Source organism: Ostrinia nubilalis, chromosome 12, assembly GCF_963855985.1.
Source record: "Ostrinia nubilalis chromosome 12, ilOstNubi1.1, whole genome shotgun sequence".
Classification (NCBI taxonomy): Eukaryota; Metazoa; Arthropoda; class Insecta; order Lepidoptera; family Crambidae; genus Ostrinia; species Ostrinia nubilalis.
The window spans coordinates 14,806,660-15,052,627 of record NC_087099.1 but is presented as its reverse complement, the minus strand read 5'-3'; the positions used below and the strand labels follow the sequence as shown (position 1 = coordinate 15,052,627).

Sequence of the window (245,968 nt, the reverse complement as noted above, 5' to 3'; positions counted from 1 at the left end):
TAGTATGATTAGGCTGCAGATTAGATTACGATAAGAGCTTTGAATAATTTTTATCAATATTCATTCAGCAACTTCAATTAGGATACATTTTACATATTATAAATGATAGTATTTTTATAAAGTTCCTTTGAAAACCACCTAAATAAATTTTAAAGTTGGATAAAAGAACAAAACGCAAACTAGTGACGTACTCTTTTCTTTAAGTCATTAAATTAGAATCGAATTATTTGATCAAATCATGACAATTTGAGATATTTTATTTTTTATTAATTTTTTTGTTAAAATTATAATAATAGACTTAAGCTTCAGGAGTTTACGATCTATAGCCTGACCAGGAACATAAAAACCCTCGCCATGTTGCGGAAAACTAATGGTACTAATTTCTTTTAATGGCAACAGTAACTGAAAACTTCATTGACATGTCACCTTGCATGTCAGTCTATTGCTGTCAAAGTGTAAACAAACTTTATTTTAAATGTGCGCAATTGGTTTTATGAATTAAATTGCTAAAATATTTTTATAGTCGTGAAAGAAAAGTGGTTCACAATGTGTTAAAGTATTTGTCGAAGAGAAATACTAAGGGTTCGGACAATATTTTCATTGAATAATGTTTCCGACAAAGGTTGTCAAATTGACTGTCATGTTTATCGTATAGTACAGTCCACTATGAAAATTAGCTGTGGTTTGTTTCAACTACCTATTTTAAAAATTTTGTCACTTTCTAAGTGTTGAATTTTATGGGATTGGGAAAGAAGTACCGAGTTTGAAGCGTTCATGAGCAGACATTGCAGTTGAATATTCAAGTTCTGAATTTGATTATTGATGAATAATTAAATAAATCTACTAGCTCGATTGATGGTTTCATTTAATTTATTTAAATCAGGTTACCTATAATAATATTTTTTCGTTAATTTATGAAAATATCAAATTAGCCCGTAATCCTGAATCCTGATACATAAAGTTAGCCTATTAATTTAACACAGGTACGACTGTACTCAGTGTTGCACTATCAAATGCAATTGAGGCGCCTCTATGCCAGGGTTTTTATGTTCCTGGTCAGGCTATAAATAGCTTTAAGAAAAAACAATAAATATTTAAGTCAGTCATTATGTACTTTAAATCCAATGAACTGCTAGCCAGTTTAACTCAGATTTTAGAGAAATTAGACAATTAGGAAGTTAAAAGCAAAACATACAGTCCCACAATGACACCGGATCCTCCCGGGAGTCCCGGGCATGGGACATGGGATTAAGATGAAATGGGCATAAAAAACGCATCGGACAAGTCTGTTATGATGATCTTTAAAAAAATCACTAAAATTGATCATCTTCTCAATACTCACTAAACTTTTCTTCATTCTTCATCAAATTCAGATTTTTATTTATGTTGCGATCATAATCGGACATCAGTCAAAAACGATGACTCTCGAATCGAACAGCGCTCTTCACTATTTCTTAAAATTTGCAAAGCGGCTGTGCGTGGGAGATTTGTTGTGATATTTTGATTATATTATTTTACAAAATATACTGAAACCAAGTGTATAAAACATTTACAATGGTAAGTTTTGAAATACTGTATCGTTATGATTACTACCATTACATAAAATTGATAAACATGCAATTTCAAAGACATTTTTGACAGTGGTCTTCTAACGATTTTGGCCTTACGAATAATTTCTTACTGGTTCTTTGTTTACACTGAGCATGAAGTAATTAGTAATTCCTAACGTTGTCCTAACATGCGACGGGGCTTAAACGTTTAAGTAAACAGTGAGTTTTCAATATTTTCCCTGCCTACCTTCATGAACTTTTATGTTTTGTGATTAATCATCTTGTTCTTTAGATACCGGTGGAATCTAAGCCATAAATAACTGTACTTGGTCAATAAACGATAAATTTATTCTATTTATATTAAGTCCACGAGAGAATGTAGGATCCCAAGGTCCACAATAAAATTATTTCTTGTATCAACTATTTACTATGCTTGTATTATTATCATGTGTTTACAAAATGATTTGGGAGTGTTATTACTCACCATAAATGCCCTTTTAATATAAAACAATGCTTATTTGTAACTGTTTGCATTAGAAAGATATTATGTATCAGAAGTATCTCTGTATTTATGGAGTTCTGTAGCGAATACATATTCATCAGATTCATCATCATCAGACTGATATTTTGATATTAGTTGAACCACTGCTTGATCTCATAGATTTAAATAATAATAATAAAATCATAATTAAATAAATAAATCTGCCCTGCCTTTAATCAGATACTGACTTTATAACATCAAACTTAATTCCTTTTAGAACTCAAGCCCATTAGCTTGTCACTATGAGTTATCAGGATTGTTATTGTAAACGAATATTCTTTAAAGAAAATTTAGAGCACTATGTTGTCTTTTTTTTTTTTTATGCATAACAAGGCAGGTATTTGATCACAATCCCACCTGATGTTAAGTGGGATGCGGTCTAGGATGGTACATATCTGCCCTGTAAGTGCCTATTCACTCTCGCCTTGAAAAGGCCCGGATTATAGTTTTCGGGAAAGACAGCAGCAGGCAACGAATTCCAGTCCCTAGCTGTTCGCATTATAAAAGAGTCATCGAAACGCTTAGTGCGAGCTGGTGGAATGTCAACAATATCATGAGAATATAAAAAAAATCCCTTTCATTTCTAAAGCTTAGATTAGAATATAGATCAGTCAAGTTTCATAGCATGCTTAAGAACATGCAAAGAAGATTGTTTCAAGCCAATGGCTAAAATTCCATCAAACAAAAATTGAAAAAAAAAAAATTAAGAAAATAGGCTTAGTTTGAAGATAATTAATATTTTTCATCATTGATTCAGGTGTCATTTTAATACCTACCATAAGTTTTTAAAATACTGATTGCAACTTGATAATGACATCACTACTTGTAACTGCCATGAGGTTTATAATTTCAGTCTGGTACGTATTTTCAGTGAAATATAAAGTTTCCAAGTACATAACTTGAAAATAAAAAGAATACAGATTCATACTTAAAAGGCCCAAGTTTTTCTTAATCATTGGGGTAATTTGTTTTTATAGTATGGTAATTGGAACATGCCAAATCCTTCATTTGCCTCTGGTGAATTAGAGAGGGTTGTGCTCCTGCAGTGGAGACCAATAAATGATAGCAGTCGTTAATGAATGACTGATGATGGGATGGAACATGAAGGCATGGTAAACAGTTTCGTAACACATTCTTCAAAAGCTTGAGTTATACTAAACAGATTTGCTTCTAAGCTGTTCTAGTATTGAGGGCGGCGCGCCCTAAATATCTCGAATTTGATAAACATCGCGAAGCAGAGGGCCAATAAATTATTGTCGGCGCACGCGTCACCTGACGGCGGAAAAAGCAAGCCCTAGCGCTAGTGATGTGACGGCGCCTCGAGTAACTTATCGATAATAGTTATCCACCTTCTTTCCCATTTAATGACTTTTAATGCCCTTTGTTGTTTGATTACAATTCCTTTTATTCATTCATATCTAAATCAGGAATTTAAATTTAAGAGGGCACCTTTACCAGGTTGTGATTGTTTTCAGATACATTGTCTATGTAGAGGAGTAATCACGACGTCTAACTAAATTAAACGCATAAATAATTTCAATTTAGAAGTTTAATTGACTGTCTAGTCTTTTCCATCATTAGTAAACACGCGAAATATTTCAACTTGTTACTGTAATTTCGGTATCTTGTCGTCGTGGTAGTCTAACGTCCTATTTCAATTGTCTATTCATGACCTTGTTAATTCAAGGTGATATTCAAATTTTCGATTATCACGCGAACCTCTCTCGTGTCCCTTAAGATTTATTTACCTACGTGACTTCTGAAGAGTTTCCGAAGCTGTGACGTTTCTTTTTATATCCCGGTGACGGATGGCGTGATGAAATGGCGTAGAATAGGCACCAGACGCACAGCTGATTGATCTTAAGGAAGTCTTGCCAGGTTTTTTTTATTATTTTTAAAATGTATTTATACCTTGAAATTAATTAACTCCGTTCAAAAATACAAAATAGTTTCATAAATATGAATATAATATCTTGTTTGAATAGTGTAATTGGTACTACCGTTCTATTCATGAATAAATAAATAAATAAATAAATCCAGCTCTATGTATCGCACTAAGTAGTTTTCTTATTACTCAAGTCTAATGGTTTCTTCGAACTAAAGTTTTGACACGAGAGCGAGAGTTGGTTTGGAACTTTGCGAAGCCCTAAAGTTTGCTAAGAAACTTGTCCTAGCTCTTACATAGCCAGTGTATAGAGTACATAAATGATTAATGACGACGGCCTTCTATCAGGCCTAAGTAAAGACACAATGAATCGCCTTGATCACATTGGCTGTGATTAGGTTACTGATCGGGACTTTAGAAAACGATCTTTCCTCAGTTGATGGTGGTGCTTCAGATCTGGGTCTGGGCAAGATAGGAAGTGGCAGCTAGTGGAAGATCCAGTAAAAGGCCAGAAAAATAAATCTTATCACACTTCTTCACACTAATATTATAAAGGCGAAAGTTTGTGAGTGTGTATGTTTGTTACTTCTTCACGTCTAAATCTAAACGGCTGGAGCGATTTGAATAAAATTTGGTATGGAGTTAGTTGACACCCTGGATTAACACATAAGCTACGTTTTACCGCGGGTAACACCGCGGGGCACAGCTAGTCTTAAATAATACAAACATAATCCAAACTGTGGAATGGACTGTCGTCTGCGGTGTTTCCGGACGGATACGACCTGCAAGCTTTCAAGAGGAGAGCGTATCTTCATCTTAAAGGCCGGCAACGTACCTGTAACGCCCCCTGGGTCTGCGGGTGTCTATGGGCGACGGTAATCACTTACCATCAGGTGATCCGTCTGCTCGTTTGCCTCCTGTCACATAAAAAAAAATAGCAATACTAAAGGTACAAGTCCAAGATGGACTGAAGACCGCAGACTGCAACCGCAAACAGCAAATCTCTATGAAATCCCCACTGCGACTTGCAGCAGCGGCGCGCGCCGCGTTGCAGATTTCATAAAGTTTTGCAGTTTGCGGTTGCAGTCTGCGGTCCATCTTGGACTTGTACAGACGACAGCACATCAGACTACACATTTTTGTTGCAGTCGCCCCTATCACAACCCCATAAGATACCAGTGTTTACCTTGATGTGCCGTTGTCTGTGCCTTAACGATAAAATCGCGGGGTAGCTATGTCTTAAATAATAGCAATACTAATTTAATTCTGTTGTCCGCAGGCGGGGGCCGACGGCGTAGGCGCAGCTCGGTGAGCGCGCCCCGCTCCCCGCCCCCTCCCTGGCAAATACACCAGTAAGTACTTACTTATGACTTGTGGGATCCAGTAGGGAATTTAGTGCAATAATTTGTATGGCGGGAGGCGCCTGGATGCGAGCGGCGGCGACCGGTCTTTGTGGAAATCCTTGGGGGAGGCCTTTGTCCAGCAGTGGACGTCTTTCGGCTAAACCAACGAACGATTTGTATGGAGACCCCTCCACTTTGGTATAGAAGGTGAAGCGCGGCAGAAGAAAACTTGCCCTTCCCCCTCCCCCTGCTACCACAGGTCTACCGACAGAAATCCACTCAGGAGCACCCAAAAAACCACTGTTGCAAAAATGAGCCTTCTATACCAATCATCATCATCATCATACCAAAGTGGAGGAGTTCTTGCACTAAATTCCCTACTAATCGATTCCAACTTATCACCGCAAATGGGAAGACTCGGGATCATCCCTCCACCACCCCATACCAACCTAACGGTTATACCTGACTGAACTAAGGGAGAGAGGGAGGGGATCGTGTCTCCTTTGGCAAGGTGTACTCGCGCCTCACTCTTTCACTCTACAACTTCTTTTAACTCTTCGTCCATGTCCCTATGACACGACTCCCCTTCTAGGGCTACACTTGGCTGGGCTTCATTTTTTTAGACCCTGGATCAGGTTGCAGCTGTCGACTGCTAGACATAGGTCTTGCCTTCAAAACTCGCCATTTCACCCTGTCCTCGGTTTGTCGCATTAAACTTATTCCAAGTATTGACCTTTCACAAGTCGACACTATACCTACCAAGCTGAAGGACGACCTATACATACATAGCTTAGAAGCGTTTTTTGATCAAACCTCTTGGAATAGGTTTATAGGTTTTTTTTTGTTTTTTAAAAAGATTATTAGCAATTTGTTTTTATACAAAAATTTGAGCGTCTCCTTTTCAAAATACCGGCCCATTTTTACCTAGTAAAATGAAATATCATTTTCCTCTAGGTAACTCTCAAGGGAGGTGTCGTCTGCGCTTCAAGTTATCCTGGCGAAGATCAAATGGAACCCACGCAGAGTTTTCGTTTAAAAGGTAAGATTCTTATAATTATCTTTAGTAGTTAGATATTCAATTTAGTAATCGCTTCGATAAATGCCTAACGCCCGTATTCACAAACGATGCTTGCTTAAGTGAAGCAGCAAATCGAACACGCACAGCGTTGAATAGAGCTCTGTGATTGGTTCGTGTGTGACCCTGTGTGTCCAAGCGCACTGTGAGACCTCATAGTAATGTTTGTGAATACGGGCGTATAGTTCCAAAATACTGAACAGTCCTATCCATGACATTGACAGCGGGGCGCCACCGTCAATACCGGATCGCTGGTTCCGATTTTTGCCATGTTGGAAACCATATAGTTGAACGATGGTAGCGCCCCCCTGAGTTTGGCGGGACAGTTCACTGTGGGCATAGCTGGGCATTAACTCGTTAATCCGTTAATCGTTAATTAACGAAGTTAACATTTCTATTAACGGATTAACTTTTAAGTTAACTTTAAAAAATGTTAACGGACTCGTTAACTTCCGTTAAATTATCCTAAGTCCGTTAATCCGTTAATCCAGTACCTACTATTTACCAAAAGCACGCTGAAAAACGCTAGAAAAACGCGTTCTGACAAGTACTTTCGGGCTTCCAGAACTTCCAGAACCCAAAACAACAGTTTTTGTAACCAGATCACTAACGATACTTGTTAGTAGGTATGTGTGGGACAACTCTTGCAACTGAATTTAAGACCAGTTTTCCTCAACCGATTGAGCTGAAATTTGGTATACTTATGTAAGTACGATGACAATGCAATGTTATGGTACCATTGAGCTGGTCTGATGATGGAGTCATGAGGTGGCCATAGGAACTCCTAAATGAAACGGCGGCATCGCATCGAATTTGGGTTCGTTGGATTTGTCTTTTCGAGCACTTTAGTACTAGATGATGTTCAGGGTCCTGATGATGGAGTTAGGAGGTGGCCATAGGAATTCCTAAATGAAACAGTGGAAACTTATCGAGTTTGGGTTTGCTAGATTTGTCTTTTCGAGCACTTTGGTGCTAAATTGTATTGTAATTGAACCAAAGCTCTGAGATTGAGATACTACTAAAAAGTGTAAAATAAAATTATAATAATTAAAAAACTTTTTTAAAAACAAGCTTTTATTCTGAAATGCAGTTGTACTAAAACGAAAAAAATAATTGTACTTATGCAAGGTTCAAATAATTTCGAAAGCTTGTAGCGCAAACAAAAAAACCGGCCAAGTGCGTGTCGGACTCACGCACAAAAGGTTCCGTACCAGTGTACCAGAATCTCATGGCAAACAAAAATATTGGAAAAGTGTGTTTTTCATATGGCCATTGTCTATGGCTTTATTGTCACCTGTCAAAGTAAATCAAGAGATCTGTCAGCCGCTGCAGAAATTTTGTAATCTCTTCATGCCTATTTGTTATTTTTGTGAAAAAGTCGAAAAAGCTCAAGCAAATCATATTGTTTTCAATACGAATTGTAAAATAGGGCATAATTCAAAATCAATCTTTGATTTTAAAACGCGTCGTTGAGTTGACAGTAAGTTGGAGTGAAATGTTTTGATACATTTAGTTTATTACCTAACTGCGTCAGAAGGAGGGTGGGGGTTATGTTTATTTTACAATTACTCTTACCTAATAACTGCTTTATCGGGGTTTTCAGGTGTATTTCATACATTGGTGCAGAGGAATAGTGAAAAAGTTATGACCATGTAAAGAAAATTGAAAAAGATTTCATCAAGCAAGTTTGAGTAATTGAAATGCTGAAAGAGCGATTCATATTATACAGGGTGGAATTTTGTAATGCCACCAGGAGGGAAAGTACCTACTCTAGATATATTTTTTTCTCAAAGAAAACATTCCTTCATTTTTGAAAAGAAATAGAAAGATTTCCAAAAATTTGCTTGCCACACCCGGGAATGGAACCAACTAAAATCTGTTAAAAATTACATCCTGTATTTTTATTACATCGATCGTTAGGGTTAAGTATAAGGATGAAATCTCTAAAACAAACTTGATAAATCAAATGAAAGGAAAACCGTGAAATCTTACATTATTTTGATAATGCTACAGAAAATTGTATGGTATAGTAGTGAATTTTCGAAAAAAAATCGAAAATCTATGAATGCAGTAGTCTTTTTTTTTTTCAAACATAAAGGAATGTTTTCTTTCAGTAAAATTTTCTATCTACAGTATTAAGAGTACCTACTTTCCCTCCAGGTGGCATGACAAAATTCCACCCTGTATAAATACCTCTTTAACTTGATTATCTCTTGAAGAACAAGAAGCGTTTTCTAGTTCTGAATGAAGTGATAAGTTATAAGTATGATACATAATAAAATTATTTAGAGTAATATACGGTTTACTTATTTTTCAAGACATGTTTCTATGTTAAAAACCCGATGTGTTGCGGCCCTACTCGCGCCTCGTCATATTCTAATAGCAAAATCTACTTCTAATCTAAATGTCACATAACTTTTGTCAGTCAATACTTTATATTGAGAACCATTGTATAAAATCACTTCTCTTTTGGATTCCGATCGAACAACATCAAAATTGTAACGTCTCAAGAATACAACGAAATAAGCAGTTTCCGAGTTTTATTCATAAAATTCCATCGCGTCTGCAAGGCGCGAACATTGGCGACCGTGACAGGACTGCAATTTCGGACAATCTGGAAGATTAAGCCAAGGACACCTGGAGTCAGCCGAGCAGTGACGCAGCAAAAGTTTCACCTCGCAGCCTGGATTTCAGATAAGTGCCCTGATTATTCCTTCCTTACATCATCCCAACACCATTAAACCACACCTAAACCGTTTTTATTCCCGAAATCCCATCCAATTTAGTAAAAACTTTCACTTGTGCAAATTGTGTCTACCCCATAATATTTATTCATTGTTCAAAATATCATCAAATCATTGCAATTTCTCTTATTTTCAAGTAATTAAAGCCAAATCCTAATTGTAATAACGTATCGCGCCAGTAGTTTCCCGGTTTTTAGTATTTTTGCCGAATATTTCAGTTGTGCCAGCGGCCGACCTCAACGAGCCGGCTAACGGGACATCAGCTGATTCAACGCGTCAACACCGTCTTCCTAGCTGCCGTCGGGGCTGAGGGCGTGAGATACGTATTCTTTTTATTATAAATTTGTGTCTTTCTAACTGAGGCGCGGCTTTGTAATTTTGATTTGAACTACCTCGCATATTTTTTATCGTGTAAATTCTTTAAACATTCTATAATTTATTAATTAAACGCATTTCAATATCGCAATATACATTTCAAAACAATATTTTATTAGCAATTTGATATTTTAATAACAAATAATGACTGATCCAGCCACTTTATCACCGCATTTGGCATCGAGGCATTCGATGTCAAAGGATTTATTAGTAAAACGTAGTTCAATCAAAGGGCAAATTACTAGATTTAAAAACTACTTCAATAAAATTACAAAGCAGCCCTCGCTGACGACCATTGAGATTGCTGAATTGTCACTTAAGCTCAGCAAGTTCGAGGGTCAGTTGGCCAAATATGACGAGCTGCAAACTCAGATCGAATTAATAAATTCTGAAAATTTGGATTTTGAGATGGACGAGCGTGAACGCATTGAGCAAGACTTCATTTTGTGCATAGCTATGGCAAAGAGTTTCTTAGATGAACAAAATGAATCGAAATTAATAAGTCAAGACAAAAAACGCCGCGAATCTTTATTTTTAGAGGCTCAATCTTTTGACGCAGATTCCAGTGTTCGCCTACCTCAAATCCAAATAGCCAAATTTGACGGATCATATTTCCGCTGGTTAGAGTTCCGCGACACTTTCACTAATTTAATTCATAACAATGAACGCTTGTCATCTATTCAAAAGTTTCACTATTTGATTTCCTATTTAGAGGGAGATGCAGCTCGTGTTATTTCAAATATTGAGGTGTCTTCTGCCAATTATAATGATGCTTGGCAATTAATTTACCAGCGTTATAATGACAAAAGACTACTCATTAATCATCATCTTAAATCATTGTATAATTTGCAACAGTCGACACGCGAAACTGAAAGTTCCCTACGATTTGTAGTAGATCATGTCACCAAAAACTTGCGTGCCCTAGCCAATCTAGGTCAGCCCACAGAGCACTGGGACACATTAATTATATTTTTCATTTGCTCTAAACTTCATAACCATACTCTCATGAAGTGGGAAGAACAACGTAGCAATTTAGGAGATGTTCCCACCTTAGAACAATTTAAGCAGTTTTTAATTGACCGGGCACACATATTAGAATCTACTAGTCGTAATCAATATAATAATAATTCTAACAACACTAATAATTACGTAAAATCAAATCAAAATTCAAATTTTAATAGCAATAAATCATCATTTCAAACAAATTCACATAGTGCAACTTTAAATTCCAACAATAATTCACACGTCTGTATTATTTGCAACAAAAACCATAAAATATACGAATGTTCAATTTTTAAATCAAAATCAATACAGGATAGGTTAGTAGACGTTTCTAAATATAAATTATGTTCCAACTGTTTACGTCAAGGACACCCGGCTCGCGAGTGTCGTATGGGTCCATGTAGGCAGTGTAACGAGCGACATAACACACTATTGCATTCAGTTGATGCCACTAAAGCCAACAATGCTCAAATACAACCATCGGAATCCATTGTCAACTTCTCTAAAGAAGAAAATACACGTCATGTCATTTTGACTACTGCCCAAATAGAAGTCGTGAATCCAGTAACTAAAAAGGCAACTTTAGTTCGAGCCTTATTGGATTCAGGCAGTCAGTCATCTTTCATTACAAAATCATTGCAACAAAAACTATCATTAAATTCTAATCCAACTTCCATCAATGTCATTGGAATTGGAAACAACTCAAGCTCAGTCAATGAAAGCTGTGTTGTTAAACTAAAATCCACTCGTCATAATTACCAAACAAATCTAAATTGCTTTGTTCTTGACGAGCTCACAGGAGTTTTTCCAAAGTCTCCAATTAATTTAAATAAATTAAAATTACCTAAAAATATTAAATTGGCAGACCCTGATTTTAATCAGCCAGGCCCTATCGACCTTTTAATAGGCGCAGATCTATTTTGGGATGTTCTAATATGTCAACAAAAATCATTAGGAAAAAATAAACCGAAACTTCAAAACTCGAAGTTTGGTTGGTTAATTGGCGGTTCTATCAATTTATGCATAGGCAATCAAGTACAGTGCAATCAATCTATAATCTATAAAAATAATTCAATAATTAATTTATCATGTTCTTTATCAAAATTCAATTAAATTAAATAAATAAATCACATTAACCATCTAATTTTACATTTGAGAGCATTCGTAATATTGTGCATGCTAGCTCGCACATTCTCCTAGTGGCAGTGAGATAACGATCTGGCCAACAAAAGGCAGACTTGTCTCCCGGAGCACTGTGCGCCAGTGCGTTCGGTGCCGACGCGTGCAAGGTACAACATTCATATCTAAAGTGAGTGTTGCAAATCGTAGGGGACGCGATGCTCGCTTGTCGAAATGTTACTTTTGTTTATTCATATTTATTTTAGATACAAGTGTATTCATTTGGCAGCTGTAATTGACTTGACTTACTATATTTTATTCCCCGCTGAGGTCAGCCAGCCGAAATATTCTTACTTAAATGATAAAAATTACATAATTTTACATTTTATTACATATATATTTAAATATTTTTTCTTTCTGATTTTGCTGCTCAAGAGAGCACAAAATTTTATACCTACATGCATCTCACGCCCCTCACTTTGGTGGCATCTAGGAGGCTGGTGTCAAATCGGCCAAATATAATTTAAGACGTGTAATAGGCACGTCTCATTTAACTTTTTAGAAAATTTTAATCAACACTTTGCACAAGTGGAAGCTATACTAAATGGCCTTCCCTTGTGTCCTTTAACTTCATCCCCTGACAATTCCCTTTTCCTTTCCCCAGGGCACTTCTTAACCAGGAAGACCACTGAATGCGCTGCCGTCACCATCTCTGAAGACTAAAGATGAAAAACGACTCCAGCGCTACGCTCTGTTGGAGAAACTACAACATTTTTGGAGAAGAAGTTCGAAATTTTAACCAAATTGCAAGTCAGAACAAAATGTAGACAAAGCAAGAGCAAAATAAAGATAGGAGACTCTACACGAGATTCTACTTCACGAGAAATCTCTCCCACCTCTCTGTTGGCGTGCTGGGCGAGTAACCAAATTGCATCCCGGCCCTGATGGAATTGTCCGTGTTGCTGACGTGAAGACCACCTCCGGCAGCTACCGACGGCCCTTAGTGCGGCTCTGTCCGCTGCTATGCGATGAAGACTTCGAGAGTTGAAGAGCTGGAGCCTTCAACCGGGGGGAGTATGTTGCGGCCCTACTCGCGCCTCGTCATATTCTAATAGCAAAATCTACTTCTAATCTAAATGTCACATAACTTTTGTCAGTCAATACTTTATATTGAGAACCATTGTATAAAATCACTTCTCTTTTGGATTCCGATCGAACAACATCAAAATTGTAACGTCTCAAGAATACAACGAAATAAGCAGTTTCCGAGTTTTATTCATAAAATTCCATCGCGTCTGCAAGGCGCGAACACGATGTATAACAACATTCTTCATACACATACCTAAAATGTATAGGTAGGCATTCGTACTTCATGGTCATTAATATAAAGTCATAAATAAAAAATTTAAAAGTATCAAGATCGTTTAATCCAATTTCCCCAGTATTGCACTCAACAAAGTTTATTTTCCCCATTTGCCATGAGATTCTGGTACACCTATAATAAGCGGTTTACGATTTACGAGGTATTAAAAAAAACTACTTACCTACTAGATCTCGTTCAAAACAATTTTCGTTGGTAGTTTTTATAGTAATGTACATCCTATGTTTTTTTTTTTAGATTTTTCATTTTCTTATTTCAGAAGTTAGAGGGGGGTACCAACTTTTTTCCACTTTGGAAGCGTCTGTCACGCAAACTATTCGGTTTAGAAAAAAAAATATTTTAGAAACCTCGATATCATTTTTGAAGACCTATCCATACACGTATGTTTGATGAAAAAAAAATTTTTGAGTTTCAGTTCTAAGTATACGGAGCCCCCAATATTTATTATTATTTTTTTATTTTTGCATCAAAATCTTAATGCGGTTCACAGAATTCATCTACCTACCAAGTTTCAACAGTATAGCTCTTATAGTTTCGGAAAAAAATGGCTGTGACATAAGTACGGACGGACAGATGGACAAACAGACATGACGAATCTATAAGGGTTCTGTTTTTTGCTATTTGGCTACGGAACCCTAAAAAAGAGGAATAAATTCCATGCGCGATACAAGCTTTCGAAATTATTTGAACCTTATTATTATTTTTATTTTTTTCGTTTTATTATCATGTGTTAACGGATTAACGATTAACGTTAACTTGCGTTAAATCTTGTGAAATATAACGTTTTAACGTTTAACGAAGTTAATTTTTTTATTAACGGTTTAACGATTAACGAAGTTAACTATTTGATTAACGGTGCCCAGCTATGACTGTGGGTCATCTATAAGTTTCTAGAGTAGTATAAAACCGTAGACGTATGCCAAATAATATGACGTTCTGCGTCAAATCCATATTTTATTCATAGACTAGCTATCTCTATAAAAAAAACTAATAATTCACCGAACCAATTTATTTTAACAACAGTGTCATTGTAATCTAATGAGAAAAACGTAAATTACAAGCAGGTTTAGTTAAACATGCGGGTAATTTTAATTCTAAGAACTTTAATGCCTATTCCCATTTACCATTTTATTTGTGAATCATCCTCAGGCCGTAACACAGTGCAATTATAGATTTTGAACATTTAACTAAACAAAATCCTACAATAAGGACTAACTTTTAGTCGTAGCAGAAGGGTAAACTTGCCCTTTCCGTAACATTTGCGTCAAAAGTTACTAAAAGCAAAAGGGAACAAAACTAAGCGTCATTAAACGCCCAAAACGCATCCTGGAAACCACGGACACCTATGTTTCTACAACTCCAGAGTTTATTTCTTAAGCTATATTCGACTCTACTGCCTATGTGATAAAGCAGCTGTCTCGGTCTGTGTGGGTGGATCAATACGGGCAAGGCATGGGGTTCGATCCCGACTCACGCACACTAGTGGAAACATTTTCCCTTGGCGCGTGAATTTTATGGTTTTTGGTGCATTCGACTCGGGTAGGGAACTCGGGACGCCGACGTCTGGTATTCAAACTATGGCAATGATATTTTTGCATTGCATTTTATAGCCAGTGTATATTGAATATTGATGTTACCCAGGTCGAGAGTTATGGCTTATAAGCACCTTAAAACATTTTTGTCTTTAAATTGTTAATCTCGTAGTTTTAGGGCGTTTCTCAATCCTCCAGAACCATCCTTGGTAAATGTCTTGTCCGTTCACAACATAGTAGGTACATAGTTGATGTGACGTCCTAATAAGCAGGGCTAAAATGCTCCCAGCCTAATGACTGGCCGGGAATGAATAATTATAAAGGCTCGCTTTTTCTGCTTTGTCTCCAATATGCAACTGCTGTTCATCTAAGAACATCTTCGAGAAACATGCTACGTATGATGCTACATCTTTTTGAAGAACATAATCCACACCAGAATCTTGTGAGAACCGTAAATATTTTCTTATTCCACCTAAAAACCTGTCGGAAACGACTAATTGGCTAAACTTACACGCCCGCATTTCATTACCGATGTCACGCGAAGTAGCGCTCGTATCGTAATCAGCAGCGATGTGTCAAACGACGCGTATTACATGGACATTCGTAACTTTAAAAAAAAGTATTAACTTAGGATAGACATGTTTTAATTCAAACAAGTCGCAGTTCCGAGAAAATAGTGGAAAGACGAAGAATATATTTTTTGCAATCTATTTTTTATATTTACGTGACAAACTGGTATATTATCGGATAGTTACAAATAATTAAAGAAGTCATAATTAGCACCCTTTCATGTAGCCAGGAATTCATTCTGGCTGTAAAACTTAAACATCATTACGAATTTGTGCAGGTAAAAAGTCTTTAGAAGAAACAAAACGAGATTGTGTTAAAGAAATGCAATATACGGGGTCGGGGGGACCCCATGGAGATAATTTTAATAACTTCACGAGATAGTAAAAGGGAATATTATATCCCTATATCCTTATCACCTACCTTTAAGCCAGCGGAGATGAAATGACGCACAAGTAATGCGTGTAATGATATCGAAAGCATGCGATAGGATCCTTTTATGGAAACAGCTGACGTAAATATTTATTTCGTGCGCTGTAGCTAGAAGCCTTGAACTTCGTATAACCATAAATAACTTGTGTCATGGAATTCCATTGAGTTACAAGAATCGCAAGTTCATTTATCTATGTAAACCCTTTTTCGCAATTTAGCTCTAAGGCCCAGAACAGACGGTGAAACGCAACTGCAACGAAACTGCAACTGCTAGTTACTTTTGAGTTGCATCTAAGTTTCTGCCATAGCGTCCGTTGAGAAACCACACATGACGCGACCAGTATAAAACTTTCAGTTTCATTCATCAAAATTATCAGAAAGTTGCAGTTTCGTTGCAGTTGCGTTTCACCGTCTGTTCTGGGCCTTACTCATTTTTATGGTTGTTTTGTCTATTAATGTTTATTTTTGTTTTCATTTTCAAATATTTTCCCAACATTCGACCTTCCAGCTGTCATATTTTCCCCAAAGATAAAACAAATACGCGTGACCCTTTTGCCGTATCCCCGGAGTCACGTGCTAGCTCTCCTGCTCAGACCCCATTGTGATTTGTTTCACGTGTCGATGCCACGAGGCCGCGACAAACGGTTCCCATATATCGAATGGGGTGCTAATGACAGGATCGATAACAGAATACACTTCTCATGTGTAGTTCTTTTCATATTCATTTGTCAAGTTTGTGCGTGAACTACGGCAGGTATTAGCGATTAAAAGGAGATGGGAAGGAAACTCAAACGGAGAATCAAGCTTTGATTGAATTTCAGTCAATGTTAAACTTGAAATTGAATCTAGTGCATTCTCCTTATGGCCTGTATTCTTGAATGACGCTCAAGTATAAACCCTCATAAATGTGATAAGTTTGATTTCAATATTTAGACTAAAAATTAAATAATATGGACTTAAATCGCCGATCGCCATTGCTAAAATTAACATGTCGTCTATGACCCAAGTTACATTATAAGAATTAAAACTGACCGATAATTTCGCGGACTTCCTGTAGATTTAATGGAGTGGCCTAATAGTTATGCATCTTGTATTCAATCAAGCAATGCGCTAGATACATTTGATTTGCCAACCAATAGTCTGCGACGTAATACTTGTCAGTCGTAATCGTAACGTGCTCTTTTAAGGCATTAATGTTTCCCTATTTTATCATTTATGGGCCTTTAATATTGCTATTTGCAAACCATTTACTGTTTTGTACAAAATCAACAGCACGTCTAGACGCATTTATCAGACTGAATACAAAACGGCGATAAAATGAGTTACATGGCAGCTTGTATCTGTAAATTAGAAGCAATGAATACAGAATAAGTTAGAAACTGCAAGACCCCATCTCATAAATAATGCCCTCAGAAAGTGCCCCGTCAAATAATGTGTAACGAAGTTATCTGACGTTAATAACTCGGGGCGAAAGAATCAGAAGGGAGGGAACCTCAATAATCTTCGTGTAATCCCTGTCTCCTTTAGGATTGACTTTAACAAATCATGGAATTGATTAAGCTTTTCACGCCTTGAAAAAAATTTGTTTCTGGATGATTTGACAGAAAATATGACTAATTCCTCTATTCCAAGTAGATATCCTATGAATTGTATATTTTATGGATGATATCATCCTTGCTGAAAACACTTTGTGTCTGGCTGGACTGGATGAAAGTAATTTCGCTCTTTAATAAGTTCGATTCATATCGAAATTGAGCCTTAGTTCTTTCCCTATAAGGGTGTCCGGGAAATTCTTGCTTCGGATCGATACGACGGCATATTAAGCTTAACAATAACTAGCATAATTTTAGAGCTTCCGTCAGTATTCTTAAAGTCCATTTTACGACTACTGCGACTCCACGTGCGTGTGCAATGTTCACGTGAAATGGGCGAGTGCATACAACTTTATGCGGCTTCGGGTATTCTGCTCGATAGACCGGCGACTCGTATGTACCTACTTGATAAGAAGGTAGGTCACAGGTTAGGCGGAAAGATAATTTATAATTGAATAACCTAGCTCAGAACTAAAATTTGATTATTAAAGATGGTAACTTGACTTTTAAGATAATTTCGGCGATCACTCGATTATACGGACTTTATGCTAGTGGTTGTTTTTGTCGTGTTAACTTCTCCCAATCTTTGGGACCTAAGATATTACTTATTAAGTTTTTTACTACGAGTAGAACACAATCATTATATCAATATGTCCTCCTTTTGTTTATTCCTTGTTGCTTAAATCTGTAACTACTTATTCGATAATTTTCGTTTTAGTTCTTAAAGTTCGCGTACCTATCATTAATAATTTCTTCCAGAATTTAAACTTGCCCCCACTGGTTTCGAGTCCACTGCACCGTACGGTCATAATAATGACAAACGTCTCAAACTCTCAATTCAGAAGCGTACGGATGTTCACGGTTATCGCCACCAACGTGAACTTAGATAGGAAACTGGAGACATACTACTGAATCATTCGAACTGAATTCTTGCACGAAAATACATCGTGTGTAGAATAGATTTCTACTTTTTGTCTCACGCATAAAGATTCAGGAAAAATCGTGAAAAGAAACTGAATTTCAAAGTTAATATTTTTATACCCTTTTTTATCGATATCATCCATATTTATTTTGAGTGAATTACGTGCCATTCGCAACTGGGACAACACTAATTGCCTTTAAGTAGTCGAAGCAAAATATGAAGAATTCATAAAAAGGAAAAGCATAAACAGATTATTATTCCAAGAATTCGTATGCGATTAGGAATTCGAATGCTTTAAAGATAGGTCCTGCATCTACTGCGTTATATCTCTGACCATCACGAGTTCACGACGTCCAGTTTTCGTCTTCCGTTCTTAATATTTTCGCAATTCGTATTCGTCGGTGACCGCTTCCTTCGTGGTTACGTGACCAGCGTACTTAATACTTGACGCATGACTGATGCATTTACCGATCATTTATAGATTGAAGACCAATTATGGTGATGCTCTATCATATGTATGCTGTTATGAAATCAAATGATGCGAATAATTCAACAACAGTGGCGCTCTTGTTGATTGAAATTTTCTATAAACAAGTCAATACGTAATATTGCTACTGTGACTTTTGGATATGTGATTATTGAAAATATAAATGATTATTTATAATCGAACCTTTTGTCTAACGTAATCCATTCTAGGCCAGTAGAATTAGATTTTAAATCGGAAATAATTCCTACAAAAGATTTTATTGCTTTAATGGCTTTATTGGTTGCCCATTAAGACTCTCCTAGGTTTTCGACTTCGACGGAGTTGTGCTTAAGTGGTGGGGGCCCCCGAAAGGGGCGCTTTTTAGGTTTTCCGGTTATACCGCGTAAAGGACTTACCCTATCGAAAAGTGGTCTTCCTGACGGTTGAAGGGTATTTAATCCTACATTAAATAAGACCAAATTCATATGTTTTGGACAAATCGTTCTCGTGCAAATGTTCAGCAAAGTAGAAAATATGTGTATTATTAATGACCCTCTCCACGTCCAATAGCTCGTCACCCGTAGGCTCCCAAGCCTTGTAAAGGGTCGCCTTAACCAGCGTATCCCTGTCAAGGCTCACGAGTTGGATTCGCTTATCCTTGTTCGTCCCAGCCGTTCCTTAACTGCGTTTGCTGCACCTCTTCCTGGCACTCTCCTGAACGACTCTGTGTTACCTAATGTGGCTGCCCCTCTTCTTTGTACCCTCCTGTACGATTGCATTGCTAAGCCATATGCCTGGTCCAAGGTTCGACGCCACAAAATCAACTTCGTAAGCGTGAAAATAGTTTAAATACTACTTTCCGTGCTTGCAACATTTTTCTTTACTGCTTCGCCTCTATTAGTCGCAGAGTGATTGTATATATCCTATAGCCTTCCTCAATTTATGAGCTATTCAACACAAAAATAATAATTTCAATCAAACTAGTAATTCTTGAGATTAGCGCGTTCAAACAAACAAACAAAAAACTCTTCAGCGTTTTAATATGAATTTGTTGTTGTTGATTTTTGGCGTCGAACCTTAGACCAGGCATACGGCTAGGCAACGTAGTCGTGTAGGAAGATACAAGGAAGAGAGGCAGCCACAGTAGGTAACACAGAGTCGTTCAGGAGAGTGCCAGGAAGAGGTGCAGCAACCGCAGTTAAGGAACGGCTGGGACGAACAAGGATAGGCGCATCCAGCTCGTGAGCCTTGACAGGGATACGCTGGTTAAGGCGACCCTTTACAAGGCTTGGGAGCCTACGGGTGATGAGCTATTGGACGTGGAGAGGGTCATTAATTATACACATATTTTCTACTTTGCTGAACATTTGCACGAGAACGGTTTGTCCGAAACATATGAATTTGGTCTTATTTAATGCAGGATTAAATGCCCTTTAACCGTCAGGAAGACCACTTTTCGATAGGGTAAGTCCTTTACGCGGTATAACCGGAAAACCGAAAAAGCGCCCCTTTCGGGGGCCCCCACCACTTAAGCACAACTCCGTCGAAGTCGAAAACCTAGGAGAGTCTTTATGGACAACTAATGAAGCCATTAAAGCACTAAAATCTTTAGTTGGAATTATTTCCGATTTAATTCATTTTTGTGTTTAATTCTACTGGCCTATTCGGATTGTTTATCTCTTTTGTGAAAATTTTTCGTTAGGACTTTGTTAATTATTTTAATAAATATCCTAAGTTTAATTAACAGAAGGCTAACCTGGATTACCTTGAGCTTATTGATTCAAGCACAACAATCTAACGCCTACACATGTTTAATGATCAGATAATGTTAAGCGATAACGCGTGAGAACTGCATAAATAGCTAAAAACCTCCAAGAGAATAAGCTTCAGCCAAAAATGGGTATTTCCATAATAATTGAAATCAAAACAAGTCAATTAGCAATGGCTTCTAAAGTGACTGTTAGATTCGTTTATAAATTGCTTCGTCATAAATGCTGGACTGCATTTGCCCAGCGGAGCGCTGGCCGTGTTCATATTAGCAGCTATACTGGCGAGCTAACAAAGTGAGTTTAATGAAAGCGCCCGGTAACAGCTCTCCGCGGGAAACAACGCCCTCTGTGTCGCTTACACCCCCATTCACTTCACGGCGACCGCGCCTCATCCCTAACGTTCGTTCTGCCATCAACATTACACCTAAAGTCACCCCAATGCGAAGCGCATACGGCTCAAATTTATCCAATCACCCGACCCATATGATGTTATCGAATCAACCGGCAATTGTTTGACGAAGGAAATCGACTCGATGGAAATTAAACCTTACGGAAAAGGGATTGAAGTCGACATTTCAGTCGAGTCTGCGCGCAAATACGCAGCCTCCCCTAGGGTTGGCACGGTCGATCCTTCCAGTCGCCTCGCTGGCGTAGCCCGGGCACGTTCCTACACCCGATCGAACTAAAACAAAAATAAAACGGAACAAGAAAGAAACCACCACCTCCTTCCTCGTGCAAGGAGACCGGTGGCGCTTCGCAAAATAATTTCGCGTCCTTAACTCAAGTGGTTAATTTCGTCGAGAAACTTTGTGTTAATTTTTAATGACAGAAATTCCTCTGTTCGTGGATACTGTCGGACTGTCCAGGAAGTGATATCTCAACAATGGTGTTCCCAGTGGTTTTACTAGCATTTTAAGTTAAATTCCAACAGTGACGTATCACCGCTTCCGTTTTCGCGAATTTTCTGCAAACGTTCGGATCGTGCTTAGTTTTCCGGCTTAGTAAATAGGTATTTACAGTATTATTATATTAACAGGAGGCTTTTATAAAGAGGTATTGTTTGGAAATTTTGATGTATTGGATATCGTCGTGTGTTCGCTTGTAGTTAGGTACGCAATATGCAAAACCGCTTTTGTCTTTGTGAGACAATCAAGCTTTGAACTGCAAGATCCTATGAGTGAACATTGCAGTTACAGTACAATGCACAATATAGAGGATTATGTAAAAGGAAAGGAGGCGGTCCTAAGAACGAACCTTGCTGAATTTCTTTACAAGATTTATTGGATCGTTCCATTAACGACGGAAGCTAAATTTAATCTATTATCATTAGCTGCTGCTGTTATATGATAATCTATTATTGTGAAAGTTGCTTCCATTACTCATTCTGACGTAATGCCGTCATCCTTGATAACAAAACGTCTTAGAGGGGATGACGTCACGTGCAAATTCTTCAATTGTTTTAGTAGAACAATTTAGTTATGGGTAGTCACCACGATGCACACAATCAAGTTATTATTAGATATCCTGTTGGTCCCTAGGTTCTGAACGCTAGGCTAATTTGCCGCGGCCTTGAGATTATCTCATGGGTCACTGCCAACAGGTCTGCCGGACGTGTTAGTGTGTTCGTGATCTTCATCTGCATTCCTCCTGCCGTTCAGCCTGTGGAGGCGGGTTGTCAATACCGCCATGTTTACAGTCGCAATGCGCAAGTCTGCCAGTGGCACGGTGGCTCGACCCTGGCTTCTCGCCAGATTGTCAGCTGTTACGGGTTTATATTACATTCAAGCAACAATGACTTGATGACGAAGGCAATGTTAAGTTGAACGCGATACTATTTTTTTATCTCTACTTTGATTTATCACTGTGTGATTGAGCTTATCAATGTGTAAACCTCGCTTCGAAGATAATGTTTTGTTTGTAAAAATATATCCCGGCGTACTTTCCGGATTGCTTACTGTCAAAACATATTAATAAACACTGACACTTCTTCCTCTGCGGAAAGAAAATATCAAATGTACTGTCTATTCTTTATCACTCTAGTGACAATTTAGTGTTATTGTTATTAATAAAACAATCAACATTTTAGTCTAAGTACTCGTGAACTGCACTTACTACATTTCTTTGAATAGCTTTTGGCATATTCCTATACCTATTTGAGATTTGACAACCTCAAATATTACGTTGCTACTTGGGTATTTTACAAAAAAATAGTAAATTTTCTTTTTTAAAAATAGACTTGTTAGTTACATTTACAGTCTGCATTTTACCATTCCTATTTCAATTTACATGGTAGTACCTACAATTTTATAAAAGCCTTATCCAACTACATTTTACACAAGGTTGCTTCATTTTCAACCGACTTCAAAAAAGGAGGAGGTTCTCAATTCGACCCGTATGTTTTTTTTTTTTTTTTTTTTTTTTTTCTATGTTTGTTACGCGATAACTCCGCCAATTATGAACCGATTTGAACAAATCTTTTTTCGGCGTATAGGTAATACCTCAAGGGTGGTCCCATTTAAATTTAATAATAAAAAAAACAACCCCCAAGGGTGGAAAATTGGGGATGAACTTTTTTATACGCAATATCTCCGCCGATTATAAACCAATTTGAACGATTATTTTTTTGTTGAATAGGTATTATCAAAAGGGTGGTTTCATGCGAATTTGAAGAAAATATTTCACCCCCAAGGGTGGAAAATTGGGGATGAACTTTTTTATACGCAATATCTCCGCCGATTATGAACCAATTTTTTTTGGTCTCAGTGTACTTCAGTGGTAACATCAAGGTAATAATTAGTTAACTAAAAAGCAAGAAATAAGTAAAATTTTATAAAAAAAATTAAAACCGACTCCAAAAAACCTACACTAAAACGTAGAAAAATAATTACTAATTACCTACTTATTTATTAGGACGAATTATTAATATTTATGTAGGTATACCATGATTGATACTTTTGGAGTCGGTGCAGGCAAACTTTACATGTTTCATAATCTTGGCACCGACTCCAGAAGTATCAATCATGGTATACCTACATAAATATTAATAATTCGTCCTAATAAATAAGTAGGTAATTAGTAATTATTTTTCTACGTTTTAGTGTAGGTTTTTTGGAGTCGGTTTTAATTTTTTTTATAATTCGACGATGGCACTTGTCATTCCTGCCAACATGTTTATCTGGTAAACATTTTTGCTTCCTGAAATTGCATCACTCCGCAAATGGAACCGAGATAGGTTATTTGGGAAATGGGGTAGATCTTGCCACTGACACGCGCTCCCCAACTAAATTCCCGGTTTATTCTTCATGATTTATTTATTAATTTTATATCAGCTGATGAGATGTGTTTACCTCATCATCAGCCTGGCCAACGTTTCATCAAAACTGTTGGCTTTTAATGAAATTTATTCTATGGCTGAAAATAAGCCTTTAGCAATCCTAACCATATTTCCCATGTGCATGTAATTTATCGCTTGAATACCATATCCGTCTTAATTACCAAGATGTGCAACTCTCTAATCACTTAGCTATCCATTAGCATGTTGCTCAATTCCGCGTTGCATTTCCCTGCAATTTACTTGCAAGTTTGCAGCCTTCTTAACTTGTCTGCACTAGTTGGAGACCATCGCCTTCTAGACCATTCGTTACATCAATAAATTGTCTCATGTCCCTTAATACTTTACCAAGAAACCCTGCCCTGCCCAGCAATCGTTAGCTTGGCGCTGTATTAAACCTGTTGGTTAATTCCGCGGTGAATTTCACTGCAATACTCGTATATTCTGGTGCGCATCAGCATTTCGCTCGAGTCGCAGCGTGGCGCCATGAATCGCTCGCCAGCAGACGACGTGACTAACGTGTCTGCACATTTTAAACTCCGTTTTGATACCTGGATTTTTGCACGGGCACGGAACTCGAAAAGTTTATGCTTATTTTACTTTGAACGCTGGTCAAGCTTAGATTAACATTAAAATGGTATCGAAGCCCTCATCTCTTCGGAAAATTAATTTCCTGCCTCATTATAATTATTTTGGATGAACCATTCGGGATCTTAAAATAATCGTAGATTTGCTTTCATAAGCAAACTTTGTATTATCTACTGTTAGAAATAATTGAATGGAGCCCTTAACTAAATTTCCCCCTACGCAATTCAATCTAAAATTATATTGTGAAACGTTTGGATATAAAATATATTTTCAAAAGTAATAGTCCTCTATCCTTTATTTGCAACGACTATGTGTGGGTGGTTGAATGTGATACCTACTGCAACTTTCCAGCTTTATTAAACCCATCGTGGTAATGCACGTCCATTAGACGCCACCCCAGGCGTCTGCTCGAATGCTTTACTAAATGGCTGCTTTTGCCTGTTTGGCTTTCGTGCGATTTATTGATTCAGACAATTCATACTGATCGAAATGTTCTTTTCGAAATGCTCACCCCTCATCGATTGGAGAATTTTGTGTCCCTCCCTAAATACGCTTTTGATGGACACGTCTATTCCCAAAGCCGTATTGATTTGGGGCTATGTTTGTTTAAAAGCTTTGCAATCTCTTTCTGTAGTAAGGGTTAGGAGCTTCATTCAACCATTCACGACGCGACATTTTTCTAATAACTGCCGAATGAAAGGTATCATAAAAATTCTATATTTTCGGCGTCAATAGATTCTTCTTCGAGCTTGCGTGTGTCGCATACTCATCAAACATGCTCTGTTTCGTCTCATATCGAATGCAATCGGATCAGACGATCGATTCACGACGTATATCAATAATGTGGAACATTGTTGAACAAATCTAGCGTCGTGTTCTCTTACTCTCAGCCGGCATTCAGAGCGGAACTTTGTCGTGGCAACCTCGATGTGCGACAGACTTTACTGCCACTCTCCGATTGCTTGTGGTAGATTGGTTTACTAATAAAGCTATATTTTTCTATTGTCTTCCATTTCCATCACTTTCCCTTCGCCAGTGAAGTTTCAAATAATGTTAACTTATACTGGTGGTCGATAAAAGTCAATTTTCGCTGACTGGTTTGAAACGTATTAGATATGCTAATGATTTGGTTTTAGATTTTGTTGTCTCATTAAGTTCTTTGAAACTAAGGTTATCATTACATCCAGATCAATTCCAATGGTCAGAAACTAATTTGGCGTGTCAAATAATTAAATGTTGACATAACCTCAAGATTGACATATCAGATATCCAACACTTGTGGTGAAATTAGGGTGAACGCACTACAAATCGATTGCGCGTCTATTACGATTCACTAATCGATGGAGGTGGACACTCGATTGCGCGCACGTCGATGCAGCGTGCGATCATTATGCTGATTATGCGCTTTCTTGTGTGATGCGTCGCTGCACGCTCCGATGTGCTGTGCTGTTGTCTGCTATCACTGTGTTGTGTATTGACCTTTATTACAGCACTGAAGAAAGTTGGTTTAGCCCCGTTTTTGTATCGATTAATAAATTGTTATATTAAACCTCAAAACTAGTTTAAATTGAAAACAAATATTGCCCAAATTGTATAAAATCAGAAAAATCGCCGCTAAGCTCTTAGAATGGTATTATTAAACAAATAGAATTATGCTATTGGAATGATTAGTATCGTTTCAGCCAAATGACGTCCACTGCTGGACAAAGGCCTCCCCCAAGGTTTTCCACAATGAACGGTCCTGCGCTGCCCGCATCCAGGCTCTTCCCGCGACCTTTACCAGATCGTTGGTCCACCTAGTAGGAGGATGATTAGTATGCAGATAAACAATTTGAATAATAAATGTCCTTTTCAACCGACTTCAAAAAAGGAGGAGGTTCTCAATTCGACCCGTATGTTTTTTTTTTTTTTTTTTTTCTATGTTTGTTACGCGATAACTCCGCCATTTATGAACCGATTTGAACAAATCTTTTTTCAGCGTATAGGTGATACCTCAAGGGTGGTCCCATTTAAATTTAATAATAAAAAAAACAACCCCCAAGGGTGGAAAATTGGGGATGAACTTTTTTATACGCAATATCTCCGCCGATTATAAACCAATTAGAACGATTACTTTTTTGTTAATTACGTATTATCAAAAGGGTGGTTTCATGCGAATTTGAAGAAAATATTTCACCCCCAAGGGTGGAAAATTCGGGATGAACTTTTTTATAATATACATTAAGAATATGGTCTCAATGTACTGCCTACCTTCAGTGGTAACATCAAGGTAATAATTAGTTAACTAAAAAGCAAGAAATAAGTAAAATTTTATAAAAAAAAATAAAACCGACTCCAAAAAACCTACACTAAAAAGTGTAGGTTTTCACTACTTTTTAGTGTAGGTTTTTTGGAGTCGGTTTTATTTTTTTTTATAAAATTTTACTTATTGCTAATGTCTTTTTTTGCTAAGAATATTGTAGGCATGGCACCCAAGATTATAAATAAATTACCAAAAGACATTAGATTAATTGAACATCTAAATTCATTTAAAAAAACTTTACTGACTTATTTAATTAATAAATGTTATTATAATATATCTGAATTCTTTGACGATAAATCTAATTAGTTTATGTAACTGCCAAATTTTATTGTTGTCTGACAAATTGTATGCTCTTTGAGCGGAACATAGTGATACTACCTAATGTAACATGTCACCATTTTACCTATGATTCACAATAAATGATTTTGTATTTGTATGTAATTGAATTTCTAACTACGGCAAAAAATTTTGATCTCAAATCAGGCAAATATCTACTTGCAACTAAACAACCATTGAAAGAAACGGAGATTTATTTTCTCATTTCTCAATCCCGTCAGAATCTATTTACGTCAAATTTTAACCAAATGCGGTTGAAATGAACTCATCGATCATCTTGCACCGAAACAATATCCCACCAGTGTCTGGTGTCGGTGTTGTGTGTCGACGCAGCGCGCGCGCCGCCTCAGTGCGTATGCGCCAGTCTCCGCAACACGCGGCCGCGCACACCGGCTCCGTCCCGCGCGTTTTCAAACACCGAACGCGTTCTTTTTTCAAATTTCAATTTCAAACTTTATTAACTTTTTAGTTTTTGTTTTTATTATTTTTTTAAACTATGTGTTGTTATCACCAGTGACAAATTAGTGCTTGTGAACTTTTTGCATTGCAAAAATAGGGGTTAATCGAATAAATTAACAGTTTATCGGCGGAATGCGTAGAAATCGTTTCGCACCACCGATTCGGCGCAAGAGCAGCATGGAGGACTGACCGTCCAGTGGGTACATCAGTCAATTTCAGGCCTCAGCGCCTTTGTTTTACGCAGACTGCACCAGCCTATTGGTACCGTTATAATTACGTTTGTTTGTATTTTTTTACTTTACGTTAAGCTGTAAAATCGACTGATTTATGAATGGAAACACGTAGCCTTCAGTGTTTAAAATAAGACCAATGAAACTGTTTTTTTTAGCTAGATCGAATTTACTATCTATCGCCGATTTGATGATGATTCAATGTAAATACACAGAGCACAGTTACTGAATCTCTGCCAAAAGCTCTAAGAAACTAAGAAGAAGCTTTTGGGAGTGATATAATTTCAGCACTTGTACATCTTCATGACGTAAATAAATTACCTAATCCTCATGAAAGAAATGTTTGGAGTCATGGCCACATTCACTAATATTCGGGTAACTGTAGTTAATTGACCAATTTATCAATTACCTGCACCTTACTTTTGTTGGTTACACTAAAATCTTCTGTTTCTGTAACGTCTATATTTTTGGGCAATATATTTACACCACAGAGACACCAGCTGTTCTCACAACTACTAAGTGGGAGACGCTTTTTTGGCACAAAACCTATTATTAGATCACCAATCTGTTTAGATATAATTAAATAGAATATTATAGCCTTATTTTGATGGACTGGACTACCGTATTAACCGTTATACAGGAGCTGCAGTGGTGAAAATACTCCTGTGCTTTTTTTCTATTTAATTTCATTTTCGTTTCAAATATCCATTGTCTAGTAATCAATGTAAGTGTTAACTAACTTGACTTAACTAACACGAGTGTCGCTTAATGCACTCCGTTGTAGCACTTAAAGCAATTGTAAATCTCAGCACCTTTACTCAAAAGAAATCCGGAAACGTGCTCAAAGCTGTTCCAACAAGAAAAGACACTCCGTCAAATTAACTCGTCTGTTTTACTGCCGGATGTTTACTATAACTACTTTTACTGTATTGTTTATTTCCAACACTCCCCCTTAACTTGACGCTTACGCCTTAAGGTTAAAGTTGAAAATCGCATTCTTTTAACACCAGCTAATCCTGGAACTCCAAATCCATGGTCTTTAAGTCTAACGGAGAAGGTGTATAATGCATTTGTTTCACCAAAAATTTGTTTAGAAATGTTCAGTTCCTAAACCCCGGGCAGTTAGTCGATTTTTTGATCGATGCATTTCTAAATCGGTCAAGACGTGAACAGCGTTTTTGTTTGCTGCGATTTATTTCTGGACTAATTTTGATGGGTGGTCGTTATTTTAAACAGTGGTTGTCACAACAGTAACTAAGTAAGTTAGTAATTTGAACGTATGTTAAGAAATAAACTCTTCCGAGTACTAGACTATAGGTAGTTATTTAAGACTGCATTTTGCTGTTAATAAGGAAGAGGTATGATCGGTTCTAAGTTCTAAAATGCAAATGTAAATAAAATGGGACATAAAGATTCACAACTCTTAATACCTAATTGACTCTTAATCGTGTTATTATGACAGTCAGATAATCAGATATTTAGAAAACTTAGTATCACGATGACTAGATAACAAGCTTGTGTGGCACCCATATTAATGTACAAATCTAAGTTTCTTAAAATGGATAGCACCAAAGAAAATAGCTCTAAGTTCTGACAGATTAAAATAAAACATAATTTTAAACACATTTTTATGTGTGTAGCAAAAGAAGTGATGAAGATGTCTTATTATGAGACATCAGAAATGATCAAAGTAATCGATAGACAACATAAGAATACATCTTATAACACCTGCACGCTTCAAAGCCCGTAGTAAATAACGTTTTATTTACTGCTCGGTGACCGACCAACCGAGTTAAATGCAATTTATTACCACTTTTAACTTCCTAATTAGCTAATAATCTATTAATTTAATTTACATGTAGAAATGCCAAATGCAACTTTAATTGTTGGAAGTGCACACGCACTTTAATGAATTTTCTACATACACACGTCATCATTTCAGACACAATAATATAGGTATCCCTCAATAATTGCACAATATATTATGTTTATTATCCTTTATGCTCCTTACATTTCTTTAGCTGTATACATGTTAACAGAGAATGCAGTTTTTTCGCCATAGTTCGGAAATATAAACATGCTGCATGTGAAATTGCGCAATGTTGCCGGACATGCGTTATATTTATTCATGATTTTATGTAGTCATGTCTCATCATCATTAGATCATTTAGTCTCCACTGCAGGAGCACGACCTTCTCTCGCAGTAATGTGAATATACCTTTAGAGATCAGCATCGTTTACAAATCTCAAGCTATTTAATGACGAAGCAATTTCAACGTTGCAAGTTCGAAATATCTAAACGTTCCCACGTCTTTCTTCGGTTATTTTCACACAAAAGCCATGTTACACATCTTTATAAATGCGAAAGTTAACTTGTATATTTATTAGTTTATTGCAATATCAATACATGTTTTCATTGAACTAATCTCATCTTTCTCACCTAGTACAGTCAGTAAATAGTTTGTGACACCCAAAGTTACCAAATAGTTAATATGTAACACAACCTTATTCCAATTTTGACACAGATGTGTTGCGAACTTTTTGGATAATTTGGGTGTCATGAACTATTTAATGCTGACTGTACCTCAAAAGCAATTATCGTAGTATGTTAATGTGCCCGTTGTCCCCGATTCCTTGAAGGTGTGGCCGCGGAATACCAAACAAGCTGTGGGTTCAATGCCTGGCTCGTGCAAATATTTGTTAATCAACGTCACGATGCTTTGATCAAGCGATTGTCTTCGGTTGGAGAATCAAAGGCCTTTAGATCTTAATCTTTAGCTTCTTACAGATAGTCTTTGAAGGGTGCCCTACGGCCCAAGATACGGTCTGAACTAATCTAAAACATTCCTTTATTACTTACCAAAAGCATATGAATTTTCATATCTCTGAAACTTGATAAAAAAGAGAATCCCAAACAAACTTTCACCAGATTTGTTTGCAGTTAAACCTACTGTTGTATCATCTTTGGATTTCTTTAATAGTCTATGATTGTGTTCATTGTCTATGGTACTGAAGAAAGACGGCCATGTTGTTTTGGCATCTTGAGGGAGCTGGTTAATAAACATGCAGTGTCAGTAATTCATTCAGTATTTTATTTATCTACTGCCTCTTATCACATGGTGGCAGCGGTAAAAGTAATAAATGGAGAAAAAACATAAATCAGACATGAAGGAGGCAGAGCAGGGTGGAAGAGGCCACCAAGCCAAGGTGACGCCACCCGGAATTTTCAGTTTTGTGCCGGAAGAATGGCCGAAGTATAAAACCAGATTTATGAGGTACATGAGTTTAACAGGTCAAAACAACAACGTCGACGAAGAAAAGATAAATTGCCTCATTTATTGCATGGGAGAAAGGGCAGAAGACGTAATATTGCAGTTTGGGGAGGACGCCATGTGCTACCTTAAGCTATTGAAAAAATTTGATGATTTTTTCGCTCCCAAACGAAATGTAATCTATGAAAGATTCAAATTCAACGCCAGGGTGCAACTACAAGGCGAAAGGGTTGACGAATTTGTCACTGAAATACACCGACTTGCCGAGCACTGTGAATACGGCGTTCTGAAGACTGATCTTATCAGAGATAGAATTGTCGTTGGTATTGCAGATAAAAGTCTAAGCGACAGGATGCTACTCAAACCAGATCTTACATTAGAAGAAGCCATACAAATGGGAAGACAATCTGAAATACAGCAGGAAGAAACTAAGAAAATGAGGGGTGAAGTGACAGAACTCATGAAAATTGAAAAAAGAAAAAAGACAGGAAACTGCTGGTTTTGTGGGAAGGAGCGACATCCAAGAGAAAAATGTCCCGCGGAAAAAGCAACTTGCCACAATTGTAAACGTGTGGGACACTTTGCTAAATTGTGTCGGTCTAAAGCAGTTAAAATTATAAAAGAGGATTCAAACGAGTATGAGGTGTGTATGATACAAGGTGGGAAGTATACGTTAAATGTTTGTATATTTAATTCAGACAAATTTGTGGATAAAATATTTTTTTTAATTGATACAGGAGCAGATATAAGTGCTATACCAGAAAATGTTGCAGTGAAGGCCAAACTACCGTTGGTGAAATCAGGTGATAGTGTAAAAGGGCCAGATGGGACCAAATTGAATGTACTGGGAACGGTGCAACTGAAATTACAATATAAGGACAGGATATATGAAGGTAAAGTCTATGTAATCAAAGATCTTAGTACAGCAATATTAGGCAGGCCATCAATTGATAGTATGAATATTCTAAAAGTTTGTGCTATCTCAAATTCAAGTCAGATCAGTGACACACATTCAAATGTTTTAGTAGAAAAAGAATTCCCAAAAATCTTTGATGAGTTAGGGGTTTTCAAAGATGAGTTTCACATAAAATTAATTAATAATCCTAAGTCATATGTCCAGGCAACACCTCGCAGTGTATCAATACCTCTTTTGCCCAAAGTTAAGGAAGAACTGGATAGATTGCAAAGATTCCCTTCTGACCCACCGCACTACCAAACCACACTACCAGTAGTGTCGTGGGGAATATTTTTTCCCTTCTGCACTACCAAGCCAGTAGTGTCGTGGGTAACATACATCTTCATTCCCATCGACACTACTACCATAACTAAATGTAAAATTTGTAAAATTTTAGATTGTTTTGTAATAAATTATGTTTAAATGCAACCCTAACCTCTGTGCAAATTTGCAGTTTGACGAAATTTACTAAAAATAAAATATTACCTAAAAGGGCTTATACCTACATAACTTTGCATGAAAGAAAAACAAAAATTAAATTATTTTTACCCGACTACGGCAAAGCAAAAGGAGGGTTATGATTTTGACAGGCTATGTATGTATGTTCATCTGTTCCCTCGTAACTTCTAAACTACTTATCAGAATTCAACAAATGACATAATCATTAGAAGCGTCTTAATTGTCCGCTGGTTATAGGCTATATGGGGTTTCACAAAATCTAATGTGGCGCCCTCTAGCGGACAAACCATACAGAGTAAAAAAATAAAGTTATGATAAATATGCCGTGTTTGGTATTATTTGAAAGCGTTTTATTTGTACATTAACCGTAACATGTACATAAGCCCTTTTAGGTAATATTTTATTTTCAGGAAATTCGGTCAAACTGCAAAATTGCACAGAGGTTAGGGTTGCATATAAACATAATTTATTACAAAACAATCCAAAATTTTACAAATTTTACATTAGTTATGGTAGTAGTGTCGGTGGGAATGAAGATGTATGGCCCTTAAAAATTACCCACGACACTACTGGCTTGGTAGTGTAGAAGGGAAAAAATATTCCCCACGACACTACTGGTAGTGTGGTTTGGTAGTGCGGTGGGTCAGAAGGGCAAAGATTAGGTATTATTAGTCCAATTGAGGAACCTACTGATTTTGTGTCACCAATTGTGGTAGTGCTTAAGAATGATAAAGTGAGAATTTGCGGTGACTATACACAAGTAAACAAAAATATTTTGAGGCCAGTTTATCCAATTCCTAAGGTACAAAATACATTAAGTAGACTGAAAGGTGCTAATTATTTCTCTAAAATCGACGCTACTTCAGGATTTCATCAAATTCGTCTGGATGAGGAGTCTAAAAAGCTGACAACCATTATTACACCTTTTGGTAGGTATATATACAACCGTTTACCATTTGGACTTAATTGCGCACCTGAATATTTCAGTATGAAGTTCTCAAATCTGCTGAAAGACCTAAACGTAGCAATACATGTCGATGACATTCTGATTTTTGAACCTACTAAGGAATCCCATGATCAGGTACTTAGAGAAGTTTTAAAAAGATTGCATAATGAAGGGATAACAATTAATAAAAGTAAATGTGTGTTTGGGGTAAAGGAGGTAAGTTATTTGGGACACATTGTTAACAAAGAAGGAATAAAAGTAGATCCAGACCGAATCAAAGCCATTAGTGAATTTAAAAATCCGTCTAATAAAAAAGAATTACTACAATTTTTAGGCATGGTTAATTTTGTAGGAAGGTACATTCAAAATAAGTCTCAAATCCTTGCACCATTACATGAGCTTTTAAAAGAAGACCGGCTATTTATTTGGGGTTACCTTCAGAGACAAGCATTCCAAACTATAAAGGACAATTTACTAAGGTCACCCACTCTAGCACATTTTGATCCGGAAATGAAAATAATTATTTCAGCAGATAGTAGTTCTTTTGGGCTAGGAGCAGTTTTATTACAAGAAGATAAAAAAGGCCAAAGATCAGTAGTGATGTATGCTAGTAGAACATTAACAGAAACCGAAAAGCATTATGCACAAATAGAAAAGGAATGCTTGGCTCTGACATGGTCAGCTGAGAAATTTAGAGATTATATATTAGGTATTCCTATTATACTAGAAACTGACCACAAACCTCTGCTGCAAATATTGCAAACAAAACCATTTGATGACCTTAGTCCGCGACTCTTAAGATTTAGATTAAGGTTGACTCGTTTTGACTATGAAGTAAAGTATATCCCTGGGAAAGAATTGGTAGTAGCAGATGCCCTGTCCAGACAGCCACTGCCAATTTATCTTAGTTCAGATAAGGAAAAGGAGTTACAATTCAATATCAATTCACTTGTCAGTGAAACTGTGTCAGAGAACATTCTATACAAAATAAAATCCAGTCAGAAAAACTGTAACATATGCACTCAAATTATAGACTTTACAGTTCATGGGTGGCCTGCAAAACATCTGTTAGGTAATTTGAAACCATATTATCAGTATCGGGGCAACTTCTCAGTGGAAGGGGAATTTCTTTTGTTTAATTCAAGAATTGTAATACCTGACAACATGCAACAAGAAATCTTAGATAGAATTCATGAAGGACATTTAGGAATTACAAGGTGTAGGGAGCGTGCAAAACAGTCCGTTTGGTGGTTAGGTCTATCAAAACAAATTGAGGAAAAAGTTAAGACTTGTTCAAACTGTATAGAAACATCACAAAATTATAAAGAGACCATGGTACTAGACCCACCACCAGATAGACCCTGGCAGAAAATAGGAATTGACTTATTTAAATTTTCAAACCATTGGTATTTAGTTGCAGTTGACTATTACTCTAGATATCTGGAAATATTTAAACTACATGATTTGACTGAAGACTGTGTAATAGTTAAATGCAAAGAAATGTTTTCTAGGTATGGAATTCCAGAGGTAGTAAGGTCAGATTGTGGTACACAATTTAGAACAAAGTTTAATAATTTTGCCAAAGAGTATGGGTTTCAGTCTATAACTAGTAGTCCCTACTATGCACAAAGTAACGGTCTAGCCGAATCCGGAGTAAAGATTGCAAAGTCTCTTCTAACAAAAAATAAGGATATTTATCTAGCTTTACTAATCTATCGAAACACCCCTTCTGAGATAGGTTATAGTCCAGCAGAATTAATGTTTAACCGAAAACTTAGAGATAACCTTCCTATTATATCTAGTAAACTTGATAACCCAGTAGTCTTAGGTCAAGAATTCAAACAAAAGATGTTGGAAAAGAAACATAGAAATGGGTGTTATTACAATAAGAGACATAGAGCAAGGGATCTGCCAGAACTGAATACTAATGATAGAGTGTGGGTTACTGATTTGAAAATATATGGAACAGTTGCATCAAAATGTAAGGAACTTAGATCATATATAATTAATACTGAAAGAGGGAAATTTAGAAGAAATAGATGGCATTTGAAGTTGGCACCTACTGAAACTATTTCACCAACGGTAGGAGGGTATGTCACAAATAAAAATGTAATTTTAGATGAGGAGCATTGTAAGGGTTCTGCTGATATTACAAATCCTGTTGAGGATCAGATTGTTGATTCTGCAGAATCCATTGAAGTTAATCCTTCTAATTCTAATGTTAGTAGCTCGGAGGAAACTGGATTTGAACAAAATAATACCAGACTTAAAAGATCTGTAAAGCGTCCTGCTTATCTAAATGACTATATGTGTTACTAGGGTAACTTAACTAAAATAGAAATAATTGATGTAAACCTCTACCTAAACTTGGTTTCAGCAGTGTAACAAATCACTGAACCCAAGTATTTATTTACGTAGGGCTGAAACCAAGTAACTAGGCAATACAATTATTTAAGTACATAGAATGTAATAGCTATGTTATGAAACTTAAAAATAGTGGTTAATGTTGCTGTTTAACCTAAGTTTATTGTAACAAAACATGAAAGTATTATTTTGTGTTAGTGTTATGTATGTTGCTGTTTAACATAAATGTATACTGTAACAAAACGGAAGTATTAGTTGTGTACTTATATTAACTTAAAATTAGCTGCATAATTTATTGTCATTAGCCGTAATACTTGTGTTAATGTATTAAGTTTATCTTAGCATTTCTGTTTCTAAAAAGGGGAGATGTTGTATCATCTTTGGATTTCTTTAATAGTCTATGATTGTGTTCATTGTCTATGGTACTGAAGAAAGACGGCCATGTTGTTTTGGCATCTTGAGGGAGCTTGTTAATAAACATGCAGTGTCAGTAATTCATTCAGTATTTTATTTATCTACTGCCTCTTATCACACCTACTTAGCCTAAAATTCTCTTATTCAAGATCACACAGTAGCGGCGTAAGGGGGGGGCGGTGGGGGCGGTCCGCCCCGGGTGCCAAGCATCAGGGGGTGACAAAAGTCGCGCAGATTAGTACTCACTGACGCATCTGCATGGCAAGGACGGTCGTGATGTCATGACAGGGAGGTGCCATTCTGGGGTGCCTTAGGCTATAATTTATATTATGACGGGGGGGGTGCCGCCCCGGGTGCCAACCTATGCTACGCCGCCACTGAGATCACATTCATAATACTTCTCAAACGAATCCTCCTTCCTTTGAAATATAAACTAACTTGGCATGTGGCATCCCTTTGTGACTCATGTTATTCATTATCTTGAAAGCTTCGAATATTGAAAGATAAATATTGTATTCATTCCAAAATATATTCAAGTGAAATGTGACCTTTGAACTTTGCGCAACCTCCCGCAAATTCCAGAAGGCATTGTGATAAAATTCCATGACGGGACCGACATTTCGGTGGCACAACTTTATGACCATTCCTTGAATACTGACACAATTAAGTTCACCTTTATTGCTGCTGATAAAACAACAGCTGTTTTTGAAGGCTTTTGCAGAAATGTTTTCACGAAGTATCAATTACCAAAAGGTTGTACTGCAACTCTTTCTAGTATGCTTTATAGTTCTGATCAGGGTCATTGTAAGCTGCCACATGCTTTGATATTGCTCATTTACAAGTATTAACCACCAGAGGCAGCCTAAGCAAGTTAACGTTACGTTATATTCATCATCAGGGTTCGAAAATATCCGATATTTATTATAAATATCAAAATATCGGATATTTATGATATATATCCGATATATATCAACTTTGATATATATCAATTTTGTATGAAAGCCATAGTATTATTTTATTGTATTATTCATGAATACTATTGCATATGTGTTACATAAACATGTTTTTAATGTTTTTAAAACTTAAAATCAGACAAATAAAGCAAAAACATAAAATATCTTTGAAATACGGCAAAATCAACTAAAAAAATAAAAATCTTATGTCAAAAAGTACAAATACAGTAACAAATTTTAAAAGTTGATATATATCATCAAAACCGGCTTGATATATATCGGATATATATCCGATATATATCTTGATATATATCCCTTGATATATATCCTCGAACCCTGTTCATCATCATCATCATTTCAGCCATAGGACGTCCACTGCTGAACATAGAGCTCCCCCAATGACTTCCACAACTTTATATGTATTATATACAAGCCTGCAATATAAAGCTAATTTGAAATATGATGTGAGTTTTGAGTCACTAAGGCCGTTTTGAAACCTTCTTTGACAATGATGATAATGGGTAGAATGAACTGTTTATTACAGTGACAGGAGGACGCGATGCATAGCAATTAAGCAATGTCTACATGGTAAACGGTGCAGCGGTGTTACTTGATGAAGAATGTGTAAATATGTAAAGCCTGGTCCGGGAGCACGTAGAATTTTGTTCAATGACCCCAGGCTACCCATCCTTATCGCTCGCGTGTAATTATGTTGCTGTCGCGCTCGCACACTCACTGCGGGCGCGCGTCGCACAGTCGCGACAGCAATATAATTACGCGCGAGCGATAAGGATGGGTAGCTTGGGGTCATTGGACAAAATTCTACGTGCTCACGGACCAGGCTTTAGTTACTGCCTACCTCAGAATGCTCGCCACTGACGGGCATTTGACTCGACCGTTACCGCGGAATCTTAAGAGCACTATACTTTCAAGTCTTAAAAGTTTTCTAAAGCCGGTGATATCTTGATTTATTAGTGCATTTCTCTTTACATCACCCGGTGAAATCGACGTTTCTGTGTTGCAGCTGAAAGCCGCTAAGAAACCCGAGCAGATAGCATTAAGGTTAATATCTCGCAAACTATAGCAATAAGACTACGATAGCTAACGACCGGCAGGCCGCTGTATGCGCACGCGTCTATGGTCTATTGTTGACATGACAGCGCAGTACAAACAAAACGAGATATTACTGTACTTGTCAGTTGTCAAGTGCGTGACTATAAAACTGTAAATATATCTTCTAATGCTCTCTCAATGAGAACAGAATAAAATTACCTTTTGTTCCTGTTCTAAATCTCTAGATAAAAAAACTGCGCAATTTTGCAAAATGATAAGTAAAGCACACATTCCTCAAGGTAGACCTTGCAGTTGCATATCATTTGTGATATCACATGCTACTAAATATTTACATTTTACATATTTGATACTTACTTTACACGGCTCATCTTTATTGCTTCCTGTATTCAGAGTATTTCGAGAGTTTCCATTTCCTATTTTATTGTAACATCATAATTTTAAATTAAATTACTGTCATAAAACATATTATCATTTTGCCAATTACGAACAATCAAACATGAGAATTCCTGATTGTTTTAATTTTACCAGACGACTAGTCTCTATTTAAAATGTATACTTACTAACTTAGTATAAAATTATACCGTCAGCAAAACCTTCAATATGTATTACGTGTAAATCACAACATAATGTATAGGTACTATGCATGCAAATGTATGGGAAGCCGTAACGTGAAGACTTATGACGTTCGCAAACCGTTTCAAGCTGAAAGGAAATATGCACTAGCTAGAGTCGTGTAGAGCAGAATGTTAAATGGATTCTAGGATTAAAGATGCAAAAGTTACTCTGTTTGTTCGTTTTGTTATGAGTTTCCATATAATTTTAATGAAAATTAGTCAAAGGTATATGATAAAGTTTCGACAAAATTCTGAATGAAATTATACCACGCCATGTTAGGTAGGTACTTCAGATTCATAATTGGGTGTTAATGTTAAATGAATGCCATTTTTTACTATCATGGACGATGATGGGGTGATCCACGAAAAAACATATCAAATCTACCTTGATGGGGGAAACAACGGACCGTAAAAATGGGGGTATAGTAGAAGGTGAAAAGGGGATGAAGTTAATGATCCCGAAAAGATAACAAGGAAAAAAGGTTACACGATGGCTAAAAAAGTGTATTGAAGAAAATGCAAGTGTTTTTGAAACTATTTCTAACAATGTTACATTCCAGGTTTAGTATAGGTACGTTTAGTTAAATAATTCCACAATTATATCATCATAGTGAAACACGTCAATTATGATAACTAAGTGAAATGCACAATGAGTTGTCTGTCTCAGTTTATGTGCGTGCCAGATGTTTCGTCAGTCGCGGACTTTCTTAGTTAGTGGAAAGTAAACGCATCACGGTCTTGACCTACGTCTGAAAATATCGTAATTACCGACTTATTACCGGGGGCAATGACCGGCGGTAGGTAAACTTATTTAGATTATGACTCATGGGCCCGTAGTTACAATGCGATGCTTAGTCTTTATTTTACCTTTACTGGATAATTTACACATTGGACTTGCTCTTTTTGAACTTTATGGCATTAATAATAGCTTTAGAATAAAATTGAACCTTATTGTTGATAAAATTAATAAAATTATGAAACAGCTTCACATGACAGCTGCGCTGGTGAGATAAGTTACACTTCTCTATAACATAAGACCACATTTTATTGTACCTCACTATCTCGATAAATAAAATAATCTTTGATACTCTAGTAGGTACGAAACTACACTCAAGATCAGATTCAAGATTGTGTACATAATTAATTCAAATATTCAAATGTGTCCTGTGATTTAATTTTTACCAATGCTCGAGTTTAAATCAAAGTTTTAATTTCTTTTAACCTCAAACTGAACTAAGATACCCTTCTCAAGATTGAATGATAGAGATACGGGTCATATTGGCTGGTCTCGGAGTTGTGGCAACTAGTCGTTGAGCAGCGTCAATTGCCCGTACTACAGTTAATTGTCTGTACACAATTAACAGGATAAGTACATTGCGGTTGGAGTAATGGTGATAACTAGCTCAATGCTATTGTACATAATTGTCATGTTTATATCATGCGTCCCGTACACTGCTATTTCCTATCACTCTGTTAAGGTTCACCCTCTGGTGTCAAGTTCCATAGGACAGGATTATCAGTTATTGCTCAGCAATTAACTATTTCTTGTTAATTAGGGCCGGAAGACGTAGTGTGGTCAGGCCTTACTAATAATAGATGGACCGACGATCTGGTGAAGATTGATGCGGGCAGCGCAGGATCGGTCGTGACCTATGTCCAGCAGTGGACGTGATTTAGCTGAAACAAACGAATAAACTATTGCTATTACGGAATCTGAAAACAAGTCTCAACAAAGATTTTTTTATTATTTCCCTTCTCTTGCGCGTGTGGGTGATAATTGCACATTGAAGCAACCGAAACGCGCGTTTTCTACCAACGCTTGACATTATACGAATTCGAGTCGTGAAACAAATTAGAGTCCATTAACCTTGACAGAAGCTACCCGAACAATACTGGAAAAAGAAAAATTCTACATAATGTGACTTACAAACGTAGGTAATTTGTAATTTTTGTCTCTTTATTTTCTTTTCTTGTCTTGTCTAAAAGCATTGAAACTTACATTTTTCTCTATTATCTTGAAAAAATTGATTGCCTAAGGTGGTACCCACGACTTTTCGCTTGCCAGGCGAATGCTCTGACCTCTGAGAGAGCATTGCAATTTTCAAAAATTTCACGATTCTTTTTACCGATGTTACCGCTAAGTTTTCAGGATATTAGGCAATTTTGTAACTGTCCATTAATCAACTGTGGCTTAATCATATCACGTTTATAATCCATTAGAGCAGAACTTTTAAAAGCCCGCCAACAATCAGGCGCCGGTGAATCACGCGCAGGTGAACGCGGCAAATGGCGGCCGCGCGTCTGCCCTGCGCGTGCGCTGACTCATTATCTCAGTTAGACGGCGATAGATCACTAGAACACTTTTCTAGGACACTGACATATGATTATCCATATAGGAATTGAGCACATTGATGGCCATCTTGAGAATTCTCTATAATCTTCTTTACTCCTTACATAAATAACTGCAGTGAGATCTCGAAAATTAACCATAGACTTCCAGGGAAGTGAAGAAGGATATTGACTTGAATTTGGATTTCTCTATAACTAGCATAAAGATTTAAAACGGCAACTGCAGAGAGCTCAAAAATCTATCAGTGAAGAGAAAAGCTGTGATCTGGATCTCAAGTCTTAGATTACTCGAGTTTAAATAAAATGCATAATAATATCATTTGGTTTATAAATATAAACCAATGTTATTATGCAAAAATAAAAGCAATTATTCTCAACAGTGACAAGACAAGATTAATATTTACATGAAGTGATAAATATTCTGTTTTAATAAATCAATCTTGCCTGTCGACAAGCTCATTGAAATCCAGTGTAAGTAAATAAATATTTAGTATCGTAACTTTTGCTTAGTTACGATTTAAAGTAGCAATGGTTACTGATAATAATTAATTTATTCTTATGTATCATTGTCGTATAAGCTTGTAGCTGCTTATCATTCAGCAAAGTAGCCGCTTGTATCAGAATTCAGAAAGTAGCTGTGCCCAGTATATCGTCGATGTAAAGTGTGTTACGACTCAAGCCATCAGATTAGAGCAATTGTCTTGGCGCTGTTAGCGTGATAGATGAGCCGGGGGGACTGGAGTGCTGGGAGGCCTAGATCTATCGCGGAATATCAGGTCTAACTAGCCCTATTTTAAGTTTTAATTAAACAACTTAAAAAAATCGAACTGCCTTAGGCTGGAATTTAACCCACGACCTTTCGCTTGCCGGGCGATTGCTCTTCCGACTGAGCTACTTAGACACTGGATAAACTCGTCGAAATTTTTAAGTTTAATACGCTGTTACTACGGCCGCGTCTTATTTCATCAATGTTGGGTAGTACTATTTTAAGTTGTGATTTAGATCTATCTTCAGAACATTAAAAAAAAAAAAGTATATAAGTAGTATATCCGTTAAGCTAGCACCCATAACACAAGCATATTAATTGCTTACTTTGGGGCTAGATGGCGCTGTGTGAGATTGTCCAAAAGATATTTATTTATTTATTTATCATTAAACCAACAATATGAACAAAATCGTTACGTAAATATAAAAGAATGTCTGTACAGATGTTTGAGCATAAATGATTCTCGTAATTTGTCAAATTCGTAAAGTAAAAATTCTAAGAACAATGTCTGACTCAATTCGTATAACAATGGTGATACTGTTCAGTCTCTTGCTCACAAATACTTCTTCATAAACGTTAAACCACTCGCTTGAATGCATGTTTTGATGTTTGCACATTCGTCATGATATAGGTGTTACTGGCATTGTTTAAAATACTCAGTGTTTTGGTCGTATATACTTCTGTAAATATTCATGAACTACTGTAAATAATTCATGTCTCGAACACAGAGATATGTCCAGACTCAATATACTTTATTCACTGTAATTAGACCTTAATCCTAATAGAGAAACAATATCTTCTTAATTACTACTTTCATCATCGCTAGCACCATGATCTCGCCCAACGCCTGTCTGTCCTGTGTCTGCCGACCTTTCCGATTACATCACGAGCCACTTACCTGGAGTGAGTCAGCCAGTCAGTGGGCGAGCGCGACCGGTTTCAGCTCGTCTCTTTTTGTGCCAGGAATATGCACATGCACTCGAAATTGTGACATTGAAAAGTAGTTACCAACTTCAACGTTGCGAAAATACGTCCAGAAATTATCTGAAGAGTTGAAGACCCGTCTGTTATTTCTCTTATTATAACTCGGACTGTCAACTGTCTGCGATTCTGAAACGAGTTAATTAAACAAGTCATTAAATCAAACATTTCAGATGCTTGTTTTCACAACATCCAACAACATCACACGAATGTTCATTGGGGAACTTGAGATGCCTGTCTCAGATATTATCATTATCCGCTGCATTTTTTTATACTGACATAATAACTTAACTTTCACTGATCGATATAACCAATTCTACGGAACGAATTGTTTTAGATCGCTCGCATTTGAAAAATTATAGCAATTTATTTCAATTGTCTGTAATCTTGCTTTGTCTAATTTAATGGGAAAGCAAATACTTTTATGTGATATTAGCAGCTCTATTATTACTTTCCTGTTTTACTTAAACTAACATTTAGCCCGAATAGCATAATAGCCCTTTAATCCGTTCCATTTAGTAAATGGCGTAACGTCAAAGTTCCTCTAATCTTGGCCACCCACACTGGGAATTTCATCTCCCATCTAAACGCTTTTGGTATCCTGCTGCAGCATTACATTGTTGTTGTCTGCCTACGCGGCTAATTTATATTCAACATTGAAATCTTCGATGCCATATTGGAAGCTTGCGCCGCCTGTTGTCTTTTTATTGATATTTGCATATCAATGTTACGACTGACAACCAATCGACAGGCTTTGTTTTGATATAAAAAACGGCAGTAAAGTACACTATTCTATTATACCGCTGAGCAATAGTGACTGATCGATCAGCTAGGTAGTCCATTAAGGCAATATCTTCAACCACTTCCGAAGGCCCGTCAGCCAGGTCACCGTTTCCTTCCTGACTTCACGCCTCATCATGATCACCATCAAAGCTCTTGACCTCTTCTAGCGGGAAATTGCCAAACACTTCCCCTCTACGAAACATGCGGAGTCACGGGTTGAAATCTTTAATAGCGCTAAGGCTAATTCGGTGGAAAATATCCTTGAGAAATACCTTAGGTTACCTCCCTTTGATGAGATGAGATTTACCATAGATTTGCATTTAAAAATTGTCTTCTGATTACATGGTTTTATAAATATTTGCTATTGCTATAAGTAAACTGCAGTTTCTCATTACATTTACAGATAATGGAAACGTATGTTTTTGCAGTACCTATGTTCGTAATGAATGGCATGTGTAAGTAATACGGAACCAATGTATTATGTTTGACAAAACTTCCTGCACCATGTATTCACAAGAGCAATGTAATTTATAAATTAAATGCAACCCTCGTGGGAATCGCGTGATGAACCGTCATTGTTGTATAAACTGAATATTATGCCAAAAAAATGATATTTATCAATGTAACGACTCATTGTGACTGCATAATGTATGTACTCCAGATTCACAAGTCACCTGACGCAACCGAATGGAATCCAATGCTTGGTATTTGTCTATGCTTACGTAAGCACAAACTGATCTATGGCTCCGAACAACTGGCGAGAGGTCGTGATGTATATCACCACTCTCACTTTCCTATCGCATCTGCAAATTGCAATTATCTCGAGACGAACTCATTTATTCGTCTGCTAGCTTGCGTTATACGTTTTTTGTTATGTATTGTTTTCTAATAGAGTTTTTTGTATCACATTTAGGTTTTACAACATCACTGTCATGTCGCGTTGATTAATGTTTATAATTGGCTCTCGCATTTTTTATCTTGACAATTTAATGTAAAAACAACTTAATAGAAATGCAAATTTATTTACTTTCGTTTTTTACCGGCATGTTATTTTGATATTAATCTGACATTAAAAGCTGTTTTTTACAGTTAAAAAGGCGAACGTGAGATAGTTCCTACATTGCTAGCATATATTCTTGCGTGGGAAGTGTTTTTCATGCACTTGTTTTTAGTAGTAACCGTAGTACTATTTATTTGATGTCGTCAGTTGCGGAACCATTCATAAATTTTCTGAAACAAAAACTGCTTCACGATGTGTAATGTTGTTCAGAAACCAGAACAGTATTATTCAATATCTTTAGGTGGAAGTTCACGACAAAAACCCAAATAAAGTCATTACTCACGTGTATTACGTGTGCTCATTGTTGTTTTTAACTTAATTATGTATTGTATGGCACATTCTGTTCCTTCATTTGTTTTCGTAACTCTTTGTTATGTCCTATTAGGTAAGGCATGTGACGTTAATTTTCCCTAGTACGCTCAGTTTTTACAACTCTTTTAATCTTACAACACGTTTGTTTTAATGGTCTCTGCGATATGCGTACGTTGTAATTATTCTAATGCACGTTGGCTCGTCACTGTATGAAGTCACTTTCTATTACATTTTTCGTTCCGCGGCGTTTTTTCCCTTTCCTGTCGTCTAGCTAATTAATAGTAATTGCATTCGTTACCATTTCCACAGCTGTTACGTAATTAGGTTCAACGATCTTATTGTTAGTGACAAGCTCTTCATTCCTCATGTTTATCTCTTTGTTTTGTTCTCCCTTCGTTTGTTGTTATTTACTTTACGATCCTTATCAATATTTTGAAGGAATTTTTTGATGGTAGCATAATAAATCATTGCTCTATATTTTGGCTCGTGTTATCATGTACGAGCTTAAAATGTTACGTGAAATTTTATCATCGCATTCTCCTCTTGCTTTCGGCCATCGATAGCCTCGTATCAAACTCGTAAAATTTAATTACTGCGCATACTCGAACCGACATATCATCGACGTAATTCTTCTGACGCTAGTTACTGGTATAAGAGTCGTATACTTTTATTTATATCCAGGGCCATTCAGTTTTATTAGATTTTGTTAATCTACATTTACATTATCTCTGACCATGTGGTATTTAACACTGCAGTACACGCGCCCCTTTTTTTACACGAATACACGCGCGGCCTACTCTGGTAAGCCAATTTAAAATCACTGTAAATCAGTTTGTAAGCAATTTATGAATAGAATAATTATGTAAATGATAAAAGTGTTTATTATAGTTCTTTTATTATCAAAGTTTCTTTATAACTATTTGGGATCAAACATTATAAACAGATTTAAAAATTTGTAAATTTTTTGGACCAAAATTGCACTCAGAGACCAATGTTAACAAAAAAAAATTTACTAAAAAAATATGATTAGTTTTTTTTATCTGTCATAGTATTCATGACTTTCTACGGCCTGGTACACGGTGTAAATCCATTTGTTGCAAGTCCTTTATAATTTTTTTGTCGAGTGATTTCGGGCTTTTGAGTAGACTCGCAGTTTTGACGGCCAATTTTAGAAAAGTGCGCAGACTCTAGGACCCAAGCTTTACTGGCTTACTGACAAATTTAGTAAACGAGGCTTTCCTGGAATGCCAGCTCTCTGGCGCAAGTTTTCAAAAAGTTATAGCGTAAAATGTTACCCTGGTCTACTATAGTAGTCCGCGCGTGTACTCTAGTGTTAAGCACGTGCGAAACGATTTGTCACTCCAAATACCAACTTGTCGGTGGAATGTTCGCGTGTCGCGTCCCATCTCTCTCGATCGGTATCAAGCTATTAATTATCTTGTCTTCTCTTTAAATCCAAACGATCATAACAATGTTAGTGATCTGCTGATGGATTCGCAATCATTACCGCAGAATTATATACCAGTAAATCACTAAGTTTCATCTATTTGGACTAGAAGAATTTTTTAGCGTTTGAAAGGCTTCTAGCGTTGACGTCTAACGTTACGTCGTAATATTACTTACAATGTTTAGTAATTAATAAGTTAGAAGCGTTAATTTTATCGTTTTAGATTCAAATCTTATCCAACAGTTTTTAACTAACTTTTAGTATCGATCGCAATTTCAATTACATAAAGCTAAGTGCGTTATACAAAACTTGATTGAAACTTTTGATCGGTTTTGGGCAGAAACTCTCTGAGAACATTAATGAGTTTTGAGCGTTGTTTTGTGCCAAATACGGCCCAATTTTTTTCGTAAATACTGCTAAATTCTCCAAAATTCGGTCACGTATCATATACTCCGTATCTTTTTTCAATTCCAATACAGTAGAAGATATTTTTTGTCGTGCACGGTGCATCCCGAGCGCCGCCAAGGCCGGCTGTCGCCAAGAATGCGATCGGTGCCGCATTGCAGCTCGATGCACTGACCCGCGCGGCATCATACGCGTATGCGGACGGCAAATGATGCAGCGAAATTTTCTCTCAGGGAGTCCATGAAAATTGTGTGAATTTTGTACATCCAAATTCTTAACCTACCTAATTTAATTGTTTGCAATTCGTGTCTATAAAATATTTGATGAACTTGATTGTGTGGTTTCTTTCATCTTTGAGAAACCATGCGTAGTGTTTACATGTAACATCTCAATATTACAGTTTGAACCTGTTTTGCAAGATCCTGCGAATTCAATTGTGTTCGCTTCGTAGTAGGTAATTTAATTACAAAAAATACATATTATGTAATCAAATATTTCCATTGGATTTAATTAATATTGACATGTATTCCAAAAAACAATTTGCATGACGGAGTTTCTTCATCTAACAACACCAGCACGGTGCTCTATTATGTCACTCATTGTTACGATTGATTCACGCAAGTTTATACCATCACATCACCATGCAATTCACTTTCCCCTCACGAGATATAAGTACAATGCCTGCTCAATCACAATGGTGACCTAACCGACAAGGTTCTTCTACACATGCGTGAAAGATACTTGAGCGAATCCGCGCGCGAAACGTCCATATGTAAAACATTATGTCGATGAATCTCTCAAAAACGAAACGTCCTGTTGGTGATCAGTCCAATGGAGAAACGACTGTCAGAGAACGCTTGCAGAGAGCCATTTGTGCGGCACGGACACCAGCCAGCCCGAATGGACGTTTGCGCGAAAGACAAAGTCGGACAAAGACAAAACTTATCAGTCTTTCGCGCAAGTGTCCGGATACGACCTGACAAGGTGCCCATGATCATTCTTCACTCCTGTCACCACACACTTCACGTGCAATAATTTGCTGTCGCCTTAAAGGTCTTCGTGTCCACATTATACAAATCCTTGGTTAAGGACGTAATTATCTCCGAATATGGACAAGTTTTGTAAACAACTCGTGAATGTTTATTGCGTTAAATAATAGCGTTATTTATACGAGTAAGGTCGATTTAAACCAAGTTCAGGCATATTTAACAATTGAAGCATTGGGAGCAACAAGGGCGTTCGGCACCAAAAGCCCGTTTTGATGTTATTACATCAAAACATGCACTGTACCATCTAGTTTAACATCCCAAAAACTCGTTTCGATCAGCCGCTCCCTGATGGCGTGAGAATAATTTGTGTCACAAGTGGCGCTACGCCCTTGTTGCACACAGTAACAAAAGTGCGTTTAAATTCGACCTGTATGCAGTTTTTGAATACTTATTAATGTAAAAAATGACTGTAGACTAATTTTGAGTCTTCCAGTGACTTGGGCTCCTTTTAGATTGGTCCACGGACCAAGTCGCCAGACTGAATTTTCAATAATTTATTCCTCTGGCAAATGGACTCACTCTAAGATTCTAGAGTAGATTTGTGTTGATTTGGTGTTTAATTTATTAACAAAAACATTGAAGGTTCACCTTTTTAGCTCCGGAAATTGCGGCAACCAGTTAAAAATAGAAGAAAATATTTAAAAATTAAATCCGGCGACTTGGTCCGTAGACCTAGCTAAAAGTGAGCCAAATGAGTGGTTGAAACTGGTCCTGACCTTCCAGGCAGGCCTGGAGGATCAGGCTGGACCTTCCAGGCCAGTTGCAGCTGATTCGGAAGATTCCCTTCAGTCTAGTGAATATTTTGATAAATCTGATTGAATACGAAATTTCGGAAAAATATTAAGAAAGTTGAATATTTTAACGGTGATTGTAATAAATACACATGTTTAACTTACATTTAAATAAAAATTAATAAAATAAGTATTTAAATTGTTATTTATTTTCCATAAAAACTAATAATTAAATTAACGTCCTATCTGTTTACCAGTTTGGTGCAACAAGGGCGGATAACACAAGTAAAAAAAATCGCATTTTAAGATGTTTCCGATTGCTTTAAAATAGTTATAATACCTTAATCTTATTGTTAAATCATGGGACTAACAAATAATAAAATAAGTGTAAGTCAAATTATAAACATTATAAAAATATAAGACATTAAAACTTTCATTGTCAATTTTCTCGAAACTCAATTTTACGAGATACGCCCTTGTTGCACCCAATGCTTCAATTTCATTTCCATTTATAAATCTATCCGTTTTAACTTTCCTTGGTTGGATGCCAAAGTGCAAGCTGCATTGTTTTCTGTTCTTTTATTCGAACTTAATTGATACCTATTTCATTTTACGCTGCAGAAAGTGCCTTTTTGTTTCGCTTGTGAGACTGAAATTGGTTTTCTGTATTGGTTCGGCTTCGTTATTGAACGTCTACTTCTTTAATTTATTTATTTAATTGAATGAAATGTTCTATGATTGGCTGTGTATAGTGACTATAAAATAATATGTATTAAACATATTTCGTGTCCTTACTGTTGTTGTGAGTCTCCGATGAAACATTTGTAAGCGATCAAAAGATAGAAGTTGTAAAGTAAAAAAACGTTGAGATTACTTTGAAGTTTATCGCTCCTAATTAACAAGATTACCAAATTCTTCTGACCCTTCACATAATTTCTCACAAATTGGACTTAACAAAGATGTTGTGTTAACTAATATCGCATGGTGGCTGAGCACAATATGCCATCCATCACCATGACACGGTAATAATATCATACAGTATTGTAACTTCATATAAACAGACGAAACGAGAACTTTCTTTCGAAATTCAAATCTCGGTATGCGCTCGGTATGCAAAAGTCGGGGGTGTCGCGAATGTGCCCAATGGACGTCGGTGGCCAAGTGTTAAAAATGACAAAACTAATTGAATTTGACTGACCGTCATTTACGGTCAAATTGGTCAAAAACTAGTCAAATTTACATTTTCAGTCAGTTTGATTTGAAATGAAAATTATATTGTATCAAACCAGCTTTTGCCCACGACTTCGCCCGCCCGAAATTAAAGTAACAGATCATTATGATTATTAAAGTTTCGAAATTATTTAAGTAGTTTTTACTAAATTAAATCTACTAATCACAAAACGACACACATTTTTAACCTATTCCATTCATAAAGTATTTTGTTTGTCTAACTAAATAAAAAAATACAATCACAAAACTAGATAGAAATTCTAAGTAGGCAGATGTAATTAAACTGGGTACTGTAGGTGGGCAGCCCTACCGCATGTTGTCATACTGTGACGTACCGCGCGACTGTTGACATTTATTTCAAAAATATGGCCGAGTTGGAATACTGTATAGATAGTATTACCGTGACCATGACGCCGGCGTCTCACTCCAGTTGCGCTGACAGCCGGGTGCTTCGCGAATTCCATGCACTTTCACTGTAAGTGCCGGCTTTGCTTTCGTACGGCTAATGGCTGGAGATGGCTTGTTTCTGCTTTTATAATGGCCGGTTTGGATTCGAGTAATTTTTGCCGCCACATCAGTAAAATTTTTAGTAGTAGGTAGTACAGCCAGCGTCAAAAAGTTTGTGGCACCCAAAGTGGGCAAAAAGTTGACAACACAAGCGTAACAAACGCCCGTATTCACAAACATTACTTAGAGGTCTCACAGTGCGCGTGGACGCACAGGGTCATACACGAACCAATCACAGAGCTCTATTCAACGATTTGCTGCGTCACTTAAGCAAGCATCGTTTGTGAATACGGGTGTAAGACGTGACGTTGCGAACGTTTTGGCTACTTTGGATGTCATGAACTATTTGACGCTGACTATACCTACCGTTGTTTGGTCTCGCTTTTTATGCATCGATATAAGTGTGCGTAATTTCTCAAATATGTGTGTTGAGCTTCGTTTCTGACAGCCTTTATGCTTCATAACCAAAAGTATCTGGTAGTTAACCTATTTGTCTGGTGTTTGAAGCTCAGTGACGTCATTACTTTGGTAGTGTCTGCCAGCCAATGTTATGCTATCTACGCCGCGATCATGAAATCTGTTTTGTGTACTTATCTCTTAACTAGGTATTAATAAGTTAATATGAAAACACGACATAAAAGTCTTAATTTCTCTACCATGTTGTTTACTCTGGGATTATTGGAAATAACGTGTTACATAAGTTCCTCTATCCACAGTAATCCTTATGAATCTCTACAGCGCCGAGGTTATCCATAATACCATAAAGCGATCACGTCCTGAACGGTTCAGTTAGCGCGTTCAAAAACATAACTCTATTTATACCGACGAACTTCCTGCACAACAAGGGTTTTGTCACCGCTCCAAAACCGTCCTCCCAACAAAAATGAGATATTACTCCGTTAGAAACAGTCCACGTTTTTGTTATTCGAATTTAACAAGACTGTATCGCACGAAAGTCGAAAATAAAGTAAAGCTGAAACATAATAAATCAAAAAGTTTTAGCAGCTGATAATTTTGACGATAAAAGCAGAAAAGACATGTGCCGTATATTCTTTTTCGCACGCGATATCTTTTTCTATGTGATACTATTTTGGCTTAACATGAACTTTAGCGAAGCGTAATAAAGCATAATAGTAAATCTAGTGTCATTTTTCCAGAATATTTCTTTTAACGTTCTCTACAAAACCGAATAGCGTGGGTAGCTAACTTAATCCCACACATCTGTCGTAATATAGTAGGGAAGCCGATGCAATACCCAAGCCCACTTAAAACTTCGTGGCAGCATAGTTGCACGCCATCCAACTGTCCGTAAAAGCTGTGAAAGCATCACTTACAGCCAACCGCGGCTGCGGTCAGGATGCCCTAAATCCGGAACGACCTACGCCGCGCCCGCGCCGCTGAGCGTACGTAAACGTAACCTTTTTATACCTACCTCACATTTGCGTAACAGTTCATTGACACACGTCACTAACACTAGAGCCCGTCTAAGACGACCTAATTGGTAGCGCCACACACGATTATTACACTCGATGAAGACGTTGCTGACTCATTTTCGTTGTCCCTAATTCATCTGTGCTATCTTTATCTAGCTCAATATATTCTACGTTGATGACACAATCATCGCGCTCAACAATTGCAAACTAATTTCGCTTTAATATTGTTGTTAAATGAAAACTGTTCTGACGTTAAGGCTTGGTATTTCTTCTAAAGTAGGTATTTCACGCTGTCAAAATCTGCGCGCGCAATTCTTCGCCGAAAACAGCGCGTCAAAGAGTTCCCGCCACAATTTCCAGCTACACAGTATAGAAATACGCAGTTGGTTAGGTTAGGTTGACTTCCTTCCCTTCAAGCGTCACACTCACAACACTTTCTAATACAAATCATATCCAAGTGATACAAATTAAAACACCTTTCAGACTTTTTGGGAATATATTCTAGAATCGTATAAATATAAAATATAACTGCAGAAGTAAACACGGTTCAAAGTGGCCGTGGCGTCGCCCGACCTTCTGGAAGTGCTGCGCCGGCTTAAAGAATTTCAAGATTACGTCACCCGACCTATCGGTAGGCCCTTGGGAGCTTGAGCGATTGGAATTTTTTTTATGATAAGTTACTCTTAGTAGCGATTATTTAGAGCTTGGATAATGAATTTAATTATAGTTGTTGCAATTCACGAAGCTTTGCATGTGGTTAATAACATTAATCAGTATAGGTACGCATCAATTTTGTTCAGTCTCTTTGTTTATTAATAAATAAAAATATCATACTAAAATTGCAGAAACATATTTGTTTGTTTTGGTCTGGGTGTTTTCTTTCTATAATATGTATGACGTATGTACGGGGTTCTGTACCTATCGAAAATTGCTATGAGCATCACACGCGGTTACCTGCGTACCTCTGTGCACTCATGGGAGTTTAAGCAGAGGTCCCTAGAGTTTGACTTTGAGCTTTGTTTATAGTCATTACGAAGCAGACTGATGGGAAACTGCACTGTCTTGAATTCGAAAGGGTAATTTGACGGTGTTTGGGGAATTCTAGGAATAAATACAGAGTCTCCTCATTGAGATTGAGACATTTCAATTTGAGATTTCACTTGACATTGAACACAATCTGAAATGGAGTTTTCAAACACTTGTAAAAATAAAAAGTAATTAAATCAAAGGCACTAAGTAGTATTGATATCAACTTCGAAGAAAATGACTGCCAAAATTACTTTCTACCCGTTCCACACGTCTTTCATGAATTATATTAAGGTATTGTTAAACTAAATTTCAAGTAGATTGAACCAAGGAATCACTTTGTCCCATACAAACTTTGCCCCCTTTTTTCACCCCCTTCATTTCATGACCCCATTTCGGAAAATCTTTTCTTATGAGATGTCTACGTCATAAAAAGAACACACCTTCCAACTTTCAGGTCTCTACGATATCCGTCAGTCATTTAGGACAAAGCATTTTTATTAGTTGTTCAAAACTCTATCGTTCCAGGTATGTCATTGACAGGAGGGCGCTACTATCTTAATGGGTTATTCATTAGTCCACTTGACATTTCAGAATCGTTTGACTCTAGATACCAAAGCGATTTGATATTCGGAGTCTTTTAATGAAATCAAGTTCTGAAATAACTTGAGGTGTTGTACCCGATCAAGCTTTTCATTGCAGGACAGTTAAATAGTTTTATTATTAGTTTCTTCTCTAAGTCTTAATTTGTCAGAGTAGGTAAAGGCTCCATGAGAGTAAAATTTAGCCATAATATAATAGTTTTTAATTTTTTTCTTGAAATATTTGACGCCTTGTAATCTCTCGTTAATATAGGTCCACACAAATAAAGAATGTTTGACTTCGACTTTAATAATTATGCTCTTACATAATTATAAATAAACTAGCTTTCCGCCCGCCGCTTCGCCCGCGTGGAATTTTTTGGTTTTTATATAACCTATTATTACACTCAGATATAATGTGGCTTTCTATTGGTGAAAGATTTTTTAAAATCAGTTCAGTAGATCCCGAGATTACCCCTTACAATTTAACAAATATACAAACACACAAACTTTACCTCTTTATAATATTAGATTATAGATAGGTAATTTGAAACCCTATTTTGTTTTATTCTTTTTTTTATTTTAAATATTTCACGATCCAAACTAATATTTACTGTAAGTAAATGCTAAATAGTAAATATTAGTTTGGATTGTGAAATATCCTACTAATATTATAAAGGCGAAAGTTTGGATGTCATGATGTCTGGATGTTTGTTACTCTTTCACGCAAAAACTACTGAACGGATTTTGTTGAAACTTTACAGTATTAGCATTATGACGATATGTGGCAAATAAATTTCAATAAATAAATAAGACGTGTCTAAAAGCGCCATCTATCGGCATTGGTTAAAATCTACAGCACTGGACAAACTACGGTATGACGTTCGTAAATATTCATTCGGGGGAAACCGTGAAACGCCATCTATCAACATGGGTAAAATGAGGTAAAACATCATATCTAACGGGGGTAAAACGAGGTCCACGCGAACGAAGTCGCGGGCGGCCGCTAGTTTATAATAGGTAGCTTTCCCTCCGCAACCTTATTGGTATTCCATGTATGTGTCTTTTAACTGAGTTCTGTTAAACATTTCATGTAAAATTTGTTCAATTATAACTCTATTTACATCTGCATCTGTAAGCAAGGATTCATGTTCTCCAGCCCAGATGCCGAGTAAACAGAATCGTCTTTCAGTGACGTGCAGCTGCCCCTATATTTGACCCACTGACCTAATTTTTTATTATTTATTTGTGTCAGTGTGCTCTTCTAAAGAGTGAAGACGATTGTATGTAGGTACTATTAAAATGTAATTTTAACTCATTGGTTTTGTCTCATATTTGAGGAATGTATCATGAGTAGAGTCTTAGTTTAAAAGGATGCCAACGATTTAAATTTCAATAGGTAGACAAAATTCAGAATTCTTAATTATCAAAAATTTTAGCTTTCTCCAGTAACACTGGTATTATTATACTGTGACTCATCAAAGTCATCATTGTCAAAAATATTGACAAATCGAGAACTGTCACGGCCAAAAAACTGGCACGCGTCCGTCCTCCGTAAGCGCCACCGCGCGACTGATTGAGATTGTCCAAGCCGTCATGGGCGATTTTTTCCACATTTTTTAACATAGTAACTAAATAAGACGCAATATAAAAATTTCATCCGTTAAAAGCCCTCAAGTTATTTCTGAACTTTAGTTTAGTAAAAGATTCAGAATCTCAAATCGCTTATTTTAAAAATAAAACCATAATTAGAAAACGAATAGAGGTAACTTTGGGAATTTATTCTATCGAGTCAACTTCATCAAATCGTGTTTCCATCCGTTAATAGCCCTAGAAAATATCCTCAACTATGCCCAAAAAAAATCTTAGCCTTTTATTTTACTGTTTAGTACCTCAAAAATGAAAAATGAAAACCTCATTTTCGCCATTTTCTCTGTTACCCGGCCTTAAGAAGCTTCAAAGTCAAGAGCAAGAGGGCCATCGAAACGTCGTCAAAGAGCCCTCGCGATGCGGGTCAAGAGACCTGAAATAACTAGACGCGTCATAAAAGACGTGTCACCTTTGACTTTGCGGCACGTCCCGCGGCTAAGTTTACAAACTAACCCTTCTATATCTGATACCAGTCTATTTTATATCACATAAAAATACCTAACCTTGTACACGTCCAGTAAGTTATTATTTATATCGGACGCGTTTACGATGAGCATCGTGTGTAATGATGTATTTCGGTCTTACTCTGCAATAGCCGGGTAACGTGTTCACCATGTGGCGCGGGTCTTAATTCCCCCAGTTATGCAACATGTGACATGTCTTTTGTACCAACTTTCGACTTGTTTTATTTACAATTGCTTTAAAACAAACTTTTCTCATGAATGCGTCAGCGCCGCTAACGTCTACTGCACTAAAGTTTTCATTCATAAATTTCGGTTAAGCGCCGTCTGCTTCATTATTTTAAAAGCTCAGTAAAAATTTAAACTCATAATATTTTGCAATTTTTCACTAGCCACTGGCATTGTTCCAACAGGAGAATAGTTACTGCGAGTAATAAATTTAAAATTCGTATCACCCGTAAGAACCCTTCGGCCGGTGTAACTAAATATAATTTTGTTTATTGCCGACCTATTTTTCAATGTATTCTAGAGCAAGATAATATGAAACGATCTGGGGTTTATTTTCGCAACGCTTTAGGTTCTTACGGTTTGTTTGTTGCAAAAACAGCTGCGCTCGATCAAAACAGCTCACTGCAACGAATTAGGTATGACGGTATCCAATACACCTACGTGCATATTACATACTTTGAGTACGGTTCGGCCTCCACTGCTAGCGTCTAATTTCACTCAATTCACAGTTAACCAGCTTCTAGCAACCAAAACACAAAACAATGCAAACAAATCGCCTATTTTAATAAATCAATCAGTGTAACACAATGAGTTCTCGGGATTATTACAAAGTGACGTACACAAGCAAAGACTCTGAGCGTCCCAAGATGTCCACACTGGACTGTGTCCTCGACAACGACACAGAGTTCAACGCGAACCAGTTTAAACTGTACGATGACTTCACCACCGATCTGCGGATGAATTTTAACCCCATCAGGAATAACTTCCAAGAGCTAGCTAGGAAGGAGGCCAGGAGGAGGATCGGCGACCCCAATGACTCCGGTGTGGACATGGAAAACGGGAACCCTCTTGATGACGTTACCGCCTCTAATGATAGCGATTTGGTAAGTCTAGTGTGTAATTAGGGACATCTAACTGTATTACTCCAGAGTAGACAACGTACAGAAGAAATGTTTGGTTGTTTATTCTTGTAATATTTTTTCGCTTAGGCGCGAGCGATTGCTTACTAGATGGGTCCTGGTTGGAAGTTACGTCATCCCTGATGACACACAACTTTGGCTGACCAGAATATTAGAATTTTGTTCTCTCCCTAAACCGTCGCGTTCGTACATCCATATGACATATGCCAAGAGAGCCCATAATAATATAGTTTTTTTCTCTGTAGTTTCTTACTCTGTGGTAATAATATTTATTATAGCTACGAAGCTGTTAGGATTCTGTTCTACATTTAAATTGAGCTATTTAGATATTCGCTACGATCATTTATCGTTCGAAATAATATTTATATCCAAGTGTAATAACTTTCGAAAGTTTCTTATTAAATAGTTAATTAACAACTGCCGCCATGTTTTTAACTGATAGCAATCTGCTTTACTGATAAAATTGTTTCTAGTTGTTTCGAAGTAAGATTCTGAATCGATATTGTGATGAAATTGTACTGCTAGATTAAGCTTGTGTGTTATGTAATGTACATAAGTACTTACTAGCTTCTGTTTGCATTTCGAAGGACCAATTTGTTTGTTGATCATCATGTGCTGCAATTGCATTAATCAAGTCGTAGCGTTATGAGCCTATGCATATTCAGAGCTTAATTCAGGCGTCTCAAGTTTGGGGGCGTCAACCTTTGTGAAGGTGACGTGAAATGCAGATCTGATAAAACGACTGGGCATGACTAAAGTCCCCCAGACGGCCTATTGTTTGTGACCGCCGGCCATTGTCCATTCAGCACGGGAATCGGTTGTTTCCGAATAATTGTTCCACGTGAAGGAAATTAACGAATAAGTACCGATCGTTACATAAAATCGAATGCATTGCACAAAACGATAATATTGTAATTGAATAACAAAACGCTTATTTGGTTAACGAGATGTTTAACATTAGTCGGACTTGACTGATTCTGTTATCGTGTAAACAACTTGTCTCATTATTATTGTCTAGTGACAACAATAGTGGTAATGACTTCTAATTTGTATACATAATTCGAGGTGCTCAAGTGCTTATTGTCACGTAGTTATTAAAGGACATTGTCAGAAACCGCCTAAAAAACCGCCCAAAAACATTAACCCATCATAATTATTTTCTATTTTTTTTAATACATTAAGCACCCTTTCATTCTAATGGACACTTAAGCATTGAAAAATTAAATAAATAAGTCTTTTAACGTTTATTCTATAATACTATTACAACTTCCGGACGTTTTGGTGCGTGGCATGGTCTAAAACCTATCAAGTTCCATAATTTTTGCCGATAAAATCTGTACGAGGCATTACCGTACTTTATTGCTGGGAGTCCATGTATAGTGATGTTCCTGCGGCCATCATAGACAATAAAATATCGATTTTGAAAATAAAATAAATCGATTAAACTGCTTTGAAGACTAGATTTGCGTTAAAAGCTAAAAAGATATTGACACTATTACAAGAAGCTATCTAAAGTGTCCAACTGGTCGAAGGTCGTAAATAAAATAAAAATAATTAGGACCATAAACTGATATTCATGGTATCATAACTGTAAAAGTGTCAGAATCCGATGTTGAATCCAATGCCAGTTGAAGTGTGAGAAACATATATATTTTTTTTTATGTGACAGGAGGCAAACGAGCAGACGGATCACCTGATATCAACCTAGTATAGTTGCCAGTCTCTCATAATCTATGCCAATGAGGGTTTTCGCGATTGAAAAATCCGCCAGATGGCAATACGTAGACGTGAGGTCCAAATGCTGCATGATTGGTTATTTTTGACATGACATTGACAGATATCCACCAATCATGCAGCATTTGGACCTCGCGTCTAGGTATTGCCATCTCGCGGATTTTTCAATCGCGAAAACCCTCATTCATAGCACATGTATAATAATAGACCAAATGAACTTTTATAGATTGTGAAAGAGAAGATAAAGATTTTATTATTTTATTAAAATCTTGCCACGAGGTAGTTTTTCAGTAGAAACCAGGATTGGATAATCGCTACAGGCAAGTATCAGAACATTTTATAAATATTTTTAATCGATTATATCCTTGTGAATCGTTTTAATAAATTGTCATTTTACTTTTTCAATTAAAACTTTTTCAATCCCTAGTCTTGTCAAACTGTCATAATGTCAACAAATTATAAATGTCACGTCAGTTGACTCAATTTCAGTCTTCTGTGCCTTTATTGTATTTTTATTTCAATGAAATAGTGCTAAAGGGTTAGTACTAAAACTGAAAGCCTTTTTTCAGAAAGAAAACCAATGTGGTGCCCTTATTATTCATGCTGTTTGAAAGTTACAAGTCAGTGATACAGAGTTGCCGACATTATAACTCCGTAGTGATACCATACCAAAGAAGAAGTTTTCCTAAACACTTGTGTTGTTTTTATATGTGATCGAATAAAAAGGATTAATTCTACTGCTCAAATGGAATAACTTATCCCAAGAGACCGAATATAAAAAAAACCTCTCCATAGAAATTATCACCATCAAGCGACCCGGACTTTATAGAATATGTAAAAAAATACTCAAAAGTTTTTAAACAAGTTTGTACCATGGCAAAATCTATTTACATACGTGACAAAATTAAAAACTCTGGCAACAAAATTAAAGCTACTTGGAATTGTATTAATAAAGAAACTTGTAGAATTATATCTCGGGATGACACATTCGCATTAAAAATTGATAATAAGTATATTAAATGCAATGATAAGGTAGCAAACGCATTCGAAGGTTACTTCTCAAATGTACCAATCATAACAACAAGCAATCTTAATTCATGTTCATATCAGGCAATGTCTCTTCTCGAGGGTTGTGTTGATGTTTGCAATAGCCCATTAAAATTTAGACAAATAGACCCCATAGTTATTATAAAAACTTTCAAAGAACTAAATATAAAAAAGACAGAGGATATATGGGGCATATCAACAGACATAATAAAACCCATCATTCCTCTTATAGCTCCCCATTTAGCTCATATCTTTAATGAATGTATTAACGAAGGTCAGTTCCCTACCCTGATGAAACATAGTAAAATCATACCATTATTTAAAGCAGGAGACAAAAGTGACCCATCCAACTTTAGACCTATATCGATACTACCTGCGCTCAGTAAAATATTTGAAAAAATTATTTTCAATCAACTACTGTCTCATTTTAACTTAAATAAACTGTTTCATGAAAAACAATATGGGTTCACAAAAGGGAAAAGTACGACCGATGCAGGGGTTGCTCTTATCAAACACATTTTCGATGCTTGGCAGGAGAAAAAGGATGCTATTGGTGTATTTTGTGACTTATCGAAGGCGTTTGACTGTGTTGATCATCAAACTCTGTTATTTAAGCTAGAACATTATGGCGTATCAGGCAAGGCCTTAAGCCTATTACACTCTTACCTCTCAGACAGATTACAAAAAGTAAATATTCACGGAACTAACTCTTCGGGCGCCCCCCTAAAAATGGGAGTGCCCCAAGGCTCAATACTGGGACCATTGCTCTTTCTGATTTATATAAATGATCTACCTTTTTATTCAAAGGACCTTTGTGAGATAGTATTATTTGCTGATGACACTTCTTTAATTTTTAAAACTGACAGGCGTCAGGAAATATTTGACGACGTGAATAATGCTCTTTCCAAAGTATTAGACTGGTTTACAACTAATAATTTGCTATTAAACGCAAAAAAAACTAAATGTTTAAAATTCACTATGCCTAATGTCAAACAAGTTAATACTAATATTACAGTAAATAATGAACGCATTGAACTGATAAACTCTACTGTCTTTCTAGGTATTACCCTAGACTGTAAATTACAATGGGGCCCCCATATTGCTGCCTTGGCGGGAAGACTTAGTTCAGCTGCCTTTGCGGTGAGAAAGATCAGAAACTTGACTGATGTTGAAACAGCAAGGCTAGTATATTTTAGTTATTTTCATAGTATTATGTCTTATGGTCTTTTACTGTGGGGCTCAGCAGCAGACATAGAATCAATTTTCATTTTACAGAAAAGAGCTGTTCGGGCAATATACGGTCTTAAACCACGTGACTCGCTTAGAGAAGTTTTTAAAGAAATCAATATATTGACTGTGGCTTCGCAATACATATTTGATAACATTATGTATGTCCGTAAACATATACATTTATTTACTAAGAAAAGTGACGTCCACTCATTTAACACGAGACATAAGAATAAACTTGCTGTTCCATCATTCAGGTTGCATAAGATAGGTAATTCATTCTTGGGGAAATGTATTACCATATTTAACAAAATACCACACAACCTTGTCGAATTGCCAATAAACAAATTTAAGATACATATAAAAAATACCCTTATGTCCAAAGGGTACTACAAGGTTCGAGACTATATTGATGACAAGGATGCGTGGTCAGTTCAGTCTGCACATATTTGATGTACTTAAATTTGACTATTCTTACCGTTAGATAATTCCTGGCAATAAGTGGTGACTGAGTTTGTTCCGGCGTTTCTTCTCAGCACTTGCCATATGTTTGTCTCGAAGCGCTGGTAGGGCCCAAAAGATAAGGAGACATGTAAAGTGCCCCATAAGGGCTACCTTTTCTTTTTTTATTATTTTCTATTGACGTTCATAAGTGCCACTTGTGGTCTAAACTGAATAAATATTTTTTGATTTTGATTTTGATTTTTGATCACGAGGATGTGAATTTTTTTGAGAATTTGATATTGGTCCTGTAAGAAAAGTAGTTGTATTTCAGTAGTAGAATCAACCCTTCTTGTTTCATCAGCAAGAGTAACTATAAAAACGCCCTGTAGGTAGGTATTATTAAGCTGAAGAGTTTGTTTAGTGTCAAAGACTGTCACACAGTGTAACTTAAATTGGCATATTATGATAATGAACATAAAAACTTAAATAAATATTTATGTTAATATTTTTTCTATTTATTTATTTTCCCAAAGCTTCACAGTGACAGCTGAAACAGCAATACTGTTGTAAAACTAAACTTGGAACAAACTGTTACAAATATTTTACAAATTAAAATAAAACCGCATGTTGCTTTACTTTCTCGTATAGGTAATAAATGTAATTAATGGCTAGATTATTAATGTTACTTTGTTACTCTCAATAGTGAGGAGATCTTATAAAATGGTAACCCTGATTTTTATTGTCATTCAAGTGCTCTTTCTTCGCATAGGCTTCTGTGATTTGGCCAAGGGCCACACACATTGCGATAGCATTATGCGACATTGATTTGACAGCAGCGGAGTGAAGTCTTGCGACTATGCAAAATGATACCCTGTAATCGTAGCGCATACAGACATAGACGGGGCGGGGCACATAGCTCGTAGAGCTGATGGCCGCTGGGGCAGGAAAGTTCTTGAGTGGCGACCACGAGCCGAAAGACGTAGCGTGGGCAGGCCTCCCACTAGGTGGACCGACGATCTGGTGAAGGTCGCGGGAGGTGCCTGTATGCGAGCGGTGCAGGATCGGTCTTCGTGGAAATCCTTGGGGGAGGCCTTTGTCCAGCAGTGGACGTCTTTTCGGCTGAAACGAACGAACGAACGATACGTATTACCACTATTTACCAGACATTACTATTTATTGCATACTCGCCGGATTACACGTAGGAGCACGCGCGTAACAGTTTCGGCCTTGCATTATTATAAGATCTTGTTCCGCCCTTTTACGAACTTCCTCCGTGAGGATATCCCCGCCGAATTCTATGATGAACCTATCAAAAGTCATATTCTGCAATGTCAACCCACCACAAGGTGGACCGACGACCTGATAAAGGTAGCGGGAAGGCGCTGGATGCAGGCCGCTACCAACCGTGCGATGTGGAAATCATTGGGGGAGGCCTATGTTCAGTAGTGGACGTCCTGTGGCTGAAATGATGATGATGATGAAGAAATGAATGAAAATGACAAATCTTCGAACGTGTATAATACCGTGCCAAAGTAATCATATAATTTTGGCACCTTAATAACTATTGCCGTTTTTGTTGTAAAGATCATGCAGCGCTACTTGCGGATATTATTGGAAAGAAAACTATGTGGGCTCTAGATCTGAAGCCGCTTTAACGAACACGAAGTGCTCATACAATGCGGCGTATTTTCTTCCAGTCTTTAGTCAGGACTTTAGTCGAATTAAAACCCCGGTTGAACGTGATATAGCCGCACTAGAATACGATGCTTTTTTGCATAATCGCAAGACTTCGTTCCGGTGTCGACCGAATGTTATCATAGTGATCCTTTGATACAATAATTCATGTCATCATTCTGACGGAAACCTGGATAAAAGACGAAAACGAAGCTCGAAGGCAAAACCTACCTAATTACACACACTATTATAATTACAGACCAACATCAAGAGGGGGTGGCGTATCGATATTTGTTCACAATAATATGATTCATGAGTCTTTACATGAACAAAGTGATGATGGAAATCACTTTCTATGGGTCCATCTCAAAAACCTTTCACTAGATATTGGAGCGATATACAAACAGCCCACAGCCAACACAAAAAACTTCTTGGACATTTACAATGAACAATTATCAAAAAGAAAAAGGGTACTTGTGTTTGGTGATTTTAATTTTGATCTGCTGAGTAAAGATAGTGCTATAAAACAATATAGAAATATTCTTAAAGAGAACAACCTAAAAATATTAAATAAAATCAACAGAGATTACTGTACTCGGCAAACAGCGTCTTCCGCGACAATTTTGGATCATGTATGCAGTAATCTTTCTGAAAATACTTTCAATATGATTATCATAGAATCCAACATGTCTGATCATAAGCAGATTTACCTTGAAATCAATAGATCCTGTCCTGATAAACTGAAACGAATGGAATATACATCAATTGACTACTCAAATCTATACAAGAACGCTGAACAAATTCCTGAACATAATATCGACTCAGATTATGCAAGACTCGAAACTGCTTTACTGGAAGTGATTGCAAAAAATAAGGTTAAAAAATGGAAGATACTTAACCCACCAAAGAAGGATTGGATAAATAAAAGCCTTATAAAAGAAATCAATGAAAGGAATATTCTATGGCACCAATGGAGACAAAGTCCTCAAGATGAGCAGTTGAAGAAGGATTTCATGCAAAAAAGAAAGATTACTCTTTCTAAAATTCAGACAACAAAGAATGAGTATTATCTTAAAGCTTTTAATAACTATCGGAATGATCCTTTAAAAATGTGGAGACTAATTAACTGCCTGTCTAATAATAAAATAGACACATTTTCGGTACCGTTGAAGCTTAATAGTCCATCTGGTCTAATTACAGAAACCATCGACATATGTGAATGCTTTAATTCATTTTTTGCTACCATAGGCACTGACCTTGCAAATAAAATTCTTAAAAAACACAATTACAACCAAACTTACACTCTAAGCGCAAATCAATCTAAAATAAATAAAAATAAGTTATCAGAATTTAACCCAACAACCCCAGACGAAATAGTAAAAATAATAAATAATCTAGATGCTAATAGTAGTAGTGGCATAGATGGTATTAGCACAAAAGCAATTAAATGCGTCAAAAATATCATAGCAGTCAACTTATCCAAGTGTATCAACAGGTGTTTTGAAGAAGCATACTTTCCAGACTCTCTGAAAATAGCTAAGGTTTGTCCCATTTTCAAATCAGGCGATAAAACAGATCCTGGCAATTATCGCCCAATATCTGTACTGCCAGTTTTGTCAAAGGTGTTTGAAAAGGTGTTGTATAATCGGTTAGAACATTTTCTCGAAGATACAGATTTTCTTTTCGGAAAGCAGTACGGCTTTCGGTCTAAGTCAAATACACTGTCGGCAACTATTGATTTAGTAACAAACATCAAGAATAATATTGATAAAAAGAATATTACTTTAGGGGTTTTTATTGACCTAAAAAAAGCCTTTGATACGGTGGGCCATGACATACTTTTAATGAAACTAAGTAATATTGGTGTTGTTGATAAAGCCTATGAAATGTTTAAATCTTATTTAAATAATAGAAAGCAGATTGTCAAAATAAAGGATCAAATAAGTCAACCCCAATCAATTTCATGCGGCGTGCCCCAAGGATCGATCCTTGGACCTTTACTGTTTCTGATCTATATCAATAATATACATGAGATAGGTCTAAAGGGGAACATGACACTCTACGCTGATGATACTAACTTGCTATATTCTGGCTATTCAATTGATTCAGTAATAAGTCAAGCACAGCAGGACCTGGACATTCTCCACCTTTGGTTTCAATCAAATCTGTTAACAATAAATACCAGCAAAACCAACTATATCATTTTCTGCGCAAAAAATAAAAAAATAGGTAACCATAGTCCACTGACAATCAACGGCGAAACCATAAAAAAGGTGAAAGAAGAAAAATATCTTGGTCTGATTCTTGACAATCACCTCTCTTGGAAACCTCACATTGAGAAGATAATATCAAAATTGACATCACTGCGAGGCGCATTGCGGGGTATAGCACGTAGCCTTCCAAAGCAAGTTCGATATACCATTTATAACTCACTGGTGAAGTCTCACTTAGACTATCTAATCGAGGTGTGGGGATCAGCCGCTAAAACCAATCTAATAAAATTACAGAGATTGCAAAATAGAATTGTCAAAACACTTTTTCAATATGATTATTTTACACCTACAAAAGTAATATTTATGGAAACAAAGTTAATGAATATCGCTCAAATATTTAAATTTAATACTTGCCTTTTAATTAGAAAAATTTTGGACAAAAGCATTCACATTGACATAACTTTCATAAAAAAATCACAATGTCATAAACTTAGAACTCGCCAATCAAATAATATCTGCTTGAGTAAGCCCCGAACGAACTATGGAAAAAATAATATTATGTTTCAAGGTGCACAATTTTTTAACAAGTTGCCCAAAAATATAAAAGATGCTAAAACCCAATTAACATTTAAAAAGTTACTTAGAGACCACATCTTAAAGGATCAATCACTTTTAAGTTGAATTAATTTTGTTGCGTAAATGAGTTAATGTATCCGCGGCCTTAGCGCCTGCATCGAACTCGATCAGCAGTTGAATGTTCGGCGTGTGAATGTTTTTATATGTACCCACTTTTGTGTTCGCGCGTTTACATAATTAATATTTTTGTTGAATTGTATTTTCTCTGTAAGTGATTTTTGTAATCTTTTGAGAAAATAAATATCTTAAACCATAAACCATATGTATGTGGCCCAGGGGTTACCGTAGCCGCTAAGGTTTGAAACTTCTTGCTTAAAATATTGTAGTCTTTGGCATAGACTACGATGGTAGTCATGGAGATAGGAGTTTGTTATCTCGTGTCAGATGTAAATGGTGAAAAGAAAACTCATGATTCGTGATATTTTTATGTAATATGTAGGTATTTTATAAAAGTGGAACCCCGAGTGATCTCCAAAACCCATTCTATTATTATATACGATTCGGCTTCGATATCTATAATACAATAGGAGTTTATTTCATGTGTCAGAGATCAAGGGTGGAAACAACCTACGATTCATGTTGTTTATTTACGTGCAATATGTGGGCATTTATAAAAGTGGAATGCCGAGTTGTATTTCTAAAACTTGTTCTATTATTTTATACTATTTGGCTGCGACTCGGCGTGACGACAATACAAAACATTTTTCGCGAATCGGTGTTCATACATTCACACAATACATTAGACGCCATGTTGTCATAAACGACATATTATAAAATCGCTGTGATTTAATATTCTTAATCATTAATTTTATGGCAAGTGTCCATCAGGAATCATTGTTCTTACACACAGAATCGTATTATTTCGCTTTCGGGTAGTAATATGTCAAAATTGTTGGTTCTTAGGCGAACAATGTATGGAGAACGAACATTGTCCTTTGTCTTGACTTTTGTCTTGTTAAAGATGTGTTAATCATTGGTGCGATCGCGATTCCCTATCGTATCCATTAATAGAACCACTTTGATTAGTTCGTGTCTGAAGTTTGAGCAAAACTTATAAGTCCAATTTTTACTAAAACAAGGAAGGCAATGTTAGTTTAAATAAGTTTAATAACATCGTCAAAATAATCGGTATAGTTCCCCTCGCAGCTTTAGCCTCGTTTAATCAATCCCATGTCACGGGCACATATGTCATGCGGCTCACACATCCACGGGGACCGGCTAATGAACGGGGCGATGACTTACGTAATGTTCGTAACACATTGTACTACTGACTCATACGGAGCGTTCTTTTCTCGGCCTGCAATTAAAATAATTGTTAACCGTGAGCAAACTAAAATTATGTTCAATTTTCCACTTACAGAATTAGAATTGAGTTTTGTAAGAATAGATGTAAATTATTTCCAAAAACGTTGCCTAGCCGTCGAAGAATGTAAATGATTTCCTCCGATTCGACTTTTTCCTGAAAACAATGACTGATTTGGTGACACTGTTGTCATATTAGAATGCACAGTTTGACACCGCTACAAGGTGCCGTACTTAAATCATATGTATTATGTAACGGTATATTTAAAAAACAAACCCAATCGCAACGAATACACGCGGCAATTGGTAAGAGCAATTGTAGATTGTCACTGTGCACATTATCTGGACAATTATGAATTAATTTTGTTTTAACAGGCACAGAGACAGTAATAATAACATGCATGTGTTACCGGCCAGCCTTGACCGGGCGATTAACTACGCTTGCTCATTTCGGGCACTCGTCTCTAGTTGATTACCTCACGACACTCACAGTCCTTAACCTTGACTCCGTTGACCATAAACGACCAACCTTTAAATTGCTTTCTCCCCGCTTGTTGCAGTTGGAGAACGAAGTGATGGTTGATCCCTGGAGCAGTATGGACTCATCGAATTCACCGTTAACTGACTCCGGACCCTCCGCCAGCGAAGACTGCACCCCATCCACCTCGAGCGAACCTCCCCGCGGGCCCCTGGATGCCTCTCCGCTGTCTCCCGACTCGCGCCGCTTACAGAACCCAAAAGATGCCAAACCCTCAACGAAACATGTCCCTCCAAAAAGTACAGACAAGGCGCGCTCTCGGGACCTCACCCTTGAGCTGGAGACCATGGAGCCCGACCCTCTCCCACGCCGGCCGCACTTCCTCGACGAAGACTACCAGCCGCCGTCCAAATCGAACATCGAATGCCGCATTCCCAAACCGCACTTCCTGGACCATTCGCCCTCGCCCGACGAGTTTGACGAACGCAGCGACATAACCAATCCAAATTTCCTAGACGATGAAGTCGATGGCGATGATAATTTAGCACAAAAGAAAGTCGGCGCCCTCCCGAAGAGGCCGGCCAAACCTCAAACCTCTACATATTCCTCTCACGAAGATCGCCCACATAGGACAAGTTATAGAAGCACCTTGCACTATGGGTTGGAGAGTGTGGCGCGTTCTAGTGAGCGTGACAAAAGGGCTTCCCAACTCTACCGGGGGACCTGGCCAGGGGAACGCGACGTCTGGACAGGTCACGATTCGTCGAGCGTTCGAAGCTTCTCCAGCAACGGCTCAAACGATTGTCCTAGACCGACATCCAATTTAGACAATAAGATGGACTGCGTATTTTCACTGATTTCTCTTTTGAGTTTATCGCCCGAAAACAACGCAGATTTGAGTGCACCCCTTTTAGACATGAGTCGCTCGGTAGAAAGCTGCATCGCGATGAGACAAGCCGGTTGTATACCGTTACTGGTGCAGCTGATTCATTCTAAGGTGGCAAGGGACACGCGAGACCGCGCCGCGAAAGCGTTAAGAAATATTATTCACACGCAAACAGATGACAAAGCGGGTAGACGAGAGGCGAGAGTTTGGCGATTACTAGAACAAGTTAGAGAATACTGTTACGTTTTAGAAGACGTCGTCGAAGCTAGGAAAGAGGGTAAAGAGGTTATAGAGGATGATGCGACGAAGCATCCGAGTCAAAGCGTGGCCGCTTTGATGAAGCTATCTTTCGATGAAGAACATAGGCATGTTGTGTGCCAGTTAGGCGGACTACAAGCACTCGCCGCCCTGGTGAGCGGCGACCAGGCGGCGCACGGGAGCAGAACTGATGATAACACGTGCCTGACGATGAGGAAATATGCCGGAATGACCTTGACTAACCTAACATTTGGCGACGGAAACAACAAATCGTTGCTCTGTTCGTTTAAGGACTTTATGTTGGCGTTGGTAGAACAACTTGAATCACCAAATGATGACATGCGACAGGTATGTAATGTTGAATAACACTTGTCATAATATTTTGTTTTGTATAATATCTTGCATGTGATAATAATATTGTTTGTTTACAGGTTACAGCGGCAGTACTAAGGAATCTTTCATGGAGAGCTGACACCAACAGCAAGCAAGTGCTACGAGAGGTGGGAGCTGTCAAAGGTTTGACCAAAGCTGCGATGACCTGTCAGAAGGAGGCGACTCTCAAATCGGTATTATCAGCTCTATGGAACTTGACAGCTCATTGTTCAATGAACAAAGTAGCATTATGTTCTGTCGACGGAGCCCTAGGGTTCCTAGTTGACATGCTCAGCTACAACTCCCCAACGAAAACGTTGGCGATCGTGGAGAATGCGGGGGGCATTATGAGGAATGTCTCCAGCCACATCGCGGTCAGAGAAGATTACAGACAAATTCTCCGGGAGAGAAATTGCCTTAGTGTCTTACTGCAGCATCTGAAGTCCCCGAGCTTGACGGTAGTTAGCAATTCGTGCGGCACTCTTTGGAATTTATCCGCCAGGTGCCCGCAGGACCAGGAGTTCCTCTGGGACCACGGAGCGGTCCCGATGCTCCGCAGCCTCATCCACTCCAAACACAAAATGATAGCCATGGGCTCGAGTGCCGCTTTGAAAAACCTACTGAATTCGAAGCCGGGGAAAACGCACATTATCTCCCTCGATACGACGGCGCGAAGTATGAACTTGCCCGCGCTGCCGACTCTCGGCGCGCGGAAACAGAAGGCTCTAGAACAGGAGCTCGATCAGAACTTAGCCGAGACTTGTGACAACATAGAACCGGCCACGTCCCCTTCCACCACCAATAGAGACGAGATGAATCTGTTTACTGCGACAGAGAGACAGATAGCCATGAATCTCGAAAGACACAGAATGACATCTAGTTCACCGCTCATGGGCACGCTCACGTCACAAATATCTCTCAGCCACAGTGCACACTTAGCCAGTTACCTAAGCTGCAGTAACACACTGCTGAAAGGCGCTCTAGTTACGCGGTCCGGCGGAGGCAGCTCCAACAACGTTAACAGATCGGACAGCAAAGATTCCGTTACCAGCACTCATTCAGACTCCGTCTTTGAAAGGGTCATGCGAACGGGCAAAGTCCCCGTGCCAACGCCGAGAAGTAAAGACTTGATGAAGGTCGAGACGGGCAGCGAAGCGTTTAAGGTGTCTTCGAAGCCGCTCGCCAAAGACGGCAGCTTCCTTCGGTACCCCGCCCAGCCGCCCATCCCTCCACCTAGAAGTACGACCGAGTTGAGACCCAACTTTACAGAATCTGGTTATGACGTCGACCAAGATTCTTGCGACCAACCAGTCGACTACAGCAGGAAGTACTCTGAGACGAAGGTGACCGAAGCGGAGCCTTTAGAAAAGCCAAAAACTTCAAAGAAGTATTGCAAGAAGGACAGTCCGAATACCTTTGGAGATTACCAGGAGACAGATCTGGACCAGCCCACGGACTATTCTCTGCGGTACGCGGAGCATCAGTCCGAGACCGGTTCGGACCTGTCGGAACCGCCGGGGCCTTCGGACACCATCAAACACTTCGCCACCGAGGGCACTCCTTACGAAACTCCAATCATATTCTCAACCGCGACATCTATGTCTGACCTTCGCGTGATCGGCAAAGACGGGAAGCCGAAAACTCCCAGTACAAAAGAGAACCCAGAGGCGATGACTCACTCGGATGAGAAGGACACGTGTTCGATCGAAGACCCGCCTCGACATGACAACGACTTAGCGGCCACCACTCCTCAGGCGTCAATGACCGAATCTGATCAGAAACGGGGAGTGTTTGATACGAAGTTCAGTTCAGGCATGATCAGTCCTGAGAAGCCCGTGAACTACTGCGATGAGGGCACTCCAGGGTATTTCTCTAGAGTGAGTTCGTTGAGTAGTGTAGGCGAGCCGACTGAAGAGGATTGCTTGGCTAAGAAGAACGCCATGGCCACCATCAATGTCGAACCGAGTCCCGAAGAACCAAACATAAACAGCTCTGCTAAGGACAAAGAAGGTAACGCATATTTTTTATATCACATTATTTAATTGGTAAAAATGCAACAAAAAAAACAGATTGATTTCAATCTTTCTGTTGCACAACAGTGAATAACTATATTCCGCTCTCACTTGTGCATAACTATACTAATTGTTCGACATTTGCTGGAGTTAAATGTGAATTTAACTTCATTCGACTGTATGATTATAGTTACATATTAAATGTTACGATTTAATAAACTGCGTAACGTTTAAATTGATGATAAACTATTTGGCCATTGATTATAATAATAATAATCTTTGTGGCGAGCTGTTGGTGAGTAGCGACACCACGGGGCCAGTTGTTAATCCGAGTGCTCCCGAGAGTCGGTCAAGACCCTCGTCTTCGGCTTGCCGAAGTGGAATCCGAGAGGGTCTGCAGGACTTTCACCTCTGGCTTGCCTTAACCGGCCGGCCAGAGTGGAGTCGCTAGAGCTATATGCTCCAGGGGTGGAAGTGTTAAAGGGCATAACGCCGCGAGTAACCTCGGAGAAAGCGCAGCACACCTCTCTACACCCCTGAGCTGGCAGACGCCAATGTTGCCCCTCAGTCCGGTCTATACGACCCATGACGCCAGGGGGGGCCCATTTAGTCGCTGGCTAGTCACCGCCTGCCATTTTTTCAGTCCGAGACTATGAACCAGGCAGGTGTCCCGTAGTCTCCATCCATAGCCCAGTAACCAGTCCATCCATCCTTCATCCATAACCCTAGTCCATTCTCCAATAACTGCAATAGCTCCTGTGCACAGGCTGGGGATGGTCTCTGGCTACATCCCATGATATAGTCAGAGACTAGATCCAGCATGTGCACCACTTTCACTTTTGTCGATTATTTTGCGCTTAAAACGGCCTCTACGTGTTGGATCTGTATCCCCACGCAAGCCTTATAAAGGACCGGGCCACTTTTGACCCGTGAGCTCCAAAGCGTACAAACATAATAATAAATACACTTTATTGCACACCAAACAAATAACATAACAGAAGAAAAGGAACACACAAGGTACAATTAGGCGGTCTTATCGCTATTAATACATGAGTATTTCTCAAAAAAAATGTACGTAACGAAACGGTAGTAACGAAATAGTAAGGCCATAAGGCTTGTTATACATTGCCGAAATATTGTGAATGCTCTTCATTTATTCAATTCGAAATATTTGTAAGTATGCACCCAAATACGGGGTAATATTAAGGGGTTAGAAATAAAATAAGGGAGTAATCATTCATACTATTTTAATAAAAATATTTTTGTTCCATCATGTTTATCCATTTTGAGTCGTTCTCTGTAAGCTTTTTGCCTTTCAGCATTGGTTTTTGGCGGCATTCCTAAAAAAACAAAAGAAGTAATCACATAAAAACGTAATCTAAATGATTTGATAATTTTTTGCTGGTGGCACTTCTGTAAAGCAGATAGTATCCAATCCTTTTGTTATTAACGCTCTATATTTTTTGAAATAAATTAAGTAGTGAATATTAAGGGAGAGTCCGCTAATTTGGACCAGTTTTTTTCAATCCCATTTTACACATAGTTTTCTTTTGTTTTTGCTAATGTCCATGGTATATAATAAAAGATACATTATTCAACTTACTATTTCATAAGTATTAATTAACATGATTGTTGTATATTTAGCACAAATCAACAAAGTACGAGTTCAGAGCTTCGGTAATTTGTACCACAGGGTTACTAAATTGGATTTCAATAAATTTCAAGCCTATTAAAAAACTATGGCAAAATATTATATGATACATTCTTAACAAATTAGGAAACGAAAAGGAACAGTACTAAATAACATGGACAATCGATATTGTTTTACATGTTATCACGATTTTGAGTACAACTTTTGTAATTCCAATTATCGTAACGCACACTTGTACCTAATCTACTTTGCCAATCTTTTGCTTTCATTTATTGTTAGTCAAACATAACTACGCTATTAAAACTTCAAAATATGATTTACTAAAAAAAATTTCAAAATCCTTTGGTAAAGTTCCATACAACTTGATGTGGTACAATTTAGCCGACTAGGTGATAGTGCTTTTAAAAAATCGGTAAAAAATATAGCTTATAAATACCGAAAAATGTTTCAAATAATTTTAATCCACACTAATTTACGCTTCTAAATAATATATTAGAAACACCCTGTGATTAAATTTAACAAAATTACAAACTAAACATGTATTGTCAAAAGTTACTTGAAAACAATGAAAAAATACTTTTCAAAATAAAACACACGTGTTTGTTGTCACGGCAAAAACCTCATGGCCGATATTAATTGATTTTAGTTGTGTATCGCTGAGTGTTGAAATTACAGACATTCAATAAATACTTTACGAAATATGAGGGTGGTACAATTTACCCGGCGGTACAATATACCGAACTCTCCCCTACTATGCTTAGTCAGGTAATAACAGTATACACTCAGCATTATGTTGTACTTTTTCGTAACGTAACGAAATTCGTAAAAAACGTAACGAAATATTAGACAAAATGAGATCAGAAACAAGTATTTTTTTGATAAAATTTGTTACAGCAAATATAAAAGCTTACTAAATGTTCGTACCACACGTATTACAAAAAATGGTTAAATGAAGACTTACCGTTCTATATAAAATCGCTGATTTTACTGCCTGTTACGAAAAAGTAATCCCACAAAACACACACGTTTTTACTAATTTTCGCGATAGATGTAATGGCGGAGACGTCAGGCCAACAGCCATTCAGAGTGCAGCTATTGTTGTCCGTGTAAAATAAATACGGAATTGTTCAGAAACCATGGGAAAGTAGAAATAAATCGTAACTAAAGAGTAAATAACGAAATAGTAAATGAGAGCGACTCATTTTGTTTTTTTGCTTTAAATTGCCAATTCATTATGACACCCCATAGAAAATCAATTTGATACAGAAACTGCGATTACTGTAGAACGATAATACAAAGAAATTTACAATAATTTAGTTACGTATCGCATTTTATGAAACAAAAATACATGAAAAAGCTAGGGTGGCAAACAGGTTTTTGTATGAAAGGTAAAAAAGGACTATTTTTAAAATATCTAAATATTTGGTAATAAGTAGGATTATAGCTATAATTCTTCGTTATCTTAAAGATTAATATTCTTACTTCAAAATTGTGTGTGTGTTTTTTTTGTGTGATGATTTATAAATATAAAACTTTTGAACTGTTACAAAGCACACTTTTTTTTTTCAAAATGTACATTTTTTTTGAGAAATACTCACATATTAGACCAAGTTTAGTTCTGGTTTTGACATTGCAGGCCTGATAAACTATTGCAATAGAAATTCGTTGCACCGAAAGCCCCTTTTAGCCTTCTTGGCTGGATGAATTGTCACACGCTTATAAAATACGATACCGTAGCTGTGACGAAGAAGACGCAATAGAATAAAAACTGAGTTTTTTTATCCACAATGAGAAGCTCTTTACCTTCGCCTAATTCAAATTCATTTCTTCAGCAAGTAGGTTTATAAAAACTCTTTTACACTAATAGAAATAGTATCCTAAAAAAAATATTTTAGTCCGTCTTTTTTAATATCAAAAAATATTGGACACGTATATTTTTAATTGTCAATCAAATAAATACCTAATTACAAAGTTACGGTGCATTGAAGTTCCTCGCAACGTCACGAAGTGCTGCACTTTTAAACACTCATTGACGTCTCTTCTTTTGATGTTTAGCGCGCTTTATCTTTAAACTGATTAGTTTGAAAAACTGAAAGATACGTGTCGAGTACTTTTTGATAAGTTAACTGACGGACTAATTAGAACTTGCTTTTTACCCAGGAAACGTCCCTATTGACTGTAAAGATGTCTTTATTATTCTCCAGGCTCAAAAGCGGTGACATTCGCCCGCGAGCCGGTATCCGTAGCGGCGTCCGGCGGAGGCTCGCCGCGCTTCGTGCAGGAGACGCCGCTGATGTTCTCGCGGTCCAGCTCGCTTGGATCGCTGCCCGACTGCTCGCATGACGACCAGGGCTCCGTGCTGTCGGAATTCAGGTAATAGTCACTTCTTTTAATCTGTATTCAACAAAATATTAATGAATTCAAAAAGAAAAGTGATATTCACCAAATCAATACTAGAAATAAAAATAAATTGGCTATACCCGCTTTTAGACTTAATAAAGTGTTTGCCACCTTTATGGGACAAGGTATCCATTCTTATAACAAAGTCCCTGATAAATACACTCGACATCAAATAAATCGCACCTCCCTCGACAAGCATTTTCAAACGTATGCATCCCCACTTCCCACCAATATTGGCACCATTTAAAAGCCTAGTTCTAACCTTCATTTCATTAAATGAAAGGTTTTTACCCCAAAAATGTGTCTAGGGAAGGATCCAGAGTCACTTCTTCAAAAAATAGGTAGTTACGCTAAAGCCAACTTTTATGGGTATAAAACTGTTAAGTTGGGATTAATCGCTATCAATCTGTTAAAGAGGACACGTGAGATCATTATTTGGTTTTATAACCATAAAAATTGGTCTAATTGATCCCATAGGTGGGCCCAAAGTGAGGTATTTTTTCAAGTCACATTTATGGTATATGTTAATCATTTATAAAGAAATTAAATGTGTTTTTCTTTAAGGATATTTATTGGGCTTTCAAATAACACCAATATTGTTGGGGCACCATGATTGTGTCAGAAGAAAATCGTTAAAGTTCGCGTCGCGGAAGGTGCGGTTTATTTGATGTTGAGTATATAAAGAGCTACCGAACAATAAATTTAAAGGTATAGTTAAAGATCACATGCTTAAAAAAGCCTATTATACAACTCGAGATTTTCTTAATGATAAGTCATCCTGGGAGTAGGATTGTGGTCCTCTCATGCTCGCACTAAAAAGAATTAAAATCGTGCTATGAAAAGTAATGTATAAACTAATCTGTTGTATTTGTATCGTCACTAGCATAGATTTAAACTATTAGCGCCCTCTGGCCTAAAGTATGTAATACTGTGTACAGTCACGGAATGAAAAGGTTCGTCAGTTTACAAATTGATTCCTTCAACGAATCGCGAGCACATATTACCTTTTGAAACTATGTTACAGAATAATCTCGAGTTGAGAGAAAATAATCTTTAACTGTTCGTCAGTAAAGTTCAAAATTATTTAGATCAAAGTTGTTTGACGATTTATCTTGTCAAGAAGATTATTATGATTGATAAACTAAAACCTTCTTGTTGGTTCAACCTGCCATTATTATTTCTATCTAATAAAAAAAAAACTATTGTCAATTGGTCAATGTCATCATTGCATTGCACTGATGGGATAGAAAAATAAACAAGCAAAACCTTATTTGTTAGCAAACGTCATATTTATTTAAATGTTAGCAGCACTGTTTCTTGCACTGTTATGTTGGCAGGTTTGACTCTAACAGTATAGATGACCCACGCTGAACTGTCCCGCCAAACTCAATGACAGGGGGGCGCTACCATCGTTCAACTATATGGTTTCCAACATGGCAAAAATCGGAACCAGCGATCCGGTATTGACGGTGGCGCCCCACTGTCAATGTCATCGATAGGACAGTTCACTATTTTGGAACTATACCTAGTGCAAGCGAAAACTGACACTAAGGTGACGAACCTTTTCATTCCGCGACTGTACATTTCAAATAAAACGGTTCTTGTCTGTGACTCAAGCGTTTAATTGCTAGATAATCTAATTTTTTAAAATGTTATAGTGTCATGCTTCTCAATCTGGACTGTTACTTAGCTTTATTATTGGTTTTTTTTTCTCTAAGAGATAACTTGGTATTGTCATTCTCACTAAAATGTCTCTGGGGTGGTGGCGTAGTGAGGCGGGTCGTTACATTCCCTCTAATATGGTCGAGTGAAGCGATGGCTGGTTCACTCGTCATGTCTGTGAACAGGCGCTGCTTTCGGGGACTGGTCAATTCAAGTTATTTACCAGCAAGGTCCATCCGAAAAAAAAATGACATTTGACATCACAAAAACACCCTCCTGTGCCGCTGAAACAAACGCTGCTGGCCGTAAAGGCTATTATCAAAACCTAAGTAGGTAGCGTACATAAGTATGTAGTCATGCTCTTGTTTACTATGAAACTACTTTTCAAAAGCTGTCAAGTGACAAGCCCCCGCCCACCAATTTACCCGAAAAAATAAGTTAAAATGTAGTTACCTACATAACTACTTCGTGTAAATCAGCCTTTACAGCGTATTATTACACTTGAAAATTTCGACGGGCTGTTTCAATTTCGCTCGGCAAGAGAAAGGTCGTGGGGTCGATTCCCACCCTAAACAATTAATTACATCCATGTAACAACAATGTATGCACAGTTTTGACAATAAATGACTATCTATCTATCTATCTATCTATCTAATTTTTCAAGTTAAATAAAATTTATGTGTTATTTGCAGCCGGCAGCCGTCGGGCATCATCTCCCCGAGCGAGATCCCCGACTCGCCGGGGCAGAGCGTGCCGCACTCGCCGCCGCAGGAGCCAGCGCCGCCCGAGCCAGCCACGCCGCCGCCGGGTAAGTTTAGAGCAGTGGTTCTTAACCTTTAAGGCGATTAGAGTCCTCAATGACCTTGGGCGTTTGACCTTCACGCCGCGCGAAACACCCGCGCACCCCGCAGGAAAACTCCGATTTGACACCGATCAAAATTACACGGGCATAGGTAGATACAGAATAGAAGCTCTTTTTTCATGACATTATGCCTATTATTTTAAACTCGAATTGATGAACCCTGATGTCGGTGTCATTTAACTCAGGCGTAAAGGTATTTAATAAAAATAACACAATCCATGAACATTTTGTACGGGATATTTTTATTTTTTTATTTTTTCGTAAATTTTCTAAGGGGCTATCCATAAAGTACGTCACACGAATTTCATGATTTTTTTAGACCCCCCCAAGTGTGACGTCACATATTTTGCAATTTCACGTCGAAAAATTATTAAATTAAAACAGCAGTTCCGAAATTAGTTTTATTTCCATTTACATTAAGTACTTTTTTTATGAAATCAACATTATATCAAATATTTGAAACAATTGAAATGTGATGTCACGAAACTTAGGACCCCTCCCACCCCTTGTCACACCATGTCACACTTTGTCGACCCCCCCTTTACGTGTGACGAACTTTATGGATGACCCCTAATGCCTCCACGAAAATGACGGTTTTCTTAATAGGTGCCACTGGCAAGTGATAGTACTTTACTCCACCGTGGCGCCAATCTAGTGATTGGAAATTCGCTTCAGCACTCATCAGTTGGCGCCACTGTCCTAGCCACGAATGTTACGTATGCTAACACGACATACCTACACCCCATTTACGTGAAATAGAATATGTTGAGTTCCTGCTATTATTTGTAACATCGAATCTTGAATTTGTTCAGTGGAAGTCGCTTCATTTGCCCCCTAATTTTACCAACGCTTCAAGATTGTTATAAAGAAACAATTTGCACCCACAACATAGTTAAACCGAAACACAACCTAAAGCACATAACAATAAAGCTGTCCTTTGTCCACCAGAGCCGGGCCAGATGGCGTCGGTGTTCGAGGAGCGCGTGTCCCGGTTCGTGGTGGAACACACGCCGGCCGCCTTCTCCGCCGCCACCAGCCTCAGCAGCCTCACCATCGACACCGAGCCCCGGGACAAGGTCAGCCCGCGAGCCGCTCGTGCGAGCCCCACGCTAGTGTCCCGGGTCGTGGCGGAACACACGCCGGCCGCCTTCTCCGCCGCCACCAGCCTCAGCAGCCTCACCATCGACACCGAGCCCCGGGACAAGGTCAGCCCGCGAGCCGCTCGTGCGAGCCCCACGCTAGTGTCCCGGGTCGTGGCGGAACACACGCCGGCCGCCTTCTCCGCCGCCACCAGCCTCAGCAGCCTCACCATCGACACCGAGCCCCGGGACAAGGTCAGCCCGCGAGCCGCTCGTGCGAGCCCCACGCTAGTGTCCCGGGTCGTGGCGGAACACACGCCGGCCGCCTTCTCCGCCGCCACCAGCCTCAGCAGCCTCACCATCGACACCGAGCCCCGGGACAAGGTCAGCCCGCGAGCCGCTCGTGCGAGCCCCACGCTAGTGTCCCGGGTCGTGGCGGAACACACGCCGGCCGCCTTCTCCGCCGCCACCAGCCTCAGCAGCCTCACCATCGACACCGAGCCCCGGGACAAGGTCAGCCCGCGAGCCGCTCGTGCGAGCCCCACGCTAGTGTCCCGGGTCGTGGCGGAACACACGCCGGCCGCCTTCTCCGCCGCCACCAGCCTCAGCAGCCTCACCATCGACACCGAGCCCCGGGACAAGGTCAGCCCGCGAGCCGCTCGTGCGAGCCCCACGCTAGTGTCCCGGGTCGTGGCGGAACACACGCCGGCCGCCTTCTCCGCCGCCACCAGCCTCAGCAGCCTCACCATCGACACCGAGCCCCGGGACAAGGTCAGCCCGCGAGCCGCTCGTGCGAGCCCCACGCTAGTGTCCCGGGTCGTGGCGGAACACACGCCGGCCGCCTTCTCCGCCGCCACCAGCCTCAGGAGCCTCACCATCGACACCGAGCCCCGGGACAAGGTCAGCCCGCGAGCCGCTCGTGCGAGCCCCACGCTAGTGTCCCGGGTCGTGGCGGAACACACGCCGGCCGCCTTCTCCGCCGCCACCAGCCTCAGCAGCCTCACCATCGACACCGAGCCCCGGGACAAGGTCAGCCCGCGAGCCGCTCGTGCGAGCCCCACGCTAGTGTCCCGGGTCGTGGCGGAACACACGCCGGCCGCCTTCTCCGCCGCCACCAGCCTCAGGAGCCTCACCATCGACACCGAGCCCCGGGACAAGGTCAGCCCGCGAGCCGCTCGTGCGAGCCCCACGCTAGTGTCCCGGGTCGTGGCGGAACACACGCCGGCCGCCTTCTCCGCCGCCACCAGCCTCAGCAGCCTCACCATCGACACCGAGCCCCGGGACAAGGTCAGCCCGCGAGCCGCTCGTGCGAGCCCCACGCTAGTGTCCCGGGTCGTGGCGGAACACACGCCGGCCGCCTTCTCCGCCGCCACCAGCCTCAGCAGCCTCACCATCGACACCGAGCCCCGGGACAAGGTCAGCCCGCGAGCCGCTCGTGCGAGCCCCACGCTAGTGTCCCGGGTCGTGGCGGAACACACGCCGGCCGCCTTCTCCGCCGCCACCAGCCTCAGCAGCCTCACCATCGACACCGAGCCCCGGGACAAGGTCAGCCCGCGAGCCGCTCGTGCGAGCCCCACGCTAGTGTCCCGGGTCGTGGCGGAACACACGCCGGCCGCCTTCTCCGCCGCCACCAGCCTCAGCAGCCTCACCATCGACACCGAGCCCCGGGACAAGGTCAGCCCGCGAGCCGCTCGTGCGAGCCCCACGCTAGTGTCCCGGGTCGTGGCGGAACACACGCCGGCCGCCTTCTCCGCCGCCACCAGCCTCAGCAGCCTCACCATCGACACCGAGCCCCGGGACAAGGTCAGCCCGCGAGCCGCTCGTGCGAGCCCCACGCTAGTGTCCCGGGTCGTGGCGGAACACACGCCGGCCGCCTTCTCCGCCGCCACCAGCCTCAGCAGCCTCACCATCGACACCGAGCCCCGGGACAAGGTCAGCCCGCGAGCCGCTCGTGCGAGCCCCACGCTAGTGTCCCGGGTCGTGGCGGAACACACGCCGGCCGCCTTCTCCGCCGCCACCAGCCTCAGCAGCCTCACCATCGACACCGAGCCCCGGGACAAGGTCAGCCCGCGAGCCGCTCGTGCGAGCCCCACGCTAGTGTCCCGGGTCGTGGCGGAACACACGCCGGCCGCCTTCTCCGCCGCCACCAGCCTCAGCAGCCTCACCATCGACACCGAGCCCCGGGACAAGGTCAGCCCGCGAGCCGCTCGTGCGAGCCCCACGCTAGTGTCCCGGGTCGTGGCGGAACACACGCCGGCCGCCTTCTCCGCCGCCACCAGCCTCAGCAGCCTCACCATCGACACCGAGCCCCGGGACAAGGTCAGCCCGCGAGCCGCTCGTGCGAGCCCCACGCTAGTGTCCCGGGTCGTGGCGGAACACACGCCGGCCGCCTTCTCCGCCGCCACCAGCCTCAGCAGCCTCACCATCGACACCGAGCCCCGGGACAAGGTCAGCCCGCGAGCCGCTCGTGCGAGCCCCACGCTAGTGTCCCGGGTCGTGATGGAGCGATGTCACTCCGGCGTTTTGCATATAAAAATCAATGATATGCCAGACGGTGCGTTTCAGCGCCGATTGCACTTCGATTGAGCGAGACGGTGCCGTATTGCGGCGCCGCATACCACATGTGTACAGTGATGCGGCAAAATGTTTGCCGCACCGCACCGTGTGACTTCTCTCTAAGAAACCTCCACACTAGCATCTACAGGTTGTTAGGTAAATAGGTATATGAGCCGACACTAGCCCATGTTAACATGGTCATATAAATGGTATGGTGAAGTCAGAAAATTGATATCTTCATTTTAATTTATTTTAATTTTCATACAAATCGGATTTTATAAAATTTATTTTGTATGAAAATTAAAAAAAATGGTATAGAGCGCCCGCACAACGTCAACGCGGCGCTGGCTCAGCGACACTACGTTTTTCTCGAACAAGTAACGCAACAGCAGAGTGAGGGCAGCCATACAGCATTGACGTCACGACGACGCTCTAAAAATGCCAGTGTAGAGGGTCCCTAATAAGCTCTGTCGTTTAAACAAACGTTCACTGCTGGACACAAAGGTCTCTTCCCCCAAGGACTTCCACAAAGACCATTCCTGAGCTGCCCGCATCCAGGTGCTTCTCGCGACCTTCACTAGATCGTCGGTCCACTGAGTGGTAAGCCCGCCTGCATCACAGCTTCCGGTTTATGGTTGCCACTCAAGAATTTTTCAACCCCAACAACCATCAGTTCTGCGAACTATGTGCCCTGCCCATAGCCCATGGACTTTGGCTTTCTATAAACTGGTTCTCGTACGGATCTCCTCATTTAAACCCGTACATGTAATAGTCTGTTCTTGAGTTTCAATGAGACTCGGCCAATGCCCAAATGAACTTGACTCATATTTTAATCTTGATTTGTTATTATTTGCAGACTTCCCTTCGACTAGTGGATGAGTGCCAGCCAAACCCTTCCGTGAGGCCAATAGACGACCAATTAGAATCGGACTCCGAGAGAGATGAAGTCAGGTACGAAGAAAATTAACTTATCATTACTACAACTGAACAGAAATTTCATTAGAATCTAACCTGATCTGTATTTTTTCTAACAGGGACCATGTCCATCATTTACCACCTTCAAGTTCCACTCCCAACGCTCCATATAAAGGTAAGAACTAGTTTCATATTTGGCCTTTGACTTCATTATATGACACAGTAGATGACCACGAAACATTTACTTCCAGGCTCTCAAACGCCAAGCGACGTGTGCAAAGTATACTTCACCGAAGACACTCCAGCGATCCTATCCAAAGCGGGCAGCAACTCCAATCTGTCCGCGCTATCCATCGACTCGGCGCCGTCCGGGTTGCGTCCGGCGGCGCTGGGCGCGTCCGACACCAGTCCGGACGCCAGGAACGCCGGACAGAATGAGCCGGACACCTCCGATAGCTCTAACTTGAGCGACGCGGGAGATTTGCTGGAGGAGTGCATTCAGAAAGGGATAGCTAAGGTATTGTGTTGTTTGTTGTACGAAAACAGTTTTCGTATCTTTTGGAACGCCATCTCAGAACGGGAGTCTCTATTAGCCATTTATCACCGAAATTTGTCCGAAGTCAAGTTGTCCTTTGTAAACTTTAATAACACTTATTAACATTAAATACTAAGCATAAAATAAGTTAAACTAACACTACTTACCCTCTTTATTTCATCATTTTCAATTCATTCTGTGCACACATGTTTAGAGTTGCGGTTTAGATTAATCTATGGAATATTATCTGTGCCTGAATATGACTGTAACTTGTTTTGTGAGCCTTAAATAAATAAATAAATTATGTTAATTGATCAACACTACATCATCATCTCAGTAAAAATCTCTTGGTCCTTAGAAGACTAGGATTTATTTATTTAAACTTTAATGCCAAAATAAAGTACATAAGGCTAACTTAATGCACTAAAGTCCTATGACTAGAATTGCCAATATTTCTATCATGAATTTTATTTATTTCCAGGTTGTGAAAAACAAGGGACCTCCATCCGACGTGTCTTCCGTTCCCTACACAGTGAGAGGCGACGTTTATGTAAGATCTACGTTTCAATAACTTGTGATAACAGAATAAAATAGAGTTGAGCGTAAATAAAATAATTTAATTCTTTTGCAGCGCTCTCTGCCGCCATATTTGAGGTCTTCCACTGAGACTGTTAAGATGTCCCACGAGTTTGCCAGGAATATTCGTGATAGGTGAGTTTTTTGACTTTAGTAATTTGAATATTGATTGATACGAATTAAAATAAATACATTTCAGTTGTTTTAATTAGAAATGTCATTGACTGTGATCTATTTAATTGTAATTAGATAGTCTGCAATGGTCTTTATAACATAGCAGTTCTGCATAATTTGACTCAGTCCTTCTTCCCTATTAGATTGTTGTTTTAACTTGTAAACTTTGTAACTTCTAAGGCCCAGTTTTTTGATTCGTAGTTAAAATAACCAATAGTCAAATTTGACACATGTCAAATGACAAGTGGTTAAATAAGAAGAAAAAAAATTTTTTAGACCAATGGTTAGCTTGAATTTTAGTACATTTATTAACTATTTGTTTACATTTTGTTAATATTTAACCATTAGTAGCAAAATTTAACAATTTTTTATTTTAACCATGAATTAAAAAACGGGGCCTAAGTGATTATTTTGCTATTGATATAAACAGCTTGAATTGAAATTGTTTCCAGCCGTAGCTGCAGTTCAGAGCGCGGCGTTGCCAGCCCGCCGCCATTACCGCCCCGCCCCGCGCCCGTGCCCGCGCCGCCGCGACCACCCGCCCACGACCCGCTGGCTGCCGGTGAGCATTGTATACGTTTTCATTGGATTTTGAACCTTATAGCGTTCGTTCGTTCGTTCGTTTCAGCCAAATGACGTCCACTGCTGGACAAAGGCCTCCCCCAAGGTTTTCCACAATGAACGGTCCTGCGCTGCCCGCATCCAGGCTCTTCCCGCGACCTTTACCAGATCGTCGGTCCACCTAGTAGGAGGCCTGCCCACGCTACGTCTTCCAGCCCGTGGTCGCCACTCGAGAACTTTCCTGCCCCAACGGCCATCGTCTCTACGAGCTATGTGCCCCGCCCACTGCCACTTGATTTTAGCAATTCTGCGAGCTATGTCGGTTACTTTGGTTCTCCTGCGGATCTCCTCATTTCTGATTCGATCACGCAGGGAAACTCCGAGCATAGCCCGCTCCATCGCCCTTTGGGTGACCTTGAGCCTTCTTGCGTAACCTTATAGCGTAATACTAGTAAACTAAATCCTTTATATTGCTCGGTGCTTAAACACTATTCAATGAGGGTTTTCGCGAATGAAAGATCCGCTAGATGGCGGGACGTGGATGTGGGGTCTGACTGCTGCGTAATTGGTGGATTTTGACATATCTGTCAATGTCATGTCAAAAATAACCAATCATGCAGCATTTGAACCTCGCGTCTACGTATTGCCATCTGGCGGATTTTTCATTCGCGAAAACCCTCATTGAATTTTGTTTTCTCTAGTGTATAAGTACCCTAGTCTTGCAAAAAGAAATGCTGTGTATTATACCTGTAATTGAGGTCATATACGCATCATGTGTTAAACCATTTAAAATGTATGAACTGTATGTGACTTTGTTGGTGTACCTAATAAATAAATAATTTACGTTGTGTACGTAAAATTACATTACCAACTTTTAAATAAAAGGAAGAAAACTATTTTGCAGCGTGGTAGCAAGCTTTCAACGCTCATTTCTTTAATTTTCTGACACTTCTGCTCATTGTTTCCTAACCCCTTAAAATTATCTCCATCAGGTCGCAAGAACGCCGACCGCTCAGTGCGCTCGCGCGATCTTGGCGCAGAATCCGGTAGCTCACTCAGCCTGGAATCCTTCGGCTCCACGGACCGCGAGCTATTTGAGGAAACGGTGCAAGCTGGATTACCGGAGCGAGCACGCCGCCCTGCGCAACCACGAGACGGGTCTCTGAGCTCGCTGAGCAATGACTCCTTTGGATCTACTGATAAGGAGGTGAGTACCTGCTGAGTAGCCATTATCAGGGCGCCAAAACTCCGATTCGATAGTTCGCTGAAGCTACCTGTCTACCGGAGTGGTCATAGCTAGTAATTCAGAGAGGAGCTATGACCTGCGTCTATTTATAGACCTAGAGCTAAGTAAAGTGGAGTTGTGGACTATATGTAATTTACAAAAAGCTAGATTCTGAGTACGTGCTCGTCATATAATTTCCTCGCTCTGCTTCTCTTGAACACGTAGCCTCAGTCTAGTACATCGACTCCATGGAATGGTATCTGTTCGAGGAAACAGTACAGGCCGGGCTACCGGAGCGAGCGCGCCGCCCTGCGCAACCACGAGACGGGTCTCTGAGCTCACTGAGCAATGACTCGTTTGGATCTACTGATAAAGAGGTAAGTAGTCATTATCAGATTGCTAAAACCACGATTCGGCAGTTAAAGCTGCCTGTCTACCGCAGTGGGCAATGGTATAGCTAGTAATTCAGATAGGACCTAGGACCTGCGTCTGTTTATAGACGCGGAGCTGAGCGAAGCCAAACCACTAGTATATCCAATATGCAGCCTACGCGCCAGTATGCGATGTTCCTTCGCGTCACTTTCGTATTAAGCTTAGTATCCTTTGGTTCTACGGACCGCGAGCTATTTGAGGAAACAGTACAGGCCTGGCTACCGGAGCGAGCGCGCCGCCCTGCGCAACCACGAGACGGGTCTCTGAGCTCGCTGAGCAATGACTCCTTTGGGTCTACTGATAAGGAGGTGAGTAGCTATTATCAGGGAACAAAAAATCCGAACTGGCAGCTCGCTAAACCTGCCTGTCTACCGCAGTGGGCAATGGTATAGCTAGTAATTCAGATAGGACCTGCGTCTGTTTATAGACGTGGAGCTGAGCGAAGCCAAACCACTAGCATATCCAACATGCAGCCTACGCGCCAGTATGCGATGTTCCTTCGCGTCACTTTCGTATTAAGCTTAGTATCCTTTGGTTCTACGGACCGCGAGCTATTTGAGGAAACGGTGCAAGCTGGGCTACCGGAGCGAGCGCGCCGACCCGCGCAACCACGAGACGGGTCTCTGAGTTCGCTGAGCAACGACTCCTTTGGATCTACTGATAAGGAGGTGAGTAGCTATTATCAGGGCGCCAAAACTCCGATTCGATAGTTCGCTGAAGCTACCTGTCTACCGGAGTGGGCATAGTAGTAATAGTAATTCAAAAAGGAGCTAGGACCTGCGTCTGTTTATAGACGCGGAGCTGAGCGAAGCCAAACCACTAGCATATCCAACATGCAGCCTACGCGCCAGTATGCGATGTTCCTTCGCGTCACTTTCGTATTAAGCTTAGAATCCTTTGGTTCTACGGACCGCGAACTATTTGAGGAAACGGTGCAAGCTGGGCTACCGGAGCGAGCGCGCCGCCCTGCGCAACCACGAGACGGGTCTCTGAGCTCGCTGAGCAATGATTCCTTTGGATCTACTGACAAGGAGGTGAGTAGCATTTCATCAGGTCGCTAAAACCCCGATTCGGCAGTTAAAGCTGCCTGTCTACCGCAGTGGGCAATGGTATAGCTAGTAATTCAGATAGGACCTGCGTCTGTTTATAGACGTAGAGCTAAGCGAAGCGGAGTTGCAGACTTTAACTTACACGAAGCTAGATCCTGAGTACGAGCGCGTCATAATTTCCTCGCTCTGCTTCTCTTGAATACGTAGCCTCAGTCTAGTACATCGATTCCATGGAATGGTAACTGTTCGAAGAAACAGTACAGGCTGGACTACCGGAGCGCGCGCGCCGCCCTGCGCAACCACGAGACGGGTCTCTTAGCTCACTGAGCAATGATTCCTTTGGATCTACTGATAAGGAGGTAAGTAGCCATTATTAGGTGCAAATACCCTGAGCGTTCGGTGCGGAATCTGGCAGCTCGCTAAGGGCTGCCTAATCTATCTCATCATCATCATTTCAGCCATAGGACGTCCGCTGCTGAACTTAGGCCTCCCCCAATGATTTTGACTCTCTGTCTGAAGCGGAGCTAAGAATTGTGTTTGTCCATAAACGCGGAGCTAGAAAGTGGAGCGGAACAAATTTTTCTATACGCGGAGTTAGGATTCCTTGCTCTGCAACTACTTAATTTGCAACTTCCTGTTCATTGACGAGTGGTGGATATTTCATCATATTCCAAAATGCGTTTCCCAAATATTTTTGGAATAATTTCTGCATAAGTAGCGCTCACAACGGGTGAGTTTTGTTACTGAATACAGTGTACCGCAACAGACCATGAACAATTTTCACCTTGACTTACTTGACTTAAGGTCCTATGTCCCCTAGATGGGGCAGAGGGCTTCCACAATAGTTCTCCATCGCGTTCGGTCTTGAGCTTTGCGTTTGATCTCGCTCCAGTAGGCCTAAGATGCACGCCGTGATAACTTTTATCGACGTCAAAATGTATGGGAAAAATCGATAAAATGGCGTGATAACTGCTTATCGCGGCGCGCATCTTAGGCCTACAGGTCCTGCTGATTTATTTTTCGCCTTATCAATGCATAATAGACGTTATATCACAAACATTACAGCACAATTTACTTGTTGTCAGGTGTTCGAACGCTGCGTACGCGCGGGAATGCGGCGCGGCCGGCCGCGCAGCGCCGAGCGCCGTCCGCCGCGCCCGCGGCTAGCGAGACACCGCGACCACGAGCGCGACAGGTATGTGATACTACTATAAAGTCGCTTGTAGTGTACCTAAATGTGCACACTGGCTAGCGTCTCACTGCGGCACGTCCGTACTCGCCGGCGTCTGCCGTACGACTGACTCGTCCCACTCGTAACGACGTCACGTGACTGCCTATCACTTGTGTACGTGAGACAGCGTATTGTATCTATCTAGTACGTAGATACAAACACTACATCGATGATTGATAAAAATGTTTGGGATGCGTTACTGCCTAGCTCGCATAAATATTTATAACTGCACATTTTAAAGCATGTAAACCTTTGAGTAAGAGGCTGACAATAGTGACTGAGTTTCTTGAGCTGCTTCTTCTCAGCACTGGCCCATTTATTGTCCTGAAGCAGTGGTAGGGTTAATACTGGGATTTGTAAAAGTGCTTTTTTTAAGCCTATTTACAGAAATAAATGAGTTTTACTTTATGGACTTTTAGTCCAAGCATTATGGTTCAAAGTAATTTGAGAACCATACGTCATGTTTTGAACGCGACGGGTATGTATGAAGCGAGCCACTTTATGGACTTTAAGTCCAAGTGATACGGTTCAAAGTAATTTAAGAACCATACGTCATGTTTTGAATGCGACAGTTATGTATGAAGCTCAGCACTTTATGGACTATTTGAGAACCATACGTCATGTTTTGAACGCGAAAGGTATGTATGAAGCTCACCACTTTATGCACTTTAAGTCGAAGCGATATGGTTCAAAGTAATTTGAGAACCATACGTCATGTTTTGAACGCGACAGGTATGTATGAAGCTCGCCACTTTATGCACTTTAAGTCGAAGCGATATGGTTCAAAGTAATTTGAGAACCATACGTAATGTTTTGAACGCGACAGGTATGTATGAAGCTCGCCATTTTATGCACTTTAAGTCAAAGCATTATTGTTCAAAGTAATAAGAAAACCACGTCATGTTTTTTTTTCGTTTATCAGACTAGATTGTCGGCCGTCTAGCCTAGTGATGACGAATGTTATGCCAAAAGTTCGAACGCCGCAAAATTGAAACATTTATGGGCACGAGCATATTTGATTGTATGTATTGGTCTGAGTGTTTATGTAAATAAAAAGTATGTTTATCCGTTAACTAGTACCCATAGCTTTGCTTAATTTCGGACTTCATGACATAGTACAAAACATCTAAAGATCATCATCATCATCATTATTTCAGCCTCAGGACGGCTACTGACTGAACATAGGCCTCCCCCAATGATTTCCACATGGTCCGGTTGGTAGCGGCATGCATGCAGTTTCTTCCCGCTACTTTTATGAGGTCGTCGGTCACTTTGCGGGTGGATGGATTTTCCAATCCACTCCAGTAGCCTTATTCACGTAACAAAACTACAACGACAACAAATCGCTGAGTTGCGATCCTATCGAGTAATCGTTCTATCGAAATGACCCTTGTTAATACGGATTAAGCACTGTTTTTCAATAGGATGATTTCTAAACGTCAACGAGATTTTGAGTGTGTCAAAAAACCTCGCTGCCCCATCGGTCGTCAATTCTGCGCACCATGTGCCCTGCCTGTTGCCACTTCAGCTCGCTAGTCCGTCAGGCTATGTCACCGACTTTTAGTTGGCCGATAGTGAGGTCGGGGCGTTAATCAGTATGAGACAAGATGAAAGTGCGCAAAGTAGAATCGAGCCCAACTATCGGCCTACTAAAAGTTGGTGGTCTGCGCCTATGCTAAAAGCGAGCTAAAGATTACTCATTTATGTAATTACGGGACTAAGCAGTGAACTCTAAACACAAGGGCTGCCACAATAGATCAAACCTGGTCGAGCTGGCTCAAATGAAGGCCCAAAAACCAATAATAATAAATAATACATTTTCGTCTCCAGGCGAGCCTCAGCCGACCGGGCTCTCCTCCGCGACGTGATCGAGCGCGGCGCGGCGGCGGGCCCCGCGCGCCACGCCCCCGCGCGCCCCGCCCCCGGCCCCGCCCCGCCGCCAAAAAACGGGGCCCCGCCGTCTGCGCCCCGCGCGCGCGCAGGCCGCGGCGCCCCCGCGCGCGCCACACCTGGCTGTGACACAGGTCAGACCACAACCTCTCTAGGGACTGACGTACACTCTCTAGGGACTGATGAACAGGACCCTGAAGTACGGGATGATGACTCAGCCGGACAAGATCGAGCTCCGGGTCCCGATGCGCTCTCTCTAGGGACTGACGTACACTCTCTAGGGACTGACGTACACTCTCTAGGGACTGACGTACACTCTCTAGGGACTGATGAACAGGACCCTGAAGCACCGGATGACTCAGCCGGACAAGATCAAGGTCCCGATCCGCTCTCTCTAGGGACTGACTCAGCACCCGGCGACTCAGAACAACACCGAGCTCCGGATGCAGTCACGGCCAGAATTGAGGACAACGATGAAGATCCAGAGACAGAATTCGGCACAGGTGATGTGGAAAACGGTGAGAACTTTAACCCAGATGGAACGTCCAACGGTGATCACGTAGTTGGATTGGAAACCGCCGAATCAGAAAACTTTGTCGCCTCAGTTGCAACGGAAGCTCCTGTGAATATGGACACGGAATGGGACGATGCTGCTCTGGATCTAGACGCTGCACTCGTGCTAGACGTCGATGACTCGGCTGACGAACACCACACAGCTGACGACGCAGAAACAAATGAATACCGTCTGTTCGATAACAACATGTCGCAGAGCACTCACGTTAGGAACGCAGAAGAAACGTTCAAAATACACTCCGACGCCTACCACAGTATCCTGCAAATAACCGAAGAAGAAAACGCAACACAATCTTCCAAGCCACAAAACCGCGTCCAACCTTTCCAGTACAACATTAGCCACGATGATAATTTCACAATAAACGTCACCGATACGAGTCCAATTTCTAAAACAAGTCAAATAGAAGACGCAGCAGATTTGCTCAAAATGTTAGAAGAAACTGGTCCATCGAAGAGTTCGCTCGCCCCGTCCATAGACCCACTGTCTGCTTCCCGGGGATCCAACGAGTGCCTGGCCCCAAGATCCGCGAACACCACCCTAGAATCTCTCCCGGGAGACGATCTGGATAGATCCAATGAGTCCTATGCCGACGTCACAGATGGATCTTGGAGCGAACCCGGATCCCCTAAACCTATCGACACGGGAACCCTAACCAGGAAAAAGAAGCACGAACCAGAGTGGGTCGATATAGGAGCAGGGAGCAAACTGCCGAAACCAGAAGACAAAAGTGCCGCAGACACGTGGAACGATGACACGTGCCCTGATGATGTCACCTTCCCTACGATCAGTGGTTCAGTGCACCTGATATCATCTATTCGGAGTGAAGTTGTGGATGTCAACAATACTCTACCAGACCTTTTGGAGAAGAGTGAAGTAGTCAACATCTCACTCTCGCGACCAGATTTGACTGAGAAGTTGGGTGGAGAGCATACTGAAGTTGAGGATTCGACAAGGATCACGCTCGATGACGTGGCTGAGCCGAGCTTCGCGTCGCTAGTCGATGATGGCGAACACAGGTTTGACTCGATCATATCCTCGGCCATAGAAAAAGAGGCAGCCAGACTCGCCGCCCAGTTAAAGTGCTCGCAATACGGCATGGAAAACAGTGTCACGTCGTTGACGTCACTGGACCTGGACAACGTTAGACCTCCATCCAACTTGGGCAGTCTCTTATCCCTAAGCGCTTCAGGACAATGGGAGGAAACAGCTCCGAACACCAAAAAGTCTCAAAAAAGTCGCAAGAAGTCCCTCCCTGTAGCATTCATGGTCAAACGCGCATTGAGTAATTCCATGCATCAAAGCAGCTCCGAACATTTAGATAGCAATCCTGTCAGCTTCCTAGACAACGTAAAACCTCCTTCGGAAATGGAAAACATTGACATGGAAGGCAGTATGGTGTCAGTGTCTAGCATAGTATCAGAAGTGGCTGAGATGAGGGAGAAAACACCCGTCGTGTTTGACTTGAAGCAGCCAATACAAGACTTCCCTCTTTGCAACCCTTACGCAATCTTTCAGGACTTAGATAAAGTCAACCCTCCATCGCTATTTGACGAAATGGCTGAGTCTACGATAGAACTAGAGCCGACTACCGCTCAGCAAGTTTACGACGACTGCATCTCGAATACCTTAAACGTTGTAACAGATATCCCTTCGGGGTCCGAAAACTGCACGCCTTTGCCTTCAGACATCAGCAGTGTCGAATCAACGCCGAAGAGGCAAAGAGACCCGCACTACCTGACACCAAAAGAAAAGAGATACCACTCTAAAGATAGGTACCAAACTTACACTATTACGGATACCGTGACGGAAAGTGATATAGTTCTGGAAGTTGAAGAAGACTTCGTGACTTGGACCAAGTCGGAAAGTGACAGATCTGAGGAGTACGTCACTGCGTGTTCTGATTCTAAATCAAAGAGGAAAATTAGTGCGAAGCAGAGGAGATTAGAGGACAGAGCTAGGTACCAGACTCAAACCGTTAATATTCAGAGCATAATCGCTGAAACGTCGCAAATTAAAACACCCGACCCGCACATCGAGAGTCTGAAGCAAAGGCTAGCTGCCAAAAAGACCATGAAACAGAAGCGCATAGAAGATGCAGAAAGATTTAGAACTAGAACTCTCAGTGAAGACATTCCGCCGTCTCCAACGTTTGTCACAAAAGACGCTAATTTCGAAAATCTAGAAACAACCACTGGCTACGACAGCCTGTCGTCCAACGAGTTGAATCATCAGCAGATTCTGGATGAGAGGCAGAGAGACGATGACGTGTTCTCGAGGGACGCGGACAGCGGCCACAACGAGGACGACTTCGAACTGAACTCCACCCAGATGCAAACCTACACGAAGAGCTTCAGAAACTATTTGCCAGTGATCGAAAGCCCGGCAGCGGTAGACATGTGCGTAGTTAACAATTTGAAAAATATAGAAATGACCGCATCGTACAGGCGCACTATGCAAGCGCAAGCCGAGAAGAATCAGCATCCGAGCAGCAGCGACTTCGCCAGTTACGAAGGCGACAGCAACTCCGAAGACCGAGCCCATTCGGAGTCGGACCAGGAGTCGGGCATGTCGCGGCCCAAACCCAAGATCATCAAGCCTAGCTCGAGAAGGGACGAGAGCTTAGATAGCAACGAATCTTTAGAAAAGGACGAAGCTCCCAAAGCTATCAGGGGCAGAAAGAAAGCGATGTACGTGTCCCCCTACCGACGAAACACTCCAGCCGCGAAGAAACCGGCCACAGCGACTCCTTCCAAACCCACTCCAAAGAATATCACACCTCCAAAGACGGCCACCAACGTCAAAGCTCATCCTAGTGCCAAAATACCGAACAGAACGCCCACTGCCTCCAGAACTCCGAGCGCTAACACTTCCCCGAAGAAATCTATACCGAACAGATCGCCGACCAAAATAGCTCAACAGAAGCCCGTGTCCGTTCCGCTGTCGACGCCGGCCAAGCCTCTGCCGCTGGAACGGCAGGGGACCTTCACCAAGGAGGAGAGCTCGGTGCCGCCCAAGGACTTGCCCGTTCCGGACAAAAAGAGCACAGGGCCTCAGTACGGGAAGGCGACATCTCCGACCAAGCCGACCGCTTCCAACACCTCCCCGTCTCGCCTGCCGCAGTTGAATCGGTTCTCGCGGCCGGTGGCGAAAGCCGCTCCGAGCAAGCCGGCGCCCAAAGCCACCGCCAAGAGGCCCGCGGAAACTCCCATGAAGAGCTCCCCGTCGAACCACAGCCTCCAGAGCAACGACAGCGGCAAAACCGTCACCCTCGCGTCGAGGAGCTCGCGGCAGGGGAGCACGTCGAGCGTCAACTCGGTTCAGTCGTCGAAGACGAACACCAAAGACGTGGAGAGTAAGATCGCAAGTTTGTGGAAGAGAGTGGAGCAAACTAAGAAGCAGCCGAGTAAGCCCGATAAGCGGGTGTGGATCGAGAGCGACAAGCCGGAGACGCCGAAGCTGATCCGAAGCTCCACTTTTGAAGGGCAGCCTAAGCAGAGCGCGGTGGCGAGCGCCCAGAAACAGAAGTCTGCGATCGGCATCCGCGTGTCGCAAATCCCTAGCTTGAGGCCCAAAGCAACACCCGCCCGCACCCCTGCCCCTGGCACAAGCGCTGCTAAAAAGCCGGCGAATACGCGGGTATTCGCCAGGAAACAAGTGAACGGCCAAGTAAATTCGTAAACGTTATATTCTGACGGCAAGTGATTTTTTATGATGCAATATTCTGATGGACTTCAGCATGAAGTGATCTATCGAATTTAACTTTCGCAATGTTGTATCCTATAAAATACGATGATTGACTGATGTCTTCGCACGCTGAAACGTAATTCTTGTTGATGATGTAAAACGGATGATTGAGCAATTAACAGTTGATTTGTGATGCTGATTATTTTGTAATTTCCATGAAAAGTTTACAGATTGTTCGCTATTATTTGTTTGAAGAATGTTTATTGTGAAACCATGTTAGTGATTCCTTATGATTTTATTTTATAGTAGTTTTATTGTATATTTGTTGCATTTATTCATATAGGGACTAAAAATTATATATTTGTACCTACAACTAAAGTACGTAATCGTTTATTGACTGCAATTTTTAGTTTTTCTTAGAATATGATATAAAGACTTATCACATTTAACGAAGCCGGCATAATATTATTTTTATACACCTACTGATTGTTTAGTGATAAAATTATGTTTGATGTATTTTACAAACTGAACTGCGGATGGCGTCAGTGCTCCTTGTAGGTGAGAAATAACCAGCCATTGCTTAGTGCAATTATATAATTATAATACAAAAATAATTAAATTGTACACTTTAATGTAGGATGACTATTATGAGATAAGGTGTTACAGGGATATTGTCGACGCCACCATATTATAATCTCACTAATGAACTAGTTGGGTGGAGCGGTTTTGTTATCTTTCTATATTGAAATTATAATATCGATGTCTACACAATATTCCTCTGGCTCATTGCAATGAAGCCATGCTTTTTATCGAAGTATTTTACTATTTCTCAGATGTATATGTAATAATATATTTTTAAAGCTGAATTCAAAGACCATTTTAACAGACGCGTTTTCAAAAACCACAGCACAGCTAAGCTTGAATCGCCAAATATTGAAGGTGTTCGGGAAACGAAAGCTTCTACCGTGTCAAGTGACAAAACATTAGTACAATAAAGTCAATAAATCACCAACAATTTGAATCTTATCAAACCATACAGCAAAAAAACTTCGCATTTTACTACATACCATTTCAGTTGAGAAAATTGAATGTTTCTCGCTGAAATAACCAAGTAAAATGTCGCCCGCACATTTCATTGTAAATATTTCACACCACAATCGTAGTTTTTAAGGTTACCATATAAATACAATTTGTATATTTTTCATAATTATATTATAGTAAAGGAAATGTCACATCGCTTCTGAGTAAAACTGCGGGCATACCTGTGCGTATGTCACAATTTTTTACGTCTAGTCAAACTATGGATAAGCGGGATTCATAGAAAAATTTCGGCTAAGGAGAGTAATTTTTACAAAAAAGGATCGTATCGGTTGTTATACCAATCCATGTTAATCGGTAGGTTTAGCTGGCTTCCTCTAGATAATACTTCCGAACATTCTAAGACTTTGTATTGTTTAATGTTGTAGATCCCACGAAACTTCCACTCCCCTAGCTTTATGTTAATGAGGATCAAAAGCATGTTTCCTTGAGAACGAGAGCAATACCCAATGTAATGTAATACTTGGCGTGGAGAAACGTGTCCTAAGCAATTTTATTGTAACTTTATAATTAAGTATGTATTTAGCTTCAAATATTTCACGTTTAGAAAAGATTTTTTGTAACAGGTTTATTAGAATTATTGTAGTCTGTATAATGAATTACATCACATGTTAAGATTCTGTTGAATTATTTTATATACCCATTACCCATGTATTTATTTTTTGAACTTTCGAGTACCTGTAGACCCTTCGGAGAATTGCGTGACGATAATCATCTATTAATTATTTAATTTATGTATTGGGTTTTAAAATAATTCTGTATTTTGTTTATTTGACGTGTGTTGTTTCATTTGACTACTCTAAACACTGTAGTTAATCGCCATCCATTTCATGATAAAAGCCAGTTTAGTTAAATAAATATAATTAGTTGTAAGGTACCTAATTTGATGGTAATAAATGATACTTACCTCATTTTTGGAATTTTATTTTTATCCTTATCATCCTTATAAGTTAACAATGTTCCTAACCTAACGACTTTTTAACTTACTCTCTTGGGAAGGAAAGGTGTGAATTAAAACCACCAAAATACATTCACATAGTAATATATCGTATTGTTTAAAGATCATGTAACACAATCAGATTTGAGTGGCATTCTACTTAGAACGGAACGTAACATGCATACATATTATTTTTATTCGTAATATCTTATATGTAAAACCTACTTCCCTTACAAATATCTGCTTTATAATAAGTAACGTACAAAATATAGGTATATAACGTGTAAACTGTAAAGTTGTATTATAACAAAAACTATAAGTAATTACTGTTACCCATGGAGGCATGTGGAGGTAGTTCGGTATTTAATACAATTAGTATATAACTGAGCTTATAAATATAAAAAAAGCTATCAAATTACGTATCCATTAATAGGCAATAATAAGCAAGCAGTCCCCCAAGAGATATTCTGTGTCCTTTCTAGGAAGACTGCTTTCTGATGCTTAGTGCGTAGTCTCTTTTCTAATCTGACAAGTTTGAGTAGGATTCGTGGTGGCGCTGCCTGGCGATAAATTACAAAACATCTATCCCCATCGCAGTCATTTGTTTTCAAGCGATTTTTAAAAAGGTCGCATGATCCCAATGTAATTAATTACAAACCTATCACTGTTTACTGTTGACAGGACAGTTGTGCGTCCTTTACTTTTAACATGAAAAGAACCCGCAGTAAGCACTCGGGTGGAAACATTATAATTATTTCGACATGGGAGACCACGCCGTCACTGGTTACAAGGATATTGAGACTTGAAATCAAAAAGGCGCCTCTCGCTCACGCGTTATACTGTGAGAGTGAGAGCAGCAGTTTCGGTTTCCAAACTCATTACTTTGGGCGAGTTGTAATACAATAAATATGTTTATAAAACAAAGACTTACTTTAAAAAAAATATTCCAGAAATACTCGAATGAGGAAACGTTTAACAGCAATTTCTATTTACAATAATTAGAAGCATGACGCACAAAAATACGTTTTCTTAAAAGTATACAATTCATTTCAAACATTGAAGCGAAAGCTGGTAAATTATCCTTCCCATCTAGCAGCTGCCTAAAACCTAACAATCGTCTTTTCGGTCGTCATTTCAAACATTATAATTATGCAAATTCGTCCATATTTCTTATGAAATAAAGCGGTGTCTACATTGTTTGATCACTGGGATTCCAAAATGATCTCCTTAAGATCTTAGACCATCAGTGATTTAGGTCTCCTGCGCCTTCCCACACCGCAAACATGGTTTTTAGCATAACTTTAGGCCGTTAGGTTAATTTCTAGATCACTCCAAAATGCATTTGTTTACATTCGTTTTCTACTACTGATATTGATTACCAACCTGTAATTTTGATGGCAAGGATAATTTCGAGAAAAAAATCTATTTACATGTACCAAATTTTGCAATTAAGAAAATATTCGTCATACATTTAAAATATACGTTCCATAGATTTATTATGCATTTTAGAAGCGCTAAAATATTATGTTTCAATTAAAAGAAATTTAGATTACTATACGCAACATCGACCGGGTTTGGACATATTTTTTTGTATTTTTTTATTATTTTTTATTTATATTTTAGACACCGATATGATGTGATTTGAACTTACATGCCACTCACAAGTGCTTTTTAAATACACATACATCCTATTTCTAAAAAATACCATAAAATGTGGCACTAAATTTGATTTTAAAAGTAAAATTACTGTAAAAGCACAGTATTTCCGCCATAGATAGATGTACAGTACATTTAACACTCATACGGATTTGATACATCACCTACTGTTACAAGAATATTTAGACTTCAAAGATACAACTAAAGAGATAAAACCCGGTCAAAAATCTTATATTTTAAAGACAGTTTTAGATGGAAACTATGTTACACTTTGCGGGTATTGGGGTAGTATTATGCAACCATCTGCTATTTCGGATGATGTGAATCATTACTACTCGAGTTTATAACGCTTCCGTTAAAATAGAACCACAATACCCTGTGCTCGATTCTAACCTAACACCTAAAAGCTAGGGACAAATACGGTCGCAAAGGGCACAACGACAATATTTTTCTTCTACTACTATTCTATTACACTTAAATCCTGATGAGGTAAAATACAGCTCAATAACTGGCTGCATAATATAAATATTATTAATAAAACTGTATAATAAATATGATTTCTATAGTATTAAATATACACTGTTAACTATGCATCTTAAAAACCATTTGTATATTAAAACTTCAAAAAATATCGTACCGATCGTTCCCTTTGCGACGAAATTTTACATCGAAATGGTATAATTTGAATTTATGATTATAGAAGCTTGAATAAGTACTATTTATTGATAAATGAAAGCCTCTGCAGAGGTTTACAACATAGTGTATGATTTAATTATGCTATTTAATTACTGTCATAAGCTCAATGTGCCGACAGCGATCGAATTAGTGTGCAGTAGCGACCTGTAGGTCGAGGGGCGCCACTATCGACATAGAACTACTGCACAGTAACACTGGGGGATCATCTATACTCGGATATTTGATTCGAATAAATAATTTGACATTTTAGTTGGGGACAACTACCGATAGTAATCGTCGATGTGGCAATATGAACCTTGATCAGTGGCAATTAATATGTCAAATTACATATTCGAATAAAAATCGAGTTTAGCTAGCGTGAGTCGCGCCGTCCATCGATGGGACGGCGAATATAATTTCAACGTTAATTTTACAGCATGGAGTCTTCGGACTCTGCATGCGTCACCAACAGCAAACTGTCTCGAGGTCTGCGTCGGCCTGTACCGAGGTACGTGACGAGGCGCCAATTTTGCACTTTCGTTACATTATCGTGTCAAAGCCTATGATTGTTCGATAGCTACACCGTGGTCTATTACATTTGCTTTCGCGCATCTGACTTTATTCCGCATTATATCCCTGACTTATATGTCAAATTCAAGTTCATAGAACTTATAATACCTAACAGTCTTTGGATACGTTTATCACTAAGACCCTCGCCTCACCCTTGTAAATATCTCTCTCCAAAATATATTTCGGAGTTTATATTTCATATATCTTTCTTTTAAATATACATCGACATTTTAAAGACGTATTTTTTTTTATCAATTTTCTTCGTTGAAGTAAAATTGTCTCGTATATGGTGGCTCGCACCTGGTAGATTTAGAACGCATATGGACACACCGGAATTTTTCGTTTTCTTAACTGTGCACTACTCTCTTAATACGTATCGTTACTGTACTTCCATATGCGTGAATGGTTGTCGTGTCCTCTCTGACGCGGCCGGCCCGCGCGCGACCACTTGCGACGTGCGCGTGCAATATATGCGTTAACGCAATTAATTGTCTATTGGTAGATATGAATTTCTGTTGTTAAAGCAGCCGTAACTGCACATATAGGCGTTTTCGCCTGTCGCTTTCTAAAATATCTACCAAAGTATCACAATGAGCTTCGTGCCATTCGTTGGCAAAAAGTCGCAAGTGTCGCCGGCTCGTATCCCGGTGGCGGGGCCGAATACAGCGCTGTGAGTGTACTGCCGCGATGTTACGTACACCAGAATCGGTACGACTTTAATCGTTTACATATTCCGAATTCCGTATATTTATACTCGATAAATAACTTTACCTTTGTACTCACTCGTTACGCTCACTAATCTTAAAACTAGATGTACATAAAAATATCACAGCACTATCGATTCTCTTACGCTAAAACCGGACGCTTGGCGTCGGCTTTCAATACAATAACAACAAAAGGAATCGAAATAGAAATGCAACATGCGGTGTCGCTGGACGCAAAGTTGCGTTATTATGCGGATAAATATTATGTCTCAAAATTATTATTTTTTTCTTTTTATAAAGATCAAAAGTTTGTAAATTTTGAATTCTAGTTACGTTGCTTTCGAAAACTAGTATAATTCATATTATTATGAACAAAACAAAATGACAACAATATAATGTATAAAAACACAGCATTGACGTTCGCTTAGGATATGATGTCATCGTAGAAAAATAGCATTTTTATACGTTAAAAATACCGGAGAATGAGTTTATATTTTCATTTTTTGATGATATACAAAACAAACACTTATTGTGGACTTCATAACCACCAACTTATGCAAGATTTTAAAAAGGCCAAATAGCCAGGTCGTTGGTGATATTACGTCAAAATTAAAACTATCCAAAGGGCGTCCAACGACATCGTCGTAAGCGAAATTGAAATGCAAATTACTAAGTGCCGCAAATTACCGTTATTTACAAAGCTGTAGTCCACCGAAACTTAACTAACTTTGGGTCGATTCTTACAACAATCGAAAAATTCAGGAACAAAAACTCCTAAAACACTTAATCCAGAAAAGCCAGAAGTAATTTCATACCGTTTACAATTAGTTGTGACTAATACAAAGATCACACGCATTGTAAATCTAAACTGTCGTCAGCAATGTCGATCGTTTCATGGCACACGGACATTGCGACGCTCCTGGGGGTCGATTTATGAATTTCATCGACTTTTTGAATTCGTATACGCAATACTAGCACACGTGTGAATCATTGCGAATGATAAAATCCTGTACTAAACTATTATAAACTGAACTTTCTAAAGAGAAAAACAATGAATAAGTTCTGTAGGGAATCAATGAACTGATACATGTATGACATTCCAAAATCGACTCCCTGGGTCCGTAAGACGAGATGCGCGTGATTCTATCACCGACCAACAATCGCTCGTGTATTGTATTCATATCTCGTGGTCGCATGACGTTTAAGTATATTTTCCCCTTCAAACGCTTCTATTATGTAGTCAGCCAAAAAATCTGTTTTAATATAGTTGTTATTTGGTAGTTATAATACAACAAAGACGATAATCGCTTGTATAACAATGTCAATGAAACTAACAGTGAACAAAAACTAAACTTACAAATTAATATAGGTGCAAAAAGTAACCTTATTGATATTGACAAGATATCTGAAACTAAAATTAATGCTACCAGTTTGTTGGCTGATCATAAACTAGAAGCCTTGTCTAGACCTGTTAGTTTTGATCTAAAATATTGGTTAAACCGTGTTGTTCGGGCTATAAGAACATCCAAAATTGATCCCTATGTCATACATAATAGTGGAAGTATTAGCAGATCACTGACAAATAGGAAATAACGTCAATAGAATCCTGCATCTCATCTCAGGATACTTGAATAACGAAGATAATAGGATTACTAATGTTTGGCCAAAAAACGTTTCCCAAATTATCACATCGCAAACAACGTTTCGCAAATTTTCATTTGGCAAATTCTCATTTGGCAAAACAACTTATTGCAAACTTTTATTTCGCAAATGTCGTTTTTGGCATATTATTGTTTAGCAAATTATTGTTTGGCAAAGTATGTTTTGCCAAATGTTTCATTTGGCAAAAATATTTCACGATAAACTATTTACAAAATAATTTGATTGGTGCATAGAATGAAATACAAATTAGCTTGTGGCTATTATTTTGTTTAGTTAATAGTTAATATAAAATTTGTTTCAAATTAATTTTCTTATTTCATTCTTTTTATCGAAATTTCCAAATGATTCATTAACAATAGAGGTAATTCTAGCGCTCGGCGGCCGCTGCCGCGGCACGCTTCGCTCGCCTTCGCGCATTAAGGGTCACTGTTCTAACCTAACCTAACCTACTATTTTCTGCAACCTACTTTTTGCAACCATACTATTTTCTGCAATCTCTTTGTTTTACATAAAATTCTTGTGAAAACCATGATACATGATCATCAGCTATAGCCTTATGCTTTGATTTGTGGGTAACGGTGGGTAAGTATGTGAAGTGTCAATTTGACCAAACAAATTATTTGGGATATAATATTTGGCAAAATAAAACATTTGCTATGTAAACATTTGCCAAGTAAAATTTTACCAAATGATAATTTGGCCAAATGAATTAGTTGCAAAAAGTACAGTTGCTAAAAGTTCATTTGGGAAATGAAACTTTGACGATAAGTTGTTTGCGAAGTGAAATTTGGCGAAAGTAATTTGGCCAAACGGAAGGATACCAAGATAATAAGCAAAAAAACTATAATAAAAAAACTTAAGAAACTAAAGTGAGGTAGCAATATTATGAATATAATTACTCATCTAATGTTTGGTGGGATACATGTTAATAATGTATAAACAGTTACACTACAAAATAGCTCCTATGGATTACTGAGGTATATAGTCGTTACTGCGTGAGGTAGACTTGTGGCCGGCAGGCGATTTCGACCATTCGGTACCGCTCTGCCGTTATACAAATACTATTATAACTATTTATCTCTAACTTTCATGTTAACAGTGAATAGGGAACGGACCGTGTAGTGTAGATAGACATATTTTTTTCATTTACACTTAAATCTATTTCTGGATTACACTGAACGAAAAGCTTAATATCTAAATATGGAAACAATTTTTTTTTTTGCATGAGTTTCACACAATCGTGTTACTCATTTTGTTATTTTGTTTTTTTTTTTAGTAAATTACGAGTACCTATAAAAAAAGTCGGACGGATTCTCATCAACAAAATACTGTGACATTAGGATACACCAGCTTGCCTGTACGTACAGGCCGGCACGCACACATTCACACCCTGTTACACCACTTCGAGTGCAAACTTCACACAGTTGACACATTTAAGCAGCGAAAAAACAACACGAATACGACATGTCTTGTGTGATGAAATTGTGTAAAAACCGTTCTGTTCGAACAAACAAAAATTAAGCAATCACATTTCACAGGCAAAATAATAATCCAATCACTTATTTCCCGACATTAAAATATTGAAATTAATTTAAATCAAACGTCATTCACTCGAAAAAATAATACGTCAAAGACCAGTGTTCTCAGTTATTTACGTGGGAAAATTACCCGAAATATGGGAAATTAATAATAATTTTAGGACTTTTTAGTTATTTATTACGCATACTATGGAAATAAAATAATTTATCATAATAATTGTGTTTTAATGGGATATATTTTCATAGGCAAATTTGATCCTTCCCAAAAATGTGGAACTGCAAAATTCAAATTTTCTTACATTGATTTCAAGTCAGTGTCAGGTTGTATGTTAAAAAAAATCTATCAGAGATAATAATAATATATTGATGATGCATAAGATTATGATTATAATGTACACAAGATTCGTAATTTGTAACTGCGTGAATCATTTTTGATCAACATTATGTACATAACTACATACCCTGACACACTGACTTGCAAACAATGTAAGAAAATTTGAACATTGAAAATTTCGCGCCTACCTCATCGCATTCACCTTTCATCCTTTTAAAATGGCACGGAATAATTCTGTCTACATTTCCAAGTAACATCTGCCGATCTATGTTTTTCTTAAAATAAATGGGTAAAATGTTTTGGCTAACATGGCATCCCTAAATTCACTCACACAATAGACAAACGCCAAAATTTTGCGTCACAGTTTTGTTGTAGCGCGAGTTCCGTCCGCCTTTTTTTATAGGTCCATGGCTTAGACAGTGTCAGTGCAAGAAACAAAAATTACCACCTCGTCCTTATGATAGACTAATAAGGTTCAAATTAGTATTGGAATCTATGACGTGTTTATTGACAATAAAGTAGATCGTACACTATTCAATAAATTTATTATACACTGTGACATCATTTTTTTATTTTTACTTGATACTGACTAAACGTGCCAACCGTACAAAGCCATAATGGGGTACCATACGCAAAGCTTATTGCAGATGGCGCCAAAAGCGGTCCAGGCATATCACACTATTGATTACGTGCAAAAATACAAACTTGGAGGCATAACTGAATTATATTTATTTCTCACTTCTTTTTCAACACAAGTTTTTGGGAATAGACGATCACTACGATTAAAACTGACTGGTATTGAACACAGGAAGTGAATTGGAATAAAATCAAGAAGTCGTTCGGCAATATCAACAAAACGTATGCGATTGACAGCTAACATTCGGATGCGCCACCTGGCTGCAAATTTCGCGCGGATCCCCATTAAAACAGCACTACACGGTCCGTTAATTTTACAAACATTTAATAGATATCGGCGTTCATCACCTCTGCTAAATCCGCGTAGGCCAGGTCGGCGTAGGCGCAGTCGGCCAGTTTGGTGAGGACCGGCGGCCAACGCGGCTGCGTCACCAGCTGTGGCGGCGCGTGCGGTAGGCAGTGCTCGTCGAGAGGAACCAGTTCTGGGCCGTATTCGCACGGCACGCTGGCGGGGAGCGGCACTGGGGTGGCTGGAAACAATGTGCGAAATAAGCAATCGAGTGTTTGGCCGCCAAGTAAAGTCCGGCGAGCAGATAGAATTTCTTCCAATGACCCCAAACTACCCATCCTTATCGCTCGCGTGTAATTATGTTGCTATCGCGCTCGAACTCTCACGGCGGCACAACGTGTCGCACAGTCGCAACAGCAATATAATTAAGCGCGAGTGATAAGGATGGGTAGCTTGGGGTCATTGGACGAAATTTTATCTGCTTGGCGACCGGACTTTAGCAATGACGAGCCTAATATAGACTCCGCGCAAAGGCACAGCCATCGGTGTATGTCACGCGCCACGACCTTTAGTACCATACAAACGAAGGAGGTCGACAGCTGCCACGAGTGGGCAATGGCCACCACTAGTAGTCGGTGGAGGGAGATCGTGCGGAGAGTTGTATCCGCCTCTACAACCGATGTAAACAACGCCTCAACGTGACCACGACCGCTCTGCCAAGAGCGTAACGACTAAGAAGAAGAGAGTAGTCGGTGACTACAATATTATTGTATAGTGACCGCCACCCACCGGTGAGATAATGCGAATCATATTTCAAAATAATGTACTTAAACAGCTTATCGCCAGGCACTGGTAGCTTTCTTCAGTAGGCAAGAGGTGACTAAGAGAGAAATATGCGAACATCAGGACTCTGCTCTGAAGTTAGCGCCCAAAAAGTCAAGAAAAGGTAAAAATATGGCGTTTGATTTAAAATTAACTAAATTCAAGCATTTTGTAACAAACAAAAAGAATAATCAACATCACACTCACCAGTGGGCATCATCGGACTCGGCACCCAGAGGTCGGCTTCGATCTCGCTGATCTCCTCCGCCCGTGTCTCCAGCGGATCCAGCTCCTCCAGGGTCATCAGCTCATCTAAGGTGTCATCAGCGCGCCAGCCGCACGACTCGTCCGACTCCTCCAAACTGGTCGGGGCGTCGACAGACATTTCGGAACTAGACGGATTGCTCACATCCAACTTCTCGTTGCTAGTTTCTGCAGGCTTTTCGTAATGGTTGAACGTGATCTGCGTGACGTTGTGGATTTTCTTCATGTGCTTTCTCAGGTTCGGAACGCTTGCGAACGTTTTGGGGCAGTTGGAGCACTTGTAGGGCTTGCTGTTGAAGTGGATGTTCTGGTGCTGCTTGAGTAAGTAGAGCTTGGCGAAGCCCTTGCCGCAGATGGCGCAGGCGTGCTCCTAACAAATACAAATAATGTATTTGTGAAATACAGGTAAGGAGTTTGGTGTACAAGCAAAAGATGTTTTCAAGCCGTGTTCAGCCTTGTCGGCATACAAATGTTAAAGCATGTGATAATAATAAAAGAAAGTAATAATGAGCAGATTAAAGGCTCCCACAGACAAAACGCAGGTCAGAAGCAGTGCGGGTCAGTTGCAGCGCGGCTGAGGCACACTGAAAGCAGCGCAGTTTCAAAGCAGTTGCAACGCGGGCGGTTGTCAAAAAATTAAATATTCGAAAACCGCTTTCAACGCGCTGCTACCGCCCTGCGTCCGGTGTGTCATGCTAATATGGCCGCCATAGTAATACAACAGCGCGGGCCCGCGCTAGCGCCGCTTCTGTCCCGCTCCCGCGCCGCCTCGTTTGTCTTTCGGCAGTTGCAGTGCGGCGCGGCGCGGAGCGGTAGGAGCGCAGGCCCGCGTTCAAATGGCAATGCCAGATTTTGTATGGAAGGTGGCGTCTTTTTATTTTCGCGCGACCATCGACCAAACTTTGTTTTTTGATTACAAAATAGTGTTATAAACCAAACTTACTATGGCATGTATACCTACCTATTAGAAGTTTGATGATTTTACATACTAGATTTGCTTTTTGCGCGCAAGTTTTGTAAAAAATTGCAACAAAATATTGCGCTGATTCTGCTCCATACTGATGTCTGAAGCCTTTAATGGATGGTATTGTTTGTTTACACATACAATGTCACTATTTTGTTTCAATTTCTTACAAATCTTACGCGCAAAAAGCAAATCTAGTATGTAAAATCATTAAACTTATAATGCTCGTAACTCAGTTCAGACTGAGTTTAGAGGTATACATGTCATAGTAAGTTTGGTTTATTACACTATTTTGTAATCAAAAAACAAAAAAAAAGAAGAAGAAAAAAAAGACGCCAATTTCCGGCATTGTCTTTTAGTGAGTGAGAGACATACTTCAAAGAGTTTCTTCTATTACAACTTGCGCGGGCCCGCATTCAAACTGCGCTGCTACTGCCCCTGCGTTTGGTCTGTCGAAGCCTTAGATGTCAAAATCCTAAGTGTCAGTGATACCTTGGCCTCGTTGTGCACCTTCATGTGCTGCATGAGGCGGTGGCGGTGCGAGTACACCTTGCCGCAGATCTTGCACACGTGGAGCACAGCCGAGAAGTGCTGGGTCACGTGCTGGACAAATTACAGTTCCTTATTAAAATCAAAAAATCAAAATCAAAATCAAAAATATTTATTCAGTTTAGACCACAAGTGGCACTTATGAACGTCAAAATATTATTATAGAAAATAATAAAAAAAGAAAAGGTAGCCCTTATGGGGCACTTTGCATGTCTCCTTTTCTTTTGGGCCTTACCAGCGCTAGTAAATAACTATGTATTCTCAAAATACCCACACTGTGTAAAAACTGCGCACGTGATATTGGCGGAACAGTGTCCCCTGTGGCGAAAATACACAAGTTCATCGCCATTATTACAAGAAGAAGACTATTAATTCTATTTCTACTTAGATGTCTAGATGCATAACAGTATTATTACTCTCTTTAAATAAGAACTCTTCTATTAGACACCCCGTTGACTACAGACTTGGTCGGCTGATAGTTTGGTCATGCTGTTAAACAGTATTAACATTTTCATTTATTTATTTTCACCAACATAACTATCTTTACAGGTCAATAACCTAATTCGATAGAATAAATTATTTTAACATAATCAGAAGTGCGCACGTTACACCGATTTGGTATCGGCCGATTCCTCATAAAAATTAGAAATAGACTAAACTGATAAGTGTAGTCTGCGGAGTATCTTATAGTATTTACGTACTTCGTTAATCGATAATCGAGGGTCGGTTGTATTAAAGTGACGTGTTTGCAACTCAACAGACACTTTTACGTCTTTTTTACACTCAATTGATTTGTGACATATCTATTTAGACCACACATCTGGCTTGTATTGGCGACATTAGACTCTATAGTCTGGTCCGTGAGCACGTAGAATTTTCTTCAATGACCTAGCTTCACCCTAGCTACCCATCCTTATCGCTCGCGTGTAATTATGTTGCTATCGCGCTCGCACACTCACTGCGGGCGCCCGTCCCACAGTCGCGACAGCAACATAATTACGCGCGAGCGATAAGGATGGGTAGCTAAGGTGAAGCTAGGTCATTGAAGAAAATTCTACGTGCTCACGGACCAGACTATAGAGTCTAATGTCGCCAATACAAGCCAGATGTGTGAAGCCAGCCAAAAAGCCGATAAGGATGGGTAGCTACGGATCATTGGACAAAATTCTACGTGCTTGCAGACCGGGTTTTAGCTGTCTTCTGCAGGCCTACCTTCATGAGCAGGTACTTCTCCCCATAGCAGCGCTTGCACACGGGGCAGGAGTAGCGCTTCTTGCGGTGCACGGGCACGTGCTTGAGGCAGGCGGCCAGCGACGCGAACCGCAGGCCGCACTGCTGGCACCAGTTGCCTCCAGCGTGCTCCTTGCGGTGGAGGACCAGCTCTTTGGGTGTTGCGAAGCTGGGGATGGTTGTTGATTGTCAGTAAGATGTTTGTCACTAAATCTAAAGAACGTCTTATTTTAAGATTATTAGTAATTTGTTACTGCACAAATTGGTAATAGTCCCGTCAGCCCCTCATACTAAGCTAAGTATGCTTGTGTCACGAGTGAGCTCAAAACAATAGACGAGCGGCAGCAGGGACCGAACCCGCGTTCTTCGGATCACGAGTCAGCCAGTTCGACCCCTTCACAGTTCGGCTATCGTGGCTTCAATTCGTGGCTGTTATAGCATAATACGCTCTATTCAGCCCGCACTGCTGGCACCAGTTGCCTCCAGCATGTTCTTTGCGGTGGAGGACCAGCTCTTTGGGTGTTGCGAAGCTGGGAATGGTAGATGTTTGTTAATGAGACTGCGTTTATCTGTTACGAATTCGAATGTGCGAGTGTACAGGTCTAAAATATGGTTTATTCCCGTAAGTCATGGGCTGTCAGTTCAGCATACTATATGCCCTGCTTTGCTGGATGCTGCTACTAACTGGTCAATCTGGAAGTAATTGGGGGAAGTCTATGTTCACCAGTTAAACCTTGTGCCTAGGAAATTAAATTCATATTTGGGTCATTCCATGACAAATGTTACCGAGGGTGAAAAACTAAATATGTTATTTTCGCATTAAATCTGATGAATTTTGAAAGTAAACATTCCAAATTATAATGTGCAACAAAAAAAATCTGCAAGAAACAAGTAATTTTTAAGTTATTAGTCTTCAAAGTCTATACTTAAGTCAACAGACTGTCTGAATGATCATTTTCTCTCTAATTATTGGTAATACGATTTTAAAAAAAACTATCAATCTGTGAAACGTTTTGCCACTATATGATTTGAGGGTATTTATCATAGAATTGGTAGATAGCGCCATAGTCCAAAAAAAAAAAAGATAATCATCAAGTTTTAAGTGTGTTTTCTTGTTACTTCGGCGATGTAACACCCGAAACAAAAAAACAGGTATTTGTTTTATTATTGTACCTTACACATGGATTAGGATAACAATATTTGGTAAAAGTAAGGTCATGGTAGTAATGATTTCAAATACTAACTAATATCTGAGCATGATACTAATTTAGTATGTTTCTTTCTTGATTAAAAACTGTAACACCCGAAACGTTTCGGGTATTACATTTTTATTTATATGTCGATAATGTGTGTATATTGCTTAGGGAAGTCAAAAAGTATTACTGTGAGTGTCCTTAGACCTCCCACTATCGCTGGCGTCGGAAAAGGAGTCATATTTCTCTATTTAAGATATTTTTGAAATGTCGACTTAACACTAAAATTAAGATATTGCTAAAAAGTATCGATGTTTGACATTTCCATTAAATATCGTAATTAGAAATTAAAGTAATGCTATTTCAAGCCAAAAACAATAGAAAAAGCTATATTCTGAGGAAAAATTAAACTTGAACTTTGTATATTTTTTTAAGAAAAGCTGCTTCGTAATTTCAAACCAGAATTCGCTTTATTTGTGTTTATTTGTTGTACTCCTTATTTTGTAGTACCTAGAGACTAATAAAACACCGATTTTATCGATAAAACGCGTTGCATTTTCGTACTCGTAACACCCGAAACAGAACCATTGTAACACCCGAAACAAAGAAAAAAATTATAAAAAAATAGTAAAACGTTTTAAGTAACAGTGATTATATGTTACATGGTTTGCAAATTTCATACTTTAGAAGTCCTGTAAGTTTTAGGTATGATTCCTTAAGAAAATTCGCTAAATTTCGAGTAAATGCAGCAACAGTCAGAACATAGAGGCAAAATCTCGTAACGCCCGAAACGCACACTTTTCGACTCATATTTTCGTTATCCTACATTCTAAGCTGCACAAACTTTATTATTTAGATAAAACAACTAAAAGCGGACAGATTAAGGCACTAATATTATTAAAATACTATTTCAAAATACAAGAAATTGTTGAATATGTGTGTACGAACGTAACACCCGAAACGATGGAATGACCCATTTGCAGATTGTATAACTAAACTGCAACCCAAAAGCCTATACGTAATAAAAACTAGCTAGATCTACCATCCATCCATCGAACAAAAGTACAGGAATTCATTATTGAAAAAAAAAGTAAGTACATTTTTGCTACCGCCTCATGCATTGTCCACAGCATAGGCTTCGATCATATTCTGGAAATCAAAAAATTATCTATAATGTCACTCACATTTTGCCGCAGCCTTCCTCCGGACACTGGCTGTAACAGATGTCATGCTCGGTCTTGTAATGATCCCGGAGCCTTCTGGCAGTCTGGAGCGCGTGCCCGCATTGCAGGCACTGGAAGCCGCCGTCGCGCGTTCTGGAATGGGCTTCCATGTGGATCACGAGCAGGGACAGCCGGGGAAAGCTCTTGAAGCACACTTCGCACCTGTACGGAGACGCTCAGCAGTTAAAATCAAAATCAAAAATATTTTATTCATTTTTGACCACTGGTGGCACTTATGAACGTCAAATACAGTTAAAAAAAAGGTAGCCCTTAAGGGGCACTTTAAATGTCTCCTTATCTTTTGGGCAAACATATGGCAAGTGCTGAGAAGGAACGCCGGAACAAACTCAGTCACCACTAGTTGCCAGTAATTATCTAACGGTAAGGATAACCAATTTCAAGTACATCAAATATGTGCCGACTGAACTGACCACGCAAATAACAATAACTCGAGTATTCAAGTCCACTGCACAAGTATAGGATGTATACTGGTATTCTGCCACTAATGCAGTAGTAGCAATACTAGCAGTTTGTTCAATTAAGATTAAAATTGCGAAAGTATTATAATTTGAGTTTATCATGCGTAACACAGGATATTTTAATTCCATAACTAAGCGGTGCTGTGTTTATAATTTTTACTGTAAGTGCTCAGCATTGTTAATAAATTAAACTTTTAAATCTCAATTTTTATTTATAACTTAGGTTGTTAGAAGAATTGACTAAAAAGTCTAAAAAACCATCCACCACCAATACAGACCAATAATCGCACAGCACTTTGATTCTACTACTGTCAAGTGTAGGTATTTCATACAAAAAATCTAATTTTTGAACACAAAGAAAATTCGCAATTGCAGAAGAGGCTGAACATGTTCCATAATATTGTAAAAAAAAATACTTTGAAAATGTAGTAAAGAAAAAATCAAATCAAATCTAATACTTACTGGAATTTGTCTTTGGTATAATGGTTATAGCAGTGGTTAGCAAAGACAAAGTATTTGTCATACTCTTTTGCACAGATATTACAGCCGTAAATAATTTTTTTATCGTCATGTTCTAACATGAAATGATTATCGAAATCTGGTCTGGCTTTATAAGTTTTTTTACAGATCGAACAGAATATACCGCCAAGGATGTCTATGGAGCTATCGTTTGAAAATTCTTGGCCCTCAGAATCTGAATTGGACTCATTGTCTTCAATAAGTACATCGCCAAAATGCTTAGCCAGGTGACTAGTAGCGTTTTGAATTTCGTTGATGCCCTCGTCGCAAATCGGGCAGAAGTAAGAGATGGAGCAATGGTCTTCAATGTGTTGCTCGCAATCGTTCGTATCCTCAATCTGCTTGTTACAAATTTGACAGTTATAAGGTGGGTTACACTGCTCATTCTTGTGGCAAATTTGATGCATGGCAAGATCTTTTTGGGATTGGAATCTGAAATAATAAAATAGTTTTACTTTAACACAAGCGCATATCTTTACAAAATTAAATGTTTATCTTCCATAATGAATAAAACATATTTAGCAAAACGTATTGGAACTTACCTAACATGGCATGTTGAACATTTGAACTGATGCAAAGATTCATAATGGCTGACAAGTGCTGTTTGCTTTGAAAACTGCTTATTGCAATGGGTGCATCTGCAAGTACATTATACCAGTTAAATTCTAATAGCTTGTAATATAAAATTAATAACAATAATACTACAAACATATCAAAATATTGTTATGAAATTGTATTAAACTTACCTAAATTTATCTTTCATGACATGAATTGTGTAACAATGTCCTCGAAAACTGGGGTAGCCAACTATGTCTTTATAACAAACAACACATGTGTACGTAATATCTTTGCTACCAGTATCATGTTTTAGGTAATGTGTGTCATATTCCTTTTTATTTCCAAATTTTGTGTGACAAATGCGGCAGTAGATGCCACCGATTTTGTCGATGGTGGTGAGCTTTAGATGATTGAACTGAGGCTGGTCTGAGGCCATCCCCACCGGGACCCACTTTGAAAGAGCAGCCATATTTCTATGTATGATCCATCTATTGATATTTTAAGTCATCAAATGAATACTGATATTGGGGCTATTGCAAAAATCATAATAGCGTGTATTTTTTCTTACATTTTTAAGGTTTTATTTCCTGAAATCACAAATATATTGTTTTTGTAACAAGTGTAACAGAGCAAACATAATGTAGTTGACAAAGTAAGTCACGCTGGTACCTTATGGGGTAAAAAAAGGCTCTGGAGAATCATTCTTGCGAATACAAAGACACCGCTCGTTTTACACCCACATTCTTCTCTACAAGCACACAAGCATGCCGGTTGCATAGATTTATTACTTCAGGCGGAAATTTAAATATTTAAACACAATAAATTTATGGAACGGCGCTCCATTTCTTTGCGTTATCAACTGGTTCTAATTACGGCGACTCCTTGTCATAGATAAATCCGTACGATTGTGCAGCCATCATCCGAAAGCAAACCCAATGCTCTGCAACAATTTGTTCTAAATACTTACAAAACCAGACAAATACTTCCAGATACACATCGGATTAAAGTCCCACTACATTTTACATAATAACAGACGAATTTTATGGTAAACTTCAGTAAAAATGCAATACCGGATAACAAACAACGCCAAGAAAACGTGTGAATTTTGATTTTGACAGATGGCTAAAATCGATAAAAATTCTTGCCATATTAAAACCACTTCAATCTACGCAAAGAACGAATTTTAAAATCTCGAATTTATTCAAATGCTCTGTGTACATATTGCTATCGCTCTGTTTAAATCTGAAAAAAAAAAAACAAGACCTATCCTCATTGGTCCGCTCGGGTCCGCTGCTTGGGCCTCGAATCTGTCAAAAATCAGTCAAAAAAATGTCAACGAAATAATTTTCTGAATTTTCAGAACATTTTGTTAAAAAATTATAGAATAAAATCGAAATGATAAAATTCAAATAAATCTTGTGCCCTGCATTTCAGTCAACGACTAAACTTTGTACCTAAACGTTAATTTCACTACGTGTTAATCAAGAAAAACCGTAATTAAAATTCAAAGGATCGATCTTTTGGTAAGTTTTATTAATTTTAAAATTACGCATTATTTTTGTGAGTTGAAAATATTAATCCGTGATTTGAGCTCTTTACTAATTATTATCACAATAAAAACTAATCGGCCTTTATGATATTATTTTAGTTATTAGGTAGCTACTTGACAAAAAAAATCCGACGAAACGACGCACATAATATTTATTTTTTTCTATTTACATTTAAATAGTATCGCTGTTTGATGTAAATAAAAACTGTGTTTTGTAATCAAACTAACTTGGCGAGTTGCCAGCCGGGTTCCCGAAATAGTCGACGTCTCGCAACTATGAGTAGTTTACGTTATTTCATCCGGAGAGATCGCCAATCGCGTGAAAAGACTCCATAAGTCCTCCGGCGCCATGGACCGCCACCATCCGCTGCACTCAAGCTTCCACGGCTCCATGAGGAGCAGGGACTCCTCTTCCACGGCAGGCAGCGACCCCAGAGAGAAAATCAAAGATTGTTTCAGAAAATTTATAGCCTTTATGTTTACCCAAGTGGGAGTCGGCGCTCTAGTCGTGTGCTACGCGATACTGGGCGCAGTTAGCTTCATGCACATCGAGAAAGACAGCCCAGATAAACAGCTGAAAGAAGTAAGGCAGTGGAGACAGAATTGTGCTGAAAGATTGTGGAATATTACTGTGTCAATGAATGTTTTCAATGAGACAGCGTTTGTGCTGAAAGCTAATGAGGTGCTGAAGGTGTTTCAGAGTAACATAACTGCCGCCATTCATACAGGGTACAGTGGCAGAACCGCCGAAGATATCTGGTCATTTCCTGCTGCATTGATGTATTCTTTGTCAGTATTCACTATGATAGGCTATGGCAATGTTGTGCCCAAGACTGTATGGGGGAAGCTTGTTACTGTGGCATATGCCGGTTTTGGTATACCAATCTATATTCTTTACTTTTGTAACATGGGCAAAGTTCTTGCACAGACCTTCAAGTGGCTGTATATCACAGCCCATGAATGCAGCCGCAGAGATGATGCCTTGTTTGAAGATGGAGAGATAGCGCCCAAGAGAAAAATAACAGTACCATCTACAGCTTGTTTATGGGTCATATCTTTTTACATACTGACTGGTACCATAATGTTTGGGGCATGGGAGAAATGGAACTACTTGGACTCGACATACTTCTGTGTTATTAGTTTGTGTAAAATTGGTTTTGGGGACTTTGTTCCGGGAGCCAACATTGCGGATTCTGCTGGAGGATCACACTTAAAATTAGTGATAAACTTCATTTATGTGCTACTGGGCATGGGATTGGTGGCCATGTGCTACAACCTGATGTGTGAGGATGTCAGAGTCAAGGTCAGAGAATTAAGAGATGACCTGAAAAACTGCCTCGATGATATCACATTGAAAATCACTGTTTGCATGAATGATACCAAATACTACCACCATAAACAAACCAGAAACCTGAAATGATTGAAGTTGTATTTTGTTTACAGTTTATTGATATTATTTTAAGTAAAGAACTGCATTTTTATTTTAACAGTATTTTTAACTTTAATTTTGGTGAATGGATGACTAGTGTAGTTTTAATTACTAAAACATGTATTATGTGCTTCTTGGTGAATAAAGTTAACTATTTGAAACATATTTTACTGTTTTTCTTATGATTGACTGCACCTGTCCTATTCCTATGTGATATAAAACTGTTTAGAATAATTTATAGAATAGAATTAAGCTGTAATTTCAACCTAGGCACCCATCTCTGCCGGACATGAACCTCCTCAAGGTTCTTTAGAAGCTAAGGGCCGAGTCCGACGCTAAAACTAGCGCGAGTAAACGGAGTGTCACCACACGCGTTTGAATACTACGTCACACGCATGCACTGTTAAATTATTTCTTTGTACAGACCCGCGTGCGGGCACTTGCCCTAACTTTAAGAGTAGGCGCACACCGTTGATTTTTCGTCGGCCGATAGTTTAGTCGGGCAGTTGATCAGTATGGGCATGTATGGGAGTGCGCACACTACGCCGATTCGATTTGACCGATTCTTCATACAATTTAAAATCGGGCACAATTATCGGCCAACTAAAAATCAACGGTGTGCGCCTACTCTAAGGCCTTGCTATACTTTACGTACAATGTAAACAAATGTTGTTCAGTAATGCGCGAGTAGCGCCGCCATGCTGCCGCTGCGGCTGCGGCGCGTGGGCGGGCACGACGGGCGCCTCAACGACGCGCTGTTCCAGCCCGCCGCGCGCCGCCCGCCCGGGGACGCGCCCCGCACGCTCGTCTACTTCGGCGGGGACGTGCAGGTGCGTACCCGGGCCACTGCCAGGCCCCCCTTTCCACTGGACATAATTATATTTTCCAGATGATAAGGCTCCCTTACTCCAGTGTCCAGGGCCCCTAGTACCTACTAGGAAAGACGGGTCTGGGCACACGAGTGGCTCAACGACGTGGCGCGCACCTACCACTGGGCACTTTGGGCACTTGTCCAGGACCCGCTTCCGAGGGGCCCCCAAGATTGCTCCTTATGTGTCCAGAGCCCCTAGTAGGTTAAAGATCGCCCTGGGCCACGCTGCGGGGCGGGCACACATACTTCGGCGGGGACGTGGAGGTGCGTACCCGGGGCACATTGACTTCCATGTCACGGGAGGATGCGACGGGTATCATAGCTCATGAGTTAGTACTATCAACTACATCTTCGAATCGGCAGCCCAACATCCTTCACCAGACCATTCTGTATACTGCGCTATACGTACACGTACGCTCATCTACTTCGGCGGGGACGTGCAGGTGCGTACTCTGGATTACTACTCAGACTCAAACTTGCGACTAAACTAGAATACGTTTCGCATGTTCGTTTACTTCGGAGGGGAACTGTAGGTGCGTGCTAAGAGTTGCTGATGCCAGGAAAGCTGCACGGCCCGCCCAATGATGCGCCGCGCACGCTCGTCTACTTCGGCGGGGACGTGCAGGTGCGTACTCAGTTTTGCTACATGGGCGTACCCAGCTTCTGGCCTAGGGGGGGCAAGTCATATCCAGGCTTGGAGATTTTTTAGGTCAGATGGTTCAAAGTTCCTTTAAGGTGAAGGAAAACGTGTGGCTATACCTGAACACGTCTCGCACGTTCGTTTACTTCGGAGGGGAACTCTAGAAGCGTACTCAGGGTTGCTGATGCCAGAAAGGCTGCGCGCACGCTCGTCTACTTCGGCGGGGACGTGCAGGTGCGTACAGCCAGGGGCTTTATCACTGGGCACTTTGGGCAATTGTCCAGGGCCCCGCGACCGAGGGGCCCCTAAGATTGTTCCTTGTGTCCAGCCCCTAGTAACTGTTCGGTTAACGAAAGTGCCCGGAAAGCTGCAGCGAATGGCGCCGTATTGCGAGGAATATCAGTCATCGTGATTCACAATGATGACCACGACACGACCACTCTGACAAGAGTATACCGACTGAGAAGAAAGGGCCACCTTGCTCCTTCCCGCCGCGCGCGTGCAGCTGGATTGCTACTACATGGACGTACCCAGCTTCTGGCCTAGGGGGGGCAAGTCATATCCAGGCTTGGAGATTTTTTAGGTCAGATGGTTCGAAGTTCCTTTAAGGTGAAGGAAAACGTGTGGCTATACCTGAACACGTCTCGCACGTTCGTTTACTTCGGAGGGGAACTCTAGGAGCGTACTCAGGGTTGCTGATGCCAGAAAGGCTGCGCGCACGCTCGTCTACTTCGGCGGGGACGTGCAGGTGCGTACAGCCAGGGGCTTTATCACTGGACACTTTGGGCACTTGCCCAGGGCCCCGCGACCGAGGGGCCCCCAAGATTGCTCTTTATGTGTCCAGAGCCCCTAGTAGGTTAAAGAACGATGCGGGGCGGGCACACGGGCGGCTAAACGACGCGCCGCACACGCTATTCTACTTCGGCGGAGATGTGCACCCGGGGCACAGCCAGACGTCTCTTTTCTCTTTCATTTTGGGCATATGCCCAGGTTCCCGCGACCGAGGGGGCCCTCACATGCTTAAAAAACCTTTTTCACATGGTAAGGCTCCCTTGCTCCAGTGTCCAGGGACCCCTAGTCGGTTAAAGATCGCCCTGGGCAACGATGCGGGGCGGCTAAACGACGCACCGCACACGCTCGTCTACTTCGGCGGGGACGTGCAGGTGCGTACTCTGGATTACTACTCAGACTCAAACTTGCGACTAAACTCGAATACGTTCTTCTTTTCGTGTCGACAACAAACTTACACATCGTCAGCCCAAAACTCCGCCACAAGAGTTGCGTTGTCAGTTTACGAATACGTTTCGCATGTTCGTTTACTTCGGCGGGGACGTGCAGGTGCGTACCCGGGGCACAGCCAGGCCCCTCTTTCCCACTGGGCACTTTGGGCACATGCCCAGGGCCCCGTGACCGAGGGGGCCCTCATATGCTCAAAAGATCTTTTCCAGATGATAAGGCTCCCTTGCTCCAGTGTCCAGGGCCCCTAGTAGGTTAAAGACGGGTCTGAGCACACGGGTGGCTCAACGACTTGCCGCGCACCTACCCGGGGCACAGCCAGGCCCCTCTTTCCCACTGGGCACTTTGGGCACTTGTCCAGGACCCGCTTCCGAGGGGCCCCCAAGATTGCTCCTTATGTATCCAGAGCCCCTAGAAGGTTAAAGATCGCCCTGGGCAACGCTGCGGGGCGGGCACACAGGCGGCTCAACGAAGCGCCGCGTACGCTCGTCTACTTCGGCGGGGACGTGCAGGTGCGTACTAACACGGTCACTTGTAAGGCCGCATGCATATGCAGCCAGCCTGTTGCTCTTGAGTCAGGAGTCGCCCGCACGGCGGGACTCCTTAGGGCCTTGCCACACTAGCGGATTACAAGCGTTTTCAAAGCGGAGCGCTCCGAGTCCGTCGAGGCGAAAACTCGAGACGGAGACATTGAGAATCCGCGACGTGTTCGCTGCGGAGCTGCGGCGGCGTCGCTTTGAAAACGCTTGCAACCCGCCAGTGTGGCAGCTCACTTAAGGCCGTTGCAAGGAAGGTTGCGGAACTTGCGGATTAAATCGTGCTGTCCGCCCAACGATACGATTCGCACGTTTGTCTACTACTTTGGCGAGGCTCCTCAAGGTTCAGCCGTTCAGGTGAGTCAGGTCGCTGTTGCGACGAACAACAGATTTTGATTTGAGTATTATGACATAGTGTCGGGTTTATTATACGTACAGATACAACTTATTCATACTTTATTTCTTCAGGACTACCCGGAAGTGATGCAGGCGCACCGCGACAACCGGAACTACGCCAAGTGGAACCTGGAGAACACTGCGCGCATGCTCAGCCTCAATTTCCCCGCCACACACATCCTCGTCGTGCGACCCTCTAGGTAGAGAAGTGTTTACACTTTTTGTTGCAATATCGGTCGTATTATACAACTGCGTAAATCATTACAGTATAATATAAATGATTGTTGCGAATTCGCCGCCCCTATCACAACTACATAAAATCTCACAGGAACAGTTTTTTTTTTTTTACGAAAAGCATAGCCGGTTCTTTTCAATTGGGTGGGAAGGTTCTGGAGTGGAGGCCTTGTACCTTAAAATGCAGCGTGATACATCCACCCACAAAGTGGACCGACGGCCTCATAAAGATAGCAGGAAGGCGCTGGATGCAGGCCGTTACAAAACCGGGCGATGTAGAAATCATTAGGGAAGGCCTATGTTCAGCAGTGGACGTCCTGTGGATGAAATGGTAATTATTTCTCAATTTTACTGGTAATGATACTGGTATCAGCTAAGTATTTATCGTCTGTCTGAATCTGAATTCTAATGCCCTCAGGATAGAGTACAAGAGCTTCAGCTGCTACGACAATTTCGTGCCGAGCAACAACGCGGGGGTGCCCGATCACACTCCCACGCACAGCGCGCTACATCACTTAGAAAGGTACTTACAATGGTTTTCGACCTTATGACAAATGAATAAGGTTACAATATTTAGTAGCAACTAGCTTTCGCCCGCGGCTTCACCCGCGTGAAATTTAATTTGTCACATATCGTCATAAATTATTCTGGGTTATAAACAATAATACTGTAAAGTTTCATCAAAATCCGTTCAGTAGTTTTTGCGTGAAAGAGTAACAAACATCCACATGCACAAACTTTCGCATTTATAATATTAGTAGGAGATAGGCCCCAGACTCATAATGAGTTTGCCAGTCCTGTCCAGAGAAGATTGAACAAATTATGTTTTTTTTTCATCACAGGTTACTGCAGTCAGTGACCACTCGACTAAAAGCCCTGCCCACTTCGGAATTGCTAGAAGCAGTCTCATCTATTTCGCTGCCTGAAGAAATCGACATTGAAGATTTACATGTAAGTCATCATTCAGAACTGTATTCATGAGGATTCAACAAAATTAAATGAAAATTCAGTTACATGTGATTTTAACATCGGATGTCGTAACATAACTCTGGATTGATTGAAACTAACCGATACAACTAAACATGCCCAAAAGCTCAATAAGATTCTTTCAAGTCTGAAATGTCATAACCAAACTGGTATTAAATCGAGTGTTTTTACTATATTCTGGTCTGCGAGCACGTAGAATTTTGTCCAATGACCCCATGCTTATCGCTCGCGCGTAATTATGTTGCTGTCACGCTCGCACACTCACTTCGGGCGCCCGTCGCACAGTCGCGACAGCAATATAATTACGCGCGAGCGATAAGGATGGGTAGCTTGGGGTCATTGGACAACTTCTACGTGCTCCTCACAGACCAGGCTTTAGTGTCCCCGTCCACGACTCTCCCAACTGTTTTGATAGTGGACCTCAGAGACGTTATAGGTAACATTGTTCAATGCATCATGGACTTTATCAGCTGTAACATAAGGTATATTTCTGCGCAGAACGCGTCGATCCACGCGGCGCGAGACAGCACGCAAGAGGGCGGCGCGAGCGAACACAAGCCGTGAGTAGGTTTAGTTCCAATGGATGTCGTGAATCTTACATTTACTTTGTTTTTATTCTTTATTTACGGCTTTGGTCCACATGTTCCATCCACATGATATGCCAGCCCCATTGCATCTTTACTAATAGTAAAAGAGGTGTAAATTATCTTGTCCCTCTTATTGTTGATGTTACACAAAAAAAAAGAAAATAAACTATTTCATTTACCAAAAAGCCGCTACGATGTCTTTCGTTGATGAGATGATTCAGTGGTTGACTTTGCAACTTCTTTCTTTTAGGCCTCAGCCTCGAATTTAGCCGGCAGTGGGGCGGCGGCGGTAGCGGCGCGGGAGCGGCAGGATCTTATGCGTAAAATCAAATAGACCGGTTCTCGAAAACAGCGGCGCGGGAGCGGGCAACGAGCGGGCAGCGCACTCCTTCTTTTGCCCACAATAAATCGAGCGTTAGGAATAAATTTGAATCGAAATAAAATTATCGCCGTTGTTCAGACGTTTCGTTTGCGAATAAAAACAAATATCTCGACAACACAACCCCGAACATAACACTTCGCCGCTAAAGCGCCGCGCGAGCTGCCCGCTTGTTTCGAGAACGGGTCTGCGTTGCCCGCCCCGCTCCCGCGCCGCCGCCGCTCCCGCCCCGCTGCCCGCTAAATTCGAGGCTGAAGCCTTAAAGTTTAAAAACTGGTGTACGCCACATCATAAGTTTCTTTTCCACTGTCATTTTGCTGGGCTATGCACGAGCCTTCAAGTTCAAGCAACAACATCCCAAAAAACAGACGTCTGGCATTGCCAGATCAAGAGAGGATAGGATAAGAATCACAGATTTAAGTCCCACTTGAGTGAGGCCCGGTTTTCACCAAGGCGGAGTGGAGAAATGATTTAAATAGCCAATCAGATGTCGTGGTTTCCTGAATAATTAAATCTGATTGGTTATTCAAAACACTTCTACGCTCCGCCCCGCCTCGGTGGAAACCGGGCCCGCAGCTATTCTTGGATTCCAATAATAATAAACTTTTAGTTTGGATCTTTCATAACATTCCTTGTAACCCCAGTGAGACAGACCCGCTGTGGTGGCGAGACACACTGTCCCTGGACGAGACACGCCTGACACTCGTAGGCTTCAGCAAGGGCTGCGTGGTGCTCAACCAGCTCATCTACGAGTTCCACTACACCAAGACGCTGACGCCGGGCGACCTGCACATGATGAGGTGGGTCCAGACACACTGGAGACACTGTCTCGGGCGAGACACGCCTGACACTCGTGGGCTTCAGCAAGGGCTGCGTGGTGCTCAACCAGCTCATCTACGAGTTCCACTACACCAAGACGCTGACGCCGGGCGACCTGCACATGATGAGGTGGGTCCAGACACACTGGAGACACTGTCTCGGGCGAGACACGCCTGACACTCGTGGGCTTCAGCAAGGGCTGCGTGGTGCTCAACCAGCTCATCTACGAGTTCCACTACACCAAGACGCTGACGCCGGGCGACCTGCACATGATGAGGTGGGTCCAGACACACTGGAGACACTGTCTCGGGCGAGACACGCCTGACACTCGTGGGCTTCAGCAAGGGCTGCGTGGTGCTCAACCAGCTCATCTACGAGTTCCACTACACCAAGACGCTGACGCCGGGCGACCTGCACATGATGAGGTGGGTCCAGACACACTGGAGACACTGTCTCGGGCGAGACACGCCTGACACTCGTGGGCTTCAGCAAGGGCTGCGTGGTGCTCAACCAGCTCATCTACGAGTTCCACTACACCAAGACGCTGACGCCGGGCGACCTGCACATGATGAGGTGGGTCCAGACACACTGGAGACACTGTCTCGGGCGAGACACGCCTGACACTCGTGGGCTTCAGCAAGGGCTGCGTGGTGCTCAACCAGCTCATCTACGAGTTCCACTACACCAAGACGCTGACGCCGGGCGACCTGCACATGATGAGGTGGGTCCAGACTCCAGACACACTGGAGACACTGTCTCAGGCGAGACATAAATAGTAAATAACAGACCATTTTCGAGAGGCCATTAACTAATAGACCGTCCTTATCGAATAGTGACTGAGTTTCTTGCGCTGCTTCTTCTCAGCACTGGCCCATTTATTGTCCCGAAGCAGTGGTAGGGTTAATACTGGGACGTGTAAAAAGTCTATCTGCAAAAATAAATGAGTTTTATAAGTTTTAATTTCTGGTTTCGCTCCGTTTACTCCTTCTAATTCACAAGAGGGATCTTGGTACGGGTTTCGCTCAAGATTAATGCTTTGTATTTAAGTCATTTTTTTGTCAAAAAATGCGTTTTAATACGCTTACATGGTGGATAAACCAAAAAATTTTCAACTGATAAGATGTTTATACTGAAAATTTAGTTGCTTGAAGAAAATGGAGATACTAAGCCGGACTCTCTTCTCCCATTCTCTATCAATGGTTCGTAGAGCGTGAGACTGAATGGTGTAACGTAGTAACACAGTTCGTTCACTCATTCGTTTCGAGCGTAGGTAGAGTGAGAGAACAAACGGCAGTACTCAGTTCGTTCATTCGTTCGTTTCAGCAGGGGTTATAGAGTGAGAAAACGAATAACATACGAGGGGCGGCTGATAATTCCGCGGCCTAAGGTACTTAACGATGAGTAATTAGCATGTTACTCATGTCACTAGTTGCGACACTCAGTAGTATTATAAAAAGCAATCACTAATTAAGTTTGCACTGATAGTTCAATTTCTATCGAACAAATGACATCACCATGTCCGCCAAATCTGGAGATTTGCGGAATTTCGACACCGCGCGCCGCGGACATAATTCCTCGTAAAGAAGGAAAATAGACCGAAAGACATTTTTGAAGAGATGTCATTGGTTCTTCAGGATTCTGGACCTTCATATACCATGGTTAAAAAATGGGCCCGACCATTTCAACACGGACGAGAGACCTGTAAAAACGACCCCCGCCCTGTCACGATACTGAGTGAAGGAAACGTTCAAAAGTCGAAAAAATCGTTCCGGCTGACCAAAGAATTAAATCGTGGCAGATAGCTGAAGAATATTTCTTTATGTTCGCGAGGCTATTGTACAGAAATGACGTGGGAAACTGACACGCGGATTGATCTTTCGGCAAGACAACGCGCCCGTTCACGCCGCACGAGTTGCGAGGCCAAGCCCTGAAAGACACCGGGTTCTCAGAGATTGGCCACCCACCATATAGCCAAGACCTATTACCTAGCGATATTTTCCTGTTTTTCGATTTGAAAAAGGACTTACGGGGCCGGAGATATGCAGATGACAACGAAATTAAAGCTGCGGTTGGTCGTCATTTTGAAAAAAAAATTTTTGGGTGGGTAAAAGGCATTGTATGCGAGATTTAAGAAATGTATTTCTTTTGAGGGAGATTATATTACAAAATAAAAAATAGAAACCATTTATTTTATTTCATTAAGTACCTTAGGCCGCGGAATTATCAGTCGGCTCTCGTAACCACAGCTCATTCAATCATTGCGTTCTCCCTGCTGCCGGACTTGTAGTCTCCTTTCTCCTCTTGCATCTCCGTCAGCAGGGGTAAGCCGTGACAACAGAGGGCCCCTGCTGAAAATCAGTTTCAAGACGAGCCCTGGCGGTATTTATGAATGCTATGCGGGTGACTTTTTGTCAGAGGGGCACAAGTAGTTATCTGTCCACTTGTGTATCTCTCTCTGCATGTATCTACGTCTAGCCTGCTTGTAGGTATATCTTTCTTTCAAATAAAAAGTTTTCTATTCTATTCATTCGTTCCGTAGGTTCATCTCGCGCGTGGAGGCGATGTACTGGCTGGACGGCGGCCACGCGGGCGGCAAGAACACGTGGATCACCTCGCGCAGCCTGCTCGAGACGCTCACACGACTCGGTAACTAACTACCCTCAACTTTACACATACCTTCATTTTTTGGTCATTCGGTCTACACTGAATGAACGAGCACGCCCCTAAATGAACATTCTCTCATTCTCTGGTATATTTCTTCATTCATTATTAGATCATTTTGTCTAAACTTTAGGAGCACGGCCCTCTCCAGTTTAACAGATAAGGTTTAAGGTTTAACGAACATTTATTTCTCATTAAAAACATTACAGTCACTTACATGAGACAATTAACAAATTTTATGTAGGTAGATAATAATTTACAAGTTGTCCAATAGCCAGAACAAGCAGATGTACTTCTGCGGGAACCGTCCTCACAAACCTGTACTTACGTGAACTTTGTTGTACATCATATAAACACTCAGTTTTCTAGGTTTACATTACTGTGAATAAAACTAAGTTGTACATTACTGTACATACATACAGTGCGCGCGGCTGCCAGGCGGCGACTGGCGCTCTGCGCAGGAGCCGACGTCGACCGGCTAGCGTGATTTGGAAGGCCATTCCCGCAAAAGGACGTACCAATCATGGACATTAGATCTCTACTACAGAAGCCCCTATAGCTTATCAAAGGCAATGTTTATTCGTCATCAGGTATTGGCATTTGATCTCCACTGCAGGAGTACGATCTCTAATTCAAAGGCAAAATATGTAGTTTACGTTGCCTATGCTAGCTAGGCGGGTTGAGGAAGCCTGCTGTTCACATAATGTGTCCCTTCGCCACTTACAACATTCAATGGAATAGTTACAACATCCACTGGAAGATTTACAATAGGACTAAATTCATTTACATTATAAGCGATAGGGATAGCACGTAAGTTTCTTATATGTATATATTTTGTTCAGATGTAAACATCTACGTGCACGTGAGCCCGTACCAAGTGCAAGACGAGGGCCGGCCGTGGATTGGACGCGAGGAGAAGGCATTCACTGGGCTGCTGAAGAAACTTGGCGCCAAGGTACAGTCATCCAACCCAATCGAAACCTAAAGTAAAGAACTCGAGCCCATTACACACGGTATTCAAGCCCCAGACCATAACTTGTAGCGACCTTGTATGTGAACCACTAGGCCAGTTAACTAAGACATAGACATTGGGTGCAAAATGCATGCAATGCAATAGCAAAATGGTGATTTTCGGCTGTTTTCGGCGAGAGACACGTTTGCTAACCTAAGTAGTAAGTAATAGTGTCGTATTTTATTATTATTTTTAGCAGTAACAGCTCTTACCGTTTAGCGATCGTCATTTTGCTTATAAGCCCTAACGATTTTTATTTTCCGCCAAATGCACACATTGAGTAGGTATAATTTCATCAAAAATGTATGTAATCAATGTAATTGTATACTTGTGGTCGCCGAAATATCTTAATCTATTTAGTTATATTTATGTACTTAAACTCACCACACCCCAACCGTCACGTTGACGTGTTACGCGCGTTCTTTTCGTCCTTAGGCTATAGCTGAAAATCAGTGGTTTGCTTTTAAGTAAACCAATTACTGAGCTATTGCCGTTTTGCATTGCTGCGACACACATTTCTGTATAAAGTGTGTACCTATATTGTATGTCATAATGTTTTTTTTCTTTTTTATTTCTGTCTTACCATACCATGTCATATTGTCCTGAGGGTACTATTTTATCCTACTTTTGGTACTTTCTGTTTGTAATGTGTGTTTCTGTCATGCAAATAAACGTTTTATCTATCTATCTATCTATAAATAAAAGGAAGCTTTTTAGGGATTCTTCACAAATAAAAAAATGTCTACAAACTATTTGCAATACCCCAGCGAATACGATCTTTATACCAAGAATGGTACGGTTTAAAATCCGCTGCTGTCTAATTCCCGTAACAATTTCCCCAGATCCGCAGATACCTGCATACTCAACCAGGCGCGGCGCAGTCCCTCCAGATGCACTTCGACGTGCTCGCGCACTTCAAGCGCGTGCAGGACGCCGCGCCCGCCACGCCGCCCGACTCCGACGACGAGCACTGAACCGGCGGGACTACTGAGGGCTTAGGCCTCAGCCTCGAACTTAGCGGGCAGCGGGGCGGCGGCGGCGGCGGCGCGGGAGCGGCAGGATCTTATGCGTAAAATCAAATAGACCGGTTTTCGAAAACAGCGGCGCGGCAGCGGCGCCGCAGCGGGCACCGAGCGGGCAGCGGCGAGGGAGCGGGCAACGAGCGGGCAGCGGCGAAGGAGCGGGCAACGAGCGGGCAGCGCACTCCTTCTTTTGCCCACAATAAATCGAGCGTTAGGAATAAATTTGAATCGAAATAAAATTGTCGCCGTTGTTCAGACATTTCGTTTGCGAATAAAAACAAATATCTCGACAACATAACCCCGAACACAACACTTCGCCGCTAAAGCGCCGCGCGAGCTGCCCGCTTGTTTCGAGAACGGGTCTGCGTTGCCCGCCCCGCTCCCGCGCCGCCGCCGCTCCCGCCCCGCTGCCCGCTACGTTCGAGGCTGAGGCCTTAGAGTAGGCGCACACCGTTGATTATTCGTCGGCCGATAGTTTAGTCGGGCAGTTGATCAGTATGGGCATGTATGGGAGTGCGCACACTACGCCGATTCGATTTGGCCGATTCTTCATACAAATTAAAATCGGGCACAACTATCGGCCAACTAAAAATCAACGGTGTGCGCCTACTCTTAGTGTGAGTTTACACCAAACGTCGTCACTATAGCGGACGCGTTAAAAAAAATATATGAAGATCAAGATAAGTTCTTTTAAGTTTCGCTAGGGGCGCTGAACAATCCGTCATACATGTCACTTTTATTTTACGCAGTTGACATCGAATGCGTTTGATGTAAACTCACACTACGCCCTCTGGAGTTATTTATTCACGTAAGTGAGTAAAGATGGGCGATTGTGAATGATATTATTCGATAACCTTACGAATTCATTCGATTGTTCCTTCGGACTTTGCAAAAACAAACATAAAAAGTGGATTTTATTTTGCGTGCGATAGAGACCAATTTTGTACGGCAATGTATTCACATTCATTCATTCAAATGAACTAGTGGTTTCGGCGCATTCGATTCGATGGTTTCGGTTCCTTCGAATATCAATCGAAATTATTTTATTTTGCATGCGCTAAAGACCAATTTTTTATGGCAATGTATTCACATTCATTCATTCGTTCAAATGAACTAGCGGTTTCATTCGACTAGCAATCGATTGTTTTTGTATTCAATTGTTAATATTAGTAGTATCAAACCATTCGATTATTGGAATCGACAACAATCGCCCATCTCTGTAAGAGAGCATAATATCAGCGCTAATAGAAACTGTCATTCTTTCTCTCGCATGCGGCTCTTTCGATGTAAAGTTGCAGCTCTTCAGTTGTAAAAATGTGTGTATTGAACTGCTAATCATGTTCACAACAATGTTTGTATTGAACAAAACGTCCAATTAAATTGCTAAATAGTTTTGGAATCAGTCACAGGTGCGTCAATTACGCAAAATAAAAACTATGATAAAAAAAGAAACAACAAAAATCTCCAGAAAAAGATCCCCGAATCGAAATAATGAAGAGAATGTATCTCAAATTCTTGAAAACCCATGTAAATTACTCCCGTTTTCTTCGTAGGCGTGGTCAATCCCTTTCTATAAACATGCCAAACTAGTTGTAAATCCAGGTCTGTTTTTACAAAATAGGTATTTTCATCCGCATAAACTTGAAACATTCATAAATAAATAGGTTAAGAAGTTGTTCATGAACTGGACATTGATTTTTAGTAAAGAGCTCAAACAATTTGACAAAATCGGTCCTCGACCAAGGTGTATAAGGTGGTTTTCCAATAATAGATCGTTATTTATACATTTTAAATGTTGTACTATGCAAGTATGCAGTGACGTATGAATTTCTGAAAGTCTGTGGCTGCTATATTTCACAGCTTCATTCTCCAGCAAAAAAAGTAAGATATAGTTTTAGAGATAGTAAACAATCTCAAAATTGAGAATAAATGTTATTTATTGACTAACATAATAAATATGCCATTGTTGGAGCGTTGCTTTCGCGTGCGGTGTTATGATGGAGACAACGGTATATTATAATGTAGAATTTATATGTAAAACATTTTAGTAATCCTAATCACAATGTGAACTTTACTGGTATCAGGACGAAGCTCAGGGTATTATTGAGCACAAAATTATATGAAGTATGTAAAAGGGTCGCTTTTGTCTTTTCACACAATATTAGATTGAATGGCAATTACGAACCAATGGGATCTTCATTTTAGTATCTTATAAATATGCGAGTGTCCAGCATTTTTAAGAGTAGAGCGTTCAAGATACCAGTTTTATACAATTTTCGTAGCGTATGCCATATTGTCCAATAACGGATTTTTACATCATTGAAAGTAATGAGATAATTGGTGTAAATAAAAATTGAAACAAATTAAAATTATTTTACTAAAGTAATTTGGCGTTGTGATTTAAAATTGAGATTCAATTAAAAAGTTTTATTAGATGTATAAATAGGCCTAAAATAAGAAAAATATTTAAAGCTACTTTGTGAGTGACATATTTTAGTTTATTATCTCATTTTTTACAATTATTTCTAAAATATTAAAAAGACTCCATATTGTGTGTATAAAACATTAATTGTTATTAAATGATAATACATTTCTAAAATGTATACTAAGTTGTAAAAAATCAAATTAAATCCATTGATTTTATTATTTCAATTATAAATGTATTCGCATTTATTTAACTTATATAAAGTATCACAAATGACATTATTTTAGTATTAAATTTAAATACTATCAATGTGTGAAGAAACCTTCAAGTATTTTAGCGGTAGTATTTGTGTATAGTGTAAATAAATCAGCTTGGACAACGCTTTCATGAAGATTGATCTCAAGTTAATCTATATGGCTATGTATTTTGAAAATAAACCTATTTTGAATGTACTGGTGTAGTTTTTTTCCTTCATCTATGTAAAAAATAACGGACAAATTAACTTCTATGTGTTTACAATTTCTGTGACAATGTTTTTATTATTTAGGAAAACAGGTAAGAAAAATAATAGAGCAAATTCCAATTTTAACATTTTATTGGATAATTCTTTAACCAAAAGTAGAAAATAAACCCGCAATAAGTAGTTTCTATAACGAAAACACACAAACATCCAAGACTATCCTAGGAATTACATTGCATTTTCCAGGAGCATCAACACTGCTAATCAAAGATAGAAAATAATTCTTTGGGAATACATCTCTATCAATACTCGTAGGGCTAAGAACTCGCTGTCTATTAACAATTTGTAACGTAGAAACTTCATGTGTGAATTTTATAATGCCTTTTCACGCGTAAGAAGTCGCGGGATCATCTATGTAGTATAATACATAGCGACGAAGAATATAATGTCATTACATAAGTGATATTGAAACCTTATAACTACTATCACTGGTAGCTCCTGGAAACGCGACAATATGGCGAACGGGTTCGTGGACTAACAGGAATGATTCCGAGATCTCATAAAAATTACATCGATTATACTGTTACCTTACATTTACGAGAACACATTGTTATACAAAGAGATGCGCAGCACTCCCCAAGTCACTAGCGTACATTGAAATAATTAGGCAAGTGTGTTGTATACAGCATTTCATTCAAACAATCTATAAACAAGTACATTATAAGATACCTACAGGAATTCTGTTTGCCTTGTGAACTAAGCTAACCCCCTTATGCATAAAAGTAACCAAAGGAGGTAAAATACATAATAGTTATCTTTATTCTTGCTCAATTATTTCAATATACGTTCTGTGTACCTTTCCATAGCGTCTGATTTTGTTTTTTATCTGATTTTATCACAAGTGCGTACACACATTACACACGCTGTAACATAAATAAGATCTTTGTATGGAGAACTTATGTACTGGACAAACATTTTACGAATAAACAGGCCAACTGTTCACAATTACTTATTATTTTTTACATTACATTTTGCTGATTAGGGGTGTTGACTGTATTCAATTAAACTTCGTACTGGAACGTGAATGAATAAGAGCCATCTACTCAAGAAAAGATTTTGTATCTGTCTGTATAAGCTAGTCGCGATGACGACTTGCGATTTATGTTTACACCTCAACTTTGGTAGCGCGATCCATACAGACGTTTTTGTACTACTCACGAGCAAATAAATAATCACCACTATGTAATAATAAGAGTTGGAACTTTCTAACTAGTTTGTACACTCTTTACTAGTGATTGGGTGACGTCACTGCAGTCACGTCACTTGTACGGGCTTTTTTTTTTCAATTCAAAATACAGGATTCAACACCCCTATTGATTGCAAAGTAGAAAAAAATTGACTGATCGATAATGTTTGGTGACGTGAACAAACCTAAAGATACAATCATATTGCTGCGTAGCGAGCGACATTGCATGAGACCATCGAGAGATGAGGCATGGTTTGAGACAAGTATAGCGTGACACGAACGATTTTCGCGATCGTTTAAGTAAGGCCAGGTTTCTTCCACCAAGGCGGAGCGGAGGAATGCTTTGAATAACCAATTAGATTTTATTACTTCCACATTTCTTCTCCGTTTCGCTTCGGTGGAAATGGATAGAGCAGAAAAGAGAAATCTGTGTTTATTTTCTATAGAATTTGACGGCGGCGGCACGGTGCGGTGTTTCATTTTTTTTCATGCATGACAAGGCAGGTATTTGACCGCAATCGCACCTGGTGTTAAGCGAGATGCAGTCTCAAATGGTACATATCTGCCCTGTAAGTGCCTATTCACTCTTGCCTTGAAAAGGCCCGGATTATAGTGTTCAGGAATGACAGCAGTAGTCAGCGAATTCCAGACATAGACAGCAATACTATGCTACACACAGATATCTCTCGTCTTGTCTCCGCTCTGCCTTGATGGAAACCGGTCGAACTATACTGGTCATTACAAAAATCGGCCCACCTACGTTTTACAGGAAAACTCGTTTCTACTGACACAATCATGGTGCCCCAACAATATAGGTGTTTTTTGAAAGCCCAATAAATATCCTTAAAGAAAAACACATTTAATTTCTTAATAAACGATTAACATAAACGCGATATACAATAAATGTAACTTGAAAAAAGACCTCACTTTGGGCTCACCTCTGGGATCAATTAGACCAATTTTTATGGTTATAAAACCATAATAATGATCTCACGTGTCCTCTTTAACAGATGGATAGCGATCATCCCAACTTAACAGTTATATAGCCATAAAAGTTGCCCAAGCGTAACTACCTATTTTTTGAAGAAGTGACTGGATTCTTCTACAGACACATTTTGGGGTAAAAACCTTTCCTTTAATGAAATGAAGTTTAGAACTAGGCTTTTAAATAGTGTCAATATTGGTGGGAAGTGTGGATGCATACGTTTGAAAGTGCTTGTCGCGGGAGGGTCGATTTTTGTGATGACCAGTGTATTTGACGCTATATGATAAGTCATATTCCTTATGAAACCGTTGAACTGCTGTTTTGTTTTTCATAAAAAAAAAAAAATTGTTAGTGCTTCGAGTATTGCAGATTAGACCGTATCATGCAGTCGGCCGGCACCCAGCATCCGTCCCTCTCGCTCCTCACATGTTCTGGAAGCGGCCGTCCTTGTCCAGCATGAGGATGTTAGGGTTCTCCTTCTCGAAGTCGGTGGGTTTCCGCGCGCGCATCTGATCGGTCCACTCGCCCTCGCCGGCGCCCCACTCTCCGACTTTCTCGCCGATGACGTCAACTTCTTCTTTAGCTCTTATCTTCTCCAGCTGGAAAGGGATATTGGTTTAGTTAGAAGATCATTGGTTCTCAAACTTATTTGAGAAGCTCCCCCTTTCGACCATCCAAAAAATTCCGCGCCCCCCTCTAGTCAAGGTTATTTATTGGTCACATCGAGCAGTCTGAAAAGCATTCTCTCAGCGGTCGCAGGTTTTTTATACATAAGTACACAGATGGCCCGCGCCCCCCTTTAAAGGTCTTCGCCCCCCACTTTACAGTACAGGCAGCGACTAATAGTTTGTGACACCCCAAAAAGTTAATGACACAACCTATTCCAATCGTAACAAAGATGTCTTGCGAAATGTTTGGCTACTTTGGGTGTTATGAACTATTTGACGCTAAATGTACTCAAACAATGAAACGTGCGCGAGCGCCACTATGAACGCTCGAATGAGATTTAATATGTTAGAGATTGAAGTTGAAACTACTACAAACTATCTGGTGAAAAGTCGAGGAAGTCCATGGGGGAAGCTTTTGTCCAGTAATGAAAAACACTAGGTTAAAACGATGTTATTAGCCAATCAATTAATGCAGTTCTTATGAGCTAACAAAACGTGATTCTCATATTATTTCTATGGCAATACAAGCTGATGACGTCACTTTTTTATAACGACTTCTTTTACCACTAGCTGATAAGTGTCTGACAGCCTATCAGGAACTAACATGACAGATAAACTACAATTAATGTTAATTATGTTTTAGTTCCACAGATCACGCACAGAGATATCTGGCAGAAGTCACAATTCCTAATCATTAGCAACTATTTGTTAGTCCATCTGAAGCAAGTCCACACACGTCCAGAACCGCTCACTATTCCTTATCATTAGTAACTGTTACTATTTGTTAGTCCATCTGAAGCTACGTCCGCACACGTCCAGAACCGCCCACCATTCCTAATCATTAGTAACTGTTACTATTTGTTAGTCCATCTGAAGCAAGTCCACACGTCCAGAACCGCCCTAACCTGTTACCTCCGAGTCGTGCTTGGCGAACTTGTCGAACATATTAGCATACAGCTGCTTGTCCTTCTGCCGCTGCTTCTGCACGGCGGCGCGGCACACCAGGACCTGGTTGGCGGCAGCCTGTTGATACACGATTATGACCTTTATTTCTTTGGGAATACGAGTTGAATTTGGACCTGGAATTTAGTTACTCTGTAGCATGCTATTGGGTACGGGTAGTACCCAACGATTTTCAGGTTGACTCATACGTTTTGGCGCGCTTTAAGCAGCTGAGCGATTATAATAAATAACATAGTAGATTTGATTATGAAATCTATTTGTTTAGGGATACAAGCTGAAATTAGTGTTGCCGATCGATAGTCGACTATCGATAGACTATCGATAGTCTATCGATAGTCAAACTATCGCAAGACTATCGATTGGCCTATCGATAGTATCGATACTGTCGATACTATCGATACTATCGATAGCTCAAAACGAGGCAATACTATTGAATATGTGCAATACTATCGATACTATCGATAGTATTGTTGCTCGTGAAGAATAAACTATCGATAGTATCGATACTATCGATACTATTGTCGCTTTTGAATAAAAAGCTATCAATACTATCGATAGTATCGATACTATCGATTGTTCTAGACTATCGATAGTTTGGCAATTTACAATAGTATCGTTTACAATATTTGGGTATAATAGTCAATAGGCACAACAATAGGGTTATTGGAATATAGCCTGACCAGGAACATAAAAACCCTGGCACAGAGGCGCGTCAATTGCATTTGATAGTGCAACACTGAGTACAGTCGTACCTGTGTTAAATTAATAGGCTAACTTTATGTATCAGGATTCAGGATTACGGGCTAATTTGATATTTTCATAAATTAACAAAAAAATATTATTATAGGTAACCTGATTTGAATAAATTAAATGAAACCATCAATCGAGCTAGTAGAATTTATTTTATTATTCATCAATAATCAAATTCAGAACTTGAATATTCAACTGCAATGTCTGCTCATGAACGCTTCAAACTCGGTACTTCTTTCCCAATCCCATAAAATTCAACACTTAGAAAGTGACAAAAAATTTTAAAATAGGTAGTTGAAACAAACCACAGCTAATTTTCATAGTGGACTGTACTATACGATAAACATGTCAGTCAATTTGACAACCTTTGTCGGAACATTATTCAATGAAAATATTGTCCGAACCCTTAGTATTTCTCTTCGACAAATACTTTAACACATTGTGAACCACTTTTCTTTCACGACTATAAAAATATTTTAGCAATTTAATTCATAAAACCAATTGCGCACATTTAAAATAAAGTTTGTTTACACTTTGACAGCAATAGACTGACATGCAAGGTGACATGTCAATGAAGTTTTCAGTTACTGTTGCCATTAAAAGAAATTAGTACCATTAGTTTTCCGCAACATGGCGAGGGTTTTTATGTTCCTGGTCAGGCTATACTTGAATTATTTCATATAGTTAACCATAACATTTAATTATATTATGTTTCCAAAATTGGCAATACATTTTATTTGCCGTACTTAACTAATGCAGGTAGTTTTAAATACAAGTGAGATCATTATTTTTAGTTATATGTTAGTTGGTAAGTCAAGCGAAACATTTGCAATATTGTAAAAATGAATTTAAACATACCCAATACTATTGCAAATTTACAGACTATCGATAGTCTAGAACAATCGATAGTATCGATACTATCGATAGTATCGATAGCTTTTTATTCAAAAGCGACAATACTATCGATAGTATCGATACTATCGATAGTTTATTCTTCACGAGCAACAATACTATCGATAGTATCGATACTATCGATAGTATCGATAGTATTGCACATATTCAATAGTATTGCTTGGTTTTGTGCTATCGATAGTATCGATAGTATCGACAGTATCGATACTATCGATAGGCCTATCGATGGAGAAGGCTTTTTCGAATGAAAACTATCGATAGTTTTACTATCGATAGTTCGGCAACACTAGCTGAAATGGATCTGAGAGTTCAGTTGGTTCTTAACCTTATAATCTGGCTTTACTGAGGCCAGGTTTCCACCAAAGCGAAGAGATGTGTTTGAATATCCAATAAGATTTCCAAGCCGTATCTGAGAAGAGAGGTGATGTGGAAATAACGAAATCTGATAGGTGATTCAAAGACATCCGTTTTTCTTTCCATTTGGGTGGAAAACGAGCCTTACATCGCAATTTTCTGGAAGTCCTTCTCCATTGTCAGATTAATCCAGTTACAGCAGTCCTCTACAGAACAGTTTCTTCAGTTATACAATCTTCTGTACACCTCACAACTACTTCTGCCTCTCCCAGCCCTATCAGAGTCATGCCTTTACCCAATCCCTTTACATTTGACCAAATCAATCTTTATCTTTTTTGGTAGCAAAAAATCTAACCTTATTCTGGGGCTCCAACTCCACAATCTTCTGGAAGTCTTTCACAGCTATCTCAGCCTCTCCCAGGCCCAGTAGTGCTTGTCCCCTACGGAACAGTCCCTTAACATTGACCTCGTCAATTTTCAGAGCCTTGTTGGCGTGATCCTTGGCCTCGAAATGGTGCACAGGAGTGACCTTCAGGTAGACCAAGGAAAGGTTCAGGTGCGCGGATAGAAGTAGTTCTTTGGCTTGGGTTTTGTTCTCTTCTTTTTCGCTGCTGTCTTCTGGCATGTCTGTAGGTAGGTAGACAAAAGTACAAACTATTATTATTATTTTTTTTGGGTCTTAGTGATATTAAAAAGCGGATATTTCAGAAGGAAGATGGATGGATGATTGTTGTAGACTTAAATTTTAGACATCTGACACTATGTAATATACATCTCAAGTTTGCTTAATCTTGGCAAAGCATTTGTAGTGTATGAAAGATAAAATTCAACTTACCATCTAGCAAACTGATAACCCTCTTGTACATTTTGATGGCCAACTGGAATTTGCTCGCTTTGAAGTAGTTTGTGCCCTTCTCCTTGAAAATTTTGGCCTGTTCCAGCTTCTCTGTGCCTTCCATGGACCAGGACTCTTTGGCTTTCTCGAAGTTCGTGAGTGTGACGGTGTATTCTACTGCGGAATTCGGAGGCACACCTAGTTCTGCGTTTCCCTCGGATTTGAAGGCGTATTTGGGCTGGATGGTTATCCTGGACTTTTCTCCCTTGAGGAACTTCTCGAGGGCTCGTTCGATGCCCTCACAGATGTTGTTCTCGCTGCCTTCGCCGAGGTGGAACGTGACTGTTCTGGTGTCGAATATTTTGCCGTCGGCCAATAATTTGCCCTCGAGCTCAACTGTAAGATGAAAGGTGTTTTTGTAAAGATTTAGTGACGATGTTAAACCTAATTTAATTTTGCTGGACTTGTTATCTTGTTAGATATGTGAAATTATTATCATAGTAAACTTCCGATGACTGTTTGCGCAAATGAGATTTTTGAAGGTTTTTTAATGATCAAAAGAAGAGATTACAACAAGTTTTTCGTAGCAGAACTTCACGTGGAAGTATAATATTTAAACTTCTCCATTTACATAATCTAAAAGATATATCAAATAACAGCTTTCTAGTCGCGATTGTATTATGGCGTCCAGCGTATCGCTTAGTACGTCGTATTATCTTACAGAGGTCAATGAGCGTGAATTCTCGTCTTTCTCGAATCTCTAATTAGAAATTCCGTCTTCACTCATGAAATATTAAAATAGTCGATTATATTCCAATTTTCTCCCTAAGAAAGGTTGATTTCGAAAAAAGTAAATTCTTTTTGTACTTTTTAAGAAAATCCGTAAACGAACTAAAGTCGCTGACATAGCCCGACGGATTAGCAAGCTGAAGTGGCAATGGGCAGGGCATATAGTACGCAGAACTGACGGCCGATGGGGCAGCAAGATTCTGGAATGGAGGCCGCGTACCGGAAAACGCAGCGTCGGACGTCCACCTACAAGGTGGACCGACGACATCGTAAAGGTAGCAGGGAAGCGCTGGATGCAGGCCGCTACCAATCGATCAACGTGGAAAGCATAAGGGGAGGCCTATATTCAGCAGTGGACGTCCTATGGCTGAAAATGATGATGATGATGAAGAAAATAGCATTCATATTAGCTTTACCTGTGACCAACGCGCCATCGTTGGGGCTGTCGAAGCCGGAGCCCTGCTCCACGATGTGCCGCAAGATGCCTTTGTTCTTGTTCGGGCTCAGATCCTCCACTTTCCAGTCGATCATTTCAATCTGTACATAATTTAGTTAATTTGTTAAAAAAATGATGGGAAAATACTGATAGCACGCACTTTTATGGAAAGGAAACTGTGGTCTGTGGTAAGATTACAAAACATTTATGATAAAGGCCTAGGATTATTTTTACATAATTGTATAATGAAATAATTATAGTACTTTTGTAGGAAGAGATAAATTTGTATTAATTTATTTGAACTTTTTTTTTATGGTGACGGATTTCTTTTAAGAACTTAAATTGGGGATATTTGGAATCTTTATAGGAAACTCATTAGAACTGTTTTAGAAATAGGTTTCCTACCAAAGACTAGCTACAGGTAAATTACAATCACCCTTATGAGTAAAAACTCTACCATTCGAATCTCTTCCAACATCATCATCATAATTTCTGCCACAGGAAATGCTGAACATAGGCCTCCCCCAATGATTTCCATCTCATCCATACAGCGCCATCTTACCTCAAACTGCAGGGTGGCATTGGGCGGGATCTTGGGCGGGCTGCCGGCGGCTCCGTAGGCGTACTCGGGCGCGCAAGTCAACACGCACACCTCGCCCTTCTTCATTGTCGCCACGCCCACATCCCACGCCTTGATCACCGAGCCTGGAGAAGAAGTAATGTATATGTTGTATACAGGGTGTTAGGTAAATGGGTATATGAGCTGACACTAGCCCATGTTAACATGGGCATATAAATGGTATGGTGAAGTCAGAAAATTGATATTTTCATTTTAATTATTTTAATTTTCATACAAATCGGATTTTACAAAATTTATTTTGTATGAAAATTAAAAAAAATAAAATGATATCAAATTTCTGACTTCACCATACCATTTATATGCCCATGTTAACATGGGCTAGTGTCGGCTCATATACCCATTTACCTAACACCCTGTATATCGGAATGAAACTCAGGTTAACTCAACGGCGTATATTTGGTGACTGGCTTCTCCTTACAAAATACAGGCTTGTCAAAAGCATTTAGGCATACCCTCGTATCGCAATATTATAAAGTACCTACATAACAGTATAGTCGACGTCTCAATCGTCCAAGAACTTTGTATAAGATGTGCACTACCTATTTATGACTGTAAAGGCTAGTGCTGGGGGAAACTTCTCCATTTTCTTGACCCAGCACTCCCAGACTATATGTCTATCCCCCCATCAAGAGCAGGCTTCTTTACCGCCTTGGTGGGTCAATCCGACGGGTAACTCCACCCATTCTTGGAAGTTGGCACGCCCGTCGGACCCAAGGGACGACAAAGTGAAAAAATTTGTGTAACTAACTAGCGTAAGTTAGTTGTAATAGTAGTTCATGTAAGAACGTCCCTCCTCTAATAAAAATCCCCAAATGAGTAGCTAGCGTCCAAGAACTTGACACAAAACAGCGTCTCCCTTCCATCGTGCAAAGTCGTATTCTCGCTTACTTTGGCCATATCACACGTGGAAACAACACGTTTGTTGAACGACTTGTTGTGCAGGGGAAGGTTGAAGGCACAAGAGCGCGCGGCAAGTGACCCATGCGCTGGACCGATGACAAAACCGCACTCATTGGTCCACTCCACGAGTGTACAAGAAAGGCTGCAATGTGACAACCACAACCACTCTGCCAAGAGTAGCAACGAAGAAGTATAGTCAACAGCTCATTTAGGTACTTTTTAGTTGCTAAATAGCTCCTATTACTGAATCAGATGCCTGTCTAAGTTAGTATGATGTGTCGTCGTCTGTATTACATCTATTCAACGTTTAGTCAAGAGGCCATCAATTGATACATTTATGGTGCAAAGTATGACCTATTGCAAACATAGATGCCACCATATCAAGCCTTTTCTGGCGGCGTCTGTATTATAATGCCTAATTATATTTAATACATGATTCAAAACAAATGATTGAGGATTCCGGGTGAAGCTCGCTTCCACCTACGTCCTGATCATCACTTACCATCAGGTGCGATACAGGCCAAGAGCTTACTTGTTGTGGATAAAAAAAAATGACGCATAAAATTACCATCATAGTGGTATTCTACACATTTTTTTTTATAATGTAGCAGCAAGTAACAGCATGTTTCCTCTACATCAATCTTTAATTCCAATAATACCCTTCGGTAATACAAATGCATGCAAATGTTGTCCTTCATGAAAGCGAACAATGTAATCAAGTAATTAGCTATGCACCATACATGTTTAATTTGAATTATTTTTAAGTCAATGGATGTTTTGAAGTCAATGCTTCCATAATTTGGTTTTTAAGTGGTGCTCTGCATGGAAGGACATGGCAACAGAAAGCAAGTAAAATTAGACTAAGTTGAAGATAGCATGTAAAATACAAGATGGTAGAAGGAAACAGTGGACAAGTTAATAAGATGGGAGAAAATATGAAGAGAGCAGGCAGTGCTTATTGGATGAGGAGACTGGGACATAAAAAGTGCTTTTTAAAAGCCTACTTGCAAAAAATAAATGAGTTTTTAGGATGCTGTGAACCCAATATAAAGACTTGAGGGAAATAAGCTGTAGGCCTTTCTATCACATAGTGACAAACAAAAAATCAATTAAAAATTATGTAAAGAAGTTGATGACATTAACACAGTTCACGGTCATATAGATTTTGTAAACCAGATTATGTATGACATTGTTGCAATGTTAAATCTATGGGGTCTTTTTTCCACATCAGTTCCAAGAATGGTTAAAATATAAATAAAAATTTCTATTCCCAAAAAAACTGATAAATACAAAAAAACAAGTTAGTTCTGTTTATACGACAAAAAAGCATTCCATTCAGCAAATGGATTTTCAGTCTAGTTAACTGGAACTGTGCCAATATGCAGAATCAATATAGGTAATCGATAACAATAAAACTTCATGATTTTTGACCATGCTAGTGAATAGGGGGTGAAGAAGATAGTTGTTTTTACACCTTTAACTTTGAGGTTATGTTTCAAGGACCTGCCCAATGTGTGCACTGTGCACTTCTACGGCTTAGAACTTGCTAAAGAAGAATTACTTGAACGATTTAAACCATCATATCTTGTTATATTGGTGAAATCGAATTATTTTCACCGGTAATTCTCTATATTTTTCTTTCTAATAAGAAAATGTGTAACATACCTTTCCCCAAATTAAATTCGAATGGCTCATTCCTATCTCTACTGGAGTCGAATTTTGAGCCATCCAGGAGTGTCCCAGTGTAGTGGACAGTGACTTGGCATCCAACGTTGGGAGTATCCGTGCCTTCGCCCTCCTTGATGATCCTCTTCAACACCCCACGATCGCCATTCTTTGAGATATCAACACCTTCGTCTACGGTCATTGTTGCAATTTAATTTTCCTTCCGTAAGCTTGGGAAATTGACGCAGTAACAGTTTTTAATTTTCTGGAAAACTCGAGTTGCGCGCCGGTATTTCTCTTGGTAATTTAATTGAATGAATGATGTCAATGATGAAATGTCGAATATTGACCGACTGAACGAATGGAAATTGGAACGAATAAATGAAAACTGAAATTGGAAGCTATAGGGTTGCGCTGCTGAGTAACTCACAATTCGATTATTCTTCTTAGATTCGATACCAGTGAGTGTTACGATTATCTAATGCGTTAAGAAGGTTTAATTTTGTTTATTATTACATTTTATGTAATTCATATTCATTTAATATGTATGTGTGCTAGAACAATTATTTAAACATAAAACAATGAAGGGTTACGATTATGAATACGATTACGATCGTTCTTTTAGCATTTATTTATTCTAATGGCGCATCTCTAAAGGTTTTTGCCATGAATTATTACTGTACTTTAGTAAGAATACAACTTCTTTCATTATTCTTTGGAAAATATCCACACAAAAGTAAAAGGTTAAACCATTCGAAAACTTGATTGGCTAAACTTTTACTTTACGATTGAATGCGATTTTAATAATCGATTTATAAAGAAATAACTACTAACATCACTAATATAGATAGATTTTTCTAGATGTCAGTGTCACATACACATATAATACACAGTTATGGATCTGTGGTCACATAAAAAAATACTTTCCTTCTCTTTCTCTCACGGCACACCACAGAGCACCAACCCAACTATTGCACCAACAAAATCATGCGGGTTCGATTCCCTGCCCGAGTCACAGAGCAAGGCCCGAGGTGCCCGAGCTTTTTCTTTTTTGGAGAATGGTAGTAGAGCAAGGCCGTAATCAAAGTTTAGATCTCCCTTATAACATTAGGTATTTAGGTAATTCGTTTTCAAATATCAAAACAATGTTGAGTTCATAATAATTTATTTTTATTAATTCAGTCTTCTTAATAAATCTCTATTAAGTAGAAATATTTTACATACACGTTGATAAGAATGAAAAACATTTATTTTACAATTTTATAATGCGTATTGGCACAGTGGAGTGCGCTCCCTTTGAGTTGCGCTGTGCGTGATAAAATCTAATGGATGATTTTATTCGACAAACGTATGGGCTTATCACGTGAAATCGATAAAATGGCGCGATACAAGCTTATCGCGGCGCACATCCTTGGCCTACCTACAGTTGGTTCAAATTATGTTTTGTAATTTCACATCTAAGTTTCACAGTATGAAGATGACAACTTCATTCATGTATACAGTAGGTATTTATTTAATTAAAAATAACATTTAAAATAAATGATTTAGATACTTGCACAACCCCAATGATACAACAATGAAATTCAAATAAAATAGTGTTGTAGATTTACAGATTTTTGGGTTGTAAAACTTTTGTTGCCAATGAACAATATTTTATTCAGCTAAGTCTGGTGAAAAAAGAAGACAAGCATTATTGGCACAGAAAATTGATACTATGATCATTTTCCAAACATTATCTTATCTTGCCAAAATTTTAATAAGGATTAGGTACTTATTTTAAAAGTAATATTGAGGCACTTTAAAATTATTAAATTATACAGGAAAAAAAATTGTATAAGGCTTACCATTCAAACAGATATAACAAATATTACAATAATCAAAAGTATAGGAATGTTATTACTTAATTTTATGAATTATCTATATCTTTACAATCATCAGTACTTAGTAGGTACTTGAATAAAGACAATATACCTTTTTACAGTTTAAACAAGTAGTTGCCAAATGCTAACAAATATTTTACAATTTGGTTTTAAGGACACAAAATTTATTTAAAACATCGACTAGGACACTTTGTCACATAATGTCTGTAATTTTTGTGGCTCTGAGATAATATTTTTTGATGAGGTGCATGTAGCCATTCATCAGAGCCATCGCAGCAGTCACAGATTCCATCGTTGACTTTATTTGATGGCACATTGTTGTAGGCTACCTGCTTGCTTGGATATTGGGTGTCGCAAAAAAAGGTGCCGTTTACACAGGCAGTTGTGCTCGGTTCATCTGAAGAGTCATCACAGTCGCAATAGTCATCGTTAACTTGCTCAAACGGTATTCTTTGATCGGAGTTCAGACATTTGAATTGCATGTTTGAATCTGGCCGATATTTCGGCATCAAGGCATAATGCACACCTCTTATGATGCCATTTTCGTTTATGTACTTATCTGCTTCTGAACGAATATGTTCTTTTGGATCCAATTTGGAATGATCTATCACGGTTACTATTTTAAAGCCGGCAGCGGTTTCAGATGTGATCGTCAAAAAGAAGTACAACTGGTACAAGATAAAACTTATAAAAACGCATGCCGCGAGCACAATAACATTCTTTTTCTTCTTAAGACCCATCTCAGTTAATAGATAAGCACCTTTTTACTTGCTGTAATCAGATAAATCTTTACATAACCAGTAGGGTGTCCCATAATTTTCAAAGTTTTAAATTTGTAACGCATAGGTCTTAGTTTTGTTCGTTTGCCTCTAAAACACTCAGAAATAAATTTTTACTTTATTTGGAGTACGATAACCCGTGCCGACTTGCATCGAAACATGTTGCGCGGCAGTAGCGGTGCGGCGGCGGTTAATCATCACGACCAACTTACCAGCTCTGATGAAAGCCTTAAGGAACTCTTGACATCCACTTTCCAAAAGGTATATGAGAGTGTTGACAAATTGATTTCCAAAGCAGCCTTGAGCAAGTTTAGTCAAAATCTTTGTTACTTCATGTCAGAAGAAATTGCCGTTTTATCACTCTTTGATGATGAAGGTAATGAACAAACACCGTCAATACTGTAGTAAAAGTACAAAGAGAGAGTATGTATGATTCTGGGAAGATATACATTCCATCTGAAGAAGGTATGATAATTTCTATGGTAAATAGGACTAGTACTAATTTTTTTATCATGTTTTTAATGAATTGATAATAATACTGCCTTATTTATTGTTGCTGGAAACCCATTGAATGATTTAGTGTCTGTCAAGACTATACATTTATTTTTTTCATTGAAAATTGATAAGAATTTTCCCCTGAGACCCATTTCTAAATGAGATGAAGATGTTGCCTATTTAAAAGCAAAAAAGTGCTTTCTTTAAGGGTAGTTAATGATACAGCTGAGAGAGCTATAAAGCTTATGCAAGATTTACATTGTTTGATCACTGAAAAGGAAGAGAAAAAGCTATTTTTGCTAGGCACAGTGTAGCAAAAATCAGGCCAATATTCAGGAGCATGGAAATCTGTATCCAGAATGTAAAAAAGGGACCCTCAAAGGTAAAATATATTGTCTGATATCTTCTTTATATAAATATTTTATAAAATTTAAATATTTTAATTGATTAAGCTACATAACCAAAGGGGTAAAACCAGCATTTTTCAAAATCTTCAGAGCTCAGTCGGCACGGGTTAATGTTGACGTAGGAAGATGATATTTTGTATTTAACTAAGTCTGAGTAGTACTAAAAGAAATAGAGGGTATGCATTTCAATATCTAAAAAAAATTTTTTTTCGGCCATTTATGGGACACCCTAATAACCAGTTATGAATAATATCCACTTGTTACACTCAATAGTTTTAACATTATTTTGGTGATGGAACTTTATGCTACATGACGTACTTATGAATTTTAAACGGTTCTTTGCATCAAAACAATTCGTAGAAGGTATTTTTTCTTCAAATTTTTAAATCAAAACAAACAAACATTTTTCACACAAGTACACGCCATGACTTGCACGTTCCGTAATACGTGGTTTGACATAACGATTTTGATTTTGTGGAACTGAAAAAAAGATAATTATGTTGAAGTCGGAATAATCTTTTTGTATGCATTTGCTTAAAAAAAAGTATAATGTCACTTTGACATTAATGACAGACCAGCTGATATAAAAAGCTGTGAAATTGGTGGAAGAATGTTTGTTATAAATTAATCAAAATAATCCATATTTATTTTAGTGAATTTTATACAACTGTGTGTTTATAATTTATAGAGATGAGGATATAAGCAAGTGTGGAATGATGAGTTACCTTACCGTGGACAGGCAAACGCCGTCCTCTAGCACTGACAAGTCTGGTGATGCAAGCGACAATAATGATGATCTTGAGGTAATCTTGGTTTAACTAATTTATTAGATAACACCTTTCGTAAACATATGCTAGAATACCTTGGTATTTTGACCTAGCTGAAGCAAGAGAATGTCTCCAACTTCCTCATTGGCCCTAGAGCAATTCCAAGTATACCATCAATAAAAGCCTAATTAGAGTCATCAAACCTCTCAGTCATTCAATTAGAGCCATTAGAACTTCATAACTATGAGTTGTTTTCTATGTGTAAGCTGAGGACACGTGTCTCCAGCTGACACATCTGTATCTTCGTAAATATTTATGCTACGATAATGTATTATACCTCAAAAATTACAGTCGAATCCAAATAGTAGGCTTTCCACTTTTCAAGACTTTAGCTCAAATACTGTTAAAACCACGATCAAAAAACTATGTGCGAGCTGGAGTACCGTGTCTCCAGCTTACACATCTGTATCTTCGTAAATATTTAAGCTACATCAATGTTTTATATCTCATAAATTAAAGTCGAATAAAAAAACCCGACTTCAATTCGTTTTCGAACTACGAACCGATACGTATGTGTAAGCTGGTGACACGTAACACACGGTGGATTATTAAAACCGTATAAGTTAGAGTTGCGTTTTAAAGATCAAATAATTCGTTATAATTGAAGTACACACGAGACATAATTTCAAATCTCTAGGCCTCTTAGTTTCAGAATTAAAAGCCAAAAACTATTTTCCCGCCAAATAATTCAAATAATATGGGTCGACTGCGACGTTGCCGTTCCGTGCGTCCACTAGAGCAGTCGAATTTGAACCTAAAAACTAGTACTGTTTGAATCATTTTTATTTGTAGTTTAAATCATTTAATTTCGATTATAAGAATTTTAGACTAGGAGCCGGCTGATTTCTGTATTGAGTACTTAATAACCTATATTTTATTAACACTAGAAGTGCCGAAGATTACGACCCCCCTAAAAGCGCCGCTGGGTCAATTTTGTCCCAGCATATATTTTGTAACATTTTTTAGATTCAGGCATGAACATTATGATTAAAACTATTTGTAGTATCCTTAAAAAATGGTTTATCTATACAGTTAAATCAATATGTACTTATGTCTTTAAAAATATAAATATATTCAATGTACGAGCGATAAATCCGAAGATTCGTAAATTCTACTCACACAGCGGTTGCGGGGTAATATTCACCATAGGTCGTGGTATTTTTATACTTCAGAAAGGAGATCAAAGAAAGGGAAGATTGCTGCTTTCTACTACTACGAACAGACAGCGCACTCACCCGTTCTGCAATCCACCAGCACCAGCAGTTTCCGGGGGGTGAACCGCGGTTCCCAATCTCTTGTCTGCCCTCGAAGATGGAAGATGATGAAAGACCAGCCCTGACTCCGTAGATCAAGGCAGCGGGTGCATATAACGCGCACTTCACAAACACGCAATATTTCAGTTCTCAGCGTCGGCTGAACAGTTCCAGCTTATAGTACAGTACAGCGGTGTGGACTTCAACGATAGAAGGTTCCAGCAAGAAGAGGCGGTAACTCCGATGCGGCGCGACGGCGTCCGGAGTGAGCAACGTCAATTCGTAGACTAGTAGTAGTAGAAAGCAGCGAATAATAGCGGGGTAAAATTATTAGACAGAAGCGGGTAGGTAGGAAAAAGAAAAAATATGAATGCCCACATTGGCATGAACATTCAATTTTAATTTTGAATTATTAAAAGACAGATATTTTTGGTTTCATATAAAAATAGTCACATATTACATGGTGTTATACTGTATTAAAATTATGAAATTACTAATTGAACTATTCATTATTCTTTTTGAAGAAATAATAAATATCTTACAAATAATAGTGCACATTTTGCACAAAGTTTTTTTGTATGGTTTTTTTGTCTCTCTGGTCTACTATGTGTTTAGGAACTTCTATAGGTATGGTTATTTTTCTTATATCCGTACACACACAGTGAAGTTTTTTACCAGTTACAATGAAAAGTATGTATGTTTAATTAAAAAAAAAAAATAAGTCACACATTTTAAAAATGTATCAAATCATACAATGTATGAACTGGCCCATGTCTTGAAGTCACCTTCCTACTAATATTATAAATGTAAAAGTTAATAAAGATTGATGAATTGATGGATGGATGAACCGATGAACGGATAGGAAGGATGAATGGGTGGATATAAGCCTTGAACTTGAACTAAGTGAGTGTGGATTCATGGTTAGATCGATTGTTGTTTTTTCACTCTTTTACGCAAAAAATACTAAGCCGATCTTAATAAAACTTTGCAGTTTTATTGTTAATATTTCAGAATAACATAACATAGTCTATAATTAACAATAATATCCAGTTATTTGGTCAAATAACTACGATAAGTGTCAAGAAATTAGGTCTTTCTATGATAAACTTAATTTCTCACTAGGTGAAGTCACAGGCAAAAACTAGTACAATATATTTACATTTCTGCATTGTGACGAGTCACCTAAACGTTCCTCACCTCCCTATTCTCGTATTTACTCGAAACAAGGACTCTTCATCGAATTATTGTTGCAAATACCAAGGTGGGACAAAAATGACCCAGTGGCGCTTCTAGGTAAAACCGATTTTAATTTTTTTTCTAATAATGTTATATTATCAAAAACATTAAAAAACGATAAAATTCAATAAATCAGGAAAAGTCAAAAAGTTTCATGGACTTTCGTTGAAAAATAAAAAAGTTAGAGACGATCAAACTCGCGAGTGGGACAAAAATGGGACGGCGGCCTTTCTAGTGTTAATAAGAAAAGGCTAGGTAAAACAAAATTATATTTTAATATACAAGTATAATAACGAACTTGTTTCCAAAGACTCAAATATTTGTGGCGTTTCTAAACGCAACCACTTTAATTTTTATTTAAATACCGTGAAGTCCCATGATTCTGCCACGTCAAGTGGCAAAAATGGGCAACAACTATACAGGGTGGAAACGTTAAGTGATCTCACTCGATTATTTCTTAACTATACAAGATATTAAAAAACTGGTTACTGATCCTGAAAGTGCTTAATGAGCTCTTTCAAACGGTACCAATAATAAGTTACAGAATAAACTGGATCTATCTGAAAATTCAATGTTTCCAGCTTCCATACTAAATGTATGCCAGACACACAATATTAGAAGTGTAATTTTTTTAATTTAATAATAAATACTTAAAATAAACTCGTAAATTGTATTCTTATTTTAAATTATTAATGAAAAACATTGGTTTTAGGCTTTACTTGCTATAATATTGTCAAGAGATGAGTGTCATGACTGTGGTAGTACTAAATGTATGGAAGAAGGAAACATTGAATTTTTGGTTAGATCCAGTTTATTCTGTAACCTATTATTGATACCATACCATTGGATAGAGCTTGTGAAGCACTTTTAGAATCAGTAATCAGTTTTACGATATCATATGTAGTTTTTAAAATAATGTGACTTTACCAAATGTATGGAAGCTGGAAACATTGAAGTTTCGGATAGATCCAGTTTATTCTGTAACCTATTATTAATACCGTTTGAACCGTTTGATAGAGCTCATGAAGCACTTTCAGGATTTTCCAATCGCGAAAGCCCTCATTGAATTCTTCTTCTTTTGTTGAAAAAAAAAAATTAACAATATTAACATCACAAATCACAATCACTACTAAGACATCACAAAATAGACGAAACACAGCATTTTGCACAGAATTGGCCGTAAGGATCTATATCCATAGCCGTAAAACTTGTATTAAAAAAAAAGATGACAGTTGACTGCAATATTGAGAAACAGTCAGTGTTGCCAGAAGGTTACTTTTGTAACCTTTTAGCTGATTTTTGAACTGCTTTGGTTACTTTTAGGTTACACTAATGAAAAGGTTACTTTTAGGTGATTTTTCGGAATTTGTAGAATTAACTTTTACAGGTTATTCAGTAAAAAAATATTAATAGTGTCAATTTACAAATTATTTAAATTGAAACGTGACACTCAAAATGTTGATGATTTCCAATTAATTTTAACACTTTGTATGAATTTTGGCTGATTGGTAAGATAAGAGTCGAAGATGAAAGTTGTTAGTACGAATCAGCTTTATGAATCAATATGATAATAATATCAATCGCACGTGTGAGGGTTACTTTTTTTTCTATTTCTGGTAATTTCTGACAAGACCCTACTGGCAACACTGGAAACAGTTTGAGTTTAGCTTAGATTAGATTAATCTAAGAAGTTTAGTTAGTAAAATATGATTTATCTGTGGTAATTAAATAGATTAATTAGATTTACGAATCTCTGATGGATGAGTGATATCCGACCCGAGGTTTCCGCCAACTGGGACCGCAATCAACTAGGACCGCGGTCCCAATCGCCAGATCAGTAAAAATTAAATACTTTTCTGGGACCATTCATAAAGGACAATGATCAAAAATGTATGGAGTGTGGTCCAAATGTCAACCACCACCTATGTAGTAAAATAGTCTACTAAATACTGATTCATTATAACCAAACCGCAATCAAAAATATGCTGTCAGTAAAAAGTTTAAGACTGAATGAAAAGTCATGTTTTTACCTTTTCATCTGAAAATTAATGTTCTTGATATCATTCTATCCATCGCACATTTCGGATTAATCTATGCATATTATGTCATGTCGCTTAGTGTGCCGTGTTAGATTCTCGCTAAAAGAAAAAAAAAACTCAGAAGAAAGACAACAATATTGGAATTATGGTCGGGTGGTCGCTGCTCCGCCCCTATTGGTTGTAGGGTGATGTTATATAACCGAAAACCATCCTTGATAAATGGGCTATCCATAACAAAAAGAATTTTTCAAATCGGACCAGTAGTTCCTGAGATTAGCGCGTAAACTACTACAATTTTTCATACAGTCATAACTTTTTACTGACAGTTTATTTATTTTTCGTCCCATACTGAAAGTTAATCTCTATTTAATGGACCATAAGCCAATATAGGTCTCATTAGTGGTGGACATTTGGACCACTTTTGGTCATTGTCCTTTTAGTACGATACCGATTTTGGAATGAATAATATATTTTTTTAAGTTATCTATGAGTGAACCTAGTCGCTGGAAGAAAAATATTTAATTTTTATCGATCCAGCGACTGGGACCACTGTCCCAGTTAATTGCGGTCCCAGTAGCCGGAATCTACGGCCCGATCGCGAACGTCTTCGCTTTCGCTTCGCGAAGCCCACACTCGGCCTCGTCGGCACGCGCACCGACGATCGCCAAACGGCTAGAGTACCTTCTGTACTCGCCACTCTGCCTGGTGAAGCTGGAAAAGCTCCTCCAGCTACCAGCGCGCGTCCCTTCAAAAAAAAAAAAAAAGCCGGAAACCTCCCCGACCCGACCGTGGATCACCAGTATTCTACTACACAGTAAAGTATAGGGTAAGGTGGGGCACAATGTTACAATGCATATTTCTCCGTCCCTTTCTATTAGTTGTATGATGTTCAGCGGCTCAGTTCAGCAGCTCTTATGAGCTTGACAAACGTGTATACCAACATCATACAACTAATAGAAAGGGACGGAGAAATATGCATTATAACATTGTACCCCGTGTAACATTGTGCCCCACCTTACCCTACCTAGGTTATTAAAAGTTGATCGATCTGTGATAAATAATTTACCTGATTAATTAGTTTTATGAAGTAGGAATTTTATTTCATTAGTGATACCCGACAAGAACGTAGATCATCGGATTTCTAGTAAAGTGTATCTACCTTAATTATTAAAAATGTTAATTGATCTGTGATAATAATCGAGCTGAATAAAAACGTTTTTGATTGTTATTTTAGTATTTCATTCTAGCTATTATATTTCCAAGAATAACCTGGTTTTGCCATGTCTGAATACAGTTTTTTTTTCGGTTTCGGTAAAACCGGTTTTGTGACCCCCTAAATCCCACCCTTACGTTCATATAAAAAGAATGTGCGTAATCTATACGTACATAAGGCACCTAAAATAATAGAGAGGAAAGAATTGATTGTATTGAACAATGAACCGTCTCAGCTATAAAAGACCCACTAAACTGAACTGTCCCACCAAACACATTGATAGGGGGCGCCACCATTGTTCACCTGTATAGATGACCCAGGCTGAACTGTCCCACCAAACTCAATGACAGGGAGGCGCTACCATCGTTCAACTATATGGTTTCCAACATGGCAAAAATCGGAACCAGCGATCCGGTATTGACGGTGGCGCCCCACTGTCAATGTCATCGATAGGACAGTTCACTATTTTGGAACTATACAAGGTTTTCAAAAAAGTACTGTCAAGCCGAAGCCCAGAGGTAGAGTATCACTAGGGCTACCCGAATACTCGATTTTTTCAAGTTATTTATAATTTTCAGATGATATGATAATGATGAAAATCTTTATCATATTTCAAAAACTGGGATAAAATCTATCCTACGTCCTTTCCCGGGACTCAACCATTTCTATGCCAAATTTCATCAAAATCTGTTCAGTGCAATGATATTACAGAACTATAGATATGTTACGTTCATAGAAATTACGATTTTAATCCGTGCCGAGCTATTCCAAATTGCACACATTGACAAATGTAACTGATAAGTGAAACAAAAGATACGAAATAGCACGCAAACGAAAGAGATAGCTATAGTTTTAACGATTCTGCACTAACTAATCTATGTCCGCAGCGCACGCATCCTTATCGCTCTAACGTCAAAACAAGATCGCTTTCTCTTTCTTAACTTGAACATGGCGCATGGCGCGATGGCGTCTTGATTGTTTGCATAAATAATTGAAAATATAAATACTAAATAATTTTGCATAATCACGTGTGGTAAGAGATCCCTTGTATTTTGTTTACTTTAGAGTCATAATTGGTACACTTTCGAAACACACACGATGGCATTTTTTATTTATTTTGGTAAGAACACAGGAACTTATGGTGTGGTACGCACGCGATTGCGCACGACGCAGGCCACACGAAGACTAAACACAAGACGTCCCAATTGGGACGTATTTGAGTATTCACAGCGCGAGCGCTTATAACATATCTGCTTTTGTTTTTATATAATATCATTGGTTCAGTGGTTTAGGCGTGAAAGCAAGACAAAGTTACTTTCACATTTATAATATTAGTATAGATGCAATGTTTTTGCCTCGATTAAATAAAACATTGTGATCAAAATAAAAACTTATTATCAAAATATTTTATAGGTTATTAGGTACTCAATACACAAATCAGCCGGCTCCTAGTCTAAAATTCTTATAATCGAAATTAAATGATTTAAACTACAAATAAAAATGATTCAAACAGTACTAGTTTTTAGGTTCAAATTCGACTGCTCTAGTGGACGCACGGAACGGCAACGTCGCAGTCGACCCATATTATTTGAATTATTTGGCGGGAAAATAGTTTTTGGCTTTTAATTCTGAAACTAAGAGGCCTAGAGATTTGAAATTATGTCTCGTGTGTACTTCAATTATAACGAATTATTTGATCTTTAAAACGCAACTCTAACTTATACGGTTTTAATAATCCACCGTGTGTTACGTGTCACCAGCTTACACATACGTATCGGTTCGTAGTTCGAAAACGGTTCGAAATAAAGCTTTGAAAGAATTGAAGTCGGGTTTTTTTATTCGACTTTAATTTATGAGATATAAAACATTGATGTAGCTTAAATATTTACGAAGATACAGATGTGTAAGCTGGAGACACGGTACTCCAGCTCGCACATAGTTTTTTGATCGTGGTTTTAACAGTATTTGAGCTAAAGTCTTGAAAAGTGGAAAGCCTACTATTTGGATTCGACTGTAATTTTTGAGGTATAATACATTATCGTAGCATAAATATTTACGAAGATACAGATGTGTCAGCTGGAGACACGTGTCCTCAGCTTACACATAGAAAACAACTCATAGTTATGAAGTTCTAATGGCTCTAATTGAATGACTGAGAGGTTTGATGACTCTAATTAGGCTTTTATTGATGGTATACTTGGAATTGCTCTAGGGCCAATGAGGAAGTTGGAGACATTCTCTTGCTGAAGCTGCATCTACCTCAACCATTATGGTGTTAAAAATTCTCATTCAGATCATTTTGATCAGGAAATTTTAAGGAAAATATTCTTACTTTTGAAGTAAACAAAAAGACATACGATTATTGGAACTAACTTTGATATGATGGTTCCTTGGGTAACAACACCTTGCTTGAAATGCTTGTAGAAAGTGATATGATGGAATGTAAACATACTTGCAAAATTGCATTGTTTACTTCTTTTGAACACCAATAACAGATGCTTAGTCTCATAAAATTATTTGTAAAAATGCTTAAAAATAATGCTTTGAAATCTATTTGAATATTGTGTTTACATTATTAAGCACAGGTTGGGGGTGTGGCCTAACTAATGATTAGCTAAAAATAGATTTCAACATGTTTTATAACAAAATATTTTTTTTGTTAAGTTGTAAAGCACATCTCTATCTTTGGAAAAACTTGTAAAAATATTTTTAAATGAGTCAGTGTTCATCATTTCAACCACAGGATATCCACTTCTGAACATTTCCCAACTATTAATTTTAATTCTGTTTTAAATTTTTGAGCAGGTGGACAACTCCAAGAGCGTCCTCCTCAAGATCGCCACGTTGTATGCGGAGCAGCTGATGAGCGACCTAGTCTTGGAGGTGGCAGGCGTGGGGTACCCGGTCCACCGGCTCATACTGTGTGCCAGCAGTGAAGTCTTCCAGGTAAATTATCATGTTCACAAGTACAGAAAACCGCACATCAGTCTACTTAATACAATTTTGTTGCTAAATCAGACATTTTGACCAGCATTTTAAAAATATTTATTTTATTTCAAACTTATATGCACATAAAACAGTGTAAATAAGGCGGACTTAATGCCTTTCGGCATTTTCCTCCAGTCAACCTTAGGACCAAACTGAAAATAAAAAAATTATATGTGCAGCAATTTTAGCTTGATGTGCAGTCATTTACAAGGTACCTTCCCAGACGTGGTCACGAGAACACAGTGTCCGTGATTTTAATTTAAAATAGTGCGAAAAATGTCGAAATTCAACGTAGAAAGTGCGTTCAGTGAGCTGCTAAAGAAGATGACTACGCTCGCTGCAAAGATAACAACACAATCATCGCTAATTGAGGCGCTAACCAAGAAAATTGATAGTCAACAACAGACTATTGACAACAATACAGCCACCATAACTGAGCAGAAGAGGGTAATCCACATACTGTCAACGAAGGTGAACGATTATTGTACAAAATCTAAGAGTGAAAAAGACGTATTGGTCAACGTGTCAACCGCTAGACGTGAGAGTGCAAGTGCGACTGAGACAACTGTAAGTACGGAAGGACCGTCATCGCATCAGAAGCTCACTGATCGGGCGCGCCGGGCGACTCAACGTAAAGAACGGGTTGCAACGAAAGGTGCGGCCCCACTTCATAAGCGAGAGCGGTCGGCTACCCGAACTGTAGCGACGACGCCTCGTACCTCACATAGCCCGGCAGGAGGTCCCTCAGAGGGTAATACAAACACACCATCGATGATCGACCAAGAAAAATGGCAACCTGTAAATTCCCGGCGAAAGCATCGCAAATCAACTAAACAGGTGATTACTGGGACAGGTGAAGAAGACGAACTACTACAGACGATAGAAAGAACTAAATATATTCAGGCTTGGTCATTCAAACCTGAAACAAGTACTGAGATGGTAATAAGTTACCTAAATAAAATAACAAAATGTGAAGATTACTACGTCGAGAAACGTCAACTAAAGACCGATCGACATGCTGCATTTATAATTGGAGTTCCCGAGAGGTTATTCGAGCAATTCAAATCGCCTGCAGTGTGGCCCCCGCGCGTTAAGGTATCCGAGTGGTTTCTTGCGCGACCCCGCAGTCAACAGCGGGGGAGCGAATGAGACGACAACAGCGGATACTGAGCCGAGCGCTCAACGAATGCGTATGCAGTGTTGCCAACTCGGATTTTGAAAAAGTCGTAGGACGGATTAGGAAATTACGTAGAAATGGTACAATTTCCATATAGAAAATACGTAGATCTACGTACTTTTTTTTCTGAGTGAAATGAAGAGAGTAGGGGTAGGTAAAAGTAATAAAACGAAAATTTATATTACCCTAAAAGTAGTAAAGTACCTACACTTTTATTGTGTATAATTTTCAGAAATGTTTTCAGACAGGCGCTCACAGCATTTTTTTTCTATGGGGAAATGTCAAAATAACATTAGTTCCGACTTTTGCCACATGCCAAATAACCGTGATCTGACTATTAAAGATGACCCACGCTGAACTGTCCCACCAAACTCAATGACAGGGGGGCGCTACCATCGTTCAACTATATGGTTTCCAACATGGCAAAAATCGGAACTAGCGATCCAGTATTGACGGTGGCGCCCCGCTGTCAATGTCATGGATAGGACAGTTCAGTATAATGGAACTATAACCCATGTGACATGTGTCATCTGTTTTGGCGCGATGTGTTGAGTGGCGAGGCGAGTGGTGTGCACTATAGTATGAAACGGAACGTTTATAACTTTTTCGCGAAAGTAAAGGAAACGATGCCCATTCAGCCTATTTTGCAAATTTGATAGAAAATACGTAGATTCTGGGACTAAAGTTCGTAGGTTTGCAAGGAAGGCTTAAAATACGTAGATCTACGTAAAAATACGTAGAGTTGGCAACCCTGTGCGTATGCCCATTCCGGACTCATCGACGCACAGTAGCAAGGAGACAGCCGCCGATGCATGTTCGAATGTACCACGACAATCACTCACTATATGTCATCAAAACATCGCCTCCCTTGACAAGAAAACGGGTCGTTTAGAAGTGCTATTGTCTAGTGAGCTAAAATGTGATGTGTTAGCTGTTACAGAGCATTGGTTATCTGACAGCAAGTTGAAATGTGTTAGCATAAATAACTATACCTTGGCATCTAGGTTTTGTAGAAAAATAATATCTCACGGTGGGTCGTGTATTTACACAAAAGCAAATGTAAATTGCAACGAAAATGTCGAACTGACGGCGTTGTCGGTCGAACAGTATTGCGAAATATCCGCCATTGATGTTGTAGATTATAGATTAACAATAGTTTGTGTATATCGTACTAACCTAATAAGCTCAACGGACTTTCTATGTCATTTAGATCGCCTGCTCGACAAAATTTGTGACATGGATATTGATTGCGTAATCGTAGGAGATTTTAACATCAATTGTATTGGTGACTTAGGCCCCGTACAGAAGGATTTGATGGACTTGCTCTCGATGCATAATTTTAGAAATGAAGTTGAATTCCCCACTCGTGTATCACCCACGTCCTCGACGTGTCTTGATCACGTATACACAAATTTGACCGAGCCAATATTAACCTCACCGGTGATGACAAACCTAAGTGACCACTTCGCGGTGAGCGCGGAGGTCCAGGTGTGTGCGCCCGCGCGCCCGGGACTGCACTCCCGTGTCTCCCGATCCTACTCACGGGAACGTGTTGCCTTGTTCGTGGCGACCCTCGAGAGTGTAGACTGGTCAGATATAATAACGCGTAGAGGTATCAATGCCGACGCCTTAGCGAGTGCAGTGATTAATGTAATTGTTAATAAGATCTCGATTTGCTTTCCGCTTACAAGTAAACCGGTACGGATTTCGGAAACCTGGATTGACGACAATATTATAGAATGTAAGAACTTTCTTTTTGACTTAATTAGATTAGCAAATAGACTTCCACCAAATGACGTAATGAATAACATAATTGACATTATTAATAAAAAATATATTCAATTAATTGACTCCAACAAATACAATTATTATAGAAATATTATTTTGAATAGTACGAATGCCTCTAAGGCTATGTGGAGGGTAGTGAACTGCGAGAGAGGAAAAACCAGTGCTCCTGCCGCTGATTTTACGGATGTTGTAAAAAATCCGGACGGCCAAGTTTACCAATCCAAGGCAGCCGTAGTTAATGCCATGAATTGTAGGTTCGCGAGTGCCGCAGCGGCCTGCGGTGCGCCTTCCGTCGACACCACTAGGGTCCAAGCGTTACTAAGCGCTGCGTTACCAATCGCAGACCGCTCCATGAGACTAAAACCATTCACTGCGGAAGAGGTCTGGAAAATCATCGTATCTCGTATACCACCTAAACCAACAAACGATATTTACGATATCTCAATGAACGTGTTGCGTAAAGGCGCGAATCAGATCTCAGCTGTGCTATCCGTCATGTTTAATAAATGTCTCGAAGAGGGTGTCTACCCGACTAGCTTTAAGACGAGTAAAATATCACCTCTCTTTAAGGGGAAAGGTAGGCGTGACAATATGGATCAATACCGACCGGTATCAGTGATACCGGCGATCGCTAAAATATTCGAAAACGGACTCAGCACTCGCCTAACAGAGTACCTATGCTCCACAGACACGCTGTCCGACAAACAGTACGCGTACCGCGCCGGCCGCTCGACGACATCGCTCGCGAGAGAGGTAGTGCGCCGAGTAGTAGATGCCCGCGAACGGAAGCAGCATGTGGCAGTGCTTTGCTGCGACCTGTCAAAGGCATTTGACGTTGCTGATCATAAAGCACTATCAATAAAATTGCTGTATTATGGAATCCGTAGTAACGCCCATCGACTGTTAACAGATCTACTATGCCGTCGATCCCAGGTAGTAGTAGGAAATAGAGGCAGATCTAAATCTGAACCCGTAACAACGACAATGGGGGTAGCGCAGGGTTCCTCAGTATCTAACATCCTGTTTTCATTGCTTTTGAATGATCTCCCACAGTACATAAAGACTGGAGACATTTTGATGTACGCTGACGACATTGCTGCGATCGTGCGTGCGCCTGGTATTGATGAACTTGAGTCGAAATTGAACACAACAATATCAGAACTCGGCGTCTGGTTCAGGACTAACGGACTAGTTCTTAACCTGACAAAGACACATTTTATACATTTCTCACTATCCGGGAAATCCGATAGGCCAGTTAGTGTGACATTAGAGGGAACTCGACTTGAACAAGTGCAATCCACTACCTTTTTGGGCTTCGAATTAGATCGGGGCCTGACATGGACCTCGCACATGGATAAGTTGTGTGGCAAGCTGGGGAGCGCGTGCTTCGCATTGACCAGACTATCTCGGGTAGTAGCAGAAGATACGATGCGAACATGTTACTTCGCAACCGTGCACTCGCTGCTGCAGTATGGTGCTGAGCTCTGGGGTCTCGGTGCCGACCGAGAACGGGTATTTAGGATGCAGAAACGCGCTGTGAGGGCCATTGTACAGGTATCGCAGCGAACAACTGTTAGGCCTCACTTCAGAAACCTAGGTATACTCACCCTGCCGTCCATAGTAATTTACCAGGTAGCTGTATACACGCGCGAGAACCTGGACTCATTTGTGAGACATAGGGATCGTCACAACTATAACACTCGCTTCGCCGAAGCACTAGTATCGACTGCAGGTAGACCAGTGGCGGATTTACAAATTTGCCGCTAGTAGGCCATTCAATTTTTGCCGCCCCTACCTACTGACTTTTGAAATTAAATACGTTAGTTTAATCCCGTTATTAGTATGATTGTGAACTTAATGATGTTTCTGTCAGTTACTAGATTATTATTGCAACCCGCTATGTAATGAAGAGTTTAATGTTGACCTAAAAACAGCAGTATGTACTAATCCTAAGGTGGGCAAAGTCGTGACTTAAAAATACCTACACTATATGAACACAGACAAAATAATGTGTGGTCAGTAAACATTGTTTTTGGTAAATATTTTTTATTGGACTTAACAGTGGGTCTAGACAAAGAGCAAATTATAATCGCATACCAGTCGAAAAGTGGTCGAAAAGCCCCTTTTTTGTATGGAGTTTTGACGGATTCGATTTTCGATTCGATCAAAAAGTGCGTTTTGTCTAGGGGGGGCAGTTTCAGTTAATGGTGACAGACAATGAGATCAAATAAGTTTTACATTATTTTCTTGCGAGATTTTAAATTTGCAAAATCATTAATTATATCGACGTATGAAATCTTTTTCATAAGTTCTGACTCTATGCACAAAAGAGATAAAGCATTAATAGGCCAGAACAATTAGATTTTAAATCGGAAATAATTCCTACAAAAGATTTTATTGCTTTAATGGCTTCATTGGTTGCCCATTAAGACTCTCCTAGGTTTTCGACTTCGACGGAGTTGTGCTTAAGTGGTGGGGGCCCCCGAAAGGGGCGCTTTTTAGGTTTTCCGGTTATACCGCGTAAAGGACTTACCCTATCTAAAAGTGGTCTTCCTGACGGTTGAAGGGCATTTAATTTTGCATTAAATAAGACAAAATTCATATGTTTTGGACAAACCGTTCTCGTGCAAATGTTCGGCAAAGTAGAAAATATGTGTATAATTAATGACCCTCTCCACGTCCAATGGCTCGTTACCCGTAGGCTCCCAAGCCTTGTAAAGGGTCGCCTTAACCAGCGTATCCCTGTCAAGGCTCACGAGTTGGATTCGCTTATCCTTGTTCGTCCCAGCCGTTCCTTAACTGCGGTTGCTGCACCTCTTCCTTGCACTCTCCTAAACGACTCTGTGTTACCTAACTAATGTGGCTGCCCCTCTTCCTTGTACCCTCCTGTACGATTGCATTGCTTAGCCATATGCCTGGTCCAAGGTTCGACGCCACAAAATCAACTTCGTACGCGTGAAAATAGTTTAAATACTATTTTCCGTGCTTGCAACATTTTTCTTTACTGCTTCGCCTCTATTAGTCGTAGAGTAATTGTATATATCCTATAGCCTTCCTCAATTTATGAGCTATTCAACACAAAAATAATTATTTCAATCAAACTAGTAATTCTTGAGATTAGCGCGTTCAAACAAACAAACAAAAAACTCTTCAGCGTTTTAATATGAACTTGTTGTTGTTGATTTTTGGCGTCGAACCTTAGACCAGGCATACGGCTAGGCAACGTAGTCCTGCAGGAGGATACAAGGAAGAGGGGCAGCCACAGTAGGTAACACAGAGTCGTTCAGGTGAGTGCCTGGAAGAGGTGCAGCAACCGCAGTTAAGGAACGGCTGGGACGAACAAGGATAGGCGCATCCAGCTCGTAAGCCTTGATAGGGTTACACAGGTTGAGGCGCTCCTTTTCAAGACTTGGAAGCCTGCGGGTAACGAGCCATTGGACGTGGAGAGGGTCATTAATTATACACATATTTTCTACTTTGCCGAACATTTGCACGAGAACGGTTTGTTCAAAACATATGAATTTGGTCTTATTTAATGTTACCTTATGAGCAGAGTATACTCTAATAATCCAAAAACTCTGCAGCATTCGTCCATCCTGAATCCATTTTAGGTAACTCTAAGGGCTCCTGCACACGACGCTGCCACCGCGCCGCCGCCGCGCCGTCGCCGCGCCGCTACACTGTTCATACGCACCGAGTAAAACCTCCGCCGCGCCGCCACCGCGCCAACAAAGCATAATTTCGCGCGCGGCGGCGCGGCGGCTGCGCGGCAGCGGTGTTCACGCGGCGCGTATAATAAGGCCTCAGCCTCGAGTTTAGCGGGCAGCGGCGCGGGAGCGGCGGCGGCGCGGGAGCGGGGCGGGCAACGCAGACCCGTTCTCGAAACAAGCGGGCAGCTCGCGCGGCGCTTTAGCGGCGAAGTGTTGTGTTCGGGGTTGTGTTGTCGAGATATTTGTTTTTATTCGCAAACGAAATGTCTGAACAACGGCGACAATTTTATTTCGATTCAAATTTATTCCTAACGCTCGATTTATTGTGGGCAAAAGAAGGAGTGTGCTGCCCGCTCGTTGCCCGCTCCCGCGCCGCTGTTTTCGAGAACCGGTCTATTTGATTTTACGCATAAGATCCTGCCGCTCCCGCGCCGCCGCCGCTCCCGCCCCGCTGCCCGCTAAACTCGAGGCTGAGGCCTTAACAGTGCAAAGGCGCGGCGACGGCGCGGCGCCGGCGGCGTGGTAGCGGCGTCGTGTGCAGGAGCGCTTACGAAAGTTTTCCAAAATGTTGATGTACATATGTTGACCGAATGTTGTAAATGTCAAGGGAATCACATGTACGATAAAATTTATAAAAGATAGTAAATTTTAAAATGCACTAAATTCCTTTAAATTGCAATAGCTTAAGTTCTACAAAAATGTACAGTTTTCGTTTCCTTGAATTTTCAAAAGTGAATTTTCTTCTGGGCTACCCTGTAAAACAATACTTACACGAAGTTGTGGAGATAATATGGTGCTCGTGCTAGGCTCCGAAGATCCTGTGTTACTTAAGAGTTTTTTATTTTATTTTTATTGAAACGCTATTGGAATATTTTAAAATTCATGATCAAATAAGTACCTAAGTATATATTACAGTGCGTTTATTAATCGTTTATTTATATATGGATTGTGTAGGTATACGTATAATTATCTTTTTTTTCCGGTAAAAAAATTTGCTAAATTTGCCGCCCCTCTAAATCTGCCGCCCTAGGCACTGGCCTACTTGGCCTATTGGTAAATCCGCCACTGAGGTAGACTACGAAAGTCTGACTCTTTGACGCACGTATTGGGGCCTAAAGTATACAACCGATTGCCTAAAATAGTGAAAGAAGCGGTATCACTCCATTCTTTCAAATTTCAATTAAAAAAGTGGTTGATCGAGCCGGCGTTCTATAAAATTGACGAACTGTTTAGAATTTAATTATTATTGACACTATTTATTTTGACATTTAATTGACATTAATTCTATTTGTATTATTAATTTATTTGGACATGATGTGTATTTCTTTCTTATTAATACTGCAATTGTTTATGATTAATAAGAAAATATATTGAAAATTTGACATGTAATGAACATTATGAATAAATTTCTTATTCTTATTCTTATTCTTAACTTTGTTGAAACATTCTTTAGTATCTGAGATTATTCTATTCTACATTTTTGGTAACCTGCACTTTTTGTCAATTTTGCTCACTTTGTCATTGTGCTTAAAATCAACACAAAATTAATATTTCTAAGCAAATTAGTAAAATCTTACTAAAACATATTATTTATTATTATCTATTTAAACATATAATTTAGGTTAAACTTGATATTGTGCTGTGTACTATCCTTAAATAAATAAAACAAAAGTATAAAAATTATTACAATTTTGTTCCAGGTCATGTTGATGAACCGTGAATGGAGCGAATGGCGGGAGAGCCGCGTGGTACTGCAGGAGACACCAACCGCCGCTTCTGTGTTCCCGCATTTTTTGAAGTAATTCACTATTAAAAAATTTTCCACACTAAGGCGATTATCACACTACACCGCGCTCCGCCGCGGTACGCGGGATGACAGATTTAATCATTGTATGCAAGTACCTCAGTTTGTATAGAAAACACGCGCGGCACAACACACTGACAACGCGTCTGCGCGCGGGATTCGTTATATGTAATCACGCGGACCGCGGCGGAGCGCGGTGCTGTGTGATAATCGCCTAAGAGCGCTTTTACATTTAGGCGACTTTAGCAGCACGAGAAACCCGCGACAGACGCGCTGCCGATAATTTCATACTTTAAGACAGCGAATGCCTCCTTCACATTATAAAAACGCCGCTGCCTCGCTGCTGTCGCGCTTCTAACGCCTAAAGGTAGTCTTTCGAACTAAGCGTCACAGACGCAGCGTCTTAGCTTTGGTCTTAAAGGTAGCCTTTCGAAGCGAGTTAGTGACGCGGCGTTGGTGGCACAAGACCAAACCTAAAGACGCTGCGTCTGTGACGCTTAGTTCGAAAGGCTACCTTTAAGTGATGGCGTCTAAATGACAAGATTACGGGTCCTAATCCCATCTGAGACAGTCAATTTCAAGTTCCAAATCATGAGTATGTTAAGAAATATGCCACATCTATATTTGGTCTTTTCAGGTACTTTTACACTGGACAAATTCGGATATCCCATCAGACTGTGCTTCCCGTATTATCGCTGGCTGATAAATACAATGTTAAGGTACATTTATTTAACCATTAAAATGTGTATTTTTAAATACGTAGAGAAATTAAATCTAGTTTCGAGCGTCACTAGGCGTCACTTCATAATATCGGCCTTAGGCTAAGAAGTCATGGCGCGATTTTCACCCGCGCCCGCGGCGGTTGCGGGCCCGCAGCTTCGGTAGAATGCAGATACTTATGTTAAAACTAATGCATAACTCACGACGCGGTTTTCGCCCGCAGCGGGCGCGGTTGTAATCGGGTCCAGCTTCGCGCGGGCGAAAACCGCCCGATCGGCGGGCGACCATTTTGTTCCAGTGACTTAGCACGCGGCGCAATTTAAAATCACGCCGTGAGTTCTTTGAATAACCGCGCAAATAACGGCTCCTGTGAGTTTTGAAATAAAACCGCAATTCCACAACCGCCGCGGGCGCAGGTGAAAAACGCGCCGTGAATTCTTAGACTTAGAGTCCACATTGCATTTTCCCTTAATCTTATCATTCCCCAGGACCTGGTGACGCTGTGCCTGACGTATATGTCGCAGCACATCGCGCAGGCTGCCAAGCGCGGCCAGCTCATCGCCTGGATGCAATATACCATGGCTTGTGGCCATAATGACGTCGCCAAGGTAGGTCTCCTTCGTTTCTTCAGTTGGCCTGGGCAAAGTAACAAGGTTTTTAAAGGCCACAGCAGACATACTTTTAGAAGCGGCAATCGGCGATTTTGCAGTACTATCTTGACTGCATGCGTTCGGACGCGGTGTTGGAATAGCGCGTTTTTTTTAATATAATGTAACTAGCTTTCCGCCCCCGGCTTCGCCCACTTGGAATTTTGTCTGTCACAGAAAAACTTTATCGCGCGCGTCCCTGTTTCAAAACCCGGGATAAAAACTATCCTATGTCCTTTCCCGGGACTCAAACTATCTCTATGCCAAATTTCTTCAAAATCGGTTCGGTGGTTTAGGCGTGAAAGAGAGACAGACAGAGCTACTTTCGCATTTATAATATTAGTATAGATTAGTATAGATATTAGTGTATTGCACAAATTACTAATAGTCCCGTTAGCCCCTCGTAATAAGCTAAATATGCTTGTATCACAAGTGAGCTCACCACAATAGTATAGCGGCGGCGGGGCTCGAATTCGCGTTCCTCGGATTAAGAGTCGACTAGTCCGACCCTGTCACCGTTCGGCTATCGTGGCTTTAGCAACTCCTGTCGCTCCATTGAGCTTCGGAAACGCGACTCAATCGTTGCTTTTGGCGTTTTTCAGTGCGCGCCGGTGTGAAATGGGTGGTTTTTGCATTCAGCTTCTAAAAAGCGGCTAAATCACTGATTGTTGATGCTAAAAGTAGTATGTGTTTCTGTGGCTCTAAATACAAAATATTAGCAACGAAAGGATTAACGCTGATTTGGCTATCAAATTACACCTGAGGAACGCGGGGAGTCGTACGGGATAACAAAAATATATTCCTATGAGGTATTCGAACGTTGGCCGCGAGATAGAACGCCATAAGCCGAGAGCCTTCTAAAGTATCAGTGTGTTGTGTACTGATGATTGATGGCTTGATTTGGCAAATTATGGTATTGGTGAATAAGTTGGTTTCAGACTATTTATATTTAATACCCAATTTGTGAGTGAGTATGTGTGTGAATCTAATAAAAAATACTAAAAATCTGTACACTCCAGTAAATGCGTAGTGTACATGAGAAAAATAGGTTTTATTAGTATTACAGAAGGTTCAATTTCCAATGCCCGCAGGCGTGCCAGAACTTCGTGAAGTGGAACCTGGAGTGGGTGTGGTCGGACGCGGAGCTGGCCGAGCTGGACGGCGAGACGCTGCTGGCGCTGCTGCAGCAGAGCGACCTCGTGCTGCACAACGAGATGAGCCTTTACCAGTGAGTTGTGGACTTTATTGTCTGGGGTACAGGCAGCGTTGCCAGTTTTTTTTTTCGCCAAGTCGGGACTTTGGTACTTTTTGAGTGAAAATAGCGGGATTCTTCCGTCAGAAGCGGGACATAGCAAAAAAACGTATAATCAAAGGTTTTCAAATATTAATCTTTTTATTTCACTTAAAATTACGTTTACGTGACAATAGATAGCAAAAGTAGCCATAGAAAATGTATTTTAACAAAAAAATAATATTTTACATCAGATTTACTCTATCGTTAAATTCGTCTTTAGAATAAAAAAAGAAAAATATTAAAAAAGTTTTATTCTTTAGAATAATATGGCGTTTCAAACAATAGTCTGGTGAAGTGAGTGTCTCTCTCCGAAAAGCGGGACCGAGCCTGTCCCGCGCGGGACATTTAAATTTGATTTAAAATCGGGACGTCCCGCCAAAATCGGGACGTCTGGCAACGCTGGGTACAGGGCTCCAAATTGCTTGAGTTTGTGGAGAACATAGGGCACAAAGTCCTTTGACTGGCGGACCACTTTTTGAGATTTATAGTTCTACCAGCAGAGCGACCTCGTGCTGCACAACGAGATGAGCCTTTACCAGTGAGTGAGCTTTATTGTCTAGGACATTGGGTTCCAAACAGCTTGACTCTAGGTTAGAAAATCCTTTGACTCACGGACAACTTCTTGAGATGAGCTCTAATAGTGAATTATAGTCTTTATTGTCTGGGGTACAGGGCTCCAAATTGCTTGAGTCCGTCTAGGTCAATAGGTCACAAAGTCTGCTGCAGCAGAGCGACCTCGTGCTGCACAACGAGATGAGCCTCTACCAGTGAGTGAGCTTTATTGTCTAGGGCATAGGGCTCCAATGAGGGCTATCGTTTTTATACTTAACAGTTGGTACCCCTTGCGATTGACAGGACCTTACTCTACAGTGGTGCCATCTTGATGAGTGCAAATGCGATAGTCCTCCTACAACTTTAGCACTCACCAGTTGGTGCCACTGTCTTCGCTACTAGCAAGGTAAACTGGTGAGCACTAAAACGATAGCCCTCATTGTATGAGTGTCTAGATCAATAGATCACAAAGTCTGCTGCAGCAGAGCGACCTCGTGCTGCACAACGAGATGAGCCTTTACCAGTGAGTTGTGGACTTTATTGTCTAGGGTATAAGAATCCAAATTGCTTGACTCAAATTAGGTCAGTAAGGCCCAAAATCGCGGAAACCTTATAAGATGTGTATTAAAGCGCTGCTCCAGCAGAGCGACCTCGTGCTGCACAACGAGATGAGCCTCTACCAGTGAGTGAGCTTTATTGTCTAGGGCATAAGTCTCTAAATTGCTTGAATCACTTCAGGTCAATAGGGCGCAAAATCCTTAGATTTTTGAGATAAGCTTCTACCAGTGAGTGAGCTTTATTATCTAGGGCATAAGTCTGTAAATTGCTTGAGTTTGTGGAGGACATAAGGCACAAAATCCCTTGACTGGCGGACCACTTTTTGAGATTTATAGTTCTACCAGCAGAGCGACCTCGTGCTGCACAACGAGATGAGCCTCTACCAGTGAGTTGTGGACTTAATTGTCTGGGGCATAAGTCTCTAAATTGCTTGAATCTCTCTGGGTCGATAGGGCACAAAGTCCTTTGACTCGCGAACAACTACTTAAGATGAGCCTCTACCAATGAGTTGTATGTAGTCTCTAATGTCTAGGGTATAAGTTTCTAAATTGCTTGACTTACTCTAGGTCAATAGGGCGCAAAATCCTTTGACTCAGGAACAATTTTTTGAGATGACTAGTGAGTGAGCTCTATTTTCTAGGGTATAGAGATCCAAACTGCTTAAGTCTGTCGACCTGTCAGTCACAAAGTCCTTTGAGTCGCGGAAGCCTTTAAGATGCGCTTCAAAGCGCTGCTGCAGCAGAGCGACCTCGTGCTGCACAACGAGATGAGCCTTTACCAGTGAGTTGTGGACTTTATTGTCTGGGGCACAGGGTCCCAAACTGCTTGAAAAATAAATTGATATTACCATTATTTTGACCCCAGTACGAGAATGTAGAGCTTGTGTTACTACCAAACATCGCTGTAAGATTATGATCGTCATAAGTCTCTAAATACCGGAATACGTAGCGTATAAATAAACGTACCGGAAAACGCAGCGTGGGACGTCCACCCACAAGGTGGACCGACGACCTGATAAAGGTAGCGGGAAGGCGCTGGATGCAGGCCGCTACCAACCGTGCGATGTGGAAGTCATTGGGGGAGGCCTATGTTCAGCAGTGGACGTCCTGTGGCTGAAATGATGATGATGATGATGAAGTCTCTAAATTGATTGACTCATTCTAGGTCAATAGGGCGTAAGATCCTTTGACTTGCGCATCACTTTTTGAGATAAGCCTCTACCAATGAGTTGTAGTCTCTATTGGCTAGGACATAGGGCTCCAAACTGCTTGAAGACTCAAGCAGACTCTTAGGTCAATAGGTTACAAAGTCTGCTGCAGCAGAGCGACCTAGTGCTGCACAACGAGATGAGCCTCTACCAGTGAGTTGTGGACTTTATTGTCTGGGGTACAGGGCTCCAAACTGCTTGATTCTGTCGAGGACATAGGTTACAAAATCCTTTGACTTGCGGACCACTTTTTAATTTAAGTCTATCAATAAGCTGGTCTGGGGCATACGTCTCTAAACTGCTTGACACTGTTTAGGCCAAGTCACAAAGTCCATTCTTTCTTGATTTACTTTAAACATATACTGGGGAGTTCAAGCTCTATTTGTCTGGGGCATAGGCCTTCAATTCAAAATATTTGTCTCGCGGTCCACTTCTTGAATCTAGCCTAGATCAGTGAATTCTAGTTATATGTTGGTGATGATTGTGGTTGTTATTGTCTACAGTTTCGTGGTGCGGTGGCTAAGCAAGCAGCGCACGCGACTGGACGCGCAGGGGCTTGGTGAAGCGGAAGCCAAACTGCACTGGGACTCGCTGGTCGCTGCTGTCTTCTCGCACGTCAGGTCAGTGGATAGAATTAGAACTTTTATTCTATTAATACTAGATACAAAGTTGTAACCCGACTACGTATCACTGCAATATAGCACCTTTCATGAATAGAAATCCGTCACCACTACCAAGAGCCAGGCTGGCGTGTGAGTGACGAGTGTCCTGGTGCTCTAAAAAGGTGCTGTTCCGTCCTAAAAAAAAGGGATATACTCGGATATAAGAAGGAGGTGGATATACTCCACTAAAACAATCATTGCCCGAGTGGCGGTATCACAATTATCTGACCGAAACCTTGGAATTCCATGATATCGCCGGCAACGGTCCACCCTTACCATTCCCATAACCATAGCCACCCAATGGATGTGGTAAGAGTGCCCCCGCACCCCCAGCCTGCTGTCCACCATCTAAGAAAAGAAAAGAACATTTGTACGACCGCTTTCTCCTTCCCTTGCGGAACACTGAACCGAGACAATCATTTTTCCGTTTGCGCTCCGCAGGCTCCGCTGCTTTCTTCTGTGAGATGACTTTAGACTTTTTCGCAGGAGTGCAATATAGCGCCTATTACAATAGCGTTAAGGTTGACATTCACGTGTGCGCAGGTTCCCGATGATGTGCCCGAACCAGCTGGCCAAGCTGCTGCTGTGCCCGCTGACGCAGGAGCATAAGGAGTTCTTCATGGAGCGCATGGCCATCGCTATGAGCTACCAGTCAGGTATGCGTCAACACCCTGTATAACAATCGTGAGCTACTAGTCAGGTACGCAATAACACTCTGTACAGACGTGAGCTACCAGTCAGGTACGCGTCATCGCCCTGTATAATAGCTAGGAGCTTCCAGTCGGGTATTCATCAACACCCTGTATAATAGCCATGAGCTACCAGTCAGGTATGCATCAACACCCTGTATAATACCCATGAGCTACTAGTTAAATACGCGCCGTAAACCTGTAATATTGCAGTAAGATACTCAAGTACGCACTATTTCCTTGTATGATTGCCATGAACTATCAGTGAATTACTGTATTTGTGTACCATTGTAAAACCACCAAGTATGTCTTCGTGGGGCACTGGGAAAAGATATGACATGGCTGCCGTATTTATATTTCCGACATCATCCGTTGATTTAATTAAATTGTTATTTTGAGATGACAATGTATTCGCGTACTTCATGTAGATATATCAAAAGTAATAAGGGCATATTATGCTAAAACTTGTGCGGGCGCATTTTACATTGAAATGCACGCTAGCAGCGTACTTCCACCGAAGTTCCACCCCTTGCCGCACGTTCTGAAATACGTATCTACTGCTCCTACTATTATTCGATACGGGCCCGCGCGAGTTTTCGCGGAGACCCTAAATATTAGTGATGTCAGATAGTCACCATACGCCGTTATAGCTGTGCAACTGCGATTTTCAAATTCCTTCCACTCAGGTCAATACGAGCGCGTGGCAGAAGTGCAGCAATCGGAAGCGGGCCGCATGCTGTTCACACCGCGCCTCTACACCGAGGACACGTGGGGCTCCGTGCTTGGGGTTGACAACTTCCACTCGCTGGCCTGCTACCACACGAGGACCTTCATCTTCAGCACCAGGTAGGGTTATACTTAAGAGCCTCCACTAAAATTCGCGCAGGCGGCCCGCACGCCGTGCGAACGCGAAAAATAATGTAGTATGTACAGTCGCGGAATGAAAAGGTTCGTCACCTTAGTGTCGGTTTTCGCTTGCACTAGATACTGTAAGAGTCAAACCTGCCAACTTAACCGTGCAAGAACCAGTGCTGCTAACATTTAAATAAATATGACGTTTGCTAACGAATAAGGTTTTGCTTGTTTATTTATCTATCCCATCAGTGCAATGTTACAAAATGTAGTTTTTTTTAATAGAAATAATAATGGCAGGTTGAACCAACAAGAAGGTTTTAGTTTATCAATCATAATAATCTTCTTGACAAGATAAATCGTCAAACAACTTTGATCTGAATAATTTTGAACTTTACTGACGAACAGCTAAAGATTATTTTCTCTAACTCGAGATTATTCTGTAACATAGTTTTAAAAGGTAATATGTGCTCGCGATTCGTTGAAGGAATCAATTTGAAAACTGATGAACCTTTTCATTCCGCGACTGTACAAGCAACGCATGTGTGTGACGTGTTTCCACATACGCAGCGTAAGGTGGTTGCACGCCATGGGTGTGAATTTCTGCACCTGATCCGTGCACCCGCGCTAGTTTTAGCGTAGGGACGTAGTTATGTGAATACAGCAAGTGGGAATAGTTCTTTTGTTTGACATCTGTCACATTAATTCTAAAGAAGACGCTTTGATGAATGAAAATACTTGTCGTTATACATAAAAAAAAATGTGGGATCAAATTTTTGAACTTCAGGTGATCCAAATTGCGGGCAAAAATCGATTTCATTATTGCGTATCTTTTTAGGTGACGTGCGACCTAATACAAAGTGGGGTCTACCCGGGGCTTACCATTTTTTCATAGGTACATAGAGTATTAGCAATTGGTAAATAAAAATTACTAATAATCCCGTTAACCTTTTATGGTAAGCAATTAATTGATATTTATTGTCAGTGGTGCATAATCTTTTCTTAAAGGTTTTAAACCTTTGTTTGTCACCTGTCATCCACTTTGCAATGGAGGGAAGTCGAACCTTAATTTCGAACTCCTCCTATGTTCTTCTGATTAATTTCGTTGCGGGTCCAATGACAGTTTAACTTTCCCCCGGGACAAACTTGACCTTCATTGGTTGGGTTTTTGTGGCGGTCAAGCTGTAGATCCTGGCTACACAGGAGTTGCAGTGGTGGGAACGAGAGGTAGGAATAGTCCTGTTATGGTAAGCAAAATGTGCTTGTGTTACGAGAACCCGCGATCCACGGATCACGAGTCGGCCTCAATACATTTGTTAACCCGTTCGCCGCCGCAGGTCGTCGATGGCGGAGGTGTGCTCGGAGCGGCCGGCGGAGTGGTCGGTGGACCTGTACCCTAAGGGCGTGTGGTTCCGCAAGAGCCTGCTCATCGTCTGGGCCGGAACCTTCGACGTGAGTCCACTTATACTAACATTCCATCATTCAAATTTATTCAGAACCTGGGCCCTTTCCAGGACGCTTATACATATTATAAACTTACTAGCTTTCCGCCCGCGGCTTCGCCCGCGTGGTATTTTGTCTGTCACAGAAAAACTTTATCGCGCGCGTCCCTGTTTCGAAAACCGGGATAAAAACTATCCTATGTCCTTTCTCGGAACTCAAACTATGTCCTTGCCAAATTTCATCAAAATCGGTTCAGTGGTTTAGGCGTGAAAGAGAGACAGACTGACAGACAGAGTTATTATATTATTAGTATAGATAATACATTCTGCAACATGATTTCGTTACAGCGGTGGCGTAGCATGGGTTGGCACCCGGGGCGATTTTTGGGCGCCGCCACTGTTTCGTCATGTGCCAGTGGTGATACGATACTGGCACCATATTTCGTTTGCGCTAGAGCTAAAATAGGATAGGATTTTAGCTAACAAACTGTAGTTTCAGTAGTCACCTAACAAAAGTAATCTATACTTGGTATTAGATTTCATTAGTCCCTGTAGTTGTGTCCTGAAAGGGGCGTCCAAAAAAGTGGTGCTCACATTACAGCTAACTGAAAATAATTTATTTATTTTTATTTAATCTTACCATCCTGCCGATCTCAATACCATGAGATGCATGCCCATTGTTCGCAAGTGGATCCGCTCCTGACACTTACTGACCCGATGATGTCATGTGTACTGAATGGTTAATTCACTGCAGGTGCCAGAGGTGGTACTGCGGACGGTGCGCATCGCGATCACGTGCCAGAACTGTCCCGAGCGCGCGCCCGACGACTGGGCCGGGCCCGAGCCCGACGTCAGGGTCAAGGTACAGTGCCCAGAATCATCATCATCGTCATTTCAGCCATAGGACGTTCACTGCTGAACATAGTCCTCCCTCAATGACTTCCACATCGCACGATTCGTAGCGACCTGCATCAGGTACTCGATGCTATGATGATGATTGCTACCTTTATCAGGTCGGCGGTCCACCTTGTGGGTGGATGTCCCACGCTGCGTTTTCCGGTACGTCCCAGAATGTTACACTGTATTTATTTACAGGGTGTACTAAAAATAATATCAAACCGAAGCCCAGAGGTATCACAAAGGCTCCTCGAATTATCTCCATGTGTGTTCCGCCATTTTTGACTGTTTTCGAGTTATGACTTTTTTAAAAGAAGAGAAATTGTACTGCAAAATTTTCAAGCTACTTTTGGGAACTTTTTCAGATTGGAATCTTAGTATGGGGAGTGCAGAAAGGTGTAGAACACGTCTCTTCTGTCGTAGAGAGGGTGCATCGATTCTCATCGCAAAACAGGTGAGTTTAGTTATCTACAATGTCAATTGGGACATGTAAAAGTGCTCTTTGGGAGTCTACTTGCAAGTAAACGATTTTTAGTTTTGATTTTTGAGACGGATAATATTTAAGAGATTACGTTCAGAAGATGGTCACAAGAAGTATTAATGAAGAAGCCTCATTGATAATGGGGCTACGCAGGTCTACCAAAGTTCAATATTTTTAATGCCTCATTAAAATTTTTCATTAAACCTACTGAAAAAAAATTTCGTTATCACATGACTGTTTCGCAGAGTGCTCAACATTGACGGAGCGTTGGACTTTGACGAGTTAAACACTCCACTTTACACGCCGTCCGCCAGCGAGGCCACCACCACCATAGAGCCGCCCGTCACCCACAAGGGACCCACGTGAGTCACATTACAATAAAGTATTCTATTATGATTATGTCTGTTGTTTGACCCCCATAGTACAAGCTTGTTTAATTTGAGACTAAACGGCGCTGTGTTAAATGTAGGGGCTGGCAGTGTCGGTTCGACAGTATTTCTTACATAATATTTTATAAAATCTATACTAATATTATAAATGCGAAAGCAACTGTCTGTCTGTCTTGTTTTCACGCCTAAACCACTGAAGCGATTTTGATGAACTTTGGCATAGAGTTAGTTTGAGTCCCGGGAAAGGACATAGGATAGTTTTTATCCCGGTTTTTGAAACAGGGACGCGCGCGATAAAGTTTTTCTGTTACAGACAAAATTCCACGCGGGCGGAAAGCTAGTAAACAATAATGTGAGAAACTTACTCATGTAATTTCGCTTACTATTTCAGTCGGTGTCCAAAATGTACAGACACTAGCGACGATCCAGAACCGAGGCATCTATTGGGACCCAACAGGGATCAATTACGGGTAAGTTTTAAGAAATAATTACGTTTATAAATCTTTAAATCGACTCATAAATGAATAAACCCGTTAATGAGCATACAAAGTCGTATGCTTAGGGCTGACATACAATATCATCGTGCCCCACAAATCATGCCAGTTGATGTTTAAAATTTTGAAACACAAATTATTATGAATTGAATGTATTTCTCCATTTGGAGATTATCTATGTGACACGAAAAAAACCTCTATTCCTTGAGTTCAGGGGAATAAACCAACCTGTGTCACTACTATTAGGTCTATTTCATAACTATAATCATTTTTTCTACAGATACAAGTAGTAATCGTCCCGCTAACGGACTACTGTCACGTGGGCGACGCGGCGTGACGCCCACGACCCGCCGTGACGTCACGCGGACGCTCAGTGCTCGGTGTGAGACGTTAACCAATGCAGCGGTCAAGTGCGAACGCTTACTGTACTGTACTACTAGACAAGCTGTTCCGATAAAGAAATAACCAGCTATAGTCAAACGATGCTGAAACGTCAAGTTGCAAAAATTGGAATTAATAACTAGAGATGAAACGGATAGTTGTTTGGCCGGATACCGGATACCGGATATCCGGCCAGCTGCTAGGCCGGATAGCCGGATATCCGGCGGCCGGATAGTTGGCCCATTGTCTCGTTTCATGTCGTGACGAGTTTAGCGCCGCACAGGTGCTTCGAACGCGATCAGTGGGTCTATTAGTAGACTAGACTAGTCACACTTTTCGAAAATCGAATCTGTCCGAATAGAATGTCAGATTTTGTCACTTGTCTAGGGGGCAGATCAATTCGAGCGATTTCGGTTGCTATCGTGTGTGATTGAATAGCGAAAATTAAATTAGTTTACTTGCTGCGTAATCTGACTGAACTGCATGCATCATGTCATCAAACCATCAGTGAAAAAAGATCGCCTTTTTTATTTGGCAATATTTCGACATTAACAGATATTATTTACTACAGGGTGGCCCAGAAGAAAATTAACTTTTGAAAATTTAATGAAACGAAAACTGTACATTTTTGTAGAACTTTAACTATTGCAATTTAAAGGAAATTTAGTGCAATTTATTTTAAAATTTACTTCCTTTTATAAATTTTATCGTGCATGTGATTCCCTTGACGTTTACAACATTCGGTCAACATACATCAAAATTTTGGAAAACTTTCGTTAGAGTTACCTCGAAATGGATTCAGGATGGATGAATGCTGCAGAGTTTTTGGATTATTAGAGTATACTCTGCTCATAAGGTAACCCCGCAAAAAGAAGTCTGCTGGAATGAGATTAGCGCTTCTTAGAGGCAGTGAGATTTCATCCCTGCTTAATTGGTTTGTTGCATTGAAAGCATGATTAATTTTTGAGAATGCTATACTGGTAGGCTGAAAAGCTTTTTGATTTTTAAAGCTGCAAGATTCGCAAGGCTATGACCGGAGAACTTGGTTTCACCAAGATGGGGCTACGTGTCACACTTCAAATGAGAGCATTTAGATGGTAAGAGACATGTTCCCACAAAAAAATAATTTCAGGCAGGGGTGACATCTCCTGGCCACCAGGAAGCCCTGATCTCACTCCAGAAAATTCTTTTTTGTGGTGTTACATTAAGAATAGAGTATACTTTTATAATCCAACAAACATGCAGCAACTGAAGCTGAGCATTCGGCAAAAAATTGAAAATACGTTTCGAGGTAATTCTAACGAACGCATTTCAAGATTTTGATGTATGTTGATCGAATGTTGTAAGCGTCAAGGAAATCTCCTGGGCGATGTAGTTTAATAAAGGTAAATTTAAAAATAAATTGCATTAAATTTCCTTCAATTTTCAAAAGTGAATTTTCTTCTGGGCCACCCTGTATTTATGTATTCGTCATTAGAGTGAATAGCCCAGAAAAAGAAATTAGTTTTTGAAAGGCTTTTTGAAGAATGGCTTTTTTGTAAGTTTTTGGACTTAAGCCGTCATTATTATAAGCCATTTTATTGATATTTACCTCAAAGATTAATGTTTTTCATTTTATTAATAGGAAATTGTCGTCGTTTTTTAATATCCGGTATCCGGCCGGATAGTGAGTTACTATCCGGTATCCGGCCGGATAGTAAATTTAGGCCGGATATCCGGCCTACCGGATAGTTGCCGGATATCCGTTTCATCTCTATTAATAACCCAGTATGATAGTAGCGCCAAACCTGTAAAGCATCCGAATGATGATGAAGGAATTCCAGTGAAACCGTCTGGCAAAGTGTCATTGTTTGACTTTCTGGAAGATAAACTACCTAAGAACGTGCCAGAAAAAGACAAAAACCGCTTATATCCATCAAACTCTGAAGATAGAGGGGGAAATCATGGTCATGAGAGACATGGCAAAGGTAACTCTCGAGGTCATCACTTCAGTGTTGTCCAACGTGGCAAAAATCGGACTAATAATAGTACCGATGGTAGCGCCCTCTTGTCAATGTCATATCTGAGACACTTCAGCGTCGTACAACTACAATAATAGAATAAAGAGCTTTATTTCTTGTGTGCGCGTGCGCCGGTTATTAACAAAATCTGTTCTTCAATGAGTTGGTGATAAGTATAAATTTTGTTAATTATGTTGGTTCAGAACAGCCTATCTAGTACGTATGATATTTGAAAGGACATACGACACATTTTCGATGTAGCTACGTAATGTGCCAGTGGCTATTTGATGTGCCGTCGCCCGCACAATTGGCCAAGTGCGTTTTAACCGACTGCCTCGGGTGAGATCCGAACCTACGTTTCGTGATTCGACTTCATTTACTTTATGCGCGTAACAAAATGTATACATCAATGTGTTGAATAGGTAAGCTTCTCAATAGCTGTGCTAGCTGCCATTGTAAATTAAATTCGATATTGTTACATAATGTAAGACAAAATCTTAGAGCGGTGATAAGGTGTGTTCACATTTCAACACGTTCAAAATTTCTAGCGGACTACAATGTGAACGAACTAGCTCGTAGAGACGATGGCCGTTGGGGCAGAAAAGTTTTCGAGTGGCGACCACGGGCTGGAACACGTAGCGTGGCAGGCCTCCTACTAGGTGGACCGACGATCTGGTAAAGGTCGCGGGAAGAGCCTGGATGCGGGCAGCGCAGGACCGTGCATAGTGGAAAACCTTGGAGGAGGCCTTTGTCCAGCAGTGGACGTCATTTGGCTGAAACAATGTGAACACAGCTTTAGCGGTTAGCGGGGGTTTAATCTGCACGTCATGGTTTCAACTTATCGGAGTTTTCTGTTTCTTTTAAATAAGTAACAATTGTTATTTCATAGATCTACTGAAATTGTAATCGTTTTGCAGATTATAGCCTCTTGTATCGAGTTTGTTTTTAACAAGCTGGTTCTAATAGAACGAAAGATCTCATATTTGGTATCATATCGCTCATATTGAAGCTAGCTTGTTGGAAACTACTTGTATCATACTAGATACAGCCGATTCTTGAAGACTGCTAATTCAATGTCAATTTTCACCTTTACATTGAGTGTTTTTGAATTTATTTTCAATCTTTTTCAAAGGAGGTGATGACGAACCTATTCTGAATTTGGGCCTTATTTTAAAATAATGTCGCAATCACTTTTGATGTATGTAACAGTTTTCACGCGAGTACTTAATTATGTTATATTCTAGCCAATTATTTGTTGTTTTATCTAAAGCTAGTTGAGTGGCAATTTGTTTACTATATTAATGTTAAGGGCACTATATTCGATTGACAAATAAAATAGCTATTTATACTGTACGTGTGTAGACAAAACACCTAATGTTATTTACTAGTTTAGATTTCTTTATAATATTTCAATTTATTAATATTTTATTTGTCGACCGGATTCGACTAAATGCATGCTATGCTGTGTTGTGACTGACTTTGTATATAAGTGCGTTGCTCCGATTCTATAAGGGTAGCTATAGGTCTATCAATTAACTGCGTGCTTGAATTATGGGAGCGACACGGGACGGCTGGTGGCATTGACTTATTATGACGTGACAGCTGACAGAGTATACAAATCTGAAGTCTGCTGACGTTAGAGTAGGCGCTCACCGTTGATTTTTCGTCGGCCGATAGTTTAGTCGGGCAGTTGATCAGTATGGGCATGTATGGGAGTGCGCACACTACGCCGATTCGATTTGGCCGATTCTTCATACAATTTAAAATCGGGCACAACTATCGGCCAACTAAAAATCAACGGTGTGCGCCTACTCTTAGACGCCAACAAAAACATCCTCTCGTGCCGCTCCCATGTCTCAGGCCCTGACTGATTAGGCCCATAATATAGCAAATAGAGTGCTCATAGTTACTCCATCTTACAAGGAAACAACTGGAGGACTGAAGGGTGTTATAATAGCTAGTTTTGCACTTCATTTTAGGGTTTTCCCTAAGTGCAGACTGGATCACCGTTTATTAGATTCAGAGCAACGCAAATTCTTGATGTTAAAGTGCAATAATTGTTAATTACTGTTCGCTCAGTATTCTTTGATGTGGATCAAGTTATACTGATTTTGTGGAATAAAATGTAAGTTTTAATTAATTACTTGTGTTATTACTAAAAATAATGTGTTTCACTGCAAGAAAGCTTTTATTTCGTATGAGATAAGAGCGGTCTTGATAGATTCTACACTATCTCCAGTACTAACATTATTATAACAGAGAAACCGTATCTGATGATCAATTTGTTACTCTTTCCCGCAAAAAATTACAGGGTGTTAGGTACCTTACACCCTGTATAATGGATTTTGATGAAAACTTACAAGAGATAATAAAGAGTAAACGGAAAATAAAAGGCTAGTTTTTGCAATAGAAGTATTTATTACACGTATAATGCATATTGCCATTGAAAATATACAGGGCGTACAAAATATCTCCATTTTGGGATAAATAAGCTCTCACCAGTCCGTTGCGTTGAATTTGGGTCCACTGGAGAACTTTTATTATATTCTAGGGCTTTTACAAACCCTTAGGTAATGTCAAATAATAATACAGAGCCTGAATAAGGCGTATGACATTAAAACATCGCTCACACAATTTTATTGTCACACATGTTCAAATACTGGTTTTAAAAATACATAGTTTTAAAATTATACAAATTTTGTGTGAAAATCTGACAAAATGATATAGAACCGCTAGTGGGTCATCATATAAGAAAAATTAAATGAAACTCAATCCTACACACACAAACTTACATAACATTTATAATATTATTAAGTTAATTGTTTTACAATGTGTGATTATATTCATATGTATAAAATAGTGGACCCTTTATCTACTTACAGACCTCAGATTAAGGAACAACTGAAGGAAGGTTTTCGTCAAAATCAAACAATATCAAATATTTAGACCGTTGAAATACATCACAAGTTGTAGGTTTTGACATTGTCCAAATCCAATGTTTTATAAACGTTCTAAGGTGTAATTGACTCTAAATAGATTATAACATAAAAGGGTTTTGCCTGTCGTCTAGGAAAACATTGGCATATACTTCTAGGCCATATTAGAAAAAACAATATTGCTAAACGCACTATGTGCACGTTTTTTATGCTCATAGCTATTGCTATAGCTATTGATTTGGGCTAAAGTTGAATTCTGACGATTCCTAATTTTATTGGTCATAGATTTTAGATTATAAAATCTTTAGGCACTTAACTTTCAGCACCATTACCCAAAAATCAGATGTAACCTGTTGACATTGATGTGACCCGTATTTTCCCAGAAATAAAAGCGACAAATACGGTGTAACTGTTATTTTGATACACCGTTGGTTTTCAAGAACTGTATGATATAATTTGTATCTTTAATATTGTTTTTTCTTATATGGCCTTAGATATTTTTGCCTCTTTTCAATGAGCACGCATATTACGAGAAATAATAGTTATACTTATATGGAATAACATGTTTTCTAATACTAATGATTTACGATTAAGATCGAATACAATACATTTCTCAAAATACTATAATATTAAAGGATTGCAGCACTAAAATATAAATGCACTTCGAAAGGTATTTTAAATACTGTAATTTAGAAACAAAGATAGGAATCTTTGGGAAGCCCTAACCCTAAACATACTAAATTTAAAACATATAATAACATTTAAATCTCCATTGACACTTAATGACTAAATGAGATATATAATATCATTAATACATACTTTATTATGCAAGCGACACCGTGTGATGCTTATTTATGTATTTATTTTGGAAGTTTATTATTACAAGCTAAAAAAATGAGCGATACATCTACGAAAGCGTAAAACAACTGCAGATGAAGTTATTTATAAAATTAAATCACATATTTTCAATTTGAAGATCTTCATCTTAAAAAAGAATTTAAAAAAATTTTAGTCTTAAAATAATGAAAATTAAGTACTACGTATAGAAACTTTATGTTCATATAAAATCTTAGTTTACATATTCCCGTTAAACAAGTAAATGCAGTTTTAGAAAGTATTAGAAAAAGCGAATCTCGATAATTGCTTTTTGGTATTCGCAGTCTTCAATTCTACTTCTTTAGTTTTCTTACAATACGTGGTTTTATTCGCCAAAATGTTTGTTTATATTATTGTCCGTTCACATATAAAATACTACAGCGAAAAGTTACGGGACGCAATAGTTTAGTTTAGTACATTTGAAATCGCCGAATCAGAAAATATTTCATGAGTAATTTTGTAAAAAAAATATAAGATTATTATTGTTGGGCAGTGAAAGCTTAATATTTTATAGAAATAGGCTATTTGATTGGTTTCTAAAAACAGTTTTAGACACAATGCTGTTCAAAGGGAACCAGAATACTGTCTTGAGCAATTTTGAATGTTCATAGTCTTTTAACAAATGTTTAGACAGTTCTAAAACTACTTTAAATTTCATTTTACGAATCTGTGTAGACAGAAAATTATTGAAACTATACGCCATTCAATTCCTTATTGTATTTCGTCCATTTCAAAATGTATCCACAGTATTTTTATCACAGTGTTACGTTAGGAATACAAAGTCAACATATAAAAAACTGAGCTAGTTTAAAATCAAGTTATACAAGATTTGCAACTTAAGAAATTACGTTTTAAATGGTTAACATCCATACCTTAAGCTCCACGGGTAGATTGAGAACTACGGTTATAATATTTTCGACTTAAGCAGACTGGTGTAAGGTATCAATCGATTTACGTATCTGGTCATAGCAGGAGCTCCTTCGGGAAGAGATTCATTGATGCGTAGTCCTCTAGTACCTGGAACGTTCAAAAGAAGATGTTAATTTTAATAAATAGTCACTATTTTCGCGTTGTCGGATAACGGATAACGCAAACCAATAAGATAGAATGCAAGAGAAAATGTGCCAGCTATTTTTAGATTACTCTCCTAAAGCGCGAAAATAAGTAATTTTGCTAATCGCTATGTATTAGATAGCGATAAGTCCTACAAGCTAACACTTGTCGCCTCTACCGGTTCATTCGGCGCCGTCGATAATCTCGAGCGGCATTACGCGAGTTAATGACTTGTTTATCGCCATCTATTTGAAGGCGATTTCTCTAAGCACCAAGGTACAAAGTCCTACCTGCAAAAGCTTCTGGGTTCCAGCGGCGTAAGAGCGAGCGAGACGACGGCTGATGTCATCGAAAGTAATCGCTTTCTCTAATCGCGAGCTGTTAGAAAGCTATTACCTTCAAATTAAAAGGTATTAAGTACTATTCTTACCAGCAAAAGCTTCTCAGGAGTAGGTTTAGGCACGTCTAGCTGTAGAATCGCCTTGAGTTTCTCCCCGCTGAGCACAATCGCTTGTTTAACAGCAGTTCTGCGCAGGCGCTGGGTTCTAGCGGCGTGTGCGCGTAACTAATCGCGATCAGTCTGAAGGCAATTGCTCTAATCGCCATCTGTTTGAAAGCGATTAGCCCAAATGAGTAGGTACCAACCTGCAAAAGCTTCTCAACAGTGGGTTTAGGCACGTCTAGCTGTAGAATCGCCTTGAGTTTCTCCCCGCTGAGACAATCGCTTGTTCAACAAAAATTCTGCGCCGACGGTGGGTTCTAGCGGCATGTACGCGTAAGTAATCGCTATCTGTTTGAAGGCGATTGCTCTAATCGCCATCTGTTTGAAAGCGTTTAACCTTAAATGAGTAGGTACCAACCTGCAAAAGCTTCTCAGTAGTGGGTTTAGGCACGTCCAGTTGCAGGATCGCCTTCAGTTTCTCCCCGCTGAGGCACAATCGCTTGTTCAACAGTAGTTCTGCGCCGGCGCTTGGTTCCAGTAGCGTGTGCGCAAGCTGAAGATATCGTTAATCGCTATCTATTTTTGAAGGCGATTTCTCCAATCGTTATCTGTTTGAAAGCGTTTAACCTTAAATGAGAAGCTACCAACCTGCAAGAGCTTCTCAGTAGTGGGTTTAGGCACGTCCAGTTGCAGGATCGCCTTCAGTTTCTCCCCGCTGAGGCACAATCGCTTGTTCAACAGCAGTTTTGCGCCGGTGCTAGGTTCCAGCGGCGTGTGCTCGTAACTCTAGACGCTATCTGTATGAAGGCGATTTGCTCTAATCGCCATCTGTTTGAAAGTGATTAGCCCTAAATGAGTAGGTACTATCCTGCAAAAGCTTCTCAACAGTGGGTTTAGGCACGTCCAGTTGCAGGATCGCCTTCAGTTTCTCCCCGCTGAGGCACAATCGCTTGTTCAACAGCAGTTTTGCGCCGGTGCTAGGTTCCAGCGGCGTGTGCTCGTAACTCTAGACGCTATCTGTTTGAAGGCGATTTGCTCTAATCGCCATCTGTTTGAAAGCGATTAGCCCTAAATGAGTAGGTACCAACCTGCAAAAGCTTCTCAACAGTGGGTTTAGGCACGTCCAGTTGCAGGATCGCCTTGAGCTTCTCCCCGCTGAGACACAATCGCTTGTTCAACAGCAGTTCTGCGCCGGCGCTTGGTTCCAGCGGCGTGTGCGCGTAACTCTAATCGCTATCAGTTTGAAGGCGATTGCTCTAATCGCCATCTGTTTGAAAGCGATTAGCCCAAATGAGTAGGTACCAACCTGCAAAAGCTTTTCAGCTGTGGGTTTAGGCACGTCTAGCCTTCAGTTTCTCCCCACTGAGACACAATCTCTTGTTTAACAGCAGATCTGCGCCGGCGCTTGGTTCCAGCGGCGTGTGCGCGTAACTCTAATCGCTATCAGTTTGAAGGCGATTGCTCCAATCGCCATCTGTTTGAAAGCGATTACCTTCAAATTAGAAGGTGTTAAGTAATATTCTTACCTGCAAAAGCTTCTCAGTAGTGGGTTTAGGCACGTCCAGTTGCAGGATCGCCTTGAGCTTCTCCCCGCTAAGACACAGTCGCTTGTTCAACAGCAGTTCTGCGCCGGCGCTTGGTTCCAGCGGCGTGTGCGCAAGCGAATAGCGGCGGCAAATGTCGGCCCACGCAGTTAAATGCTTGTCGTTCGCTTCCTCCGCTACTGATGCTATGTCGTTCTGGATAAAAAAAACGGCAATCAGCTGACGTAAAATGTGACGTGTCAATGAGGGCATCGTTTTACTTTTTTTAACAGTTGGCACCACTAGCAAGTGACAGAATCTTACTCTACAGTAGCGCGATCGTCGTGGTGAGTGCAAATGCGATCCTCCTATAGCTTCAGCGCTCATCAGTTGGCGTCATTATCTTAGGACCTTACTTTACTACTTTTTAGGCGCTAACTAGTGGGCGCTAAAACGATAGCTGTCATTGGATGTTTCTAAATAAGCATGGCAGCAGGGTTCTGGAGTGGATACCGTGTACCGGAAAATGCAGCGTGTGACGTCCATCCAAAAGGTGGACCGACGACATCATAAAGGTAGCAGGAAGGTGCTGAACTCAGGCCGCTACCAACCGGGCAACATGGAAAGCATTGGGGAGGCTTATGTTCAGCAGTGGACGTCCTATGGCTCAGATGATGATGAAATAAGCATAGGCGCATAACTGAGTAGATAGTACCATGTGACGTAAAATAACTGTAACAGTTTACAGGTGAAATCTTGCTGACGTTTGACATAAGCAAGCGTGCAAGGGCGTGTTGACGAGCCGGTTTCTGTCCGGTCCGTCACACGTCCTAACACAAGAACATCTTACCTTAGCCAGCGTAGAAATCGCCGTCCCATAGTAATCATGAATCACGGACCGGACTTTAGCTCGATCGGGTAGTATATTAATTTATCTTGACACTGATTCTCACCTTAGCCAGCGTAGAAATCGCCGTCCCATAGTAATCGTGGTTAATCTTGAAGATATCCGACACCAGCTCAGCCAGGCTTCCCTGCGTGGTGTTGGCGTCATCCACCACGTTGTACGCCTGCCGGTTGGCGCCAGGCAGACGTCCGTCACGTGGACCGTGTTCATCTTGAAGTCAGCGGTCCAGAGAAGCGTCATTATTATATTACTTTATCATGACATTAGATTCTTACCTTAGCCAGAGTAGAAATCGCCGTCCCATAGTAATCGTGATTGATCTTGAAGATATCCGACACCAGCTCAGCCAGGCTTCCCTGCGTGGTGTTGGCGTCATCCACCACGTTGTACGCCTGCCGGTTGGCGCCAGGCAGACGTCCGTCACGTGGACCGTGTTCATCTTGAGGTCGGCCGTCCAGAGAAGCTTTCATTATTACAACCACGTCGAGTTAACTACGTATCTGGCGGCCGTGACGTCACATCGACGCTCTGGTCCGGACGGGGCGAACGCGCGGTGTACGTACAAGTGGGAGGGAGTCGCATTCCAGCGAGATGCGCAGTTAAAGCCCGGTCCGTGAGCACGTAGAATTCTGTCCAATGACCCCTAGCTACCCGTCCTTATCGCTCGCGCGTAATTATATTGCTGTCGCGACTGTGCGACGGGCGCCCGCAGTGAGTGTGCGAGCGCGATAGAAACATAATTACGCGCGAGCGATAAGGATGGGTAGCTTGGGGTCATTGGACAGAATTCTACGTGCTCACGAACCAGACTTTAGCTCGATCGGGTAGTATATTAACTTATCTTGACACTAGAACTCTTACCTTAGCCAGCGTAGAAATCGCCGTCCCATAGTAATCGTGGTTGATCTTGAAGATATCCGACACCAGCTCAGCCAGGCTTCCCTGCGTGGTGTTGGCGTCATCCACCACGTTGTACACCTGCCGGTTGGCGTCAGGATGACGGCCGAGCGTCCAGGCCGCGCGGCAGACGTCCGTCACGTGGACCGTGTTCATCTTTAGGTCGGCCGTCCAGAGAAGCTTCATGGTCTCGTTGAGGTGCTTGTATATGCCTCCGTATAGAAGCCGGGGCGCTGTAAGTTAGATAGATTTTTTAATGAGGGCTATCGTTTTAGCGCTCACCAGTTAGCGCCACTGTAGAGTAAGGTCCTGTCACTTGCTAGTAGCGAAGACAGTGGCGCCAACTTGTGAGCGCTAAAGTGGTAGGAGGACTATCGCATTTGCACTCATCAAGATGGCGCCACTGTAGAGTAAGGTCCTGTCAATCGCCAGGGGTGCCAACTGTTAAGTATAAAAACGATAGCCCTCATTGCAAATAGTGGGACACATAAATAGCAGAACTTTATAATAGTGAAGAAACAGGAAGAACAAAATACTAAGAATTAAACATGTCACGCTGCTGCCAGTACAAGAGGTGAAATGTGACAGATGCGCGGGGGACCTGCGCCTCAGACCAACTGCCAAAAAGCAGTAATTTAAACTGTCACACCTACACTATCCATGTGCACTCAAACAAATGCAAAACTCGGCTTAGACATCGCAAACTGTACTTAAAACTATATCTGTTTAACCATAAACACGTCCTTCATTCGACAGACCGAAGATCTGAAGAAGTGAAGGTCACGGAAAGGAGGATACAGGCAGTGCAGGAATAGTCATTATGGAAATCCCTGGGACAGGCCTATATCCAGCAGTAGAGGTCTTTGGTTTAAAAGGAAGGAATATGGATAGCTTGGCAGACTCACTCAAGCTCCTCCTGTCAGCGACACCATACACGATAGCGGGACGAAGCACCGTGTAGTTGAGCTCGGGCTCCAGTTTCTTCAGCTCCTGCTCCACTTTATACTTCATACGGCCCTCCACGGTCCACGGCTCTACGGGGTCGCTTTCTTTGTGAGGCTGAAACAAGATAAAAGTTGAAGAGTGACGACAATTTATTTGGTTTGCAGCATTTATTTATTTACTGATGAAGATAAACTAACCATAAGACATTCTCAGTATACATTAATAGGGTTTAATTCAAAGAATTGGGTATTTTTAAAGGTAGGGCCATTGTGGTGTTATTACAATGGTGGGTGCGAATCGCGGGAAAAACGACATACATATCGAATGTTTCACTGATTCTTATTGTAAAAAAGCCCAACTTTGTACTTCTTATAATAGTGCGAACGAAGCAATGTGGTCCCAGAGTATATTACAAGTAGTCCTAATCTACTCCTCGAGGACCACATTGCTTTGGAAGGACAATTATTTGTGACATCCACGAGTGTGACCACTCACACCCAACCAGTCTGGCTTTTGCCTCGATACCAAAGTAAATCTGCCTCATTACTAGAGTGAATTAGAGAGATTCATGCTTCTGAAACCAAATGACCTGACGATGGTGATTACTGACCTTGTCACTGCTATACATGTGCCCGCTAGATATCTCCACGAGCCGAGGCACGTTCTGCTTGGCACATTGCTTAGCCACATTAGTGCTGAGCGTCACGATGCCTTTTGCATATACCGCCTCCGTCTGGCCGACTAAAACAAATCTATAGACTGTGTCGACAAAATGACCAACCTTGTCACTGCTATACATGTGCCCGCTAGATATCTCCACGAGCCGAGGTACGTTTTGCTTAGCACACTGTTTAGCCACATTAGTGCTGAGCGTCACGATGCCATCTGCATACACATCCTCCATCTGGCCTACTAAAACAAATCTATAGACTGTGTCGACAATGACCAACCTTGTCGCTGCTATACATGTGCCCGCTAGATATCTCCACAAGTCGTGGCACGTTCTGCTTGGCACACTGCTTGGCCACATTTGTGCTGAGCGTCACGATGCCTTCTGCATACACCGCCTCCGTCTGGCCTACTAAAATAAGTCTAAAAGCTATCTGTCGCGAGTGACCAACCTTGTCACTGCTATACATGTGCCCGCTAGATATCTCCACGAGCCGTGGCACGTTCTGCTTAGCACACTGCTTGGCCACATTAGTGCTGAGCGTCACGATGCCTTTTGCATACACCGCCTCCGTCTGGCCGACTAAAACAAATCTATAGACTGTGTCGTCAATGACCAACCTTGTCGCTGCTATACATGTGCCCGCTAGATATCTCCACAAGTCGTGGCACGTTCTGCTTGGCACACTGCTTAGCCACATTAGTGCTTAGCGTCACGATGCCTTCTGCATACACTGCTTCGGTCTGGCCGACTAAAACAAATCTATAGACTGTGTCGACAAAATGACCAACCTTGTCGCTGCTATACATGTGCCCGCTAGATATCTCCACGAGCCGAGGTACGTTTTGCTTAGCACACTGCTTAGCCACATTAGTGCTGAGCGTAACGATGCCTTCTGCATACACTGCCTCGGTCTGGCCGACTCGCGTCTCTCCCGCGCAGTTGATGACGAGGGACCAGGATGCGCCGTCGGCAGGGTCGAGAGCTGATGCGCATGATGCTGGAAAATGGAGCTTGTAAGTCAAGGGGTAAGGAACATTTTTCAACAAAGCCCTAAATACGTGGTGTAACAGAAAATTAAGTGGAAAGTGGTGTAAAAGAAAAGTAAGGTAACAGTAAACTCTTCGCTTTTGCATGATGCTCTGTAAAGAGGGAAAACGGGACTTGTAAGTAAAGAAGTAAAGGTCATATTAATTTCGGTAATGAATATCGGAAGTATCGGAAGTCATCTTGTATGTAACTGAAATCAAATTATCTATACATGAGCCAAGCTGCGGTTACTGATTCCAAACTAATAAATAACGAGGTGTTGATATTTGATCTAATCGACATAACTATCTTTAAAAATAACTTCGCGAACCTGGGTGTTAACTTAAAAAAAGTCGTTAAACACTCGAACAGTTCGACCGTTGATGACTTAGCACGCACGTCACGTAAGCACAAGCGAAGACAATGGTCGATGTACCGACGACATCAAGGTAATCACTGTGACATCTAATGCACTTGAAATAGGTGCGATTTTAAAACAAAAAATAGTGTAATTTGTTGTCGACTGTATTATTTTAGTTTTCACAAGCCATTATTTAACAATGCGCCGGCATATTCACGTGTATCATAATCATAATGTCTGTCGCTGATGATTTATAATGTTTATGCTAAGCAGAGTTTTGAGGAAAATAATGTCAGTCGGGTAAAATAATAGTCATATAGTTTCACTAGCTTTCCGCCCGCGTGGAATTTTATCTGTCACAGAAAAACATTATCGCGCGCGTCCCTGTTTCAAAAACCGGGATAAAAACTCTATGCCTTTCATCAAAATCAGTTAGTGGTTTTGACGTGAAAGACAGACAGAGTTACTTTCGCATTTATAATATTAGGATACAAGGAAGAGGGGCAGCCACAGTAGGTAACACAGAGTCGTTCAGGTGAGTGCCAGGAAGAGGTGCAGCAACCGCAGTTAAGGAACGGCTGGGACGAACAAGGATAGGCGCATCAAGCTCGTAAGCCTTGATAGGGTTACACTGGTTGAGGTGGCCCTTTTCAAGACTTGGAAGCCTGTGGGTAACAAACCATTGGACGTGGAGAGGGTCATTAATTATACGTATATTTTCTACTTTGCCGAACTTTAGCGCGAGAACGGTTTGTCCAAAACATATGAATTTGGTCTTATTCAATGCAGGATTAAGTGCCCTTCAACCGTCATGAAGACCACTTTTTGATAGGGTAAGTCCTTTACGCGGTATAACCGGAAAACCGAAAAAATGCCTCTTTCGGGGGCCCCCACCACTTAAGCACAACTCCGTCGAAATCGAAAACTTAGGAGAGTCTTAATGGGCAACCAATGAAGCCATTAAAACAATAAAATCTTTTGTAGGAATTATTTCCGATTTAAAAGCTAATTCTACTGGACTATATTTATAAAATCTATTATAATAAAAATAAGCAAGTACGATATAAAATATACTACAACAAGAACTACACAATTTTGTTGCAATATAGCACCTTAAACAACTATACATATAAAATGCCACAGTATAAAGCTTGATGTACTTTCGTCTGTACATGAATATTGTAACTCCGTAAAAGTAGGAAGTTGTAATAGCTAGTTACAATAACTTAATAGGAGCAAGATAAAAATGTACAACGACTATTACTTTTGCTTGTATCGCTGTTACTCTCTAATTAGAACAAGACTCAACGTCTTGTCTATGTAAATGAGTGTGGATACTGTTATTAGTTTCGCCTATACTGAGTATATCTGTATTTCTATTTTACATGCATGGCTATGTATTATTTATTATTATGCTAAAGAGAGCAGTCACTTCCTTGTGGTACTACTTATTTGCCTTGTTTGTCTCACTTAAAAATTATCCCATTAATATTGTAGCCTCCGTGGCTTAAATTTTTTCCATACTTCGTCCTAGTTGGTCATACAAGCAGTTGTTATAAATAGCATTTAAGGCAGGGCTTATGTCGTTAATTACTAACTGAACCATATAGCAATTAAATAACAGAGCAATTACTTTGGTAATGCAATACATAACTGCTTTCACACCAGTCAATAATAAATGATGAGCAACTCTGTTAAAAATACTACAGTGGCAATGTGTTGTTGCATAAATTATGCACATACCTACTAGCTTTTGACCGTGGCTTCACCTAGTTTGTGACAGATCGTCATAAATTATAGCCTATATGTTATTCTGGGTTATAAACAACAATACTGTAAAGTTTCATCAAAATCCGTTCAGCAGTTTTTGCGTGAAAGAGTAACAAACATGTTAACAGACATCTAAACATCCATACAAACTTTCGCATTTATAATATTAGTAGGATCATTAAGTGTTACTACAGCAATTTAATAATTTTTATTCTGAGACAGGTGAATATCAATAGTTTTATCACTTATCTTACATCTATAAAATAAATAAAAAGAGCTGTCAGTTTTATTACATTTTGATTAAGATCTATTAAAATTTATCATAATAGGTATGTAAGGCTATTTTATTTATCATGCAATACCTACGGCACTGTATTACTACAATTGAGTGGTAAACTTATTTTGCATGAAAATGAATTTAGTTTATTTTAAGCAAGTTAAGCTGCTGCATACTGGAGGTAACAGTGGAAGTGACTCATCCTGAGTTGATAGCTTATCTCCACTAGAGAAGTCATTGACAGGATTGTTTATAGCTTATTGTGCCTTTCGGTGTATTTTTTCCTCAATATGATGTCAGTTTATTGAAATCAGAGACATTACTCTAAATGGGTCAAATAATATTTAATATTTTTCCATTTTTTGATCCTCATCAACTACTGGACTTTGGAGTGGGTTCCTAACTAAAGCATATTTTAGCTAGAGGGGTTAAATAATTCTTTAAAAAATATGGTGGAAACATTGCTGGTTAATGTGAGTTTGGCAAGTCAGCATCAACATGAATTATTCATTAATAATTAAATTTAAATAAATCAACATTAGTGATGAGAGGAGGACAGAAAAGATATTATGTGCAATTCATTTCATAATTCATAAAATTCAAATACATAGTTCTAAGTTGGGCTTATAATGCAAGAAGTTGATAAAGCCTTGCAGTCTGCAAAATCCAATTACCTACATGTAGCATTGCTATTTATAAATCATTCTTGTGTGAGTGTACCTAAGGATTACCTTTGATTGCATAGAAAAATGATGACAGAAAACCATGTAAAAAGAATGAGCAACTTCTGGAAATATTGCTTGGTAAATCACATTTTGACAGCTCTTTTCTAGAAAGATTTCCAATAAGATTGAGTTTAATATAAACAAGACCATATACCTACATAGATAACAAGCATAACAACTCTTAATAAGTTAGCTATTGGGTGTTAACAGGAAAACTGTTATTATTGTATTAAACAATAAAGGTATTAAACTATTTTCATGTAGTCAAGGTGTGTTACCTTGGCAGTCAATTTTACAGTATATTAAAGGCTTCTTTATTTGAAGCTGAAGGAGGATAAAAAATCAAACAGATTGAAATGTAATCTATTCAGAAGTAGTAATAGTAGAAGGCTTATTTGTTTTCACACACAATTGAAGTTGTTAGGTACCTAGTGAAGGGTGGATTATTAAGGACCTGTTTTAAAGTTCATATTTAGTATTTTATCAACTCAACAGACAATATTTGATCAATATCGTTTAGAGATGAAAAGGTACCCAGAAACAAAATATATGCTATTGATATATTATATTAACATCACATTATGTACTGACCTGGATTAATGAGGTTTGCGCTCTTATATTCAACGCGGGGGTCTTCAAAAACTTTGGTGTGCGCGGGGTTTAGAAAGGCCAGCTGCGGCGGGGTCTTGTCGACCACTCGCACGCCGCTCACCAGGTCATTGGCAACCAGGTTCTCGACCAGGTTGCGGCCGATAAAGCCGCACCCTGAAATATTCACGAAAAAACATAGGTCACCGACGATGACTAACACTGCGACCGTTACAGGAACACCAAAAAACCCGCACTGTGTTACATCATGAAACTTTCACTATAACACCGAACACATTGTATAGTGTGAATGATGATGATTTATTAAACAATTACCTCCTAAAACCACAACTCGTGGTTTTGAATTATCACCGGCAGAACCAGACATTTCGCTAGCGGTTCCACAAAAGTGAATGACAGTTTGACAGATCACGGATGACGGATGAGCAGGTGAAAGTGTTGCCAAATACAAAAAAGAAACGTCATAGATTAAACGTCTCTTCCGGTTTATTAGCTCTTCTTAGCTCAATCAAATAGCTCAGTGACTTGATGGCGCTAGATGGTGCTTCTCCAAGAGAGCCTATGGTATGGCCTGTGAAGAGAGCCCTTTAAAATCAAGAGAGGGATTTTTTAAGTAAATTTGGATTACGGATTTGTTTAACCTTGAGGAGCCATGGTATTTTTTGATAAAATTAAACACATTAAATTATTGTTTTGTATGTTTATATTTTATTCATTCAATTTAAAGTGGTCTGCTTAATCCGGAGGTAGCAATGTGGATACAGCCAAGCCACCTGAAAAATCATTGCAATTCTTAGGGTGTGTGATTTGCGCTTAAAATTTAATTGAAACTTAAGCTAAACATAGTGAAATAATTAACGGAAATACTAACTAATGATCAGCACCACGTAGCCGCTAATCATAGGCGTGCAGTGATCAGCCAGGAGGCCCGCGATCAACTGCACGCTGAAGAACCCGAAGCCCCGAGCCACCACCACCGACAGGCAGGTCGCCATACCTCTAAAGTAAAAATACAAAAGTACAGTTAAACTTCTGCTTTATTTGTAACTACTGAACTGTAGATCTACCTACTGAGTGAAGTTATACTTCTATGTACTAAGTATGGGCTAAAGTTCCAGCTACTCATTTCCGGTTATGTCGTCTCGTGCTCACCATTCATCACAGTTTGATGAAAGCTAGAGAAAAAACGGAAATGGGTAGCTGAAACTGTGGCCTACTACTTCACAAGCTGGATACTTATTTTGACCTTACCTAAGATGAGTTGGATTCAGCTCCACCAAATACGTGTTTATATTCCCCAAGATCAAAGCCACGTATAAAAACACGAAGAAGAGCCCAATGCTCAGCAGTGGGATCGTCACGAAAAGCAGCAGGATCCCGCTTAGAGCTGCTATGATGAAGACTGACAAGGTGCTCCGCTTCTTGCCGAGTAAGCCGACGACAAAGGAGAGGAGAATAGAGAATAACGTGCTGACTCCCGAGTAGACCATGACAGCGTAGAGTGTTAGAGGCTGGATGGCTTGATTACAGTCAGGTTCGCTTTTGAGATCTGGATCATTCTGGGGGTAGAAAATTGTGACTAACGTGAGACCGAGTGATGTTATTCCAATGAAATATTATCTGATTTCAGTACTTACAATTTCCTGGGAACTGGCAGCTCTACTAGCAACCTGACAGAAGCTCTGGCCTGACATATCCTCTCGGTCGAAATAGGCATTGATCATGGTGGGTACCCACATTGTGTAGCCCGTTGATCTGGAAAATATTGGCAAATTCTGTTACGCATGCGAGATTCAAAACCATAAAATAGGTAGTGGTTATGAATAAATTACCAGCTAGAATATTGGCAAACAGTAGACCAACCCGTATGTTCAATATGAATAATGACTGTTTGGTTGCAAGGTCATACTCACGTCATGTATGCGCATAAAAGTATGTAGTAGAGCTTCAAGGAGTTGTAGAGCAAAGGGGGTTTAAAAAGCGGGGCGGTTTGGTTCCACGTTCTTCTTAGGAAACCAATTTTGACGGTTTTGGTATCATCTGCCGTTGCGATCTCTTCAAGGTAAACGGCTTCTATCTAGTTAGAAAAGCAAGTAATAAATTAAATATTTTTTTTAAAGAGAAGGCTTTATCTAAGAGAGAAGGCATTTAAGTAGCACATCTTGCACAGACTTACGGGAAATTCTGCTTTATTGCTGACTCCATTCCACCTATACATAGCTCTCAAGACGTCCATCGCTTCAACTTCTCTGCCTTGGCTGAGCAGGAACTTGGGACTCTCATACACAGCCAGTACGCCTATAGAACCAATAACGCCCGGCAAGCTGATGACTTGGAGAAGAAGGCGCCAAGGACGGTAGATCAGGGAGAGACAGGAGATTGGGATTGCAAAGGTCAATTGGAATATTGGGAGGGCGAATGCTGTAAAAGAATGTTAGTGGGAGTTAGCTAAGTTGATGATCATCATCTTCAAATAGATATAGACCGTGGACATTAGTCCACAGTTAAAAGCTTACTGTATCTAACTTTTTTTTAGGAACAATAAGTAGTTTCTGCTCTGAGCTTTTTAGGGAGACATGATCTTCATTAAAATACATTAAATGTGCTGACCGCATATGACGAGCTGCACGACCATGGTAGCGCTGGCCATCAGGAACATGAACTGGCTGCGCACGCGTCGCGGAGCGCTCTCCCCAACCAGAACAAACGCCGCGGCATTCGCTGATGATGTACTGGACAATGTAATGAAAATGGTTTTTGAAACAATAAATAAAATAATTATATAAAGATCAAGCAACCGGAAGACGTAGTAGTGTGGGCAGGCCTACAAGGTAGACTGACGATCTGGTGAAGGTCGCAAGAAGCACCTGAATGCAGGCAGCGCAGAACCAGACGTTGAGGAAATCCTTGAGGGAGGCCTTTATCCAGCAGTGGACGTCGTGCGACGGGCGAATATACAAAACTACTTACAAGCAGGCTGACATGAACTTCAAAATGGCGAGCGTCAAGTAAGTTGGCGCCATACTTGCTGCCACATTCAAGATGGCGCCGACCGGCATGGCGATGAGCAGGCTCCTGCGCCGGCCCACTGTGTCTGCACACAGCCCCCAGGCGTACGACGATATCATTACACCTGTGAAATTGCAGCTACTCATGACCCTAACAGGTGTAGCAAGTAAAAAATGGGACCTTAAAAAAATAAGGTTAGGTAACTAAATAACTTTATTAGCAGGTGTGCTAACTGTATATTGCCACTGCCGTAAGGATGAAATTTTGTTACTTTACTGCCGAATATGTTGGTGCACATACTTAAATGTTAAAAAAGTTTAGACGTCATAGAAGTAGGTAAATTCTACAAGAAGCGGCGTCGTCATGGCTTGCGCTGAAATTCCCGTTGATTTTGAGTTGGAACAAGAAGAATTTTTCGAACAGGACTGCTATGTACTACGGAAAAATCTATACCATTCACCGCGTTATGATCATCATTTCAATCAGTTGCTTGATCAAATATCTACCAATAAGTGGCACAGCCGACAGCAGCCCCTGCTGCGCGGTGCTGAGCTTCATGTCGCAGGCCACCGCCGGCAGTGCCACGGAGAAGCCGAAGATGTCCAGGTACATGGCCAGGATGAGCAGGCAGCAAGCCGTCAGAACGCTCACGTTGTATTTGCCGAAACCTTTAGGGTTAGAAGAAAGGAAACTTAGTCAGTGATCATAATTTTTAGTTAAATGACCTAGTAGTCTTTCCTGCAGGAATTTCAGCACTTCGTTCATGAAAAGCTTCTGTGAAAAGCTTTGTGGCTGAAAATCGAGGCTTGTCAGTTGGAGTTGATGTTAATTTGTTTTACTGCCCAACTATCCGCCAAGAATACGGATGGTCCTATTCTCCATCATCATTTCAGCCCATTAACTCTATGTTTCAGCCATAGGACGGCCTTCTCCAATGATGTAGCAGGAAGTCATTGGAAAGGCTAGCTGTTCCCAATGATATTAACATCTAAAGCCTGGTCCGTGAGCACGTAGAATCCCGTCCAATGACCCCAAGCTGCCCATCCTTGTCGCTCGCACGTAATTATGTTGCTGTCGCGCTCGCACACTCACTGCGGGCGCGCATCGCACAGTCGCAACAGCAATATAATTACGTGCGAGCGACAAGGATGGGCAGCTTGGGGTCATTGGACGGGATTCTACGTGCTCACGGACCAGGCTTTAATAGGTACTTATGTAATATTATTCTTACCTGTCACATCAATAGCTTCATCAAACTCCAGTCTTTTGCAATCCTTTGCGTGTAAGTTTGCCATTTTCCAACTTTTTTATATTGCACCCTTTCATAAAAATATTTATTTACTTACATTTATCGTGTTTCATAAGTTTAATTAAATAAAAATATTTTTGATTTTGTTTGATTCTTGTTTTTTCTCATAAACTAAGTACCTGTTCACGTAAAAGAGAAGCAAGATCCGTTCTGCTGACAATTCTGCATACTAACAACAATTGGAATGAATAAATTAAAGTAGATGTATCTTATTAAAATAAATAACGCATGTTTGTATGTTCGCTTGATTTAAAAAGTTTTTAGCTGTAGGTGCCCAATGCCTATATACGTAAGAGAGAAGTGCATTTAAAGACAATGGAATTAGTTGTCTTGATTCAGTAATAAGATTAACTTTATTTCAGTTTTCATTGACTCTATTTACCATCTAAGACTTTTTAGATGGCCGTTTGTACCTGTACCGTTTATTTATTTATTTATTCATAAATTTCAATTTAATACATACTTAGTTACCTACATTAAGAAGGTATATTGTAATAATTTTTAATCTACTATACAGTGTGAGTCACGTTAAAGTGTACATATGAAAATAGATGAAACTAGACCTATTTTTATCGACAAAAAAGAGGTCAAAAAATTTTTGAGATTTTTTTTTTAATTTTTTATAGAATTTCTTTTCTTCCAATTACTAATTGTAAAGAAAACGTAATAACTTTTAAACTAAGCGGTATATCCTGATAAAATAAAAACAGTAATAATGCTAAATATCAGGCGATACTAAACAAATACACAAAATACACAAAAAAGGCCAACAAATAATAAAAAATGATACTTTTTGAAAAAAATCTGCTTTTAAATTCGTGTTTTTTTGGTTATTTGATAAATTTCTCCAAAAAATGCCCCAATAGCCGGTGATTTTTATTACTTTGTATTATTCTCTATCGTATTACCTTCGTAAAACCAAAAATCGCATGTCTCTATCCCTATCACAACGTTTGCAATGATCGTTTGAGCTAAGCCTCTCCGAGCGCGCCATTCAACGCTTCGTTAACAACGAAACTGAAAATGACTCTAGATTTGTAATTTTGATAAAGACAAGTTAGATTTCAAATAAAAACAAAAGATTTCGAAGTAAAATTAGCATTTTAGTTAAAATTAAAATTGTCTCTACCTGTAGCGGAGAATAATGTTGTAACAGGCCTTTGTTCAAACGATCATAGCAAATGTTGTGATAGGGATAGAGACATGCAATTTTTGGTTTTACAAAGATAATACGATAGAGAATAATAAAAAGTAATAAAAACCACCTGTTATAGGGGCATTTTTTGGAGAAATTTATCAAATAACCAAAAAAATACGAATTTATAAGCAGTTTTTTTTTCAAAAAGTATCATTTTTTATTATTTGTTGGCCTTTTTTGTGTATTTTATGTATTTTTTTAGTATCGCCTGTTATTTTGCATTATTACAGTTTTTATTTTATCAGGATATACCGCTTAGTTTAAAAGTGATTACGTTTTCTTTACAATAAGTAATTGGAAGAAAAAAAATTCTATAAAAAATTAAAAAAAAATCTCAAAATTTTTTTGACCTCTTTTTTGTCGATAAAAATAAGTCTAGTTTCATCTATTTTCATATGTACACTTTAATGTGACTCACACTGTATAAAAATAAGTCGGGTTTTCCTCCCTGACGCTATAACTCCAGAACGCACGAACCGATTTCCACGGTTTTGCATTCGTTGGAAAGGTCTCGGGCTCCGTGAGGTTTATAGCAAAGAAAATTCGGGAAAAGCGGGTAAAACGGGATCCACGCGTACGAAGTCGCGGGCGGCCGCTAGTTGATTATAAATTCTTTTAACAAATTCAAATAACCAAAGACAAATAACAAGCCTAGCCTTATTGCTTAGTTTATCTAATTTATGCAATGTCAAAGAAATAAACTAGTTTCACTTGCTTTTTGTTTTCATGAATAACATATACCACTAAAGTGACTTTGCCATTGTTGTCCCTGCACGGTCCACGTATTGCTTATTGAATTGTATTTATGCACGCCCGTATTCACAAACGATGCTTGCTTAAGGGAAGCAGCAAATCGAACGCACAGCGTTGAATAGAGCTCTGTGATTGGTTCGTGTGTCACCCTTTCAGGGCCGGATCGTGAATTTGTGGGGCCCTGGGCTGAAACTTCTTATGACGTTGTCACGTAAAAATATCGTCCGTAAACCGACTTTACAGACTATTTTTTTTTTAAATTATGGCCTACTTTTTAGCGGGATCTGGGGGCCCCTTGTAACCCCGGGGCCCTGGGCTGCAGCCCAATCAGCCCATAGGTAGATGGCACGAGGGGGATGTGTAGTGGCGGTGTCTCTAGACATCGCCAATGCCTTTAATACTCTACCCCACCAATGTATTGAAGAGGCCCTGAAACATCATAAGGTTCCTCAATACCTGCGGCAAATCATAACCGCTTACCTTCGAGAGAGAGAAGTGGTTTTCCCAACAAGCGACGGCTGGGGCAGGAGGCCAGTGGAGTGCGGTGTCCCGCAGGGGTCGGTCCTAGGGCCGCTCCTGTGGAACATTGGCTACGACTGGGCCATCCGTGACCCAGGAATGCCTGGCGTGGATGTTGTGTGCTATGCCGACGATACCCTAGTCACGGCAAAGGGAAATACTTTTAGGGAGGCGGCCATTGTAGCGACAGCTGGAGCTGCGCATATTGTAAGTCGCATTCGGCGACTTGGGCTTAGGGTAGCACTAGAAAAGTCGGAAGCGATTTGCTTCCATGGGCCACGGAAGAGACCGCCAGTGGGGTCGGAACTTGTTGTGGGTGGCGTCTCCATCGGTGTCGGGGGTACCATGAAGTACTTAGGATTGGTCCTTGACAGCCGGTGGAACTTTAAGGCCCACTTTAAAGCTCTCGCACCCAAGCTACTGAGGGCATCCGGTGCCTTGAGTAGGATTATGCCCAATTTGACAGGCCCACGCACGGGGTGTCGCCGGCTTTTTGCAGGGGTTATTAGATCTATGGCCCTATACGGCGCCCCCATTTGGGTTGACGCATTAGGGCGCGACAATACCACAACACTGAGGAGGCCGCAAAGAACAATGGCACAGAGGATAGCACGGGCATACCGCACGACCTCAAGGGAAGCAGCATGTGCACTCGCGGGCACTCCACCGTGGGAGCTCGAGGCCAAGGTGCTGTCAGAGGTATATTACCGAACCGCTGCCGCTAGGCGCGATGGTAACCCTCCTGCCCCCCGCGAAATCGAGCACTGGCGAGACGAGGCCCGTGTTTTGATGTTAGATGAGTGGGCAGAATGGCTGGAGGAGCCCAGTGCTGGGCATCGAACAGTCGCCGCTCTACAACCTTGTTTACGACAGTGGGTAGAGAGGAGCAGTGGTTCTCTCACATATCGCATGGTGCAGGTGTTGACCGGGCATGGTTGCTTCGGGAAATACCTGCACCGTATTGGTCGGGAGAGGACACCTCAATGTCACCATTGTGGCGCCGATGTCGATACAGCGGAGCACACCTTGGAAGACTGCCCGGAATGGACACAACAAAGAGCTGCGCTATGCGCAAATATCGGACTGGATTTAACACTGCCGGCGGTGGTTAGAGCCATGGTCGGCAGTGACAACGGATGGGACGCGGTGAAAGTCTTTTGCGAGACTGTTATGTCGGCAAAGGAGGAAGCCGAGCGAGCCAGGGAGGTAGATCCCCTCGCTGACCCTGCTCGGCGGAGAAGGTTGGGCCGGAGGCGACGTGCTTTTGCGCGTCGTCTCTGACACCTAGTCAAATACTAGTCATAGCGTAAGGTCCATTATGAGTGCCGGCGGATAGACCTTTTACACCTACCCGCTGGCCTCCATTGTATATTATGTAAATATAGATAAGCACTTTGTACATTTGTATATATCATTTGTATATAGTTGTATATCTCCGAGTGGTCAGTTGCAGTACAACAAACTGTAACTATAAAAATCAAAGATGGCGTGGTCGAAGTTGGAGTCTGCACGCATAGCAGACGGTCTGCGCATAGGTGGAACATGTCGGGAAAGGCCTCGCTACACCGGCTCCCACCTGTGCTCAGCGAGACGGAGATGGTGGATTTTTAGTGGGTAGGCCCCTCCCTTCTGGAGGGGAGAGCCCCACATAACCCGCCGCCTGACCACAGTGGCGGGTATGCAACTCAATGCATTTTTACCACCGAAAAAAAAAAAAAAAAAAAAGGTAGATCCGGCCCTGCACCCTTTGCGTGCACGTGCACTGTGAGATATCATAGTAATGTTTGTGAATACGGGCGTTTAAAATAGTAATTACCATCTCTTCCTGTCTGTAATTTATAGTTCATTTTATTTCACATGCAAAAAAGTATTTATTGTCAATGTCTCATATATCGATTAGAGTTGGGAAAAGAAAATATTTTAAATGCTTGGAAGTTTACCCAATATTTATAATTTACCACGCTAATCTTTCCACTTTCGTAAGTTTCGTTAGAATCATATGTTTTCCAATGGAAATGTTGGCGCCACTGGCGCACGTATAACATTGATTGATTCGTATCGTGCCTCTAAAAGTCATGTTTATAATTTTTTATTTTATTCTCGTGTGAGGCACTAAATCTGTGATTTTTTTAAATGAACGTATTAGGTATGTGATTTGTTAATATTTTAACAGAAAATCCTTTATTAGCTGCCAGCCTTTATTACTAAAATTATTTCTACTGTTAGCGACGTCAATAATAGTCAAGATTAATGTTGGCAGCATCATGTCAAATAGTGCAAACTAGCTAATTAATCTGTTTCGTAATTAAGAAAATGAACATGAAATTTTCGCCAAAAAGGCAATACCGTAGCGAAAACCATCAGGCTCTCTCGCTTACTCACTCGGTAGGCCTCTTTCTTGCATTATCTGATCTCTCACTTCCACAAAATAGCTTCTCTTTCACACTTTTCTGGAAAATCTGGAATGTTCAGGAAAAAATAGAGAAGAAACGAGACAGAAATATCGGACCTCTCGCTTCGAACATTCTAGAGCGTGAGATAGCAATATGTTTTGTCCTTGTCTTGCACGGATGGTCCGTTGCGCGAGGCAATACCGTAAAGAGAGCCGTTTTAGGTTTTTTGTCAATAACTTCGCCAATTTTGGGAATTTTGTGATGAAACTTTTTGTATAATGTAGATAAATTAATTACGCATCTGTAGAAAATAAGAAACCATTGTAAAACTACCTGCCAGTTGGAGAAAATTAGCAAAAACTGTGGATTTCCCGAAGACAGGGATAGCAATAGCATGTGAAAGCGGGATGGAGATAGCCGCTCCCCATAAATACGGAATGAACCGCTCCAGCTGGCATGTTCAGTTCAGAGAACAAGTGCTCCAAGCAACAAGTGATCTGAAGAAGCAAGAACTGAGAAAAGGAAGCGAATAATAAACGCGAGAAGTCTCAGCAAGTGAAATAGTGGTTTTATTCCTGCAAGTAGCACCTACTACGCCTGACATAGTAAGGGCAAGCTCTCAACGGCAGTCATCATCGTCCGGTCAGCGCTCTCGAACACACACAAACGCATACAGTCCACTGCAGTCCACCACATCTACTAAGACTATTAATAGGCCTATTTAATTTAAAATAAATAATTTGGGGACTTTTACCGCTCCCCCAATGCGATTGGGGCGCCAGCACTGGGCACTAAAACGTGCAGCTACCAGGGCCTCATAAGCTGAAGATAGTGCTCTACTTGTTGCTGTTTTTCCTCGGGGGATGGGGTAGTAATGGAATGGGGTGAAATCGTAGTAATCATGGCAGAGCTCAGCGCGCTATCGTCGTCCCGCTCCCACGCACTGCGGAAAAATCAATAACCTCCTTGCGAGCTTTGCGCTCCTGGTACTTTTGCCTAAAATGGCGGATCCGTCAACCATTTGATGGCGCTAGGTGGACTTTGAAGTCCCCATTGTTTTGACAGTTGGGAACACGCTTTTCCCGTTTCCTATTTTCCTTGCTGGAATTTCCGATCTGCATTATTAGGGCGGTCTTTTGAGCGGTGCAAGCTCGAACTCGCACAAAGTGTGGTGCAGGAAGTGTATAAAATGCGAAAAGTGAACTCAAGAAGTGGGAATTTCTTTATCAATAAGATTTTCCGAGTGAGAAAGCGCTTGAGATCTTCGTAGACAAATTTCCGCGACATCTGAGCTACCAGGCGCGCATGAACGCGAGGGGATGGAAACACGCGAAACAATGCGAAAGGAATGCGACAAGGAGATGTGAAGCTAAATAACTTTGGACTAGGTCTCATTCCAAATCTGTGTACATAATACCCTGCCTGACCAACTGTATTCTTTTTAGTGTGACCGAGAATAGTGAGAAACAAAGAAAAAGTTCTTACTTATTTTCCATTAATGTTTTATTTTTATTCATTAAGGAAATAAACAGCAACATTCATGGTAAATTAAATAAATTCAAATAATAATGGTGAACTATTTCTGGATTTTTTATACTTTGCATGTTTATGCTGAAAGAACCGTAAAAAAGGCAGAATGTTTTAATTAATGAATGTTTTATGTTTAATTTCTTCATAACTCCAATGTGGTCGAATATCTGAGATATGAATTTAAAATTAATACCACCTGGTATTCCTGAGAAAAAGGATTTTTAAGACACAAACAACAAAGTAATATTATAAGAGTTGCTTTTTCCCTTTTGAATACTATTTGCAACCGAATAATTGTTTGCCACATCCATTCTTTCGTACCTATCCGCTCCCTACGAATGTTCTATCTAAAAATCGATAGGTCAACGCATGCGCGCCCTACAATCGCCGTGGAAACGCGCGGACTCTTCCTACTTGCTGTGAGCCTGGTACTGCCGCCCACAAAACTGAAATTTCCCTGCCCTCGATCAGCTTTCCCGGAAGTAGAAAACCTTCACATCCGCTTTCTAGGGCGGGCGGAAGTCATTTCCCGTTTCAGCATTTCGTTCGTGAAAAGCTTCTGTGAAAAGCTTGGTCACATGGTGGCTGAAAATCGGGGTTTCTTGGCTGAAGTTGATATAAGATAATTTGTTTTACTGCGCAAGTTTCTGCGCAGTGCACGGATTGACTTTTGGCGCCACTTTTTCATTGATGAAAGTGAGTGTCTTTTGAAGCACCACACTTTTGTCACCTTTTGTACTTTTATGTTAAACTGTGTGTGTAATGTTTATCAAATCAAATCAAAAAAGCAAATGAAAGGGCTGTGAATACATAAAAATAATATATTTTCATAATTTATTTTACTTATCAACAACTTAAAGCTAACTCTATTATTTTAGGTACTTACATACATTTTTGGTTATTTTTTAAATACACTTTATACCAATTAGCATTATTACACGCAAAACAGTCTTTCTTTGGTCTAGCACACTAGTGTTTTTGGACTTTACGCAAGATATTTTTTTTATTGGAATCTTACACATTTTCTGATATCAATGAACTAGTTACGAGTTTGACTTTTGTGATCCGGTGGTGTTTGATACGAGGCACACTCATTGAAAAGTTTTTTGAATCAAACTTATTATGCGAAAAGAAAATATTAGATGGAGCAAGTTATGCCGTCGTTTTGATATTCCACACAAGGTTAACCTCAGTTGGTATAACCTTCAGAAAAATATTGAAATGTGGAAGATATTTTTCTTTTATGCCTTTGATGCATCCTCGTCAGATTTTGAAGCTTCGTCCCATACTCGTATAAGCATCTGTAGTAGAAAAGACGAAATAAACATGTTTGTTTTTATAATAAGTTTGTACTGCCAAAATTAGGACTGAATCACAAAGGCATAACAAAGAACATTGCAAAAATGTATGCGTACCTACTTACTTTAAAGTATAACCTTGTAGCATTTTTAAGCAGGCACCATACACACACATAGCTTTATTATGATTTTTAATTCAGCGTGGAAGTTTTCGTTACAAAATTATAAAATACAGTGTGGCAAAAAATATAAGTGAAAGGGGTTGAAACTATACAGTGGCGGCGTAGCATGGGTTGGCACCCGGGGCGATGACCAATTTATACCACTAATTAATAACGTATATAAATTAAATAATCTCATTGTTTAGAATTAAACTATAGAGGAATTTACACGGGGCGACTGAGATCATGAACTCACAAAACAGCCTAAAAAGCGTAAATTTTGTTCTTGAGACTGCCCACCCTTATTCTACTCAATTTGTAGTACAAACTGTCCATCTTATCGTATTTCAGGTTCCTATTTTCGCAATGATTCTCCCCATTCAAGATTCTCTAATCTGACTGATTCTCAAGTCCTCATCTCAATCGTCCCGTCAACCCTCGACTCAAGCTCAAACCCGAGCGTTCTTCTATGTTCTTCTAATACTGGTTAAGTCCGAGCGTTCATACCGGCTCGTGGGTCTCGTTTTCAGCCGGTTCGACGACGGTATCTCTGATGGGTATGTCCTTCCTCCCGGGGAGAGTGAGGCAAAAGACTGCGTTCACTGGGAAGAGAGAAGAGTTAATTGCCAGTTTTGAAGAAATCACTTCATGTAACAAGATCCAGGACTCCCGAATCCTAAGAGGTTTAGTGGTGGGAACAACATATGATGCTTACTCGTATAAATGCAATTAATCCTTCAAGGCCCGCGAATCTAGACACAATAGATAATCAATTGTTATGACATTAATGAATGCCGTCTGGGACTCAAGCGGTTAAAATGGCTCATGAAATAGCAAATTATCTTCAGCATTAGGATTATTAGGCCGCTTGTTGCAGTAGGCCTCTTCCAAGGTACGCCACAAAGCATGATTTTCTAATTTTCGTCTAACGTTTTTCAACAATTATAAAAAGTAAACTTACATTAGTTATAATCTTATTTAGGTATTCTCTACAATCTCAAGAGATTGAAGTTGTATCATTTGCGTTTGATACGTAAACATTTTTTATTAAATTGCCTTTACTAGAAACTATTAAAACTTTAGAAAGTTAATTGAATGATGATAATATGTACCAATGATAATTCCTCCGAAGAGGTAGAAGCTGATGCCGCAGTTGGTCTGCAGGAACACCCCAATGAGGTTGGAGCCCGCCATGGAGCCCACGCGGCCCATCATCATTGACAGGCACACTGCCATTGCTCTGGAAAGAACATGGTTTTATGACAAAATACTCTAAATTGACTTCTATTTTAGACCTCTCTTTCTACCTTTGCAATATAATGATCTCTGTTTTTAGTTAGCTCCAGTTATTTAACCATTCAAGATGAAAAAGATGTGTTTGCAGTAACATTTTCATCCCCTATTTCACACCATAAGTAAGTAGATAAGTATTCTTGCGACAATACTCTTATAGGAATCTAACTATAGGTATTCTTCTTCTAGGTCCTTTGTATTCTATACCACTATTATTCATCATTATTTTGGTCTTTTAATTATGTTACCTACTTAAAGATGCGTCAAATACCTATATTTGGTGGGAAACAGCTCAACGGCTACAGCAGTCATCAAGCCAATGCATGCTCCCGACATTTGAAAGATCGCAAACAGCACCACTCCCACTTGGGAGTTGTGCACCAAATGGGCTCCAATGCCACACATCCCGGTGACGGAGAGGATCGCCACCAGGATCGGCTTCTTGCCAACAAAGTCCACCAGGAATCCCACGAGGATGTACATGGAGGAGAAGACGAGGCCGATGTAGATGGAGCGCTCGAACGTCTCCGTGTTCATAGTGTCGTTGCATTCAATCTGGAATTATGAGGAGTTCAGGAGATTACGATCTGGAGTAATTCCATTCCATTTAAGATGAGAAGTTGAGAACATTAGAGTCTACACTCTAAAACTAACTTAAGCATGAATCATCAACTCTTAACTTACTATAGTGCCATTGTCAGCTGTTGTACGGGCTGCATCAAGGATGTCACATATCCTCGCCTCTCCACCGTCGTGATTTGCCAAAGAGTTAAGGATTGAAGGGAACCATACATAGAATCCGTTAGTCCTGAAAATATTCGTTTTCTATGATAGCTAAAAGAAAAGAGATGTCTCGGCAATTTCTATGACTAATATCATAGGTCTGTATTGAAAGAATTTTCAAAACCATATAGGATTATAGGTACCACGTGTTATTATGGAGAATTGGAGAAGGATAGAAATACTAACGTGGCAAATATCCCAAATTGTACGAAGCACGTCAAGCAAGTCCATGGGAGCAGCGGTCTCTTGAACAGTGGGACAGTCTGGTCTCGCATGGATCTTAAGACTGCTCCGATTCCGTGACTTTCTACGTCTTTGTCGCTGTGGTTTTCCACGATCAGAGTTTGTACCTGGAGGAGAAAGAAATAATTTATTGCAAAAATATTGTAGAAAGACACATTTGAACATAATCTTGCAGTAAGTGCCCTCCTGGTTTAAAATTTTGTTATTGCATTTTTTCTTTTTCGTTGAAAAAAAAAACCGTAGTGAACATGAGGTAGGGCAAATAGAATGTCGTAGAACACTAAAGTCAATAATAACACTAAAACCTGGTAAAAAAGAAGTATGAAAAATAGTTCTTACCGGAAAGCTGTCTCTAGGTTGCTTCTGATTAGCGGAGTAAATGGTCTTGACAACCTCCAGGCACTCCTCATACTGGCCAATAGCGTTGAGGAACTTGGGACTCTCAGGGGCGAACATTAAGAAGATGGTACTGAGGGCGTAAGGCATAGCACAAGCAACCACGAGCAGCCTCCAGGGTCGGTATGCGATGTCCAGGAACGGCATAGGATAGTAGAACTCCAGTGGGAGAATCAACCAGCTTATACCTCAAAATAATATAAATCTAGTTAGAAAATTGGTGAGTATTCTTTACATTTTTTAGGGGAACTAACATTTATTTACCTGGTAAAACAACGGTGCCGATTCCAACGAACGAAGATCCGAAAGCCACCATCTTGTCTCTGTGCCGTAAGCTGTTGAATTCGCCAAGGTATGTGTACACGACTGCTGAAGGTCCAGACATGCTGAGAAGAGAGAAAATATAATAGAAATAGCTTGAGATAAACATCGCATAATATACAGGGTTACAGGGATACTCGACCTATTCCTTGAAAAGGAGAGATACTGTAGATTTGCTTAATAGAGTGTTTTTTATCTTCGACAATAGTGAGCGAAATCAACCACACACGTGCTGCCAGAAGGTTTATAAGTCAGATGGATACCCTATAGCAGGGGTGGCCAACCGGTCGATCGCGACTATTAGTCCAGTCGATCGTGGCAAGGCAAAAAATACCTACTACATGATTGTGTACTAAACTATGCTGTTTCATTTAAGATTTCAAGAAGTATGTAAGTGGTAGATCGCCCAGGGTTTCTTTAGTAAACAGTAGATCTTATGTCTAATCAAGTTGGCCACCCCTGCCCTATAGGCTAGTCTATTTCATATTCATGTCATTTTCTCTCAGTAAAAAAGCGTTCTGAAAATGGGCTACAGTTGAACGTCACTTACAAAACTGAAGAAATAAACTGCAGTATAGCAAAGCTGATGAGGTTGGGGGCGAAACTGGTCAGCACGGAGAAGATTGCCGAAACCGCCATGGAAGACAGCATGACCGGCCGCCGGCCCTGCGTGTCTGCCAGCCAGCCCCAGAAGTACGAGGTCAGGATTATAGCTGGAATGGCAGAAGATATACAGTGTGAGTCACGTTAAAGTGTACATATGAACATAGATGAAACTAGACCTATTTTTATCGACAAAAAATAGGTCAAAATTTTTTTGAGATTTTTTTTTATTTTTTTATACAATTTTTTTTCTTCCAATTACTTATTGTAAAGAAAACGTAATAACTTTTAAACTAAGCGGTATATCCTGATAAAATAAAAACAGTAATAATGCTAAATAACAGGCAATACTAAAACAATACATAAAATACACAAAAAATGCCAACAAATAATAAAAAATTATACTTTTTGAAAAAAATCTGCTTTAAAATTCGTATTTTTTTTGTTATTTGATAAATTTCTCCAAAAAATGCCCCTATAACAGATGGTTTTTATTACTTTTTATTATTTTCTATCGTATTACTTTTGTAAAACTAAAAATCGCATGTCTCTATCCTTAACACAACATTTGCTATGATCGTTTGAACAAAGGCCTGCCACCACATTTTTCTCCGCTACAGGTAGAGACAATTTTAATTTTAACTAAAATGCTTATTTTACTTCGAAATCTTTTGTTTTTATTTGAAATCTAACTTGTCTTTATCAAAATTACAAATCTAGAGTCACTTTCAGTTTCGTTGTTAACGAAGCGTTGAATGGTGCGCCCGGAGAGGCTTAGTTCAAACGATCATTGCAAACGTTGTGATAGGGATAGAGACATGCGATTTTTGGTTTTACAAAAGTAATACGATAGAGAATATTAAAAAGTAATAAAAACCACCTGTTATAGGGGCATTTTTTGGAGAAATTTATCAAATAACCAAAAAAATACGAATTTTTAAGCAGATTTTTTTCAAAAAGTATAATTTTTTATTATTTGTCGGCATTTTCTGGGTATTTCATGTATTTTTTTAGTATCGCCTGTTATTTAGCATTATTACTGTTTTTCTTTTATCAGGATATACCGCTTAGTTTAAAAGTTATTACGTTTTCTTTATAATAAGTAATTGGAAGAAAAAAAATTCTATAAAAATTAAAAAAAAATCTCAAAATTTTTTTTACTTCTTTTTTGTCGATAAAAATAGGTCTAGTTTCATATATTTTCATATGTACACTTTATACAGTGAGATTTTTTATTATTTTTTATAGATTTTTTTTCTTCCAATTACTTATTGTAAAGAAAACGTAATAACTTTTAAACTAAACGATATATCCTGATAAAATAAAAACAGTAATAATGCTAAATAGCAGGCAATACTAAAAAAATACATAAAATGCACAAAAAATGCCAACAAATAATAAAAAATGATACTTTTTGAAAAAAATCTGCTTTTGAATTCGTGTTTTTTTGGTTATTTGATAAATTTCTCCAAAAAATGCCCCTATAACAGGTGGTTTTTATTACTTTGTATTATTCTATATCGTATTATTATCTTTGTAAAACCAAAAATCGCATGTCTCTATCCCTATCACAACAGGTAAAAAGTCAGGTAAATGATGTAATGTCATTAGGAGTTTCATAATAAGATAATAACATGTAACTACTACTACATAATAATAACGAATTAGATGCAAAGTGCAGTGGCTTGATAACCAACATGTAGGAAATATAACTAGATGACTCAATATTCATCGTTATTGCAACCAACAGAATATTAAAAAAAGAATTGCGCGATTGGCATGACGTATCCCAGCGCCAGGGTCCACATGATCACACCATCATCATCATGTGCAGAATTTTGTGTGTCCCTCACCTGATCTAGTTCTATTTGACAAAGTGTCCAGCCTACCTGCCAGGTATATCGGCCAGCCAGCCCCGCTGGCTATCTAAGTTCTATTTGACCAAGCTTCCAACCTACCTGCAAAAGGTATAGCGGCCAGCCAGCCGCGCTGCTGCAGCGTAAGCTCCAGGTCGCACTGCGCTGCCGGCATGACATAGCCCAGTACCTCTAGTAGGAAAAACTTTCGAGTTCGTTTCGTTGCGTATTCAAAGTGTCATCGAAAAATTTTGTATGAAAAATTAAACAGCGCCCCCTATATTATAGCCGCCCTAGGGGGCGCTGTTTAATTTTTCATACAAAATTTTTCGATGACACTTTGAATACGCAACGAAACGAACTCGAAAGTTTTTCCTACTAGAGGTACAGTGCCAGGCTCTGCATGATCACGCCCATGAGGATCAGGGATCTTGTGCAGTCCCTCGCCTAGATAGGTAGTTCTATTTGACCAAGCTTCCAACCTACCTGCAAAAGGTATAGCGGCCAGCCAGCCGCGCTGCTGCAGCGTGAGCTCGAGGTCGCACTGCGCAGCCGGCATGACGTAGCCCAGTGCCAGGCTCTGCATGATCACGCCCATAAGGATCAGGCCGCACATCAGCATGTGCAGGACGTTGTACATGCCAAATCCTGCGACAATATAACATTTATCTTGTAGTCTGATTAAGTTAGATATGTTTTTATATAGGGTTGCCCCAATGACTTGGCTAATTATCCTCCAGCCTTTTGATTGGATGCCGGCGTTTAATGAACGGCCTATTCATACAATTAGACAGAGCAGTTGTCGATAATATGATGTCCCGTCCGCATTTAGGATACAGTTCGTACGAAGTTTTGTAAAATAACAAAATTCGCTTTCTCACTCTTAAAATACTCAGGATGGAAACTTTGTAAAATATACGAGCATCTGTAAATTCTTCATGCCAAATATGATATGGATATGACCCATACCTTAAGCAATCTTCATGAATCGATGGGGTTTCCCACGTCTCTCGCTTCCTTTATATCATCAGTCTCGTTTATTTGCTCGCTTATCTCAGGGAATTCTGTTATTAATACTGTGTGCATAAGGCTCAAGTGTTTTGTTAGTGGGTTGTTAATTTACAGCATTGTCAACGACGATGTGTAAATGAAAACATTGTAAATGAAGATTAGTGTGTTTGCGACTTTTCATTTTACACGGATGCGATCACGCGATGGGGTTTACATTGATGAAAATTTTTGCAGTAAAATGAATGTTGTAAGCTTCAAAGAGGTGAGTCTACTTTTTGAACTACTCTACGTATTGTTATACTCGTATCTGCGCTACCGCCAAAAGTGAGAAGCAGCTTAGTAAAGCAAGTGTTTTGATTGAGAAACAAAAGGTTTCGACGCATCTAAGTAACTCGCCGTATTGCAAAAGCTGCAATGTATCTCCCATTGGAGCTTTTTTGCAAATCAGTAGGATTTGCGAACACAATACGATCAGATTGCTTTGGGACAATGTGGTCCAGTGCACCCAATACTGAGAAGAAACTCAACAGCAGCTCAAGAAACTCAGTCACCAAACAAAAGTTTTTATAGTAGTTAGTTAGTTGTGTGAATGATACTTAACTACTTACTTCTATTTACCACTTTAAGCCCTCATTTTTCTCTATGATAAATTAATTGTGTCAACCGTTTATCTTGAAACAGTTAAAAAATTCCACAGTTTCCCAGTAGGTTTCAGTATGTTAGTAAACACAGCGTATGTATGTTTACAACGTAGAACCGCATTTGAAATAGCGGCTATCATTGCGTAGGCCCAATAATTAATATGACTAATGTGTGTCAATAGACGAAGAGGGCATCTAAACTAGTTAGTGATTAAGATTATGTTTGTGTTTTGGTGAATCTTGTTTAGTGTTTTTATACAATGTACACACGTGTCTCTTGACAATAATCTCACTCAAAGGGTGTACCTACTGCAGATGCGATCTGTGAAGGTCTTGGGCTTGGGTTTATGTGGTTTGGTAACTCATAAAAAAACTCATTTATTTTTGCAAATAGGCTTTTAAAAAGCACTTTTACACGTCCCAGTATTAACCCTACCACACTGTTTCGGAACAATAAATAGGCCAGCGCTGAGAAGAAGAAGCGCAAGAAACTCAGTCACTATTGACTGATGATGGAAAAGAATGGATACACAGGCTACACAGGAGTTGCAGCGTGTAGTAGTGGGAACTACTGGGAACGAAAGGTGGGAATAGTCCCGTAGCTGACAATGGCAGACCACTTCTTAGTATGGATTTACAGGATGTAAGTAGGTAGTATTTAGAAAATAAGTAAGTAGTTACCTACGGTTTAAGTTACCTACTTAGCCTAGTTAAAAATCTCAATCACCATCTAAAAACGAATATTTTAGTAAGCACTCTATATTCTTACTGAACTTCGCCTCCTCAAATAATTAGTGTCACTTTAAATAAGATTCCCAATCTCATAGACTACACAATCGCAACAATGGAATAATTCTAAATTCGTAGCCCAATTAAATAACTAGGGCTAGTTATTATTATCTATCAGATAAGGTCGCGTATCAAGATATCCAAGGGTCATGTTTTGATAATAACTGCATAATTTTATGCGTAATTTATACGCTAATATGCGTGTTTTATTGCTGGGGCCGGCTTTTGTAATAACAGATTTATTTTGATAAACCATTGAGCGAGAAGGGAAGGGTGCATGGGTGCTCTACATGTATAGAGCGATCGTTCCCCTTTGACTGTCACGGTCTTTAAATACAGTTTTAGTTTAAAGTTTGGTAGATATCGCAACAGAGGAACATATCTCGATCCGAGCAAATGAAAATGGAACTGCAAAACTTTCAGTACCTCTGAAATTCAATGAAAAGATCAAGAAAATTAAAGAGAAAGAGAAGAAAACTATAAATAAGAGAACCCCATTGTTTGTACTTGTGTCTGTCTTGTTGGTTGTCCTAAATAAAATAAAATAAAAATAATGAACAGAGAAAATGAAATTCAAGCAAAAGTTTCAGCATTGTTTTTGAAATATAAAACTAGACCGAACTGAAACTGTAACGGAGGGCAGAGAGATTGCCATAATTATGACCATGACATCTGCCCGCATTGCCATTAGCTATATAATCATGGCGTACTTCATCATTGATATTATGTCAATGTACCCCCATCTATTTACTTGTTTTCTTCAATAACCTGTGTTGGTAATGTAAATATTTGCTATCGATTCGAGCCTGTAGTTTCTTGACCAAACTGGCGACATTATACAGAATTTAATTATACACAAGTTTCCGATCTGGGAATCGAATTTAGTCTATCCGTCTACTCTCTCCACTGGGCTATACCTGTGACTATACTGAGGCGTTAAGTAATATTAAAATTGAATCAACGATAAAACCATTTTTCAGAAGTTTCAGATTGTTAAACACATAGCTGCTTATTACCATGCGATGTTGAGTTTTCCTCTTTATATCGTGTTATGTCAACAGAAAAGCAATAAAAATCACTGGATTCATCGATTATTATTGTAGGATTAGTCGCAAAAACAATAAGTGATAAGTATTATTTCAAAGGTATAATTAGGGTATTATAAATGTCATGTTATGACCTACACTTTTATTGCCTTAAAAACATCAGATTGTAATAATTATAGTAATCAGATGTGTTTAATCTAGAGGCTTTGGAATATTTTCATGAAAAATATCGTTATACTTACCTGTATTTCAGTATTAGGTATATATTATTTACACGTGGTTTTTAAATATTTTTATTGTGTTTTGTGTTTAATTTGCTTCCCCATGTGGCATTGCTATCTTACGTTGGATTAATTATGATAAGGTTGATGTGATGGAATGATAGTTAGATTATCTAGTTAATTGTACGTGCAGGATTAAAAGAAAGTTCTAGATAAAAATTAATAAAAGAACATGATAGGTTCTTAGAGAAAGAGAAACTGCCCCCCTAGACAAAGTTACAAACGTGTTAATTCTGAAATAACATCTTGAAGCAAACGAAGCGTATTTTCGAAATCAAAGCTGTCGTCAGCTTATAGGCTCCCAACCCTCCTAGATAAGTGGCAAAATGACAGTTGTATATTCGAAATTCCTTCGATCCAATGCTTCGCTCCGGTGTTTTTAGGTAAGTCCTCCTTCACGGAGAATCAGTCAATCAGTAACTGACTGACCGACTCTCTGCTCCATGAAGGAAATAGCGAAATTACAACTGTCATGTTTTACCACTAGTCTAGGACGCTGTTGTTTTTAGGTATCGATGACACAATTTATTAAACAAACCTGATGATTTAATCCTTACCACTGAGAAGCATGGCTTCATCCAATGTCGTGGCGGAAAGCTTTTCGTTTCTACTGGACATCGCCACACCGTTCACCGCCATCTTGATTGGAGAATCTCTCAATCTGGAGAAATTAAATCAGAAGTTAAATTTTTAATTAAAAAACTTGCCAAGTGTGAGTCCGTACGTAGGTATGGACGTAGGGTTCAGTATCATCACCCAAGTAGGAATAACATTTTAGATAAATCAGTATGTAACACCATCGACGCTTTTTAACTAGTAAGTAGGGAATTAATTGATGCTGACTGATTACTTTTTGACTTTTTCTGCCAGATAGGTAACTTAGAGCGTAGTCAAAAGCTGTAGTTTATCTGAATATTCCATGAGGGCTTTATTAAGCCTCTATCTCACTCATTTTCATAACAAAAGTTTACCAAAAAGGCATATTAAAAAAGACATATTAATGCTAACGTTAAACTGCAAAGAAAAAGTCTGAGTCACATTTCAGCTTCAGGATTCAGCTTTATCTGCGTTCAGAATTATCTGTTACCTAATTCTGACAGTCATAAAACAGAAAAAAGTTATCATAACACTATGAATGTGAAGTTCCTTTATCAGTATTTGGTTTTTGTAAGCCCAAAAAAGATCCTTACAAAAATATTCCACTGATTCGTGATATAGTATTCAGGTTGGAAAGTCGAATGTCATTTAACCAATGTTTTGTTATTAACTAGGTACCTAATAGGGCAATGCGATTACCTAAATACGAGACAACGACTTAATTGTAGTGCAATTTTATTAAAAGCACGAAAATCAACCAGTGAAAGTTCCGTCTAATCGATAGTCGTTTTGAAGTTTAGCCGACAGATATTATTTTAATACGGGTCTAAGAGTTATTAAAATGACTGTTAATTGTTTTAAGCGCATTTAACGATTGTCTAACTCAAGTGTCAATAAACACCTTTGCGCTTCAAGAAACATTGTAATTTTTTACGCAATCCATAATTTAACTACTAAATGTTAAAAAAACTAGATTATTATTATTGTTATTTATTATCTTCCTCATAGTAGAAATCTTCTAATCGACCCTATTGTAAAAACACAAGAGCTGCAATAAAATAGCGCAAATAAGTAATTAATTGATTGGAAATTAAATTGCAACATTACGTAAGAAACCGATACAAAGTAGCAAACAGGTAAAAATTGTCACAAACAGCTTTGCGAGTCAAGGAGGACATGCGCTACTAATAGCTTAGGACTATTGTATCAATTATAAGTTCAATGATACCACCTGTTTACTTTAACGAAGGTCTAAACTTAGACTTAACTATTGGAACTTCTAGAACTTTTCTGAGGTCTCTTCGTTTTTCTGTGTATTTTATGAAAAATAGGTCAATAAAGCTCATAGCAGACTTATCAATTCGGAATCATGGACCTATAAAAAAAGGCGGACGGAACTCGCGCTGCAACAAAACTGTGACGCAAAATTTTGGCGTTTGTCTATTGTGTGAGTGAATTTAGGGATGCCATGTTAGCCAAAACATTTTACCCATTTATTTTAAGAAAAACATAGATCGGCAGATGTTACTTGGAAATGTAGACAGAATTATTCCGTGCCATTTTAAAAGGATGAAAGGTGAATGCGGTGAGGTTGAGGCGCGAAATTTTCAATGTTCAAATTTTCTTACATTGTTTGCAAGTCAGTGTGTCAGGGTATGTACATAATCTTGATCAAAAATGATTCACGCAGTTACAAATTACGAATCTTGTGTACATTATAATCATAAGCTTATGCATCATCAATATATTATTATTATCTCTGATAGATTTTAACATACAACCTGACACTGACTTGCAATCAATGTAAGAAAATTTGAATTTCGCAGTTCCACATTTTTGGGAAGGATCAAATTTGCCTATGAAAATATATCTCATTAAAACACAATTATTATGATAAATTATTTTATTTCCATAGTATGCGTAATAAATAACTAAAAAGTCCTAAAATTATTATTAATTTCCCATATTTCGGGTAATTTTCCCACGTAAATAACTGAGAACACTAGTCTTTGACGTATTATTTTTTCGAGTGAATGACGTTTGATTTCAATTAATTTCAATATTTTAATGTCGGGAAATAAGTGATTGGATTATTATTTTGCCTGTGAAATGTGATTCCTTAATTTTTGTTTGTTCGAACAAAACGGTTTTTACACAATTTCGTCACACAAGACATGTCGTATTCGTGTTGTTTTTTCGCTGCTTAAATGAGTCAACTGTGTGAAGTTTGCATTCGAAGTGGTGTATCAGGGTGTGAATGTGTGCGTGCCGGCCTATACGTACAGGCAAGCTGGTGTATCCTAATGTCACAGTATTTTGTTGATGAGAATCCGTCCGACTTTTTTTATAGGTCCATGTTCGGAATGGGATCGACACCATATCTTCTTTCGCGAGCTGTCATCGCCGTTCGCGCGCTGTCCATTACAAGGCGAGGCGTTTACGTTGCAGTGCGATAAGTGTGCGTTGCAGTACTTGCAGTATGGAGTTTCATACAAAGATTACAGACCGCCTCGAGTTGATACGATTACGATTCCGGGCTCAATCGGTAACGTAATGCTCATATGTACGGAACCAAAAATTATCGAACAATTTTTTTATGATGGACTAAACTGGATTGGATGTAGAGCGATTTTATAAAATGTGTGTCCACAAGCGAATCCAACCCAGAACCTCCATTGAGAGAGTGTCATTATTTCACCACTGGACCTTATCTGATGATAGGAATCCGTCTAAAGAAGATTGTCATCACTTTAGTCAGTGAGGGGCATTAACACTGATTAATTATCTGCAAAATATTTACTCTAGAAAGCTGATTAAATATTATTTTGCTCTATTACATACAGCTAAGTATCGTGGCGCATCTGACGTAAGTGTTTTAGTAGTAAAAAGTAAATAATAAACACCCTAGGGGCCTAGATGCTTTCGATTACGACATAATATAATGGCTTTCAGTCTCTCTCTGTAACTCTAGGATATTACAGGCAAGTTTTTTATTTTATTTATTAAGGTATACCGACAACATAACATACAAAATGCATGTATGCCAGCCAGTAACAAGTTTGATAGAGACAGATGCAGTAGAAATAATATAATATCAGGCCTGTTCATCTCCGCGAGTTTACATCGAAAACAAAACATGCACGATGGCCGCCCACCCACAGGATACTATTCGACAAGGCCTCACATACGAGCGAACATTGACTCACGCACGCGTATTCTTGTGTATGATGGAAGAAAATAAAGAAAATGGTGTACTAAATACTGTGCAGTATTTAACTGCCTAAATAATAATAAAACCACAGAATGTACTTTTTTAAGTTGCCGTTGCCTCAAGACACTGAGAGGTTAAGTACACTCGCGAGCAAAAGTATGGAATCACTTACATGAAGTTATTTCCAAGCGATCTTGTGTACTAACGAATTTGTTAGTAACAAAAAAAGTAGCACCATTTTAAAGATTAAACTTTTTACTTTAAATTGATACCAAATTAATTTAAATCACACCAGTATTTAAAAAGATATCCCGGCTGATGTGAAGAAGTAACGAAAAAGACATGTATCAACTGTTTGATACGTCGCGAGTTGCGGCCTATTTACCCCCCATAAAAGCAAGTGTTTTCGGATTTTTGCTTTCACACGTTGATCCATACACATCTCCGCTTCTTTTGACTCTTTACCTGGGATTCTACACCTTCAGAAGCAGCACAAATCGTTGCACTATTGCAAGAAGGGCTCAGCCAGCGGGCTGTCGCACGTCAGCTCCACATAAGCCAGTCCTGGGTTTCGAAAGTTTGAAGACGCTTTCGGGATACCGGTGGCTTTATCCTGAGACCAAGTTCTGAACATTGCCGGTGCACATCGCAGAGGGAAAACCGTTTTTTCATGTCAACTTCTCTACGAAATCGTCATTTGACTGGTATCGACGTCCAGCAAGAGCTCAGAAATGTTCGTAGGATAGCTGTTAGCGAGTGGACAGTTCGTCTAAGATATGAGCAATAAAATTTGACTCCAAAAAGGCCTGCCACAGGTTGGAAACTGACGGCAGGTCACCGACAAGCACGCTTTCAATTAGGTCGCACTCGGAAAGCGAGTAATGGAGGCGAGTTTTGTTCTCCGATGAATGCAGACTGTTTTTTCAGTGCAGCAGTCGAAGAGGTCGGGTCTATAGACGGCCTGGGGAGCGATTTGTGCAGTGCTGGTTCGCTAAAACATTGGCTTATGGGGGTGGCTTGCTCGACTTCCCATCGAGATGTGTAGGAGCAAATTGAAAGCGTGCTTATCGGTGACCTGCCGTCAGTTTCAAGCCTGTGGCAGGCCTTTTTGGAGTCAAATTATATTGTTTATATCTTAGACAAACTGTCCACTTGCTAACAGCTATCCTACGAACATTTCTGAGCTCTTGCTGGACGTCGATACCAGTCAAATGACGATTTCGTAGAGAAGTTAACATGAAAAAACGGTTTTCCCTCTGCGATGTGCACCGGCAATGTTCAGAACTTGGTCTCAGGATAAAGCCACCGGTATCCCGAAAGCGTCTTCAAACTTTCGAAACCCAGGACTGGCTTATGTGGAGCTGACGTGCGACAGCCCGCTGGCTGAGCCCTTCTTGCAATAGTGCAACGATTTGTGCTGCTTCTGAAGGTGTAGAATCCCAGGTAAAGTGTCAAAAGAAGCGGAGATGTGTATGGATCAACGTGTGAAAGCAAAAATCCGAAAACACTTGCTTTTATGGGGGGTAAATAGGCCGCAACTCGCGACGTATCAAACAGTTGATAAATGTCTTTTTCGTTACTTCTTCACATCAGCCGGGATATCTTTTTAAATACTGGTGTGATTTAAATTAATTTGGTATCAATTTAAAGTTAAAAGTTTAATCTTTAAAATGGTGCTACTTTTTTTGTTACTAACAAATTGGTTAGTACACAAGATCGCGTGGAAACAACTTCATGTAAGTGATTCCATATTTTTGCTCGCAAGTGTAGTTAATATTATTCATGATAATTCCTCCGCCATTTTCCGCAGTTTGGCACCTCACGTCACATCATTTTACCGAAGTCAGCCCTATCGCTTCGGCGCAGTGCCGATCACTGACGTTTGTCAACAAAATGGTGCTTGACTCTTGAGACAGGCTAAATTACACCATATTGTTAATGATATTGAGCATACATTTTTTTAAATACCTTCGCGAAGTAAAACTTCTGTACGTAGTACTTATTATTATTCTGTGGTAGTACATATCCCTTTCAGGCCGGATTTCAGATTTTTTAAAATTAACATTTTTGACTACATAACATTTTTCATTATTGTATAAGGTACTCCAAAAAAATAATTTTAAAAATCCCCCTCGCCCCCCTCTGCGTGGGGGGACCCAGCACGATCGTGACGCTCAGGCTTAAATTAATTTACTGCACGAAAGTGACGGTATCAGGTTTTGAAGTTAAAAACCTAAAAAACAATAAAATATTTAGAACATATATTTTTAATACTCTTAAAAGGCGAAGGAACTTTAAGTATTATATCTGATTTAAATTGCAAATCATTTTAAAATAGCTTATACGGTAGGCACTAGTAGATTTTTATTACATCTCTTGATGAGGGAAAAATCCTCTCCTGATGTAAAATTGGATGCTACTAAGACGGGTTTGTTATCTATTATCCATAAATTTTACAATAACAATGTCATTACTAATAAATATTTGGGATTCTTGCTTGATGTCCTTATTTTTCGTCCTAGAAATTCAGTTTTCATAATTGTGCCAGTCTCATGAAGCCCCATTTTATTAAATTTCTCGAATAAAAGTATGGATGAGAAAAACCTGTCAAAAGCTACAGAGCTAACTGCTTGCAATCTACTTGAGAGAGATGAAGAATTGCAGAAGTTCAAAAACCTAGAGATCTTCAAAGTTTATTGTTGCGGCCTGATAAACTTCGAAGTCAATCATCAAACCATCATGGTTAGTAGCGACGAAAGCTCCTGTGAATGTGGCTTTGTTTTTTTAATTGTCAAAAACCATGTGAACATGTCCCAGAGAATGAAATCCATTTGCTCGTCTACGGAATAAAAAAAATGTTGTCTTTCTACTTTATCTCAAGCATTCTAGACTTGATTAGGCATAGCATGCCCTTCCTTCCGAAACTCAATTTTGGTTTTCCTACTGCAGGAGCTTAATCACTGTTTACAACATGGAAAGCCACACTAAAACTCAAAAAAGATTTCTGAAAAATTTTTCAGCAACTAAAGCTAATCTCATTCTATTCGACGCCAATACACGTGAATGCGTGGGGACGGAATACATTCCATGAAGAAATTAATTTAAACTACTTTTTGAACTTTTTTGCTGGGGTATTCAATACTTTTCCCGTTTTGCGGATAATTATTGGTACAAACACCTGCATGTTCAAAAAACATATCGTCAAAAGCCTTCACTGTAGGTCAAAGGAGACTACTACTGCTGACAATAGTTCTGGATAGTAATAATCCCTCTGGTTCGATGGCATCTGTATCAAGACCCTTTGGCCAGTCGCATGGCTTTCCGACGACTTTTAGAGAGCTATTGGCACAGTAACTGACAATGGACCAGGTCTTGGAGGTGATTGAGGCTCATCAGTAGGCATCAATAGCAAACCAAGACTTCTACATTGCCTTCATCATGTTCCATCTCTTCAATTTCGGAATAATTGACATGCCCAATAAGCTGAAGCAACAATTCACCCGTTAATTCTGTTCCTAAAAGCCGAAATTTAATTGAAAGCATTAAAATAGAATAGTTCACCGCCATACAAAGTATGTCACCGAATGTTGGGTTTGAGTCGGATCGTCACTATCGTGCAAACAAAATTTTGAAAGGTAATATTTCCCACTGCAAAATAAATAATGCCAAAAATTTGATTTACCGAATTACATTACTAACTAAACAAAATATTAAAACCAAAATTCTAGTAAAATAGTTTTATTAATCACGAAATAATTAGTACTAACGCTGACCACTCCGCTCAACAAAAGAGGTCGACATCTTTACCTCGGTGTCAAAGAACACTGACGGCCTTCTCTCTCGCACCTATCGATGGCTCCTACGTATAAAGGCGAAACTGCCGCTTACGCCTTTTTCCAATTATTTAAGCAATGATTTCATTTTGCTCTAATCTATAATGTCAGTAAGAAAAAAAAATTTTTTTCCATTAGATACAAAATAAAATTTTAGGCAAATAGGCGTATGTGCACAACTACGCCACGTATAAAGCCCAATCATACGATTCGTCAATCTATACGAGTAGTTGCTTACATAAATATATATTTTTTATAATCCAAATCTTAAATAAAGCCATGAAAATATTTAGCAAATTGTTTTATTTATAAATTATGACACATTATATAGTTATTTAATTTTTAGCGTTAAGAGTCGCATCTCAAACTAATTTGAAAATTATAAATAACTTGAAAAAAACGAACTGCCTAAGGCATCGTGGGTTCAATTCCCGCCTTGGGCAGTTCGATTTTTTCAAGTTATTTATAATTTTTAAAAATATGACACATTATGTTAAAAGACCTAACTAAATCTCGAGCACAGTATATGGGCGTATTTGCGTTAAAACGTAATAACGATACATTAAACAACTTTTTCTAACTGATTTATTATTGATATAGCACATGATAACAATTAAAATAATTACATGCATAAATAAAAAGAGTAATCGCTTAAAATATTATATTTATGTTGTCATTTAAGTCTCTTTACGTTGAACAATATACATGAAATTATAGAAATGTGACGACGTAAAAGGGCAATGCGTAAAATCTCAAAATATATAAGAAAAATATAAAAATTGATAACAGCAGTAGCAAAAGCATTACATGTTAAGGCTAAATGTGAAATTTCATTAAATTCGTTTTAGTAGGTCAGAAGATATGACCCAAAAATATGGTTCTGGCCACTAAAATGGCTCTCCTGTAAAATTTACTTTTTTCACTTACGCCAGTATACGTAGGAGCCATCGCTATGCGTTTAATTCATAAACAGACTGATGCACGATCGTTGGCTAGCGTCTTGGGCCCGAAAAGATGGTTAGAAAAGTCGCGGGAATTTTTTGAAATAACGTGCACGATCGTGTTAGGTCGTCCTGAAAGGGTTATTATTATTCTGTGGTAATATCAGCAGATTCAGCTGGTAGATATACCTATCAACTTCAGCATCCGTTAATCCTTCAAGCTCCGCGAATCTAGACACAATAATCAATTGTTATGACATTAATTAATGCCGTCTGGGACTCAATCGGTTAAAGCAATAGAAATAATCCTGCAAAATGTATGTGCACTTGCCCTAAGAGCTTTTTTGAGCTAAAGTCGATAAAATCCATTTCCGAATATTTCATTTAAACATTTAAAAGGCTTGTTACCCAAAAAACCAATCGAATTGAGAACCTTCCGTTTTGAAGGTTAAAAAAAGTCTACATTAAAGAGCTTGCTTTAGTGAGATGATGTTTAGTGATACTGATAAGACTATTTGCAATTAATTAATTTATTTATTTATTCATTCAGACAGGAAAACAAGGCAGTACCTGAACATACACTATTTGATACTACGACAACAGAACCATAAAGAAGTATGTGTACTTAACCTATTTTTTTATTTAAAGATATTTAAACAAGTCCAAATGGTAACCTTGGTGTTTACTCTACATACTCGTGTATCTCTTGTATTGTTTAACGTATGTTCACATCGCTTTCTGATAAGACCAGTTTTTATGTTTACACTCAATTATCTGTGAACGTAGCAGGTGACCGTGGGAAAATGCATAATATTAGGAGCAATGCACTCTTATACAGAGTGAAAAAGTATTTGCGAATTATAAAAAAACACAGACTTGGTCTTTACGATTTTTTTTATTGGTTCGTAGTTAGGCCTTTTTCAGGGCACTTATACACGTCCCAATATACTTCGAAATTAGCTTTTTTAAGCGATTTTGCCCAGAAACTATGCTCTTACTTTGAATGCTTTAAGGTTGTTCTCATTCGGAAACCTACAATATTGTGTTTCAAATTGCCCCAACATTGTAACATCAATTCTACGATCACCCTGTATGCGCCCTGTATCTAAAACTTGTTTTAGGAATTATATTAAAACAAGTTTTAGAAATATATTAATTGCATTTAAGTTATAATATACTCGTATTACTGGTTTATGTAAAGGCAATGACCTACTTACACCAATCTCATGGCTTGAAATATTTCAGGACTAAAGTGGCTAATTTTATTTTGGTCTTTATTAATCAGCTGAAATTGCTTTTAATTACATTCAAATTATAGTCAGTTCTGTATTCGAGTCCCGGTAAAATCAATAGGGAAAAGATATTTTCTTATTTGTATCTCATCTAGATATGCCTTGATAATGACATATCGTGAGTGTAATTAGTTAGAAAATCTATTGTTAGAAGCAAGTACGATGCATCGGCAATTTATTCAGTAATTAATACCTGGTTATTTCTATGAGTCAATATTTTAAAAAGAAATATGTGTGATTTTGTATTTTGGCTTAACGTGCCCTCTAAATTCGTAGATTTGAGCTTCGTCATCATCGGTCTTTGTCTCATTGGTTTAGTCTCCACTGCAGGAGCATTATAACCTTCTCTAATTTAGGTAACTAGTACCTACCAGAGGCACATGATGGTTCAGGTCTACACTCCCAGTTAGGTTAGGGTAGAACACTATCCGGGAGGGGCTGTGGTAGAGAAGGCTTTGTCCGGAAACCCACAGTTTCCTCCCACTTATGGCGAGTGACGGAGCACCGGGGTCTTTTTAGTGGGTATGCCTCGTCCTTCTGACTTGGTGAGCCCCACATAACCTACCCTGTCCCCGCAGGGTAGGTATGCGATTCAACGCATTTTTTCCCCGCAAAAAAAAAAAAAGGGTAGAACACTATATTTATGTAAATTACCTTGTTTACAACTGGTTGTATTAGGTTTGTACAGGCCAAATCTGCAATTTCCACGTTTGATATAGATTCTGGAGTGTCAGCTAGAAATTCAAGGATTTTGTAATGTTCCACTTTACCTCGAGAGCTCCTGAAGTAGGCTCTATTATCTTAATATTGACATGAATCAACACACTTATGCATAACAGGAAAATAGGGCTTAATACAAATGCAGCATAAACTTGCATGGAGTTTTCTTTCTAGGGTTCGATAGTCAGTACTTTGATGCCCTAAAGTTGAAGGCTGTGCTATCTAATAGGCTTTTCAATGCTCTACTAAGAAAACAATATTAATTATTAGCTGCAATAATATTTATTGTTTTTCCATGTATTGCAAAAGAAAATAAATAGAAAAGACCTAATTTATTTGAAAATTTGATTTCAAATTGACTATTAAGGTAAGACTACTTCGGTATATTAAGGATCTGACGACTTTAACAATTTATTTAAAAATAACCAAGCATGATATCAGTATGAAAGCTTTTGTAGGCTAAACTTTGGTCTTTTGACAGTAACTTAATACATAAATTACTAGCTTTCCGCCCGCGGCTTCGCGCGCGTGGACTACATTTCTTTGCTATAAACCTCACGGAGCCCGAGACCTTTCCAACAAATGCAAAACCGTGGAAATCGGTTCGTGCGTTCTGGAGTTATAGCGTCAGGTAGGAAAACCCGACTTATTTTTATATAGTAGATAGTTATATTGTTTGAACTTTTTTTTAATATTAATTGTTCTGCGGACCTCTTGTTTGGATCCTGTTTCGTGATAAAATTTTCCTCTGTTTCTAAGTTCGTGAACTCATGTCCCCTGTTTCGGGATAAAGTTTTACGCATCGAGTTAGGATATTTTAATAATGATTAAGGGTTTAATAAATTTAAAAACGATAGTATAAATTTATAATAAATAAATTCTGTGAAATTGACGATAGTACTTACCTGAAATATTCATGATAAATAATGTGAGTCTGTCTAGCTAGGTAGGTACGTACCTTCGTATAAAATTTTGATTTATTATTCTAACAATATGTGAAAATATTTATATAACCATCAGAAATGTAGGGGGGCCTTACCCCCCCCCCCCCCCTTGGTACCCATAAAATTAGATTTTTTATTTCTAACGATAAGTGAAAATATTCATCCAAGTCTAAGTTTAAAAAATGTGGGGGGGGGGGGACTAACCCCCCACCTCTGGAGCTGCTTTAAGTGAGTGTAGTCCCCCCCCTGAAAATAACCCCATATACGCCAATGACTCATAGTAAAAATTAATTAATTTATTACTTAGGTAGGTAAGTATTAAAAACTAAACAATATGTCGATTTCTTTGATGTTATGTGTCATACAAGTACCTAACACTATACATTTATATATCACGAACTTGGGAAAAAGTAACAATAATTACGGTTCCTTGTTTCGTGATACTGATTATTCCAAATTCCCCAAGTAAAATTCATGGATTATTGTCAAATTGTGTCAATTAACTATTATATAGGTATCCCATATAAAATACAAATAAACCAAGATAAATAAAACGAATCGAATTAAAACCAAAATTACGCTGGTAGTACTTATGCTAATTTATCTTAAAATTGGTAATTTATGTGAACTTCAAACTCGTGTCATATAAATTCTAGTGAACGAAACATATACCGAATTTAGATCATGAGAAAATTAAATAAATGTATTATTTGTTTCATAACTTACATTTCAATTATCATAAATAATTACGTGGGACACTATTTAAGTTGTGAGCCTAACTATGAAAACAAAGTAGTATATTATTAAAATGGTATTGATTGCGTTTATTGGTATTGTCTTTCATGATTTATGTACTTTTTATTGTGTCCGAAACACTTTTCATAGCATTTTTTCCACTCAGCTTGAGGCACCTCCAAAACATGGTTTTTGACCGCACCGACAGTTGCTTCTGGCTACATAAATCGCTGTTCACGTATTTAATTTTAATATAATGGGTACCAAAAGAAGTGTTTAGATTCCAAGCAAGAATTTTGTAGCGTTGGACCTGTTTATTTCATATTTTGAGTGTTCAAATAGTCAGTTGTTTGACGAGACGTGTAAAAGCTCACATTTTCGTCACGAATGGCGATTCGACTATGCTGGCCAGTTTCCCTTATTAAACTGAAGACTTTTGGAAAAAAAGTGGCTGTTTACTATTAAAAATTAACCATTCTACATTTCTCTAGTGACGTTTCTGTCATATAATCGGATATTTCGGAAAAATAGGCGACCGTAAGTTTCAAAGTGTTCCGAGCGCATGGGACTTTGGTTGGAATTGGTTCATCTTAAATCACCTCCATAGTCGATAGCTGTTTATTTTCAGCATCATTATGCATAGATCCTTAATTCGTCAACTGTCACAATTTTAAAAACGGCTTTTAAAGCTTTTTAAACGTATTTATCAAACATTTCCAAGGACTAAACGACACAAGCGTCCTATTGAGCGTTTGAAAAATTTTGTGACATCCAGCGAGAAAAAAACGTATTAACTATAATATGGTCATACAATATTTTATTACTGCTGGTGGAATTAAAGCCTAGGATTATCTCAATCCTACGATATATCACATGACGAGGTTTCTCTTCCATTTTTCTGACAACATCAATGTTTTCCGCCACTATTAGTCATTTTGGACGACTTTCGCAAAGTTCACTGGTGAGCAAATGACATACAATATTATACTTCTTAAACTAGCGTTTTACAATAGTAAAGGACAGATCTTTATCACCAAAAGTGAAATTTGGCTGACCGCTTCAGTTTTGTATTGATTAACCACGTCGAAAGTCATAATAAATCTTCGCGCGTAAATTTCCGCAAGTCAATTCCATGTTTTTGTAGTCAAGATAATTTTCAATTCAATGTTAATAATACAAAACGTGCTCAAATGATAAAAAGTTTTGAATAAGGTTGTAGTCAAAAATGTCAAACTTTTCATTAAAAGTATCAGATGTCGTCTAACAACACGTTATGTTGTCGAGGCTCACAACTTAAATAGTGCCCTAGTATTTAAAAACCAAGCATCAAAATATTATCCATAATCGTAGTATCACGAAACACCCGGGACACCCGAAAAATAATATGTACGCTATTTCGTGAGTCAATTAATCGCAATTTTAAAGGAATTCTACGTTTTCATATAACTTTTTTCTAAGCCAAATCAATTGTCAAGGAACACATGAAACCACTATTACAAGTTTTATGCAAATGGACGTTTCTTCGCCTTTCTATAAGCTTAAGAAGTTGGAGCGCTAACCTTACGGTGAGAGCAACATTTTCACGCCGCACGACTGTTTTTGGCTCTCTGAGAGTTTGAAGCTTTGTATTGCTCTCATTTTTGGTGCCACAATGTTGGTACTTGGTTTTTTAGATACTTTAAATAATAGAGTTTTTGTAGTAATTAAGAATTTTTATAAATAATATTCCATTTGCTTATTATTTGAGCTAGAAAAAAAACTTACGAACTTACGTACTATCACGAACTAGTAGCCGTTTACCTTATGACTTATCTTTTGTAGATGTGTAGCATTCTCTCATTTTAAATTATAGGTACACATGCGTGAAATATTACTCCAAGAGTTACAAATAAATAAGCATGTTATTAGAAAAATACACTTGTGAGTCTTGTGACCCTAAATACACAAGATAAATAGGTAGGTTAAATTATGATTACAGTTCATAACTTAACAAAACTCTTTTTTCAACTTTCGAGTCATGTTTTGTTTTAAATTCCACTGATAAACACATTTTTTCACAACACGCAACGCAGAATTAGTCAACAACATTAACTTTATTATATAAAAATAACATACAGGTCTAATCATGCCGAAAATAAATAAAACACCAACCTTTTCGGGACTAAAGTTGCGTGCGCGCAGACTACCACTAACTATAGTAAGCCCGCGATCATCACTTGGCTGCTGCGCCGGAGTACTGATTAATATACTGGCTGCACGTCGATTATATCTCAGAGCATCTTTGTCTTAGCTTAGATAAGCTGCTGGCCAGCAAATTAACTAATTTTTGGCAGTAAATGGAGATTTGCAAGCTTAAAATCAGGTCATAAACTTAACCTTTGTCGGATAATGTGTAAACCTAATCTATTTCCTATATTTTTTAAAGTGTTCAGCAACAATGTCCACCAGCTGCAAATGACGACAGTGTCGTCTTGTCCAAACAAACGATTTGGAGCCCGTAGTTGCAAAAAAACATAGCAATTTACAATGATGACTACAATAATATGAAAATTCATGAGTCAGCAATTAACATATTTTCTTTTAATAAACTGCTTAGCACACCTACGTTTTTAACCTACTTTTATTTTTTGTATCTCATGTAATAATTTAAGTAAATCTGAAATAAGGAACTTGTTGAAATAATCACAACATTTATCCTGAAATTCAGGAAAAGCTCTGTTTGTACATATTAGTACTGGATAATTTAATGATTGTATGTGCCCCCAGCGGGATTCAAACTCTCAACTTCAGCTAGTCTTCTAGTTACTTGACTAGGCCAAGTAGCGATTGATTGCATATTTTGACTAACCATTGTTAAAATCCTCATTATCTTTTATGCATTGATAAAACGGTGACTGTTCTCAGCCGAACAACAAATGTTACATCCGCCATGCAACTGATATGGTTATTTAGATTAATAAATAATAAGCCTAAGTTATTAATTATCCGATTATGACTATATCTACATGTTTCAGACACCCCCCTACTTTCTCAATACCTGCCCCTAAAAAACCAATATCCGTGACGTTATTTCTTGATCGTGTCACGTAGTGAAAAAAAATTACGTACAAAAAGTCGCGCACTAAGAGTTCCGCCGTAGCGAGGCTCTACCAACCGAAAGAACCATAAGATTTGATTCCCTTGAGAATCTTGATAGAGAGACTACAGAAGAAAGCTGGATGAAATGGATACGGACTACAGCTGAAACTTATATGGATTTTTCTTCTGTTTCAGAACTCTAAAAAGACGAATCGAGCAATGAAATACAATCTGTCACAATTTGGATTGAACTAGAACGATAGGACTTACCTACAGGGTCATGTGTTGACACATTAGCCCATTTATGTATCTGCCTTTCTTATTACATAATAGTACCACATCAACTATGATAACCGTGGTTTGAACTTTAGACCGTTGGGGGTCCATTACTGCAGTCATACAGATGTGATATCCTTATCTATGGATTTTACGACTCAATCTTGGAAATAAGACAGGGTGTGTTTCTCTGATAAAACAACCATTTCTTTGTCAGATTATTGGATGTGATTACGATTTCCGTAATCATTAATTGTATTGAGCAGCTTGCTCTCTGCGAAAAAAACTGAATCTGCAACTGGATTTAAAAAAAAATTATTTTCTGGAATTTAATTTTCTTTTTTTGCGAAACAAGGCAGATAATTGATCTCAATCACGCCTGATGTAAGTGAGATGCATCTAGGATAGTAACAACCTGCCCTGTTGAGAAGAATTACTTCATGTGAATGTTTACCTAAATAAATCGCTAAATTATATCATCATAAGATCTAACAATAGATTGTCATAGGTCAGTAGTGATAGTGTCAGAAATGTATCATGTATTAGCCATGTGTAACATAAATCATTATAATTGCAGTAATTAATATTTAATAATATTTATCCGATTTGCATCTGTTTATGCGTGCAAAGTTAGCAGATAGCTTCTGACCTATTGAAAATTTAATTGTACTATTGCAACATAGACCGAATTAGATCCAGTTGAATCCAGTTAAAGAATTTATTTATGTTAAAGTGAAAGTTTAACTTAGGACTTCAGTCTGCTGTGCTTAATGTGAAGACAATATAGGTCTACTACCGATATACGGATTTATCTTTGTTATGACTAAACATTTTTTTTTCCAAAACTGTGTCTTATCCTTAGGACCAACCTTCTAACTAAGTTGTGCTAAGGCATTATCTAATGCCATGCCATAAAATGTGACATAGGAATTTGACTTCAGTTGTTAGACATCGTGTGAGTAGTTAGAAGAAGAGTATTAGACTTTCGTCGCTTCTCTTTAACGAGGATGATTGTGATAAGACTTGGACTGAAAATATCGCATAATTTGTGTTAAAACGTTTTTAATAAATAAGTTAAGCTACATGATTACAACTTAAATATTAAATAGATATTGGTACATCATCTGGCGTCAGTGTCTTCGTAGTCACACGATCGGTGCGAGTCGTGTTGAGTCGGCAGCAGGAAACTAAGGGCTGCGCATACTGGAACAATAGGCAAACTAAATAAGTAACTGCTTTGATGTAGTAGATTTCAGAGAAGGAACACACGATACAAATGCATCTACATTTCAATATTGGCAGTAGGTACCTACTCTAAAAATCTGGAATCATCAGTTACTCATTATAGGGCGCATTGTGTGCCTCTAATAAGAATTAAGATATTTAAAATGGTAACCGATCGTTGTGGAAATCCTTGGGGGAGGCCAAGCACTTTTCTAGTTCGAACGTCCACTGCTGGACGAAGATTCTGCCGTCTATGCCTTTTCTAGTAGTGGAAGTCTTTTGGCTGAAAATGGTCTGGTTCGATATCTCTACATTTTGGATCCATTGGCCAATCTGGATATCATTAGGGGAGGCCTATATTCAGCATTGGGCGTCCTGTGCGAGGATGATGATTATTCTTTTTCGATACTCACAGAACTTGATTTTAGCGATTCTGGGGGTTTGTCAGTCACTTTGGTTCTCCTACGGATCTCCTCATTTCTGATTCGATCACGCAGGGAAACTCCGAGCATAGCACGCTCCATCGCCCTTTGGGTGACCTTGAGCTTTCTTATGAGGCCGATCTGGTGAAGGTCGCGGAAGGTGCCTGGATGCGAGCGGCGCAGGACCGGTCTTTGTGGAAATTCGTGGAGGCCTTTGTCCAGCAGTGGACGTCTTTCGGCTGAAACGAACGAACGAACTCACAGAACAGCAGCGCGGAGAAGCCATAGAAGGTGCCTGCGCAGGCGGCGGCGAGGAAGTAGCCCGCTGCGCTCGCGCCCGCCACCGACCCCACCCGCCCAAACATTAGAACGGCGCCCACGGCTGTCCCTCTGCGAAAAGATAGAACCGGTTTGAGTCTCGAAGAAGACATTTTTTATGATTACAGCATCTACTTGGTACAATATACGAGTATACCCTTGACCGGGGACGTTTAGACAGATAGATAGATATACTGTCTATGCACACCATACGAAAACGGACAATTTGAAACTAGAGTCCGCTCCTGGCTTCGTCTGCGCGAAATCGGTCTTTCATAGAAAGTCCATATAGCAAAACATTTTATAGTTTTGATCAGATCATCATATCATAACCTTGAGAAATGATTAATTAATACATTTCACCTTCCATTTCACTTCTCTTCCAGGATCAACCTAGATTTCTACAATACAATTAAATGGTCTGAAACAAAGCTTTCTGAAAGCTTATACGTCGCTTTATTTGGCATCCAGGTAGGAAAAATTTATACAATGCATTGAACACCCATTCTAGAAAAATGTACCCATTAGGCCAGTAGAATTAAACACAAAAATTGATTAAATCGGAAATAATTCCTACAAAAGATTTTTTTGCTTTAATGGCTTCATTGGTTGCCCATGAAGACTCTCCTAAGTTTTCGACATCGACGGAGTTGTGCTTAAGTGGTGGGGGCCCCCGAAAGCGGCGTTTTTTCGGTTTTCCGGTTATACCGCGTAAAGGACTTACCCTATCGAAAAGTGGTCTTCATGACGGTTAAAAGGCACTTAATCCTGCAATGAATAAGACCAAATTCATATGTTTTGGACAAACCGTTCTCGCGCTAAAGTTCGGCAAAGTAGAAAATATACGTATAATTAATGACCCTCTCCACGTCCAATGGCTTGTTACCCACATGCTTCCAAGCCTTGTAAAGGGTCGCCTTAATCAGTGTAACCCTAACAAGGCTCACGAGTTTGATTCGCTTATCCTTGTTCGTCCCAGCCGTTCCTTAACTGCGGTTGCTGCACCTCTTCCTGACATTCTCCTGAACGACTCTGTGTTACCTAATGTGGCTGCCTCTCTTCCTTGTACCCTCCTGTACGATTGCATTGCTTAGCTATATGCCTGGTCCAAGGTTCGACGCCACAAAATCAACTTTGTACGCGTGAAAATAGTTTAAATACTATTTTCCGTGCTTGCAACATTTTTCTTTACTGCTTCGCCTCTATTAGTCGTAGAGTGATTGTATATATCCTATAGCCTTCCTCAATGTATGAGCTATTCAACACAAAAATAATGATTTCAATCAAACTAGTAATTCTTAAGATTAGCGCGTTCAAACAAACAAACAAAAAACTCTTCAGCGTTTTAATATGAACTTATTGTTGTTGATTTTTGGCGTCGAACCTTAGACCAGGCATACGGCTAGGCAACGTAGTCATGCAGGAGGATACAAGGAAGAGGGGCAGCCACAGTAGGTAACACAGAGTCGTTCAGGTGAGTGCCAGGAAGAGGTGCAGCAACCGCAGTTAAGGAACGGCTGGGACGAACAAGGATAGGCGCATCAAGCTCGTAAGCCTTGATAGGGTTACACTGGTTGAGGTGGCCCTTTTCAAGACTTGGAAGCCTGTGGGTAACAAACCATTGGACGTGGAGAGGGTCATTAATTATACGTATATTTTCTACTTTGCCGAACATTAGCGCGAGAACGGTTTGTCCAAAACATATGAATTTGGTCTTATTCAATGCAGGATTAAGTGCCCTTCAACCGTCATGAAGACCACTTTTTGATAGGGTAAGTCCTTTACGCGGTATAACCGGAAAACCGAAAAAATGGGCCCCCACCACTTAAGTACAACTCCGTCGAAGTCGAAAACTTAGGAGAGTCTTAATGGGCAACCAATGAAGCCATTAAAACAATAAAATCTTTTGTAGGAATTATTTCCGATTTAAAAGCTAATTCTACTGGACTACATATACTTGACATGTTTTGATAATGACATGATAATTAATTAAGCGAAGCAACAACAATAACAGCCCTCAGCTGGGATTAGTTTTATCTCTACGCACACGGTGAGTCTTAAGTACCTATGCTGGGATATAATAATAAACAAACGACAGTTGTTTTCTAGGCTGTATAATAAACACTTATAACTATCGGTCTAGCGCTTTTTTAAATCAGCCAGTTCCTGAGGTGTAGGATCGGCACGGGAGGTGGAATTCATTGCGATGGGTGGGCATCGTTGTTGTGACAGGATAGCACTGCTCAGTTCATTTTTTATTTCCTTGTAATATTTATGTGCTATTTCTGTCTTTTTTCTGTATTCGTTCTCTGTCATGTATAAGTGATGTTCATCGTAATACCTAAATATTTCTTTCTTTCTTTCTTTATTTCTTTCATTGATATAATAATGTGAAGAATATGATGTGAAGGGGATGAAGTCTCATTGACGTTTGACGTTACAAAAATACCCTCGACCAGCGCTAGACCTTTATCTGAATCACTGATTAACTGAAAAGTTCAGTGACTAAAAGCTTAATTTTGCACTAGGTTATTTATAAACTCGCTCATATACCTCAAGGTCGTGGGGAAGAGGTGACAGGTATACGCCGTCAAAGGACCAATACCCAGAGCTGTCAGCTGCATTGCTGACATTGCCACACCTGCTACCAATCTGGAAGAAAATCACATCTTGGATATAGCATCTCAAAGGTGAGTAGAACTCTGCTATCTTGGGGAACTGCCCTCGAAGCCCTTTTCAAAAAAGATTTCAGGAAAGGGGGAACAAGCTTCGAATAGCTTATTAAAGATGCTGGTTCCTCTAAAACTAGCATTTAGATATTGTAATTTTTGCTATGGTATAAAATAATATAATTTTTGTTTCGAAAAATCGGATGTGATTGATGAGGTCTTGCGCGTAGTAACGTGGTTCCGCATAGTTATTACCTAAGAATTTTTTCTATTCGATTAATTCATCAACCTCGATGATTTTGTTTATCAATGTAGCTTTCATTTTGACGAATCATCGGCTGACTGCTTTAATTTTGTCAATTGCCTTTAATTGCTTTGTTATTTTCAGTCTGCCTGGAATGTCAATGACTTGAAATGCACGTCATAATGGGTAAATATTTCTTTAAAACTGAGGGGAATAACTTGCTATGAGATGAGTCCAGTTTAATTTTTCATAACTTGCCTGTTCTCCTGAAGTCCAGACATCAAGCAAGCTGCCCCAACGGTGGTGAACATGGCGATCAACAAGGTCTTCTTGTTGATGGGGCTCAGACACGCTAGGAGCACCACGATGCTGTACACCAGGGTCGTGACCACCATGATGAGGAAGGTGGCGTGGGATATGGTGTCCACGCACGCTTCGCTGGGCTTGTTTAATGTCTAGGAGAAGAGATTTGATGAGTGAGCAGTTGAAGAAAGGTCAAAGGTAATCTTTAGAAATATGTAAGAACTATGTAAGTACGACAAGTTTGTGGCGGCCATCCGCCACATTCCGAACTTGGACCAATTATTATTTTCAATATTTTTATTGCAGAAATTACTAATAGTCCCGTTAACTCCTCAAGTGGATTCACCACAATTATTAGTCCAGCGGCGGCCGGGTTCGATCCAGCGTTCCTTGGATCTCGAGACGGCCAGTTCGATATCTAGCTATTATTACCAACCTCTCAATTGTTGTGCTATTCTAGAGGTACTTTGAGTAATGGACTAAAGCTTACGTCATTAGAAGATTGGTCGATGAACACACAAATGTTCCCTTCGTCCACGATTGGATCGGAGAATATTTTGTTTATGGTGTCTGGAGCCAATAGGAATAATCCATTTAACCTGCACAAATCGAATAAGAGTTACAGAGGCACAAAGATCCGTAATGTATTTCAGTAACTTTAAAAACAGCATTAATATCTTACAACGAAAACAATCCAAACATAAGAAAACCAGTCAGCGCCAGCCACTTGAGATAAGGAGGTCGCAACAGAGTCAAGGTGGAGTCTCCTCTCCATTTGGTCACCACACACCCAGGACCTGGTTCGGTGGTCATGCGCTTGCCGTCATCCCGAAGAGAAGTCACCTGATTAAATTTTATGAGCAATATCTTAGTAACGGCATTTGTTGCTAACAATATTCGATCAGGCGTATAGAGCATACAGATAATGATAAGCTACATTAAGAAAAATTTGGATGGTATCTCGCCCTTTTTGGCGTTATGGCTACTTACGCAGTAAAGATCTTCTGTCAGCCCGCTATTAACCGCGTATATTTTCTTCAAAACAGCTAACGCTTGTCGTTTCTTACCCTTAGCGACCAGGAACTTGGGGCTTTCGTCGGCGCAGGCGACTCCTAGGGCCACCAGCAACAGAGGCATGGCATAGATTATGGTGAGGAGCCGCCATGGTCTGATGAATCGCCAATCGAATGAGAGGATGCCCCATGCTATTACTGGAAGAATAGTTTATTTGGATTCCTTGGGTTATATTCACGTAAATCAATAAATTGCACACACTCCGAAGAAGCTGCAAAAATACATAGTCATCGGTGGTTGACGCCCTTTCGGCACAATTTATTCTATAATTTAGTTATTAAATTAGCTTAGTTTTTCTCGATACTCACTTGTCCACTTGTTGGTTTTTGTATCAAAAAAGATTTTTCTATCTCAGTATCCACACAGAATACATAATAGTAGCAATCCCTAACATTACTTTCTTATCAAATAGGCTTACGCTCGGAGTCGGAGAAATATAGCCAGTTTCTATTGGTATGGGCCATATTTATTTTGTACCTGGACTCAAAGTAGACGACAGCATGAGAAACCCGTTGCAGGCCAGCACGGCCGCGTCTCTTCGCCTGCGCGGGAGCATCTCGCTGATGTACGCCCATCCTAATGACGATGGGCAGGACAGACTGCAAGGGAAATTGGTCCTTGTAACTCAGTGGGTTGGTAGGAGCTAGATTACCAAAATTGCGTCACACCACCGTGTGGGATTTGGGAGTGCTCCACACTATTTAACATCATAATAATCATCATCAAAGTCAGTGGCAGCCGGCAGCATCTCAGCCTAGTGCTGATGGACAGGACAGGCTGCATAGAGAGCATTACCAATGGATTTGGTGGATAGATACTCAATCTATGATTGGACTGTGGAAATTGCTTGCACTCAGCATATACCCACCATGAATTGTGTCTTCTATGTTCGTCGTGGGGCATTACATTCATAAAAAGGTATACTTTAACTTACAAAAGAGACGCCGCGAATTTGCAGCCGGCGTAGCCTGTCAGTGTTGAAGCGAAGGCTGCCACGAGGCCTAGGGCCCCAGCGATGATACACGACACCAGAAGCACTGGCTTCCTGCCGAGGGAGTCGGCGGCCCAGCCCCATAATGGTGCTGTGAGGATCACACCTGAAAATTGAGCACACGATCATATTACAGTACACCATCATCTAATATTGAACTGATTAGGACTATGACGTCACGTATGTTTGTTTTTTCGGTAATGTTCCATAACGACTCAATAACGGATATATTTTTTTTAAACACAACAGGAAAAAATTCCTGCATGGAACGGGGAAATGGGCCTGCATCATCTGATGGAAACTGATAAATATAATTAAAGTGGAAGCGAGCTTTAACCGGAATTCTCAACCACAGAGGATATACAATAAAATTAATCAAGTTATTTTACTTCGGACATATTGGCTTTGCTATAAATCTAGTAAATAAATAAGTCTAGATTGTTTCAGATAAATTAATTAATTCATTTGAAATTACCTAAATTAGGTACCGACGTGACGATCCCTTTGAGATGATCCGGCAGGTTCAGGTCGCAAGCAGCCGCTGGCAGGATGAAGGCGTTGCCGATGATCTCCAGAAGGGCCGCGGATAGTGTGGCCAGCATCAGAATGCTGTGGTACACTTGGTATTTACCAGCGCCTGCGGATTAGGAATAGTGATGAGTGCGACATTGCTATAATTTAGGCGTAGGCGTTGACAAAAAAATTATTAGCTACGCATGTGGCTACGCCAAGTGATTTCCATACACCATTTATGTAGAGTGGATTTTGGATGAAAAGTTAAGAAGTTTAAACTCTAATTGCTATTGCCAGTAATAAAAACATAAGTACGGGTCTACTCTTACAACTCATACCAATATGACGCTTCCCTAGCTAAGGTATCAAGGTATGTGAGAGATGGATGGACTTGAATTTATAAAAACAATATAACTGTTATGATAATGATAGGTAGTTGTTTTTAATTACATAGGAATCTAGATTCGTTCATACTATGGATCGCAAATAAATTCTGAGCGCGATCTTAGTATGATGGTCTCTCCAATTGCAAAAGTATGGTGGGACGTTATTTTTTTACCCGACTGCGCCAGATGGAAGTTATGTTGTTTTGTGGTGATGAAAAATTGATCTGTCATATGACAAACAACCCCAGGACAAACTTGACTGGTTGTTTTTGTTGGGGGTCAAGCTGTAGATCTTGGCTACACAGGAGTTGCAGCGGTGGGAACAAGAGGTGGGAATAGTCCCATTTTCATAATATGACCAGGCCTGTTCATCTCCGCGAGTTTACATCGAAAACAAAACACGCACGATAGCCCACCTACAGGAGACTATTCGACAAGGCCTCACATACGAGCGAACATTGACTCACGCACGCGTATTCTTGTGTATGATGTAAGAAAATAAAGAAAATGGTGTACTAAATACTGTGCAGTATTTAACTGCCTAAATAATAATAAAAACACAGAATGTACTTTTTTATGTTGCCTCAAGCCACTGAGAGGTAAATAAGTAGTTAATATTATTCATGATAATTCATGCTAAATCATGTATTTCCTCCGCCATTTTCCGCAGTTTGGCACCTCACGTCACATCATTTTACCGAAGTCAGCCCTATAGCTTCGGCACAGTGCCGATCACTGACGTTTGTCAACAAAATGGTGCTTGACTCTTGAGACAGGCTAAATTACATTTTTTTTTTAAATACCTTCGCGAAGTAAAACTTCTGTATGTAGTACTTATTATTATTCTGTGATATGACTTACCCACGATGTCTAGAGCCTCCTCCAAGTCAGTTTCAAAGTACTCAGCGGTGGTACCCTTCGCGTCTGTGCTGTAATACCTCTTCAAGTTGTCCATTAGGTAGACTTCGCTCTTCTTAGTGTTGGTTTTCACTTGCGACATGTTGGATCACTGTTTTTACGTTAGGTAATCTACCACTGTAAAAAGATAAAAACTTTCTCAGAAATCTAAAGATGGTCAATAAGACAAATATTGCACCATGAAGGATGGCTTTCAATTTAATATTGCACAATATTATAAAAAAAATACTAGCTTCTATCAACCCTTAATTAAAAAGATTTCGCTATGGGGTCCTGTATAAAAAATAATTATTTCGTACAAAAAGAGAGGTGTCGAAGCAAACTTTAAATAGTAATATAGGTATTAGGTAATACTCGTAGTACTTTGTTTGTACCTGTACCCTACTTAATGGCAAATAAAATGTTTGAGTTTGAGTTTGTCTAAGGAGTGCGAGATCTTATGTAGGTACACTAGGTATGTAATAAGCATTATTTTACAAATCTATAAGCCTTATGTACCGTAAACTGTATCTTGTAAAAGGTGAAAGACTTGTTTTAAAATACAGTAGTTCCCGAAATAACGTATGTAGAGACAGAGTACCTACCGGAAATACTAACTCATACCTACTAACTTCCCATAAAAAAAGTACTTCATAAATATATTAAAATATTAATAAATAAATTAATAAATAATTGTACCTTATGTGTTCCTTTTCTTTCTGTTTCTTTTTACAATGTGGTGTGCAATAAAGAGTATTTATTATTATTATTATTAAAAGTAACTAAAAAGTTAAAATAAACTCTCACTGTTGCTGTTAGTGATAAGACCATTGATTTTTATCACGTTTGCAGAGTCTTAGCAATGTTGGCAAAACATCTCACGCCATAAATATACGTGGTATTCCCGTCGCTTGTGGTTCGTAATATACAATATGTTGACATGGAAGCCGATGACGGCTATGGAAAACTAAACACCATAGCACTAATGAAATTACTTTGAGAAATTGACCGCTGACAGTGGAAAGTTACCTTACTCTAAAACCTTGTCATATAGGTTACTTATGTACTTGGTACTAATCTGAAACACAGTCTGAAATTAAGTAAGATGTGTCCAAGCTTGTGTAAAATATGTATTTAACGTTATGTTACGCAATGACTAGTTGACTAACTAATGATTTCAAGACATCTATAAAAACGCTTTCATATTAGCCCTGAAAACTTTTCGTAGCTTTGAAATCAATAAATCAATAAAATTCGCAAATTAGTGACGTCAAAGATGCTATGGCAAATTAAGATACAATCAATGGGAGACTCGTTTTGACAACTCGTACACATTTTATCAATTCCCTCCCCTCCATACATTTATATTCTGAAAGTATATTTTAGGTAGGTTAGACAATGGCTGTATGGCGAGCTTTACAATGCCGGCGCTTGCGCTGATCCATCAACTCTATGTTACAGGGCGAACACAATCGCTCAAATGCAAAAGACATCTTGAAACACAATCAGACCCAGCTTACCTATATCTTTGCCTAAAACAAAACCAAAACAATAGCTTAGGCTGGGTTGCACCATCTTATTTTGACTGTAGCAAACGTCAAAAATCTGTCAAACTCCATACAAATCGCACCGGTTATCGTCATAGTTACCGTTAAAGTTAGGTGGTGCAACTGAGCCTTAGGCCCAGTTTCACCATACTCTGTTAGTTATTCTCTAAATGGGACATTACTTAACCAGTCATTAAAGTTAACAGGGGTGCTAACAGCACTGTTAAATTTTCGTGTCCCATGGTATTATTTTAACAGACCATTACGAAATCATACATTAAGTGAATGGAGTCTCAAATCATTCACTCACTTTCTAAACCGACCAAAACAAAATGTCATTGTATGTAATAGAATTGCTTCGAAAACGAGCACTATTCTCTTCAGTCGTATAATATTTTTGTGACATGTAAGGCGACTGATTTAAATACCACGTATTTTGTAGAATTCATCAGAAATCGGGTTGCATTTCATTCTGCTGGTTGAATAAATGTCAAACATTTGTTTTTTGTGTGACTGTGTCTGTGAGTTTGAGCAAGATTGTCTTCAATGGATTCCAACACATCCAAAACAGATTCTTTCGAAAGTCGAAATCTTGTGCGACATATTCTTCGAATAATGACGCCGTGCTTTTAAATATTTTGGGTCGTCGTACTATACAGTGTGTTTGGGATACATAAAAATTGTTTGTATTTCCTATGTGCCCGTCTCAGATAAATAAAAAATTGCATTTGTAAACCAATAATAATTGTGTCATTAAAAATGAAAAATAATGACCAAAAAACTTAAAAAAAAAAAGAATTTTAGTTTTTGTCAAAAAATTCAGTTTTGACGGGCACATAAGAAATAAATAACATTTTTGTGTAGAGTCACATAAAAATAAATTTCAAAAATTAAGCCCTTCCCCCATTCCAAGAGGAGGGGGGTAGGCCTACATATTATGGGAGCATTTTTGTCGATAAAATTTACATAATAACATCGCCTTAAATGGCAATGCCAGATTTTGTATGGAAAGTGGCGTCTTTTTTTTTTCGCGCGGCCATCGACCAAACTTTGTTTTTTTATTACAAAATAGTGTAATAAACCAAACTTACTATAGCATGTATACCTCTAAACTCAGTCTGAACTGAGTTACGAGCATTAGAAGTTTGATGATTTTCATACAAGATTTGCTTTTTGTGCGCAAGTTTTGTAAAAAATTGCAACAAAATATTGCGCTATTTTTTTATTGCGCTGATTCTGCTCCATACTGATGTCTGGAGCTTTTAATGGATGGTATTGTTTGTTTACACATACAATCTCACTATTTTGTTGCAATTTCTTACAAAACTTTGCGCGCAAAAAGCAAATCTAGTATGAAAATCATCAAACTTCTAATGCTCGTAACTCAGTTCAGACTGAGTTTAGAGGTATACATGCCATAGTAAGTTTGGTTTATTACACTATTTTGTAATCAAAAAACAAAGTTTGGTCGATGGCCGCGCGAAAAAAAAAAGACGCCAATTTCCGGCATTGTCTTTTATCGCTAGCCCTATCCAAACACACTGTATAGACCAAATTGTCTAAAACTTCCAAAGGATCCTCGTTTTCGAAAATAAAATTGTACGCCATTGCGATCCTGTTCCTGTGTGACAGTAAACTAACAGCCTGTTACCCATCTAACGGACCTAATGAGCAGCAATTAAGTTTAACAACGGATTACGGATATTAAACATTCGTTAAAACATGGTGGGACATTCAATAACCTTAACAGTCTGTTAAATGATTTAACAGGGGTGTTAATTAGTTAACATTGTATGGTGAAACTGGGTCTTAGTATTTTGTTTCTGATGATTTAACATTGTGAACTTTCGTTAAAATCTATAGAGGCCATCCACCTTTACAAAAAAATATTGCGTAGGTGTAAAATTATTACATAAACCCTTGTCATAAACCTAATATTTTAATTGTGTAGAGTTCGTTTAATAACATACTTACAAACATCTGGAACCGCCTTTAGGCCCAAAGCTTGTATTGTTTATTTACTGCTCGATACGTTAAATACCTACATTTTAATTGAATAAACTACTTAACTCCAGTTTTCACTGCCTACAATTTTGTTTATTTCCCAAGTACGAGTAAATAAATCGGATTCTGATTGAATCGTAATGAGGTATAGTGAAAACTATGGACTACTTTCTTGCAGGTTGGTATCCCGATCTCTACCAGAACTAAGATTGTGATCATGCGAATACGTCATCATCATCATTTCAGCCACATGACGTCCACTGCTGAACATAGGCCTCCCCCAATGACTTCCACATCGCACGGTTGGTAGCGGCCTGCATCCAGCGCCTTCCCGCTACCTTTATCAGGTCGTCGGTCCACCTTGGCGAATACGTACTTCCATGCAATGTTTATTTGGATTTCATCATCATTATCATCACTATCAGGCAATTTAGTCTCCACTGCAGGAGCACGACTCTCTATTTACCAAAGGTAAACTAAAGATTTGGCTTTCAAAGCGCACGTTGGAAAGTCGTGCTCATGCAATACCTACTTCACAAAAAAATTATTCTGCAGACCTTGCTGTACTAAGTGATGGTTTCCTTCTATAGCAAAAGCTGAAAGAGTTTATGTCCATAAAATAAGTAACTCATGCCCGTTTTCACCTTCAATCCCTCATTTTTAAGTGACCACTATGGTGACACAATAGGAATTTTGTTTTCATAGGGGTCACTTAAAAATTAGGGATTGATGGTGAAAACGGGCATAAGTCATCTAATAACAATCGAATAAAACTGAAGATTTACTTTAAAGTAGATACTAGTTTCAACCTCTCTGCTCTATCTTTTTTATCGATTGCATACGAGTAGTAAATGCCAAAATATACTGTTCAAAACTAAATATTTTTGATTTGATTTATCAGAAAATAAATTAGCAGTAATCATGTGATCACAATAAGATTATTTTCACGTGGCGCAATGGCGTCAGCGCAAAGTAAATATAAACAAATCACTCTTACATTAACTTATTCACTGATCTCACTTAACATATTTCACAATAATTAAACTTGTAACGGGATGCAATATCGGAGTAAGACTGGCCCGGGCCGGGTGTAGGACCCATCCGATACGTCGACGGAGAATAAATCACACAGTTATCTGTGTTTAACTAGTGTAATGGTTTAATAGTTATTATTAAGATAATCGCTTGTACAACCTTTTATCACAAGGTTTGATTGACAAAACTTTGGTTTAAAATAGAAGTTTATTATTGCTTTACTTCTTATCGGTTATTTTTAGTTATGAATGAGTTCGTGGTCTTGAAGTTATATGTAGAGCGACTCATTTGATCCGAAGGCTAACTTCGAACTCCAATTGTAAAAATCATCCTATGTTAGGATATTTTGGAATGATTTTGATTGTCTACAAAGAAATGTGGTTCCTAACTACAGTGACACTTCAAGCCGACGGTTTGATTGAGTCATCATGCCAGACGTATCGAGTTATTATGCTGACACCGACCTCAGTTGTAAAAACCCACACGATAAGTACAAGAAGAATACAAGATAGGTAGATAGTTCGTTCGTTCGTTTCAGCCAAATGACGTCCACTGCAGGACAAAGGCCTCTCTCAAAGATTTTCACAACGACCGGTTCCTGCGCCGCCTGCATCCAGGCACTTCCCGCGACCTTCACCAGATCGTCGTTGCACCTAGTGGGGGACCTGCTCACACTATGTCTTCCTGCCCGTGGTCACAACTCGAGAACTTTTCTGCCCCAAGCTCTACGAGCTATGTTCCCCGCCCACTGCCACTTGATTTTTCAAATTCTGCGGTGTATGTCGATAATAGGTACCTACATAGAGAGATCAAAACTTTCTTGCTAACAAGAAAGGAAAGAAATTAAAACAAAGAGAGACGGTACAATTTAGGCGATCTTATCTAATACACCTTAGGATTAAGATGAAGAATGTACTGCTACATTCGAAACATTCGAACTTCAGTTTTTCTCTTCTTCAAATGTTCATATAAGAAAGGCGAGAGTAAATAGGCACTTACAGGGCAGATAATAGGTACTCGTATGTACGATCCTAGACTGCATCTCACTTAATATCAGGTGCATTGAGGTCGAATACCTGCCTTGTTATGCATAAAAAAAGTATATTCTGCAATACCTGAAATTGTCTTAAGTAAGACTACAAATAATTTTCTAGAATTTAACAATCTCAGGCTTTATGTAGCAACACGTTATCAGACCCCCCCTAGACGTTGATTGCTGAGCAAATACCTCGCGAACGGTGAGCAAACTGCCGCTATCTCCCCAGATACAACCATTTATAGAAAGCATGGAATATTTTTGGCTCGGAAAGTTTTTTGGGGCTTAACATTTGAGCATGTTTAAACTGAATGTCTCGTGATAGCGGGTCGCTAAGGAGTATTTTTCTTACGATAGGTCAGCATTATGCTGTATGTAGTAGATTCTAGAGAGAGATCGAATCAGAAATGAGGAGATCCGTAAACGAACCAAAGTCGCTGACATAGCCCGACGGATTAGCAAGCTGAAGTGGCAATGGGCAGGGCACATAGTATGCAGAACTGACGGCCGATGGGGCAGAAAGGTTCTGGAATGGAGGCCGCGTACCGGAAAACGCAGCGTGGGACGTCCACCTACAAGGTGGACCGACGACATCGTAAAGGTAGCAGGGAAGCGCTGGACGCAGACCGCTGCCAATCGATCAACATGGAAAGCATTGGGGGAGGCCTATGTTCAGCAGTGGACGTCCTATGGCTGAAATGATGATGATGATGATGATGAGTAGATTCTAGACTTACAAACTTTAATATCAGGGCATCCAGACAAAGCAACATTCTCTTGATCGTTTCGTTAGGTCTCTGTCGAATGTCAATATGCCCCAACGGCCATCAGCGCTACGAAGCTACGAGCTGCGTTCCCCGCCCAATGTCTTTTAGCTAGACAATCCTACTGGTTATATTGGTGCTTTAGTTCTTCTACGGATTTTCTCGTTAGGTGAGGTTTAGGCAGCGTGCGGAAAGCTCAGTCGCGACATCAAAAACTCAAGAATCGTCGTGTGAAGAACAGATGAATCACCTAAAGTAGAATCGGAGCATTGTATTTTTAGAAAAATCAACTTAAAAGATTTTCGACAGCAAATTCTGTATCGTTACCTATCATGGATATTTTTTCCTAAAGATGATTAGTTACTTATTTTCCCAACGAAAAGTACTTATTGGAATTTCTTGCACAATATCCTGATTACATTTTATATGTATAGAACTCTACCTAGATAATTTATGTAGCCCAGTTCTCCCATGATCTTTGAAGTAAACATGTGTTAATAGTAAAACAATAAATTAATTTGTAACAAAGCCTCAACCAAATATTACCCTTTGGTGAGCCGATAAGATAATTAAATACATAACAAGAAAATAGCAAATACGTCGTAGGAGGCTGAGTTTGATGACCGGTCAACGGAAGATACACTTGTTGTTCGTTATAAAATATACTACGACTATACTCCTATAAAATATGTTACTGCGTAAACTGCGTTATTATATAGGTGTTTTGCTTGGGCTTTTTTTTGTAATGGAAGTCCTTGGGTAAATGATTTCAAATGTGACAGAAAAATGCCAGACATAATGCAACAAAAACCACAAAACCTAAACATTATCATTTAGAAGGCACATATTATGTAGACAATGTAACGTTCGACTTCGATACGATATCATGCTTTGCTACGAGCCGAATTTACGTACAAAACACGGTGTGTTCCCAGTAGAGGTGGGCGCCGATATATAATTGGCCGGCGGCGGCGCGCCGACTTTTTGACTTCGGCGGCGGCGGCGTCGGCGGCGTGACCTTGTTTGACCTTTATTAATTAGGTTTTTTTTTAAATCTGCTTCTTTAGTATGTGTCGTCAAGACTAATCAGGTGATTTGCAGTTGGTTGGGGTTTGACACGGTAGAGCTAGTAGAGCAGTGGTTTACCCTAATAAATCAGCTCTCTGATCATAGATACTTTATTTGGATAGCAGGTTTGGCTGAGATCAGAGGTGGAATTGTGTAAAGCAATCGTAATCATTTGACAGTTCATAACGTACGATAAAGTCAGTTCCACCTCAGGTTTTCGTGTATTTCCTAAAGGCGAGCGTACCAATGTGCTCTTAGCATGTATATTTGAGCTCTTTGGAAGCACACAGTTAATGATGGATTAGCTGACTGTCGGTCGACCAAAGTTAGATGCCATAATATTATGTTCAGATCTGTTTTATTTATATTTATGGTCCTTCCATGTCATCCTACGGTCCAGATTTTTAAAGTAGGTTGATTGCAGCAATGTGTCGAGAGAGATTTGAGATTTGATTTGAAATTGGCCGGAAGATAAGTTGACGACGTCTTAATTGATAATATGGTGAGACTTCGGGGCTTGCTTACCTACATGCGCCACTTGGTCAGCCAATTATTATTGGCATTTAGCTGACTTCGTATCAGTGTAGTCGCTTTAAGATCACAGTTACATATTTAAGGAAAGCCGCAGTTTTCTGGTGTCTGGGCTGCTTTACTAGTAAATGTTGTAGAGTTCCGGACCAAGTACAGAGACCTGGGGTACTCCAGCTTTGCAGCTAAAAAGATAAGATTTTGTCACGGAGTTTGATTTAAAACTGTCTGTCACTGAGATAAGACTCCTTCAGTAGGTAGTAGAAGTGTGCTGGAAGGTACTTTTTAATTTCATAGAGTAGTCCTTTATGCTAAACCCAGCTGAAGCCGCAGCGAAAGCAGCCGTACAGGGTTCTTTCTTTTTCAAACATTGTACTGATTATGGTTGGTATGGTTTCTGCCAAAATTTATCGTCGGGTATACTATATTACATTAGGCCAGGGAATATATTACATTAGGCCAGGGAATAAACGAGCAAGAATGATCCTTTCCTATAATTTTAACAAATACAAATGTCAGATTAATTGAGCAATAGGAGGAGATTTCGTAAGGTGACTTGCCAGGCTTATGGATCATTTCCAAAGTTAAGAGACTTGTGAGGATCTCACTCAGTATGTCATTGTCAAGAACATGGACTGCATGGTGATCAGATCAAATGAAGGTGCTTTACGAGAGTCCATTTTGGCTATTTCTTTAGCTTAGTCAACTTTTTTAGCGTTAGTTCATTCGTTTCAGCCGAAAGACGTCCACTGCTGGACAAAGGCCTTCCCCAAAGACTGGTCCTGCGCCGCTCGCATCCAGGTACCTCCCGCGACCTTCCGGTCCAGCTAGTGGGAGGCCTGCCTACGCTACGTCTTCCGGCTCGTGGTTGCCACTCAAGAACTTTCCTGCCCCAGTGGCCATCAGCTCTACGAGCTATGTGCCCCGCCCACTTTTAGCGATTCTACGGGCTATGTCACTTTGGTCCTCCTGCGTCTTTCGTCCTCTCTTAGCGTAGTAGAAATCAATCTTCTACTTTTAATTTGAGGAGGGTAAGCAGAAACATGCGGTCAACTCAGAGAGGTACAAAGATGTCCAGAAGCAGCATATGAAAAGATGCAAAATGGGCCTTCTCAAATCACAATGGGAAGGTTTGGGAGCATAGCGCCTATGACGGGAGATTGTGAAGAGGCGAGTCCGCGAGTTCAAAGTGCAGCGCACACCTGAACTCGACGCGAAACGCGATGATGCAAATCTCGTCCATCTGCCGCCATTCACTATAATTATGTTGGCGGCGTGCTCAGATACTCTCAATGTGCGAGGAGTTTGCCGCAAAGATCGGCTATGTAAGCTATCTTCGGGCGCACCAGCGCCGCTAAGACAGCTAAGTCGAACGAAGTGGTCACTATGACCAAAATCGGTCGAAAGAATCATCATTATCAGTAGGAATTAAGGGCAGGCATAGCTGCAAGTCTCGGATCAAGTTCAATACTTGATCTTATTTCTTGAATTGAAGTGTCGTTGGGTTTAATAAACCGGCTTGTCATGTAGCAAAGGTCTGAGATTTTTCTTGTCAGTTCGCACTCATGTATTACCGAACCTAATAGGCGGAAAACACTTTGAGGGATGTACTTTGTTGCCTTCCAGAGTTTGTGGTTCCCATTTGCATTCTCAGTGTGAGTGATTCTCTTAAAGTATAGTCATGCCAGACGAAGGCTCCGATTTTTTTCTCGACAGCAAGAGGGAGCGGCGCCTCTCGCGATCAATTATTTACTAGACCAAGCAGCAACTTGAATGATGTACTGGATTAACTGTTAATATAGTTATTATTAAGTTATTCAATCAATTTATTAGTATATCAACGGCATTTACTTCGCCTTGTGTACCAA

The 245,968-nt window shown here is 39.7% G+C and overlaps 10 protein-coding genes and 1 long non-coding RNA gene across 14 annotated transcripts; 4 read left to right on the top strand and 7 right to left on the bottom strand.

Moving 5' to 3' along the window:
- Positions 1-20,953: 20,953 nt before the first annotated feature.
- On the top strand, positions 20,954-95,859 carry LOC135076732 (adenomatous polyposis coli protein-like). The gene is made up of 16 exons (XM_063971152.1): positions 20,954-21,348; positions 56,101-56,475; positions 67,349-68,758; positions 68,842-70,792; positions 74,650-74,818; positions 77,200-77,315; positions 78,318-80,896; positions 81,861-81,955; positions 82,039-82,094; positions 82,171-82,436; positions 82,936-83,004; positions 83,086-83,165; positions 83,657-83,766; positions 84,758-84,972; positions 87,557-87,666; positions 89,533-95,859. The coding sequence occupies exons 2-16, from the start codon at positions 56,179-56,181 to the stop codon at positions 93,842-93,844; spliced, it is 11,835 nt and encodes a 3,944-aa protein (XP_063827222.1). The 5' UTR covers positions 20,954-21,348; positions 56,101-56,178; the 3' UTR covers positions 93,845-95,859.
- Positions 95,860-101,977: 6,118 nt separating this feature from the next.
- On the bottom strand, positions 101,978-112,857 carry LOC135077043 (zinc finger protein 883-like). 2 transcript variants are annotated; one of them, XM_063971638.1, is made up of 9 exons: positions 112,718-112,857; positions 111,939-112,337; positions 111,735-111,830; positions 111,136-111,624; positions 110,156-110,356; positions 107,761-107,947; positions 106,492-106,602; positions 104,979-105,405; positions 101,978-104,190 (listed from the first exon to the last, which is right to left on the bottom strand). In XM_063971638.1, the coding sequence occupies exons 2-9, from the start codon at positions 112,217-112,219 to the stop codon at positions 103,985-103,987; spliced, it is 1,998 nt and encodes a 665-aa protein (XP_063827708.1). In that variant the 5' UTR covers positions 112,220-112,337; positions 112,718-112,857; the 3' UTR covers positions 101,978-103,984. The 2 variants fall into 2 exon arrangements, with proteins under 2 accessions (XP_063827708.1, XP_063827707.1); XM_063971637.1 differs by lacking the exon at positions 112,718-112,857 and adding an exon at positions 112,420-112,592.
- A 607-nt stretch (positions 112,858-113,464) lies between these two features.
- LOC135077052 (TWiK family of potassium channels protein 7) lies at positions 113,465-114,774 on the top strand. Its single transcript, XM_063971649.1, has one exon. It carries the CDS (start codon positions 113,649-113,651, stop codon positions 114,717-114,719), a length of 1,071 nt encoding a protein of 356 aa, XP_063827719.1. The 5' UTR covers positions 113,465-113,648; the 3' UTR covers positions 114,720-114,774.
- A 1,378-nt stretch (positions 114,775-116,152) lies between these two features.
- Positions 116,153-128,985, top strand: LOC135076731 (mitochondrial protein C2orf69 homolog). Its single transcript, XM_063971151.1, has 11 exons — positions 116,153-116,224; positions 116,907-116,987; positions 117,301-117,402; positions 118,480-118,607; positions 119,060-119,164; positions 119,484-119,592; positions 120,127-120,188; positions 121,239-121,394; positions 123,953-124,059; positions 124,917-125,029; positions 125,929-128,985. Exons 1-11 carry the CDS (start codon positions 116,153-116,155, stop codon positions 126,058-126,060), a joined length of 1,167 nt encoding a protein of 388 aa, XP_063827221.1. The 3' UTR covers positions 126,061-128,985.
- Positions 128,986-129,110: 125 nt separating this feature from the next.
- Positions 129,111-140,433, bottom strand: LOC135077033 (FK506-binding protein 59). 2 transcript variants are annotated; one of them, XM_063971624.1, is made up of 7 exons: positions 140,137-140,433; positions 137,494-137,636; positions 136,912-137,032; positions 135,707-136,102; positions 135,227-135,498; positions 132,805-132,915; positions 129,111-131,823 (listed from the first exon to the last, which is right to left on the bottom strand). In XM_063971624.1, the coding sequence occupies exons 1-7, from the start codon at positions 140,336-140,338 to the stop codon at positions 131,647-131,649; spliced, it is 1,422 nt and encodes a 473-aa protein (XP_063827694.1). In that variant the 5' UTR covers positions 140,339-140,433; the 3' UTR covers positions 129,111-131,646. The 2 variants fall into 2 exon arrangements, with proteins under 2 accessions (XP_063827694.1, XP_063827695.1); XM_063971625.1 differs by having other exon boundaries at positions 131,715-131,823; positions 132,798-132,915.
- Positions 140,434-141,284: 851 nt separating this feature from the next.
- LOC135077032 (uncharacterized) lies at positions 141,285-144,169 on the bottom strand. The gene is made up of 2 exons (XR_010258369.1): positions 144,016-144,169; positions 141,285-142,787 (listed from the first exon to the last, which is right to left on the bottom strand). It is a non-coding gene; the product is annotated as an uncharacterized LOC135077032 (long non-coding RNA).
- Positions 144,170-144,280: 111 nt separating this feature from the next.
- Positions 144,281-173,131, top strand: LOC135076729 (BTB/POZ domain-containing protein 17). The gene is made up of 19 exons (XM_063971150.1): positions 144,281-144,500; positions 153,071-153,211; positions 161,629-161,726; positions 162,370-162,451; positions 162,941-163,060; positions 164,191-164,327; positions 165,101-165,160; positions 165,409-165,468; positions 165,576-165,627; positions 166,219-166,283; positions 167,214-167,330; positions 167,916-168,028; positions 168,748-168,907; positions 170,251-170,365; positions 171,110-171,217; positions 171,618-171,706; positions 171,979-172,095; positions 172,514-172,592; positions 172,897-173,131. Exons 1-19 carry the CDS (start codon positions 144,411-144,413, stop codon positions 172,951-172,953), a joined length of 1,860 nt encoding a protein of 619 aa, XP_063827220.1. The 5' UTR covers positions 144,281-144,410; the 3' UTR covers positions 172,954-173,131.
- A 4,264-nt stretch (positions 173,132-177,395) lies between these two features.
- Positions 177,396-190,442, bottom strand: LOC135077031 (uncharacterized). Its single transcript, XM_063971623.1, has 7 exons — positions 190,333-190,442; positions 190,000-190,173; positions 186,038-186,246; positions 184,537-184,690; positions 183,596-183,864; positions 181,831-182,043; positions 177,396-179,826 (listed from the first exon to the last, which is right to left on the bottom strand). The coding sequence occupies exons 1-7, from the start codon at positions 190,382-190,384 to the stop codon at positions 179,773-179,775; spliced, it is 1,125 nt and encodes a 374-aa protein (XP_063827693.1). The 5' UTR covers positions 190,385-190,442; the 3' UTR covers positions 177,396-179,772.
- A 260-nt stretch (positions 190,443-190,702) lies between these two features.
- Positions 190,703-194,474, bottom strand: LOC135076598 (putative transporter svop-1). Its single transcript, XM_063971027.1, has 11 exons — positions 194,455-194,474; positions 194,258-194,328; positions 193,533-193,694; positions 192,988-193,150; positions 192,628-192,749; positions 192,194-192,438; positions 191,931-192,094; positions 191,655-191,772; positions 191,269-191,576; positions 190,889-191,016; positions 190,703-190,790 (listed from the first exon to the last, which is right to left on the bottom strand). The coding sequence occupies exons 2-11, from the start codon at positions 194,319-194,321 to the stop codon at positions 190,753-190,755; spliced, it is 1,512 nt and encodes a 503-aa protein (XP_063827097.1). The 5' UTR covers positions 194,322-194,328; positions 194,455-194,474; the 3' UTR covers positions 190,703-190,752.
- Positions 194,475-202,347: 7,873 nt separating this feature from the next.
- On the bottom strand, positions 202,348-225,965 carry LOC135076597 (synaptic vesicle glycoprotein 2C-like). The gene is made up of 11 exons (XM_063971026.1): positions 225,875-225,965; positions 212,008-212,111; positions 208,169-208,330; positions 205,774-205,936; positions 205,167-205,288; positions 204,846-205,090; positions 204,450-204,613; positions 204,165-204,288; positions 203,752-204,035; positions 203,300-203,427; positions 202,348-202,789 (listed from the first exon to the last, which is right to left on the bottom strand). Exons 2-11 carry the CDS (start codon positions 212,087-212,089, stop codon positions 202,689-202,691), a joined length of 1,575 nt encoding a protein of 524 aa, XP_063827096.1. The 5' UTR covers positions 212,090-212,111; positions 225,875-225,965; the 3' UTR covers positions 202,348-202,688.
- Positions 225,966-228,145: 2,180 nt separating this feature from the next.
- LOC135076596 (synaptic vesicle glycoprotein 2B-like) lies at positions 228,146-240,770 on the bottom strand. 2 transcript variants are annotated; one of them, XM_063971023.1, is made up of 12 exons: positions 240,667-240,770; positions 236,083-236,256; positions 234,798-234,959; positions 234,266-234,428; positions 233,809-233,930; positions 233,248-233,468; positions 232,940-233,100; positions 232,748-232,856; positions 232,213-232,409; positions 231,595-231,693; positions 228,986-229,113; positions 228,146-228,280 (listed from the first exon to the last, which is right to left on the bottom strand). In XM_063971023.1, the coding sequence occupies exons 2-12, from the start codon at positions 236,219-236,221 to the stop codon at positions 228,198-228,200; spliced, it is 1,584 nt and encodes a 527-aa protein (XP_063827093.1). In that variant the 5' UTR covers positions 236,222-236,256; positions 240,667-240,770; the 3' UTR covers positions 228,146-228,197. The 2 variants fall into 2 exon arrangements, with proteins under 2 accessions (XP_063827093.1, XP_063827094.1); XM_063971024.1 differs by lacking the exon at positions 240,667-240,770 and having other exon boundaries at positions 236,083-236,407.
- Between the last annotated feature and the right edge of the window lie 5,198 nt (positions 240,771-245,968).

Excerpts from the sequence above, each read along its gene's own strand:
- LOC135077033 (XM_063971624.1), bottom strand. The coding sequence starts at position 140,338 with ATGACCGTAGACGAAGGTGTTGATATCTCAAAGAATGGCGATCGTGGG. Across the intron at positions 137,033-137,493 it reads ATGCCACCCTGCAGTTTGAG|ATTGAAATGATCGACTGGAA; the intron begins GTAAGATGGCGC and ends AATTATGTACAG. Across the intron at positions 132,916-135,226 it reads AGTTGGAGCCCCAGAATAAG|GCTGCCGCCAACCAGGTCCT; the intron begins GTTAGATTTTTT and ends GTGTATCAACAG.
- LOC135076597 (XM_063971026.1), bottom strand. The coding sequence starts at position 212,089 with ATGGCGGTGAACGGTGTGGCGATGTCCAGTAGAAACGAAAAGCTTTCC. Across the intron at positions 208,331-212,007 it reads TGAAGCCATGCTTCTCAGTG|GATTTGGCATGTACAACGTC; the intron begins GTAAGGATTAAA and ends ATATTGTCGCAG. Across the intron at positions 205,091-205,166 it reads CGGCACCGTTGTTTTACCAG|GTATAAGCTGGTTGATTCTC; the intron begins GTAAATAAATGT and ends TATTATTTTGAG.
- LOC135076731 (XM_063971151.1), top strand. The coding sequence starts at position 116,153 with ATGCCAGGAAAGCTGCACGGCCCGCCCAATGATGCGCCGCGCACGCTC. Across the intron at positions 116,988-117,300 it reads ACTTCGGCGGGGACGTGCAG|TGTCCAGGGACCCCTAGTCG; the intron begins GTGCGTACAGCC and ends CCCTTGCTCCAG. Across the intron at positions 124,060-124,916 it reads CGAGACGCTCACACGACTCG|ATGTAAACATCTACGTGCAC; the intron begins GTAACTAACTAC and ends TATTTTGTTCAG.
- LOC135076729 (XM_063971150.1), top strand. The coding sequence starts at position 144,411 with ATGATGAGTTACCTTACCGTGGACAGGCAAACGCCGTCCTCTAGCACT. Across the intron at positions 170,366-171,109 it reads TCTGGGCCGGAACCTTCGAC|GTGCCAGAGGTGGTACTGCG; the intron begins GTGAGTCCACTT and ends AATTCACTGCAG. Across the intron at positions 171,707-171,978 it reads CGATTCTCATCGCAAAACAG|AGTGCTCAACATTGACGGAG; the intron begins GTGAGTTTAGTT and ends ACTGTTTCGCAG.
- LOC135077043 (XM_063971638.1), bottom strand. The coding sequence starts at position 112,219 with ATGGCTGCTCTTTCAAAGTGGGTCCCGGTGGGGATGGCCTCAGACCAG. Across the intron at positions 110,357-111,135 it reads TATACCAAAGACAAATTCCA|GTGCGAAGTGTGCTTCAAGA; the intron begins GTAAGTATTAGA and ends GTCTCCGTACAG. Across the intron at positions 107,948-110,155 it reads GAGGAAGGCTGCGGCAAAAT|CTTCGCAACACCCAAAGAGC; the intron begins GTGAGTGACATT and ends AACCATCCCCAG.
- LOC135076598 (XM_063971027.1), bottom strand. The coding sequence starts at position 194,321 with ATGGCAAACTTACACGCAAAGGATTGCAAAAGACTGGAGTTTGATGAA. Across the intron at positions 192,095-192,193 it reads GCAATAAAGCAGAATTTCCC|ATAGAAGCCGTTTACCTTGA; the intron begins GTAAGTCTGTGC and ends TTTTCTAACTAG. Across the intron at positions 191,773-191,930 it reads CTTTTATGCGCATACATGAC|ATCAACGGGCTACACAATGT; the intron begins GTGAGTATGACC and ends AATATTTTCCAG.
- LOC135077031 (XM_063971623.1), bottom strand. The coding sequence starts at position 190,384 with ATGTCTGGTTCTGCCGGTGATAATTCAAAACCACGAGTTGTGGTTTTA. Across the intron at positions 186,247-189,999 it reads CGCAAACCTCATTAATCCAG|CATCATGCGCATCAGCTCTC; the intron begins GTCAGTACATAA and ends TCCATTTTCCAG. Across the intron at positions 179,827-181,830 it reads CTACTGAGAAGCTTTTGCAG|GTACTAGAGGACTACGCATC; the intron begins GTAAGAATATTA and ends TGAACGTTCCAG.
- LOC135077052 (XM_063971649.1), top strand. The coding sequence starts at position 113,649 with ATGGACCGCCACCATCCGCTGCACTCAAGCTTCCACGGCTCCATGAGG.
- LOC135076596 (XM_063971023.1), bottom strand. The coding sequence starts at position 236,221 with ATGTCGCAAGTGAAAACCAACACTAAGAAGAGCGAAGTCTACCTAATG. Across the intron at positions 232,857-232,939 it reads ATGTTTGGATTGTTTTCGTT|GTTAAATGGATTATTCCTAT; the intron begins GTAAGATATTAA and ends CGATTTGTGCAG. Across the intron at positions 229,114-231,594 it reads CTCTTCCCCACGACCTTGAG|AGGGACAGCCGTGGGCGCCG; the intron begins GTATATGAGCGA and ends ATCTTTTCGCAG.
- LOC135076732 (XM_063971152.1), top strand. The coding sequence starts at position 56,179 with ATGAGTTCTCGGGATTATTACAAAGTGACGTACACAAGCAAAGACTCT. Across the intron at positions 70,793-74,649 it reads CTCTGCTAAGGACAAAGAAG|GCTCAAAAGCGGTGACATTC; the intron begins GTAACGCATATT and ends ATTATTCTCCAG. Across the intron at positions 87,667-89,532 it reads CGCGACCACGAGCGCGACAG|GCGAGCCTCAGCCGACCGGG; the intron begins GTATGTGATACT and ends TTTCGTCTCCAG.